The 288,358-nt window shown below is 39.0% G+C and overlaps 1 protein-coding gene across 2 annotated transcripts; it reads right to left on the bottom strand.

Moving 5' to 3' along the window:
- Positions 1–5,134: 5,134 nt before the first annotated feature.
- ADCY8 (adenylate cyclase 8) lies at positions 5,135–122,023 on the bottom strand. 2 transcript variants are annotated; one of them, XM_038127809.1, is made up of 18 exons: positions 121,067–121,987; positions 91,810–91,959; positions 73,641–73,771; positions 71,047–71,158; positions 60,149–60,276; positions 51,335–51,493; positions 47,068–47,338; positions 40,845–41,042; positions 34,657–34,757; positions 30,492–30,693; positions 27,997–28,086; positions 26,475–26,647; positions 23,578–23,659; positions 18,969–19,127; positions 15,125–15,271; positions 9,468–9,560; positions 7,205–7,319; positions 5,135–5,708 (listed from the first exon to the last, which is right to left on the bottom strand). In XM_038127809.1, exons 1-18 carry the CDS (start codon positions 121,985–121,987, stop codon positions 5,221–5,223), a joined length of 3,720 nt encoding a protein of 1,239 aa, XP_037983737.1. In that variant the 3' UTR covers positions 5,135–5,220. The 2 variants fall into 2 exon arrangements, with proteins under 2 accessions (XP_037983737.1, XP_037983738.1); XM_038127810.1 differs by lacking the exon at positions 40,845–41,042 and having other exon boundaries at positions 5,221–5,708; positions 121,067–122,023.
- Positions 122,024–288,358: the final 166,335 nt, after the last annotated feature.

Raw genomic sequence — 288,358 nt, forward strand, 5'->3', positions numbered from 1 at the left:
GGTAATGGGTCCTGCCAAGTTAATTGCTGGGAAAAGGGGAGTCCCACGGGGCAGCAGGTGACTGCACACTGCAGTGTCAGCTGTGGCATGTGGGATGTATTCCCTGTGTCCTCATTATCCTGTGAACAGGTCTGGGACTGCCAAGCAGCCAAGCATAACAATTTGCAGATTATTAGGCTGTTAATGAAGAATGAGCTGTAAAGGCAGAGTGTTTATTCACCTTGTGGTATAGATCCTGCTAGGATCTTCTTCCCAGCATCATTCAGATGGGAAAAGTGTTAAAGAACAGCTCCCAGCTTGTTCAAGCTTCTGGTCTTGCCTTTCCTAGGAACAGGGACACAGGGAATGAATTGCTGAGACTTGGTCTTATTCATACAGAGTCAGCTGACTCCAAGACAGGGCTGTAACTCCTGACTCCTGGATGGAGCTTTAGAGCATCGATCTGGGCACATCCAAAAGGTGCAATCACTCATCTGAAGCAGATTACTTGGTGATTTATAGAAAATTACAAAACTGAGAGCCTGTCAAAATAGTCTCTGTGTTGAATGATGAATGAGAGGAGGCTGTTGGGTTTTGTTCTTATTTTAAGTAACTGATGAGTTAATTAAAATTGTACTTAATATCCTGTAGCTGTAATAGTATCCCTTGGAGTACCCCATGTTACTGCTGCTGGGAGTGGGTTTTGCAAGCAAAAGTCATTTCACACCTATTTGTTTTAGAACCTTAGATTATCAGCAAACCAGCTGAGATTGCTTCTTCTTTGTCTCCACGTGGCAACAGTGGTTCTTTTTTGTTTTCAGTTAATATTGCAAAGCTGAAGGAGGCACTGATTTCAGGACCCTCAAAAGGTACATGAACTGTGAAAGAGAGGTGTTCAGTATATAAATATTAACATAATATTCTGTGATTCTGTGATCTGGAAATATTTCACAACCAGAAAAACAGAACACCTTGAGTTGGGGGAGATCTGGGTCAGGACAAGTAGCATGAGATGGCATTTTACAGATTAGCCAGCCCTGCATATAGCTGTTGTTTTCGCATGGAAGAGCTGAATGAATCAGTCTCTGGTTGGCTCAGTAACTCTGACAGCTATCACATATAGAACAGCTCAGGGGTAAATAGACAGAAAATAATAAAATTTTTAGAAAAAAACAGGGCCTTTTCTACTGAAGTTATGTAAACAACCAAAATTTTTTGTTCTTCTGGAAGAGCTAATGAGAGCATTCCTTAAAAACTGCTGCAAGTCTCAAGTGCCTGGAGATATGCATATTGAGTTTTTACCCCTTCCCTCCCATCTGCCAGCTGCTCTGCTGTCATTTTTTTTCCCTCCTCCAGTAAAGCACAGAGCTGGGGGAACCACAAACCCTGAATTGTGTCACTGCACAGAAGAAGATTGATGGGGAGGTTAATAAGTTGACTGTGTAATTATAACACTCACCGTGTACCACTGATAATGGTTAATGTGGTTATTTCCCCCTCCTCTGATTATTTTTCTGCCTGTTTTTCAAGTCAGCTGGGGAGCCAGGCTCTGCTCCCTGCCTTGCTGCTCCACAGTGGGCAGCCCCAGGAAATTTGGCTATCAGGCACTTTGCTGTGCTGGGTGTTTGTATAAACTCCTTGACTCCCAGTGCACTCAGGAAAGGCAACTGAAGTTCTGCTAATGAGAAAAGGATTAGATGAGATTTTTTTTTTTTTTATTGCTGTGCTTTGCCAAATGTGAAAACAACTGTGAAATAATCAAGAATGGATTAAAGCTGAGGACAGTGAGTGATTTTTCCCCCTATGTTTAAAAGCTATCTTTTGAATTGCTTTTTTTGTTAGCACACCGTTCTAGATGATACCACACCTATCACATTGTTCTCAGTAGAGTTAAACTCAGTGGCTTGAATCTTAATGTGAGCCAAGAGTAGATACCTTGACTGGTGTTGGTACCTAACTGTGAATTTCTAAATATACATTATAAAAATTGGTCAATGGCATAAATTAATTAATACATAAACTCCTTCACTGCCCTTCAAACAAACACTCTGGCTACAGGTATAACTTTTTTTCTAGAATATAGGCCTGATGGTTACAAAAATATACTTGGAGCACTACAAAGTAATGATTTTGGTACAGAACTGTTGTCCACATTGTCAATATTCCATCTACTTTAATGATTGAGTACTTCAAAGCATAAGCTGCCCTTGATGCACTTGACTGTATGTTGCTTTTCAGAGAAGAAAGCTGTGGTTTTCAGCCTGTTTATTTAGAAATCATTTAAGAGCTCCTGACATGGAGCTTGTGAGAGTAACTGAGGCACAAATTTCTGAGGAAGCAGCCTGCTACTGTTTTTTTCTGTGTAGACCCCATTTGTAGAAAGGAAATAAGGTGACATCAAAGAGTTTAGTCAAATTTTGCCAAGGCTTTCTTCTCCTAATAGGGAAAATCTATGAAAGCCCTCAATATTTGCTAGCCTCTTTGGCTGAAGTGTTATGATATCAAGGCAATTTGCTTTTATTAACCCAGGCATCCCTGTTTCAAAGGATAATTACTAGGTGTTTGGTTTATAGCTGCTTGTATGAGCAATTCTATCCTTTATGAACAAGAAACCCTGAAGATGAGGGAAAGCTGAATACACTAACAGTACCATAAAGTTGTGGAGTACAACAAGCAAACTGAGAACATAAATAATAGCTGTGCTCCAGAGAAAACAGATGCTGCAATGAGAAATAACATTGCTGAACCTATAAGGTCACCACATTTGAAAAGGAACAAAAAGTGCAATTGCTGGGGTGACAAATAGCCAGCAAGTGTAGAAAAATAGTCTCATGTTACTGCTACAGTAACAAGAGAAATTCCTCACTAAATAATTGCTCATGGCAATGAGCTGATTTAACAGTAATGAGCTGATTTAGCAAAGTTTTTATCTGGTCAACATGGACTCAGGCTTCACTAGCCACCGATTTTTCTCTGGAACACAGTTATGCTAATGGGGATTTTGAGAGGGATTACAGAGAAAGGCATCTATGTCTTTGGTAAGAAGCAGGAAATTTGGGCCTGTGCTAAGGAACAGTGAAGTTGCCCTCATAACTCCAGTCTTCAACCCTGTTATCCAGTTAGCACCTTCCACTCACTGTGAATTGTCATTACAGAGCTGGTGAGAATTAAAAATCGGTTCAGCTGGGCTATTAGCAAGAATTAAATATTTAGAGGACCAGGAGAAGTGAACCCATCCAGCACATAAAAAAAAAGCTGTTAAGGAGAGGACAGCTGTTAATGAATTGTTTAAAACATTCCAAAGCTTCTTTTTGCCTGAAATACTACTGTAAATATGAAATTAATTTAAATGCTTCTGATGTCATCAATTCCATGTCTTCATGTCCTACAGTATCAGCACTTGCTTAGGTGAGCTGAAGGGTTTGACATCCCATGCATGGCATAAAAGTGATATTTGTGGGGACTAAAAGGAGTAATACATTTGGAATGAGAGCTCAGTTACTGGTAGAATCATCACTGGGTATAACATTTCAGACCACTCATTGCTTTCTCTCTTCAGATCCATTATTCAGTGATACAACTTTCTGTGGAATTTACTTGTTTTTCTTATTTTCTATTTCAGAATATGGCACTTTACTGATAAAACATTGCCCTAAAACCCATTTATTAGGTCACTTTATAATGAAACACATTGGTTTTTATCTTGTTACAATTAAACACTTTCATGCTTTTGTTCTTTTTTGTTAGTAAACAGTAGTGTCTTCTAAAATGTATTAATCAGGATAGTCTAGCCAAATTTGCCATCTTCTAAAAATGAGGCTAATCCAGCAGCAGTTTTCCTTAGAATGCCCAGTTTTTATTAAGGGCCAGGTAACAGCAGCCTGCACAAAGCAAATCTGTATTTGCAAGGAATCTGTATGTTGCCCTGTACTGTTTGAGTGTGGTTCATCTGGGGATTGCTGTGTGATTACAGGTTCTGGTCTTCCATCTGAGATTTACTTTAAAGATAATATTTACTGAAGCAAACCCAGCTCCTTTGAGAACAGACTTGATGAGAGGTTTCATGCACTTTACAGCCTGGTGTGAACCATGGCACGGGTGCATAAACCTGGGCTACATATTTGCCCTTTTCAAGGTGAAATTGATTAGCCAGTCCCCAAAAAGTTAACTTTCTTTTGCTGCAGGGCTTGTAGCACTGAGGTGTGCCCTTGTAGCATCTTGTAGGACTGTGTGCTGGCCCACAAATAATAGGGTATTTTCAGTCTTGGCTTCCCCTCATCTTGGGGCAGCTGAGTGGGAGCTTAGCAGTGAGTTTTGTCTCCTACTGTACTTCATCATGCACTCATTTTACAGCCTCCGAAAACCCTTGTTTTGGTGATAACTCAGACTAGTGACAGGGTTAAGAGCTAAGCTCTGAAAACAATACCAGAGAATCTGATTAGTTTCTTGTCCATACAATTCAGCAGCATGACCAGACATGTCACTCAAGGTGTAACTCTGTTTGTTTGTCTGTATGCCAGTCAAAACACCACAGTGTGTTTGAGCCCTCCAAACAGAACTGACGGCGGTGTCATAGTGCCCACAAGAGAGCCTTGGGTGCAAGAGGTCAGGTGGACACCAACACAGTTTATCTACAGTGCAGTCACCCAACTGTGAGGAGGATGCCTTAGTCCATTTTAAGAGTGAAATCAATGGAATCACTGAGTTTAGGACAAGATTCATCCCTTCTGTCTTACAGACCCTCATATCTGGCAGGATGACGCACCTTGAAATCCTTTGGCTGTATTGTCAATATTTTTCCTGTAGTTATGGGGACGAGGCAACGACCTTAGATTGTATAAATCTACTTGAAGGCAAGTTAAGGTGAGAAGGGCCTACTCACTTTTGTTTTGCTTTCATTTAAAAATGTAGACAGCCATCCTTTTGCCATCATTAACTCCCTGCACAATTCATGTTCTAAATCCCTCCAGTCAAGGGTTTATTTTTTGCCCCTTTCTGAAGGTAGATGATACAGCTGAGTGGTGGGCTACACCTACTGTGTATGGATTTTCAGAGGTTAACCACAGCTGGCTGGGAGGAGACACTGGCATCATTTGTTAAAAGATTTGAATCTCATCAAAATATCACACCAGTAAAAAAAAAAAAATCACAGTCCTTCTAAAAAAAATTAAACCCTTTTTATTTGTATATTTATTTTTATATATAAAAGAAATACAAAAACAACCCCACAAACAATGCTGATTATGGCAATTCAGTTTTGTCAGCCCCCTCTGCTTGGGCTGCTGCCTCAGACCCACCAGGAGTGAGCAAAGTCCTCCGGTTGTAATGTCCTTTTATGATTCCAGAGTTATTGTTCTCATTAAGAATTTGTTTCTGTTTTTGCCTGTTAAGTGACTGTACAAGTCCTAATACAACAGCTGCTAATGAATACTGTCCAGTCAGTTTTCTTGGTTGTAAGATCAGAGGATTTGGTTGAACTCTTCCTAGAAGAAAATATGTTTTGATTTTTCCTTCCTGTTCACTGATACCTTTGACATAAATTTCTCCACGGTAGTCGAAGGCAAATCCCCGGTCCTTCAGGATCAGATACGTTTCTTCAGGCACTTGTATTCTGTCACTTACACCTGTGCTGTCCATTCGACTTGCCAAATTCACTGTTTTGCCCCAGATATCGTACTGGGGTTTCTTAGCACCGATAACTCCTGCTACGACAGAGCCATGGCTAATCCCTATTTAAAAAAAAATAAAATTAAAAAAAGTAAAAAAAAAAAAAAAAGAGAAGATAAACTGTATACAAGAATGACTAAAACTCATATTTGCATTTAAGAATTTAAGAACCAGGTAAAGTCTTGTTCAGATACACTTATCTCCAGGCTTAAGAAAAAGGGGCATATTTAAAGAAATTAAAAAAAAAATCTGGAAAAGCTAGAAAACTTGAAAAGTTGTATCAACAGGTTTATTTTATGGAACATCCTTGTCAGTGGAAGCACAATACTTTTGTGTCATCTGTATTCTGTTAATTGTTGCCAAAGCTCCTGAAAACTTAGACAATAGGAAAGATTTCTGGAACTACGCTTGTTGAGGGCGACCTTGTTAGTGCTATACAGTCAAGAAATTGCATTCTTATGTTCTGTGAAGTGAAAATATTAAAACATTCTGTGAAGATATTGAAAGACTTCATTTTGTAAGATTGTTGCATAAAAAGACAAACAATATTTGTTGGTTTTGTTGTTTTTTTTTTTCCTAGAATAGTGATTTAAGAATTGTTTAGTAGAGTGCAAGATATCTTTTGGAAAAGGATTTTACTTTCTTACACTTTTTGAAGATTTTTTTAAAATGGTAATAGAGATAATTTCAAATACTCTTGCATTCAGGCTGTATGAAATCTTTACACGTGATCCACACTCACTGAATGTGGATGCTTGTTCCTTGAGAAATCTTGGGAACTATGAGTTTTGCATTAAAAACTGTTAGGAAGTGCAGATAAGATAGTGATGCTGTGACTCTCTATGCTGTGGTTGATGAATATACCTCAGTTTTTCTATGGCAGGGTTATCTATAAAAGACATGCCCCTTCCAGGTGATTTGTTTTTTTTGTTTTTTGTTTTGGCCAGTGATCAGGTCAGCATAAGAAGTCATCAAATTTACTCCTGCCATGTGCCCTATATTCAGGCCTTTTTTTTATGTACCATCCCATGGTACATAATAGAACAATAGCTTACCCATCACAGCAATTCAGAGCTGCTGCCACTGGTCAGGGCAGAGATGGAATTCAGCTTTTGTGCAAAACAGAAGTACTACTCCCAGGGTTTGGGAGAAACTACTTTTTTTACTGAAGAAGAATATTATGCAGGGAAATTAATTAGAGACTCTGCGAGTATCAGTCTTGGGGCTGGATCTAGGTTGTCCTGTTCACTTTCTGCGTTATATCTATGGGTTCTTAGTACCAGACTTACTAAAGACAGTAAATTAATTATGTTCCTCGTTCACAATTCACTGAAATTTTGAACTCCTGCAATTCCCAAACCAGGGCCTATATTCTGCAAATGGAGTATTTCATATTTCTGACTTTGGCTGGGATGAAGTCAATTTGAAAACAGAGGATACAGTATTTGGGCTCTTCTAAATTGTGCATGTCCTTGCAATGTTACTGGAGTGCACTCAGTGGAGTCACAACCTTGCAGACAAAAGCTCATTTTAACTCTGGTGTTTGAACCATGCTTACCAATCCGGAGTTCAAAGTTGTTGAAGGAATGCTTGTTGATCTCCTGTATGCTTTCATTCAGAGCTATGGAGAAGTCAGCCAGAGCACACAAATGTCCCCATTTGTCTTCACATTGCTGAGGAAAAAGTTATACACCAATATGTTAGTAAAGTTTTTCGTTTGCCCAGCTGCTACCCATCCCTACAAGTACCAAGGGTTTGCATTTGGAATCTAGCCTCAACATTCTAGATGGAAGAGAGAATGGCTGTTAATGGTAATGCTTCCCATCATGTTATACTTCTATAACTGGATAGAGAACAGCTTAAAGGGCCAGAGAAAGTAACTTTCTGTCAAGAATCTGACAGGCAATGATGAGAATTAACAAGGCATGTGAAACATGTCTAAGGCTGAGAAAGAAAGTATAGAGAGGACTGAGATTGCTCAGACTCAAGGATCAAAATCTAGTGAGAAAAAGGGATGACCCACATAAACACGATGTAGAGTGAAAGAAGCGAGAGATGCATAATCCTTCTTTGCTGACACTGCCATCCAGGAAAAGCATCAATTCAAGTACTCTCAGAGATGTAATGGTGACAGGAACAACAGGGCAAGCCAGGTAATTTGGGGTTGGTTAAGGGAGGGAAAAAAGGCTCTTCTGTAGCTCATTAATTGCCTTAGGGCAGGCAAGTCACTCCCCGCTCCTTCCCTTCCATTCCTACAAAGCAGTCAGTATACAGATGGGGACCAGCAGTAGGTTTTAGTCTTCCCAGAACATCAACAGAACAGATGACTCTGGGTTTGGCCCAATGATTGTATGATGTCTTCTCATCTGTTCTGAAGCAAGGAAATTCCTTCTTCAAATTTCCAGTTCATAGTACAAAGGATTGTAAATCTCTCCCTGGGTGATGCAGTCCAGCCCTTTGCAATTTTCATCATCCTGTGTGTTTAATACTGAACATGAACCTCTCCTTGGCATCACCCTGCTCTGTTCACACCATGCTTGGTCCTTATCCTTAACTGGCTCTGTTCTCAGCATGCCAACCTCCCTCAGCAGCCTGCACCTCTTAGGTGCTGACAAGGTGGCAGACATGTACGTATGACAAGTATATTTAAAACATCCATTAAAATTCCATTAAGCTATTATAGTTCAAGAAAAGAGATGAGTTAATCAGTCTTGGAAAGGCAATGAAGCTTTTCTCCCTTTGAATTTTTACGCCCATCAAGAGTTAAAGGAAGTGATTAGGAGCTGTGTAGCTATAACCAACTATCTCCCTGGTGTTCTATCCTTCTTTGCTCATGTCTACACAGAAGCATTTTGACAACCAAGAATCCCATGCATATCTAGTTTTATGGATTTCTAGCTGTCAGCATCACTTGTTACTCTGTAGGTGGGAGATGCTCAGCTAGTTACACTCCACGAGTTTTATAATGCATTCTTAACATTTTCTAGTTTATAAAGCTCATTATAATCTGGCTGCTGCTTTTCAGAAGTTGTGATCAATGTGGGCAAATCTGATTCCCAGCCTGTGACTGACCAGGGGCATTGCACCCCTTTTGTGCTGCTCTTCCTGGGGACTGGCACCAGTTGCCAAAAAAACAGATTTCAGCAACAGATGACTTCTCACTGGATATATTTTAGAGCCTTATCCAATTTGTTTCCAGGCAAATTCTTGGGTGGAATTATGAATGGATTTCTCTCATCTGATTTATGTGAGATTTATGGCTGTGACTGTGCATGTGTCCTCTGTGACTATTTATCCCCTCAGCTTGGTTTGCTTGTTCTTCAGTTGAACCAATGACCTACTTTCTTTTTGATGCATAGTTATCATGCTGTCTGTAGACATGCTGTATCAAAAAAAGTATAAATGCGGCATGAGTACAGTTACACTTGCAAAAGTATGCTGCCAGTTAATAGATCCTCTCTCTTCATCAATTATTTGAGGCTGTCAGTCAGGCTCCTGTCTGAGTTACTGAGGTGGCTTTAGAGTATGTCTGAAGATATAGATAGACCTTATCTAGATTCACATTGGTGTGACTGAAAGAAAGTTTTTTTCTCCTATAAGCCTAAATTTGAGGAAAGAATCCATATGGTTCTTGTTCCAAGCACAAGATGGCATTTCAATTCATCAAGAAGTGCAACTGCTGTCTGCCAGAAGCCCCAAATGTCTATTTTATTTTAGCAAAACAAGTTTTATGAACAACATAAAGATAACACTTATATTTTTGAATATGAATGATCAAAATAATCACAAGCTTTGCTTCTTAAAGAAAATTATCCTCTTACCTGTTTTTCAGGTGACAATCCTGACACGGCCATGTATGTGCTGCCAATTGTTTTAATTTTTTCAATATCTTGAAATCTCTCTTCACCTAGTAGCTAATATATATATAAAAGAAAAATACTGTTACTTCTGTAATTCCTGACACAAAGTGCTTCTAGAGATGTGAGAATGCATCTTTACACTTTCCAGTCCTTCATGGCACACAATTTATTCTGGGTCCTGGGGAACACTGATCTGGAACTCTGGAACATCATCTACTCACCGAGTGCTGTTTGGTAAATTCCACAATGGCTAATATAAAACATGCATACTCCAGCCCAAGAGAAATGCATCCAAGTCCTGCATTTCCTGATGTATAATCTCTGAATCCTAGTGAAGACAAACTCTCTGTGTCTGTATGTGTGAATAGAAGACTTGATCACCTAAAGGTGTTCCTAAAACTGTACTGGAGGAACTCAGTTTGCAAAGTAAGTGCTGCTACAGCAACAATTATGGTGATGAGAGCAATATTCAAGACCAGGCTGGTTGGGGCTCTGAGCAACCTGGCCGAGTGGAAGGTGTCCCTGACCATGGAAGGGGGTTTGGAATGAGATGATCTTCTAATCCAAATAATTCTCTACACAGTCAATGGATGGAGGTAGAAGCCTCCAAAGAAATCATGTAGGACACCAAGTCCTCTTATATCCCGTTGCTTTCCCTTACTTAGGGTCAGACTGGACACCAGCATGTCCACTGGATCATTCGATCTATACATTTATGTATTTTCCCCTTCTAACAAAAATTCCAAGAACCAATGGGAAATGGTAAATCCTTGTATGTATTTGGGATTTGCTATAGCTATGGGTGTTAAAAAGAACTTGCTAGATTGAGAATCTGGAAGAGGAAGAAACAATTCAGCTGAGTGATTGAAATGGGAGTGAAACCGAGCACTGAATGAAATGGGAGTTAAAGTTTGGTCCCTATTCCAAGTCCATATTTATGGTTTAACTTAAGACTTCTCATGAAATAGAAGCCAGACCTTTATATTCCTTGAAAGACCTTAGCAAAGTTCAGGATGTGATTACAGAGTGTGGGATATGGGCATTAATCACCTCATCACAGGAAAATGTTTGTCACTGGTGTTAATGCCAAGTACCCTGTGAAACTTTGTGATAAGCTTTATGGTATCTAATAAATTTGGGGATCAGTATGGTTACGAAGTCATGGGAGGAAAAAAAAGCACTTCACCAAGAAAAGGAGTTTCAAACTTTCAATTCTAAAGGCTCTATTTACTTAGAGTTTAAGTGGAAAAAAGTAGTTTTGTGGTCAGGCAAAAATATAACAAAATATTTTTCCCCTTTTTTTTCTCTACACTCTGTATTCTTTTTCCCATCTTGTGGGTTGGAATTTCCTGTCCACTAAAGCCATTATTTCATTCAAAAGGAGAAACATACCAAAGGCATAACATGAAATATCCCCTGCCACTGAAGTAACCCCAGCTGGAGCGCCGGGGCCTCGGGAGCTTTGCTGTTGGTGTGCAGATATGGCACCATCTGTCCCTAAAGGGAGGCTGCACAGCATTCCACGTAGGGAATACAAAGCCATATGGTTAATGGCTTCTGTCCAAGCCAGGAAAGTCCAAAGACTTGACCTGCTTCTCATTTTTCTTCAAACTGCCAGAACAGGCCATTGTGTACCTTTCCTGCTTACAAGGGCAGCTCTTCCAACTGCTCTCTTAAAGAAAAAGATTGTTTCTTGTAGCTCTGCCTCTGTGAGCAGTCTGAGAACACCATGTGTTTGAGCAAGGGGAGAAAATGGTCTTGCTTCAAAACAGTCCATATTTTCATTTCCAGATGGTTGCTGGAAGCAACAGCAAATAGTGCACTAATTTAAAATGTATAAAAAATATCTAAAATTACCCTTTTTAGGAAAGAAAAAAACATTGGCTGTGATGCAATTTAGAAAAAATTATCCCAAGTTATGGGTTTTTTCCTCATTCATTATTGTTTCCAAATCTTCTGTTTGCTTCTTTTTCCCCTGCTTTATATGGTCTGTTCAATAGATTCTTTCCTTCTTCAAATAATGGTCTATTTACTAAGTACTTTCTTCACGGTATGACAAGATGATGGATTTTGATATTGGGGAAGATATTCCAACTCAGTCCTAAATCAGCTGCCATTTGTAAAAACATTTTAAATAGGTTGCTAATTTAACATGATAGTCCAGGGACACATTTTCAAACACTAGAATGTGGTCTGTATCCAAAAAGAAACTAATGGCTTGGTGCTGCAATTCATGTACAGCCAAGGTTGTGTGGAGGTCAGACCCTGAGGTCACATGTACAAAATTGTACAAGAAAAAGAATATTGCAGGACATAGCACACAACTGCAAAGTAACCAAAGAATCTGAAAGCAGGATCCACTTTTCTGTTGAAACCTCTGCTTGTGGCAACATAATATATATCTGTCGTGATATACACTATGTAAATCACTGCAGGATAAATAAAATACAAGAAAAGAAAAGAATCTGTGAACAAGAAAGCTCCTCTGAATACACAAAGCCCAACTGTAACATTAACATACATAAATGACAGATTAAATAGCCTAGAAAGAATAGTACATTAAAAAAAATTCCTTCAAGGCTCATAATATCTGCAGCAATGTTATAATGCTAATTTTTTGGTCTAATGTCTCTAAAAAAGGGAATTTAGCCCTGTATGTGTCTTAGAGCTGCAGGCATATAAAAAGTATAAAAAGAAAGTAATTATAAAAGGTAGGTTTTCAATGTCCATATTTGTTTCTTTTTGCCAGGCCAGAAACTAGCACCTCCTGTTCTGCCTCAGCTGGCAGGAAGACTGGATAATTTGGGAGTCAAAAAATTTGTGAACCACAAGAGAAAAATAAAACTGAGTGAAGGCTGTATTTTGACAACAGTCAACCACCTATTCTGCAAAATTCCCTTCTGGACCACATTCTCCCGCTCCCTAAGAAAAACCCAGTCACAGCCTGACTCCTCTGTGGGTACCTACCCCCTGTAGTTGTCAGTGACAGGTTCTGTTCCAACATTCACTATTTTTTACTATTTTTTTTCTAACTGGCTTTGTCTCCCTAACATAGATCTATTATGTGGAAAGCGAATAAACAGATCCAGACTGTAACCTTGCTGTGTTGCATTAACAAGGAAAACCCTCTAAAAAGAAGACATATTCCAGATTTCTTTCTTGTGTGTCTATCACATTTTCCAAACCACATAAATTTGTATTTTTACCATGTCTTCCATTCAGAAGCATCATTTTGGCCATGTAGACAGATCATCTCTAATATTATTATCTCTGTAAGGAAAAGAGGCAGTTCACAGTGTAAAATGTGATCTGAGCTTAGAAACTCAATTCAGTTGTCTAAACATATATGTCCAGTGTGATCTAGTGTACTCTTGCCTTGAACACCTCCAGTGGCCTGCTCCAGAACTTGAGTTTTCTGGCAATGCACTGTGGGAACTGACAATCCCCTGTGGGTGTCCCAAATCACCTAGGATGTATCAAATGGCATCAGGTGCCTATGTCTTACACTCCTTGCTAAGATTTCTACATCAGGGTATGTCTCCAGAGGTGTTCACTTGTGGAGTTTCCCCTTGGATATCAGAGCTGTTCTGCTCTCAAGGTGCACATCTGCATTTTCCTCCTGGGGTTCTATTGGAACAGGAGGCAGTCTTGGCAAAGAGCAGAGTGAAAAAAAGAAGGAATTGTGACATTGTATAGTGTCAGTCAACAGTTTCATGGAAACATTGCTAGCCCTCTAACATTGCACCTGGAATGATTTGTGGTTCCTTTTCCATGGATAAGGTTACTTCTTTCAGTTGTTCTGTCTGGCATATCACCTTTCAGATTGTTTAGACAGAGTAAACTAATGACACAACCGTGCTGCAAGTAGGTTAGCAATCAGCAGGGGATCCCATAATTTCATTTGCTACCTCTACCAAGAACATATCTATTCTTCAACTAACATGTCTGGGACATAATACAGTCTCTAATTAGGTCCTTTATTAATTACAGAGCAGGTGTTAGGGGCCTGAAAGTAATATTGTGTTAGGGTTTTGATTAAAACCTTGTCTTCAGTAATTGCCACGGCAGCAAAGGAATTTTGTTGTGAAGATTACATGAATGCGCATGACAAAATATCTTAATGTGAAGACGATTGCTATGAATTAATTTGAGTGGTAATCATTTTAATCAGATCTGGAAATAAAAACAAAACTATTAATCAAGGAGCATGCTGACAGTTGTGCTAGATCCTGGAGGTAAGAAGCAGGCATTTATATCCATGGGGAATGCAGTGCAGGAGCTTAGCAGGTGACAGAGTTCTTCTTGTGAGGAAGAGATTTTGTTCTCAGTTAAAATGCACAGGGAAGTGTTCTTGGTGAATTCTTCTATTTCCCGCTCATAATTTTGTTGTGTCACCAATTATATGGATAAACTCTCAATTTCAGGTCAGTAATCTCAGCCTTGGTACAATCTTTATGAGAAACCACTCATTCCCCATGCAGGTGCCCAGGATGAAAGTCACATGATACCAGATTTTCTCCTTCCCTTTTCTTTCTGGACCATTGCAATCTGGAGCATAGATCCAGTCTTGTTGCTAGGTAGAGGTGGTTCCAATTCTATTTTTACCACTCAGGGATCTCAGGAGGGCTACACACTCCTGAAAACTGCCTGCAGTATAGAGGTTAACATTCTCTGTGCTAGGTAATTTTGGCAGTATTTTTTCATCCTTCCCGGTTTTGAAATTTTTTAAAGCTCTTCATTGGCCTATGCTTTGTCTCCTTTCTTAATTCCTCTTGGGCTCATTGCAGGATGTGATCCCACCTGTATAAGCTTCCTTACAAACTACTTTGCAGAGTATGCAAATTTATCCTGACTTCCTCTTCAATTACCATGTTTTCTTTGCTTTCACCTAGCAAGAGCTACACTGGGGATTTGACTTATCTCCTCCTTTTTATCTTGTCCCCTCCTCAGCTCCTTTTCTGAAATTAACTGGACAGAATACCTAAATACTTTATATTTCCTTTCTGTGTCCTTTCCATTAAAAAAAAAAAAAATCCCTTCACCTCTGAATTCTTCAGTGAAACAAGCAGCTGAACTTCATTTATCTCTCCGTAAAAATCCTAACTAGACAAGTCGTCTCAGTTAATATGTCACCACCAGATTTCATTTTCTGCCTAACATTTGCTTTTGAGCTGTGTGCTTCACATTTAACTGGACACTATCCTACCCTTTAATATTCATTGAATCCATTCAAGCAACACCTTTAAAGCAACACCTTTACCTGTTGGTACTAGAAAAATAGACCACTATTTTTCAGAACAGTTGCAGATATGTTCATACTTCTTTCTTCTATAGAACTGAAGTATTTTCTACTTTCAGATACTCTGGTGCAGATTTGTGCTTTTATGGATGTTTATACTTGAGTATTGCTTTCAGTCTCTATCTCCTTAGATCATTCAAAACAATGTTTGTCAGGATGAAGGACAAAAAAGCAAACCAGGCATTTGCAATATGAGCAAAAAACCCCAGAGAACTATTGGAAGTAAAATAATTACCAAATTCGATAATTTAGGATGATATATTTGCCATTTGTAACTCGTAGTTTAAACACTGTCAAATACTCTAGTAGCTGGCATTACCTCATCAAAGTCTGCAATGATTTCATTCAGTAAGCGCAGACATTCCACTCCTTGGTTATTCATCTCAGTCTGGGAATAAAAGTCAGCAAATCCAGGAATAGAAGCAAACATCACACCAACAGCATCATAGGACTGAGAGTATAATTCCTGAAAAAAAAACAATGAGGAAAATAAAGTGTTAACTGAATGGAGAAAATGTAATTGGCAGCAATTAAAATAGCTTTCTTAATTTTTCCATGCATAATACCTTAACATCTGATGTTAACGTGAGTATTTTAAGGGTTAGCTAGGTGCAACAGGAGGAGGCTGAGAGCTCTTAATGCTTTTATTGCAGATTATATGCAGGGTTTTCCCTTTCTTTGAATGCCTGCTCTTTCTGCTTCTCAGGTGAAGGAGCGACACCAGCAAAAATGAAATAGAAATTTTGCTTTTCATTTACATGATGAATGACTTGAATACATGAAGGATTCATTGTCAAGTACAAATATCAGTTGTCACATTTTCTGGTGGATAATTTGTACTTCACACTACTGCAGCTCTTTACAAGTTTGTTTATTCACAAGTTTTCAGGAAAACTTTGCTCTCTGGTAAACTCTGGTTCTCCTAAGGTGGCTGTGGAGCTCTTTGGTTGCCTGGCTCTGGGAGATGTTCCTGCTCTTAGGGTTCAAAAGGAGGGAGAAACAGAAGTAGGAGTAGTAATAGAGTTACTGGGGAGGACAGAGAGTAGCTTATAAGGGATCAGTCACAGAAGGCTATTAGGATAAATTATGCCTTGGAATAAGCTTCCACTTATATTATTCATATAATTCACTCTGGTACTGAATGGCAGATTTATTTATGAAGGGGCTTGTGTCATTACATATGTGAAAATGTAGACAGTTCTTGTCTGAACTAAAGCTAATTTTTAGGAAAAAAACTAATTTCAACTTTAAAGATTCCAGGGATTGCTACCACAACTCCTGGTATGCTTTTCTTGCAGATAATATACCACCATCATATTTATTTTTCTTTGATGTTTTTTTTCCTGGCTTCAACTTCTGTAGTTCTAGGTAATGGTGGGCACTTCCATTTCTGTTTATGAACTTTTCTTATGTCGTTATGACCTGAAGTACTTTTTTCTCAAAGTTTTTGTTAGTGGCTTTAAGAAATGTAGATGCTTTGGTTTCATGATAAAAAGGTTTGCTGCTGATTGCCTTACACTTGACATGAACAATTCAGGCCCTTCTTTCTTCATCCTGCTTCTCCCTAGAAAAGCATCCTGCACCTCTGCTCTGCTCTTTGATTTGCGTCTAATGCTTCTGCTTATCCAGGCTCTTTTACAATGTGTCTTAAACACAGGGAAATTCTTCTAGTTTCCAAAGCCATGGCAAAGCCTTGATTGAGAAAACATGATTGATTCCCTTCCTGCCCTTACCCTTTCTTTCACTGAAGAGCACCTTCAGGGTCATGGAAGCCGTATTCTAAGAACACTCTTTTTCCCTTTTGTGGGTATAGAATCAATTCATGGATGCTTATGAAAGATCTGACAATGTGTGCTAGGAGAAGCACAAATACACTCGGCCATACTCATGCCTTGGATCATGAAGATAGAAAACAACTGCCTGGACCTTCAGTTGCTCCATTTTTCTATTTTTCAGTGAGAAGCATAAAGACAGAAATAAAACATCCATAAGAAATCACTACAGTACATATTTGGGAATTCACTTTTTTGAGAGCAGGGAAATTAACTTAATGGCCAGACATGAACTGCAGGATTGATTGCACTGAAATCTGGTAGATTTTTCTGTCTGCCAGCTCACGCATAAATCATCCCCAAGTATAGTTACTCTGGAAATTGCCTTACAAAAAGCAGGGGTGGTGGAATTTAATTCAGTGGCAAATTATTGAAGCATCAGCAGTGATCCATGGGGCATCTGCTTGCTTCTGAAGATTATTATGCATGTGACCATACGTGAATGAAAGTGTAAGATGGGAAACTTATTCCCTGAAAACCCATAATGCAGATATGCCAGAAGACACTGTTGGCTGGTATCAAGGTCTGCTCCATTTGCAATGAAACGTTTGAACCTGGTTGCTCTCACACTCGCATTTTCTCATGGGCATGGCAGGGTTCCTGTGGCACTTTCATACCCGCAGAGTTTAAAATTTCTCAAGAGTGATTTCTAAAGTGCCTTTTCTTGTAGCTTCTCACTGTGTCATCCTTCCCTGGGTGATACTTGAAATCAGAACACAACAATTCCTCATTGTGCAGTCTAATTAGTCTGCCTAGATCCATTTCCAAAATGTACAACAGAAAATGGTAGCCTTAATTCCTTTTTCCTGCATGATCAGTAGATATGTCAGTGCTGGCAAGGTGAATCTTGCAACATTCCTTCCCATTATGAAAGATAATTCCAACATTGCATGAAAAAAATCCAATTTCATCATACAGTACCTTAAAAATATGTAATATTATAATATGCATTTACTTTGTTTCAAATGAGGAGTAAGTGACTTACTGCTGCTTTCAGAAAAAAATTCTGGAATTTCCTTTATCAATCTTCAAACTTCATTTTAGGAATATTCAGAGACTCCATTATCATGCTTTTCTTTGTGTACTGCAAACACTTTTTAGGAACATAGCCACAAACTGTCGCTGAAATGGGTGTTTTATTATCTGCCACAAACAGGCAATTCAGAGGCAATATGAAATGGCAAAAATGTTCTCTTGTGTCTGCAGATATGAGAGCCTCAGGTCTGTTGCAGCTTGTTCCTTCCATAGTCACTGTCAGGGCTCTAGTAATACTTTTGCAACACTGGGCTATAATAAACTTGCACAGACATTCTGTTAAATTCACGCATCTTTTTTATGAATAGTAAATTTTCATGGACTCAAATACTCAAATTTTCATAGACTCATGGATTGAAACAGACTTCTGAATCTCATTTAGTACAATTTGCTTTCAAAGCAGGACCAATTAGATCAAGTCTTTCACAGCCCTTTTGATTTGGGGGTTGAGCCCTGCTCTGCCTTCACAGACTCACAAAACCACTGAATCACAGAATTTCTGGGGTTGGAAGGGACCTCTGGAGGTCATCCAGGCCAACCCCCCTGCCTAGGCAGGGTCACCTAGAGCAGGTTACACAGGAATGCATCCAGGTGGGTTTGGAATTTCTCCAGGGAGGGTGACTCTGTGACCTCTGTGAGCAGCCTCCTCCAGGGGCCTGCCACCCTCTGTGTAAAGCAGCTCTTCCTCATGTTGAGGTGGAACATCTTGTATTTTAATTTATTGCCATTGATCCTTGTCCTGTCCCTGGGCACCACTGAAAAGAGCCTGGCACCTTCCTCTTGTTACCTGCCTTGGAGACATTTAAATGCATTAATGAGATCCCTTCTCAGTCTTCTCTTCCCAAGTCTCTCCTCATAAGAGAGACGTTCCAGGCTCTTAATAATGTTTTCTTTATAAACACTCATTAGGTACTTGAAGGCAACAATGAGATGCTCTTTCAGTCTTTTCTTCTTAAAGTTGTATGATCTCAGGTGTTTCAGCCTCTCCTCACATGTTATGTCCCCCAATCTCATAACCACCTTAATGAATTATTGCTAGAATTTCTCTATGTGTGGCCCTCATGTTTTCTACTGGTGGGTTCAAAACATGGAAAAATAACTCCAGGTGTGGTCCTAGAACCTTTACTTCAAAACATTACTATTTTTCAATTTTTCCATTATTTTTCAATGATCAGACACTAGCTATTGGCAGTGTTTGTACAATGAATCCTGTAGAGAAACAAGTTTCAAGTGTTTCCTACCAGACCTACTTTTCTTTTACTAATTAGCCAAAAATATCAGAAAATTGACACATACTTCATTATCCCGATCCTTCTCCAGGAAGTGTCGGGCAACGTGACTGGGTAAAATATTCCGTAGCATGTTTTCATTGTGCTCCCTCAGCTCCTTCATTTCATTGATTTCTTCTTTTGCTTGAACACGCCACAGAAAATCCAGCCTTGCTGTGTATTCAAGCTGCAGTTTCAGAAAGAAAAAGAGGCAAAAATAAAACCTGACAAGATAAGAGTAGAGATTGTATTGCCATCCTGGCAGGCTGCTCCTGCCATGTAACCACCTTCAGTGCTGCTGAAGATCTTGGGAACAATTTGATTTTCTTGCCAGAAAAAGAGATTATTTCTTTGCCTTATGTACAGTGAGACTCTCAGAGTAATCTTGAGCAAAATAATATTTGTCATATTATTGCTATGGTCAGTGGATGTAAACTGTCACCAAATTATTTCCCCTTTAAGCATATCTTTATTATTTAGATAATGGAGTCTGGCAGGAGGTAAGGTATTGGCAGGTGTTGATATGAAATAAATATGTTCCCCTTTCCAGAAGTGTTTTCAATTTAAATGAGGAAATTAGCACAAGGCTAACTCTAAATTCTTGGCAAGGATGTCCTTCTTGAGAATGAATATCTTTCAGCAAAACTCTGTATAACAGCCCAAAGAGAATGTCCAAATCTGTGGCACAAAAATGATATAGTTATACTGTTGAGACACACAGTTATTTGCAACTTTAATCTTATAAAAATAACAGAAAACATGCTATTTGTCATCCCCTCCAATACTCTCTGCCTGTATTGTGGGATCAGAGTCTGCAATCAGAGTTTAGCCATGCACAGTCTCACTGCCTGATACCCACAGCTAAAAACTGAAATGAAATTATTTCCAGTGCAGTGTGTGTGCAGAACAAAAGCTGTGCACAGCAGAGCTTAGACATGCATACATATGTATACATTGTTGATGTATATATATATATATATAAAAAAATTCTTACTCATTTAAATATGAATGACAACTTTCTGTTAGTGGAAGCAGGGAACATGTTGAAGCCTCGTGTCACGTGCCTGAGAGGCACATGTGTGTCAGCACATGGACAAACCCAACACTGCCAGAGATTTTGTGTGCATCACACTGAAGCAGAGTTTTAAGCAGCTTTCAAGGCAGCTGATATTATAGCTTGCACAAGGGGTGACTTATTAAGCTACAGCATTACTGAAAATTGTGGAAATATATGTGGATATATATCTATATATATAGTTAGTAAACTGAAAGAGAACATTTATTTGTAATGTCTGAGATGCTCCAACCAGAGATAATAACACCCAGCAAAGAAGACCCTGGTATTGTGCCAGCAAATAGATAAATTTTACAATTTTGAAAGACATCAGAAGGTGCTGGGATAGAGGAATTCTTTTGAAATACAATTCATATACCAAACTAAAATAAAGGAGCAGCCTGCAGTGGGTGGGAATGACTAAGAGGGGGTTCAGGCATTGTTTAGTGACTCATCTTAGTCACAGTTTTAGTCAGCAGCAGTCAGGAATGGCAAACTCTTCAGGAGAAAAAAAGCAAAGCACTTTGCAAGGGACCTTATATGTTGGCTGTACTCTAGGGAGCTTTCCTTCCTAAAAGCTAAAAGTGAAGGTGGCTTGATGTAAAGTTCCAAAGCCTGTAGCAACTTGGCAGTGACTTACTTGCCCTCTGGCTGCTGTAGCCAGCTTTATAAACAAACTTTCTTCTACTGATATGTTGATCTTCTGTCTTGTGACCATTAATCCCCCAAATTAATGGCAACAAAAAAAGACTGTCAGGAAAGAGTATTTTAAGCACATTTTTCAACCTTTTCCAGTTTCCTTTGCCTTTCTTTTATGCTAGAAGACAGAGCCCATACCAGATAATTGATTTTTATCTCTACCAACTAACTGGGAAGAAAAAATTATCTGTAAGTTTTCAAGGAGTTCTAAAGGTATTTCAAAGATTGACTTCAAATAGGAGCTGCTGCTGGATTTTGAGTTCTTTGATGCTTCAAGATATTTAATGCTACTACAATAAGAGCTTGGCAAAAAACTGTGGTAGTTATTCAGAGCTGATTTTTTTATGCTGCTCCGCAGGCAAATGTCACATCTCTAAGCCTAGCTCAGAATAGCAGCAGCTAATCTTTACATTTTAGATAACATCATTCTGGTTATTTATGATCCCATTTTAACATGAAATACTTTTCTTTCATCATGAGTGGACTACCAAAATGACACTGTCAGCTCAGAAAAAAAGGAGTGATATGAGATTTGAAAATAGAAAATATTAAGAAGATGTTTTACTAAGTTCTTATATTTGCTAAAACTAAAAGAATTGTAGGGTTTAGTTTAAAGTTTGTGGTTTGATTTTCTGAAGAAATATTCCTGGCTTTAAATCCTAAAGTGTCCATATTTTCCTGCCCTGATATGTACCTTTAAGAAACACCTCTAATTGCAATAGCTAGTGAAGAAAAAACAGATGTATTACACAGAAATCCTAACTTTATGTCCTCTGCATGCTGCACTCTGCAACCACTCTGCAGACAATTGTCACATGCAATTAAATTAAACCCAATCAGATGGTACCACACACCCTTTTCTCAAATGTAATTCTAAACTTTGGGTGCCAAATATGGCATTAATTTTAAATCACAATGGATAAAAAATAGTTAATTATTCAAAAATTGATCATCCATAAATATTATCTTACAAAAATAATCTTTTTCAGTAAATCAATCTAGAATAAGACAAGTTTTAAGCTATTCTACTTCAAATAACTTTTCCAGCTTGTGAGATGGGAAGACGTGCTGAAGGACAGCTTTATTGGACTTAATGTGCTCCCCAATTCACACTTCAGAAGAGTTTTGGTTTTTTTTGTTTTTTGGGTTTTTTTTTAATGTGGTTTGAATAGAACTTTTATATATATTAAGCTGACAACTATGCAGAAATGTTAACTCTATAATAAAAATTAAACAATTCAATGAAATGTTCCTGGACTCTGCCCTTGGATGCTGTTAAATTGATAGACTGGCCTTATGAATCATTAGTGAGAACATGCAGAACTTAGCACATCTCAGGGACCATTTCAAAGGGTAGTTCTAGTGTAGCCATCCTGCTTTATGGAACCAGAAAGGTCAATAAAATGGAAAATAACTTGTGCTCTGCTTACAGGCCTCTGGGCTGGAAAACACTCTTAAACATCTCAGATCAGGCTTTTGTTGAAGACAGACATTTACACTCAGGATTGGGATCCTGAGGAGTGTTGCTTGGCTTCAGCCTAAGTCGTACTTCACCTAAACTTGTCTAATGTTGTTTTTATCACTACTTTGGCTGATTCCCAAGCCTGACATTTTTACCTTGACATATGTTAATAATCATTGGGACTACTATAAGACTTATCCCAAATTTGAGTTGATCAGTTCTTATTTGTTCCATATTATTCCTAAGTGGACTTTATGTCGTGATGAAGACAGGTCACAATTCATTAATTTCCATCAAATTTAAATCTGCGCCTTGTGCAGAACGCATTTCATGCCTTGCTTCCCCTACTCACTCATTCCCATTACCCCAAAAAGAAGCTAAACAGGAAAATTAATAGAGTATTTAGGTGTTGGCTTCTTTTTGCTCTCATGTGGAAGGAATGGAGGCTCTGACTTCTGGGACAGCTTAGAAAGTTATTGTAATAAAGTGTATAATATTGTCTTATTCATCAGAGCATCATTAGTCTCTTTCTACCTGATTCCAGGAGGATTGAGAAATGCTGGAGTTTATCACCCTAATGGTCTTGAGAGGAAAATCTTTAGGCAAGTCAACAATGTCTGAAGGCAACTGTGGTTGGTGCTTTCTTCAGAACAGTGTGCCCCTTGCTTTTTGTGATTAGAAACTGCCTCAACTCAGCATGTTGGGCATCCAGAGCTTGAGAGCCAGAAACACTGTGGAGAAAACACCCTGCTTTAGCTGTTTTTTTCGTCAATGCATTTTTTTTTATTTTAAATCTAAATTTGCCATAGTTCTCTCTCCCTTGCATTGTGTATGTATTCCTGAAATACCCAGTTTCTTAATTCCTCCTCAGGATGTCAATCCTAAAGCTCTGAGGCCCCTAAATCTTGTTTAAGATCTAGATCCATGTGAACGGATTCTTGCGAGTGGTCCATGACACAGATGAGTAAGTACTGCTGCTTAACCCAAATTTTCCTAATTTCCTTGAGTCTGTTGTTTTTTCTCTATAAACAGAATAAGCTATTTCACAGTAGTTTCATTATTTATTGGGTTTCATTCACTTTCTATATTTTGGGTTTATGCCTACTTAAGTGCACTGAAGCTGTCAGGTGCCTCCAGAACTGCACACATGTCTAAAATAACGGTGTCCTGTTTGCTCCTTCAAATCAAAAATGCAATATAATTTTAGTATTGCTGGATAGAATATTGCACCTGTTCTTTAAAAATGCTAGACAGTGTCAGATATGAGCTTTTGTTAATCAGATTCTGCATATGGTTTATTAAATTGGGAAAGGTTATGTGCTCAAGAGGGTTAAAAGGCAGGTGGTATTTTAAAAGTAATTGTTGTCACATCTTGTAATTGTGAGGGACAAAGGGAAAGGTTGAAGAAAATGTTTGCATTACCTGTTGACCATGATAAAATACAGCTAAAAGGAACATTGCCATCAGTAGTAAAGATGCCTCCTTTGTACCCAGGAAGTCTGTGCTGGAAAAAACCAAACAATCAACAAAGTAAAATACAGTTATTTATTTGTCAGTGTTGTAATTGTTCAGAAGTTTCATTTCATAAGTGGTAATTTTTGTTGTTCATTAAAAAGAAATCCACTGGATTTGAAAATTTAATTGAGCAGTAATTAGTTCAAGAGAACAGGAGTGTAATTGGAGAGCTCCCTGTTTGGAGACACATGTTAAGTAGCTAAATTGTAGCCTACAGGAGGTACACAGGAGGTGATGAGCTTTCACTTTCAAATGTGATATGCAAGCTGTGTGTCAGTCAGTCTCTTCCTGGGAGCTTGGTGACAGCCCCTGTGGGGTGCAGGAGATGACATCGTGGGGGGGAAAGGTTGAGGTGGAGCTGACAAAAGGAAACTTCCAGGCAGTGAAAGTAAAAGCCCAGGAATAAAGCTAGAGATAAAGGATGAACTCCAAGGCAGGAGCTGAAATGAAACATCCCCATATCGTGAGAAGGGTTCGGAGATGACAGGGTTAGAGCATGGATTAAAAAAGGATCAAAAAAATGGCAAATAGAAGCTAGGACTTGTTTTACTGAGCTACAAAGAGGAGACCAGAGAAGCTTGTGATAAGGGAGGTAAAGGGAGCCCTTGCAGACCACAGGGAAGCAGAGAAGATGAGCCAAGCAGGTACTGGTTGTATGAAATCTGCTGTATGAAATCACTGAGGAGCTGTGTATGCAGCACAAAGAAAGTTTAAAATAAAATGGGTTAATTCAGTAACAGGGGATTCCAAATATTGAGAGAAATTACGGTTATGTGGAAACATTAATATAAACTGAAGAAAGTATCTTTGTATGCCAGGGTTTTTTAAAAAAACATGTTTCTCAGGGAACAGACAAAAGAGGTTGGGGAAATGGTAGAGCCAAACTTACAGTAAAGCAAATGAGAGAAAAAAAAAATTGGAATTAAATTGAACAGGGATACTTTTCAATTATTTTGTTAATGGGAGATGAGAAAAGGAAGTTGTTATGTGGTGATAAAACCTTGAAATTTTGAAAAAAAAAATAAAGGAGTAAATGAGGACCAGAAATTGGATGAGATTTTGGGACAAACTTTACTCTGCCTTGAGATCGAAGAACAATGCAAAGTCCAGATACTGGATCTGTTTTCCATAGTAATTTTTAAAAAAGTATGGGATGCTATTTGTCAGAGGACTCCTATGATAGAGAAATTAGAGAAAGAAAGAGCAGAACTTGAAACTAAACCAGAAGGAAACTTTCTAGTGAGAGAGGTAACTGAACTGCCTTTGTGGTCTTAATGAATTTACTGTGCTGGAAATGTGCTGCTGTGGGATGAGTCACCAATACAGAGCAAGAACAAGCAGGAAGTCTTCTGCAAATATGCTGGAATTCAAATGTTACCTATTTTGAAGTTGCCCAAAATACAACCTCCAAATGAACACATTCCAAAAGGACCCCTTGTACACTGGCTAAAGGCAAGAGCCTTAAAGGCTTTAATTATCAACTCAGCTGTTATTGCATATTGTGGTGTTGTAGCTCTACCCACCATAGCTGGATGAGGTTTGTAAGGAGCTGCAAACCCTTTAATCCAAATGATTTATATAGCTAAAAAAAAAAAAAAATTAGGGCACGTAATCTTGAACTTCATTCTCCCTAATAACAGAGCTTCAGTTCATATCCTTGTTTTGAAAGTGGAGCATCTCAACTGATTTCCCCATGTCTTGGGCTGTTGGCTACTCAGGGAATACTCCTGCCTCTTTCTCACTCTTCTGTGATAAGAGTCATTAGAGAGTTTTATTGACAGGGAATAGAGGCTGCTCTGAATTCTTCAAGATTTTCTCATGAAAGGGATTCTTTGCCATGCCTGGTTAGGAACAATTATCATGATTTCTACTTCTAGTTGCTTAGCCAAAGTATTGCTTACTGCTGTTAGTCAGATCTGCTGGGGTCTGTTCTGGATATATGATTATCTGTACGATGATAACTAGCATTAGAAAAAGGAATTTCAGCCCAAATCTCTGGTACCCTGTTACTGTAGGAAGCAAGTAAGGAAAGCTATGCTTGCAGAGCCTTGTTATGCGTAAGGACTCAGCTGTTGGGAGAATTAATTGTACTGCAAATCCCTGCTTTTCTCTCACTTTAGGCATCTTAATCTGCATTTACAAGCACAAACAACTGCAATACTACCCTGGTCAAGTATCAAAGACTGAAGAAGTGTTTTTCTGAATGATTTAACTTACTGCTGCTCTAGATTTAGTTATTGCAACACTAATTGCATCTCTGACTCTGCAAATCATTGTGGTTCTTCTGCTGTCTTCAGTTCCTTTTCCTGGAAAAGAAACCTGGGAGGAGAAGGAGGAGGAGCATGTCCTTCAAGCACTCTCCTACAAAACAGGATCATGCCTGTGTTCCTTATATCTTTCACAAGTGCACATTATTTGCTTGGATTTTATTCTAAAAAAATCAATTGTTCAATCCTGTTTTCTTAAACTGAGGGGAATTTTTCAATTGGTATCTCTGGGGCTTTCAAGAATAGAAATGACCAAGGAGTGTGCATTGCAATGTATATTTTTAGTTGGCATCGATAGACTATAGAAGACATAAAAGACAAGCCCTTATCAATATTTAAATGCCCTCATGAAATGAGCATTTTAATAAAAAGGCTTGAGAAATAAACACATTATGAATCATTTTGAATTTGTCATTGCCTGTTGCAACCATCACTCCACATTTAATTATGGTGCTATCCAATACACCCATACTCTGGCAAGACTTGAACCACCACCTTAAGGAAAAGCAGTTCCTGGAGGGGGCTGTGAACACTTACTCTCCATTGTGGTGAAAGTTGTCATATTGCAGAAAAAGGGAAGCATAAATGGTCTCAGTCAGCAGAGAGTAGATGGCGATCATGATGAGAAGTACTGCCAGCTTCAGGACAGAGTTGAGACGAAGAAAGACTGCACAAGTCACCATTGCCAGCACACCAGTGAAGACAAAATACTGAACAGAAAACAGCACTGGTTAATTCTGGGCATCAGAGACAAACATCCATGTAAACAATCAAGTAACCAGAAATATGGGAAGATTATTTTGGATTTCAGTGCTCAGCTAAGCCCTTTTAGGGCCCAGGGCACTTCAAAAATAAGTGTTTTGCTAAAATAGAAGTGAAATAAAAAAAATCTCTATTTTTCATGATATCACCATGCCAGCAGAGATCATTTTCTGTGCCTTTATAGCATTTTCATTGCATTATAAGTGAAACAGCATCCTCTATAATTAAAAGAGCAAAGGGAGAGATGCTGCATGCAGTAGTTTGCTAGTGAAAAGTCTACTGGGAGAAAACAATTTATATTCCTTTGGAGTCTAAATTTCCACAAGACCCACAAAGTACTTTTTTGTATGGGAGATGGGAGAGTCATATTTCTACTTAAATTCTTCCCATGCTACTGGAGAGAGGATAAAGCCACATATTTACCCCTGTTTTTTTACTTTTTTTAAAAAAATTTTTATTATTGTAGGTCTAGCTTGGTTACATTACTATCTTAAAATGTGATGCCTGGAAGTTTTATTCATATCTTATTTTTTAATCTTTTCATTGTCTCATTTTTCTCAATGATTAGTCATCTGCCAAATGCAATCCATGCAGCTGATACTGGATAGAGAGAGACAATCATGGTCATGAACTGTTCAGACTTAAAATAGCAACATCAACACCCACAGTCCAAATGCAGTTTAAATTAACTCAAATCACACAGCTTTAGGAGCTGTGTGATCGTATTCATTTTTCTGGGTACAGCTTTTCTTTAGTACAGTTTCTCTGTAGGAAAGTCTGCATCCCTGCTGTTTAAAGCTTACTGCTGGCAGTATCATGACACTGCCATATGACTTTCTAAGCAACATACTTCTCTTATCTACACATGACCAACACATTGATTTTGTTGCCTGCTTGCTCATCTTAGGGAGGGTTTCTTTATTTTTTTTCCTCCAAAACCAATCTTAAAATCAGCATAGCAGTCTAACTACTCTCTTTGTCATGGAAGAAGTTTTGCTTTCCATTACATTTATATGAATTAGGTAGTGTGTTTTATTGCACTAGGTTCATTAAATCATTGCTGGGTGTGTTGCCAGCATAAAGGTTCAGCACAATGTTCAAAGGTTAAATTTTATTTGTAATGCCCCATTAGATTTTGAGGTTAATTCCTTCTGTAGCCAGCCTCTGCTTTTTCTGTCAACATACAGAAATATTCCCTTCTTCACAGTGTTGAGCCCTTGACTCCACCACAAGGTAGTGGTTGCCATATGACCTTTGTGGATCCACACCTCAGATTCAAAAGTACCCTCAGCAATACCTCAGGACAGGAACAGATGTCCGTAAAAGAGGCAGAGGAATTGAACGTCTGGTTCTTCAGGGCTATTGGTTTGTCAAAATCACACCACAGCTGTGAAGAAATAAAACAAAATCAGGGCTATATTGTGCACTGGTGACTGATTGCTTGTCTGCCTGTCTGGGTTCAGGGCTGGGACTGGCTGACCTACTGCTCTGCATGCCAGCTCCCCACCTGGCACCAAGGGCTGAATAAATGGACAGTAAGAAGACATGCTGTGGAGGTGAAACGGAAAAGCTATTTGTGCTGCAGATATTCAGCATCTGAGTAGTCTCCCTATGCTCTCTTTCCAGAGTGGAAAGATGAGCTCCTCTGGGACTTCCGGAGGACTCACATTGGACTCTTCAGAATGATGTCTCAAAGTGTTTAGACTTTGCTATAAACTATAGAGAAAATTATTTAATTGGGAGCATAAAATCAGATTGAATGTGTGCCCTTTCTGCAAGCTGTTTTCATCTGCTATGGATAGTGTTATTCTTTTGGATATGAGACATCCAGTCTTCATTTTCATGGTATCACACAGACCTGGTTGTACCAAAACATGATGTGGTCCCAGAACAGCAATTGTGATGCTTAGAATGGAAGGGAATAAAAATTCACTCATGAAACTATGGTTATGATAATGTAATATTGCTTTTTGTTGTTATGACCTGCACTGATTTTAATGGTATTTCCAACCAAGAGCATTAGATCCAAAGAAACCAGCATTGCAGAGTTGGAATGCATTATGATCTTAAAATAAAGGAAAAAATCTTTAATTGATTTATGCTTTGACACTTAAAGCAGAGGGAGTCTCCTGTCATATATATTTATTAACTCTGGATGATTAGAATTGGTCATGTCATCAACCTGGGGTGTACAAGTTTGTTAAAGGTCTTTTTTACCCAATAGTTAAAGAATTTATTTAATGACGCCCAATGTCTTATAATTGAATTCCAATTAATTTTGAACTTGGCACTTTTTTGTTTGTTATTTTAGCCACTCTGCCATCTCTGCAGTGCAGGAGTTTTACCTGGCTGGCTGTGCACTCTTCCGTGACACCAGGCAATTAATGGTACCTTCTGAAAATTTATGAGGTGTAGAACACCTCTCTGCAGGGCAGAATGTCACAAGAACAAGTACAGGTGTTTTTTTAAGAGACTTTCAGGATCAGAAACTTAATTTTATATCAATAAGAATGCACTTAAGACTCAAAAGACTCATTTGACCCCCTGGTGAAACCAAAGCTTTATGGCTCAGAAAGCATTTGAGTTTTAGACTCCTCCAGTTGGCTGCATTTGAACTCAGTGAACACATAAAGCTGCAAGGCTGAGATGCATTACCTGTTCTTGAATGCATGCAGGTCCCTCCTGAACAAACTATTATTATGGAAGATCTTTGACATATAAAATAATGAGACTATATTAATATTGTCATTTCCTATACAGATCAGGACTGAGTGACTCAAGTCATTGTCCAGCTAAATATATGACAATACATATGACTGTTTCCTGCTTTATATAAAACCACTGGTGTGACAGTAAAATGTAATTTTCTTTTGACTGTCTTTGGATTAGCCAACCCAGAAAATTGCAGAGGACAAATCTTAAAAAATAATGCACAAGAAATCAGGGGAAGTAACAAATTTGGTTTAGATAGTGTGTTAGATATTTTTTTTTAAGATCAAGACTAATTCTACCAAAATCTTTCCTGAAAGGTATTTGAAATACATGATTTTAAAACATAATTATAAAACACTGCTTAGTGATTTATATTGTAATGCACTGCTGTCCTTTTCTTCAGGAAGTTTTCAACCCAATTGAACTTCCTGACCCTTACTGTTCTTATATTTTTTCAGTAATGATAGAAATGCATTTTTCTTTCTCTGACTTACTCTCCTATCAGTGATACTTTTAATCTATTTGTGAGATATTTACCACATTCTTGGCTCAGACTTCAGCGCCTGTCTGACATTATAATCTGCCTAAATTATGCAAAGCTCTCTCATGTTGCTGAATACATCAGGATGATCAGGGCTCTACTGGAATTTTAAAAATTATTATTCTAGCAATTGTTTTATTTTTCTTAATAATCTAAATAATTGTAGAACTATAAGATGAGCTGAGAATTTATGAGAGGAAGAATTTAATATCCACAAGCATTTTTTGGATTGACAGTCTCTAAGTATTTCACCATGTCATAAAATTACAAATGGTCCTCAAAGAGTGGATATGTTGGACAGAAACTCGACAAAAGGTTTTAAAAATAGATGATACTCATGAAGGAGAAATAATTAGATATTTCAGGAATACATAGATCAAGCAATGGATTGAATTTCCTGAAGCTGTGATGCTTTGCCTTTTTAATGTTATCTAAATCACAGACAGCTTATAGATGTAGTTAGCAAGTCCTGTAGCAAGCTTAATAATTCATAAATCATCTTTTAGTATGCAATATTCTTTGGTTCCCTATAAGCTTACAATATTGATGATGGCTCCAAGAAAATTAATCAGAATGGATGCAAAGATAATGACATTCCTTGCCAAGTAGGTCTCATTAATCCAGCAGCAAGTTTTCCGGAGCATTAAGGGTAAACATTTGTAATCCTCTGCCGTAGTTATCAGCACGAGAGCAGAGTGCAGCATAATCAGGACAGAAAACTGAATGACCATTGGGATCACTCTGGGGAAAAAAAAAATAGAGAATCCAGAATTAAATCTCAGCACAATCGGTCAATAAATCAAGATAAAAGCTGGACTACATGTCTATGTAGAACTAGTTAAGGGAGTCAGGAGGGCTCATCACCTGTGTGGTTTTGGATACAATTAATCTCAGTGCGTAGTAATCTCTTAGGTTTGTGCAGATAGAAGCCAGTTTGAGATTCACATTAACTCATTCTCCAGTGGCTATACTTTGATCCTGGGTTATGGACACTGACAGAGGGTCATGCAAGATTAATTCCTTCAGTTTCCCACGGTACAGCAGTATTCTGCAACAGCTTTCTTGCTTTGGAAAGCCAAGTGGCTGTGATCGGATTTGGAACTGATAGCTTCTAACTATACCTCAGATATATATAGACAGTCTATATTTGCTGGTGTAGCCCACCAGTTCTGCTAACCTAGCCTGATCCAGCTCTGAACAAAACCAAATTCAGGCCTTCAGAAAGATTAGGATCAAACCTCTAGAGGTTCAGCCTGAGGACACTAAACATTAGTACTTAATTTGGACTACCAAACTCCACATGTAAGACCCATGTTATTGAATTAAGATACTATAAAGGGAGCATCTACACACCTAAGTATGGGATATAAACCTAAAATTGCTGAACAACCTGCTTATGTGCCTGAGAAATTGAGACCTTGTGTTTGTTCACAATAAATTTATAGGAAACAAATTTTTTTCCACTGTAGCTGTTCAATTGAAGACTGATGTGCTTGTCTCTTGCCTAAACCTGCTTGATTTAAAAACAAAACTGAAGGTGGCATAGTATGACCTCTGAGATGAACAGTCCCGTATCTGTGCTGAGATTTTGATGGGAGTATGCTGATAAGATCAAATACAATAAAATACATTGGCAAGGTTAGAGGAATGCGAACAAAAAACTGTAATAATTTTCTGTCCATGAACTCCTCCCAGAACTAGGACACCAGGCTTGGATCTCCCCTTCATTTCAGAAGAGGTTCAAGACCAATAGATTTTCTTTTACGGGATTCTCTTACTGCCAAGATCAAGTGAAAATTAAGAAGAGTTTTTGCCTTCCCTCTTTCTGATGTACAAATCAACTGATTTGAGCCAAAAGGAAAACTTATATAAAACAGAAGATGTAAGTTTTTAAAGTAATAGCAGTTTGAAATCTGTTTTTTTTTTTCCTTCACAAGAATAACCCAGTGAAAAACGGGCAGAAATAAGAGTATTTCAGCAGTCTACTCTAGTAAGACCTATTGTCCATGTGAGCATATAAATAGTTCATTGCAGGAAATTGATGAAACTCCTAGGTCTCTCAGATGGAGAAGATGAATCACTGCAAAGTTGGCAACATAATATAATGGTTTCATAAAGGACAATTATGGTAAAAGATATGGCATTAGTTTATCTCACTTAGAGTAATTTCCTCAACTCCATATTTCAGAAATGAAAACTATTGCAAAGATTTTTAAATTCACGTGCATATGCCCTGTCAGGGAAAAAAATGCATGAATAGATCAAACATTTATCTGACAGATATAAACTGAGATAAAATTCTCAAACTTCCATACCTATTAGACTTGAGATATAATTCCCTTCTTTAACACACAGACTAAGGTAAACTCTCTGGGAAACTTCCCAAAGAACCTTAGTAATATATGTTCTATGACAATTTAAATAGCATTTTCACCAAATTTTCAGAAACCAAAAGACTCAGCTCAAAAAATATTCACACACCTACTTAGGCAAACACAAAATTTCATCCTTGTTCAACAGAAATCTAAAGCATTCACCGAAAAACTCTCATATGTGTTTTTAGGAAATGGGTAAGTTACCAGGAGGACTGAATTATAGTTTGTTAGTGGTTTCATGGAGACTATTTCCATGGTTTTTCACCCTAGTATTTTACTTCTCTGATATTTACCAGAGGAGTAACTAATGAATATGCAGTTATTTCAAGGATTCTCTGAATTCAAATCCTGTCTAACTTTGTGATAGTTCAATCGCTCATGCCTTGAACTGCTTTTAGAACTGGAACTTAGGAAATTTGAACTTCCAGATTATTTTCTCATCCAATATGTTTAAGCATATTGAAACCTTCTCACTCAAAACCCCTATCCTGTTATTTTAGGGTTGCTCATCTGTTGACAGGCATGCTTTTTAAAAAACTGAAACCCACTTTTTGAAGCGGAGTATCAGAACATTAAAAAAAACAAGACCAAAATTTGTCTCCCTATGCCTTGACAGTGATCTTCAGCCCCTGACAGAACATAGGAATTGCCATAAAACACCCATATGTCTCCAAAGTTTCTCTCACAAAAGGGGTAGAAGTAAATATCTTTTCCCTAAATATCTTCCCAGGTTCCAGCAATCAACCTTCCAGGGCATTCTTGAAGACAAGGTCACATTTTTTTACAAACCTCTGCTGATCTTTTCTTGTAGGAATTTATTTAATCTTAATTTTTACCTATTTGTATTTGCAGCCTCTTTAACAGTCAGTGACAAAAAGGTCCTCAGGGAAAAACACAAGACTACTGGCAAGATGAGAAACTAGGAGGTGAGACAGCTTCAGGCAATGTGTTTGTGTGACTCCTTCCCCCTCACTCCAGTGGCACTAGACACCCTCACAGGAGTTAACAGAGATGAATCTGTGCAGGTAGAAAAAAATTATTTTTTTTGTTCTGGTTTTTTTTTTTTTTTTTTTAATCTGCTATGGCAGTGATTGATATAGCAGCAGAAATCTTTTTGGAAAACAGGTTCTGTTAATAAGATCCATAAATCTTCTTGTACATACTGAGGAAAAAAATAACAAACAAAAAAACCCCATCTACCAGAAGTGAAGAACTTTAAATGTGTACTGGGAGAAGAGCTCTTAAAAAGCAAACAAACTTAGTAGGGGCAATATAGCACATAAGGAACAACAGAAGGTCACATGCTACTCCAGGTACTTTGTCAGCTGGGAATTACAAAACATATGAGACAACGCTGCTACAGAATGGATTTGCCTGCCAGCATGTAACCCTCCCTTTGGTGTTCTCAGACAGCAACCCAGTAACTCACGTCTTCCAGAAATGATCCAAGAAATCTTGCTGCACTACTGTAACACAATAAATGTCTTATTTCTTGTACAAACAATGTATTTTCATAGTTACTCTGCTGTCAGCCATAAGTTAAGATTCATCTGAGTGCTAGAAACTACCTAAGAAATATGTTATTCTGGGCATTCTCTTTTAATGCTTGCTCTGTCAAAGACCAAATGGGACAAGAGAGTTGTTACAGTGGCAGTCCTGCTCTAGAAAACTGACCTCAGTCCTTGCACATACTCTTGTGATCTCATTATTAAATTGTAGACAATGATGCCAAATGATATGTTTGAGTCTGTGAAATGTAGACTCATCGATGTCAGATTTTCATCACCTTGATAGGAATATATTGCTTGGTCAGCCCCAAAGGAGAGCAAAGTGAAAACAGATCTACCAGATCACCTCCGTGCTTATTAATGGCCTGAGACTGCTTTTCCCAGCTGGGCAAATCACATTGTCAGCAGCAAAGCAAGCAGCACAATTCTCTTACAAAGCATTTATTAAACAAAACCGAGAGAGCCACTGATACCCAAGGTGATTATCAATCACTTAGCAAAGAGGCACAGCTATTGTTCTGGATCATGTTTCACCAGGACACACTGGAGCAAATTTTTGTAACTCAAAATTTCCACTTAACTTAGTGGTGGTTCTACTTGAAAACATAGCAATATAACATCAGTACATGCTGCTGTCTCACTTGAAAACATGTAGCTCTAGATATTGTGGTTAAAAAGTAGTTAGTATTGCAAAAAAAAAGTGAACAAATATTTCCAAACACTTCTGGGGAACGAGCAGATTTTATTGGTTCATTGCACATCAATCGTAAAAATGTCCCTAAGAGTGCTTCAGATATATAGAGACATATTTCTGTATTTACCTGGAAGAAGGGAGCAAGCTTTGGATAGCGGTGATAAAAACAAGAACAATAAATGCACACACCAAGTTTGATTTGAATACTTCATCCCGCATTTGAGAATACTAGAATAAAAAAAGAAACACACACAGAAAAGTAAATTAGCTGTTAACACATGAAGTAGTTTCATTAAGCCTGATGTATATAGGAGACATGGGAAAAGTTAGCACAATGCACCAATAAATCAATAAACCTGAATTTTGTTTGAAAATAAAACCCATGGAAGAAATTGTTAATAATCTGGTAAAATATTTTAACCGAGAGCAAAAATCTGTAATTTGCAATACAAAATTGTTCTGCTTTGTTCAAAATTATTTTCTTTAAAAATCCTGAGGTAGATACCAAGAGGTTGCGCTGCTGTGTAGAATACTAAACATTTAATTGCTTAATAAAATACTTAATAACCAGAGAAACCATGAATTTTCTTACATGAAGACAAACACTGGAGTCATCTGTGACTCTGCATGCATGATGGCACAGAGGTGTCTCCATGATGGCCAAATTAAGGCTGCTCTTCTATTTTTCTAATTTTTTTAAGAAAATGATGCAGTTAGAACATTCTGTGATTAATTGGGATGCTGGGATGCTGAAACTCTGTATCCTAACAAAGTCAGAGGCTGTGTGGAAACTTGGCAATATGGGCATTCTCCAAATGTAAAAGACTATTTGAGGTGCATTATTATAAAGATTTATTGAAAATATATTTTTCTCCAGCATATCAAACAACTGAGAATGCTATTAGATTCCTTTTTTAATGGAAAATCCCCAGAAATGGAGTAACAGACACATCAATAGACCACAGTGGATCATTTAAAGTGGAAATTTTAACCAAGTCCTCAGCTGTTATTTATCATTGCTAATTCAGTTAAACTGCAGCTGATGAAGATTAGTCCATAGGAATATATTTTTAATTCTCTATATCCTTTATGGATGCCACCAAAGTTTCTTTGTTTATAAGAAATCCTGCAAAGCCTTGTCCCAGTCATTTTTCTTGCTCTGAACAATAACTTCATTTTGTTTAAACCTTTGCTGTTTTAAAGGGGCTGAAAAAAAAAGTTATAAGAGTCATAGCAATATCAGATACCAGAATCTCTCTCCAGAAATTTGGAAATAGGGAAAACTGTTGTTATAACTGCCTAGAAATCATTATAACATAAAAAAAAATTAAGAAATGTGTCAAGAACATACACTGAGAGAGCCCAGCTTTGAACTTGATTTCATAGCTAATTTGCTCTTGAAGGGAGATCCTAGCTTAGACCTAGACTTAGACTTTCCCTACATGGACCTTTGGTTGGTACACAATCTCAGAATAAATGTCTGATCAAAACTGCCTCAAGCTCTGAGATGGAAAAAAGGTTTCACTTCCCTGCTCCCATTTGTCATGAGTAGGAGAAGGGGTTCATGTGCTGGGGTCCCCCATTTTGACTCCTCCTCTCCTGTGATTCTACCCTGTGTCTGCTGTTGGCAGTATCATTTTGGCGTGATTTTTGGCCACAGGTAATTTCACTTCATTTTGCTGCTGGAACCCCAGAGGCAGTGACCCTGATTTCATGTGCAAGGAAACAGAACTGCATCAGTCCGCATAAATAATGGACCAGGGCTTTTTTCAAATAGGGAAAAAGAAAGGTATGTTCCTTAAAATATAACATGAAATCCCAACTGTTCCATAGGGAAATTAAGGCAAACTAGAAGAATGAAGCACAAACATAGAATAGCCTGCTGTGTTGAGCATTATGTCAAAAGGATGGATGCTGTGTTCTAATCAGTAACAACATTGTGATGAGGAATTGTTGGCATCCCTAGGCAGTGCTGACATAAATGATAAATGTAGCAGCTCTGTAGCAGTCTACCCCTTAATGACTTGGAGAAGTAATTGAAGGATTCACTAAGCCTCAAGGCCCTTCAAAAATCTTGAGGAGGCATGTAGCCAACCAGAACTGTGTAGAGTGGTACAAAGAATTGTGATGTGACCTTGTCTGGAGTGAAAACGTTCTCTGCAGCACTCCACAGAGCCACTTGTGCTGGTGCGACTTGCTCATAGCCCAGTGAAGGCTCCCCTGGGGCTTGGGCCATTTACCTGCACTGTTGGGAGGGAACTGTTTATCCATGGGCTTGCCCAGCCAGCTGGCTGAATCTAAGAAAGGTGAGATTTCTCCTGTTGAGTAATGCTTCTTATTCCTCACCTCTCTCTTCAAAGTCTCTTTGGAAGGGGAACACCAGTAATATGGCAGTCTTCACATGCTCCCCTAAAGAAAATGTTTGTGCACTGGAGAGGAAGGTGTTTGGTCTTATCCTCGCTGCTGCTCTTTGGCTCAGAGAGGACCTTATAGATGAAAAGGTTTGTTCTTCATCAGAGTAATGTTGGAAAAGTTTCTGCAATATAGGAGAGGAATGGAAGAATATGTTTCAAGAAGTCTAAGGCAGGAGAGGAAATGAACTTCTGGGAAGACCAAAGAGTAGACAGAGATCCAGTTGCTGACCAATAATAGAAAAGTTGCTGAACAGGCACGGAGTTTGCCCAGACCTCTTGCAGATCTCCTTGCAACTGGAAGTTTCTGAGTTGAAAGAAGGAGGTGATGCCTGTGGCTGCTGAGGTATAGCAAGCAGGAGGAGCAAAATTGTTTTCCTACTCATGTAATTTCTATTTATCTTACCAGTCAAAAATTGTGAAACAGAGAAACTCAGATATTTAGGTCTAATATTTGAACTAAGAAAATGCGTACTTTGAAATTCAAAGCTCTTTTGATATTTCCAGTGTGCTCACCTCACAGAAAATACGTAAATGTTTCATGTCTAAGACCAGCCTGTTTTCTAATCCAAGTGCAAATATGCAGAAAGACTTTGAATATCTTTTTACAAACCTTTACATTGGAAACTTTCTTTACTAAATCCCTACCAGCGTGTTAAATTCCCTGTCCTGTGCCTCTGCTTTACCCTGTATGAAAGTACATGGTATGGATATTTTATAGTTGCTGATATTTAGGGAGATCATCATGATGATATCTTTTAATTATTGGAATAGTCTGAGGTATTGTCAGATTTTCCTGTGAGCTATTATATAATTGAAAATGTTAGTATCTTTTTCTGCTACCATCAGAAGTATTTTCCTGTGATGAGTTGCTCCATCTGCCTATATGCTACTTGTGAAAAAACCTCTAGCAAAACTGAGGGTAAATTATCTCTAAATGACATATCAAGCATTAATGAGGGAAATGCAGGTTAGTAATAACTTGTCAATTTCAGTAAAGAATCTATAAAATATACCAGCTGGGGTCCTGCACAAATCCTATAAAAACGATGTATTGCAGAATTCAAATGGAAATACACATAATACCTGAGAGACATAACCCATTCTCTAATGTAACTGCTTGGTGTGGAATACACAGTTATCCTACTACCATAGAAGGACTAAGAGAGAGGAGTGGCAAGATGTTTCAGTGGCTTAAACTGCAGTGACATAGCAGTTATCTAAACCAGGGTAGACCAGGATCTGTGCTAGCTCCGTGGTAGTTTTGCGCATGCTGATTCCAGAATTATTTTGGATTTTTTTCTAACCTTTTGAAATCTTAAAGGAAGAAATCCAGAAATTTCATGGCTAGTGTAAACCTGATATCTGGAATTGCTTTATAATGAAAAAATTCAAACTAACCCAGACTGTTTAAACAGAGGTCCAGTATGACATTTCAGATCCATTCATGTCACCCCATGATCCCACATCACGGTAGTCCTGATACTAGTGCAGGAGGAAGAAATGTAGCTTATTGTTCATGTGGTTACTCACTTTTCTGTCATTTGATGTACAGAACATGACACAATTCTCACTGAATGAGGTAAAAGTAACACTTAGACAGGATCTCAGCTATTTAAACCTGAATTTGCTGTGCTTCCTAAACGGACTGGAAGAAGGGAGAAAGTGGTAGTAACAAGATGGGATGGAGGAAATAGCTGCTTTCTGCAGGAAAATAACTCAAATATTGCTTTTTCCATGACTTCCTGAAACCTATGGTTAAACACTAAGGTTATAAGGACGAACTTGTAATTACTGTACAGGCATGCAGGAGGGAAGGGACATTTCCCATGCTGTCCCATAAGGTAATTGCTCCTGTCTACAACAAAGAGGACACTGATTCATGTTCCCTTAATCCACATCGTTCCTTTGTATGCTGGTACATTCCCCATCACTGTCTGAGCACCCTGAACAGAAGCAAGGAGGAGCTGACCAGAGGCTGCCCAGCTCTTGATGGTGGATATGCCAGAACAAATAAAGCAGTGGTGATATTTTTTAAAACTTTACTCCTTCCTGATATGAGAAGCCATAGTTTGTGGAACAGAAAGAAGACTCAGTCAACTTTGCTGAATGGATTTTATATTTCTATTGCCTGTGCTACTAGTTGGGACTAACGCCTAAGGAAATATTGAATGAGAGCATAATTCTCCAAACACTGCAGCCCAATTCTGCATTGGAAATATCTTACTGGGATGAAAATGAACCAAATCTGCTAAAAGTTTTAACTTTTGAATAGAATTTTTTTTTCATTCAGATGCAATTAAAAACTTTCTTAATATTTTAAATTTGACAAATGTAACGTGATGGATTAGGGTATGGATCTTTTTTAGTTTCTTAAATTACATTTAAATTGAATTCTAGACTACCCTTATAGTTCTTCTTTGTGGCTGATAATTGCAAATATAAAATAATAAGAGAGTTTATTTTCTGGATATGGGATCTGATTCTGGGCAGTTTCCTTTTACACCAGCCCATGCTCAGGCCTTTTGTGGTTAAACAGCACAGTAAGGTGGAGGTGAGCCACTGACAAGTTTGCTCATTCAAGTTGTTTGTGATCAGGCTGTTTCCTCCTTTAACCAAAAAATTTCAGATTCTTTCACCATATTTTTTTATCTTGAGTCTTGAAGAGATTAAAGATTATTCATGATTTCTCGGACTTTATGTAGTATTTAATTTGATATGGGAGATCTTGAATTTCTCTTGCTCTGGGTCCATGTCAGCTTTGCATGATGACTGCACTGAAAGGGGTATCTTCATATCTTCCTTTTTAGCAGATAATTATTTGTGGAAAATTCGGTTTTGGGGGTTCTACCTTGTGTCTCAGCGTAAATATCCCCATGAAGAAACGCAATCTTGTATTCCTGTTTTAGCAAACATTTTCTGTTTCTTCTGCAAGATTACTAGTGCAATAAGGGCTTAGGTATGCTTCAAGCAGAATTTTTCTTTTCCAGTTGTGATAAAACTCTCACTAATCAGCCTTCCTGAGGACAAGTGTCTCATAAATCAAGTAAAAATGCCTGTTTTCCAGTGGAAGTTAGAGCGTTGATGCTCCATGCTTTCAATTCCCCGCTATTTTTATTTCCTTTCAATCAAGTGCACCTAGTATTGCAGACCTGCTGTTGCTGCACTGTCATATCATATGAGATTATCAAAGAAAGTCAACAAAATTATTTGAGACCTGTGCAACTTCACTCTGTGCCATCAGCTTTCAAGGAGCGTTCTCCCATTGCCTTATCTTTTAAAACTTATAACTTACATCTGGATGTAGACTGAAAGAGAGGTTAATGAGATCATATTGCTGTTGAGAAGCAGCAAAGACATGAACCATATTTAGCTCTTAGAAACAGTTTTTTAAAGAAGAATATTTAAAACAGAGAGTTGAAAAATTACTCTTGACTTGAAATAAATATTGCAGCTGCATAGAAGACATCAGAGGGATTCTATGACTAAATGGAAGAAACAAAGCTATATAAATATAGATATATATTTTTTGAATAGAAATGTAAGTTTGTTAATATGGTTAATCATGATTAATGCTAAAGTGGCCTGTCATCTGACAGAAAATTGCTTGTACTTGATACCAAGTTCAACCCAGCCAGTGGTTGTTGTTCTCAGCAACTGAGTTTGTTCAGTGTACATATTTTCCCACAAGGAAATGCAATCATTTCAGCATAATAGCACCTGCATCATGTCACTGTGCATTATGAACTCTAGCTCAGCCCCGCCTTCTGAAAACTGAAACAAAATGAAAAAGAAAAAGAAAGCAAGAAAAAACAACACAGGCCAGAACCTACAGCTTTTCTACTTCAGTGAACATTTATTACAATCTGAGTTGTGAATATTGCAGCTACCAAGCCCCAGCTACCTTATGCTCCAGGCTGGAGTCTTTAAACATCAGTGAAAAAGGCTTGATATGCTCTCTTCTCAATTTATCGCCACTCCGTAAGTCGATGGTGTGCTCTATTCGCTTGTTAATTTCCTCAGGCCCAGACTGGACATGCAAAGCTTGTGCAAGATGGTTTGGAAGCAGATTTATTGAATTTCTTGTTAGGGCAGCCAGAGTCTAGGGGAAAGCACATGCAAACAGAATAAACCTGCTGGTCCCCTTGGGTTAAAAATGCAATGTTTTAGTTCATGTTGCATTGCAAACCATTACAGCATTCCATGCAATTCATTCAATGAAATCTATAGAAGTGTAAAATAATAACTCTGTTCCACTAGACACATACAGTACATTAAGGGGAACATTTTAATGCCTTCTTTCTTACAGGCTAGGAGGTTTGCTGCTGCACTGAGCATTAGGACTATATTCCACTTTCCAAATCTGATTTTTAATTATTAAAGCATGCATGAGGGGGGTACACACACCAAAATCACAGCAGGATATCTGACTCAATGGTGTGTTTTAATAAATAAGAATTTAAGCCGTATAATACAAAACACACAACACAGGAGTAATGAAGTTTTTCTTATCTCAAAGTTACTGGATGTGTGTAGTTAAGGAACAGGTCACTTAGTCAGGAGTGAAGAAGGTGACATTTCTGATTACTTCAGCATGGGTTTTCAGATAATATGTTCTTCTTCACTACTGGTATATTTCAGCCAATCTACATTACAGTTAGGCTATATGATTTAATTTAACTGTAATTCATATTGGTATTTAAAATATAATCTCAAGTGCATTATTCCTTTGGTCATTGGACTAATCAGAGGAAAAAATGAAAATACTTTTGCTTCACAAAGGAATTCTAGCAGATATAGTATGAAAGGTGTTTCAATTTCAGCAAAGAGTTAGAGTTTGCTTTCATAAAGAGAATAACTCATTCCCATTTCATGGTGCCATTTCATGACACAAACCACAGTGAAGCAGCTCTTTCCCACTTGAATGGGAAAAGAAACTCTACTACTGTAATATTCCCAAGGGTTAAGAAATGTTAATGAATGGAAAGGATGTGAAACTTCATACATCATAGCGTAAGACATTCCAGCATTATTATGGGTGGGAAATAAAATTCTGCCAGAGAAAATTTATTGCACAGGTCCTTCCTGAAAAGGCCTTCAGCTCTATCTCCTACAGGGCATTGTTGAAACAGGAGATTAGGATGTTTTTTTCACCAGATGCCCCTGGAAAGCCAGGGGTGATACAAATTTTGTGATACAAATTCTTTTGTATCACAGGATGACATTGAGCAAATGCTATAGGCATGTTTCCCTTGTTGATATTCAAACTATAGTAAACAAATATATTCTAATGAATCATAGGCAGGACATTAAAACACAGGAAGGGTCTCAGGTACCCACTGCCAAAGCCCAGGTGACAACTTTCCTTACAGTCTTAAAATCAAGTCCGTGGACTCTACAGTCACAGATAGTATTTCATATTCCATCTTATCAACAGTAATTTAAGATCCCAAAATACAGGCAGAAAATCTTCTCTCTGTTTCAAAGTGAAAAGCAGTTTTCCTGTTTGTTTAGTAGAAAAAAGGCTTCAGTAGAGAAGGTTTGGGATGACACTCTACTCAAATCCTCCCTTCTTCTGTCTAGCAAATCACAATTATCAACATTAGGAGAAAAAAACAGTATCAAAGAAACTTTTCTCAAGCTTAGGTTTCAGATATGTCTGAATTCATATCTTGCCCTTGGAGGAAACAATCAAGGCAAGTGGATAAATGCTATATCATTACACACCGTGACACTACTTTAGTTTAAGTACTCCTGTCTCTTTTAAACTGAGTTAGGAAGAAAACCTTTTATCAATTTGTGGTGTCTGAAAGGGCATGAGTGTGTCTGAAGTCCCTGCTAAAGGATAAGATCACATCAGATGGTGGTGTGTAAATTGATTCCTCAGAATTACACTGCATTTCTGCTTCTACACTGCAAACAAGGATGGAGAATGTCCCCCCCTAATTTTTTGGATGAGCATTTTGCTTTATTTATACAAGGAAAATAATCTCAGTTCATCCTGTTAAACAACTATATTTTGGTTAAAATTCTATTTTAAGCTGTGATTGATATGAAGGCTTGTCACCTTGCTGAATGTATGAAGTGTTTTACATCTCATGGTAGATGAACATGACATAATATCACCACTATGGCCATGGTGCCTGTAGTATTTCTCAAAAATAGACTCTGAATTTGCATTTATATTCACAATATAACAAGGAAATTCATATTTTTGTTTCATCATTTTCTCTCCCTCATGTACATGCACACACTTAAAAAACCTGCTTCCCTGTGTTTAGCTACAAAAGCAATGAAAAAACATCATGCAAATTTATTGTCCCAAGAATAAGTTCTAACCACATTTTGTCTCTTATCCCCCTCTTTGCTCTGCATCTTTTAAGACTTCTTTATGCAAACACAAAGAAATATTGATTCTTCCTATTATCTATCCTTCACTTTTGTGAGCAGCTCTATGGAAGACACAGTTGTGAATTCTACAATGGGCTTTTGAAGTTTTTCTGATGCTGACAATAAGCATTGATCATACAGGAACAAACACAAAGTTCTGTTAAAAAAAAAAAAATCAAAACAACAAACCCTAGCCAAACTTGCATCTGAAACTGAAAAAAGATTAATTAAAACAAACAAATAATAAACCTCCAAGTTTAGACAAATTTTATAGAGACTTTACAAGATAGCTTAGATTAGATTTTACTTCCTTTCTGGGAAGTTTTCCTGCAAAAAAGTTCATGTACCCAGCTCTCAACAAGAAGGGAAATTTTTAATCCGTGCCATTTAGAAAACCTTAGGAAGGTTTTAATTTTTATTTTTCATACTGCAAGCATCATGTGGAAGGAAATAGGAAAATAAAAGGTCACATGCTTAAAAAGACAGGTTGCAGATAGGATTTAGCTCAAGAGGAAGACACCTAAATGAGGGTGTGTACAAGTTTGGTGTCTACATGCTCAGTGTCTAAACTTCTATTTCTTCCAATACACACTCCAGACACTTTCAGTTACCCAGTCATATGTATCTGTGGTCAGCAGAGATGCTTTGGGGACTGAAAAATAGTCAGGAGCCAGGAAATGTGGCACAAGACACAGGGACACCATGGTACCACTGGTCAGTGGCAAAGACAGCTGGGGACTGCTAGGGCATCTCAGCACAGAAATAACATCAACAATAACAATGGGCTAGCTGGAACACACAGGTACCTTGGCTTTGAACCGAATTCCACCCTTTTGTTTAGACCTGTCTGTCATCTTGGCAGTCTTTTAGTATAATTTCTGTACTCACTGTTAAGCTTCACTACTAAGGTACCCCTATAGAAGACAGACATTTTAACAAGCTGTTTTTTCTAATTCACATCCTGACAGGCCCATCTGCGTTACACACATCTTAACAACATCTTTTCCTCTCTGAAGCACTATTAAAATCACATTCTTGCATGTAGATAAAGACACTGAACTATAGCCACCTATCTCACTAACTCTCTTGTTAGAGATTATTAAAAATCTGGATATTTTTATCTCTCAGAAAACACGTTTCTGAATATTATGGACATGAAATGGCAAACCAGTTCTTCCAAAGACATCCACTTAGCTGCTCTGATTAGCTTGCAGTATGTCTTTTAAGTAGTAAATTTATACTTTCTTTAATAATGAAAATAAGCTGATGAGCTGGCACCTCCACCAGCTCATCCAGTGACCATGTTATGCTTTCAGCTACTCCTTTTCTAAGGCACATGGAGGAAACACAACTTAAACTGCCATTAATTCATTCCAGAGGAGGACACTTTTACTCTCTTAAAATAGAATAACTTCTGTCCAATTTTCTTTGCTTTAAGAAAGAAGCCCAGATGCTTGTTTCAATAACAGAAACCTACACTTATATTGGGCATATCTGAATTTCAGACAAGAACTTGCACCCTTGGCCTACCTCACGATCAGAGCAGGGGCACTTGGTGGTAACTGGGCTGTAGGTGTGTGTAGCTTTTGCTAATATCTGTGACTGCCTACATAAAAAGTGATTATTTGTTTCTTACTCACATAAACACATCTACAATTCACTGATTCTGCCTGCTCATAGAACACAAGTTCAAGGTAATGAGTGGGGATTGGGATAAATTTGAGTTTGGCTTAAGAACACCCAGAGATTTCTTTTCACATGCTTCCTGACATAACTGGAGTTAAGGGTAAGATACACGTGATCAATTGCTCAAATTTTGTTGTAATTTATATTGGATAAAGAAATAATTTAAATTCTGTTGGCAAATATTCAAACATACAGAGTGATTCACTGCTGGGTTGCTTCTACAATCCTCAAAGCCTGCTGCTGACAGTGACCTTTAAGCTGCTTAATTAGTGTTATTAAATGCTTATTCTGTCCAAGACTGACACGCCTCTGGAAAATGCTACTACATCCTGGTATAATTTAAATCTATCATCTGAATTTTTTTAGCTGAAATACATTATTTATGAGCAATACTGCCTACTGTCTCAACTGTAAATTAAAAATTACATATTAATTGAATCATACACAGAACAGCAGATTTTTAAAATCTTGTCTCCACCAAAAGGCTTATTGTTAAACTGTGTTATATAAAATTACAGCTTTCCCCAACACCACTTCAAATTCTTTAAAAAAACCTGTGAGAAACTGTTCTAAAAGTAGATTGTTTATTGCCATAAGAAAAGACATTTTTAAAGCTGTTAAGCTATGACTATTTCAATTACTTTCAAGGCCTTTTTACTAGTTCTAGGAGTTGATCAATAATTAGATAAACCCACTGATCCTTTATTTTTTTCGTTGTCTTTGTTAGCATCAAGGTCAGGTTTAGCTGAGAAAATAACCAAAAAATAAAAGCCAACTCTGCACAGATTTTTTTTGACTACAGAAATTAGAATATCTTAAAGGGAAAGAAATGGAGAGAGATCACAAGGTATTCACAGCAGCATGCACCCATAACTCTATTCCTAATGAAATGGCAATATAGAGACAGGTCAACAAAATACAGAGAATTCTCTAAGGCAGTGTACATGCAGATGCACAGATGTACAAAACATATATAAAAACAGGTGTTTTATATAACAGCAAACTGTGCCATGCTCCAATTCAGTTTGAAGAGATGAAGACACTGCTGTGGGCTGACTGATTGTGAAATTTTATCACTTCTGAGCACATTTGTGAGAAGCAGAAGACAGTTGACAAAAGCAAGACCTCCACACAACAATGCTTAAGGTTCAACAGACAGTTCAGACAAGTAGGAATAAGGATGTGCAGCAGAAGAGAGGATTTATAATGTCATTACAGATCCCTCAAAGAAAATGAAAGAAAGCTTCGGCTGGTCTTGCATCATAAAGACTCATCAATCTTCCAAGTGCAGTGAGAAGAGTGGAGTCTGAGAGCATTTTAACCTTTCCATCTTTAATTCCTCTAAACAGCAATGATTTTTTTACTGTACAAGAATTGTTGGGTCCCAGTTTGCTGGCAATCAGCCATGCAGTGCTTTTGGAAAATATCTGATCAGGAAAAGTTGCTATTATCTCATATCTCTATTGAGCTACAGATGTCCTTAGAGTCTAATTCATCTGCTAGTGAACTTTAATTGTACCTTAGAGTATGAGTTTTTAATTTTTTTTTTTTAAGTGAGAAATGAAGAACCTGACTTCACAAGGTGCTTTTTTTTTCCTTCCCTCATATATCAATAAACTATTTTATGTGTTTTCCTCTGGGAAAATGCCCTTTCCCTCATCCCTTTAATTTGATGGCCCAACGTTGAAGCCGTGCAATGAGAGCTGTGCACTTTGACTAGAATGTTCCAACTAGTTTAGTAACATTAGATTTGTTTTTAATTACTTCTTTGTGGAGTGGTTCAATTAAAACTGAGTCATGCAGCTTAGTTTTCCCAATTTCAGTTGGGAAAAAGAAAAAAAACCAATGAACCCCAAATCTCTGCTTCGCTGGCATTTTCCCAGTTTAGATACATGATTTTTCTGCCTTGAAACTATTTGTTCAATCCTCTGCTGTTACAGTACCTGTTAGAATAAAGGTTAAAGATGAAGTTGCCTCCTCTGAGGCCCCCATTGTTGAAGTGCACTCAATCATGCATTCATCTCAGTGACATTAAAGGAAGTTTGACTTACGTTTTGTTTTCCCACTATGTTATCAAATGGAAGTTCAGGGCTCCAGGATCCCTCGGTAAACGTAGCTCCACTGTTTCTCCTGTCAGAGGAGCTGACAGCCTCTTTCACAATATCTTCGGGTAAAGTCAACAGACTCTCCTCAGGTTGTTTAATTAAATAGGTCTCAATGTTATGTTTCCTCAGGAATTCATTGCGCTCTTTGCCGTGCCCTTCTTCAACTTTATAATCCCCATTCAGGCAGTCCAGAGTGGCTTTGGAGATGTGAATCCTCCTGCACAAGTGAAATAAGTAGTAGCAAATACTGACTGTGCTCTACTATACATAGATTAGAAGGAGGTTTTGAAGTCAATATTGTTTAACATCATGGATATATACAAGGTTTTCTATTGCAAACAATGAAAATTAAGTACTGCATTTAAAAACATGAGCTTTATTTGTGATCAAATAACCTCAAAATATGTTTACATCAATAAGAGGTCATTAATGCACAAAGTCCTGTCACAGGAAAAACACTTTGACATTCATACCTGATACCTTTGCTGATAGTTAATTGTTTAATGGGAGACCTTCCTGAGTAAAACTCTATTCTGAGTGAAAGAAAATGTACTTCAGGGAAGTATGTTGAGAGAAAAATATATGGTAGGCATTGGAGCAGTTTATGTGAAGGTCTTTAATTTCCTTCAGTTTCCCGAGGTAGCTTAAACATTTGAAATTAGTGGTCTGATTGCACCTGAAGTGAATTGGGGAAACAGGAGAACTATGCAAAGGCAAGCAGCATAATGATTTCTATTGAGCCTAGTCAATGAGTTCAATAAGCTTTGGCCAATGTGAAGTTGAATTTAAGAGATTACATGCAAAAGAGCTCAAATTTTGCAATGGTATGAAAGGAATTTGGATGTCTTCCATCCAAACCATTTTTAAGGAATCTTCAAGTTCCTGCATGTAGGAAACCTGCAGACACCTCTAGAGCCCATCACCATGGTTGGCTATGCTATGCTCTACAATGCAGCATCAAGAATGCAGTAAGAGTTGTTCATTAGGCATTTATCTAGCCCAAAGAAAATAGTTGTAGTGACTTTAAACCAGCTGATTTTTTAAACTTTGGGCGTATGTCATTTTGTGAAAGACAGACTTGCATACAGATTTCTAATACTCAGAGTGAGCTGAAATTCTTGATCTTTTCTTGATGACACACGCTATGTTGCTTTTCTCAGGCACCACAGTTTGGCTTTCTCCTGTGAAGGAAATGGTCCTAGCATGTCCCTTGGGAACGTCCTTCTGTAACTCAAACGATGCCAATACAGAACTGAAATGCATAATACTTTGATGCAATAAAAGACTATAAGGGCATATGTGATGCCCTAGTATGCATTGCTAGAAAATAAAGTGCTAATTGTATTTAAGCAGTGTGAGGTGCCCAGGGGTATCACAACTTGGCACAAACTGTCCATGTGGAGCAATAAATATCAACATCTAATTAAAAGACCAAAAATTTGTAGCCCAGCCATTTTTTAAGCTGTCTCACCTTCCCTGCTTCTTTCCCAGGTATTGTACAACTTTCTCTTTGTAAAGACATGCTGTATAATGATGACAGAGATTAGTAGTATTTTGTAGCGAAAAATCAGTGAAACTCATTATAAAACCCAGTAAAAATGTTTCTCAGATATCAGCAACTGTTGGCCTGGACTTAAACAGCAAAGCATGTGGCCTCTCAGAAAGATGATGAGTTTTCTAGCCTTAAGAAATCCAAATAGGCTAAACTGATTTAAGTAAAGTACTCACCAAAACTAAAGAAAAAAAAGAAAAAAGAAAGAAAAAGTGATACACTAGTTGCCAAGGTGACTATCTCTCTCTTTAGATTCAACTAATATAATTTAGGAAATAAGGCCTTGAAGCATGGATTTTATGATGGATATGATAGCAGCTTTACCAGAGTATGGAGATAGCTATTAATGTGATATCCTTAAATGGGCCAAATATTAATAAATAGGTGGCAGATTAGGAGTATTTTCTGCATTCACATTTTGTATTGCGTGATCAAAAAAACTTAAAATGTGGAGAGATATCTTTTAATTTTTTACAAATACAGTACTTTGGAACCTGGGTATTGAAGTCAAAAAGTATTGCCTGACCTACTCTTGAAAGTGTTATCAGGCCTGCAGTGTTAGATGATAGCTGTCATTGGGACATCATTGAAAACTAATTATTACCTAGGATTTATGCAATTCAGTACTGCAGAGTAATAACCACATACACTGAGTAAAAACTATTAGAAAATGGAATCCTGGCAATAGAATGTCACTGACTACAAGATCACAAGATTTCCTTCTCAGGTGCTGTGGACACATTTTTTGCTCTCAGGAAACAGGAAATTACCATTTTTTTCTCAGTGCTCCTAAGCGCCTTCCCCAAGGCAGCTGGTCTGCTGGTTTATGCTCCTTCTGTCAGGTGCAATTTCACCCTGCATCACCTGAGGTGGATGGGGGCTCAGGGGGACATGCAGGCATTGAGGGGAAGAGCTGAGCCCCTTCTTTCCTGCTCTCAGACTGGGTGAAAGGATGTTTCCCATCCTCCGCTGCCTCTCTCCACTATGCCCTCAGGAAAATGCTGCAGTGCATCTTTGGTCTTGTTTTACACCCTGAGAGCACTGCTCATAACCCTGGGGCAGCTTTCCTGTAGAAGCTGCTCTAGGAAAGGGAATGACCTCAGTATTACAACAAGTAGGGGGATTTGGATGCTGGTGGCAGGGAGAAGTAAGGAGAGGCTGAAATGAATTTAACTGATCTATTAAATCTGCTCTGCACACTAGGGAGCTCTGATGTAAATCACTATTCTGAGGGACTTGGTTCATTGCTGTCACATACAGGCTTTGTTCTGCTGGCACACTGGTATCCAGGAAATCACTCTGCTCTGACAGACTGAAAACCTGCCAGGCATTTTATCTGCAGCATTTTATCTGTGCATTTTCTGGGTTATTCATTAATAGGCAAACGACTTGCACACATTAACAGCAATAGACTCTGCTTTTTGCAGGTGTGAATGGTGAAACTTAGATGATCAATTTGCTCATGTGAACAAAGCATCCTCTTAGTCATCTGGGCTATCATGTGGGATAAGCGGCAGACAATGAAATTTTTTTTCTGAAATTTTATACTTGGGTGACATATGCAGAGTACAGAAGTTGTTCTCAAAGCATGCAGAATTTCATTTTCTGCTAATTCCAAGAATATCTATCAGAATAAAGGTTTACTATGTAGAACTGTGGAAAGGGTCTGCATTTGCAAAATATGAAGCAAATTTCCTTCCAATTTCCTGGGAACATGACAGCTCTGACAAGTCTGATGTGTGTGTAGGGAGGACAGCACATGACTCAGTTTTGATGACTTAAAATCTCTGTCATTCAAGGTGACAGAATCATTTAGATTTTTTTCCACATAAAGATGCCTGCTGCTATTGCTTCCAAATTCTATGGCTAAAATTGGAATTGTCTAGGTGATCTTTTCTACATCCTTCATCAATGGCAGGTGGAACTGAAAATGAACAGAGGATTCCTGCAATCACTACTGTTCAAATCTAGGCTTTGTACCTCCCAAACTAGCATGATATATAGGCCATATCAAGCAGAAAAAACATTCAACTTTCAGGTGACTCAGCCACATCAGACACTCAGATACAGAAAGAAACTAGGCTTTTTTTAATAGAAAACCATACATTTTCACATATAGACAGGTTAAGATAGCTATCTCAAAACATCTACTAAAGCATCAAATTATTTAAAAGACTTCCCAGAGATCCTGCTGTTCATAACAACTTGTTATTAAACTATTGACCCATGAACACATAATTCTTCCCACAGTTTGTGCATTATAAAATAGGACAAATTATAGCTTTGTACCTCATAGCATCATTTGAATGAAAAAAGTGAGAGAATGAAGCCTGGAAAATCTTGTGAATGGCCAATATCTAACTGGGAAATGTGAGCTACTTCTAAGGACTATGAGGGCTGAAAACAAAAAAAATATCTTTTTGAGAAAATCAGGGGTAACAAAGAAAAAAAAAAAATTTGTCTTGTTTTTTCAAATGGCTCTACAAGCAGACCATTTCTACCTTTTTTGGCTATAGCCTCACTAACCCTTGCCAAAAGCAAAATCGTAAAAAAAAAGGTCATAGTTGATGAAACGATAAAAAACAGTTAATCTCTTGGCAAGGTTAACACTGCAATGTGCTGGCAATATTTTCTGACAGTGGGAAATACACTTTGCCTTACCCAGGAATTCCACCTGACTCGAGTTTGTTTGCAATATCCACATCCCATGACCAGACATCAAACTGCCACTTTCTCAGGCCCAGCACTCCACACAGAACTGATCCAGAGTGAATCCCTATTCTCATGTCAATGTCGTGCTTTGTTCTTGATCTGACATATCTGTTAAACAAAACACAGAAGGAAAGAAAAAATATATTTCATATATTATGAAAATATATGCCACAATTTTCCATATAATTTTGAAAAGAGTATGATGTAAAATATGATGTCAGTTGGCTGTAAAGTGCAGTCTAGCCTGTAAAATGAAGAGAGAACTTTCTAAATAGCAAAGGTAGAAGCAGTGATAAAATGATTCTAAAAGCCAGGTTATCATTAAGCACTTAATTGCATGCATGGCTCAGTGGCACTCTTCTTATTTCAATCAGACAGAAAGGGAAAGATAGAGAAAAAGATGTGAAAGTATTTTGTTGGACTTATTAAGTGCTTTATCTTGGAATAATAAAAGGTTGAGGAACAGTACAGAACTGTTGGAACAATATGGAACAGTCGGGGACAATATGAACAGTTCAAGAGCAGCAACTATTTTCACCAAGCCTGTCTATTCTTTTATATTCTTGTGTATTCTTTTACTTATTTTCAATTTTTAAAAAGATGTTATTTTGATTGGGATTTTTCAGAGTTACTTTTTGTCAAATGACTATTTTCATTAGATTTGGTCAGAGCACCATTTTCTCTGTCGTGACAACTATGTGAGGTTAAAATCTGTTTTGTCCATTCTGTGGGGTGGTGGTGACCATTCCACCTCTCAAAAATAAACAAAATTTGAGCATATTTGTTAAGAGACTGCTTTTCTAGTTCTGTTTGTGTGACAATAACTGTTTGCACCAGAAATAGTATTACAGCTTGTGTTCATTAATCTTTAAATCATGTGCTCAGGATAGGAAAAACACATTGCTACTGCTGGTCTACAAACCTGCTGTGTGTCTGTAAAGGGCCTCATCTCTAGAGTCACTGAAGTCAATAGAAGCACAGCAAGATCACACTACAGAGCAGGGAAAGAATAAACAGCTCTATTTCACTGCTCTGAAGTTAACTACCCTTGCCTCAGATGCATCAGTAACGACCTTGACAGACCCTCTGCGGAGGAGAAAAGGGTAAATTGCTTTCTGCGTTCAGTACTTGAGCTTTCATTGTTGCAACGGAGCACCAGCTCAGTTTGTAAGGGAAAAAAAAAACTCAATAAAATCAAGAGTTCTAAAATGGAAACTAGTTGCACAAAAATGTGAAAAATTGAAAATAAGGAATTCATCATTTCCCTTCCCTTCATATCATGAAAAGTTGGAGAAAGGCAGGCGTATGAGAAGTGTCAGTGCAGTAGTTTGCCTACAAGACTGTTAATCACATCAGGAAGCCAACACATTTCAAGTATCTAAGAGAAAAATATTTTAAATACTAAATCGTAAAATAATAAGCAAAGAAGCTTTGCAAAGGGATTTATCTGTGTTATACTTAGAGCTTATAGTTTTCATTTACAACTTTCTTCATTGCAAGCAAGCAAGAAAGCTTGAAATATCAAAATTTTACAAAAATTACCTGTCCCTGGAAGATGGGATATGCAAAAACTCCTCCACATTGAAGCACTTTAAGTATTGTGAGAGCAACTAATAGAAATGAGACCACTGAGATTTTAATCTATTTTGAATAATTTTTGTATGCTATAAAAATATCTAAACTGACACTCATAACTGTTAGAGGAATTATCACACAACTCCTCACATGATTTTTCCCCAGTCTGTCTTTTCCTTTTGTTCAGACTAAGATAATTATTTTCATTTTATATTTGATTTCCTTATCTTGAAATAAAAGATAATTGTATTTACAGGAATAATTGAGCAAAATGCTTTTAATTGAAAAATGCAATCAATAAGAAGGACTTAAGTTTAATAAAATGTTTTACTAGCCTATATTTATGTAACCTTTATCTATACATATATAGACACACATGCTATTTTACCAATTTAATTTCTATTTGACCAACTGTCGTGTCCCGTGATGAGCAGCTGAAGGCTCTAGGTTTGTCTAGTTTAGAGAAGAGGAGGCTGAGGTGTGACCTCGTTGCTCTCTAACAGCTTCCTGAGGAGGGGAAAGGGAGAGGGAGATGCTGAGCGCTTCTCCCTGGAATCCGGCGACTGAAAGTGTGGGAATAACTCAAAGCTCCATCAGTGAATGCTCAGCTTGGACATTAAGGAACATTTCTTCACCATGACTGCAGCCAAACAGTGAAACAGGCTCTCTGCTGAGGTGGTTGATGCCCCAAGCCCATGATCAAGAGGCATTTGGACAGTGCCCTTAACATGCTTTAACTTTGGTGACCTCTGAATTGGCAGGCAGATGGACTAGATGGTCACTGAAGGCACCTTTCAACTAAAATAGCTTATTATTCTATTCTATTCTATTCTATTCTATTCTATTCTATTCTATTCTATTCTATTCTATTCATTTTGAATACTGGGTCTGCTATTTGTATCTTAGATGAGAACACACTCAGGTATCACTGGAGAGACCAGGTACAAACGGTGGTGCAGCTGAGCAATGTGCCCCTCTACTTCCAGAGTGCTCACTAAGGATTCCTGGAGTTAACTTGTCCTTTGTCATAAAAATGTGGGGATGGCCTGAGAAGGCTTTGGCATCCTCCATCAGCCACTTCTGCATTTGTCCTAAACCTCACACAGCTGTGCTGTCCACACCACCTCCTGCAGGGCACTGCAGACGCTAATCAAGGTCCTCTCCTCCTTGTCTCATCTGTCTTTCACAGTCTCCCGGCAACTCTTTATGTGCTGCTCAGGTGATACTTGATCTCAGCTCTTCATCAGCAGCCAGAGTGGATTTGGCCTCCTGCCTGCACCCTTTGGCTGAGGAACATTCTGTTTCTCTGTCTGCTGCAGTGCTGGTGCACATACAGGGCTCTGTCTTTGCATCTTCCTCTCGTCATGCACAGTAATGTGCTCCCACGTGGATAGGTGGGAAAATAATTGCAGGAGGGGACTTGATTGCATGAAGTAACAGACAGGCTGAAATATATTTATATTTCCAGCAGCCAGACTACCACATACTTTAGGAGGTCTTGTTTACATACAGGTATAGGAAAAGCAAAACCAGAAATAGCAAAGCCTGGATCACCTTCATCAAGAGTGGTAGTTTTAACTCATTCAGGAAAAAATTCTCAGAAATAATGCATGTACTAGACAAAAAAAGATGTAGAGAAAAAAAAAAAAAAGAAAAAGAGAGTCCATTTTGCAAAAGCTCAGGTATTCCACATCTAGTTCTTCTGTCTCTTAAATTCACTCAACTGTCAATGAAGCTACTAATTTAAAAAATGTATTTTCTTCAACTGCTTTACAGGCTTTCTGCAGATACATTGACAAAGTGCATGCAGGGAGATGCATTATTGATGATCTATAAAGCAGCCCTCTTTGCCTCACAAGTGCTTTGCTATCTTATCCAGGATGAGGTAACTGTGACTGGTGTTATTTTTGCCATTCATCTCATTTCAGTCTAGCCAGAGATAAAAAAATTCAATTATTTTAATTGGATCTTGGCATTTCCTCCTGGTCAGCATTCTTTGATGGGTATTTGATTTTAGTGGTGTTAATTGAAACCTTTCTTATTTTCCTGAAGAAGATGAGCCCGAAGTCAGAAATTTGCTTTTCAGCTTTTTCTGTAGCTGTCAAAAATCTGAATGCCCTGGAATTCAGGCCCTGAAGATTGAGAGTGCCAAACAGGCTGCTTCTGTGCTGGCCAGTTCAATTGTGCAAGGTTATGACTATGCTTTGAGATACTTAAAACAACACAGAATGTTTTTTCATTCTCAACAAGCCCTTTCACATCCTGTTCCAGACCATTTCTAGTAGGTAATTTGAATGCAACTGCCCAGTTTTAGAAGCAAAATTGCTTCAGAAGAGTTGAGTTGGCCAGTCTGTTCCACTTTTTCTCAGTGATGGCTAAAATTCTCTGTTGTTCAATTTACTCATCAAGACATGGTCATTATCACCCTCATGCAGGTGAAATATGAAAATCCGTGTATTCTGGTTTAAGTAAATAAGGGTTTTAGCTGACTCTGCTGAGATGGACAGGTCATCTCTTGTGTCTCCTGCTAACTGAAATGTCCTTTAAGGTTCAGTTATATAGAGAACATTTGGGTTGGATTCAACAGAATTCTGGACTTTTCCTAGAGGAATTCAAATGCTTTTTGGTGGTGACATGACAGGTTAGTAGATGAAGTGAGGCAAGTGATCTTTTCAGTGTGACTGGGAACTGTGTTGTGCCTGTGAAGGAGATAGCCATTGTTTTAGAAAAGCTAGGTAACAAGATACACTAAACTACTGAACACTTTGAACGGTACAGTGCAGGCAATGTGACTTGAGGGAGGTAACATTTGGTAGATGAACTTTACACAAGTTGAATTTACAGTTTAATGTAGATATTTTCCCAAGAAGACAATTTGAAATAGCACCAGGATGAGTTTGCCTCGGATTTAGATCTGTAATCTAATGTAGGCAGAAACTATTACCTGGAAAAGCTTCATATTGTCACACCTATCACTAAAATAACTGACATGCTCTGAGTTCAGACAGAAACTGCAGCTACCTGGGCAGAGTTAATACTGCTGCATTCCTCTTTCTTATGTCAATCTGCTCTGAGAAGCAGGAAAATAATACAGTACAAGGGACTACACACAATAATATTAGAAGTTTGCTTTTGGATTTGAAAAGTATGTTAAAAATATCTATATAATCATACATATACATATACATATGCATATAAAAGTACATGTATGCATGTTTATGTATATGTATAAGTATATGTATATGTACATGTATATGTATTTGTATATACACACAGTCCTATGCTATTTTTCCAACGTGGCCTTGACAGTGCATTCAAAGGAAAGAGGTCACAGAAGTACATGAACCCATTCATGTCTACCTGATTTAGTTCATATCATCATCCAACAGCAAAAACAGGGAAAGAAAATCTGTTCTGATGTTCTCTCCATTCAGTCTGTGGCTGAAACAGACATGTGGAGGTGACAATATGATCAAGTCTCAGTGAGAAACCTATATTCAATCTTAGAACTGTCTAAAAAGTGCTGGCTGAACTTGTGAATATGTCACAATATCCCTTTCCACTACCACACAGAAATGAAGTTAAGCCTTAGTTTTTGGGTTTGTGAATACATCCTCTCTTCTGTGAATCAGAGCTCATTGCATCATAGGAAGAGCCTTGTAGTTCATAGGAGAAACAATCTGTGGAAGGAACCAGAACTGGATGAATGATATTAGTATATAATTACTTAATTGAATAATTTATAAATAATGGAACATGAAAAAAATTCCTGTCTCTTTTACTGAGTTACTTCTTTAACAAGAATTGATCACTTCATGATTTTTGTTAATACTCAACAGATGATGATAAAAGCAGGTTTTTTGTGCTAAAAGCAGGAAATCTACCAGGGCAGTCAGTTATCTGAAACAGTTGAGTTATTTTTGGTTATGGATTTGTTTGGGTTTTTTTAGTTGTCCTTTTTTTCCCCTCTCTCATGAATTTGCCTTAATATTAGTACTTAATTACAGACTTTTAATGAAGACAAGCTGTTATCTAATTCCTGGAGTTTAGCCTATATTGCATGCTGGGACCATTTATTCTGTCATAATAGTTACTCTTTCAGATGGCTTTTAGTGGGAAACGAGCCAACAAATGAAACGACTCGGGACTCCTTGATTCACCAAACAAATATACCAGCACAAGGGTTTGTTTGAATTTCCACGGTTATATATATTGTGCCATTTCCATCATTAAAGTATGAAAGTGAGTCCTTGAGAAGCTGAGTCTCACACAATCTCCTTTCCCCTCTACTTCCAGTCACAAAGATTTTAGGAATAGATTTTAGGAATTTGAGAAAGTGATGTTATTCCCGACAGCCACTTAGCTTGGGTGATAATTGCTAAAAATTAATTATCATGAAATGATAACTGTTAAAATGAATTATCATCTCATGACTAAACATTCCTATTTCCATCATCAGTCAGTACAGACAGGCATTGATACAATAAAATTAAACAAAATGAGAGTTATTGCTGCACGTGAAAAGATGTGAATACCAGCTGAGCAAAAGAACTTCTTGTGAAGAGCTTTTCCTTCTTACTTTAATTCACATTTGCAGCTGCAGATAAACGGAATTTATGGGTCTTTGGGTTTTGCAGCACAGATGGAGTATTGATTTTTTCTCATGCCTAAATGTGGTGGAGTAAAACTACTTTACTTTGGAGTAAATATCAGATTCCATGGTATCTTCCTGTGGTTAAAAGTCACCATCAATTGTTCTCAACAGTTAAGGGAGCAAAGAACAAGAAGACAGGAATTATTGGAATAACAATAATAGTGCTTCTTTTATGGGATTTTAACAAAGCATAGTGATGCAAAAAAAGCAAAAAAAAAACACATTCCAGAGAAAATAATGATCTTGAATTATTTTGTTGAGTTCTAAACAGTTCCTTTCATCTGCAAAAAGAGTAGTGGAGCTGCAATACTCAAGCTTAAAACCAAATTGTAGACTCTCAAGTAATAATAAGTTAACAATTTAGCTGTATGGATATGAGCTGTATGAAAACACTCAAAAGTGTCTTGTGAGACAGTCTGTCCATGTAGATTTATTTTACATGTTGTGTAATGAATGGACCTGACATTCTTGTTCTATTCCCTTTGACCATGGAGACATCAAGGAAAATATAAGGAGTATTCAGCAATGGTATCCTGAGATCACAGGGGTTTTTTGGGTGCTGCCTCACCAGAAGGGTTGTACTGGTCAGTACAACATTACCTGTTGTCAACGGGGGAAAATGTTTGTCTGTATAACTTCAGTGCAGCTCTCCAACCTGAATGATGGTTTCTCATATCTGGGGTCATTTCCCTATTATTTTAGACTTAAAAAATATTTATTTTCTGAAATCTTTTGATGAAGATAAAAATTTTTCTAATCATCAAAAAGTCATTTCTGTTGCATTTTAAATATGAAACAATTCTGTGGGGAGCAATGTGATAAAAAACTCACTTTTATAAAGAGGGTATTTTTTCTAATCTTAACTGTGAGACATATATCTAATTCTTTAATTTTAATTAATAGACTGTAGATAACTCCAAGGTCTCTCAGAAATGTGAGCAGAAGTATTTCTAATATTCCATGGCAGGATTGGTCCTCCCTGTGAACTGTGTGAACACACATTAAGATAAGCAACAGAAGGCTCCTATACTCTGAAAAGAAAAGCCTGGGGGAAGAACCATCCTCATTGCATAGACAGAAAATCAGATACTGGGATTATCAAATAAATTGGGGGTAATCTGAACTGAAGTAGTCTGTGATGGATGACCCAAGTCCTGATGGACTTTGGTGTCACAGCTCTGACTGGCTGTAACTGTCATTTAGGATGCTAAAAATAAAACAATATTTCCACTGGATTGCTGCCTTCAAGACCCTGTCCATTGAAGGGCACAGGATGTTACAGACTTCCACATGTGTAAGGAGATGGAGAGAAATTTGCTGTCTTAGAAGAAAAAGGGCTTACAGTGACTTGTCTGCAGGTGGTGTTACCAAGGAAATGCAAAGATATGATGTGTGTATCCAAAAACTTTTAACAGTGCTGGTAGGGTTTTTTCATCTCTGTGTTCTCTAATTCATGTTTCACTTTCACTGTGGGGATTCCAGAAGCAAAGTATTGATTACTTTATTCAACATTTAGCCTGTGATAATTGAATCCAGCCTTCTTAGATATCACTGTTGCATAATCATTATTCAGTTACACTTTCCATTAATTAATTTTAGTAAAATTCTTTCTCTATTAAGAGCTCAGTAATGCAGCTGCAGTGTGCATTAACTGTCTCATGTATGTCATGAGACAGACCCAGATAAAAGGGCAAAGAGGTCTGGACAAGAAGCAGACAAAGAGATTGAACAGCAAAATATCCAGGGGAAAGGGAGAATGCTCATGTTAGGCAACACTATTTTAGGGAAGACAACAACAGAAAAAATATTTGAATATGATAAGCTCAGTAACCTTTTTATTGATGTGTTGTATCAGTAAAAACCCATACGTTTCTAAAAGATGAATAAAACCTCAGCCAATGTCATGGTAACTCATCGGACAAGCTCTGCAGACAGGCTGCTGAGACATGATTATTATTAATTGTAATTGCATCAAAATACAATAATATAACAGCAACATAATTATATTTAAATGATGGGAACACATTCCTTCATTAAAATACTTCCAGTGCTTGTGAATTTAAGCAAGAACCTAATTTAGCAGGTAAAATTTGTTCATCTGGAAAATCTCAGTACTTAGGAGTTTGTCTATGAGCTAGTTTCCAAGCTAAAGGATAGCCAAAGCTGTCTATTTTGTGTTTGTATTGTGGTTTAATTTTGTTAAAGGGATTATAGTAAGCAATTCAGACTCCTCCTCTTCAGTCTCCTCTTGAAATTGACAACAGTAAAAAGTGAGAACTGCCAAGAGCTGTGAAGCCTCTCAGTTGAACACACAGCTATTGTGTTACATCTCTGAAGTAGCACAGGTTAATAAAATCATTTAAGCAACTGTTCCCACGCGTTACATGGATCAAGAAAGTCCTGTCCTTTTCACAGTGGCAATGCTGAGATTTTTGGAACCAACAGAATAATTACTTGTCTAGTGATAGCGTTCTCAGGCAGCAAGCTCAGAACATTGGCAGAAACAATGGATCAGGGGGAGGAAAAGGCATTACCTGATGGTTTTGATCATGCTGAGCCCCATTTCAACACAGCAGTGTGCATGGTCCTGGCGAGGTTCTGGGAGCCCCGACACGCAGTAGTAACAATCCCCCAGGATCTTTATTCTGAGACAATGATGTTCCTACACACAAATGTATCAAAGAGAAATAAAATATTTGCATATATTTTCATAATTTTAGGGTGAAAGTCAAAGTGGTTGAAAAATTACTGTTAAAAAACCAACCAACATCCCACCTTGTTTCTGGATGTTTCCAGCTTATCATTAATATAATTGTGATTTATATCACTTTTGAAATAAAGTACCTTTACATTTGAAGAAATAAAGGCTATAGTGATTTTCATTTTATTCTAATCAGAGACATTCTTGCTGATGGGGAGAAAGGTTTTATCAGAGCTAGGTGGAACATAGGCCAAGGATTCAGAGATGCCAGCTGAGATAATGAATAACCCAATTTAGGCTATGTTCCTCCAGGGCATGTTTTCCTGCCCACTCTTTACACTGGAAATAAATGAAAAACCTCTTTCCTCCCACTGAAATCCCTTCCCACCTAAAGTTTCTGAAGTGACACTCAAGTATTCCCAACAGACATAGGAGCAGATCAAGGATCTGCATGGCAAAGATCTCAAAGAAGCTGTCCTGCATCAAGCTCATGCTGTGGAGAAATGATGTTTCTTTGGCATCCAGCTAGAGATACCCTTTACCCTAAGAGCAAATAGTGAATTTAATTTCTAAAATACATATTGACAGTATCATTACATGCTGAAACAAAATATTATTGTGTGATTTGATCATTATTTTAGAAGATCCTTTTCTAGTGAGCAGAAATACCTGAGTTGCTGCAATTTTGCAGTTCCCAGCAGACCAGCATATGAGACCAAGATTACCTGTAAATTTGCCCCATGTATTCTGCTGATTGGGCCCTCACAGGAGGCAATCAATGCACAGGAACAGAGAACATTAAAAGTTGTGGCAAGGAAGTGTTTTTATGATGGAGAGTCATTGAAATATTGAATGTAGTATTAATAATCAATCAGTAAAGGCTGCAGGAACAGACCTTTAAAAAGAAAAATTTAAGTAAGATCTAGGAGCAAATGTGAATGCTAGTTCTCCCAGGAATCAAGTATGGGTTCCCTTAAAAGTTTTGTTTAGGAAGAATGAGGGTTTGTAGTCAACCTCAGACAAGCCTTGCACAATCCTGGAGTGACACACAGAATTCACACACTTTTACCCAAATCTTTTTGAGAAGTCAGTTGAAGCCTTAAGCTGGGTAAAAGCAAGGGTAAAATCTGCTCTGGGCATGTGGCCAAAGTAAGCTGATTCACCCTAAAATCTCCTTAAACCATCAGTAGGAACTGACTGTGTTGGAAGCTTTGGTTAAGTCTCCAGCTAAAACCAGTGCTTGCCTTTTGGAGTGCAATGCCGTGGTATCCAAGTTTCACACAAAATTTCAGACTGAACTCAAGCTTCTAAAATATCAAAATTCATATGCAACTCTCCTCTTTCCTCAGCCCCTTCTTTTCAGCCCCTCTGCAGACCCACACAAGAACACTGGGAATTTTTCATATTGCTTCAAATGAAATTGTACATCCTAAACCACTCCAAAACAATTTTTTTTTTAAACAACTCCCCCTCAATGGAAAGAATTAGAGATATGATGTTACTACATTTTCCACCTATTTTTTTAACTATAAATTGAAGCTATGAAACATAAAAGTTAATTGACAAGTAGGTAGGACTCAATAGCATAAATCAGTGCATGTCAAACAGTAAGTAGGTTTCCTTAAGCTTCTCTATTCCTCATTTAGACAAAATGCAAAGAGATGAAGATATAAACCACAGATTCTAGAGTTTGGCTTTTCTAAAGGTCCCATTCAATTGATTCTTACTATAAGTGATGTTTGCTTTCACATCTAGAAATCAAAAGGATTGTGTATGATGTCATAGTTGTTTGACCAAGGTGGAATAAATCAAAAGGCAGCATTTTATTCAGAGCCACAACAAATACTTTACAAATAATAACCTTATAGTAGAATAGAGGGGGGAAAAGGGAAAAAAAGTCAATGTTTATGAAAGAAAGAACAACTGGAATAAAAGAAAGAAGAAAGATATATCTCAAGTATTATTATATATTAGTTTTTAATTACATTTTTAATTTCAACATCTATTATACCTATGTGATTATGTGGGTAACCCCTATTAAGTGAGAATTTATTTCAGTACAGTTAAAGACTGCAGTTTTCAATAGGATAAGACTTGTTTGATTCTTAAGGCTTCACTTAAACTGGCTAAAGTGTTGATTCCAGTAAATTCAGATGAGACTTATATCACCTTCCTGCATGTCTGAAATTCAGAATAAAGCAGACAACTTCAGAGGGATGTGCTTTTTGTAAGAATAAGAATCTTAATGCGTGTCAAGATCTGCTAACAAGGGTCTGATATATGCAAATGTGAGTGCATGTTTGTGTCACAAGAAATCCATTCAACTCCTCATGAATGTTTTCTTTCCCCTGTCATGTGATGTCACCTGACTCATTTGCCAAAGCTTAGGAAGTCATCTATGGAGTGCAATATCCAAGCGGAGATGACTGTGTCAGGTGTCCCTATGCCAGCGAGCAGTGGAGCCCAGGGAGAGCCAGGCAAGGCAGTCAGGGAGGCCTGGGGACAAATTCAGCCCACAGCTAAAGCTGTTGGCTGGGCTTCAGTTCAGCTGCCTGTCCCTAAACTCGCCACGTATCTGTAAAACCCTGGGTATGTGAAACACCCACACGGGACTAACAAATATGACATAAGATTTATGTTCTGTGTAACATTGCTGGGGTCAGGCAAGGTGTCTCTACTGGCACAATAAACCACAGGGAGCTTTTATATGACTCCTTGTCTTCCTATTTTTTTTTTCCTGTTAATCATATTATTATGACTGCTAAATGTGATCTGCGCTACAGCCCGACTACATTGCTTTTTCATTTTTTATTCTTCCCTAATTATTCCCATCATACTCATTTCCAAAGTAAACTATGGGCTTTTTATCACTGGAAATATTTCATCTAGAGGACGATAATTCAACGACTCTCAAGAAGGACAGGGGGCTAATGGTATCTGCCTTTGGCAGAGGCAAACTGCCTGGTCTCCTGAGATTCCCTCAAATGACTCAGTAGCTTAATCACATCTACAGTTTAGACTCAAGGCTTTGTCAGACTGGTTGTACGAGAGCATTAAGGTTAGACTCATGGACAATGTGGGCAGCCATGCTCTAGTTTTACACCAGAGACTGAGTTTTGTCAGGGCCTGCCCACTTTTCAGTGGTATAAAATGATATCAGTATCAATCAAGATTTTCCTCACACTGTAGAGCTCAAGCCCATTTCGTAAAATCATTTCACTGCAATGGTATCTAAGAGTGGCAAGCTGATATTAAATGAAAATGAATGAAAAGTCTAAAATATGTATGAAGAAACTGTAAAATGAGTAAATTATTTAATTAAGAGAAAATTGTGATACAGGAACTTTGGTACAGGAAATACTTTTCACAACTGTGTTAAATTCTTACACCATTCTGAGGCCATTATCATCTCCTCTTTAATTTATTTTATTCCACTTGCCTTTTTCATATGCAATTCTTGAAGTTGTCCTTGGGCATGTAAATGACAGCCCATATTATACAGACATTCACATCAGTATCAATCAGTCTCACACCCCTTCCAATACTCATTCTTTAATAGCATTTATTGAAGGGATCAATTAAAGTCTCAGCATGTCAGAAATAGGAGCTCTTTTCTCCCCTTATTTGCAGCTTTTCATTTGCTGCAAATGGAAGATTATGGGGCCTGATTCTGCCAAGATCAATTTAAATCAGAATTTTTACCTGGAGATATTGAACAGACTCAAACACCCAACTATTTTTAATAATAATTCGAGATTAATTCAGTGGCAATTGATAAGAAACCTTTTTCCAATTCACTTAAATCCAGAGAAAAAGAAAATATGGGGATCTTTCATAAATAATTACCTTGTATGTGGTGAATGATTTATGTTTGAGCTTATTAAATATACCCCTGGTGACTGGAAAGGAAGCAAAGCAAATTGGCATAAGGTGGAGCTGCAAAAATGAGTTTCCCAAATATCAAGTTACTGAAAGACACAGTCAGAGACTTCATTAATATTTCTTGTTTCCTTGAGCTAAATTTCTGACAAGGGAAAAAAAGTGATTTTGTTTTATAAGCTATGCCACATTTTCAATTCTGCCAGTGCTGAATTAATCATGTCACTAGTTTTGAAGGGAACCCCATAGGATAGTGAGACCACAGAAAATCCAAAATTTTTGTGCAATTTTCATAATTTCAAGCTCAAAGTTTAAAACATTTGGGATGAAAAATAACTGCAACTGAACTACAGAAAAAAGAGAAGTCATACACATAGTCTTTTTTTAAAAGGCAGCCAGAGTGGGAGGAGGAAGGGACTTGGCCTTCGTGCACAATAGCTCAGTTCCTGAAACATGTGCCAAAGGCAGAGGAAACCTGGATACACCTCATTTCTCAGCATGAATGGGGGCTAGGCCAAAGCTCTTAATCAGCAGTCTGTTTTAGGGCGGGTTGGTGAGAGAGCTCCATCCAAATTCCTTCTCTTGCAGCTCTGTCACTTTGGAAAACAGAACTGGGACCTTGAGAGAGCCAGATGGAGGGGGGTTCTCAAGCCTAGTCATGTAGACAAAAAAGAGGACTAGATATGGTACACAGTTACAAAGATTGTTTCTAATTTTTACACACACAAAGGGAAAAAAATGGCAGTCTTTCTTTTGCCTGAATATATAAGCATGGCATTATATTAAACAATTTCTACATATTTTAACATACTGTATAAAGAATGTTTTGGTGGGTTTTTTTTTTTGTTTTTTGGTTTGTTTTTTTTTTTTCTTTAGAATAACCTATAATGGGTCAGTTACAATTTCTCAGTGCTGCCAGAAAAAAATTAAGTTTGAGGTCTCTCATGTTGCAGAAGGAATTGAGGCACGATGGTGAATGAGTTTTGTAATTTATTATATCAACAGCTTTGTTCCTTGACATATTGTAGAAGAATACTGTTGTGACTGTTGTGTCTGGTGAGCAATTTGCCTTGGCAGCTTGTTAATTAGAAGACTATGCTTTAAGTGATTTCAGGGACAGAAATTTCCATGAGAAAGATTCAAGGTGTTCTTTTCTAGCTAAGGCAGGAACAATTCTGAATGAAAATTTTGCCCCTTAGGAGTTTCTAGAACTTAATTGCTGCAAGTACATGGGACAGTGGTCAACAACATCAGAACATGAGCCAGGGTGTGCCCAGGTGGCCAAGAAAGAGGTTGTAGCCAGGTAGGGTCAGTCTCTTCTCCCAAGTAATAAGAGACAGGAACAGAAGAAATGGCCTCCAGTTGCACAGTGGAGATTTAGATTGGATATTAGGTAAAATGTATTCATCTAAAGGGTTGCCAACATTGGAACAGGCTGCTTGGGAAAGAGGTTGAGGTGTCAGCCCTGAAGATGTTTAAAAGACATGTGGATATGCTGCTTAGGGACATGGTTTAGTAGTGGCCCTGGAAATGTTAAGTAAATGGCTAATCTTAGAGGTCTTGTCCAGCCTTAATTATTTTATTATTTTATTAAGGGTGAGTTGGAGGATTCCCAAGAATTTACTTGCGAAGCCAAATTTAATTCAAATCCCAATTTAGTCACAAAGTGGGGCTTCTGTTTGGGGGAGGTTGAATTTGAATAATTCTTATTTTATAAATCACTGGAAAATTTGAAACAAAATTTTATTTAATCTGTCATATTCATCCAAATTTTTTCATAATAAATCTGTATACTATCACTACTAAAAGTGTTTTGAGTGTTTTGTGGGCTGGGGTTTATATGACTATTTAGATTTTTTGATGGGCTCTTTACCATCGGAAAAACTGCAAATATAGGGATGGTAAGCAAGATTGTTTATTCATTAGTATGAGTCAATTAATTATTGACACTGGTTGGGAAGAAAAACATCTCAGAATTAAGCACTGCGAAAAGAGGATTCACTCCATCCCTTTACTATAAATTCATGCCATATCTTTATAATGAGCTAAATATTATATATGCATACTCGTAATCCAGAAACTCTGCTTCTCGCTTCAGCGCCTCAAACATATACACATGAAAAAATTCACACCTAGCATGTGTGTTTATACAAGGTTTTTTAGGAAGTCTCTGGAATCCTGTGGGTTACATGCTTGAAGATAATTTCACCATGGAACAAAACACTGCCAATTCAGAGCTGAAATGTGTCCTGGGGCCGTAAAGAGCTGCAGAGGAACGGTCTTTATCAAGCAACAGAAAAGCCCCCAAATTCCTCCAGATTTCCCTTCCTGATACCAACAGGTACAGGTATTTTACTGGGGCTATGGAGTGATGTGTTCTTGTGGAGCCTGGTAGTGAGGTTGGTTTCCACCCCTGGAAACAGCAGTCATAAGACTGGTAATACACTGTTGAAGGAATTTTTGACAGCTTGTCTGCAGCTCCACAGGAGACAATTTACCCAAGGTTACAGAAGAAGATTGTCCTCCTTAGAAAAAAAATAAATAAAACCCCCATCAGTCCTTTAATAAGCTCCTTTTCCTCTTTGTTGTATCTGAAACTGAATCTACAAAGAGTCTAGATGAATTTAGAAATATGATAATTTAAATCATGGTATTGGCTGACATCTAGCACTGCAGAGAAGGCAGAGGAAAAACAAACATCAAAAAGAACTATTACTTCACCAAGGCAGGACTTTTTTTAGGCTTAAGTATCTTGCTGAATGTCATCTTATTTCCCTTCCCAAAATTTCTGCCTAAGGAAAGTATTAATATTAATTGAGTTTCAATTTAGGCCATTCAGTTGATGAAGTATATATAAGGGAATGTTTTCTTCAGCTCTGTTTTATGTCAACTTATTTTTCTTCTTTTGTAAATGTCACTTTTCTCTTTAATAACTATAAATCTTTTACAAATATCACAGAGTGATTAGAAGTGGGAAGTAGCTGTACATAACATATTATTTCATTTTTTCTTGGAAGAAATACTGAACTGAGTTCTAATTTTTTTTGGAGTGTTCTGTGGTAATGATACAGATACTATGGATTTTTTTTTGTCATTAAGCGTAGGCAACAATGTACGCCATAAAACTTGATGTAACTTAGGGAAGATTAAAAAAAAAATCAGAGACTTCTCATTAGTTCTGTATTGCTTAATAAAGCTTAATAAAGAGGAAAAAGAAGCTTAGCTAAATTACATTTCTCAGTATGCTGTGAAAATGTCTTCTTTACTATTATATGATTTATATAAGATGTTCAAGCAGATCCAGCAATCCCTCATATGAGATTATAATTTATTACTTTTATTTAGAAGTAAATAAGGATTTATACATTTTTTCCTTAAAATCTAAAAGAACTCCCTCAAGCTTTCTGCAACTGATCTCTGTGCTTTGTTGGTAATTCTTAGAAAACTCCAAGAGCCTGAGTAATAGTGACTATTTTAAAGGGCTATGATAACTCTAGTTAAGCTGATTAAGAACCAGCTAAGTGATAGATCTGAAATCTAGATGTGATTGTGTAATCCTCCTTAGTGGAAGATCCTTCTAGGGAGGCCTTGAAAGGACCACTTCCCAAAAGTCCTGTCAAGGATTTACAGGCAAATAGAAAACTATTGCTAATAAAACTTACAAAAGGAATAAGACCAGTAAAAATAAACAATTAACACTCAGACATGGTGGTCACAACGTGACAGCAAGACCGGAAAACCCAAAAATAACATTTTTCAGTACAATAGTGTTATCACTGTATGCTCAGAAACATGGCATTTGGACAATGATTGAGGAAAGAGAGATTAGGAGGAATTGGGATGATCTGCCTTCTTCACGTTCACAGAGGTTAGTCCAGGGACACTGTTTTCAGTGCTTTAAAAGGGATTTTTGAAAACAGGAGGTGTTCCACAAAAGTAGTCCCCAAAACTATTTGAAAGCATAAATCTTTTAGAGTAAAAACCTCGCCATGAGTTTGGTCTGTTTCTTTTATCTAAAGGAAACCTGAGAAGCCCCTTGATCAAAGCATCCAGATGCATTCCCAGAGGAAGTCAGCGGCTACAAGATGGTCCTTTTGTCTGGGAATGATTTGCCATAGCAAGAATCAATAGATGTAATTCAAATTCAGTAAGAATCAAATGAGAAAAAACACATACTGAATAAAACAGCGAGAGTGTTAAGGCACTGGAATATACCACCAAGATGGACCAGTATTAAAACAAGATCATCTCGTGGTGCATTCAGATGAAGACCAGGAATTTTTCCAAAAGATACACCTTTACCAGGTGTGAAATTTTTATGCAATATCAGAAGGGTAGGTTGATAGATCCATGTAATTCATAAGTCTTTAAAATTCAGGGTCACTCAGTGTCCATTTCCAAATTTTTTTAAAGGAAAAGGTGAAGTTCAATATAAGATTTAGACCCTTTTATTTTATGCAACTGGTCCCCTCCATAAGAGTACAGAATGGAGTCTTTGTTTCCTGTAAAGTGCAGAGGGAGAATTTGTCTACGTGAATTGGATAGGAACACCAAACCCTTTCTAGGGAAGCAAGAGAGGTTCCTCTATGTTAGGCATCTCTATTGTCAGAGCATCACACAAGTATCATGACATCCAGGTCACAGAACCCACAAATAAGGAACACAATCAAAGTGTCTTTCTTTTTACTAAATTTTATTTTTTCATGATCATATAACTTTAATCTTTGCAGGCAATATCTGTTCAATTTCTGCAGTGGTTCTTCCCTGTGCCTTCCACCTTTCAGAGGATTGTTCTAGACCAGTGGATTAGTCTAATGAATGATGTTAAAAAAAGTATAGTCCCAGACTAGGAAAAGAAATGCATGAAGGAGCCCAGGGTCTTGAATTTAGTGACTGGGACATTCACTTGAGAGGTGATAATCCTAATAATGACGTTTTGCAGACACAGATGTTCTTTCCTCCCAAGTCAGAGAATTCTGGATAAGAAATTCTTGGCTATGCAAAACAGACTGATAAATTTATTACCCTTTCTTTGAAATAAACTCACCTACATTTTTTGGGATACCTATCATTGTCAATGTTCTCCATTAAGATTTATGAATTTAGAACTGCAACAGAAAGATTTCTGGAAGATGTAAGTGAAGACATGTGACAAGCCACAGAGAAAGGGAAAATGTCTAAGCATTTAAAGAAACAAAATTTTCAGTTCCCATAAAATAAAACAACAACAACAAAAACAAACAAATGAACAAAACAAACAAACAAACAAAAAACAAGCAGGAAGTGGACTTCAGGGTTAAGTGGCAAGTGGCAAGGAGGATTCACTGGATTAGACTTTTAAATGTAAATGCCTTCCTTGTTCCTAACTCCTTTACTGGATATAGTCATTCTATACAAAATCCCTATTGGTTAAATATAGCTTATGGAATGATTACAAAATATGGGTAATGATCATGAATGCTAGCCAAAATTGAAATGTGAAGCAAGGCAATAAAGAATTTTTTATACATAGTCTTCCTAAAATATTTCTGTGACACACATACATTCTACTTGGTGTAAAATATGTTTCTTCAGTTAGAAAAGCTATTTTTCTTAATCCATGCAAAAGCAGACATTACTCCTCTAAGCTTTCTAAAAGACAGGACTGAGGTAATTCTTTCACCTAGGCTGGTTTACAGCATAGACCAGAGCTGAAAAGGGGTTTTTGTTTGCAAAGCAGATATTGTAGGTTGCATTCATTATTTTGCTACTGCCCAGGCAATGGTTTATGGCATCACTCTGTACAAGAGAAAACACATTGCCATTTGAGATGAAAATAGCTGAATCAAAAGAAATTTCAATAATTATGGAATAATTGCTTTTCTTGACCTTTTTGTGTAAGATGAGAGAAAACAAGAATCGTACTCTGATATCGTGCAATATGTGTCCATATACCCCATCGACCTCATTCAGAAATTTATAAAAGCCAGTGAGGGATGCAAATCTCTACATCAGGCCAAGCCACTTTAGGTTTCCTTTGTAGTAAATAGATAGCATGGTCTATGATATTCAGTGCAATTAGCATTTTCCCATAGTATGTACCTACATTTGGCTGGACAAATGATAAACTCCATGAAATGTACTTCATTGCCTCCACTTAGAAGCCTTATTAGTCAGCTCAGATATTGACACCTAAAGATAGCCATATTAAATTACATTTTGACCAAAGAAACAGGAAAAAAAATATACAAGCTAGCAAAACTGAGCATGTTCCTCTTGTATTTTTGTTCTTCACTTTTTTTTCTGATCAGTGGTAATTAAGGAGCAACTAATTTTCCTGATGTAATAATTTCCTCTGCTGTGTTGAATTAATTTTATTGTTGAGTTAAATAGAATCTAGCCTAAAGACTGTAAACCCTGCTGTTAACTGGCCGCTGCAATGACTGTGAGAACTGATTAGATGACCTTAAATGACTACATCTTTTAACCTTCCTCACTTTGCAGAAGAAAAGACAAATAAACAAAGACAAATTTCCTGCAAAAAATCCAAAATATGAAGCTTCCTTAGAAACTGTGGTAGATGATCTGCTTTCATACCACTCTCTGTCCAGCACTACAGAAATCTAATGTTCTGATGACAACCTCTGCTTTCACTTGCTATCCAAATTCATAATTTTTCATATAACTTTGTCAGTGTCTTCCAATCTCAATTGCTATATAAAATTGTCAGTGTCTTCCAATCACAACTGCTATATTCTCCCCTGTGGGGAGAATCTGGATGTATATTATTCAAATTGATCAGAGGGTATTTCCAAAACCTCCCAAACATGGAATTGATATTGTCTTTTTGGAAATCAATTGTGTTTAACTCACATGTGCTAGTCGATCGAATCTGGCAAAGAGTTCATTCAGCATTCGGACCAGCTCCTGGGCTGACAGAGTTGTGGAAAGGTTGGTGAATCCTTTAACATCTGCAAAAAGAATGCTAAAAAAAGAAAACATATTGTTATTTCACTCTATTACCTTTAATTACTGAATGTTTTAAGTTACTTTTTTTTAGCATTTTACTAGTGGGAGGATCATTTTATTACCCTTGAAGTAACACTACCTCTGTTCTATACTTTTGTACATACTGGAGTCCTGAATATAAATATTGAAGGAACAAAAAATAAATACTACTAAGAGTGAGAAAATGTTTTGCCAAAAAGAGGAGTCATGAAATTCTAGATTTTCAAAGCATACAAGTCTCAAATCCTAAGAGTACAGACAAATCTGGGACAGTCTTGATATATACCAGGCTAAGGCCGGTTTTTTTCAGTCTCATTTTAGGCATGTGACAGAAGTACCTGAGTTAGAACTATAGTGCTCTCTTTATAAGGTATGAATCTTTAATTGGATAATTCTTTTTCCCTTCTGCTGACTTTACAGGGAGCCCAGTGTGATTGTACTTTGAATTCAGGTGTGTCAGCTTGTGTGCCTGAAGTTGTGGTAGGATCTCCATTACCAAACTACTTATAAACAGACTTCTAACCTGTGTTTGAACATCCAGTTATTTTTCTTGTGTTTTGGCTGCTCACTGTGCCTAGAATGACCACATGTGAATAGAGAGAAACATAAACACACACAAAGTCTGTGGTGTGCAAAATACCACCCAGAACAAAGGATGTAATAGCTCAGTAATTGTTAGCCAAAGAAAGCACTGGCTACCTTATAAAGTAGTGATGTTCAAGAAGACACACATCATTCTGGCACAAACCTCCTTAGCACTTGAAAGTCAATCAATAACTGGTGTTACAATCTGAGTACCAGAAGATTTTGTTTCACTTTAGCTGATGACTTGGTGTGAACAAGATCACAATTTGGCAGTGTCTGAGAATTACTAATGTAACCAATAAGAAATACAGCAATGATCAGGTTGACTGATAATGCATCTGCAATTGTATGGACTGGTAAAGGTTTGGGTGAGGTTTAAACAAGATGTTTACAAACTCAGTGAGATTTTTACCAGTGAGAAGTAATAAAATTAAAAGGTAAAGTATCAAGATACTCAAAGAGTAATGAATAGTAATAATAGACTAAATTTATAAAAATAAGATTTTCAAACTACTAGTTTCTACACTTTTAATTTTCAAACCAACAAAAATTTCTAAGTGGATACTGCTTTTAAGGATTCATATAGCACTGCTTTAGGTAGTATTCAGTACTGAACATTTAGGAAACAGAATAAGGTGAATGAAACCTTGTTTTGAAATGATCTAGTTTCTGGCAGCATGTATAGAAGCCAGCCAGTATCTGTATTTTAAAGCATGCAGAATTTTAATTTCAAATCGCCTTCAAGCATGAAATATGTTTCAACTTCTCACCCTGTCTACAACACTTTTCCATTAAAGTAAAAGGGCCATCTTCTCTGTATTTTGATTCTTCTACAGCAACACTTACTCTGAGTATGAAAAAGGTTAATGGAAGATGTTTTAATTTAGTGCAACTTAAACCTTTATGAGGGTCCTTGATACTTCCAATCAGATTTAATAAAATAACATATCTGAGCTACTGAATGGGCACAGAAGCAGCAGATAATCAATTTATTCTTCTGCAGAAGTGCAAATTATTTTTATTGAAATTCTTCAGACAGAGTTATGTTTTGGTTTCATCGAAAGGCAAAGTACATGCTTCCCAAGAAAACTATCTTACATAATATCCATGCTTATTTTTCACTTCCTTCAATGATGATTTCAAAGATAGCCACACAACAATTTACACTTGTGTTTTGGGAAAGGTTTATGGAAAATGCTATATAACAAAATATTCTGATTTTCAGGAGATACAATAAAAACCAAGATTATGGAATGTCATGGAGCAGAAGTTGATCATTCTGGTGTAAATGTACGATTAGAACTGATTACCTTGAGTAGTAGCTCATAGGATAATTATCACCTTTCTGATAACTTACTTCAGGAAAAAAAACAAATTAGAGAGAGGAATAAGGATTAAGAAAATAATAATAATAATAAGACTGATTAAATGAAAATGGCTATAAAGCAGAGGAACCACATAACAGGTTACCATCTTTGAGAACATCTTACTAGTCTCCATCTCATTTTTCAGTGTGTGGGGTGAGCAATCAAGTTGTGGCAGAATATGCGTCCACATGTCGGCAGGGCTCCCTTTCCTGTGCAATCCTGACCACTTAAGTGAAGTGAGTGTGAAAAAGTGAAAAAAAAAGATGAAAAAAAAGATACAAATGGTTATCAGTGATTAGTTCAAGTGGTTCTTGCCATTGCCATGGCATCCAGCCATCCTGATGAGACAAAGAAGGCAACAAAATGCTTCTATGCTCAAATACTAAACAAGGGTACACTAATTTTCTGATTTATGAATGAATAAAGCAACAGAAGGGAAACCCTCAGACAAGAATAATTTAGCAACATCTGGGACTTTAAACATTACAGAAAGGCTACTTCACCCACCTGACATTCTCATAACGATGAATGTAGATCTTATGGAACTGGTGCTGCAAATGTTCATCTTCTACATTGGTCATGTCATTTATCATTTCCAGGACTACAAACCGTGGTAACACAGAGAGCACCAGTCGTTCCTAAAACAAAGAGGAAATCAGTATCAGTCTGAACTGGTATTTCACAATGCCCAGTGTAAGGATCTGGATAACTAGGTATTTAAGATGTTACCCTCCTCTTTAAAAATTCTAGCTCAGGCCATTTGTGATAATTCACTTTATCAACCTGAGTCCGTAGTCCAGGACACCTCTGGTTTAGGTAAGGAAGAAAAATTGTGTTCACATGCAGCCATTCAAACTGGCCCTCTTGACTAGGAAGACTGGAGAACATATTCAACATTTCTAATTAATTTTGTCTGTGCTTCAAGAACACTCAGGAAGAGTAAACATTTGAGACATATGTTTTTATATATATACACATGTTTATTTATAATGCATATTAGTAGGGTATCCATGTATATTAGTTTATTATTAGTGTGGAAACACAGTGTATCAGTGCATATTAGTGCACATATACTTACAGTATTAGTGTATAAGGAGATATACACATAAACACACAAATGCTGTTTCCAGCCTTGTCATAGTATAATTAAGCCCAGAATTTTCACAGAATTTCACCAAATATTCTCAGTTGGAAGGGACCCACAAGGATCTCAAGTGACTGGCCTATAGGGATCGAACCTGCAATCATGGTTATTAGCACTGTGCTCTAACTACCCACATCTTAGTACAGCCAGGCAAGCCCTCAAAAAATAATCAAATTCTTTAATGAAAGCCCTAGATCATCCCCCGAGAGATTTTAGACTGGCTTCAGTGGCTCATCAGTTTAACGGCTTTGACAGATTTTTGCAAGCATCCAACCCAAATCTGTTTCTCTGCAAATTAAACCTTCTTTTTATCCTTTCAAATTGGGCATGGATAATTACTGATTGCTGCTTTCTCTGTAATAATCTTTCTGTACTAAAATACTGTTATTTTGTCCTCTTGCCCTCAGTCTCCTTTTTTTTTTTTCAGATTAGAAAGCTTTGTCCAGTATTGGAATTTATCACTCCCAATCACTCTGAAGGAAAGCTACAATTTTTCACTTTTCTTTTGTTTTACAGGATTGCAAACACTGAAATCTTGTTAAACTAAAGAAGAGAATGTTACTAGCATGTATGTAAGCTATTTATAACTAAATTTCAAACAACATTTCGGGGAATAGGATATATCTAGGAATAACCAGATACGAACTTCCAAATCAGGCACATACTGATGAACATGTGGACTACAGAACATACAGAAGAATAAATTCTCTCCTCTCCTCTCCTCTCCTCTCCTCTCCTCTCCTCTCCTCTCCTCTCCTCTCCTCTCCTCTCCTCTCCTCTCCTCTCCTCTCCTCTCCTCTCCTCTCCTCTCCTCTCCTCTCCTCCAGCCTTTTCTGTCAAAGAAACTGATGTTGAATTTGTTTTAAGGCAACTTAATATCAGGAGGATATAAAATAATCTCATAGTATATGGGCTGTGTGTTATGTCCCTTCCCAAGGGAGAAGATTTGTTCAGAGAGAGCAAGAAAAAAACCAAAGAGGAATGATGGGTGGAATGAGAAAGATAAGCAAACCAATAATGATTTTTATGCCAGCAGGATTCAATGTCATGTGGATGAAATGTTGTCATAGATGAAACATCTGAATAAATGAAGGAATCCCTTCCTAGCCTTCATAGGAAGTGATATCACTACTAACTTACACCTTTCACAGTGTAGATCATGAAGAATTCTCACTCTGAGCAGTCTTAGCCAGCAGTTAGTAAACAATCTTCAGCTCTGATGGAAACACATTGTGGATAAACACCTCCATTTGTCTAGATGGCAGCACCAGCTGAGGTGAACTGTATGTTTGTTTAAGAAGGGCGAGCACAGGCTGCCAAAAGCTGCACTGGAGCACTGGAGTGTTTCACCACTGGAGCACTGGAGTGTTACACCCCCCTCCAAGAAGGTACTCCTTCCTGCATAATGTGCTGACAGAATATGAGAGAACTGAGAGTCTCCTAATATTTAATTTATCCACCTATTCTACAAACCTTTGCTAAATCAAGACCTGCCTTGGTGAGGAAGAGACAAAAAATTATGTGAGTGATGGCTGATATAGAACAGGCTGTGAACTACGATGCAGCAAGATCATCCTTTATTTTGGGAAATAGCCAAGTTCAGACTTTCCGTTTCCCCATAAAGGGTGGTTCTAATTTTAGCACATCTGCTTTGTCGTGGCTTTGTTCCACCCTTTCCACCTGGGAATTCTGCTATCCTTCATTCTCCTGATGTGTAAACACTGGATGTGATGCTTGTGATAGCAAGAAGCAAACCAGTCTCTTAGGAGGTCCTTTATACTCCTGCAAACCCAGGTTTCACAGGAACATTTACTCCTCAGATAGCTTCACTCACAAGCAAATGTCCCACGGTCTCTTAAGATGGCGTGCTTGCAAAGAGCTGCTGATTGATAGCCTAGGAGCCAGAAATATTTTAAAAAATGTAAAATATTTAAAAAAATGTCCTTAAGTTTCTTATGATAGAAGGCACTTAGATTTTCTTATTCCTTCACTATTAAGATACATAGCTCACTATGACCGAAAAATAAAACCACCTTCTGAACAAATCACATCAGTATTTCAGGGAGTTGTATGAATAAAGTGTCCAATGACTTCTTGTGAAGATACATTCAGAAAAATACTAAATTTTTTTCACTGTAAAAAGAAATGTTATTTCCTAGCTTATCCATGAGGGTTGGCAACTTGGAAGACAGTTATTTTTTTAAAAAGGAGATGTAAAAAAAAAGAAAGCAAACAGAAATCCTAGTTGTTATTGAACTGTTTATGAAATCTATGATAAGTGAACATTTAAAAAAGGACCAGTTCCTTCATACTCTCATGGCTTAAATAGTAAATGTATTTTTTTTCTCCCAAAAGGAAAATCTTACATTCCTTACTTGCATTCACCTAATGGACAATCGAGCAATGCCTTCAGAAAGTTTATTTAAAATAAAAGATAGTTGGCTTGGCACATGTTCACTAAGCCAAGAAAAATGTGCCTAGGACATTTGATATCTTAACCTTCATGCTACTCATTAAGGTAAGTTAAATGTTCTTGTCTGCACATAAGATCTGGCAATGACCCATAAAACTGAGGTTAATTACTTTGCCTCTGTAGCAGCCCTCCTCCATTAACAGTGAAGCGTGTGATGAGCCTTTGTTGGAATCACAACTGAAGGTTCATGAGCAGCTCGTGTCACTACTCTGCATGATGTATGTTGTGCTAAGGAAGAGCACTGCAATAAAAACAGCATTTAAGTGTGTATGTGTGTATCAATATATATTTTTGAGGTACTTCAATTACCATCAATTCTCAGGCACTGAAACATTCAAAGGACAGAAAACTTTTCACTCTATGGGTGTCAGCTGTCCCTTGCTATGCCCAGCTACTCTTACATCACACCACACTGACAAAATGGAAGCTGAGGTGGGCACTAGTGTGGATCATTTCCATTCTTTCTTTTCCTACAGCTGATTCTAGTGTTTTCTGGACAAAGATATGTCCTTTTTCAGAGGTCTTTCACATCACTTCTCTTCAATCCAACACTTAAGAAAAATTTTAGGTTATTCAAGAATGAGTATCAGGTCACTCTTCCCTTAATATAAGGATCCTTGCCACACAACTCCCCTTCAATACTTAAATACTATTGCTCTTATTTCACAGATTTAGATACTGTGGCACAGAAGAACAGCAAAAAATGTGTGGAGGTCACGTACAAAAAAGCAGTAGCTAATCCCAGGGAAAAGAAAAATATCATTTTTTTTATTGTCCTCTGTACCTTGCTATTTACATGATCAAAGAGTCCTCACATTTCTAGTCATTCTCTCTTGGAAGGCATTTTCAGAGCTGGAGGGTAACACATGAGACAAATTTCCTTCTCTTACAGAGAAAGCCCTAATAAAATGTTATGAACTCTAGGGTGAAGGAAACTCCATCACCCAGATCTTTTGAAAGCTTACTAGTTCAGCAGTGGGCTAAGTGGAGACAATTCAAAGCAGCAGTGGTAAGTGGTTTGAAAAGGAGCAGAGATGTATTTGTTCAAGACAAAAGACATAGAAGAAAGAAAATAGCAACAAAGGAATGCTAGAAAAGAGCTGGTGAAGTATTCTTCTAATAACAATTCATGACATGAATCAACCCCAGTCTTTAAGACGGAGCAGTCATAGTTTAGAGTAAATAAATTTAAAAATTACCTTTAACCTCAAGAATAACTATGGTAAAGAAAAGAGACCAGTAGAAATCACTAAGTGTAACAAATTGATGGTAAAATTCAGGTCTGCATTCAGACACCTGAGTTCTGTGACTCCAAGGTAGTTATGCCCAAACTTTCATTTCATCCAATGAATCTCAAGAGATACTCAACTAAGTAAATGACTCCTTCAGTGTCACTAAGGGTCTCTTTGGGTTCTGTTGCGTGTTTTGACTAGATCTCAGTCCATGGTAGTAGGAGCTCATAGATGGATAGAGTGTGTAGTCTCTTAGTTTAGGAGGTGTCAAATATGGAGCTGATTCCTACCCAATCTACTCCTTCAGGAAAAGTTAGCAACAGTGAAACAAATCCTGCAATGATAAGTAAATTAACTTCATGAGTCATCCACATCTACCTAAAGTCCCAAGACTGTAATTTAACATTGATATTCTAAGGCCCATTTATTGTTTTATGTATCTGCAATAGTCATTCTTTGTTGCACAGCTTTGCTGTGGTCTGCATGCACTTATCCCTTGGGTCACTTGTACTGAAATCAGGGGGTACCAGTGCTTACAACTGCACAAACATAGGTGTAGGCACATTCATGGAAAAGTGGGACATGTTCCTGATGAATAATTAATGACCTTTGCAGCAGTTTTTGAGAAGAGTCAATTAACCAGTGGACAAAGCCTCAGTCTTATGAATAAAAATCAGGGACATTTCCACTTGGGCTGATCAAAGAGACCAAAACTCCAACAAGAACAAAACATCTACAAGCAATTTGGGATCTGGAGAAGATTGCCAAGAGGAAGATTAAACTCCTTGAGATTTCTCTGCAGGTCATGTAAGGGAATCACCCCTGCAGCGTCTGAGGTGTGCAAAGGCTCCATGCGCCAGCTCCTCTTAGATGGTATAGACTTTTCTTTGTTCCACCAATTTTTTATTTAGAATGGCTCTGCCAAGGCATGAAAAGCCCTTCTTTACTGTTGGGTGAGTTCAGGTTTTGCTCTTCTTCCTCTGCAGGTACCATCAAAAGGGGGAACCTACAGAGAAGTTGTGGGAGTAAGTCTGGGTTTGGAATCATGCTGCTTATGGCTGTTCCCAAGACACTTGTAAAATTGGAGTGGGTGTTCCCCAGAAGTGTTTAACCATAGATGCTCTAGAGAAACTGTTTCACATTTTTCATCTTGATTTTTAAGAATCATTTTTCCAGAACCATCAAGCTTATCTTTAACAACATTTACAATTAATATCAGAGGTCTTTTATTGTCTTAAACACTGGACTTAATAGGATGTGAAACGGGCCGTTCAGAGTAGGAGCAGTTTTAGTCTTTCTGGAGCACATGAGCTTTTATTACATTTAAGGGAAGTCAATAAAAATTGCATTGTTTTGTACTGAAAATCTGACCATGTTCAGATTAGATGTAATTATTGTAGATGTCACTCTAGAAAATGGAAATTAGCACCTCTCATTATGATGAACTGCTCTGAAGAGAAATTCCTTTGTGCTTACTAAGTGTACAATGGACAGTCTATTTGCAGCTGTTCTTTCTTGTGTCTCAGCAAGACAATGGGAGTTAATTAAAAAATACTGAAGGAACTGCAGTACCTAATTCATTCAGACTTGTGGGGTTATGAGACTGCCTTTAGCTTTTACTACTGACTTCTGCAATGTTTGATATGAGCAATATCAACTTTGTTTTATTTTAATTCCAGCAATTAGTATCCCAAATTAGTATCCCATCCTTGGCTGCATGTTCCATTTAGGCATCTGCTGTTTTCAAAGAGAAATAAGACCAGATCACACAGAAGGTCCTGGAATCTCCTTTTGTTTAGCTTTTGTCTATGAAACATACCTAGAATCTCAATCAAACTGATAACCCAGTATTTATGAGAGTGAATGAAAGTGAACCCTTCATGAAAGTGTCTAATGAGACATGTTGCAAAATTTGTGGCAATGAAAGGACGAAAAAGCTTTTTCCACACAATTCTTGTAGGAAGGACATGTTATTCAATTTTTTCCTCTATGCTGTTGTCCAAACCAGCATAAAACAATATACGTAGCACATGCTGAAGGGAGGAACTGCAAGTCCTGCTGGTCCTTTTTTTTTTGGCGGGAGAGGGAATGGTTTGATGATTCAATATCTGAAGCCACATGACAAAATCTTGGCAGGGTGTGATAACTGACAGTCTACTGCCATGTGTAAAAAGAGGTGTCGTTTTTATTGTCCAGTTGGCTCTGTAAGGAGATCACAATCTTAGTGCCTGCTTACCCTGCAGTTCCTGAGATGCAGAAGAATGATTCCAGAGCTGCCAGTTTGGGTTTTTATGCCTTTCCAGTATAATTTTGCCTTCATTAATATTTAGCTCATCCTGTAACATACTGGGACTTGGAAGAACAACACTCTCTGTATTTTTTTTTCTTTTTTTTTTTTTTTTTTTTTTTTTTGCATGATACTTGTTCTTGCTGATGCAGGTATATTTAATAAAAATAATTATTACTCATCAAAATATTTACAGAAATACTTAAAAAAAATTTAGCAGTAACACTGTTGATCATGAAGCTATCTGCTAACTGCAGGCAGTAATTACACTATGGCACAGGTAAATTAACCAAATTGTTGTTAGGCCACATGAGCACCACTGTCTTGTACGGGAGTGTGAGGGAGCACATCATGAAACAATCTCCTGACACTGCTTTGTTTGTTTGAGCTGTCTTTTAGCCTAGGCAGTAGGATCTACAGGTCTCAGATTAAGTGCTCTCAAATTAAGTGTCTGTATTGAATACACACAATCATTAATAATTCCAGATCCTCTGAACCCTTACATATGATTTTTTTACCTCCTGAATGAAAAGCATGTTAGATTTACATTTCATTGTGAAACCCAGCCATGGTAGAAAGATAAGTGGTGAAAAGCAGGAGTTACAAAACAATTTGTATTACCGCCCTACCTTGTAGGCATGAACATTTATTATGGAATCATGCAATGGGTTGGGTTGGAAGGGCTGTTCAAGATCAGTCAGTTTCCACCTGGCCATGGGCAGGAGAACCTTCCTCTAGACCAAGTTGCTCAAAGTTCCATCCAGCTTCCAGTCAAGGGGCAGTCACAACTTCTCTGGGCAACCTGTTCCTGTGTTTCACCACCCTCACAGTCAAGAATTTCTTCCTAATAGCAAACTCAACCTACTGTCTTTCAGTTTGAAGCCATTCCCCCTTGTCCTATCACTACATGCCCTTGTCAAAAGTCCTTGTCCATCTCTCTTGTAGCCCTTTTAGGCACTGGGAGGTTCGACAAGGTTTCCCCATGGGCTTCTTTTCCCCAGACTGAACAATCTCAGATTTCTCCTTCTGTCTTAATAGGAGAAGTGCCCCAGCTCTCTGATCATCTTCATGACTCTCCTCTAGATTTTCTTCAATAGGTCAATGTCCTACTTATTGTTGGGGATCCCTGAGCTGAACAAGTGATACTCTTCAGCCACACAGTAACCCATTAGACTCATCTAATAATGAAAAGTCATATTTAATGACTTTCTTAAATTCTTAATTTTATTTCTTCCAAATATAATGATGATTTTTTAAATTTATTCTTTACTAAACAATAGTGGAGAAGACAAATATTAAGAAGAAAAAATATTTATATGGAAATAAGACCCATGTTATGACAAAAAAGCTTTGTACTATCTTCTGGTGTATTGGCTTCCATAAATTTCAGTTATGCAAGGAAGGCTGGAGTCAGAGCTAAAGAACAGGAGAGAGACAGACACAACACTAATTTCATAATAGCATAATCTTAAGCTTTTCCTTGTTTTACTGGGATAGAAAATGATCACAAAACAGCTCCTACAATTCAAATTTGTTCTAAAATATCAGAATGGCACCATCTGACTTTAATGCTTATTGTGCTGTGTATCTCTGGAACAGCTTTGACTTATCTGCTGTTAAATCTTCATTTAATTCTTCTGTACTGATTCTTTTTTCTATTGATTTAAGTGTCTCTTTTTCCATTTTTGTTACTTTTTTGAGCTGTTTTGAAAATTTCTAGACAGCTTCAGTAAAATACACATCTGTCAGGAGTACTCATGGCAAATAACGACATAGAAAATATCAGAAAACCTTTTATTTGCCTTTATTGTTCAGCTCTCTATGACTAAATCACTGCAGACACCAAGATGAATAAGAGCCACAAGGTCATATTTTATGGTCAAAACAAGGGATTCACCTTGTCAGAGAATTACAAGATTCCAGTACTAAACAGAATAAGCAGGATAAAAATTCCTTTCAGTAGGTGGGAGAAATAATCACCTTCTGAAAATCAAACCCCTTTGAATAGGCTTGTAGATGAGCAGTTGAATACTGGTGGTATTTTTGCCTTTTGTCCAACCTCAAGATAATTTTACTCGAGATAATTTTAGTAAGGGGTAATATAAAAGGGGATCTTTAATGAAGGCCTTCAGGGGCAGTTATGAAAAGATGTCCACAAAAGCCCACTCCTACATGGATGAGTACACATTTATACATTTTAGAAATTAGCATAATTGATGAAAAGCACCAATTAGGAGGACAAGGGGTGATGCCATTCCACCCCAGGTCAAACCCCTTCTCTGGAGCCCCTCCTTCAGCACTAGCTGCACTTTGTCCATGAGAATGGACCCTGACGAGTTGTTCTTGTCCTTGGTTCACAGGAAGAATCAAGATAGCACAGAACTTTCTACCTCCTGAGGCTTGGAGCTCTGGAATTTGTTTTGTCTTTCTGCTCATGGAAAGGCTATGGAAAAGTACTGGGAAAACTGGTTACTAATACAATAGGTGACAGAGTTACAAATATATGTGTGAAAATACAGAGAACATATAAAAGAAAAAAAAGGCAAAACCCAAATGACATCAATATGAAAGACCATTAGCCTATTTATAAATATTTATCCAAATATTCCATCTTACCTTGAATTATCTCAGTAGTGGCATCACTAATTTGATTCTGTTTATCTTGGAATTGGTACTGCTTATGGTTATATGATTTAAAACTTTTATCTGGACTACAGAGTTCCTCTATTAGTTAAGCATCTTGTAAGGACATTAATTTTAGTCTTCCTACAGTCCTGGTAGGGCACTAAGGGAAATGTCTTAGCACACTAACAGTTCTGATCCTGAAAGATAAATTCAGAGCAGAGGCAGTAACTTGATGAATTTGGAGCTTGGAGTTCTTTATTAAGCCAAGAGGAACGTGAGACAGCCCAGCTGGTACAAGTCTCATCACGGTAGGGGGCTGAAACTATTTCATTCCCCTTACTCATTCCATCTCTGTCCACTTCCCTGATGAATCAGCAAGGGTCCCTAGTTGGTGGCAGCTCTGAAAAAGGCTTTTTTTTTTTTTTTCAGACACCTCTCTGTTTAGCAAAGAGCTGAGAGCACAGAAGACACAGGCCACAAAAATCCTGTCAGTTTCATTCACTATTGACCAGCACAACATCTGAACAACCTGGCTTGGAGATCAAAGTACCTCACAGAAGTTTTATCCTCAGTGAATCCAAAATTCATCTACTCGGAAGGAGGTTTCCTTCTCACTAATTTCTTCCAAGGAAAGGTCCCATGCCTGAAGATCTGACACTGGGATTTCACCCCTATATGAATTGCACCTCAGGGTCTGACTCCTATCTCTCTGTCATTGACTATAAATCTCATTATTCTGTTTGTGCCCATGTGACAACTCTGGATTGAAGTAATAGAAGAGAAGGAAGCAGATAATTTTTGTCTTGATTTTACCTTAGATTTCTTCTTGACAGAAAAATGTGGAAGTTATGATTTGATGACAAGAAACAAACACCAGCAGTGAAAGTGAAGGCACTACATATAAACTCTGACTTTACACTCTTTGGATTTCTACTGCAAATGGGTTCAGTAAGGGGGGGTTTTGAAAGAAGGTGTAGTAAATATACATCCTGGTATCTACAGAATCATAAGTGCATATAAACATTTCTTCCCCCCAACAATAAGGATGAAAAGTCTTTTATTTGATTTAGAAAACAGGTCACCTACTAAATCAGAATATGGAAATGGATTATGAAGAACAATATAAACATTTCACATTCCTTTATTTCTTGGATTACCCAGTATGTTTTACTTAGAGCTTGATCATCTAAGGCCTGATGGGACAAAATGAAGAAAAAAATTCTGTGGCAACCATGGTTCTTTAGAGAAAAGCACTAAGATGAAAGAAAGCCTGGACAAATGCGAAACTTTACTTAGAATCTTACAGTTAACAAATTGGTTTCTATCAAGAGGAAAAAAAAAGCCTAAAATGTAATATTTAACCAGAGGTTTACATAATTTTGGGGTTTTTTTTTAATTGTGAGTTTATTGTTCGCCCTTTAAAAATAAAGGCTCAGTTATTGTGATCATAATTTTAAAATATGAAGCACATTAAGCTATTTTTATAAAGACCATGTGCTCTCTAAAATTAATAATATTCCTTTATTTTTAAAACTAAATCTGAATGTTATCCTCATACCAATTCACACAGATTTAATATTCTTACCATCCCATATATACACACATATATACACATATATGTACATACATATGTGTGTATATATATATACACACACACAAGACTTCATGGTGCTTAACCCTCTTAAAGTGTCCTTTCCAATCCCAGTCCAATCTGCTTTTGTTTTAGAGGTTGCAAAGTACTGACAGTTGATTAAATTCTAGATTTGTTAAAGCTTGATAAAACCTACATAACATGTAAGCTGCTTTAAAAAATTAGAAAAATAAAAGCCAAAAAACAAACTAGAGTTCATCAATCTGCAGAGAGCTTCTTAAAGCCATGGGAAACAGAGATTGTTGCAGGGGAAAGTGTGAAAAAAGTCCTCTGGAAGTAGAGGTAGAAGGAAACAAATGGTCGAACAGAACAGGTTTTTTAATGGAAAAAGAGATTAAGACAGGATTACAGTTTTCCCGAAGATCTCAGGCAGAAGAGACTAAATATGCCAACAGCAGATTGTTCTGAAGACTAAGGGCTGTCTTCAAATTTTCTAGCCTTGATATCCATAGTAGAAAGACACACTGTGTGATAATACCTAGAAAACAAAACTATCCTCTTCTCACCTGGGCAAATGGTCCTTTCAGGTAGTGAGCTCTAATCCTTTATGCAAATCAAATGAAAAAATTATCCAAGCTGTTTTGACTTTCAAAATGAGCTTTAATTGGATTTGTGGAATCCCCTATGAGAAAGAGATTACCTGGGATGTAGGTGCTCAGCAAGCCAGTGGCAGGACTTGCAGGGAGGAATTGCCGGTAGGGTATTCTCTTAGGGGACTCTTCTCATTACACCATTTCATGTAGAAAAGTTTTTCTTCTTTCTCCCCACTGGTCGGATTCAACCCATAATCAAAACTTGCATACGCCCATCTTGATGGGAAGCATTCCTAGAAGCCCAGTGGATCCGGTTTGATACCAGCCTGGACCTTCTGGCCTGGAACTCCTTGCAAGACTGGAAGCAGGCAGTGCTTGCTCCACACCTACCCTCCTGCCTCCAGCCTTCTGCTCCTTTTCTTCTGCCAGTGTGTTAGATGCCCAAGAACATTTCCATAAGAATTAAGGAAGATGTTAAGAAGGGCTTTTATTTTCACATAAGAAGATCTTCTCTCTGTGTAATTGGAAATTATTTCTGCAGAGAAATGGACCTGCTTGCTGAGGAGTGATTTAGAGAGGAATTTAAACAATGCTACTAAAAAGATGAATGTGCTGTGTCTTTAGTAACTTCTAGAACTAGGGATCTGCACTGAAATTACACAAATGTAGTGCTAAAATTAAATTAATTTTCTCCATTTGGCTTGTCAAGACTTAGAACCTGGAGGATTTGTTTCTGATTTGAGTTCACTCCCTCCCAATAGTTTATCACAGCAAGAGCTCAGCAGCCTGGCTGGCAAGCTCTGTGCAAGAGGTAGAGTTTTCTTTTCATGAATGATGCATAACCTGCTACACTGAGAACAAGAATGAGCACCTCTCCAGAGGATGAATGTAAAAGTCATACAGACATGGACTGTTTTCCCCTCTGATCTCAAACAACTTCTATATAAAATTATATTAGGTGCTCTAAATTTACTAGAAATAATCCAAACAAAATGTTTCAGAGAGGATATATATTGGGTTTTCTGAACATTAGTTCAGATCCCAGGTTAGTAAGTATAGTTTATTAACTTTGCTTAGCTTGAAAGCAGCCTTCCATCCCTGTTTTTCTATTGCTTTGTCCAGGTTTCTTTAGTGTCTTTAGACCAGAGCAGTCTTAGGGATAGGGAGTTGAAGTCTGGCCATGACACCAGAGAAGTTTCTAATTATGACTAAATGCCTTTTCTGTGAATTGCTGTCCTGCAATGTTGTGATCTTATTACAAGAGAAGGGGTAAGGGCTGGACTGATTTTTATAGTCTTGTAGCTATAATAACTTTAGATATTTCACTTTTGTGATTTTTCCCTGTATTGTCCTTTTAAGGCTTCATTTGCAGCTTCAGTTAGTCAAATATTCCTCCACAATTTTTATTGCACAACAATATTCCTGACTTCACTACACAATAATTGTTTTCAGATATGTATAACTTGACATATGGATGTGGGGTACACGAAAAGTCAGCATGACAAAGTTCTCTCTGAGAGACTCTTTATAATTAAATTGTAGTATTTCAGGGTTTAAAATGTTATACAAATTTCAAGTAAAGACTGGAGAAAGAGCAGGTCAGGACACCTGATATATATTGAATGCAATTCTACATAAAGCCATCATTTCAATATGTGTCTGGATTTAATATGTCATTCATTTAAAACTTGGGGATTTTGTATCCTGAGAAATAGAAATGAAAAAGAAATTTAGTGCAGGTTTCTGCTCTTCATTAAGGAAATTTCACATCATTTTCACAATGACGGAAATTACATATTCATTGGTTTTCAAGAGTTTTCAGTTGCTAATTAAGAAAGTGAGTTAGACTATCTATTTTCATTGCTCAGATACAATGAAAGCAGAATTACCTGCTGTGTACTTGCAACAAAATCAAGCTTAAAGCAAAGACAGTGTCTTTGAAGTGTTCATTAACAAAGTATAGCGCCGGTTGTCAACATTTTTGATATCGAATGAAAGTATTAAACCAAAATTTCAAACAGGCAGTAGCAAGGTAGCAAGTTATGATATTGTTAGAATAAAATGGATTTATGAGAACTGAGAGCCTCATGTTTGTTTTTTATTCATAATTGCAATGTTTTGAGAACTAAATCAGAGGACATTTTTGGTGGCCATATTTGGCTGCTTGATATAAATGCATCTCATAAGAACATGCCACTAACCACAATTCATTAGAAAATATTTAAATTCATTACTTTATCAATAACTGCTAAACAGAGGCTGGTATTACAACACATCTGTCTGTGATGCCTCCTGCAGCTTGCCTCTCCGAAATTTTCATCTTTTGATGATAAAGTCTTTCTGGTATTCATCAACTCCTTTAACTATGTCAAGCTCTGAAATGTTTTAGATTTTCACAAAAATTTTGATTTTCTTAAAATGAAAATTAGGAAATAAGTAGACACAGATGTTCCCTCAGTTTCACAGGGTGCTGGGATTTCCAAATGGTGTCACACAGATAATACCATACAGGTAAGTGCATAAACATCATTAGCAATGACTGCTGGTGTAATTCTCTTTTGTAGCCACACTGCTGTTCATTTTCATAATAGAGTAATTAGAATTAGGAAATTCATTGCAATTTAAAATGCTAATATGTCCTTTTTACTACCCCAGGTGCTTAAAAACAAAAGGATTACAATAGAAAATCAGATCCTTGATGATCTGAACATACAACTGAAAGTTCTGACTTTCTGAAACACTTCAGAAAATTTTTTTTACCAGTCTTGTGGAGCGTAAATGGGGATGGGGGGAGCAGAATGAAAAAAGACGTAGGAGCTTTATTGTATATAGACTTTTGAAAGCAGACACTGGAAACTGAGTCACTCCAAGACTGGCGTTAGGTTGCCCTGGATCAGCCAGCCTCCATAAAGCCTTTTGCATCACTCGGGTCTGCACTGCATCGTCCTCCTTCCTGTACAGTCTCTAAATCAATTGCAATTGGTGTAAAAGGTGAGCTTGCACCTGAAGATACTTTGAGTGGAAAATGAGCCCATGGAGCTAATTCAGATTTACAGAGACCATAGGCCCAGACATTTCTGTACAACTCAATGGCTTTGACTGTCAAACTGGAAAACTTCACAGCAAAAATGAAATAGTTAAAGGAAGTCTTGAACCCTGAAAACACACTAAGGGAGACACTGCTGGAAGATAATGGCATCTGGAAAACACATGACATCCAAATTTCAGGTTAGAGTAACATGAAGGTCAACAAAAATGTTTATTTATCCCTAGTGGGATTTTGGTGATTTCACCTCCTATTTTCATTTTCCTTATGCAATGGTTGAAAGTGAATAAATGAAGCAGCTTTCACGGAAAAAAAAAAAAAAAATCAGCTCATATACATGAAATGTATCTGGAAATACAGAAAAATCTCTTGTTTTTCACCAGCAGCAGAAGCTGACAGAGTAGAAAGTTTGTATTTGTATTCCAGAAAAAAATCTACATCTACTCATTAGAGGACCCTTAAAAACCTCTAAAAATGAGAGATCCTTCCTTGTCACTATTGTTGTTTCCTTGTACACCTCCACATTTCTACTGGCACCTCTGGCTTTTCTCTAAAACGCAGATTATAAAATGTTTGTCTCACAATTGGGTGACTTTCCATGACTGGCTCTTTTAGGCATTGCACAATACTGCACAATGAGAGCAGCAGCGTTTATCATTATTAGAATGACAGAAGATTAGAGATTACGAATCCAAGGGATATTGAGAAAATGGAAGGGTCATTTTGGGAGAGCAGAAACTTAATTTCTTGGTTTTAACAATACACAATAATGAATAGAAGTATATCTGAATCATTTATATAACTTCCATGATTACTTAAAATTGGAGCCTTGTTCTGTAATTGTTTATAGACAACCATATCACTCCTTGTTGTAGTTTAAAACTTATGTTGTTTTGTTCTTATTTTAATTTTAGCGGTCTTCTGATTTAAGTGAAGAAAAAAATAGACTTTACAGGATCTTTTTGGCAAGCTGTCACACTTCACCTGACATGCCATACCTACGACATGTCAATAAATGTTAATTTTCTATTACTTTCAGTCGAAGAAGCAGAAGATGTGTGGTGATGAAAGAAGCCTCAAGAGATTTAAATGAAATCATCTTCTACTACAAAAAGTAGCAGTACCACCACTGAAAGCAACAAAAACATTGCCCTTGCTGTAAGTGCCCTTTAGTTTAAAGAGTTTATGGCAAGTGAAAGGAAAATAAAATTAAGTGGAATAATTTTGGAATTCCTGGAATCATTGTCTGGAAGAATTACACAAATAATTATTTCTCTATTTTCCCTGCAAATTTTTGTTCACCAACAATATTTCTAGAAATTTTTAGAAGCCACATCACAACTATCACCCTGCACATTCTTTTTCCACCTTTTTTCCCCCTTCATAGGAAATTAAAGTAATGGAAATAATTTAGTAAAATATAATCCTTACTTTTAAAAACTTGATGTGCATTAACAGGAAATAAGATTTTTTACATTAATCTGAACTACAGATACCATTTATTATGTAATATTTTTCCTCAAGATAGAAAAATGCTAGCAGTAACTGAATTACTGCCTGTGTACTCATTAAGTGAGCGTGAACAAGCTGCTAAAAAAAGTGGTCAGCTAAAATGTGACCTTGTCAGTCTTCTTAAAGCAGGTAGGTTTAAAAATTGCTTAAATGAGATGCTACCCCAGAAACAAATGGAAAAAATAGAAGGCTGAGGGAAACAGTCTCTCAATCCCTCAAGATGTTCCAATATTGGAATACTTTTTTTAATGTTGCTGTTCCAAATGTAAATGTAAATCTGAAAAGTTTATTAAATATTTTCATATATAGTAGTGTGCATAATAACAACATAAAAAAGTTCCAAGAAAATTCATCAGAAATATTTCAAAATGTTTTGTTTTTATATATTAAAATAATATTTCAAATTTTTGAGGTAGTTTATTATAAATTAAGTTTCAGAAGAGATCTTTCATTTGGTGTCCTTTTTTCTGTATTTTTCTCCTGTGGGCATTTTCCTTGGCCCAAGGACATTTTCCCTTATGCATTTCTAGTCATATGATGCTGTGACACACTACTTTGTTTGGTTATAGGTGAATCTCAGCTGCAGTGAGGTAACACACCAGGAAGTTCTGCCCTCAGGGAACAACACAGCCCCGAAACCTTGCAAAGCACAGGGTCAAGACCAAATTCACAGCTCAACTTGACTTGATAAAAACAATTTTTTCTGATCCAACCACTACTTCCACCCTCTCCAAAAATAAAAATAAAATAAAAAATCTGCCCACCCAAATGGAAGCTATATTTTCATTTTCCTATTAGATAATACAAGTTCAGAATAACTGGATTTCTCAAAATATTTTTCTTTGTACTACCTTCATTTTATATGAGAGGATAAAATAATTCTAATGGGAAAAAGAATAATATGGAACAAGGAAACACTTTGTTAGTGATATAAAGTTTTTACAATGAACTCTAGAAAACTATGGTCCAAGTAAAGCTTACAAAATCATGGTTTATGAAAAATAAGGCAAGAAGGAACAGGAAAAAAACCCAAATACCCCAAAATCCCAAATATCCCAAAACCCCCAAAAGGCGTGAAAATATGATCCTGCAGTTGAAAAAAGAACAGAGCACCCTAGATAATATCCCTCAAAGTCTTTTCAGCCAGCAATGGCTGCAGAGATGTTCTGGCAGAGATACCTGGCATTACTCAACACAGTCATGTGTACTGAGTCATTAGTCAGTAAAGTCCAGAATAGGCCATCTTCCTAGAACTCTGTATAAGAGCATGACTTTCAGGGGGCAAATGAAATAAATCTGAGAAGCCATATACATATTTATATAGCAGGGCAAAAATGAGAGGCTAAATTCATCTGAGAATGATACAGCCATGTAAAATATGTGATATGGGTGTTGCTCCCTTGGTGCAAAATAATAAGCAACAAACTTCTCTTTATTCAATACTTATTTTGGATCACAAAAGATGATTACCTAAGATCAACCATACCAGTTCAGATCAAAAGTGCACCTAACCCAGTATGCTATTGCACACAGTGGCCAAAGGTTGATTTTTCAAGAAGAGTTTAAGAACAGAGAAACAGAACAGTGATATTTTGCTGCAGCTGCAAAAATCCCTCTATGAGCCTGAAGGGATGCTGTAGTATTTTCTCTACCTAGATAGACTTCACTTCCATGAACTTGTGTAGTTTTGAAAGACTCACAGAAGCAGTCAGATTGGAAGGGACCACAGTGTGTCATCTGGTCCAGCCTCCCTGCTCAGGAAGAGCCATCCCAGAGCACATGGCACAGGATTGCATCCAGATGGTTCTGGAGTATCTTTCACTTGAGTGATGCAATTTTTAATATCTACAACACTCTGAAACGTGAAGTTCCCCAGCTTGACCCCTCTTGTGTAATGAAGCATTTTTAAACACCTGCCAGGTGCTGTTTCATTTGATGGCCTCTTCTGTGGGAAAGGATGATGAGCAGCCACTCTATTCATCCTGTTTACTAAGGGAAATCTTTTAGACGCCTCATGATCTCAATACACACCAGCACAGCAACAGCATAAAACTCAACCTGCACAAATCAGGGGGTATCACACTGGAGCCAGCAAGCCTACAAAAGCCTGATCTTGCCCCACTACCACCACCAGTTAGTACAAGAACAGGAATGTTTTTCCTGGTGACCATACCTGTCGTTGGTTCTCTGTCTCTAGTCGCAGCCTGGCTTCCACGCATCTCCTGGTCTCCAGGAAGGCTTGGCGCTGTGCTCTGTCTGATAGGTAGCTAATGAAGATTCCTGCAGTGTTCATACACATAAATAACACTGCCTGAGCTGCAATCTGCAATGAACAACAAACAGGATTTTATTAGACAGGAGAAGCAAAAATACCTGTTTAAAAAAATGAAAGAGAGATGAAGACAGCTTTGTAGGTTGCAAAAATAGCAGTTAGGAAAGTTTGCATAAAATTATGTCTTGGATCTTAAGTAGAGACATCAACTTTGTAAATTGTCTCTGCCTTGAGGATGAGATATGCATTATTTGGGGGCATTAAACTCTGGTTGAACCACAAATTATGTTTCCAAAAATTGACTCACAGAGCTCTAGCCAGGAATGATTACAAATGTAATTAACAATTTGTTTTTGCACTGCCTCTTTTGCAAGAGAAACTTTGTGATTTGCTCCATGGCTTTAGTTTGGGAAGCAAGCCATATTAAGGAAAACAAAGAATATCAGTTAGCTATGAGTTAATATCAGTGATAATAGTTATTGCATTGTTAATATCAGTGACAATAGTTATTGTATTGTTATCAACCAAATCAAATATATTCATTTTCAGCTGATGCCAAAGCACAAATAAACAATCTGAATTCTGAACCATTCAACAAGGGAAGCTGAAAGGATAAGCAAATTCTTGCACAGCCAGTGCCTGCGTACACAGACTCTTTCTTTGCTGAAATCTACGCAAGAGCTGAACTGGTTTTCTTTGTAGAAGCTGCGTCACAGCTTCTGCCTTTTCCATATGGACTCAGGAGAGTCAAGTGGGAGTGGATCCTTGGCAGTGTAAATTTCAGTGGATTATTTATCTGTCACTGACCTCTCTTTGTGCTCTGCATGTTTGTAAGGCAGAGCACATTAACACTATTGGAGTGAGAATTGGTTGGGAAAGTGAGTAAGAAAGTTGCAACATTTGACTGCACTAGAGACAGGAAAAATTTCTGCAGCCTGAGTACCTTTATCCTTGTTATTAGTTGAGAATTTAAAGGCTTTGATAGCTATGGGTGATACATACAGGATCGTAACAACACCAGAACAACAACAGAAAGGCACTTCAAGTGTTCATCATTCACAATACTCTCTCTGGTGGGGGAAAATAGAGTGCTCAGGCATGAATAGAAGGATAAAACAGTAGATAATGTGTACAAAAGTACAGCAAGCATTCAGTGATGTTTTGTCGAAACAGTCTTGAAACACTCCAGCAATCTGTGACTGCAGAACATTTTGGGATAGATATTGTATTTTCTTAGTATAATCTAATAATCTCTTTTTCTAAAATCCAAGTGTTGTTTGTCCTAATAGAGGACTCTCTGATGTCATTGTGATGCTTTGACTCAGATCTGCAGGTCTCGCTCCCCACAGTCATGTGGGTTTGAAAGTGAGATCTGATATCAGACCAAAACCATCTGGCAGAAACTTCAGCTTTATATATTCCTGTATTTCTGAATCTGGAGTATTGTCATACTATAGCACAGGGAATTAATTTGCAATTTATGTGCCATAATTAAATAATAATGAATATCCTGGCTCCAGATGAAGTTTTGTTTAACCTTTTCCAGAAGTAGATGTCTAGACAAGGCTTGTGAGAAGTAGGGCATGATTAGCATGATCCTTGCATTTCCCTGTCTTCCAGGATCCTCTAAGCTGGAGGCGGTATATTCAGTGCACCTGCACAACTTTTCCTGATTAACTTCATCAAGTTAATAGTACATTTGGCTACTATGCAGCTCAATAATAAAGTTTTTTTTACAATTTAATTAGGTCCTTTGTGATAAAAATTCTTCCTTTTGTTTCCTTTAATTCACAGTTTCATCATTTCTTTGAGTGCTGCATCATATAAACAGCGAGTAACCATTTCCAATTAATTAGCTCATCATCACTCCTGATTTTACTGACTTAAAACATAAACCCTTACATTTACTTTTCAAAAGGGAGGAATTTGAGACTCTTTAGTTGCTCTGTACATATCACTATTCTCTCTTTGCACTTTCTGTTTTTCTCCTGTCATCTATCATACCCTGTTTTACTGGAGACATGTTGCCCTGGACCAGCCAGCTTCCCCCAGACACTCTCTGCCTTTGCTCCAAGATAAATTAGAGAAGGCAGTAATTTTTCTATGAAATAACTCCTTCTGGTGCAAGCTACTAAGAGGTGTATGATGAGCCGACATGAGATTGAGACTCTCAATCAGAACTAGTTCAGAACTGAATTGTTCAGCAGGAAAACTGAAATCAACTGTGGGCGATTGGAGGAGTCAGCTTTTCAAACCCTTTTGACTGACTTTTAACTTTGACCTGGACTGTATTTTCACACATTCTAGGAAGGTTAGAGGGTGAAAGAAAAAATAAAATCCCTCCAGAACTTTTCAAAAGTACATTTCAACCATAAAAGCAGTGACAAGGTGGCCTCCTTTGCTTGCAAATTTATTTGCAATTTCCTCATGAGCCCAGTTCAGTCACCCATCTCTGCTAATGCTCAGGACTTGTTCCACTCACTTCAGCAGATCTCCTTAGAGCAAATGCACTAGAATTTGGCTATCAATTAGATTTCATGAGTACATAATTTGATTTGGACAAAGGGAATAATGGAAAACAAAATGTTTTCCATTTACAGGTAAAATGTTACAGGTAAAACAGCAGCTTATGCAGAGGCAGAATTGGCTTTCCTGACACATGGCAGTCTCATTGAAATCACTCCAAGGAGTAAAGCACAGTGACTTGCAAGACCTACTGATCTGGGGCGCTCATTAATAAAAGAACAAAAAAAGACATATAAGACTTGAGTCTTTCATTGCTGCTCCTTTCTTTCTAGAGCTTACTGGGGCCAATTTCAGAAGCCTTGGAGGATTTTCTACAACCTATCAAGGTTACAAGCCAGGACAGACTCTGTTTTTGAAGATGTACAGAGTTTCATAGCTTTTTGACTGACCTGAAAATAATCAATGCTCACACAGGAGGGAAGCTGAGGCATAATGTGAAGAAAAGAAAATACTTTCACAACGTTTATATATTTATTTGAACCTTACACAACACTTAAATAATGAAGAGTAGTAGCACAGCAAGTGATCTTAAAAAGCCATGAGTCATGTATTTTGATTTTAAATAGGGCTCTGAGGAGTTCTGCTTGTTGAATATTTAAAAAATACAAAGAAGGTACCCTTCACCACACTGCTTGGGAATATCTCTGTAACAGGATCGTCACTGTCCCTGCTGAACCTGCAGTTAGTTACACATAATCACATAATAGGATAAACAGAGCTAAAGGAAGTTACTTGAAAAGATCACTGAGGCAGTGGAATCACAGAATCACAGAGTCATCAAGGTTCAAGAGACCTTCAAGGTAAGCCATTCCAAGCATCAACCCAGCAGCACCATAATCACCCTTAAATAACATTCAACGTTCCACATCTAGATGCCTCCACTACCTCCCTGGTCAACTTATGTCTGACTACTCTCTCAGGGGGAATTTGGTTTCTAATACCTAATCCTGGCACAATTTAAGACCATTTCCTTTTGTCCTTTCACTTGAGACATGGCAGAAGAGACTACACACACCTCACTAAAACCTCTTCTCATGTAGTTGTAGAAATCAATGAGGTCTCCCTGAGTGTCCTCTTCTCCAGATGAAACAAGCCCTGCTCTTTGAGCCACTCCTCACAGGACACATTTTCCAAACCCTTCACCAGTTTCATTGCCCTTCTTTGGACATGCTCCAGTACCTCAATGTCCCTTTGGAAGTGAGGTGCCCAAAAAGAAGCAGCCATTAAAATTCTTACTCCAAAACTCTGCTCTTCATTTCTTGTAGGAAGTGATTAAGAACTTAGTTTACATAGAAATCACCTGTCAAATAAATGGTCACTTATGAAGTGTCCTCCATAAAGGCACTTCAGAACCCTTTACAAAATCATTATGAAAACTAGCAAAAACCAAAGGATATGAAAGAAGAGGATGCAAGACAGACAAGTAAGCTTAATTTAAATTTGACAGAACACATTGATTGAAATAACATCATTTTTATCTGCCACTCATATAAAAAAGGCTTTGCCAAGACAGTTGAAACCAAGGAAACATTTTGAGTTGATTAGGGAAACACCAGGTTTCAAAGAAACTACTAAAAGGCACTGGACATGGCTCATCAGGAAGAAGTAATAGTCAAAGTAGGTACAGTATAGTAATGCAAGAAAACAGGAAAAGGAAAATTAATTGAAAAGATAGTAAAGTAACTCCCGTGTCTGTTGTGAAGTGGTAGGTAACCAGCTACAGACAATTTTCAAGGCAGAGTTGAATCTAGTTCAGGAAGCAGGAAGTTCAGAAGGATACAGGTGAGATACATTGGCTAAGCACAACAACAATTTTTAGGCATTTCTGCTATTAAGAGCACCTAATTGACTTGGCCTTCCTTAGGAGTTTACACAGAATCCTGTGAGCTTATGAATAACTGGAAGCAAGTTAAAGAAGGTTTGGCAAATGCCAGAAGTTTCAAGCCTTCAAAAATCATAGCTGAACTGTGTTTTAGGTTTACTTGATTTCGCTTTTTGGAATATGCAGTTAATTTAGAGCCATAAGGCCAGCCATTAACAGATGTTTATGGAGTGTATAGTGATTGACTGAGTTCAGCACTTCCAAAGAACACATAAACTAAGGAAAAGTGAATATTTATGAACATTCAACAAACCAAATGGACTGAAAATATGCTGATTGATAGATGTCCCTAAAAGGCTGTAACTGACACAGGCAATTTCCATCATGAAGTTGAGACAACAACAGCATATATCCACATGGAAAGCACAGTGGAGGCAGAGGAGAGAAAGCTGAAATTACTCTGAAATCCAGAAGGACAGTTAACTTGTGTGTTACTACCTCAAGTGCAGAAATACACTCTAGAATGTTTAGCAAAAATAAACCTATTATTAACCTCTTCAGCAGGCAATTTTTTTCTGCAGCATAGAAACAGAGCAGTGTCGGGGCTGTTGTCATCCAAACACATGTGAGAAATAAAGAAGTGGTTTTCAATGTAATCTCCAGCTAGACATTGTCAGGGCTTTAGAAACAGATTAGAGTATTTCTTGTCTGCTTTGGAAAACCAGGGAAAGTAAACTTGTGCTTCTTAGAGAGCATTTTCAGCGTGTGCCACATAAAGAACTGGTTGCTATGGTAATTATTATTGGATAATTAAGTTTGGAGAAGCATTTTGATTCTTTATTAGTCGTTTAACTAAAAATAGAAGTTCACCACAATGTTGTTTTTTTGTAATTAAAATGTCTCAGAAAACACTTTCTCCCTTCTCGATCACTGTCTTTCTTGGGTTATTTGAAGAAAAATAAATGCTTTTATAAGAACTTATCACCAGGAATGGACTAAGAGTTGCATAAGAAGACCAAAATGCTCTACTTTCTCTAAAATAGGAACATCTGGCAGCACAGACTCTACAGCTCTCTCACTGCTGGGCTGCAGCAAGCCTCTCTCTCCCACTGAGAGCATGATTTTATGAATCAAAGCTCTTGGCAGAGAAACTAGTAAGTACCTGTTTCTCTGTACTGCCTTATGCCCACCTTGATCCCTCAGTACAGCTTCCCCTTTGCCGTGCCAGATCAATTATTTGTGGGACCATGCTGTGAACTATATCAGGGAACTTAGCCAACTTAAAAAACAAACATTTGGTGTTGGCCGTATCTAGAGCAATCGTCTGATTAAGTTCACAGCACAGCCTCCACAGGAAGAGGAAGCATGTGAACCTTCATAGCTGGCACTGCTGCCAACTCATTAAATGGAAATCATTGCTGCCTTATTGTTAAATCACCTTGTAAAGAGTGTTTTATTCCTAAGGTTCACTCATTCTGACTTCTCCTGGGTCTAACTGCTAAATTCCCCTGGCTGTGATAAGAGGCAGTTTTGTTTGTTTTAGTTTGTGGGTGCTTCTTCAGTAACTTTTATTGGAAACCAAGCTGGCACACAAAGGTGCCCAAACTACTGCCACGACTTTCCAGAAAACTCATCTGTCCCTGATCTCTCTATTTTTCAGTGCAGAAGCACAACAGATGTTGAACTCCTACTCACAGCTGGAGTGAGTGCTACTCTTTAATCTGATCTATATACACGTACTTTGCTGAAACACAGAAATATACCACACCCCTGGGAAGAGAGGGATGGAGAATAGCATAATGCTTATTTATGGTAAAGTTAGACAAGCACAGACCATGATGGCTAAGAACAGCTTTACCCCACCCACCCTCAACTTGCTACATGTGAAAGAAGCCATTTGTACCAGTGTCACCATCTGATTTCATGTTTAGAACTGAATTTTGTGGTTCTGCTGTACACAGCTCCCATGGGAACATTGGCTGATTCTTCAAAAACTCTGATCTTATTTGTGCCTCTAGGAGAGCTGAGACCTTTTAAGATGCCTGATCTTGCTCCTACCAGAGCAAGATCATTAGAGGACTTCACTCTGTGCTTAGGAACAGTCTGGCCTTTAAGGTGCATAAAATGTGCAGCCTGCAAGCAGGTTGGCCCTATCAAATCATAGGGTGTACCACAAGAAATTATTATATAACCTTCAATGAAAATAACTAGTTTCAGACAAAGTTTTCTCCACCTTGTTGCAGAATATTCTAACATGAATTTTTGTCCTGTCAGTGATTTAGAAAACAAAAACTGTTTTCCCTCTGAACAATGACAAGTTTGCATGCAATCAATTGTTCCAGGTCAATATAGTATTTGAAAATATGTATCTTTAATATTCAGGAGTGTGATTTGTTATTAGAAAAAATAGCTGTATCCTTTTTTGCTCTTCCTGTCATTGAATTCATTATTGATTGTCTGATTAAGCTGCTTATAAATAGCTAAAGCCACACAAATTTGGTAAGTCAGCTACCAACTATGGCAAAACTTTTGCAACATGGTGTGGTACAAGAAATCTTCCAAGAAAATAATGTTAATCATAAAATATCATAATTATATAATACATCATTTCAGACACGTAAGGACTGACATAACTGAGGCATGCAGAGGCAGTCAAGCAAACATGTAACCCTGCTAGTGCCATCGAGCCCCAAAGTTTCAGCATATCTCCTCCTAGTCCTCTTGAGTATGTCTAAAATTTGGAGTTCAGGAATAATTTTAATAATAAAACAAATTTATTCTGGGACTTTGGATCTTTTTTTGGTACTTTTCTTTTTATAGATGTTATAGTGACTAGACACAACTGGGACAATGTCAATGGCAGGGTCATAGCCCATGCATACAGGGGAATGAACAAAGGTGGGAAAATGACTCCTTTTTTAGAAACTCTTTTCCATGGCTATAAGGTATTTAGTTCAACTCTGTGACACTTACCTAGGAACTGATCCTGAACTATGCAATGAAATCTGGTGATTACATCTCCAGTTCACTGAGCAGCACAGCACCCTTTTGTCATCATTTTGTGTACAGAATGCTGTCACCTCCAGATATCTAAAATGTTCCCATACAGAAAAAAAAAATCTTATCTTTTTGAAGTGAATAACTTTCTCCATTCAGCGTGTTAGTTAGGTACCTTTTTCCTCTGCCTTGAGACAGCTGTATTGCAGGGCAATTACAAGAAGAAATCTAACAACAAATCTTCCAGACATAATTATTTCATTGCCAAAAAACATCACCTTGATTGGTGTGTTTATAAGTTAACATAAAGGGCTCAGACAGGAATCTCTTCTCCTCTCCAAATATATGTGACCTTGAAACCACAGCACATGTACTACAGACATACTTTAAATTACTTGTGCTGTCTAACCAGGAGTAGATGCTGCAACAACACACAAAAAAAAACCCAGCAAAAAAAAACAAGGCACTGCACAACATCCTGTGCAGTAGAGAACACTGGAAGCAGCCTGTGGCAGTCAGGGAAAATTAGGAAACAAAAAGATAGCATTTCCCAGTTCATTGATCAGAGAGGAATGCAAAGCAGCTGTTTCTCTTCCTGCACTTCCATATTTCAGACTCATGAAGCTCTGTCCGACTCTGAAATTTTCCCTATACTTTTCTATTGCCAGTGACAAAAAATTGGGAGGAGCTGTTGATCTCTCAAAGGCAGAGAGACCCTACAGATCGACCGGGACATATTAAACATCTGGGCAATCATCAACTGTGTGAAGTTTAACAAAAACAAATACAGGATTCTGTACCTGGGACAGGGCTGTGGAAAGGGACCTGGAGTCCTGAGTGATGGCAAGTTGAACATGAGTCAGAGGTGGCCCTGGCAGCCAAGAGTGCCCTGAGGGACATCAGGCACAGCATTGTCAGCTGGTAAGGGAGGGGATTGTCCTGCTCTGCTCTGCACTGGGGCAGCCTCACCTCAAGTCCTGTGTTTTGGGCACCAGAGATATTAGAAAGATATAAAGCTATTAGAAAATGTTCAATGGGAGGTTATGAAGATGGCGAAGGACTTAGAGAGGAAGACATATGAGGAGCAGCTGAAGTAACTTGAGGAGACTGGGGGGAGAGGTCATCACAGTTTGTAGTTTCCTCATTAGGGGAGGTGGAGCGTCAGGCACTGATCTCATCACTCTCCTGACCAGTGACAACACTCAAGGGAATGGCTTGAAGCTGTGTCAGGGGAGGTTCAGTTGGATATTAGGGAAAGGTTCTTCTCTCAGAGGGTTTTTAGGCCCTGGGACAGGCTCTCCAGAGAAGTGGTCACAGCCTCAAGCCTGACAGAGCTGAAGGACAATTTGTACAATGTTCTCAGGCATGTGGTGTGATTGCTGGAGTTGTCCTATGCAGGGCAAGGAGCTGAACTTCAATGGTCCTTAAGGATCCCTTCCAATTCAGGATATTCTGTGATTCTATGCAGAAGCTGTCCACCCTTACAAACTGCATATTTACTGTTTAAAACAAATATCAACATAATAATGTTCAAAAAAGAACAACATTCCATTTACAGCTGCTTGAGAAATAAATTACTCCAACTGAAAGTTACAACATCTGAACAAAGATTTACAAGGAATTAATCTGAAATGGAGAGGTATACCCATGACTTCCTGGATACTGAGAGTTAAAAATAATGCCTCTGGGTTTTTTTGAAGCAACCCTTACAAAATATTAAATATCCCCCTTGCATTGCATGGAAGGATATCTGAGTTGTAAATAACTGTCTCCCAGTAGAATTGTACCAGTATTTGAGGACCAAGCACTAAACATCATCTCACTGACAAAAATTCCAGCTGACACTTGGTCTGGAAAAGTCTGAGGGCATCACTGAGTTTAGGATGAGCCTGGACAACTTAAAAGTAGGATGCCTAAAGTGAAAGTCACTTCTGGAAATTTTCTTCAAATTATTACAATAGTTTTACACAAGCCAATTTCAGATAGCCAAAGCAGAAAAAATCCTGGTAGATCCCTTATTAGATGGTACAACCAATTAGGAGTATTGGAGGGAAAAAAAACCCAAACAAAACAACAAACCCACACCAAAGCTGTTTTACAGCTGTGGAAAGAGTTTCACTACATTTTAAGGAGAAGCAAATTATGTAGTGTGAGTTTCTGCTAAGTATTTTTGGGGTGCTGCTCTGCACAGCTGTTTTCATTGCTCTGGATAATGGCTCTCATCCAAAGTAAGAGGTCAAAGAGTGACCAATAATTATGTTTGTAGGGCTGACAGCTGTTCCTCTTTTCTGGTATACGTCATTGCTCTTTCCATCTGATGAATTGTGTTCACATCCCAGAAATAACCTGCAGGACATACTCCATGTTTCTTCCCACTGGAACTGGCAATTGTCATAATTTTTGTGCTGGTGACCCTGCTTTGATGCATTCCTCAGAGCCCTAACAACAAGAGAAACTTTTTGTTATTCTTCCTGGTTATCTTAGGCCAGGTTGCATGTATTTTCCTCTGAATTACCAAGCTATGTCCGTAGGATAAAGAAAGAAGCAAGATTCTGCAAACCATTTTTCCCTTCTGATATTACAATGAAAAAAATTAAAGTAATAGCAAAATGCAATGATCTGAAATTACTCTTGAACTCTTTATCAAGAAATAGACAACCTTACAAAATCCACTCTAGTCTGTGTCAGAGTGAGACTAATACCTATTAAAAAGTGATTTAGTTTAACTGAAATAGTACTGAGAATACTGCTAATGAAAAATACATGAGGGATATCACAGTGTCGAGTGTACTTTTCCAAAACTGGCTTGTATTCTGATGGGAAGCTCTAATAATTACCTGTGTGTGTTAATCAGTGATACCTGCTGGCAAAAAAAATATCCCTTACAGCTGTTATTTTCTTAAACTATTCACCCAAAACAATAATAGAAAAAAGAGGCCAAAACAGTGATGGAAACAAATGTTCTTTACGTTTTAATATTAGCATTTTTTACAGCAGGCTAATCTCAAGACTACATTTTCCCCACAGTTTGACCTGTAAGTGGTTGCCATTTTGCATGAGTGTCTCTGGTGATGGAGTTTGCCCATTGAATTTACAGCTGATTGATGTGTCAGACAGCAAGAATCAACTTAGAGTCCCCAGATCAGGTTTTAGCTTTGCTAGACCAAAAATAATATGGAAAATATCTTCTCCCTCCAAATTTCTCATCATGGGCTGCTCTGCTTCCACTTAAAATTATTTTTTGAAAAGTGACCAGAAAGTTTCAATAAAAGAAGTTGATATCCCTGTCTTTATTTTTTCCCTCAGTTTTTCCTTTTGTTGCTGACTGTGATGATCTGAAAACCAGGAAAAGGCAGAACTCAAGAATTCCATTTTTAGAGTCCTTTCCTAGGAAAACCTTGAAAAACCCCCCCAAAAAAAAAAAACAAAAAAAAACCTAAACACCTACTTTCTTAGCTGTCCCTGTTGAGCTGTAAACATGAGACTAACACTTACTTCAGAGAAATCTTGGGCGTATTAAAAGAAGTAGTTGTAGTCTGACTTCAGTGTACACAGAATTTCAGGCATCCTTAACCACACTGAGAACCAGTGCTAAGACTTTGGGAGACTTCAGGAAATGGAGAGCCCATGAAGATTTGGATGAACTTGCAAGGAAAACTTTAGCATGGCTGGGGATTTGTAATAGGGCCCAGGAGACCTTGTCCTCCAGGGCTGAACTGAACACCTCTTAGGCACACGAGTCACTCAAGGTTAAACAGGAATTTTATTGACATCTAATGTTATTTGATATTTCCTTTAAAGTCTGCTTCCTCTCAAGTTTTTTAAGCTATCATTTAGGGATATCCTGGTTAGAAAATAGGGAAAGGACATGGAAGCAAATGGAAATGTACCAGACAAAAGCCATGAGAGGTGACAACATTCCAGACCTGCTGGATTAAAACTTTATCTCAGAGAGTTAGGCGAGGACAAACATTTTCCTTTGTGAAACCTGTGGGTGTTGTTCTGCTATTAGTCATGGTGAACGCTTCAGTGTGGTGAGCTAGAAGAAGTAAAACTGACATCAAAAGTACAGAGAGTGCTGTGGGAAAGAGTTTATTCAGTCCTTGGCTGACAGCATATACCAGAGACAAATAATGAAGGATTAGGCTTCTCCTGACACTTTGCTAGCAGAGGAGACATATAGTGCAGGATTCGTTTTGTGCTGACAGTGGTGTGATTTAGGACTAATTCCTTTGAAGGCAGTGGCTTATTCTGGTTTAAAACAAGGATGGGATTAACTTCAAGCCCTGATATTTACCGTGAGCCAAATTCTCCTTGCCTGACAATACAAGCCATGCCTTTGTTCTCCCTGCTTGTATAAGCATGAGAAACAGAAACTGGACTGTTCATGGAATATTAAATAAATGACGCAAAGCAAAACAACCTCTGTCTCTCTGTCTCTGATGTTGAATAACAAATCCTGCTGATACAAGAAATGCTGCTGGAGACTGTTAAAACTTGGTGGACATAAACTAATGAGAGAAGCCCCTCAGATTATTTACATAAGGATGGCTGGGTACTGAATTTGATACAATGCCCAGCCATGAATAATGTGGACATTTTTTGAAGTTTGGGTTGTGTAAAGGAACCCACTCAGGAGCAAGGTCAGTCTTTACCTGCTCACACAGAAGTTGATTGTCTTCAAAAGGAAATTTTCTTGAGCAAAACACTGTTTGGTCTTAGTGAGTATTTAGCTCACAGATTTAATATTTAAGTCAATATCTCTGTAGTCAGGATACGTAAATATTGCGCTCCTAGGAGCACTCAAGCAGACCAGTGCTTGAAAAGAAATTGAGTGTAGTTTTGGATATGCTGGCATATGAATACCAAGGCTGATAACACTTGTGTTTTGTGGCACAAAAACCACCCCATAATTTCAGCCAGGAATTAGCTGACAAATTTGATTTCTTACTGGAATTTCGGGCAGGGGAGAGAACATTACTTCTGAGCTTTAAAAAATAAAACCAAAGACAATCAGTTTTATAAACTGGTCTTCCAACTGGTTCATATTTTTTTGAAAGCCAGACAGTTCTAGTAGTTAAATTTTGAAAGGGTTGAAGGAGAAAGGTCACAGGTAATGACAGGGTGAGACATTTCATTGAGTTTAACACTTGATCCAGATTCCATCTGTTTGATGGAGATATTCATCCTGGCCCTGAGGGTTTTCTAAGCAGTCTCTTTCAACAATCTTGATCTGTTAGATATCAGAACATTGAAACAAAGCATTTCAGATATACTAAGGAATCACTTATGGCTCCTTCCTGATAACAATTTGAATATTTTCATATTCCTACCAGCATGAATCCGTTCTTACTGCACAAGTTCTGCCACTCATTGATCAGATGGTTTCAAACAGAAAAAAAAATAAAGAAAAAAAAAGAAAGAGAAATTTTCTGTTCTTAAAATAAAATAAGGCCCCAGCCAAGCTCCATTGTTCAAGTTATTTTCTTCTTGTTTAGATAGTGTGGTGCTAAAAGCAATTAAAGCCATGTCTGTAGACAGCACCATGAACTCACTAGCTGTTGATATAAAGCTGATATCTCACTGCTGACACTGTACAGTAACTACAGTAACTATAGGAGTGTAACCTGTATTAAATTCTAGGTAGAAACAGGAACAAGTTCAAATGACTTCTCCATGTTGTCATTCTCATGAATATTCACATCCATTTGTCAGCATGATTAATCATTATATGAGTACAAGCCTTACGTATTTTTTCAATAAATACACTGTGTAATAGTATCATAAATTACTTTTTCCGGGCATTTTGGTCTTCTTTCTTACCTTCTGACACATTCCTATATAGTATTTTACACAGAGTTTACAAAAAAAGACAAGGACTCTAAATCATGCCAGTTACTGCTTTTAAGGAGGAAAAATATTGATTATAAAAGTAGAACTATGTGACTAAATACCTCACAAGATGATATTAAAAATACAAATATTGGGGAACAATACCTGGAGACAAGCAAGATAAATATGGAGAACCAGAACAGTTTTATGAAGTGCTGACTTTTTTTTTTAAAAGTATGTTTCTATGTTAAAATTTTTAGTTCTTGGAAGAACTTGGAACAGCCCCAAACTCCATCCTCACTTCTTTTATATTTCTCTAGTAAGTAGTAAAGCAGTGGAATTGCTGCATTTCTGAAAATCTCAAACTTTCAGGTGTGGAAATGCTTTTCTTAGGCTGATATGTGTCTGGTGGTCCCCAAAAGGGAAAATATGGCAACATAGAAATATTTAAGTTTCAGAACTCAGCTGCAGCATATGGCACTCCTCAGCCCCCAGTTCAACTGGAAAACTGAAATGGAAGAGTCATTGCCACTCAGAGCTGCAAAATTCCCCCTCTGGGGGTGTCAGCTCCTGCTGACCTCAGTATTCAATAAAAACTGCTTGCTGGATGACAAGGCATCTGGAAAAAATGCATCCTAATCCATACACTGTCAATATATGGATCATCTTTAAAATTATTATTACGATGAAAACCCCAGGATGTCCTACCTTTACCTACCACCTGACTTCCACTAAGAACAAGAGTAACTATTTTGCCTGTGTGTTTAATACCATCCTCCCTCTTGAACAAAAAATTCAGCATAATTTGTAAAGTACTCATTTCTCAAAGAGAGTCCTTTGTCTAGCAGGAGTAGAAATGGTTGTCTGAAAAATCTTTCATTAAAGTTGTCTGTATAATTACTCTGAACCACTACTACTGATTTTGTAGTCTGTGAATGAAAGCATTTTGTTGAAAGACTGAATCGCCCTTCACGACATGTAAAATGAGGTTAAAATATTCTGCCAAGGTCAGAGTTTATTGCTCTTGAAGAGAACATTAGCAAACACGTTCCCTGAGTTAAAATTGTCTGCTACTAAGGCCTTTCACATTATTGGAGAAGGAAGGAAATATTCTGTGTCTGTTCCACAGTAAAAGCCCGATTCCCTGTTGGTGTCAGAGCAGGATGCTCAGCCCTATGGAGGGAGCTCTGGTACTGCAGTGACACAAAGCTCCCTCAGGTCCAATGAACCTGCTGTGGCTGTCTCACATGGAGACACTTGGCAAGAGACAAGATGTTCCACGAGCATGCCCAGAGTTTAGGATGGATTTTTAGATGCAAAGTATGAGACAGGACTCTTACACCTCTTAATGATGCTCCAGGTACTCAGCAAGCATAATTAATCTCTGTGTTTACTTATGTATTCCTATGTTGTTTCCATTATTTTCATGCGCACCACAGATCTAGGAATAGTCCTAAAGTCAGCTGTAGTCCCAAAGATTTCTGAGGCATATCTTTTAATGTACACAATTACTGCAATATTTGCTAAGAGCAGGAACATCCAGGAAAATTCTTATTCTTTATAATTGAGTGGTACATGCTTACTTATACAATAGAAAGAATCTAAAATAACACTGCTCCTCTGAATTTATTTATTTATTTATTTTCAGGGATATCTATATCTATATAGATATAGATATAGATATAGATATAGATATAGATAGATATAGATATCCATGAAAATAAATAAATCAGACCAGGATAATGATATAAGATGAGGAAGATTAAAGGTGAAGTAAAATGAGCTGATGATGACCTAAAAATATCAATAGGCAAAACTAGCCCCTATTCAATCAAAAAATTCACTCTGGTTTTTTTGGCTTTGAAGTTTACATGACTTTATTAGCAACACAGTCTCTCCACCAGTTGTTACTCTCTTGGGAGAGACAATCAGATTCTGTCATTTTCTTGCACCATCAACAATATTATTTGCTAATATTTGATCCAACATTTCTGTTGCAAACCACAGATATAAATACCTGAAGCTGTGGCATTTCAGGCTACATAAATGAAAATAATTCAGACTAATCCATCAGCCCCAGGGCAGCAATCATTATATATATGAAATGGTTTACTTCTTTTGAAACTGGGGGTGAGAACACTTTGCATCATAGTCAAAATTAGGAGCATGTATCATTTAATTATAGAAAGTAGGGCATGAGAGGACCTTGATAAGTCACTTAACCCATGCTCCAGGATCCTGATATTACCTAAATCACTCCTAAAAATTGTCTCTCTAAACTGTTTAATTATACCTCAAGGTAAAACCTACCAAGCAAAATAAAGTTATTGAAGATACTGTTATTAGGTTGTTTTTTCAAGATTTTTCCTACTATCTAATGTAACTATTCCATAGAATAACTTAACCCATCGTGTCACAATCACTCATAGATGAAACAAAGAGCAATTGATTTCTTCATTTCTGTAGCAACGTCTTCCATATTTGAAAGCTGTCACAGATGTCTCTTCGTTTTCCTTTAGAGTAATCCTCTATCCTGAGAAGTAGTGAAAATAAGCAGGATCCACTGCAACTGAAAACACTCTGTTTAAAGATCATCAGTGTTTTCTTGGCAGAAGGTTAGATTCTACTTTAATTTTTTTTAAAGGATAGTTGTTGGATAGATGGATCTGTTGCTTAAAACACTGTTCTAACTTTGGTAGACTGACTGCCCAAGGGTAAACTGAGAAAGCCCCAGGGAGACCACAGTACACACACACACACACACACACACACACACACACACTTATATCATGTCTCTGAACATTAACATAACAATCTCACCATGGTGGTGCTGGTAGAGGAATCTTTTTTTTTTTTTTTTGCTGGTAGAAAGAAAGACGTGTATTACTAATATTGTTCAAACTCTTCCAACTGTAATATTGCACAGACCACAGAGATCTAGGAAGCGGAGACGGAATTGTTCCCCAAAAGAAGCATGGAGTGAGCATGTGCCCGATGTTTGCTGTAAGCTTGTGCTCTGGCAGTGCTTGATGTCACTAGATGGGGATGGGGAAGACAAGGTTGCTGCTTTGAGCTTTGAACTGTATGATGGTGATAAGCCCACAGAACAAGTCCCATGAAGAAATGAGAGATGATGACATGTGGTGGACTCTGTAGTTTTAGGTTTATGGTCAGACTCGATGATCTGAAGTGTCTTTGTCAGCCAAAATCATTGCATGATTCTATGACACAGACCTGCAGGCAAGGTCCTCCCATGACTTGGGGCTAGAATGGACTGAATGAAGTCTGTGCAGAAGGCACAGCATGTAAACCAGGTCTCACCCTGTGATCACAGGAAATGTGCCTTGCACATGACCATGTAACCGTGTTCAGTCTGGATTCCCATTTTAGTTCTGCCCTCTAGATCCTCAGTAGATCTTTGTATCTGCAGTCTTGAAACAATACTTGTACTGCTATCACAGAATCAATGTGTTTGGAAAGGACTTCTGGAGATCATATTGTCAGATCATTCTCAAAGCAGGATCACCTGCAAGTTGCTTGGGATCTTGTCCAGTCAGATTTTGAATATTCCCAAGAATGAAGACCTCACAACATCTCTAGGCAACATGTCATAGTGCTTATTCACATTTAGAGTAAAAAAAGATTTTTTTTATGTATAAGTGGAATTTACTGCATTTCAGTTCATGCGTATTGACTATCATCCTGTCCCTGGGCACTGCTGAGAAAAGTTTGTCTCCTTACTTTAGAGTAATCTATTAATACATAATTATCAGATTAGTACCCCTCACACACCCCTGTTCCTTCTCATTCCAGCCTGAACAGTCCCAGCTCTCTCAGCTTTTCCTCATTTGGCAGCTCCTCATAGCCCTTCTCTGGACTAACTCAGGATAGCTAACCATCTATCCTTCCATGTTTTGGAGACCGCAAGTTTTGGACAAAGTCTGCAAGAAAATCTGGGGTTTATTCTGTGCATTTATGTGTTTATGATTTGGATATTTAATGATTTCCCTATTTGTAGGATACTCTAGCATTTTCTTTTTTCCTTGTCTGAGATTCCTTGAATTGTCATTCTGTAAGAAAGAACGCTCAGCTTTGACTAAACACCTCTCAAGTTCTCTTAAAATCTGCAGCTGCTGAATCCATATTGCTGTTACTCAGAATATGACAGTTTGATTTCCAGATTATAGTTTAATGATAGTAATTAGAAAAAACATCTTTTAATTAATGGTGTGCATATTTTCTATTTTTAAATTGCACCTACAAACCATCTTCAGATATACACAAACGTTAGGGACATAGTAAATATTATTTTGACTTGCAAATGTAATTACTAAGCCTGAAAGCATGTTACAAAAAAAGGAATAAAAGCATGAAATTTCACAGCATTACTTTTGCTGAGTATTTGCATCATATAATAAAAAAATATGTAAATCTATGAATTGGTCTGAACCTTTAGAAATTTAAATATGAAATCTTACTAGATGTATACATTACATTTAGATTAAAAAAAATCAACTAGGTCAAGTCAAATTAAAGAAGCTTTGCATTGCAAAAGAAAACCAGAAATTATCTCAAATTCTCTTCCTTCTTGTACACCATCAGAAATGTTCTTTAATAAATTCACTTGGACAGAGCATTTTTAAACTCAGTGTGGAAGTTAGCATGTTCTGCTGTCATGGAAAGCAATCTGGCCAGCAAAGTTCTGATACCTGCTTGAAGAGGATTGGAGTGACTATCTTAACAATCTTTATACAAAATCTAGGGGACATTGAACAACTTAAACTTATAACAATTTTTATGTATGTGAGAGTTTTTCTTGAGTTTAAGATAATTGAAATGTTAAGGTTCATTCTTTTACACTTGTTCTCCAAAGTCACATTGCCTCTGAGAGTTCTATACTTAAAGCTTTTATATTTTGTTGCTTTGATTGTTGATGAGATTTGAAGTAACTGAATGCTTGTGTTACATAATATACCATGTTGCATTAGCAAAGAAGAGTGGTTGTCATCAGAAAATGTACCTTAAGAATAACCAGACACAAGTATTTTTACAGGGAAGAAAGTAATAAACCATTGAAAAAATAATTCCTAAGCAAGAAGAGCTATTGAGATTATAAGAAGATTAATGGGGGGCTACCATCCTGTACCATCACATAGAAAATAGGAGCACTTCATGTGTACTTCTGGCATTTCTTACAGCCTCTCAGGTAGCTAATGGAACACGGCAGACAAAAGCAATTCCATTAGCACAAATTAAATACATGTAATAAATTCTTCTCTTCCCATTGTTGTCAGCAAACTGCTATTACTCTCAGGATTACAGAGAACGTGTAAATTGTCCTAGCATCAGTCAGAGTGGCATTTGGCTACATTTTAGAATATCAAAAAAGTTTTACAACAATTTTTTAAACTTGTACAGCCCTTTAGGCAAGTTTCATATGACTTAAGTTCTGCTTAAATCTCAAAAAAAAAATTTCACTAGCTTCTCTCAAGGATCTTCAGATCCTGGAGGAATCTTCTGTAAATCTCTCCAAGCATTTTGAGGTATACAACACCCTTAATGTATCAAGAATAAGTTACTAAAAAGAATCATAGAATCAGGCTGGAAAAGACCTCTAAGACCATCAAGTCTAACTGGTAACCCAGCACTACTAAGTCCATCACTAAACCATGTCCCTAAGTATCACACCTACATGACTTTTAAATCCCTCCAGGGATGGTGACACCACCACTGCCACACACAGCCTGTTCCAGTTCTTGACAATCCTTTTGATGAAGAAATTTTTCCCATCATCTAATCTAAACCTCTTCTGGGGAAATTTGAGGCCACATCCTCACGTCCTGTCTCTTGTTACCTGGGAAAAGGGATCAACCCCCACCTGTAGCGAGTGATAAGGGCTCCCCTGATTCTCCTTTTCTCCAGGCTGAGCACCTCCAGCTTCCTCAGCTGCTTCTCCTTAGACTTGTGCTCCAGACCCTTCCTCAGTTCCATTGCTCTTCTCTGGACACACTCCAGTCCCTCAATGTCTTTCTTGCAGTGAGGGGCCCAGAACTGGACCCAGGATTTGAGGTGTGGCCTCACCAGTGACCAGTACAGGAGGTGTCCTGGTCCTGTTGGTGACACTATTGCTGATACAGGCCAGCTGCCATTGGCCTTCTTGACCACCTGGGCACACTCTGGCTCATGTTCAGGCAGCTGTTGACCAGCAGCCCCAGGACCTTTTCCACCTATATGACACCTTCTTTTACATCTTCTCAGTACAGGTGGCTCTTAGAGTCACTGATGATCAGGCTGAAAGAATAGAATAGAATAGAATAGAATAGAATAGAATAGAATAGAATAGAATAGAATAGAATAGAATAGAATATTTCAGTTTCATGGGACCTATAACAGCTTTCTATTCCAACTGCCTGGCCACTTCTGGGGCCATCAAAAGTTAAAACATATTATTAAGGATATTGTCCAAATGCCTTTTAGATACTGACAAACTTGGGGCATTGATCACCTCTCTAGGGAGCTTGTTCCAATATTTGAACACCCTCTGGGTAGAGAAATACATCCTAATGTCTATTCTCTGATTTCTGTGGTACAGCTTTGGACCGTTCCCACATGTCCTGTCAATAGATCCCAGGAAGAAGAGCTCAGCATCTTTCTCTCCCCATCCCTTCCTCAGCAAGCTGTTAGAGACCAACGAGGTCACACCTCAGCCTCCTCTTCTCCAAACTAGACAAAAAGCAGAGTTCTTAACGTCTCCTTACAGGACATACCTTCCAGTTCTGAAGAGAATGATGTGGAAGCAGGTCTTTAAAGAAAGAGTAAAGTTAAATGCATGCATTCCCACTATATTCAATGGATTCATATTTCAACAAAAATGTGCATGGCTGAAAGAAGCCAATGCAGAATTCCTCTTTTGATGTATCATAGAACATGTTGGGATGTTTTACACAAAACCTTCAAAGCAATGGAATATTAGTCACTTATTACAGTGGCTGAAGAAGGCAAATTTTCAAGTCAAATGAAGCTCTGAAATGCATAAAGATGTGTGTGGGTCACCACAGACCAGTGATTTATTTAGTGATGGAGTAGGCATGATCCTCTCTCCCAGTCCCTAGCTGAAATCTGTGGTGAATATTACTCCTTCCTCTAAAAGAACAAGCATATCTGCACATTAAATTATACTGAGCACATGTGGGATGATTTCTGTGTCAATTATAACCCTGTCTAGTATGCTTATGAAGCTTATTAATATTAATGAGCATTGGAGTACTTTCCCATATGACAAGAGAATCATAGGATAAAGGAATGTGTATATCTAGATCTTATGCCATTATTTGAATAACTTCTTTGAGACCTAAGGAGTTTATTTACCTAAAATCCTACCTCCAGAATTGTATAATCTCTGCTACATGTACTGTCATGTAATATAATTTAGTTTTTCTGTTCTGATTAATTTTCTTGGTTTTTTACTATTTCTTCTTTGCACTGTGGTGATAGTTATGGATTTATGAATGAGCCTTCTACTGTGGCAGACCTAATGCAAGGAACACAGAATAGATAGCTCCCTCCCTGAATAGTTCTAAGGTAAATGAAGCAGGAGAGCTTGAACAAAGGTGAAACAGTATAGTGCCTAAAGATTGGATCAACCAAAGACATAAACTGATTTTCAAAATGAAGATTCTGACAATATTGAATGCTTCCATTAATTTAATTAAAGAAGAATTTCTTCATTTAGGGAAAGGAAAGCAAAGATAGAGGAAAATACAAAACTGTAAAATGATGATTAAATCAAAATTGAAAAATAAAATTGAAGTAAAAAATTATATCGAACTCAGACATTATTTCATTTATACTGGGGGCTACTGTTATCTACATTTAAACTTAATGCATCATATAAAATCATAACACCAACCTCAGACTATTTGGAAGAAGTACAATTATTTGTTGTGATTGTGGAAAAAAATGGCTTGTGTTAGTTTTGATTTTTTTTTTACACAGATATATTTGAGCTGCTTCACAGACAGACTGCAGCAATGGTTAAATAATGAACTTCACAGCCTTCCTCTCAAACTTCATGCAGTTTCAACTGCATGAAACCTTGCAGCAGGAGAAGCTGGCAAATGAAATAGCAGCATTCCTTAAAATAGTTGCTAATAAATACAACTGGTATGACAAGACATTCCCCTGTCAGCCAATGGCTGCCTGGCTTTGCACTTCATCCTGTGTACAGTTCCTGATATTTTTGCTCTGAGCTAAGCAGCACCACGCTGGTATCTCTGTCTGCAGACCTGGCTGTTTAGAGAGATTAGCATGACAGAGCTCATTCAGAGAGATTCCTGGAGGAGCTGGATGTCCACATTTGCGTTCTTTTTCAGAAGAACTGTGGATTCACAGCAAAACTTTCCCTAAAGAGAATCATGTCAAGTCATCTTCATGATTCGCCTAAAAATCCTAATATCTATGGGATTCTTTACATTACATTATGTGGGCTTTAAATCAAGGATCTAAATGAAGCTGTTGGAAGCCTGTGAGTAAGTCAGGTCTTAATAACATCAGTTAGAAAAATCTTTCATTTCAAGAAATGCCAGATTCTGAGGATTTTTTGTGCTTGACCACTTTTGATGGTCTCTTCCATCCCTGGTTTGAATGACTGAGACTGCTAGCAGAATGCTCAAGATTCACTGCAGCACTAACCCAGTCATTTGCATTCATCTCCCTCCTTGGGTCAGACTGAAACTTTACAGTCCTTTCTGCACTCACGATAGGTACAAGCTGCACTGCACCAAGAACACAGCAAGTGACATAACTTGTCTTTGTAAGAAAGGCAAGATGAAGAAAAAATGGCTCATAAGCCACAAAGCAAGGTCCTTGAGCAACTCCCTTGCAGACACACAGCTACTAGAGATTAATTCAGAAGCCTATGTTGAATGCCACCATACTCTTACACAGTACGCAAAAAGACTCTGAAACTATGAAAGGCAAGGAGTATGTCTAAAACTTCAATTTTCCCTAATTTCCCTAGGTTTCCCGGATTTACAGAATCACTGTGATGTTTTCCCCTACATACTTGGGCTTTCCAGCACTCTGAAAAAGAGGTTCAAAATTCATCATGTCAGAGTGGAGATCAAACTGTACAGTCGGCTGGTTGGGACTTGTGTTTGAGGGAATGATTTAACAACATTATATAAAACACTAAAATGTTGAATAAAGACACCTCCAGAGACGAATTCCATGAACAGTTGGTTACAGAGTCTGTATTATTGTTTTTTAAATTTTTGTTTTTTCACATTGAATCTTAAACTTTTATCTTCACAGGAGAACAGTTGTGCTAGGAATGGGTTTGCTTTGGAAACTCTCTGATGAAGTAAGAGAGACAGATTTCCATCCTCTCTGGGGAAAAGGGGATTCAAACATTGGTCTACTACATCCCAGGAATATTTTCATTACCACATTTGTTACACAGAGGAAGAGCACAATAACCTTCTCTACTGACTTTGACATTGGGCAGGTGCTGTGTGTGTAGTACAACTGCAAAATGTGTTCCAAGTAAAACAGTGTTTGGACGCTGGTTAGGGTAGGCTGCCTGGTAACTTAAGAGTAACTGAGGCGTTTCATGGGATGCACAGAAAGAGAAGCACAGTTAAGGGCAAGAAGGCTATACTTAAAGAAATGTGATCATATAGTCACAGACACATTGAATGCAAGTTTGGAAGGAACCACCAGGACCATCTGGTCCAGCCTTTCTTGTCAAAAGCACAGTCTAGACAAGATGGCCCAGCATCCTGTCCAGATGAATCCTAAAAGTATCCAATGTCAGTCAATCAACCGCTTCCCTGGAGAGATTATTCTCATTGCAAATATTTTTCATCTAGTGTCCAATCATAATCTCCCCAAAAGTTACTTTTACACATTACCCCTCAACTTTTCTATAAGACTCCTTGTAAGAAAGGTCTGATCTTTGTTGCCATCCTTTAAATACTAGAGGGTGAGAATGTCTCCCCCAAGTCTCCTTTTTTCAAGGCTGAACAAACCAAGTTCTCCCAGCTTTTCCTCATACATCAGGCTTCCCCCTTCTTTGCTCATCTTTGTGGCCTCTTTTTGGAGTCTGTCAAGCCAGTCCACTGGCTTGTGTAGCTGGGACCAAACCTGAACTCAGTATTCCAGGCCAGGCAAATGCTGAGTAAAGTGAGTTAATGACTTCTTGATCTCTGCTGGGGATGTCAGCAGCCCATCCTCGTGCTGGCCTCCTCTGCCCCAGCTGCACACTGGTCACTCAATTCCAAATTTGTTGTCCACCAGGACCCCAAGATCCCTTTCTGTAAAGTTGCTTCCCAGCCAGGCAGATTCCCAGCCTATGCTGCAATCCTGGATTAGGTTTTTTAGATGCAACATCTTACCCTTCACAGAGTACTCGCTAGCCCACTCTTCCAGACAATTCAGATCTTTCTGCAGGGTGGCTTCTCCTTTCCTTACTCAGTTTGGGACCATGGACAAACTTTATAAGAGTACTCTTGACCCCATCTTCCAGATCATTTATATTAAGTGGATTATATATCACATTAAGCAGCATTGAGCCCAATATTGATCCCTTGGGGACCCCACTTGTGACACTTGTAGGACCCCACTTAGAAAAGGAGCCACTTGCCACTACCCCATGGGCACTGCCTTTCAGCCCATTCCCCACCCAGGGCACTCACCACTTCCCAGACCTTTATACATTGTGTGCCTACAGGAATGGAGTGCCAGGCAGGATCTAAGTAAGGATTTTCAGGTTTGGAGTTTCCATCAACCCAAGCATTAATTTAAAAGCATTATTTCTTTTCTGTTTACTAAATTTCCCTTTTTATGTGAAACACTGTAGTTTATCTCACGCACAGCCAGATACTCTGGAAATAATGAAAAGGTAAGGAGAAGTTGTTCTACCCTCAAACTTCCCTGCCTTCTGGAAAAAGACTAATCCCTTGAACAGCTCTGGTTTTGCCTTCTTCTCTTTCCTATTCCCATGACATCATTGAAGTGTTGAGAAGTGCAGCAGGAAGCTGAGCTGGAGATGTTTATCCCCTTCAGACTTCTGTACAGGCTAATAAGGATCATTCAAACATGATCTGCTGTTAACTGTGAGCTATAAGTGCAGTGCTCTGGTATGTGATTATTTTGCATTAGATGTTGCTGTTTTGGAGCACATGCCTCTTTCTAGGCCATGAAAAACAACAAACAAGCAATAAACAAACCCTTGAAAACAACCCAGAAGTGTCTTGACAGCAGGAAAAAAAAATCATGTCAAATCTAGTGAGGTAAGTTTTAGTGAGAGCAAGCACACTGACTGTTGTAAGCTGAAATTCACTGATGAAAGCAGGTTTCATTCATGGTTTTGCCTGAGTTCCTATATATTGGAGGCAATTAATAATCAAATTGTAAGTATACTTAGTGCATTTGCCCTACTTAGCGCAACAATGATGCAGCTACTCCAGAGAAAAGTGTATCCAATGCTAATCTAATTAAGCTTTGACCCACTGATACTGGTCAGGTGATATTACAGGATATAAAAGGAAAGCAGTTCGTAATCCAGTCTAAAATCACACACTCAGTTTATAAGTAGCCTACAAAAGACTATGGCAGAAAAATGCACAGCAAATAATGCTACAAAAGCAAACATGAGGAGAAAGGTTGAGTGCTTTGATTCTGCTTCTCAAATGGTAGCTTACTTTGAAATGTCCTTATATTTTACAGATTGGATAGATTTTCCACACGCATTTAGCAGAAATTTTGGAGAGATGAGTGTGTTTTTTGCATATAGTCATATACTGATATCTATGATCAGATTTTGGAAAACATGCAACTGAAAAACGCATGCAAAAGCTGTCAGTTTCCATTGTACAATTATACAGATTTATCTCTGTAGGGCTCCTTGTGACTTCATAAATTCTGCCTTTCTCTCTATTAATAACACAGAGAGAGGATCTGGGGAAAAAATAAGCGGGGAAAAAGTAATTCACAGAACTGCCTAGGCTTGGAAAGATAGAGGGAAAAGAATGAGTCAACTCAGTCTTAGTATTATCCACTTTAAGGTTATTTCTGAATGTATTTTTAGAGTTTTATTTAATATGCATAATTTAGGACTTGGTTCTTCAAGGTATCCCTTATAAATGTGATGTAGTAATGAGAGTAGTCTTACTGACTCTGGTGGAATGTGCTCATGTGAATGAAGAATGCAAAGGCAGAGGATTAAAACCCAGAGTATGCGTGTAGCTTACATAATTTCAAGCCTGTCAAAACTCATGTCTATATTATCATCTGCCTATGTTACATAACTTGAAGGAGCTCTGAGTTGTTTGTTCCTCTCCATATGCCTGAAACACATGTGGTCTTTGAAATTTCGGATTGCATACATTGTTACCCAGGAAAAAATAAAAATAATCACAATACAAATAAAAAACGTTCATTTTGGGGAAGGTCAGAGACAAACACTACCCCATCATGGTACCTGGCCAGGCACAAATCCCTGCATTGCACTTGTTTACCAGTAATATCTTTCATTCTCACTTGCTCCCTAACCCAATCTTTAATGGGTATCAGTGCAGGCTTTACCCAAGTCATGGTAACAGTCTCTTTTTTCTGGTTCCCCTCAAGCTGAGCAGCAGCACATTCCTCAGCATTTCAGGCTGGAGTCAGATGGGTTTAACAGTGATCATATTGCCCCAGAAATACTCAACATTTAGCAGAATTGAAATTAGTGAGTCTATGTTTGGGGTTTTGTTCTTGTTACTTTATAAAAATCTAGTTTCAAGTCTTTCTCCTTCACCTTTTTCTAGGATGCTAGGGAAGAAAAATCAGGTGACATCTTAAGAGTTACTGCAGAAAAAAAAAAAAAAAGGTGAACAGAATAAATTATTTGTATTCATGATAATCCATGAAAACGACAACAAATAGTGAACCAGGCAGCAGTACTGCATGCCTGTATGCAGCATTAGTCATGATTTGACCTTCTTGTAAACAAACTTTTCAGTGAAACCTAAACTTAACTAAGAGGTTAGGGGAAAACAGGTCAAAGCACTTAATTTTCCTTTTGTGTAAACTGTTGCAGCTTTATGAGTTTAGATAGATGTATAGCTGACTTATACCTGTGTGACTGAGAAGACAATCACAACCATTTTGCTTATAGATGCTACTGGGTACAGTACTAAATTGACTCAAGACTTTTTTTTTTTTTCAGAAGTGAATTCAGTATTTTCCCTGTACAAAATCTTAATTAAAAAAAATCAGTAGAAAACCCATTGTTTGTAGCACAATCAGAGTTTTACCATCTGTTTTTTCTTTCATTGCATACTTTAATTCCTGGTTTCTGTCCAGTGTAAGCATCTGTCTTCATCCTGAGGCAGAGCAAGATGCTCACAGATATTGCTACATAATCAAATAGTTAATTTAGTCTTGTAAAGCTTCTTTGAAGGGAAGAAGCTGTCTTTTACCTGAGAAAATAAGCCTTGTGATAAAAGAGAATGTTTTGCCTGCTGGAGGAAGAAATCTTTTTTGGCCCGAAGATTTCTACATAACCTTGATGACACAGTCATTTAAATTATCTGTCTCCACCTGTGAAGCAACAGTTCTATATCCTTCATCAGCCGCAAAAACCCTCATCCAGTAATGCTCGAGAGGGCTCAGCAACCCTCTGCCAAAAGTAAGAAAATGGTGCAACGCTAGAAAGTGCCAAAGTAGGGCTGTGCCTCACCCGGGCACCAGGTCCGGCTCCCCGGGGCCGAGCCCTTGCCCGCCCTGCGAGAGGTGGCCTGGGAGGGTGGGGACCGCGGGGTCGAGGCCGCGGCGGGGCGAGGGGTCGCGGGAGGGCTCGGTCCCCGCGGGGCCGCTGGAGGAGCCCCGGGGCCCGCGGGGCCGCTGGAGGAGCCCCGGGGCCCGCGGGGCCGCTGGAGGAGCCCCGGGGCCCGCGGGGCCGCTGGAGGAGCCCCGGGGCCCGCGGGGCCGCTGGAGGGAGCCCCGGGGCCGCGCCGCGTCGCCTTCAGCACCGCGCGGGTGGACAGCTCCCGGGGCCGCGCTCCGCGCATCCCCGCGCGTCCCCGCGCTGCCCTCCGCGCCCGAACCTGCGCCTCCCCGACCCCTCCGGCTCCTCCGGCAGGGGGTGGGAGCCAGCCCCGGGGCGGGGAAGGCTCCGGCCTCTCCCACAGGGACTGGAGGCAAAGGGCCGAAGCGGCGGGCTGTGATAAGTGGCTCCTGGGCAGCCGACGTAAATCAGCACCGACGTGTGAGAAGCTGCGTGGATGCTGCTAAGGAAATTTATATATGTAGTTCATGAAGGCAATCATCTGGCTAGTAATCGCTCATTGTGCATCGCTCCAAGGCAGTTCATTCACACAACTGGCTGCAAAACGAAGATACTGGTATCTCTCCTGGGAAACGTGTGTGTTGCGTGTGCGTGGCAGCTAAACAGCTGTGATACTGGTGCGTAATGAGATAGCAGCACATTACTCACTGCTCCAAGAGAGGACATGGAAGTAAATTAAGAAATCAGCATAACACGCACAGCTTTTGACCCATCACTAACAGCACCAGCAGTGCAGGGGAGTAGGACATGGCGTGTGGCTGCAGTTCATTCATCAGCACATCACCAAGGGCTGAGCAACAACTCTGCCACAGCCTGATTGTCTCACGTCCACAGGGCTCAGCCAGCACAACACACTGGGGCAGCTTTTCCCAAAACAGAGTGAGCCCAATGCTTGGGACATGAGGTGAGGCAGCCCACAGCTAACAAGTGCATGTAGTAAGCGCATGGGCAGGGATGGGCAGGGGTTTCAGGAGGACCAGGGTCTAAGGAAGGTAGATGTGTCCCAAGAATCATGGACATCAAACTTCCAGGTGCAAGATCAGTCACTTCCCTGGTGCAGATCCCAACACCCACATAAATAACATGCCACCAGCAACAAATTCCTCTGTACCCTCCCTCCCTTTGGGATTATCTGACAGCATCTCCACCCTTTTCTCCCCAGTTCTGTGGAGCAAGCCAAATGGAGATGATAATCTGCTATGAAATATTGATAGCACTGAAATGTGACTGTCTGGAAAGGGAGGGAAAAGGGAGCAGCAAGAATCTCCGGGATTAAGTTGTCCTAGTACCCACTATTTCTTGCCTTGCAGGGATATGGGCAGTTTGATGCATTCTCACTTTACTGTGGAAGAAGTCACCTGTGTGTGAAGTCAGGTGAGACCTGGTTTTAACCCCTCAGACCTACACTGACCAATGCTTCTCAGCCACCTGCACCACACAACACTCCACCCTGTAACCTGCGCTCTGTCCTAGACATCACTTGTAAGGATTCAGCACAACAGTGTTTGCCCTTTGACCACTGGCAGAAAAGGCTTCTTAGTGTCCTCTAACACAGTCTAGAATCTCACACCATATCTCCCAGGGAAGCTTTGCTCTGGCTTCACTGAGTTTTCACTGGTTTCTCCTTGTAAAAGAGCAGCATGCTTTGCTCCTCTTCCCATAGCTCACATCAAGCTACCCTTCACATATAAAAGTACTAGTCGCCCCAGCAGATTCAGAGTTAAAAGGCATGAGCAGTAAAAGGGGAGCTCTGGGAGAGTTTGGCTAAGACAGAGTCATCTCAAACTCCAAACCACTGCTGGAAGTCAGGGAGGGGAATAATAAAAGACCTATCCTCCCCACTTGCCCAGGAGCTTCTCTTCCCAGTGCCATCTCAAGAGACAGCAATGTAGTGAATACAAAGCAGAGGGGACAGGGTGCTTAGAAAGTCCCAACCCCCAGCTTGAGGTGAAACACTGGGATGGGCAATGGGAGACTGAAGAAGAGGAGACAAGAAGGTTGATTTTTTGCCTATGATCTCCCCTCCAGGTAATGAACTTCTGAGCACCTGATTAAAAGGGAAGGGATCTTTTGGGACATCCCCCCACAACTCCTCTCATTCAGGGTGATGGAGAAAAAGGACTGTTCCCACCCTCTCCTCACCACAGTACCTGGTTAAGAGAAGTCACGGCAAACCTGGGGATAACCAGCTGCATGACGAGCTGCAGGACAGAGGTGACCAGTCCAGCCAGGATGGCCCAGGTGAGTGGCAGCGGGAGCATGCTGTAGGTCGCAAAAAGCGTGAAAAGCACATAACCAATGCCGTCCCCAAGGAGGCCACAGCCCAGTCCTGCCGCCAGAATTTGCGTGGCCATGGCCACCCAAGTGACAACACCACTGTACTGCAGGTAGGTGTATGAGGTCGTGTCCTTCCTGACCACCACTAAGGCACAGATCACCACCTCAATGCCAGTGAAGAAGCCCAAGAGGATGCCCTTAATGGGGTCCATGGGAGCAGAGGCCAGGGTCAAGTGGAGGAACAGTAGGGTCAGCTTGGTCAGCACGTCCAGGATGTTCATGACCACCTCAGATTTGCGCCGTTGACCCAAGAAGTAGCGCTGGTAAAGGCGCTCTAAGTCCCGAGACTTAAAGGAGTTGCGGAGAGTGGGGAAGATCACCCCGCGATATGTATAGCCCCAGTTGAGGAAGAAGTCGGAGTTGCTGGGGGCACAGTCCAGGGGCAGAAAGCCCAAGTCTCCGCTGCTGCTTGTGCCCTCCGGGAAGACTTTGGTGCCTCCGTTGTTGTGGCGCTCGCTGCCCAAACTCCGTCCGGCCGACTGCCGCCGGAGGTGGTGCGGCGGGTGCGGGTGGTGGTTGGGGCAGCCGGTCTCGTCGGAGCTGAAGCCCTTGCCCCCGCCGCTGCTGCTGCCGCCGCTGCTGCTGCTGTGCTCCTGGATGAAGCGCTGCTCGGTGATGTGGCGCACGGCCGTCTGCCACAGCAGGCGCTGGGGTCTGCCGCTGCCGGGGGGAGTCCTGTTGATGGTGTAAAGTTCATCGCTGTCGCTCAAGCACCGCACCTCCGAGAGCTCCATGGCGGTGACTGGCGGGGGGCAGAGCACCGGCTGGCGGGGGGGGGGCAGGGGCGGGGGGGCACCCACCGTCTTTGGGGAGGGTAGCAGGGGGAGGGATGGAACCGCAGGAGAGGAGGGAGGGGATGTCGAAGGGCGGGTGGCGGCGGCGGGGTGGCGGTGCGGGGATCACATTTATAGGCAGGTCCGCGGGTCTGGCGGTGCGGCTGGCGGCGGGGCTGGTTGGCCGCCGGTGTCCGGGGGGCGGCTGCGCCGGCTCAGCGCAGGCGGCCCGAGCCCCGTGCCCGCTCCCGCGGCGCCCCGCGGAGCCGCATCCCGCGGAGCCCGGCTGCGGCGCAGCCCCGGCGGGCTCGGTGCGCGCCCTCCTCGGAGCCGTGCGCGGGGGTGAAACCGAGCCGCGGGTTCGGAGAGGAGGTGGAGCAGGGAGGAGCGGAGCATCTACGGGCGCAGCCCCGCTGCCCGGTGGGCGATCCTCGGCCCCATCCGGAGGCCGGAGGCACGGAGGGGTGGGGGCAGCCGCCTTGCGGAGCCGGTCACAGCGGGCAGCTCCTCTCTCCGGGGGTCCCGGGGCTCCGCTCCGAGGTCTGGTGCCCGGGAGTTGCTGTAATTCCCGCGGCTGCTGTCAGCGGCAGCGCTGCGAGCTCGGGCAGAAGGGGAGAGGCGGCCAGCTCTCGGGCATCCTCGGTCACGGCGCCAGAGCCGCCGGCCGGGGGCTGCCCGCCCGCTTTCCCCCGGCGGCGGGGCATACCCCTGGCTCACGGGGCGCCTCTGCCCGGGGGGCAGTCGGGGCTCCCATCCATCGCAGACACTCGGCTTGCTTGGCAACGGGGGAAAAAAAGAAAAAAAAGGAGGGAAAAAAAAAAAAAGAAAGACAGGAGGAGAGGAAAAAAAAATCACATCAAACGCCAAATCTAAAAAAAAAATCGGAAGAGCGGGGAATGAAAATCCCGCCCTAAACTCAGAGCTCTGGGCAGCCAGATGGGAGTATCTCAACTTCTCCGCGGGCCGGGGCAGGGAGTGCTCCGGCTCAGGGGCTTCCCCGGCGGCAGGGAGGAGGAGAAGGAGGAGGAAGAGCAGCAGGAAAGGGTGAGGGCAAAGCGCAGGGAGCGCGGTGCCTGCGGGGCTGCGGGGAGCTGGCGGCGGATGCTGTCCCGGGAGCCGCGGGACGAGCACGGCGGAGCCGCCGCCGCCGGCGGAGTGGAGCTGCGGGCGGGCGGCCCGGAGGAGGCAGAGCCCGGCGCGGTCAGCTGATGCCCGCCACGTCGGCGGGGCTGCCAGCACCCCCCCGGCCCGGTTAAAGCAGCCGCAGCCGCGGCTCTGGGAGGCGGACAGCGGGCGGGGGCTGCCGCAGAGCAGGTCCCCTGGCCCCAGGAGGCTCCTTCAAGCGTCACTTTGGTTTCTCTGAGCTGCCCTTCTGTGGGTGCCCCGGACTGTCCCGCCTTGCCTGACAGGTGCATCCCTCCACAGCGCTCAGTTAGAGCTGATGCTGCAGCCCGGCATCCCTCTGCCCCGCCACAAGGAAGAGGCTCAGGCCTTGCTTGGAGAGAGCATACTTGCCCAGGGCGAGGGAGCTCTACGAGCCCCTCCACCTCTGCCTGAGCAAGTTCAAACCTTCTCAGAAAGGTGATGTCACTGCCAGGACTGTGGATCTGACCACCCTGTGTGAAGTGAATGTTTGATGAAGCTATCCTGACAGCTTTTACTTTAAAGACGCTGGAGAAATAACAGAATCTGTCCCATGCACAGAGCCTGGATATAAGGCCACTCCTCACTCCCCATGCTGGCAGATGAAATTGTTCCTGCTCCTCTGCTTATGGAGTCACTCTGTGCCAGCAAAACTGGATGTGTTGCGCATGGTGGCACAGCCTGGAGAGGAAGACATATCTATCTTTATCTCTTCCATTCCTCCCCTGCCCAAAGTAAACCTTGCTAAAGTGTCTGAACCCTGTCCTGGGGAAAAGGCTGAAACCTCCAGTTTTGGAGCTGAAGCCACGCTGCTGGAAGCAGCTGAAACATAGTCTATGCATTACACTACGGCAAATTAAAGGGAGAGGAGTTTTGTGATTCAAAAGGCAAGAATGGTGCCTGCTGAACTCTTTGAGATAAACAGGCAGCTGCCTTCTAACACCAGCAGTGTGGACAAAGGCCTTGCCTGGAAGGGAGCTGGGCTACTCGACTAGGAGCTCTGGCTTGTTGGGAGTTGGGGTGCTAAAAAATGTCACGTGATGCTTTACTTCCAGTGGGTCTAAGCCTCCATGAACACCCCTCCAGCTGTCATTGCACAATTCACCTTCTATTATTATTATTATTATTATTATTATTATTATTATTATTATTATTATAGTCAGGAAGACATGAAGATTTAGGAAGGATTTCACTGATTGTTTCTGTATTTACAATACAATAGATTCAGGAACTCCAGTCAAGTCTGCGTCCCATGTGCGAGGCAGGTTTTGCACAGATATAAGCAGAGAAAATTCTTGTTCTCCAGAGCCCAGATAAGGAAAGAGTGGCATTTTTGTGAACAGAGACTGGTCTTTACTGTGGTTCAGCATGACCCTGCTAACGTGGAAAGGGTTAATCCTGGTTTCACAGTAGTGATAAAGACACATATCCTTGCTCCTGGATAAAGCCCATGGAAATTGTAGCATTACTTCAAGATGAAAATGATACTATAAGAGGAGAAATCTTACACAAAAATTTATATATTTCTCTAATGGAAGAAATCATAATTATTAATGCTATTACCCCAGAGCACAGAAAGGAAGCATCTTTCTCATTCAGATTGCTCAGCACAAATCATGGTAAACAAAAGGAAAAGGAAACAAATATATAATGCAGTTTAAGGAGACACCCATTCAAAAGAGATAAGATGAAACCAAGATAGGGACATCCCAGTTCTCTAATGTTACTGTATGCACTGAATTACAGTGCTGGCAGTTTCCTTTGCCTCATGGCAGAGTGAACTCTACTCTCATCATTTTTCCTGTGATAAAGGCTCTATACCTCCCCAGGCAGTCTATTTTTATGCTTCTCCATCCTTATCATTTTCATATCTAACCTGAACATTCCTTGCAGAATTCACTAAGCACATCACTTCTTGTCCTGTCCACCATGAACAGGGAGAACAGATTATCCTGGCAGTAGTCTATACATATTTAATGACTGTCTCTTCTATCCACTCCTTCTTCCACTTCTCATTGCTGAGGAAAACTTACATAATTTCTGTCACTTATTCCTCCCCATGGATCACATATTATAGATCTCTGATCTTTTTTGTTTGGTTTTGATTATATACTCTTGTTTCATTACTTTATTATCTTTCTTTCTTCCCTCTCTGTGAAATTCATGCAGCTCAATTGGTTCTGCACTGGAAAGTTGTCTTGTATCTAGGACTATGTTTTATGATCTGCACTCCTATTTATACATCCTGGGACATTCACAGGCTTATCCAGAACTGATGACCTACTGAAACTTTGCTGTCCTCAAGGCCTGGGCAGGTGTCACTGGCTCCATATGTGCATAACAGCCTACATGAAGTATCTTGCCTTTGCCCTCACTGGAATGCATTGTTTTTTCCACCCTGCATGCCAAATTTGAAATAGAACATGTTGAAAACTAAACCTGTCCTCCTCCATGCCAGCAGCCCTCCCCAGCTCTGTGCCATCTGTGTGTTTGGTGAGCCTACTCTCTGCTCAGTGGTGATGGCAAAGCAGTGCAGAGCCTTTAGGTATCAGTCAGTGTGCTCATTTCTTGCACGTATTTCTGAGTCAGCCACAGAAGTACTGGGCACCTTTGTGGAGGGTCACCAAGAAGGGGACAAGATCTCAGCATTAGCACCCACTGCAGCAATGCTCTTGGCTCTGCAGAGCAAGGAAGAAGCCTGACCCTCCTGGGGAGCAGGAGAGGGGTGATCCTGCCAAAGCCCTGTTTGCCAATGAAGGCTGGATGGGCTGGGGGTCTAACAAGGTAATTTCACTCACAGGCACGAAGCCCTGTAAGTCCCAAACTCAGTTGGCACTAGATTAATACTATGCATTATTCCATTTTTGCTGCTGTTGGATTTCTTCTTCCTTTTTTATTTTAATAGAGAGCTAAATGACTTGGCAGTGTCACAAAATCACTAAAAGCCATTTAAAAATAATACTGTCACTAGAAGGCTTTTGAAGGATGAAAAATCAGGCAGAATTCATTCCTCTTCTGTCACCTGAAAGTTTATGTCACACTCCTCTCCTCCTTCCCCCTCTCTACCCACAGCAGTAGCATTTATGTACAGTTTAATGTTATGATATTTAATCATGCAAATAATGATCTCATTCATTTTATTCATTTTAGTGGAACTATTTATGTCCTCAGGATTGCAAACCTGGCACCATGCTCTGCAAAGCTCTCTAGAGTTCTTCAATAAAGATGGCTTCGTCTCAAACACATTTTGAAGGAACACTTGTGTTGTTATACATCTTTTTTACTTAAATAAATATTTGAGAAAACAATTTAAGAAAGGAAAAGCAAACAATTGACAGAAAGCCATTGTATCTGGAAAGTGACTCTTGAGTAATGATAGAAGTGACAAAATATGAGCAAATTAGCTTGGAATTGTCTCCTCACCTGTTTGGTGGTTTGGGGTTTTGTTCCTATAACTCCCTCATTCTTTTTCTTTTTTTCCTCCTTCCTTGGCAACAATACTACCAAAAAAAAAAAAAAAAAAAAAAAAAAAGGAAAACCAAAACAAAAAAAGAGCACAAAAACTTCTGGCACTGATTGAGTCTTCTTTTAAAAAAAACCCCTGTCTATCACTTTCCTCAGATGAATGCATATCTCAATATGATGTCTACAAAAAAGCAAGCACAAGGCATAAGAGAATGGATTGGAAATTGTAACACTGGTTAGTAAAAGCATTCAGACTAATTAATAAAAGCCATGGTAAAAGAAATGCAAGGACTGAAACATCAGAGAGAAGGAGGATGAGAACACATAGCTTAGCAGATGATGGAAACAATCAACATTTGCTGTGCTTTGCAGATAAATTTTTTTCAGTGTGGTAAAAATATCAATGAAATATTTTAAAGTTTGTTAGTAATGAAGCTAAATTATTGCATACCCCAGTGATGCCAAAAAGCAGGGGGAAATAAATAAAAGGACCAAAAAATAGTCAAAGAGGCAGCAAGATATGTAAATTTTTTTGCTTCTCCATGTTGTGAAGCAGCAGTTCCCTCAGATGCAAATAAATTTCTTATCTCTCCCTCCATTCACAGATACACATATACACATAAAAATGTCAGAAGATGGTCTAAGCATGGGGATTTTATCAAGAGAAATAAGGGATTTAAGATCAATAATGCACCTTTTAACCAATGGTTGGAGCTGTGTTTTCCTCGTCTCTCTTCCAGGTCCTCTCCTTCCTCACCCACCCAGCTATTACTCTGGTTTTAAAAATGGATTAGCAGCTGTGACCACTGCAAATCTTTTACTCAAGACTTTTTGGGCACTGCTGCTGAGTAGGAATAGCTGTTTTGTACTAAAAAAGAAAAAGATATTTGTATATACAGGTAATTGTAAAAGCAATGGAAATTTTTAGGTCTTTGAAGAAATCCACATTTTTAAGACAGTGAATTTAACTTTTTCATTTTCAAATGACTCTTTCAATTTTTTGCTGTGGATGGAAGTATGGCTAGCTGTTTCTGCTTTTTGGTTGGTTGGGTTTTGGTTTGGTTTTCTTTCAGAGCCAGAGAAGAAACATGATGTAGCAAAGTCAAAAAATAAAGACTAGAAAGTACTGTTCTTCCATGTTAGGAAAGGAGGGTTTTTATCCTAAGTCAGAATCAAGTGCATCTTCAAGAATTTGGAAAAAAAACCCTTCCCAAAACAAAACTGCTGTCCTTCACATTGCCCTCTGGACTGCCCAGAAGTTTCCCTCAGTTCTGTTACCCTTTCTCAACCAGATTCTAGAGAGCAGCTGTTTCTTGGCTCATGTCTCTCTCCTGTGCACACCATCACTCTCCTGTAATGCTGTTAAATCCCTGAAGCACCTGCACTGCTGAATGAATCATACTTTTTACAAAGCTCTAAATGGTTCTTGGTACTTTATAAGCTTCCTTTGAAGGAGGGATATTTTTTTTTTAATTTTAATACAAAAGACCTTTGACTTACATGTTAAGTGCAACAGAAGTTAAAATGAAATTATTATTAAATTCACCTCTAAAATGAAATCTTAATAATCAACAGAAGAAAATCCATTCACAAACATTTTATTCTTTATTTTCTTGAAGCAGCAAGTGCTAGGAGTGATAGCCTGATTAGTGAAACCACAACTGAAATTAATACTATAAAGGAGACTTGAATTTGAGGCATTTGAAAGAAATAAAAACCATAAAAAACCATAAAAAGGCTATTCTGTATAACTTTTTCAATTAAAAAATAATTCTTATCTTGTTTTAGGGGATTTAACATCTAGATCTCAAAGTGTTTTTCTTGTTACAGGATGGAGATGTTTCCTGTGGATGTATACAATAAATCTAATTAGGCTTCAAATAGGGAAATGTTATATTGTATGAGATTTTGAGTCCATGCAGATCAGTATCCTGCAGTTACTGCAGTAGAAGACATATCCTAAGAGGAAATCCCCCTGTCAGCCACTTCAAAGAGGGGAAAGTCTGTTAGGGTTGTGTATGCATGTACTAATGTGCATGTATTAAATCTTGGAACAGGAACAAAACCTAGAAACCTTCATATTTCCAAGGGAAAGGAAATTCCTTTTGTTTTCTTCTCCTCCTTCTTCTGTCGGGGGAAAAGAATTCTGTTCAGTTTTTAAATAAAATATGAATACAATTATTAGGTTCTTGAGAACTGCTTTCTTTGCATCCCTGTTTCATGAACCATGGAAACTGGAAGCCCATGGACTGTCACTTGGGTTTCCAGGCATATTGGGGTTCAAGGATGGTAAAATTACAAAAATGCTGGGAGTCTGGGCCAAAAAAGACTTTCACTGTGTGATCTTAGAATCAGACTCCTGAGCTGAGTTCTCAAGCAGCTCTTTGATGAGCTGACAGGGTGCCAGGCAGGTTTTGAAAGACAATGTTTTTGAAACACTGCTTCATCAGATACTTTGCATATGTGAATATGTAGGAGTATAGTTTGCTGGCCTGTAGATAAGCACAGGGTTTAATTCAACTGGGTTCCTAGGCAGTTCTTTTCCCTACACAACTCTTGCCCCTCACTGTCTTATCTTCTTTTTGAAGGTTTCTTACATTAGGAAATTAAGACTGTGCAAAATAACACTTTAAGTGACTGGTTGTATGGCAGAGAGAGCACTGGTCCCTGGCGTTCTGCTGTTAGTAGTGACTTCTTTCAAACTGAGCTGCCATCATAACTGAAGCATGTTAATCTGCTCGTTGCCAGTCAAGCTGGGATGGTAGGTGTGCTTAGACAAAATGTTTAGGAGGAATCGTTGACTCATGGCAATCTTTAGTCATTCTCTGAAATGATACAATTAATGTGTATGGGCTCAGCAGAGTACTTGTTTCTCCATTCCATTATCTTGTTTTTACATTCACTAACATCTTCCTTGGCGTAGGGGGAGGATAATAGATTCATGATTGAGCTATCTATTTGGTATTGAATGTCTCTAAATCACCAAAACCTGTAATTTTCTAGTGTTGCAGGATTTACTGTAGAAGATTAAATCTGATTTCCTTTTGATAGCAATGGCAGGTTTTTGGTGAAGATGAATATTTAGGAATGATCTATAGGTGGCCTACCCTACATGTGAGATTAATTTCATCTTCTCTTACATGACAAGAACAGGAAATAGCAATCTCAAAGCTTGCATCTACTCTGCATTCAACATTGTGAGGCTGCTTAGAGCCAAGGAGAACATAATATCATTGCCAGGTAATACAGGGACCTACAAAACATCCAAATATATTTTCAAGGAAACAAGCACAGAGAATGCCTATGACACCTACAGGGCTTTAAATCCAAGTTAAAGAGTTCCATATGAGAATCAAGTTATAAGTGTGATTAATAATATTTATTAACCTATTTTATAGAATTATTAATCACTATTCTGATTAATATTATTTACAGTGGCACCATCAATAACTTAGGGGATGGTTGTGGCTGCTCTCAGCTATATGAGGAAGTATGCAAAATTATTTCTTCGTAGTCATAACAGGATACAAACCATCCTAAATTCCAGTGCTTTGTAAAAAGGAAATTCCCCATTGCACTACATTCTACTCTAAGTTTTTTTGGCATCGCTTTAACCAAGACATTTCCAGTGGGTGTTTCCAGCATACAGCAGCTCAGACATTCTGTTTTAGCAGTAAAGAAACACTGGGGTACTGCTGCCTGTTGATCCCAAGTGTTACTCTAGTACAGTTCACATCATAAAGTGAGAGATGCCTCTGAAATGAAAGCCCAGTGTGTTTGATTCCTCTAAGCTTTTGCATATGATTTTTTCATTGAATTCAGCTTGTGAATACAACCTCATTGCATAACTCTCCTGATAAATGTGTATAAACAAAAAAAAATTCATTTCCAATGGTTTTGCAGCCAGGATGGGACACACCACTTAGACATAGTGAAGAACCAGTGACCACTGTTAAGCAATGGCCTTTATACAGCACCTGACCTCTTCTGAGATCTCTTCAGGAATTATCGTGGGGAAATATTTAAGTATTTAGGGGGAAAGACAGTATCTTTCATCATTTTTACAGAAGCAGGAGGCTGTCAAAGTGGTGAAGCTTTTGTGACACAAATTCAAGATAGAAAATGGAGGCCTTTTTCCAGCTTTGAACTGGGAGTTATCCAATACCACTCCAATAGCAAATGTACTCCCGGTCATTCAGCTTCCATGTTTCAGACAGCTATATTCAGAAACTCTTAACAAATATCCTGGTGGACCATTTTGTCTGTGTTTATAGATTGTTGACTCTTTTTAACTTCAGTGGCACTGCATTATTTATGCTTTAAAATGTCTACCAGAGTTAAAAGCCTGTGTGATGGAATACATGCTGTACTTACTAAGAACCAGGACAAACAGTAGCACCTGTAGTTGAAGGGCATAACCAGATTTAAAAATAATACTGGCTAATTCAAGATATAGGCAAGAAAAACAAGGAAAAGAACAGAATATGCAGTTCACTAGGGGCACTGGAAGGCTCTGCATATAAGCAGAAATAATTGGTTATACTGGCACATGATGGGGAACAGCTGCTTCAATAGCAGTTCTGCAAGAAATGATCTGGGGGTTACTGAAATTGAGCCAACAATGTCATGTTGTTGCAGGGAAAACAAACATTGTGGTGTATAAGCAAAAAGGTATTCTTGCAGAATAATCTTTTCTACTCTGTTCAATACCAGTAAGGTCATAGCTGAGTACTGCGAGGGACAGAGACTCTCTGGGGGGTGGGTACAGGGGACACTCCCTGGTGAGGCTGTGCAGCCCCATCCCAGGTCACCAGATACTTCTGTGCTGAGGGTGGAACATCAGCCTGTGGACCTGAGGACTGGCATCTTATGACCTTGTTGGGGAAGGGACTGATGTCCCTGAGATGGGCTGGGATAGGATTTTGAGTCATGGACAGAGGTAAGAGAGGCCCTGGGAGAAGTGCATCAAAGCAAATAAAGAGCTGATGACCTTTGGTGGATGAGCACCAGTTTTGGAACATGCAGGTCAAGAAATACTGGATCTTCCAGAAACAGTTATGAGAGGTGTTGATCTGAGATGCAGGAAATGTAACCAGAAGGGAAGTTTGAAAGAAACACTTGTTTGGCTGCCTTCAAATGTCATCTCCTAAAAAAAATATTAAAGAACACTATTATAAGAATAGTAAAGAAGCAAAGCAACACAAAGCAAGTATTAATGTTTTATAACTGTAGAGGATATTGCTATTTAGGTATTTTTATCTGACTGATGTATACTTCACTAAAGAAAGAAGGCATTCAAACTGCATTAGTGATTTTCTGGAGTGTGGTGGATGTTACTTAGATGTGATGACACTTGTCATCACCATATGTAAACTTTATTTTTAATGTATTCTTGACTCATTTTCACATTTGCATTTCAAAACTTCATTTATTCTGTGTTAATTTAAATTGTACATATAGCACGTGGGGGGCACAAGTTAATTTCCATTTAAAGAAACATCAGCTTCTAGCAGCTCAATTTCAACTATTTCTGCAGAATAGGAAGGAATTATTTTTTATCCTTGATGGGCTCTCAACAGCTGACATGTCACTATTCACCTTTTTTATTTCAATAGCTCAGAGTCATAGGTGGTGTACATTTGCTCTCATAATGCTTTGTATTTTTGCAAACCTCAGTATTTTGTATGAAGTGAACATACAAGGCCATGTTCTCGTTTCATTGAGACTCTCTTGACTCAGCAAAGAGAGAAGCTGGCAGAAGTTCAACCACTTCTCTCCAGTTCTGCTTGGCATAAGGCCAGACCCTACATAGTCACCCATCCTTGCCTGGAAGTAATTTAATACCCAGCAAGAAGAATTCAGCCTTCAGGGTGCAGCGTGGGTCTCAGTTTCTTGCTGTATCTTAGAGCAGAAAAAATGACCATTGAGCTGGACCTCTTTTCATGCCTTTTATTTGCTGCAGTGGCTTCTTGAGAATGGCAGAACAAAGGCTGCTGAATGGCAGTATTGAATCCTTTTGCTCTTGTGAACTCACTTGCTCCCAGGTGAGCTCCACTGACACCTGTTCTGGTTTTCTCAGTAAAGAAAAGTTTGCAAGCATCTTACTTTGCTGTACTCTCCTGGGAAGCACTATTTTCACCCAATGAGTTAATATATTCTATCTCATCACCCTGTCTCCCAGTTTATTTTTATATAGCCATGGGATATCATTGATGTGCTGAACTCCAGGTGCCTGAAACTATGAAGTCCTGACATTGATATCCTTGAATGATTAACACCATTACTGTCACTCTGAAACTCATTTGTTTGGACACTGTGGAATAAGTTTTCCATGCAGGCAGTGCCCATAACAAATGAAAAGGGAACTTCAAAGATAGAAGAGTTCTACTAACTCTTTGCAAAGTGAGAAGCAAAGTAAGTTTTCCCTTATATTCTAAAGTCTGACATCAGAGAATGCCTGTGACTTTTGGCCTGGCTCCTCACCGCACACTGGCTGGGAACACTAAGGGAATGACCCACTGGGGTAAATCTTAATCCAGGAGAGACCTTCTATTTTGCCTCCTGTTTTAATTTGGAATGGCATTTCCCACAGAAGTGTATTAGGGAGGTGCATTCACTGTTAACTTCTAATTCACCCCAGGATCCTGAAGTAGGTGTTACCATATTTTCACGTCTTTTTCAGTAGCTGATGATGTGATGGGACCAAGCACACAGGGAAATTCTCACTCCAAGGGGATCCTGAGTCATACCCTAATGCTTGTTTGAGTCCAGAAAAGGAGAGAAAGAGAATAGCAGTGATAGCATCTAGGAAGACAGAGGCACTGTCAGATTGGGAACATGTTTGTTCCTTGGGAAAAGCCAGTGTTAAGAGCTCTCCAAGAGAAGGATATTGGTGATGGAGAGACAGGGATGACTGAGTTGGAGCAGATGCCAATTTTTTTGAGAATACAAAGGGTTTATATAGGGTGTTCTTGTATGACACTTATATTTAGGATTCTACTTTTGGTAACAATTTACCTTTGGTTACACATTCTACATGACATCACTTACCTGGTAATCATTACAAAGTTTCACAACACGTTCCTCGGTCACTTCTACCCCAGAGATCAGTTATCTGTGTCTGTCTCTCCCACGGTTTCTGCTCGATCAGGCCTAAGACATCAGGCTGCTTTATCAGTTCTGTTGTACTCTGTGTCTTATCTCCCATAGAAGGAAGCCAGCCATATGTTCTTGTGGTGTACTTCACACTACAAGGAGTGAAAAAACCCCAAAGGAAAAACTCCAGACTCAACTGTCCTTTTTCTAGGAGAGGAATTTCAGGAAGGTGTGGTTCAAACCACTGAAAGAGGTTAATCATAGGTGAGGAAGTATCAGAAAAGTATGACAAGTATTGCCCAAGACAGGAACTGGAGATAACACAAAAGAACAGTGGTAGTCACATTTGACAAAAGATTATTTATTCCCATAAAACTCTAGCAAGAAAAGGTTTATTGACATTTCTTGTCAAAATGGGAAATCATTTCAAATATATTCCTAACAGGGATCTAATGGTTCAGTTACTTGTCTGAAATAAGGGAAATTCATCTCCTACTCTGTATTCTATGTAAAAGAGTGGGATTTGAAGCAACCTCAGAAGTGCTGTGGTCCCCTCATCACACAGGTGCTGGAAAAATCTTTGTCTGACCCACTAAGCATGGAACCATTTACACAAACCATTTATATAAATATCTGCTGTAACAAGAACATGAAACAGACCCAGATAGAGTGATCCACTCTTTCCCAGCTACTGGTGACTGTGTCACACTGAAGTAGTGACTACCAGGAGCTGCCGGTGAATACCTCACTGTCATTCACTCTAGCCCTTAGAATGTAGGCTTCATTCACCTATGCTCTTGATTCACATCATACAGATAGTAAGGACTACCAAGGTGATTTTGATAATGTCTTATTGGAAATCACTTCTCTCTCTGAGTCCTTTAGATGTAGGAAAACCTGCTGTGCACCCTCACAAATTTTCCATTTATATTAGAGAAGCTGCCTCAGAGAAACAGAATGACCTTTATGGCTTTTTTTTCCTAAAAGTACAGTGCAGCCAGAGGAATGCTGGATGGACTGGAGATAGAAGAATTTATATGGTTCATGCTATTAAGCTTGGTAAAAAACAACACGGATTATACAGGCCAGCAGTATCTTTCCTAAAATATAGCTTTGACATCAGAGATGTTTGCTGTCCCCACAACAATTGGAAAGGCTGGAGTTGTATTAGGCCCTTGATTTCACTGCAATGACAAGGGTGAAATGTAAATGCATTATTCTAATGCAGAGTAATAATAACTTTAGTTGGATAACCAGTAAATAAGTAGAATGATCTAGTAGGTGGATTCATCAGAGCTGTGGAATCCTAAAAACACCAGAGGCAGTTTTTCAAGACAGCAGATTAGAAAAGAGAAAATATCCTTAACTATGTCACAGTTATATTCTCTCATTTGTTTGAGGAGGGCTGGTTCTTAGAATCTGAACTGCCAAGGCAGAGGAAACACTCAAGAGACCCTTTGGCTAAATGAGACCTGAACCTACATAGCTCCTCCCTAGCTGGATAGGTTGCAAGTAAAAGCTACACTAAAGTAATGGGAAGTGGGCTGTGAGGATTAACTGAGTGTCCAGGGAGAATGAAGTAAATTTCTTGCATTTTTGCCCCATACTTTTAAGGAAGAAAATGGTGATGTTTCCCTATTCAGAGAAATGAGACTGCCAACAGGGAAAGAGACCCCTTTGTGTTAAGAGGAGCTATTGTAGATGGAAGGTAGTCAGCCCTCATAAAGGCCTGGGAGCCCAGAAGACGGGAGGAAGGTTTTGGGTGAAGAAGTGTTGGACAAAGAAGGCAGGAGCCAGAACATTCTTGTCTGAATGTTTCATGACATATAGCTAGGGTAAATTTGTTCTCAGGAATGATTTCTTGCTTTTCTCCCTCCTGAGTTCTGTCAGAGCTACTTGCAGCTGTGCTGGGGAATGGGCTATTCGATCAGAAACATCCTTTAGTTGACTCTGTCTCTTTCCAGGTGTCTTGCTGATGGCAGCTTATGTGTGGTGGCATGCTGGCATGTCACTGGCAATGGTGGAGAAATCATCAGCAACTCACTATGCACAGCTTCCTACTCGCTTTGCAGGGCTGGAGCTAGTGAAGGAATTAGAATCTATGATGCTTGTAGGTTCCTTCCAAATCAGGATATTCTATGATTCTCTGACCTCTGCCATCTACCCCAATCAGGCCATCAAGTGGGCAGAGAAGCCCAGACAAAACAAGGACCAGTTTAGCTACCAAAAAGTTCACTACTGCATAGGATTAAGGATGCCATGATTAAGCATAGCATGAATTTTAAATGACAGAAATACTAGCTCAGCCCAAAATATCCAAATATTTATCTGCAGATGCTTATTGAAAGGTTTTTTTTTTCTTTATTCCATAATGATCTGCAGTCTGAGCTCACAGGGATAAGCCCTGATATCAGTCTCCTTGCCAAAAATGGGAAACACTGTCCTACAAGAACATCTGAGGCTGAACCTTAGACTGGCAGAGAGATGGGATGAATATGTCTCCAAGCTTATGGCACTCCACTTTGGCATCAGTTCTTGCAGTGCCTTTAAAATTATCTGATTTGACTGAAATCTAGAAACTTTTCTGACTCAGCTGCAACCAAAAAAATCATCCATGATGTTTATTTCCTCTATGAATGAAAGAGTTTCCATTTCCAGTTGTCAAATACAAATCCAATCCCACACACATCCTCCTGAAGACAATGAAACTTAGCAGATATTGTTCTACATGTTAGATTTTCAAGTCAGAAGCAAGACTGAAGGGAAAGTTTTGTTATTAAGTAATCTCCTCTTCTCTCTGCCTATACATAATTGACTTCTTGTTCCATTTTGCCCTGTTTTTAATGACTAAAATGAAGCACTGCCTACATGGGCATGTTTCTCTCCAGCTGACAGACATTATCATGAGTCTATTTCTTAGAGGCCAATATACAGGTACTTTTGCTCTGTGTCAGTCTATACCTTCTGTTTCTCTTCCCTCACACAAAATAACTCTTATTGTCTCTCCAGAACAAAATAACACATATTCTAATATGTGTGTGTCAATAACTGCTTAACTTTCCATTTGCCCTCCTTCCAGGTAGTCTTCTAAAGCCTTTCCTTTTTTCCATACTGGAATATTTATTGACATGCTGATGTGTTATGGAAAGATTTTTTTTCTCCTCTCATGTCATGAGAACCACAGAAGATGTCATCAGCACTGAGTAGTTGTAAAGATATGCTGGCTCACAGGTGCTAAATCTATTTTTTCCTTCAGTTATGTTGTTCCTGGGTTTCTGTGGTCTCAGACAGATTGAATATTTTCTGTTGAAGGACTTGGGTGTCATCCTTATTCAGACAGTGCCACCTCTAATAGGGCAGAACCCCTCAGGATCTTGACAAGACAGACAGATTTGGGCACTGCTAACAGGGTTTGTTTGCAGTACAAGACATGGCAAATGATGAACCATGGCCCAGGTTCCTGGAGGGGTTTTAGTTGTGGGCAGAAGATGATGGAGCAAGGAATGGGACTGGGGATTGAGCTACAAAAAGATCGGGCCACAGAAAGATTGGACCCCTAAATGAATCCCCTAAATTCATCCAGTAGAGAGCCCCAAAGCCAGGGCTAGGGACAAGTTCAGAATACATCTGAGGAGTTGGATCCATCCAGGATAGAAGTTACCTACAGTGTAGGCTAAAGGTCCATCTGGGAGTCAGACTCAGAGGCTGGTGCTCCTACAACAGAGCACAAGCAGGGGCTGAAGCTCCAGGACTGAGCTGAAAACCTGGGCCCATGGGCAGAGAACACAGGTGGAGTCCCCAGTGGATTCTGGTCAGTGACATTTACACCTAATAGTTCTCCCAGGCCTCTGACCCTCAGCCACTCAGGGTGAAAACTGATTGAAGGTTACAGCACCTAAAACCTTCTTTTCCATGTTCACATGTGATAGTTGATGAAAGTTTTTGTAGACCATGACTAGTTTTGCATTCTCTTTGTTAAAACTCATTTGAGACAGAGGGAGAAAGAACATAGTCTTGTTAAGAACTATAAAGAATGCCAGGAGATGTTTTGTTGATGAGACAACTGTATTAATGTGGCCTATAATTTTAAAATCTCCTTGAAAGATAAACCTTGAAAGATGACCATTGTGGGACTTGCTTTTGATGAAGTTCTTCCCCCAGCTCGTCATGTCTCATGTCACATGCTCAACACACATAGGTGCATAAAAAAACTGCATTTGCACTGGACAGTTGTCGTGGGATGCCAGGCACCCACCAAAGCCTCTCTCTCACTCCCCTCTGCAGGTGGGCAGGGGAGAGAAAATATAACAAAAGGTTCATGAGTTCAGGTGAGGACCAGGAGGGATCACTCACCAAATACTGTCATTGGCAAAACAGGTTCGAAATTAGAGATATTAATTGAACTTATTGCTAAGAAAATCAGAGCAGGATAATGAAAAGTAAAATAAAATCTTCAAAACACCTTTCCCTTCTTCCTAGATCTACCTCCTTCCCCAGCAGTGCAAGGATACAGGGAATGGGGGTTGTGGTCAGTTCATCACCCAGGGCTTCTCTCACTGCTGAGGGAGAGGAGTTGTTCCCCTGCTGCCCTGTGGGGTCCCTCCCACGGGAGACAGTTCTCCATGAACTTCTCCAGCATGGCTCCATCTCACAAGCAACATCTCCCTGCAACCTGCTGCAACATGAATCCATCCCACGGGCAAGAGTTCCCCTCAAAGTCCTGCAGCATGGGTCACTCTTGCATGGGGTGCAGTCCTTCAAGGACAGGCTGTTCCAGCCTGGGCTCCTCTCTCCACGAGCCTCCCACAGGGTTACAGCTTCCTCTCAGGCACCCACCTGCTTCGATGTGGGTCTTCTCTATGGGCAGTAGGTGGATCTCTGCGTCCCCATGGATCTCCGTGGGCTACACAGAGGGCTACAGAGGAATCCTAGCTCCAGCAACTGGAGCACCTCCACTCCCTCCTTCTTCACTGACCTTGGTGTCTGTAGAGCTGTTCCTCTCACTTGTTCTCATTCCAGTCTTCTCTGGCCGCAATTACAACTCTGCAATAACTTTTTGTTTATCCTTCTTCTTTAATATATTATCATGAAAATGTTAAGAACCCTTTCTAATTGTCTCAGCCTTGACCAACAGCACATCCATCTTTGGAGCCACTAGAGATTGGCTCTGCCAGACATGAAGGAAGCTTCTGGCAGCTTTTACAGAAGCTGCCCCAGTGACCCCTCATTACCAAAGCTTGGCCATGCAGACCCCATACAGCTGTAAACTGTACACTGGCATAGTCAAAGGTTTCTCCCAAAAGGGCAGGGAAAACCCTGCAAAAGGGCAGGAAAAATCCTTTGTGACTTCTGCACTGAAGACCTAATAAGATATAGAAGCAGATGTAGTTCATATTTTAGATCATTAGTTTTAATGGTCTGTTCAGTTCAGATCCTAAAAGATAAAAATAAGTCTAAAAGAACCTCAGATACTTACCTAGGAAATGCAAGGCACAGCAGACTAATTGGACTGAAACAGGTGCATGGCAGAACAGAACTGCTTTGATGTGAGATAACCCCTTCCCATCATGGACCATCTCCTAACATTCACAGTTGCCCCTCCAAACCCCTTGCACCAGACCTGGTTGCTCAGATCCTCCTGCACAGCCAATATCTGCAGCAAAGCATGAAACCTGGGAGCTATAAGAATGCAAATGAGCTAATTTGGGTGTGGGAAGTTAGTGCTTTTTCATTATTTCCTCTTTCCCTCACTCTTACCTATTCGTGGCAGAATTGGTGGATTTTTCCTCTCATTCTTCTTAGAAAAGGACAGTAAAACTTATTAGGTTTGTACACGTCCGTTTCTCTTTTTTCAGGATTTCTATTAATCTCTTCAGTTGTAGAATGACAAAATTGTCAGGCTCCTACTCACCTTTTACCAGTCTGAAGCATATGTCAGGTTGTTTTGTATCATTAATGTCTTAAAGCAGTCTGGAAGTTGGGACCATTGAAATAGAAGTTGTGACTTTTCTCTCAGAGGAGCTTAAAGGGAGTGCTAATGTATTTGAACTAGATTTAATTCCTCCCAGTTGCACTACTACCTGAGGCTCTAAAAATCAGTGAACAGATGAATCACAGAATCCTACACTATCCTGAGCTGGAAGGATCCACATAGATCATAAAATCCCACTCCTGACTCTGCAAAGAATTGTGCCAAGTATCACACCATGTATGTTCCTGAGAACATTGTCCATGTTCTTGAAATCTGTCAGACTTTGTGCTATGGCCACTTTCTTGGAGCCTGTTGCAGTCCCAAACGCTCTCTGGCTGAAAACCCTTTTTCTAGTATCCAACTGAAACCTCCCCAGAGAGCTTCAGGCCATTCCCTTGGGTCCTGTCACTGATCATCACAGAGAAGAGACTGGTGTCTGCCCATTCTCTTCCCCTAATGAGGAAGTTGTGTCTGCAATGAGGTCTCCCCTCAGTCTCTTCTCCAGGCTAAACCATCTAAGTGACCTCAGCTACAACTCCTATGGCTGCCCTTCCAGACCCTTCACCATCTTTGCAGACCTTCTTTGAATGCTCTCTAATATCTTTATATCTTTCTTACGTTGTGAGTTAGGCTTGTCCCTGAGTAAATTTCCTCCTGCCTCCATACAGGGAATGAACCGGCCCCTTTGCAATCCTTCAGATGTCTTCTAGCTGTTTTGAAGACAAAAACTCTTCCATATGGCACTCTAATTGCAAAATAAAAATGATTTAATTGGAAATAATTACTCTGTTTTCAAAGTATCATAATTATTTCAGCCCAGAGCCAGCTTTTGGAAGAGTGTTTTGTAAAGGAGTTCACAGATGATGGAGCTGTCTGGTTAATTTTTAACTATTGTCTATATCCTCCAATTTACCTACTTGGTATTGTTTATATAGCTGCAAGGAACAAAGACAAAGGCTTGCTGGTAAAAGTAGTCAGAAATGAAACGAGGGCAGATAAAAAATATCTTCAAAGAAAATATCAGAAGGCCTTGAAAGAACAAAGGCTTAGGGGAAGTGCCTATTTATCTGTCTGCAGCCAAGTACACAGACATGTTGGGTTTTTGTGCAGTTTGCGGGTCTAAGATCAAAAACTAAAAGAACACTTTACAAACCATTTACTATGGTTCTAGTTTTGGGGAAAGCCAGAGCTGGCATAGGGGAGTAAGTGAGGCAGGAAAAGAGCTATTTAAGGGAGATATTTCAGGAGTGAACCCAAGAGAAGCAAAGGAGGATGAGGAAGCTTCAGGCAATGAACCTGGCTCTTTGAGTCAACAAGGGGCATTTAAAACTTGGGAGGAGATTGTGAACTTTAGTTAGACTTGATAATGCTTCACTCTCGGGCTAACTCTCTCCTCTGGCAGCTGTTTGAGTAAATAAGCAATCCTTCATTTTGACAAAGCTCCTTTTTCCTCAGCAGCTGGTCAAAAGCTTCCCAGAGGAATCTCTTGGAGGTGGAAATGTGGCTGAGAGAGGGAGACCAAGCTACAAAGCAGCTGGACCTTGACAGAAATAAGGAAAAGAGTGCTGATTGCCTGACAGAGGTGTTTAAAAGGAACTTAAAGGGTGTCATAAAGAGTATGGTTTACTTCATGGTGGGGATTTTTATTTTGGGATATCTTTAGTGTAAGAGCTATTCCAAAAATACTCCTTTTAGAGCTAGTCATAAGACAGTCTAAAAGTAAGCAATTCTGCTGCTGAAATGCATACTGACACAGGCTTTGGAATTACTCTAATGATCCAGGTGTGACTTTACACTAACAACTGTACTGATGCAACTTCTACCTGTATATAAATTTGTGGTGATGTCTATACATTTCTGCTGTCACTCAGTACATCCAAGCTATGCTTTAATACCCCTTCAGAGGCATGATCTCATGGAATCAATTACCCTGCTGTGATGTGAATTGCTAAGGTCATTCTGTTGTTAATTAATTGGTCGTGCCACATTAAAATATTCTCCCTAAAGTTCTCTGCTTTACAGATTAAGGTGAGCTTCTCCACAGACCTAGCAGTTTGAAGTGTCCCACCAGTAATCTAAATGACATTGATGTGCTGGGTTGGTAGTCATTCTCTGTATTGCAGGAGGGGAAGATTTCAATAACATTTCAGCTGTGTTTGGATGTCTGTTGGAAATGCTCTCCCTGAAATACCAAATGAAATCCATGTGCCATAAAGAGATAAAGCAGAAAAGTGAAGATCATTTGACTGTGTTTGAAGAGCTCATGTGAGCCCACAGTGTTAGACAGATGATGAGAAGCAATGAAATGATTGCTTTTTAAAAACTTGGATGATGAGATTAAGGGAAGAAACCTGTAGGGAACCTCTAACTGCTTGACCCCACCAAACAACTGACCATATTGTTTTTAATAATCTTCAGATGTAAACTTGGGGAAGTTTATTCACAAACATCATTGCAATTTCCATGGGCAACTAATCATTGCTATTATAATCATGCCCAGCTGCAGCTGCCTGCAGCTAAAAATGGAATGCTGAATATTTTTCCCCTGTAGTTTGTTTTGGTAATTAAGATTCTGATAATTGGAGCATTATTGCAAGAATGAGAAGTATAAACCTTTGCAAAGCTCACCTTGTGATCAAGATTTTCATCTGAAGAAACTGGCTCAGAGGCTACTGAGAGGCAGGCTTATTCCCTGAATCCTCCACTGCTCTCATTCTTGTTTGGACGTTTCTCCTAGGATCTCAGAGTGCTGATACAAATGGCTGTTTCCATTGTCAAGCAGCGCTTCAAGCCTTTTCTCTGCACTCAATTTATCTAATTTCTCTAATCAGCCCCTTCTCATGAACACCACTTGTCCTCCTGATCATTGGAAACTCCTTGTTCTTCATTTAGGATATAAGGAACACAGGAACATAAAAAAACCAAAAATCACCATGAGTGTAGCTAAACACTGGAAGAAAGGTTCACAGAGATTGTGGAAGCTCCAGCTTTGGGGATGTTCAGACCTTAATTGAACCCTAAATCAGGGTCTGAGCTGCCTCACCCAAATTTGAAGTTAGGTTTGACTTGAGCAGAGGAGTGGCACTAGATATTTCCAGGAGTCCTTTCTGACCTTGACTGTGTTCTTATCCCAGAGTACTTTTCCCATTTAGTACTGAAATGTAGAAAGATTCATTCAATCATTTAATCTGAACCCTTGTAGAGTTTTGGCTATGGAAGATAGGAAGTCCTGAACTGAGTCTAAGAAGAAATTCAGGCCTCAAACAGCTCTTTGTACATTTAGATGTTATCTTTTGAAATCTACATCCCTGAACATATACACAAATTTTTCTAAAGCAAGTGGAAAATATTCCAAAACCAGATAGGGATGCACCTTAAACCCATATTGCCAAGAAGAGTAGGCAGCTCCTGAGCATGGACCAAGCTGGTGCTGCCTCAGCACAGCAAAACTTTGACTGAATGTCTCTGGGAAAGAATTTTCCTTTCCTCAGAGGACACCAAAGGCCAATGCTTTGTGAGGTTTTGCACACGTGCCCTGGCACCAACAGTGAGACACCAGACAAAAGTGACAGATAAATAAAAGGATGTTTCTGTCTAAAAGTGCATGGCTCCAGACACAGAAGCTGTTATATTCCCAGCATCTTTGGAAACACCTAAGTGTGTCTTACAAGGCAGAAAAATAGCAAAGGAATTTAAGGTTATGAAGTCCCTAGGCCCATAGGACAAAATCTGCAGTTTCCTGAACTCTACAGACATCTTTCCCAGCAGCAAAACCTCAACCCAACTGGGACTCCCAGAAGAGAAAGTTTCTTCAGGTCTGTTTCCCAGTGAACTGACTGTGGTGCCCATCATAGTCCTCTTTGTCTCCCTTTATATACCAGTTGAATGAGTAGAGAGTTTGGCACAGACACAGGGAGGTTCAGATTCCATTTTCTCCTCCCCGCTAAATGTTTTGAAATTATTTCCAGTGAGCTTTGCATTCTTTCCATCCTTCCAAAGAGGGCCCTCTGGTCCTAGAAAAAACAAAAAAGCGAGGACATAATTGTGTGTTGCAGTTACAGCACAGAACTGGGGTGGGAAAAAAAAAATGTTCTGCTCCTTATTCTTAAAAACTACTTCTATGTGGTATAACTTTCCTGTTGTAGCAATTGTTAGGAAAAGCACAGGAAAATCTTACTACAGTAGTAAGAATATCATGTAATTCAGAATGCAAATCAAACGTGATTGTATTTTGACTGGTTTGTAGGCTGCTTGAAAGACATAAATTAAAAGCTATGTGAAGCCTAGAGATGAGACATTAAGATTCAGTTTCAGTTCCTCACAAGATTTTTATTAAAAAATTACTTGGAATAAATGAAGATGAGACAAATTAATTTACATATTAAGTGAGGTCTGCTTGGAATACTGTGATATTTGAGCTGCTGCTGAGATAGTTCTTTACAAAACCAACAAAAAAAAGAAAAATTTACAGAAAAAAAGTAGAATATTTCTATTATTTCAATTGATACTCTTGAAAAAAATAAATTAGTTCTAAAGAAAAGAAAGCCTTCTGCAGAACTGTAGACATTTATGGCTACAAGAACATTATTCAAAATAAAACAATAATAATAATTAGGTTTTAATTGTAATTGCCTGAAAAGGTCAACTGATAATTTTGGGGAAAAATAAATGAAAGAACTACAAAACTGGCTGCATTTGTCAATACTAAAAAAGGAATTTCAATTATATTTTTCTTTTAAATGTCAGAGAAACTTGTGTTGTTTCAGAAATTAGAGGAGACTGCCTACGTTTGTGTTTAAGTGATGATGATGATAGTAAATGTTACTGAATAATTTGAGAGAAAGAACAAAAAATCCAACAATCTGAGTAAGAGATAGAACTACTGAAGGCAAAGTGGGCAAAGAGATAGGATCTACATATCTAAGTAACAGAGCAGGAAGCTGCTAACTTTCATCCTTATTTTACCTGGGATAATTGAACAAGGTAAAACCATTATTTTCCAAAATAATCTGCAATTTTGGGTGCATATGTTTCAAGTTATTCTTAATTAATATAAAATTTTCAGAGGTAAAGATCTGCCTGATTTGAAGGTTTGAGTGGTCTTGGAATTTGATCTCCCATTTCTAAACTGCAGACCACCCACTGTGACTGGGTGGTCAGATATAATTTGTCAGACTGTGGCATCAGATGTAATTTTAAAAAAGCAAAGCTTTTAATGCTTGACCCATGATCTTTCCTTGAGTTTTTAAACATCCTGAACATTCATAGCTATATTTCCACTGTGCTCATTAGCAGTAGTCATTTTCACTTACATTCATTGATTGACTTTCATATGGCTTGGAGGTGTGGCAGAAATTCATTGATATTTTTACAGTAATTTAGTAAAAAAAACCTTCTTTCTCTAAATATGTTCAGCGGTGATGGATTGGTAATCCTATTCCTCGAAGAAAAATCCAGGGCATTCTTTATTATTTTCCTTTCTAATTTAGACATTATATTAAACATCAAGATCTGTTTTCTAGTGCAGACTTCAAAACAATCAAACAATTCTCTAAGTCAAGTTTGTCTGTTTGAGAGCAATTTCCTATGGCCATGCAAGCTGATCTGTCAAACTGTGACCCTTCCTCTTCCCTGGCATGTTTACTTTGGCAAGGTCACAAAGAGAGACATAAATTGTTTGGCTTAAATAAAAACAATCAGAACATTGAAATCACAAGCAGATCATAACCCGGTGACATGGCAATAGAAATCTCTCAAAGTGCTGCCCACATTTTTTAAATGAGATGCTGTTACTGCATTGATTTATCCACAGTTAGATTTCAACAAAAGAGAAGCTTGAAAACGTCTGCATCTGGCATTGGTTAGGGGATATTTGGAGGCAGCTGGGGCTTATCCAAGCCCCAGCTACACCAATTCTAGTAAAACACCTGTGTCTAAAATTGTTCTTCAGTACTCTGGCTAGCTGGCACAGAACGAGTGCCCATACTGTTAACTTTGCTTGCTCTCTACAGGATAACTGTACACAGGTTACTTACTGAGAGTTTCTGCCCTCTGCTAGGTCTAGGGGAAGTTCTAGGGGAAGTTCTAGGGAAGTTCTAGATGTTCCAGACCAAAATTATGTTGGTCTGAAGAATACAGCAGTACATCCAGTCAGGGTTGGTGGCCATGGATGTTCCCTCATCTTTATTAGGAAAGTAGCTATAGAAATAGATAGTAGAAGTAGATATAGAAAGTAGCTATAGCCTATGGATGTTTCTTGTTGCATTCAACAAACTCCACTTTCCTTGGCCCAGATTCATTACATCCAAAAGGAAATTAGCTGAATGATTTAATGTAGGGCAGGGGCTGAGAGGACTCCATTTTCCCTCAAGGACTCAGGTGGAATCCATTGTGTATAAAGTGGATAGACAACACTGCTTTCATGGAGATAACTGTCTCTTTTCAGAATACACAGGAGATTTAGGCTGACAGCCCCCTGAAGTGGGCACCTCCTGCTTATCCCTGCAGTAAGCCAGGATGAATCTGGGGCTTTTTGTTTCCATTCTTTCTCAAGGGAGTTGGGAAATGTATGGACTTAGTGAAGTTTGAAGCTCAGGAAATTGTGGTCCAGTATATTTTAAGTGCTCAAAAATAGTTCAGGTTCTTCTATCAGAGTCAATTTTAAGCTATACATTTTTAGTCTAATAATAAGACACAAACCCTGAAACCATCCAGGCTGGAAGGAAGATCTACAGTCTCATGCAGACTAATAAAATGGAGAGTTCTTAAAAACTGATAAATAATATCTGGTGTTTGCTATCAACATTGCATGAAATACATAAAAAGAAAGACAAGAAGATTACATTTACATGACTGTGCATGACACACACTTTCTAACAAGTCTCCAGATTTATATTATTATCCCCCACTTTAAGGTGGATAATGCAGTGGTTTAATGCAATCAGAAATGCTTAGCTGTTTCTCTGTGTGTCATCAGCAACAGATAAGGGTTGAATACACTCACTGATCCACAAAGTTCAGGAATATCTTAATGCCACAGGACACATTTGGACAATTAAATTTTCTGCTGCATTTCTAATGAACAAAAAGGAGCAAGAGTGTAATATCACAAAGCTGAGTCAAAGCCAGCAAGTACTCCTTGATTTTTTATTTACTTTCCCTTGTTTTAGCAATCGTTTTGGTTCTTCTAATTTAAGTGGCCTATATGTTTCAGGACCAAAAATATGGGAGAAGAGATATCTGCCTGATAGTCTGACAGTAAAGTACTATTAATAGCAATACCAATACAATCACTGCTCACACTGGAGTCCACTGATTTGTCTTCTAGATGGGTAAAGAGTCACAGTGCAAGGCTAAGTGCCTTTTCCAATGAGGAAACTGTCTGGACAGTCAGAGCTCACAGTTAGCTGCAGGGAGGAAAGAAGATTAAATCTCTTCAACCTTCTACAGTAAGAGTGCCTTTGGTTTAGCGAAGAGAGTTTGTGGAAGCAGAAATAAGTGATCCCTGACATTTTGCCTGGGAGGAAAGAAATGGAGAGTAGGAGTGGGGCAGGCACTGGACTAACTTACTCCTGTTTTAGTGCTCTGTAGTTTCCCTGCATGATGGATCCTACTTTTCCTATCCTTCTACCCAGCCTTCAGGAGTCAAGAGACTGACAGTGGGAAAATAAAAGACTAATTTAAGCAGCAATGTATTTTAAAACTGAAGGAAAAATAATAGCATTGAAATTTTAATGCTTCTTCTGATCTTAGAAATATACAGTTCTCTTTTATGTTCAGAAGGTCCCATTTATTTAAAAAAAAAGAAAATTAAAAGAATACTCCTGGGTATTAGGGCTTCAGGAAATACAAGATACTTTGAAACTTGGAGTCAAAGACTGCAGCTGCTAATCTTGCACCCACATTGCAGATGTGTTACCTATTCTGTATGAGGAGAAAGACAAAGCCTATGCACTTGTATCTCTCTCTGGTTTGTGGAGGTTAAGACCCTGATGCTTCTGCAGTGAAATGTGGGGATGGAGCCTCTGTACCCATTAATCCTACTATTGAATTTAAAGTCTTCCTGGATTTCAGGCCTCAGATTTCTGCAGTGAGCAATCAAACAGAATATCCCCCTGTAAAGCCCTGCTGACATGGCCCTGGATCTTTTGAACCCTCCCAACTGAGATTCACCACTTACAGTATCCTTTTGCAATTTTCTGTGAGGCTTTTGGCAAATCTCATCCTCTAATAATAAGACAAGATGAAAACTCCAAGCAGCAAGTCTGGTTATTATGAAATTATTGATACAAAGACAAGTTTTTATTCTTATACCACTGGCTACAACAGAAATTGCTGCTAGAGGGAATCCAGCCCTACCCGACCTTTCCAAACACATTATAAGTAGAGACCATTTCCATTTCACATCAATAGTTTAGAATTGTCCTTGCTTTATCTCTTTAGAGGGTTCAGAAAAAAAATAATTTCTTAGTCTCAAAGCCTTCCTTTCTCTCTCTTCCACTTGGGATCTTCTTTGTGCAAGAACTTTTCTCATGCTTGAAAAAATTCTTCATTTCTCTGGCTGACACATTGCCTAAACCTCCCTGACAGTTGCTTGGCATCTTGGTTTTTTATGCTATTTGCTTTCAGTCCATGATTTGCTGCCAGAAGGACCAGGGTTCTCAGCCATCCACTACAATAACAAAACAATAGAAGAAAACAAAGTGAAAACAAACTCACAATTTACAAATAGCCGAACTTTTTTCCGCTTTCATTCTGTGTCCCCATCTGTTAATTTAAGAGGAGAGATCTCTGAGACATCAAAGAACCCTGTAGGGACAGCTGCTTCCACAGCCCTGACAACCTCAGGAGGTCACGAAAGGACACATCCCAAAATATGAAGTGTCTATTGCAAAGGACTGATGAAGCATCTCGTTTCTATGCTCTTCACTCCTCCTGAGCCTGATCCCCTACTGCTGACTGCAGTGAAATAAGGGTCAGATTGGGTGGCATTTGCCCAGATGACAGTTTGCTTCACTCAAAGCACACAAAGCACTGAGGCAGCTGGGAGCTTTAGACCAAGTGTGTTTCCTTCCCTGAAGTTGCACGTTATGGTAAAATGCTGACCAACCAACCAACCAACAACATTAGAGAGGGAAAGAATGAAAACTATAAGAATATGCAAGAGATGCCATCCTTGATTCACTCATCAAGTCAAAATAATATTAATCATCATTAAAAAATTACCCAGATTATTTTTCTTTTCCCTCAGATAAAGGTAGGTTTGTTGTGTGTTGAAATGCCACTGTCAACTGCAAAATATCAAATGCTATGAAAAATACCAGACCCAGAAAGAACAATAGTTTAATTCTTGTTTTCATTGATTTTCCCTGTTAATGTTAGTTGGCAGAATTTAGGTTAAATTTAAAAAATAATTAAATAGTTTGCACTCAGTCCTGATGTTTTGTTTTTGGTTTTTTTTTTAATTTTGTTTTCTGTGTTTGTTTTTGGTTTTTTTTTTTAATTCTAAGCCCTTTTTCCTGTCTCTCTTAGATTTTTTTAATCTAAGCCCTTTTGCCTGAGAAGTAGGAATATGATTTCCACTTCCGTCACACAGCCAAGGTGTAGATAGATGGGTTGATCTGACACAGCCAAGAAAAACTGAAAAGTTGGACCTCATATCTTCACAAATGTACCAAATGAAGCTTATTTAGGTAGAGGCACCAGGTCGCTTTTCAAGCAGAAGTGGGGGACAGCCATCAGTTTTAACTCAGTTTTTCAGCTGTGCTGGATCCAGGTTGAGCTGCTCCCCTCTTGCTGTTGCTAGGGGACTGAGAATCTTCTGTGTTTCAAAACCTTGTCTCCTCCATGAGGAACTTTACTCTTTCAGTAAATTACCGACACTTCTGGAAAGAGCGTCTGGGCAGAGATAACATCTTTCTATGTGTCAGCAAAGGCCACCTTCATCTGTCTTGAACTGTTCTACTCAAGGACAAATTCTGTTTTCAGAACATTTTGTAGTTCGATTTCATTCTTGATTGCAAAACATACTTACATGAGGCCAGATCTTAGTGTTTGGAGTGTTTATCCACTCTCCTGACGGCCTAATTGCTTGTTAGTCACCTCCTAATTGATTGCTGTGGAATAGTGATTAGGAAGGCTCAGAGAGAGGATAATGACTTCAGGTGGGATGTACCCTAGGAGCCTGAGTAACATCAGGCATTCATAAAAATCACTTCCTTGATAAACAGGAGTTAGGTCAGGGCCAGCCTGGGGAAGGTGTGGTGTGCTGAAGGACTTTTCACTCATCATTTGGCTATGTCAGCTGAGTGACAGCTCCAGGAGCAATTGGACCCTCAGTGACATCTGTCTTTGTGGGCAACTGCTTCCAACCTCTCTAACTGGTTTTTGGTTTTTTTTAAACACTGTCTGTACCACTGGCTCCATTTGCTTGTGGTCCTTCTCCAAGACACTAAACCAAAGGAATATATCTTGCTGTCATGGAGTTCTGTGTTGAGTTACCAAGCCAAGAGAGGCAGAAAACTGTTGCTGACACCAGGTCAGGCAGAGGTGTCATTTCAGGCACTGAGAAAGCTCAAACTCTGTGTCCTCTGCAAACTCTAGGAACTCTAGGAACTCTAGACAGATGTCCTGGGTTGACTAAATAATGCTTTTATCCCCAGTTGTCTTGTTCTGTTTATGTTGAATAATAAGTTTTGCACCTTGAAGACTTGTCCCAGAGAGTGAAAGGGGGAGAGAAGAAGCACGCAGTTTGTTTTCAGACACTGCTCTCACTCCTCCACATTCCTCCTCCTGGACTGTGTTGTCTGTGGATGGACAGACAGCTGGACAGAGCTCTCCTTTGTTTTAGTTAGTTTCAGCTAGCTGAGGCAAAGAAGTTCCCTGGACTATGTTTTTTCCCCTTTTCTTTGGACCTGTTTAAACCTGCTCTGGACTGAACACCAGCAGAGCACCGGCAGCTCGCACCTGTGGCCACCAGGCCGGGCCTGGGCCGCGGCATTTCCAGCGCCGGAGGGACTGATGAGAGACTGAGTGAGCTGAGCTGCAACCTGGGGAGGGGACTGTTCTGAGTTTGTCATCTCTTTTGGAGCAGCAAGAGGTTTTATTTTTTAATATTGTTTAGGGTTTATTGTTCAATAAACATTTTTTTTCCACTTTTCTCTAAGGAGGTATTTTCTCCCAAACCAGTTGGGGGAAGGGCCAATTGAATCTGCTTTTCTAGAGGAGCCCCTTTGGGGGTATTCTCCCAAATTTGCCCTGAACCAGGACAGCAGGAGTGAAGGACCATGTGGATATGGCAGGCATCAATGCTCAAAGGGAGCTGTGCCCTGGTGAGCTGCTCACCTTTCCTGCTGAATCTCCACGGATGGGCTGGGGGCAGCAGGCAGGTGTCCTGAGGAGCAGAAGTTGGGCCCTGTCTCTACACAAGTGTCAACATCCCCAGTCCCTGTGCCCTTTGGGGCAGAAAATCCAGGGGTGGAAGGAGGAAGGTAGGCCTGGGAACAAGGGCTGGGGGACAGTGTTTTAATTTTCCTTTTTTTCCTCACTAGTTGAATTTATTGAAGGTGACAATAAATTAAATTACTTTTCTCCAAGTCAAGTCTGTTCTGCCCATGATGGTAATCAGCAAAGGAATCTCTCTCAATATATCTCAAACCATGAGCTTTTCCAGTTTATTTTGTCACCTGTCCTGCTGAGGGAGGATGATGGACCTGCTGGGTGGGTATCCAAGATCAACCCACCACAGTCGCAGCCGCTGTCTTGCAACCTGAAGTTCACTGTACCTTGACACAAAAGACCTTGTTTAGCTCTTAGCCAGCTATTATAAATGCACAGTCCATATGGTGTATAAACATAACCATGAGATAAATAACATTTTATTAAAATAACTGCTAAAATGGGAAAAACAAATCAAAAAAGAACCTTGACAAGTGTGTGGCCTTTCTTCAGCTAGAGCATTTCTGTGTCTATCAGCATGGTCTCTTTTTGTAAAAGATTCTAATGCCTGAACAAAAGACAATCAAGATCTAAAAAGCCTGACTCACTGTCTGAAATCATTATCTTGTGTCCCCTTACTTGTTGAAGAAAAGTAACTGTCTCTGGTGGGTGACCCAGGCCACCTAAAGAGTGAAGCATTATAGCAGGAATAAATTGCTTTTCTGAATTATACTTTTTCTATCACTTCAGAGGAAAGTTAGACAAACTTAAAAGGCTACTTAGCTTTAAGTAGGCTGAAGTTAGGTGTGATGTATCCTACCCTTAGCTCCTGCCCTAACCAAGAAGGATAACAAGGTAGATATTTTGGCTGGGATACAGGGTAGTATTCATACCATCTGGCTATTTTAGATACAATGCTGTATGAGATGCTGCATGTACCGCTGGTACCTACAAGGAGCGCTTTGAAAGCCCCAAGTTACCTGCCAGCTACAAACAGGGATCCACAGAAATATGCCCATGGGTGTGAGCACTCCTGAAAGAAGTGACCTGCTGCAGTGCATGGGTCTGGACACTGCAGCTAGTTTTAAAATGGGACCTCCCTGCAGGACTCAGGAGTCTTAAAGATGTCTGGAAGATTTGCAAAAATTATCCAGTCAGGTAAAACACTAAATCTTACAGAAGGTAAAGGGGAAACTCATTTGGATGCTTTAATGCCTCTCCCTTGACACCTCTTATCTTTAGAGGTCTAGATACCACTGTAAATCTTGTCTGATAGACTTACAGCCACACAGGGAGTTAGGTGAGATAGTGTTCCATCAGCAGCTAAAATTAGAGTGCATCTTTGTTCTTCTAGCCATCTCTGAATTGCTGTTTGTTTATCCCATTAAATTTGAAGAGAAAACTGCCATATACCTTATCCTTGCACTGGTTTAGCAGTGCTAAAGGTTGGTACCTCCATAGCAAAGGCAGCCTGAGCCTTGGTGGCCAGGGAGTTCAAGCAGACTGAAAGTGTGTCCCTTTCCTGCACGGAGGAGAGAACAGTGATAGCAGGCTCCCAGGCTGAATGAGCAGATGCCCATTTATAGATGAGAAAATTCAAGATAAATGAGCACATATGCTGTGGCCAATAGCCATTGCTTTGTTCCCAGCCTGAGAATGTGCCAAGCCTATCAACAACACCATCGAGAAGTTAATTCACAGCTACAGACAGCAGATGCTGAGGCATCCTCCACTCCCTGAAGCCTGTTTATTTCTCACCAAAGGTAAAGCCTGTGCTGTGCAAAACCCAAGATTCCTGAGACAGAAGGGCTCAGCAGGTATGGCTTAAGCAAAAGCTCCTGGTTCAGAGAGCACTTGGCTCCTGAAAATGCAGCACATCTTCTTCTAAACTTTTTTTTTGTTTTTAACACGTGCCTACTCAGAATCAGGAGGTATTTTGGTAGAATAATGAATACAGCTTTATGATAATCCATCAAGATAAGCAGCAGTTCCTTTTGCAGGGGCAGAAGTAGAGATTTGGAGTGAGAGCACAAGGAAAGACACAGTCACCTCCAGAATGAGCACATGCAGTCCATACAGCAACCATGGGAGGCACAGGAGGAAGACACACATCCTAACAGTGACCAGTTTAACTTGGCCTCTGTTTTGAATCTCGGGGATGGGGAGAATGACTTTTTCATCGGCGCAAGATTGTTCTAGGTCTTTTGTGGCAGAGCAAAACTGAAACCTGCACTTCACTTACCCACAGAGATTTGTACTTTCCTGCCAGTTTCGGCCTCCAGGTTCCTCCTCCATGACAATAGTGCTGTGCTGTGGGATGCAGGTCAGTGCAGCACAAAGAAGGATCCCTGAGAGGAGCCTGCCCTCTGCCCACGCTGCCAAAAGCACATCCTGGCTGCCCTGGCGGAAGGCGTGTGGCTGCGTGTGCTGCCACCTCACCCTTGACAGCTTGTAGACACTTTCTATTTTTGGCCACATGTTTCAGCTGTTCCCCTTCCAGCTCCATTGCACCTTTAACCCAGCACTGAGCTAAAGGATGGTAAAGGATTATCAAGATCTGCCTGTCATAAAGGCTGCACTCTGATACCTGCGGTTGCTTTTAAAAAGGAATATGTAAGTGCTCAGTGACACTGCCTGTGCATCTTTTTTAGCAGGAATTTTTTAACGCTTGTTTCCTCTCATTTTAGATAGCTTGGATTTGATATTTTTCCCTTTGGTATTTCCCTTCTGTGTGCCAGCACTGAATTTACAGCTTCTGTTTGTGTCACCATGGTCTTTTACAGTAGGAAAGGGGGACCTGAATGTTGGCCTTTGCCCACATATAAATGTATCTGACCATTCTTTAATGAAATTCACATGCATTTGTTCTTTAAAAATGTCAATCAATACCAATAATAACTAATTTTTAAGTCATAGAATGGCTTGGGTTGGAAGAGTCCTTGAAGATCATCTAGTTCCAGCCACCTTTGCTGTGGGTAGGGACCTTTCACCAGACCTGGCTGCTCAGAGCTCCTTCCAGCCTGACCTTGAACACTGCCAGGGATGAGGTATCCACAGGGTAGCCTATTCCAGTGCCTCACCACCCTCACAGGGAAGAATTTGTTCCCAATGTCTGATTAAAATCTACTTTCTTTCAGTTTAAGCCCATCCCCCCTCATCCTGTCACCAAACCGTCTTGTAAATAGTCTCTGTCTTTCGTGTAGGATCCCTCCAGGTACTGAAAGGCTTCAATTAGGTCACCGTGAAACCTTCTCTTCCCCAGGCTGAATAACCCCAATTCTCTCAGCCTGTCCTCATAGTAGGGGTGCTCCATCTCTTATCGTCTGGGGGCCTCCTCTGCATTCACTCCTCATCCTCAGGTGGCATCATCCTAGCATCTGGTTTCTGGTCCTGTGTGAATTTTATCAGATCTGGAGGCATGGGTTTAATTTGTTGTACAGTTATTATTTTATTTATGAATCAAAGAAGAGCAGATGAGGACCATGTCCTACCCCCAGCTGGCAGAAAGCACTTGAGTGCAGCTGAAATCAGCTCAGTTAATTGATAAAATAACAGCTGAGGACCAAGTTGGGTAAACCTCTGTGAGTTCTTACAGGAAAAATGTTCCCAAATTTCTACTTCAGTTTTATATTAAAGCAGCCAAACTTTTCTGAAGCAGTGGAGATGAAGTGGGAGTTTAAGATATTAACCATTACAGTGTTTTTCAGAACCACTGTGCTTCTGCACTTCATCTGGGCTTCTCCCTGATCTGAATTGGGAACTAATTGAGAACTAGGCAGAAACAGATATTGCGGCTGGCTTTACTTGAAGTACTTGTATCCTCAGGGCTAGAGAGCTCTGCTACAGTCTGGAGAAGTATGGAGCCAGATAAGAGGAGAACTATTATCTGAAAATCAGGTAAAGCTGTAGTCTCTGATGTTTGGCCTATGATGCAAGGAAAGGCTGGTTGTTCATTTTCCTTTGGTAGAAAAGGAAAGTAGGACTTGTAATGTCAAGGCTGATTAGGCAGCTGCGAATAATCAAAGGAAACACTATTGTTTTTAAGATCCTGGGAATGTAAATATATAAGAAAAAGGGTGGACAAAATCATCCTCAGCTGTAAGGAAGGCAGCTTATGCATTTTGGAGCTTAGCAAGGTGCTAAGTGCCAGGGAGAGTTCAGCTGCTCTTCTCACTACATCCTGGCAGGAAGGCTGGGAAGGGATGTGGTGGTCAGTGGGGCCACGTACAAGAGAGGGTCTCTCCTCTCTTCCATGACACAGGAGGAGCCTGCATAGATGGATTCACAAACACACACAGATAGAGACACCTACACTCTTTAACCCATGTCTGGCATCAGATCCTGATCTCCCCACAAAGGTAAACTAAGGTTCCTTGCCTGCTCTTTATTAATCCTTGGTTTTGGATGATCAGCTTCATTTCCCTCTTACTAAAAACTGTTTTGTCCTACAGGGATTCTTTCTATTCACAAATTCAGGAGTCTCCTTCATTTGTAGCTCATAGCCCAGAAAATCAGTTAATTGCATGAACCTCAACATTTGAATGCTTTCTTTAGGAGCCATGGTGAACTGAATCTTCTGTCAAACTATTTTGCAAGAAACACCACCCTAGAGCTCTGGTCTATGGGGAGGAAAAAAAAAAAGATAGTGAAATGAAATCATAGGTCCCATGTGAGCAACAACTCTTTGGTACATTAGCAGTTCTGGGATATGCAGCAAGGGATTTTAGAAACTGCAAAACTTTCTCATGAGACTTCTTTCACAGTAGCTGTTGGAGTGATATCATAGAATTCTTAGGAGACGGCATACTTTTTATTATTAGCAAAGTAAAAGCAGTATAGCCTCACTCATTTCTGGAGATAAACTTGATTTTTACATTTGAAGGAGAAAGGTGAATAAAATCCAAGAAGAATCAAATATAAAACAGCAAAGATAAAGCTAAATATCAAAATTCTGTAAGTTTATTGTCTGACAACTCCCACAGAGTCAGAGAGGACAAAAATGCATAAGTGCTTGCTGGGCTTTTAATGGTTATTTTATAATTAACCAGTCAGATGAGACAGTTAAATTCCAAACTGAACATGCATTATTATGAAAATCAGAAAGTGGATTAAAAAAGAGATAAAATATAGCAATTACCCTTTATTTTTATGCCAACAAGGCTTTAAACAGAATCCTACCTGAGAGAAAATTTTTCAGCAGAAAGATAAGATTCTATTGCTTCCAGGCATTTATTCTAACCCTGAGAACTCTCTTGCTCACACTGTTTTAAACCTACCCCCAGCAGAGACCAGTGCAGTAGAGTGGTTCTCAGCTCTGGAGTTCAGCTATCTCTCCATAGCCTTAAACTCCTGTTCCTGGAGGCTGCACCACAGCAGGAGCTCAGATGATCTCAGAGCAATGTGAAAACCCCCATGAAGATTTATTTCCTAGTCCTGATGCAAGAGTACCAGCCTGCACATCTGAAGACCAGCTTAGCCTTGGTCTGCTGTCAAGTGGTCGTTCATATGGGCGAAGGGTAGAACTCAATTGTTATAGTACAGAAGAAAGTTCTTGTGGAAGGAGGAGGGACCCACACAAGAATTTGTACTGCTCTATTAAAGCACTTTTGCAGATCAGAGGTTATCTCAGACTCCCAGACCCCAGAAACCTCTGCTGTGCTCTGGTCAGGTGTTAATAGTTCTAGGGGATTGGCATAGCAAGCAGCCAGACCCACTGCTGGTGTTGCAGATACTCTTGACTCATCTGTCTTCTGACTATCAGTCCAAGGGAAACATTTAATGCCTTCCTCATCTGAGATTTTTAGATTATTTTATTCGTTTTTCTGTTAAATTGATTTTAGTAGCAGCTGTGAGCACTCAGCATTTGGGTAAATTAAACCCTGGGGTCTGCTGTTTGACTCCTTCCCAGTAAAAAGAAGAGCTCAGAGAACAATGCCTTCTGAAGTGGTTTTGTCCAGGTTTACATGAAATCTATAGCACAGGGAATGGAAAATCCAGTTCTTTCGTTCTGCATGTCATCCTACTGAAATTGCCTTTCTGTTGCAGGAAGCAAGAGAGGTTCTCACAGAAAGCCCAACAAATTATTCTTCTGTATGAGTTTGGCTCAATTCAAGGACACAGAGGCAAAATAATTTATGACCAGGTATTTAAACATGGTTCTGTAATGCTTATACACAAATCATCATTCCCAGGGCCATATTGACTGTGATGTTTCCTTACTTCTAAGTGCTTTACTTTGTACCCTCAAGCATTCATCACTCTGCATTAAAGTTCCTGCAGACCAGGAAGGGAGAAAATTATTCTGGTTTAATTGCTTCTCCCGTAAGGACTGATAAGTATAAACCATATCAAGGGAAAATTTGTGTCTACCAGAAGTCTGTAGGTGGTTCAGGTCATAGACTTTTTGGGCTTAGGACTCCAGTGGTCCACATCATGTATAAACATTAATGCTCAAGCAAAATAAACTTCAGCTGTGCAGAAGATTATATTGATATATAAGAAATTATTATGTTTTTAATCTTATTTAGAAAAATAATTTGCTAATGGTCTTTGGGCCTGGTTTCCAGTTTTACTTTTTCTGTCTGCTTGTCCCACTATGAGTTTCTGTTAATACACAGCATTATGAACTTTTGAGAAGATTCTACTTTATAAAAATAGATGTATAAAAATGTACATAGGGATGCAACTCAATATAGAAAAGAGAAAAAGCACAATTCCACCCTTCTATGTGGCTAAATTTCAGAATGTGTAAACGACCATTTAGCTGCACTGCTTTCTATGGAAAATGCCAACAAATACTTCAACAGTTCTGTGAAAGCAACCCTTTATCCTACCTTGAAGATAGACACAATTAGTGATGCCTTCCTGACCTCATGTGAGTGATGCCAAAGAAGACACTGAACAGCTTTTAGAGCCAGCCACATGCCTCATGTCAGTACTTTTGGTTAGGCTGTCTCAGGTGTAACCTCTCAGTGCAAGAGCACATTGCAGATTCTTGGGTCATCATAAGCTGAATGCCCCTGCCCAAGTTTCTAAATATCCTGAAAGAGGGAGATGTGGAACACTCGCAGCCCCACTGTATTCATGGCCAGTGATATGAGTAAGAAATTAACACACCATGGCAGGTATATTCACCATACTAAATACCTCCTTGTGAGAACAACCTCCTTCTTACAGGGCATTAGGTTTCTTCTCACATGGTCTTCATTCTTTATGATGAAAGTAAAGCTTTCTCAGGCAACCATTTACAGCAACAGAGAAGAAAAATGCCCTTTGCTGGTTATGTGAGGACCATACCCCATCCTCACATCTCCAGCCTCCTGATCATCCTGTTGGCCTTCTGCTCAACTTGCTGCTCTTTGTCAGTGTCTGGGGAGCCCAAATGGGGATTCTTGCATTTAGTGTCATCTACCAGCTTGCAATAAATGCATTCCCTCTCCCCAGCTGGGCTCTTTTAGAAGAGACAAAACCAAATCAGCCTCAGCATCACACCCTGGAAACACTATTTGTGACCAGAGGTTTGCATAAACCTCACCCTTTTTACTGACCTGATCCTCCCCCAGTGAGTTTCCAGTGCTGATGCCCTATATGGCATCAATGATCATCCAAGTTCCCTTTTCAGGGGAAAAAAATCACATTCTGTGTGATTTGAAATTTCCAAAGTCACAATAACCCCGTGGAGTAAGTCACAGCTCACTCCAGTGAGCTGATCATCTGAATCCTGCACATTTTCATTACTGCATATTCCTTAATAAAAACTTTAATAAAATATCTGAAATCTAATAGCAATGTACAAAAAGGATGAAATTTCCAATTTGGGAGAAAGCGGCCTCATTTTAATCCTGGCAGCAAATATTAAAAATGGAATTAAATGCAAAAAGAAAAAACTAAGAAAATCTGATTATATGTACCCAACAGACCTAGAATCCACATAATATTTCCACTGCTTTTTGTTATACCTCTCTGGTGAAGGACACACTAGATTGTTAGTGTACTTTGTAAACAGTTTGGCCAAAGGGCATCTGTTATTTATTTCTACTAAAATGTTACTTGCAGGGCAAGAATTTAAGTAATGACAAACACAGCAATAAAAACAAAAAAAATTGTAAATCAATGTATATAGTGACTTGTTGCAGACATAAACTCTCTCTTTGGAGAGAAAGAATATTTTCAGTATACCATTGACCTATGTCAGAGCCTTTAGAAAATAAAACTGCCCAGAGATGATTTATTTTGCTTTGTTCAGAACTTGTTATTTGATATCAAATGATATCTCAGACTTAAACCATACTCATTCATTCCCTGAACCTTCTTACATATATACCTGCTACTTACACCTTTACTGCAGAGAGGAACTCTCCACTTCAATGCTCTAAATGAATTTTTCCAGCACGGGCGATACCACACAACCTCCAAATTTGTGTTCCAATGATTTAACAAGGATGTGAGCAATGGCCAGTGGCAGTGTTTGAGCTAAGCAGATGAGATTGTCAGAATGAAATAAATGAGATTTGTGGTGGTTTGTTTGGTTTTTTATTTTTTTAAAATGACTATTTTGCCACTGCAGGTAAGAAAATTGTAAGACAGGAGATGTACTTTGGAAAACAATTGCAGCTGCAGGCAAGAAACTATCAGTGCAACAAGCATGTACTGCAGATTTCTTTCCCAAAGTCCTGTTCTGTTTCCAGTGCTAGTTTCACAGATCTCCAAGTTACACATTAGAAAAGAGAAGGAAAAGGTTTTAAAAAATGATACAACCACAGAAATAACACTACTTAAATACAACTCCATTAATGTATTATTGTAAATTCTACTTTACTATTTCATAATACCCAAAGCCAAATAGTTGGTTGAAATACTTATGAAATATTTGGATCAAATATCCCTTGAAAACTTCAGCTAGTAATTAAAAAAAATAAAAAGAGGGGACACCTATGGGGGTAAAAATAAGGAAGAAATGATCCTTATTTTGAAATTTCCACCACTGGAAGAAGTTCCATCATTTGACTGCAGGCACCTGTACCGAGGTGCCTGAGGCAGATCATCTTTCCCTGGAGGTGAAAAGGTCTATAAAGATGATTGGACTCTTGGTACTGGACAATACAAACCTTTTGGGCTATATCTCTGTATTACCTGTGGGAATAGATGACTCTTCTCTCTTTGTTTATAGAGCCTGAAGGTAGGAGGATTTCCTAGAGTGGACCACTGAGTTTGATGCCCATTGTGTGGTGGTTTGAATACATTTATTTGTAGGGATGAGGCTCAGCTGGCTTACTGTAAACTTCTACACATGACCTGGTTATCTGTAGCGCTCACACAGGCAGTGAGAGAAACACAGTACCACACACCTCACACAAAAAGGAGGAGTCTGAAAGTGAACACAGAAATTTTACTTCAAAAATACTATGTCTCTCCACTGACTGAATCAGGAATTTTAGTCATTTTAAAATCTGATTTTTATATATTTTATGGTCTGTATAAGTTTAGCATAAGCTAAAGTTAAGTGGTGTACACAGCTGAAGTCCATCCTACATATCCAGAACTAGACTACCCACCTAATTTTATCAAACTTCCATTAGCTGATTTTCAGGCAGGTTCCAATGTTATCAGAAACAATTTTACAAAGTGTTATTTATTAATTATGATCTTTTCACTGTTGAACAAAATCTTTACTAAACAAGATGAGTTAACCTTTTCTACTTCCATTGTGAGAAAAAGACTTGGAAACTGCAAGTCTGTTAGTCTGAACAATAAATATTAGCCTTGTTCTAAATAATTATATATAAGATCCCAAAAAAATCCGGGCTAATTTTGAAAATAACTCTGTGAGAACTCTTTGATCTGCCCCAACAGAAACTGAATAATGACTGATATAATCCATGGATTCTGTTAAAGAAAAATTTTCAAATTTGGATACCTAAAGGGAGGTCTGACGTCCACTTTCTGATAACTAAATGATTTATTGATGTACTTACCAAATTCAGTTTATTAAACATGATCCATCTGCCTAAACACAGGGATACTGCCATTTGAGACATGCTCTCAAGGTCTCAGAGTGACCCTAACTCCTATGCCACAAGGTTTGTGAGGAACTCTGCTGTCCCAGCTGGACACTGGACATCAAACACCACTGTCCCAGGTTGGGGAAGTGACCCTGGTCTATAGAGGCAACTCAGAGCAGAGGAGGGTTTTCTCCTAGGACCTGGAAAGCATGTTCCTGTCTGTTGATGCCTTTCTGTAAGCAAACAAACCAGAGGAGTTTAACCTCAGCTATTGGAGTAGTGCCCTTAATGGAGTAATGCTTTAATGTAAGGCACTTTGGAACCCTGTGTGGTCTCTTTACTAATGGAGATTGCTGGTCACATTTAATGTCTTTAGTAAAACATCTAGTCTCTGTGGGATTGCAATTATACGTAAAGAGGCCAGAGAAAGAACAAACAGATCTCACTGCAGGCAAGTGAGATTAACTTGAGTTTGTTAGAGGTATGGTAAAGGGGCTGCAGGTACAGCAATGTACTGTGCTTTGCTACCAGGAACATCTTGTTCAGCTGTGTTATCTCCCTCCACACAGGGTGCCCAGACCCCACAGGTCCCAATATCTGTCAGTCAGAACAGTGTCTTTGCTGGTCTCTGCAGGGATATTTGGATTCTTGAAGGAAAATGCTGAATAAGCTGGAGAGTGCAATGTGCTCTGGACAGAGGTGGCAATGTCCCTGCAGCAATCCAAGTGCAGATGTGACATTCATGTGAACAAAGCATGTGCAGTCTCACCTGCCCCCTGTGTGTCAGGCCCAGTGGTCACAACCTGCAGCAGATTTCACCAACAGAAAGGAGGCAACCCTAAGGCTCAGTCTGACCTTAGTCAGTTAATGCCATGGCACTGAGTAGCACCCAGCCCTCTTCTTTTCTTATAGACTTTGCTTGTTCCTGCTCTCAAAATATTTATCAAAGACCTTTCAAAATGCTAAGTGATGTGTCTTAATACATATGTTGATATTGGTATTTCCTTTATCCACTACACTAATGACACACAAAAAACTCCAAGGGAGTAGGGTGATGTAACTTTCTTCTGAAGGGTCAGGCTGTATGGTCCCTCTCTTGAGATACCCTTCAGACATTTTTTATTCTGGCTGCAGTTGTTTACATGTGACATTTCCTACCTTCTGTTTTGGAAGAATAGGTATTTTGAAGACAAAATGTATATTTTTGTAGATTATTTTTCCCCTTCCTTACTGTCCCTTAGAATTTTCAGATGTATCTTATTCGGGTCTGATGAAGTTTATCCCTCAATAAGTTAATATTTATTTTCCTGACATTTCAATATCTATAAATGTTTCCCTCTCCCTGCCAGGAAATAACAAGTTCAAGGTAAATATTCACCCAGAAGTCTCCTTCATGAAACTTCTACAAAAAAACTGCTAGGCTTCTCATTCATATGGTTATATTCCTTCATAGAACACTTCAGCCCTTGGTGATTCAGTGCAATTATTGATCTCCTTCAGACACCCTGATTTTAATTTGTTTTCACACCATTAGCTATTTATTCTTTGAAATCCATCTCGGCTTTCCTAATTTTCTTGTTACTTAACAGCTGTTTACTCATCTTTCTGTTGATTGGCTTCATTAGGGTCATATAATAAAGGATTTTTGTTTGACTCATTTTGCTATTTGGAAGTTACCATTTAATCATGTCAGATAACTTCTGGTCTCCCTTCTGTTCCTCCTTTCCCCTTTTGTTTGTGCCTCCTAATTCCATTCCAAACTTGATTTGTAGAATGTTTGGTTTTTTTCATAATTGACTTTGTCAGCTGCTTTATTTTTAACTATGGAATATTTTGACTCATTTAACAGGTTTTTCATAATCTTCCTTATAAAGTTTTGGGTCCATGTTGCTCCTTTTGTGATTCCACCTGTGTCCTTGAGTGGAAAGGAGCTAGTATGTGTTAGCAGTTATTTTAGAGGCCCAGGACTCTGACTTGTGCTGTCTAAGGGGATCTCCATAAGAAACGCCCTTCAGCCCCAGAGCCTGCCAGTCTGAGGAAGGAAACCATCCAACTCCAAAATCAGAGCAGTTGAGGGAATGTCTAAGTTCCAGCCACTGCAGTTCACTCTCTGAGACCTCAGTAAAAATTTACCTTCTTTGGTGTTTTAAGCTGCATCTTTTGACTACTGGACTATGAACTGAAATGATTTAGTAAACATTATCCTTCTATAAAGATGAGAAAGGAAGGTAAGAGATAACAAATAAATTACTGGAGGTCACTTCTCAAAGTCTTTTCATACTGTCACTTCTTGAATTATTTTCAATATGCTGCCTCAAATGAAGACAAAAACGTGGACGAATGAGGATGCCACTAGCAGGTCTGCATATTCCACATTCCTTCTGTGACCCACATTTTAAAGAGACTATCTACCTGCTGCCTCCACAGTCTGTGATGTGGACATAATACACACCAATGGTGCTTGGATGCAATCTGTGCATTTCACTGACCAAGTCTGTCAGTCCATTTCCGGCCACAGACAGCTTTGGTGGAAACTAGAAGGTGTTATTTCCAGTGAAAATTTGAAAAAATAAGCTCTGACCTCATGGGTCACTAAGGCAATACACAACTGTTTCTCACACATTGTAAATATGACAATGTTGCTGTTTCCATCCAGTGAATTCTTAAAACTGCATTTCTCTGTTCTTGTACTTGAAAAACTTAATGGTCTTTCCCTCTTCTTTTTTGAAGAGGGAAAACATGTGGTGACAGAGTCTCCTAATGGTCATTCAGAATGACATGTTTGCTTACAGTAATTTGTGCAAATTGGAAATCCACTTTTCTCTTCAGGAAATGAAATCATCCCCAGTGTTGACACACGTTCCCGGACAGCTGAAACAAATGGATAGTTCACGTTTCTTGGAACCAGGCTGCAGGCTGCCAGCAAACTTATCTGTTATTACTTACTGGTAGTCAATCAGCTGTGAACCAGTGCCCCACAAGGTGAATGAAGGCTTTGGAGTGGCTGTGTACCTTAGAAGGCTGGCATGAACCACTGCAGAGAAGGCTGAGTGTGAGGTAGTGGAGCAATGCTCCTCGACTCAGAGAGGGAGCACTTGTCTAGGCTCACCTCCATTACTGGGTATTTGCCTTATGTAGTAACTTTGCCTGGTTTATGCAGAACGTTGGTTCACATCACCATTACAAATTTCCTGACGCATCCGTTCCTCCCTTTCAGTTTAATTTTATTCTTCAGTCTCATATAATTTATATCCAAAGGTGTGCTTCATTATCATAACTGGAAAATATTGGTTGATTATGTCATATGTAAAACAGAAGACAAAGGCTAGTCATGCATGGAATCTTATTATTGTAAACCCACCATGTGTCTGGAAAGTTGCTCATTTTCAGTCCTAGATTTCTTATTATTTTTGCAGAGACCATGTAGAGAATTTCCAAAAGCAAGTGGTTAATGTAATTTGCCAGGTAATGCAAACAGTGGGGTATTTTTATTTTAGAAAAACATTAGTTCTATTTCATGCAGTTTTACCTACATATAGCCAATGCATCATGAATTTAGTTATTTCTTAATATACTTTAAAATAATTTTTTTTTCTGAACAGGAATAATGAAATGCAGAAGCTGTGGAATCTGTAAATTTTACATATTTTCAGTGACATGTACATAATAATTTTTATGTTGTATATTATTAGTTTTTAGTCTTGAATGACAATCTCCCTGAATGTCAAAAAAAAAAACCAAAAAACCAACACCTCCAACCCAGGAGGAATTTTGTTGCAAGCTATTTCTATTAATGAAATATGAACATGATTATAATTTTATGCTTTTCATGAGGGAGTAACAATAGTTCTGACTGAATATCTTCAGTATATTAGAAAAGCTATTATAAATTATGCATAGTATACATATAATTAAACATTACCCAAAGGCTTGTTATTACTTTCAGACTCATCTCTCTCCTCACATTCTCTTCCCTTCCCATATGATTTCATATCTCCACACACAACAGGTTATTGCTATATTTGGACTTTGCTTGGATCACAGCAGCCATTGAGCACTGCCTCCATGCTCAAGACTCTTAACCAAATACAATGGGTGATTTGGCCTTGATGTGTAGATAGCTAAAACAAGAACATCTTGTTTTGCTTTGTGCTTTTAAATAAGGTATCAAAGACAGCATGTTTTAAAATGTAAGTGATAGCCCAGCCATTCTGAACAGGGATTCCCAGGCCACAAGGACATGGAGTTTCCATCCATGGAGCTGTGAGCTGAGCACAGCACAAAGGGCTCCTCTGTGGCCCACAAAAGTCAGTGAGTATTCTGGTAGCAGTGGGGAAATGTGGATATATTTGATTCCCCCTGCTTTGCTCGTACAGAAGCACAAGGCTCAATGCAGGAGCCTCTGGGTGAATCTCCATGTCCTGTACTGTGCAGATGTTTAGTGTAGCTCACTGAATGGTCTTTTAAATGAGCAGAGAGACCAGCAATATTTCTATTCCTCAATACATAGAAACATAAAAGGCATTCCACAGAATCACTAGGTTGGAAGAGACCTTCAAGATCATCAAGTGCAACCCATGCCCTAACACCTCAACTAAACCATGGCACTGAGTGCCACATCCAGTCTTTTTTTAAACACATCCAGAGATGGTGACTCCACCACCTCCACAGGCAGGCAATTTAAGTACTTGATCACTCTTCCCGTAAAAACATTTTCCTAATATCCAATCTAAACTTCCCTTGGCACAGCTTAAGACTGTGTCCTCTCATCCTGTCAGTTGCTGCCTGGTGAAAGAGACCAACCCCCACCTGACTACAGCCACCTTTCAGGGAGTTGTAGATAAGGTCATGATCAAGAGTGATAAGGTGAGTGATATCAAGGGTGATAAGATCACCTCTGAGTCTCCTTTTCTCCAGGCTAAACCAACCCAGCTCCCTTAGTCGTTCCTCATGGGACTTGTGTTCTAAGCCCCTCACCATCCTCATTGCCCTGCTCTGGACATGCTCAAGTGTCTCAACGTCCTTCCCAAACTGAGGGCCCAGAGCTGGACACAACACTCAAGGTGCGGCCTCACCAGAGCCAAGTACAGGGGAAGAATGACCTCCCTGCTCCTGCTGGCCACACTATTCCTGATACAGGCGAGGAGCCATTGGCCTTCCTGGCCACCAGGGCACACTGCTGGTTAGTGTTCAGCTGGCTGTCGACCAGTATCCTCAGGTCCCTTTCTGCCTGGGCAGTGTCCAGCCATAGTGTTCCCAGCCTATAAAGTTGCAGGGGGTAATTGTGATTTTGGCCAAATGCAGGACTCAGCACTAGGACTTATTAAACTTCATCTTATTGGATTCTGCTAATCCATCCAGCCATTGCAGGTCTCCCTGCAGAGCCGTCCTACCTTCCAACAGATCAACACATGCCCCCATCTTGGTGTCATCTGCAAATTTACTAATGAAAGACTCAATACCCTCATCCATGTCATCAATAGAGATGTTGAACAGAATGGGCCCCAGCACAGACCCCTGAGGGACTCCACCGGTGACTGGCCCCAGCTGCATGCAGCACTGTTCACCACCACTCTCTGGGCCCGGCCACCCAGCCAGTTCCTAACCCAGCAAAGAGTGCTCCTATCCCAGCCCTGGGCTGTAGCTTTTCCAGCAGTGTGCTGTGGGAGACAGTGTCAAAAGCCTTGCTGAAGTCCAGGTACACAACATCCAGAGCCTTTCCTGCATCAATCAGGTGGGTCACCTGGTCATAGAAGGAGACCAGGTTAGTCAAACATGACCTACCCATCCTAAACCTGTGCTGGCTGGCTCTGGTACCCTGGCCATCCTGTAGATGTTGCATGATGAAATCCAATATAAACTGTTCCATCACCTTACAAAGTACTGAGGTCAGGCTGACTGGTCTATAATTATCAGGATCCTCCTTCCTACCCTTTTTGTGAATGGGGGCCAGATTGGCCAGCTTCCAGTCATCTGGAACCTCGCCAGTGGGCCAGGACTGCTGAAAAATGATGGAGAATGGACTCACAAGCTCATCTGCCTCATCACCCTGGGATGGATCCCATCTGGTCCCATAGGTTGGTCCCATAGATTTATGAATATCCAAGCAGCTCAGCAGTTTTTGGACTGCCTCCTCCTGGATAACAGGGGGCCCATTCTGCTCCCTGGCACCATCTGCCAATCCAGGAGGACAGCTGTTCTGAGGACAAGCCATCTTCCCGCTAAAGACTGAGGCAAAGAAGGCATTAAGCATGTCCACCTTCTTCTCATCTGTGGTTATTAAGTTTCCTCCTGCATCCAGTAGAGAACAAAGGTTGGTCTCACCCTTCCTTTTACTGTTAATATATTTGTGAAAACATTTTTTATTATACATCACAAAAGTTATCAAATTATGTCCAAACTGAGCTTTAAATTTTTTTCCTACAAGCCCTAGCAACCTCCTCAAATACTTCCTGAGAGACCTGACCCTCCTTCCAAAGATGTTACATCCTCTTTTTATCTCTAAGTGCTTTCAGAGCCTCACTGCCCATCCAGGCTGGACGTTTGCCTCATCAACTCATCTTTCAACACACGGGGACAGTCTGTTCCTGTGCCCTCAAAATCTCTGTTTTGAAGCACGCCCACCTTTCCTGGACTCCTTCATTTTTAAAGGCTGCTTCCCATGGAACTCTCTGAATAAGTCTCCTAAATAAGCCAAAGTCTGCCCTCTGGCAGTCTGATGTAAAAGTCTAATTCGCTGAAGTCAAGAGGGAGCTTCCTATGTCTCTGACCCAATAAGAATTATCCTTTTTACCTGCTGCAGTGCAAGGTGCACTGTGGTGTGGTGAATAGGATCATGGGAAGGACAGGCAATGTCAGGAAGGTGTGCCCCTGCACACAACTCTGTCCACAGCCGACCAGACTCAAAAGAGAAATTTGCTGAATCTTTAAAAGAGAGATGCAGTACCCTTTTATGCCCATAAAGCAACCCAAATCAGGATCTGTCACAAAGAGACCAATGTCTCTCCTAGGGCTGCTTGTAGAGGGGGTGAAGACCTTCCATTTTTTGCCTGGAGACTTGGATTAGTGCTAAGAAAATACTAATGCTACTGGTGAAAAAAAAACTCGGAATTATTTTGAAAGTGTGTTGGTTTTTCCCACAATTTATTTTCACTAAGTTTAATTTTCATGGAATGTTTAAAAACTAGATAAGGAAAATCTTTATACTCTAGATTGAATTGAAAGAATGTAAATTGTTACTCAGGGAAAGATATTCTACTTTTACTTCTAGTCCAGTGTTGCCAGAATTTTTGATAAATTATGGAATCAGTGTCATGGATATAGATTTTAAGGAGAATTTTTATTTCAAAATGAAAAAAAAAAATTGCAAACCAAAAAATAAAAAAAAAATCACAAAAACCCACAAAAAATAAACCTTGCAATCATAAATCGATTGGGTTTTTTTCCTTGTCTATTTATTTAGCATTTAAGAAATTCTTTTTCTTGTTTTAAAATTTATTTTAAAGAGAAATAGTGCTGATATTATTCCTATATAAATAAAAAAAAGAAAATAACAAAATAATAAACCCCTGTACATCTTAGAAATCCAAGATAATTCTAGTTTTCCTTCCCAGCCCTTCAATTACAAGCTCAATAACAATGTCTTATTTCCATAAAGATAATATTTCACTTACTATTTGACATGACTGTTTTAATATAACCAACAAATAAGAAAATTTGCCCTTCACTAAGGGCAAATCATGTCTGACAGACTTGGTGGCCTTCCACAATGAGGTTGCAGCATCAGTGGATGAGTGGAGAACAAGTGATGTCATTTACCTCGATGACATCTCTTGTTCTTCCTTCATCACATTTAACACTGTCCCATACAACATCCTTGTCCAAAAATCTGGAGAGGAATTTTTTTCCAAGGATATATAATGAGTGCTCACTACATGCTCACCCCAAGGTACTTTACCTTGAGTCCTGTGTGCAATTTTGGAAGCCACAATACAAGAAAGAAATAAAACTGATAGAGAATGTCCAAAGGGGGGGCTATGAAAATGGTGAAGGGTCTAGAGGAGAAGCCCTATAAGGAGCAGCTACCATCACTTGGTCTGTTCAGCCTGGAGAAGCAGAGACTGCGGGGAGACCTCAGTGAGGTTACAGCTTCCTTGAGAGGGGAAGAAGAGGGGCAGACACTGATCTCTTCTCTGTGGTGACCAGTGACAAAACTGAAGGGAGTGGCCTGAAGTTGTGACAGAGGAAGTCTAGGGTGGATATTAGGAAAATGTTCTTCACCCAGAAGGTTGTTGGGCCCTGGAATAGGCTCCCCGGGGAAATGGTCATAGGACCAGTTCTGCGGGAGTTCAAGAAGCATTTGGATGATGCTCTCAGGCATATGGTGGGACTGTTGGGGTGTCCTGTGCAGGACCAGGAGTTGGACTTGGTGATCCTTGTGGATCTCTTCCAACTCAGGATAGTGTATGATTCTATGATTCTAGTATCCTGTGACAGGACAAGGGGAAATGGCTTTGAACTGAAAGAGGACAGTATTAGCTTAGATGTGAGGAAGAAATTCTTTACTGTTAAAGTGGTAAGTCACAGGCACACTTGCCTGTGCTGTTGTGGATGAAGTTGTGGATGATCCATCCATGGATGTGCTCAAAGGCAGGTTGAATGGGACTTTGAGCAAACTGGTGTAGTGGAAGGTGTCCCATCCCATTTTAGGTGGGATGGAATTAGACACTATTTAAAGTCCCTTCCAACTGGATCAACTCTATGACTATGAAAGATATTTACTTTTCCCAGTGTTTTCCCATAACTGCAAATGCCTCCACAGAATTCTTTTTCCATGGCAGAGTTCCAACATGTAGACAAAGAAATGGGGGAGACACGTCTAAAGCCAAATATAGTAAACATGAATCAGCCAACTGTACACCCAGCCAAAGCAGCACGTTCTTTCCATGTGCCCCACACATGAGCAGTCATCCCTGCCCTCAGCTCTCACTGGTGCTTGCTTGGAAACATCAGAGCTAGTCAGTGTGTGCACAAATTTAAGTGCAAGCACCTGTGGAACTCCAGAAATGCTCCAGATGTGGAAGCGATCACTACTGTCATGTAATTTGAGACTGGAATTCACAGCCTTGCTTTGATATATTGAGTCAGAAGGACTGTAAAACAGAGAGGATAACTCCTGGATAACAACAGCAGTTATCTCCTTAGTCTGTCATCCTGCAAAGAGCCACACATATAAGGCATCTGAGCCTGTACTTAGTGCTGCTGGAATGAAAGCAAATTTACATATAAACTTCAGGTGTTTTGCAGAACTAAGCATGAGAAGCTGTTTCTTACTGCTGGTACTTTCTAGTTAAATAGCTTCCCACCTGCATACCTGCTTCCTCCTTTCTTTCTTTCCTCCCTTCCCTGTTTCTCTCCCTTCCTCCCTTTCTCCCTGTCTTTCTTCTTTTCATCCAGAATCAATCCATCACTGTGTATTCTTAAAGAACACTCAGTACTACAAAATTTATGTGGAGGTTGCTGATATATCAATAATGAGAAGATTTCCTAGTCAAAGAATAAAACAGAGATAACATTGAAGAAGAAACTGTAACAGGGCTGCAAAGAAACTCAGCTGCTTGTAAATCATCTCTCCAAGCACATTACACCATAGGAATGGAAGGTGGATTGGGACTACAACCACCCTAACTCACCCCTTCCCATTCCCACTCCTGGGAATATTGTAACACTAAAACTTTCTGTGTTGAATTCAGAGATTTCTTTTCTAGCTTGTTATGTGATGAAAATTCAGCCAACTTGACCTTGGATTAAAGAGGCATGCAGCTTTCATTGGAAGTCTGGAGAAGAATATTTAAATTCAACTGAGTTTGGTTTTAATTGTTCTAAAGCCCTTCCAGCCCTGAACTGAAAGTGAGTGCTAGGAGTAACTAATAGAGCTTTAGGAATACATACTGAGTTTTAAGTGCACTTTTCCGTCCTTTCATTTTGCTTTGGAAATGTCGCAAGTCTACGCAATTTATTGAAAAATAGCAATTAGGAAGGGGAATCCAAAGCTCAGCAAGTAATCCAACTAGCCTAAGACCACATGAGACTTGGTGAAGAAAAAAGAAAAACAATCAAATAAAAAAGCAGTCCAGATTTTATCTCCCCATCTCTTGCTGTAGCCACCAGAAATTGTACCTGACCTTAAATATTCTCTTGAGTGTCTGCGCTCTACAGCAAAGTACATCTAAACTTTAATTCTGGTAGAATCATAAGATAGTTTGGGTTTGAAGGAAATTTTAAAGGTTATGAGCTCAAACCCTCCTGTAATGAACAGGGACATCTTCAACTTAATCAAGTTGCTCAAAGCTCTATCCAACTTGTCCTTGAATGTTTCCAGGGATGAGGTATCTACCACCTCTCTGGGCTACCTGCATCAGGCGTTTTTTTGTAAAAAAGTTTCTTCCTTATAACTAATCCAAATTGACCCTCCTTCTCTTTAAAATCATCATCCCTTGTCCTATTGCAACAGGCTCTGCAGAAAAGCTTGTCCCCATCTTTCTCATATGCCCTGTTCAAGAGCTGGATAGCTGCTCTCAGTGCTCCTTCCTCTGAGCCTTCTCTTCTTCAGGCTGAACAACCCCAATTCCCTCAGCCAGCCTTCACAGGAAAGGTGCTGCAGCCCTCTGATCATCTTCTTGGGCTTCCTCTGGATTCACTCTGGCAGGTCCACGTCCTTTTTCTGCTGGGGACGCCAGAGCTGGATCAGTGCTCCAGATGGAATCTCCTCCAGCTATTTTCCCAATACATTTTTATTATGTCTTTTAAAATGTTTATTAGTCTCTGTGCCTATTTGAAGTTATTTTGTACCATCCAAAAGTCCTATTTGCATAGGGAGATTTGATAGCAGGAGGGAACATTCTTCAGAAGAGCAGCAGGGCTGACACGCTGGCGTGTCCTTTGCTGCGATTGGCGCAGCGCTGCTGAGTAGAAGAGTATTTGTAATGCAACTTTTCCTATTAGCAGCTGACCTTTCTTCCTGATCAGTCCCCGTGCTTTTTGGCTTTTCTACAAAGTGTTGAAAAGAAAATAAGAATTCTCAAATGTCTTTTCTAGCAGAGAATCAGCAACTAGCAAAGGACTCTGCAACAATGAGAAAAATCTAAAAATGTTTAACAGCAAAGAAAAGTGGTGTAATATAAAGTAGATTTCAGGAGGAAATACAGTGTAGGAAGAATAGAAAAATAATGAAGAAACACACAGACACACAGACACACAGACACACAGACACACACACACACACACACAAAGAAATTTTAAGCAGAAAAATTAAAAGTTTTAACTTTTAACAAAATAAAGAGGAGGGTAAATGCCTGTTGCAAATAAACAACACAGAAAATGGCACATGGTTGATAAAGTATGTAAGTGAATTAAATTAAGATTTACAATAAAAGAATTTTTTCCCTGTCCAGAAAACTGCTCACAGTTTATTGCAAAGGTACTCAGTGGAGGTGCTATTCTTTTTCATGCATCTCACATATGTCTTTGAAAGTCTGCTCCAGCCAGCAAAAGGATGCTGAGATTAAAGACTTGAGTGAAATATTCCACTTTGTTTTCAGTGAAGAAATCTGCCTTATAAACCAGAACATGCCCACACTCAGCTTAATCAAGATTCATTGAAATTCAGGATTCTGTCCTTTGAGGAAAAAAAGAGTTCAAGAAGCTTGGCATAACAGAAGAGGTGTGATATAGCAATATTTTATAGCACAGCCTCTTTGCAGTGATTTGTGTGTACAAAGTCTAATCCAGCAGACTGTCTCAAAACTTGCCAGCTGCCCTGGTTATGGAATATAAGATTTACCACAATGTCAGAAATAACATTTGTCAACTCATTTATCCACTTATGGACTAGGGCCAGAGTCAAATACTTCAGAATAAGATGAAATAGCTCTCACAGGAGACAGCTATATGTAATCTGCCTGAGTAATGCTCTTATCCTAGATCTTAACAGTTACTGTTTGTCTTGAGCTTTGTATCATGAGGATTCATCTGTCTTTCTTCATCTTAGCTGTTTTCTTTACCTTAGTGATTGTGTGCTATATTATTTATAGGTACATACACTTCCTCCTTTCCTCTCTCTGGGTTCTCAAACACTTGCAGTGGAAATGTGTTGCATGTTGAAATGGTGTTCTCTGGGGGGAAAAAGTAAACCATTGTTTACTGGCTTTTGTCCCTTCAAAATGAGACATTTGAGAATCTTTTGTTGTTGTCCAGAATGTCACCTTTTCTCACAGTCTAAAAGATGCTGCTGTGGTTTTCTGTCTGGTGGGGTGTCCTGTGCCCATGACTGGCCCCTGTAAAGGTGAGTGGGAGCACGACTCCATGTTGTATTTACGCTAAGCAGCTATTTTTCATAAAGACTACTGAGATTCAATGTACCAGCTAAACTTTGTAGCTTAGCAACTCCACTCATGTAAAGACCTGTATCTGTGGCTCCAAGCCAAATCTGGGTTTCTATGCAAACATAGAAGAGACCCTGTTTTAGAGGGGGTACATTATCTGACTGGTCAAGATAGAAGCAGAACTGATAATGCAACAGGTAAGCATTATGATCTGAGGCAAGGTTGGCAAAACACCTTATTTGCATCACAGATGACCTTTTCATAATTTGACTGTCATTTTTTAACATTTTATGGCAGAGTTATACTGGAGCAGCAGTAAGCAGTCAAAAACAAAAAATGTGAAAGTGGATAAGGGCTGAGTGAAGGGAAAAGGTGTGAGGTAAACATCTGACCATTCCTGTCAGCTGGTATGGAAGTCAGGTGACAGACAGAAAGTGGCATCCTCAGCTGAGGTGAAGGTGACACTGCTGAGACACTGAGCCTTTCATTCTTGTGTTGCCCCTGCCTTATCCCATTGATCTCTACATTCCCCAGCTTACCCAGATGGAGCGATAGGAGATCAATCTCTTCCTTGAAAATTCTTGTGGTTGTCATCCTGGAAACAGGTGAGGGTACACACAAGGAGAAAGAGGAAGATATAACAGAGCTGGATCGTGATTCCTCTTTATCTTCTGTAGGCTGATATTTTTTTTTCTTTGCTCTGCTGTGTATGTGATGCTACAAGAGCTACTTTTATCAATATAAACTTCACACCTATTCTACAAGGAGCATAATGACCTGCTAATTTTAATATTAATCTCTCTCCAGTGGTGTGAACAAAACATGTCATTATGGAGGTTTTATTTAACCTCCTCACTATGGCTTGCTGCCACAAACTCCTCTGACATTCTCTGCAACGACAGCTGATCTTTGCCTCTCTCTTCCAAATAACTGCAGGCTTATAGAAGAAATCACACTTTATTATTCTCTCCTAGCAAAATGCAAAGGTTGATCCATGTGTTTAAAGGTACAAACTTGCCAATTACAAGTTGTTTTTTTTTTTTTAATGATAAAATTTGGTTTAATTTTTTTTCTATAACACATTAACACAACTCCTTTATTTCAAAGGATTCATTAAATTATTGAGCAGAGCTTAAAGTAAGACCCAGCATCTAACGTGGTGTAGCTGCACACATGGGGATTATTTAAGCATGGAATTATGGTGTGACTAATGTTCCATCCTGACAGCCTGCTCTGGTGCCTCTCTCTACCTTATTCCTAGTCTTAGAGCTTGTGATGCACAACAGTATTCTAAGCAATGAAGAGTTCTTGAAAATAAACTCAATCTATGGGCCACTCCATCTTTTTGTATCTCTGTTTGCTTTCTGTCCCTTTGCCTGTTACAACATCAGCAGTTAATTTTGCATGTTTTTTCAGTTGTTTGGTTATTTGGATATTTTTGTTTTGTTTGGTCTAGTTTGATTTTTGACTATAAGAACTAACATAATTGTAGAGAACAGAAATATTTCAGTTTGGAAATATTTCCAGGGTAGTTAACTGTTGGAAATTTCACAGCATTGATACATGCATATCTCCTTGCTGTACATTAGCCGGCTGTTTTATGTCTTGACTGATGGGTCATATGGATTTTTATCAGTGTATTCTGGACCTTCCTAGCTTCAGTGAATCCCAGGAGAGGCAGTTTTTTCAGAGAAAAGCAGGACAATGTACTTGGATCAAAGTTACTGTAAGGTACTCTCACAAAATTCTGAAACGTAGAACAACTTTCAGTTATTAAATTTTTGGGAAAAATTGTGCTCCAATGTTAAAGTTCAATTGAAAAATAAACATGACTTCTCCCCTGCCAAAAATATTTTGAAAATCCAATTTCTCATCAGCCCTTACAACCAAAAAACTTAAATACAACATTTTCAGCTGCTTCTGCTTGCTATGGCTTTTCACAGTGAGTGGATCACCAGTCTCAGCCACTGCTCTAAAAATAACCAGACAGCCCTAAGGAGAAAGACAGGCCCACAGAATTGCACAGCAAAATTAGAGGCAGCCAGGCTTACCAGAGATTCTCTGTGGATACAGGGATCCAGCTGCCCAGTCTGCACACAAGCCCTAACCAGGAGACAGTGAAGTCGCACATTCAGTTGTGCTCAACTCTAGATGTGCATGTTTTACAGAAAACACTGGAAATTTAAAGCACATTCCCGCATAGTCATGTTGTTGGATTAGTTTTTCAGAAATCGGCAGGAGTCAGGCATTTATGTAAAACTTTTGGAATGCTTGTTTTGCACACTGAATCATTTTAGATACCAAAAGAGCCTGTCCATCTGGTGAACCATATTTCCTAAAGTTAAGCAGCAAATCACATACACCTGACCAGCACCCCTCTGATCACATCTGCTTCTCAGAGCTTCTCAGGTAAAGGCACAAATCACATGCCCATTTAGTCTCCACCACATTTTCCTCCCACCTCCCTTTTGTGTTTGTGTTCCCTCACCATTCCTCAGCGCTTTTAGCCCTTTTTACAAATCATGCTAATATGCCAAAATAATAAGATGAAACCTTCAGGCAATGTGCAGGAAGCCTTCCCTACTCACACAGAGACTGCCACTGCTATTCACAGGAATAGGAGACTTTAATAAGTGTATCTCTGAGACCGTTACTCGTATTAATCCTCAATAATAGAAAAATAAAAGTAAAATATATTCTTTCATCAGTCATCTAAATGTCATGATCTAGTGCTTTAATAAAGAAAAGAAGAACTGAAAAGGCTTTATATTTAAAACAGTGTCAAAACAAGAACTTTCTTCTTCTCATTGAAATTAAGTGGGGTTTTTTATTCTTTGAATGAACAGCCACTGCATTTCTGTGTCATGCTGTCATTTGCATGAATGACTCTGAACCTAGGAAACTGAAATGTCTGTAAGTTAAGGATCAGCTGCTATGACAAGACTAATGATTTCATTAATAGTACAAGTTCTGCAAGGTCATGCCTGTGGCTGTGAAACCATGGAAAGATTTCAAAGAAAGATGGACATTACTGGCTGAAACCACAGGCAGTCAGTGCACATATTGAAGCAAGTGGATAATCTGCTTGGATGAGTTCTATAGATAATTCCAGAGCTCATTATCTGCCCTGAGATATGGTTTATTGTGTAGATGAGGGGACAGGCACCTCTCCCAGGAAAGAGTCTGTTTGGTAGTCTTGGTCAAAAGGTGAGATGCCAGTAGGAGGAAATTAAATATATGTAAAGTTGCACCATTATTTTGTATTTCCAGTAAAACTTCTCATCACTGGTTGCTTAGCTTCCTTTGTTCAGCTTTCTAGTTGACAAATGTAATAAGGTGGATCGTTAAAAAAAATCTCACTGGGGTTTTTTTCACCAAAAAGAGACTCTGTTTTCTCTGCACTATTATTTTCTCACTTTTCAGCTCTGCCAGGGTGTACTCCCGGGCAGAGCTGCTTTGCCAGGCCATTGCTTTAAAAACTCCACAACAAACAACCCAAAACCAAAGCTGAATATGAGTTTGTCTTAAAAATCCTCATATTGGGGATACACAAGAACACTGAGGTGTTTTTGTTATTGTCAAACACAGTATTGCCAAACATGTGTAGCCAAACCATGGTTCTATTTTTTTTCTTTGCAATTTTAGAGGCACACATCAAATATAATATAGTTTACAATGAAAACCAAAGGCGCACTTAGTATTGGGTTAAAAGGCATGAGTAAAGATATCAGTTTTTCTTCAGTCATAATGTTTCATTTAGCTATCTCTGCACTGAATCTGGTGTGCCTGGCAAAAAAAATACTTCTTTCAAAAGTCATCCAAACATGATTTGAAGATAGCAAACCATGATATCATTGCTGGATCTGTACTACAAATAAAGAAGGTCTGATGGTGAAGAAGGATAAAAGCAACATTCATGGACATCTGTTCTGGCTTCCCTGTTTTGCAATACATTTTTATGACCAACATGAAAGTACAGCTGAGAACAGAAAGAAGATTGCCTTTATTAGCTGGTATCTGGTAATCTTTAACTCTCTGCTGTGCCAGTTAGGGGGTCTGAGAGGATAACTCTGCAGAATTTCACAGATATCAGTCTTAGCCTAGACTTTCTCTGGGTGCCAAACACACAAAAGGTCAAAACTGGCTTTGCTGCTTGTGGCTCCCCACCATGCAGCTGGCAGGATTGTCTGCCCATCCTTCCAAGCTGAGCTTCTCAACTGGAAGGCTTCAGCCCACTGCACTGCAAGGATCACAGGACACTGGAGAGTGGCCTGCCCAGCTGACACCAGCTGGGCTGGCTGAGTTATGGAGCAGTGCCTTCCACAGCTGCTTCTCAGCCCACGCCATGCCAAGGTGCCTGGACACGCCTGACGCTTGGTGACCAGTGGAGCTGCACTGCCACCCCAAATTCTTGGCACTTCCTCCTGCCACAACCTGCTGTCTTGGCTCATGCTGCTGTGACTTGTTCAGAAGCCACCTCATGCCTCATTAGGCCCTCTTAAGATCTTGACTCAGCAGGTGTGGCTTGGAGATAGAGACAGAGTCATTACTGCCAGAATCAGATCCAACCCCAGCTTTACTGCCCGCCCATTTGTATGCTGCTGTTTGCACAATAATTGCAAAATGAAACGGGAACAGATGACAACAGGATGGCACCAGCAAAACCCCCTGGAAATGCCTGCACCTTCTCACCAGCTGCAATTCATTAACTTACCCACAGGAACTGTGTGAATGCTAGTGAAGTAATCCCTAGATATTATTTTCTTTCTTGGAAATCTTCAGAGCTCTGGTCTGTAACTCGAAATGCTATCTGTGCAGTATCAAGAAAAAAAGCTTATTTTTTATTTTACATAATTCAGTGTTTTCTTCTGGCCTGGACTTGCAGGTCCTGGCATCTCAGCTCTTTGAAATTCCATCTGAAGAAATCATGACACTTCTGGCGAGACCTTTATAATTTCATTGGTGAGTCTACTTGTTGCTGACTTCACAACACTGTCAACCATTTTCTGTCCTGGATTTGGTTTTATCAAGAGGATATATAGAAAATATGCACTGTCACTGTTACAGGAAGTCCATGCATTTATAAGAAATGATGAATTCTTGGACATAAAAACATCTGAAGGATAATCAACATAAAATCTTAGTATTTTTACAGAATTACAGAATAATTCAGGTTAGAAGGGACCACAGTGGGTCATCTGGTCCAACCTCCATGCTCAGGCAGGATCATCCTAGAGCACATGGTGCAGTATTTTTTCCAGATGGTTCTTGAATATCTCCATAAAGGGAAGCCTCACAGCCTTTCTGAGCAATCTGTTTTGGAGCCTGACTGGAAATGAAGCATCGCCATTTGATACCTTATTCAATTTTATTACCCCTGCCATACCAGTCAAGGATGACAAAGCACATAGGATATGTCTGAGTTACTAGAAATGTGTAAGAGATCAAAAAGGGTTGAAAAAAACCCCACCAAAAGTGAAAAAAGCTCAGTTATCATCCATTTTAATCATGCCTATCATCCATCCTAATCATGCCACTCTGGTCCTCACTGCTGATAAATCATGTAATTTTTTGGCTGTCATCTTTTCCATGAAGATCTAGGTGATATTATTTTCTTGTAAAAAATAAGTGGCCTCAGAAAAAGTATTGGGAGGCTCAGCTTCAAATTATTTTTTTCCCATTTGGGATGCAGTAACAATCTGCCATGGTTTAACACCAGACAGAAACCAAGAGCAGCAAGCTGCTTGATCCATGCTGCTGGGATGGTAGGATGGGACAAGATTCAGAAAATGGTAAAAGCCCTGAATTAAATAAGTTTAATAATTTAAATAAGTAATATAAAAAGAATAATAATAATTTTTATAGTTGGTTTTGTTGATATGGTAACTGATACTGTTATTATTATTATTTATTATTATAAACAAGAAAAGGACAGAGAGGAATAAAACCCAAGAGAATCAAGTGGTGCACACAAAACTTCTGCCTACCTACTGAATAACACCCAGCTCATTGCTGAGCAGTGATTAAGCAGCTCCTGGCCAATTTCTCCCAGTGCCACTGACCATGACATTCTGTGGTGTGGAATATCCCTCTGGCCAGTTTGGGTCTCCTGTCCTGGCCATCCTCCCTTCTGGTGTTGGAATCATGGATGCTGAGAATTTTAAGCTTTCTGTGCTGAAAGGCACAGACTCACAGGAGAGCACTGCATTTGTCCTGAGGTTGTGCAACAGGCTTCAAAAATTGATTGATAGCACTGGGGTTACGGGTGTGTAGCTGGTTAGAAGTACATGATATCACAGGGTGGAAAACTTAGAGTTTGGGGTTTTAGAATATAGTAATATATATGAAACAAGATGGAGGTTTTAAGGCAGAGACAGGTTGTTCTTTACCTTCTTCCTTCTCTTCATGTATCTCATTGGTGTTTTGTAATTGGACAGAAAGGTCAGCACTGTGGGCTTTGAGGGATCAGTTATTGGGTTAAAAGTGAAAATAATCTAGGTGTCATTTCTTGATTGGATAGTTTAGTCTTAAAAGACCTTGTAAGAGACCTTGTAAGAAGAGATAGTTAGCCATTTTGTGCCTTGCTAATGAAAGTCTGCAGAACTCACGGCTGTGAGACTGTAGCACTGATAAGAAACAATAAATACCTGAGTCTGAACATGAACTGTCGTTTCAAGTGCCTTCAATCCAGACCCCGACAGAGGCAGGAAAAACAAGCTGAGAACCCACCTTCTGGCTTCCTGTTCACCTGCTCACTGGTAGAACATGAGACTGAAAATCCTTGACTCAGGGAAAGAACTGCTCAGCACCTACCAAGACATCATGATTTTGTCAACATTATTCTTTTACTCAATCTGAAATACAGCATTTGCACCAGCTGTTAGGAAGATGAACTCTATCCCAGCTGAGGCAGAACACATACTCTGTCATTAATAAACTTGCCTTTCTTGCAAACTCTCTTTTCAGCAGCAGTTGTAGATATGATCTCTTTCATCCTTTTGGTGCTCACAATATCACAGATGGTTTTGCATATGCTGTTTAAATGTGTCCACTCTGTGGAATAATACTTGACCACTATATCAAGTGCTGTAGAACAGTACAACTCACAGCTGGGGACTGCCTCTCTACAGTGAAATTTCTCTGTCTTCATCCCATAATTCTTGGAACAATCCTATAGGCCCCCATTGTTCTGAATCACTATTTTGAGCTTTTTGTCCTTGAGACAAGCACATATTATGAGAACATATAATGATGCCAAAGGATGGAAAATTTTCTGGGATAGTGTTAAAGGGCCATAAGTTCAGTACTGCAAGTCCCAGTCTCATCCTTAGGAGAGGTTTCTTTGGAACAATCTGGACCACACAAATGTGTTTGGTTTCAGAGCAATTTTGTTGGTTAACTCTAAAGGCAAACCTACCAGCAGTTGATGCTCAAGAAAACAGGACTTGGAATTGAAACTGGTTATGCAACAGAGAAATTCAAAATCCCTGACATAGTAGAGCCCATCACTGATCACTTCACCAGTGGAGAGCTTGCATAGCAACTTCCCTCTGTTGCCTGAGGTTAAATATTTCATTCCTTGTCTTATTTGGATGTCAGTGGGTATAAAAAGAATTGGGGTAACAAAGAAAGTGTTCAAGGCACTGGCCTGCAGGTTGACAGGGGTAAGTATCCCAAGCCATGGCCTTGCTGTCACAAAGCCCAAAGTTTGAAATAAAGGTTTAATGCTAATGGAAAAATCTCATAAAACATGGCACACATAAACAGCAAGACGAAGAAGGACAAAAGTTCAAAAAATCTTGAGTAAAGCCCTTTCTTTTTGAAGAGAAATCTCAGATAAGGACTTCCAGATCTGTATTTTAAACAGTCTTAATGACATCCAAGGACAAGGACTTTTGGGGGAAATGAGCAGATTGAGAAAGCAGTGGTGTAATGGACAAAGCAGTGGTGTAATGGACAAAGCAGTGGTGTACTTGGGCATTATCACAGACACCAAAAAAGGAGAATTGTGTCCTGGCTTGGAGCATGCACATCATGTGACACAGGTGTTGATTCTGTGATCAAATGACTTGAAACTTGTAGGTTTACAGATAGTTTTAACTTATCATCCAACAGTAACCAAAGTGTGCACCTTCTCCTTTAGGAGTTTTGAACTACTGGCTAATCAACTTCATTTTTCAAAATATGTGCTAAATTTCCTATTTCTGTTTGTGTGGCTGATGCTTGTAGTCATTAATTCTTGTTAGGCATTTCTCCACTAGATGAAAGAGTTCTATTTTCTCCTCATTAATGCAAACTTTTTGTAATCAATTCATCTCTCAGTGATCTTTTGAAAAGCAGGGCAGATTCAGTTCTTCAGGTCTTTCACAGGAAGGCATGTACTTCAGTGCTCTAATTATTCTTGTAACAACTTTTTGTATCTGTTCCAGTTTTCCCCAGTCTAAAAACCACATCGGAATGCAGTGCTCCTCTCTTGCAGTACAAAACTAAAAAATAAATTAAGTTAGTAAATACATTTTAATAAGGTGTTTCTGCTCCTCTTCCATCACTATCCAGTACCAATCTCCACCTATATTCACACGTATATTACCTATGGCATCCAATTTGAAGTCTCCACTGGCTGACTTCTGCATGAAAATGTCAGAATCAGTGACTTTTCAAGACATAATTCTACCTTCCTGTGCCCTTGCTTTAATTCCTCTTCCTAGATTGGCATTTGGAAGTAGTGAGATTTCTTTTTGTCTGTTTGGATGGGTGCAGGTAAGCCAGAGATATAAATTGTTCCATGTGACAGCTTCACCCTCACAGTTCCGTCATTCAGGCAAGCTGTAGGACTCCTGGAAACTATACTGTCATTTTAAAGAAACACTTAACTGCAAGTGGAATTATGCTGGAGTGAGTGGGAAGGGCAAGGAAACATCTTTCCCCCTTTCTGCTTCATTAGAGTGTGAATATCTATGCACGACTGAGAGCTAGGAAGGACTGAAACATGGTCAATTTCAGAAAATCTCATAGTTGTCCTCATTTGATACTGATCTCCCTCCAGGAGCATTCTGCCTCTCTCACCCTCTCCAAACTTTCACCATGTATTGCAAGTATCCCATTGTTAGCAAGGAAATAAGGCACTGTGTAGGTCACAGACAAAAAATCCCTACATTTCACAGGAAAAGGAAAAAAAAATCTGTGCATGAAACCAGGATTTTTTTTTTTTTTGAAAATATAGAATAGGAATAAAAAATACTTGACAGATTCAGGTCCTGTAGTGACAGAAGAAGGGGTTCATTAGAGAGGTTATAAGGCACCACTGGGATGCATCTCTATGAGAATAGGTGAATTAAAACAATGGTTTTCTTTGATTTCATGCCAAATCCATAACCAAATAAATAAGTAAAATGCAAAGGTTATTTATTTAATTTTCATGTCTTTATTTTTTCATGGAAAAATCCTGAAGTATGGTGTTTTCTTCTGCTGTCACACATATATTCTAATGGCATTTTAGTTTTACTGCAGTGCAGCATGAATTCTTCTGCTTACATGTGTTCAGCAACAAATACAAAACAGGCCAGATCCGCAATAAAACCACTTCTCCAACCATATCTGACTCTTGTATTTACAGCAGAATTTCATTCAAAGCAAGCAGGCTCAGAAGACTGAATCTAATTTTCTCATATCACTTGGAGAGCATAATGCTCCAGTGCCCACATTTTGAGGAAAACAAATTTCAAAGATTTTCTAGCACAGATCAACCCACATATTTAAATGGTACAATTGAATAATGGAATAGTTAACAATTCAGATATAAACGAGTTTGCAATAAGCTTTGCAGAGGGTAGGCTCACAAAAGTACATTCACAAATACAAATTATTTTCTGTGTTGACCAAACTTCACTTCCATAGATTTATGGTAAATCTTGAATGTTTCTCTAGGGCTCTTTGATTTCAAGAGAGAGAAAATTAATAGAGAAATGAAACAGGAGAGCAGTCCTGTTCCCTCTCAGCATGCAGCTCCAAATCTTTTGTTTGCTTGCTTTATGACAGTAGTTACTTGTCACTGACATAAACTGGACATAGAGCACCAAGAGCTGAATAATTCTGCCTTAAGATCTCCTAGCCTCACCAGTTTAAAGTTGGCAGTATGGTGCCAATAATTAACCTTGGTTATGTAACATCCTTAGGAAGTTGGGTTATAATGAGATTGCCATGATGATGTGGAAGTTACCAACATAACACAGAGAGCTGACATAAAAAAAGGCTGACGGATTAATAATTTAGCCTATTTTCCACCTGTAGTGGCTGGCATAATGAAAGACATAACATCTTTCTGCCAGCTTATATGCACTCTAGATGAACAATCAGCACAATCAATAAATACTTTCCAGTGAATTTGCTCCATCATTTGAAAATCTCTTATTATTTCCAGGTTTCTATCCTTGTTTTGTATTGGAGAACTGGTCTTACACTCATTCCACAAAAGCTATAGGATGGTTTAATGAGGTTTAACTGACTGAAGGTGAGAGTATTAATGGTTCAAAAGTTGCTTACAATTGTGGATGGGACAACTTGTCCAGAATTTCATAATCTGGCTAACAATCTCCTTGGAAGCATGGTAATGTTTAATGGTGTTTGCTAGGATTGTCTTTCATTTCCTCCAAAGTTTTCAATTCACAGCAAATGTTTTGTTGGTATTATAAAGCAGTAGTTGGATTTTTTTTTCCATCTAGAAGACAAAGAAAGGAAAAAAATGGAAGCAGTAGGAATGCTTATCTTCATTTCCAATTCCCATTTCCTATTGTATTTGTTGTATATATGAAAAAACTCAAGCTGTTGACTTGCACTTTCAAAATAGGTCAAGAAGAGAAATGTTTGTTTTCTGGTTTGGAGCTTGAAACAGAGCTAAAAACCAGCTTTTCATTAAATCCTTGGTTTTACTCCACGCTTCCTGTGTGACCCTGGAAAGCTGCTGTAGGGTGCAGGAGGTGAATGAGTAATGATAGACTTGACCCAAACCAAAGTCAGAGAGGCTGACCTCCATCTTCATGGAGAGCATGCCACCAGGTCCTTGACCTTTGCAGAGCTTAGTGGGTGAATGGTCATGATCTTGAAAAGAAGCTATAAAGAAAAATAGCCTGTACCTAAATAAAAGTGTTCTTTTCCCAGATCAGGACAACTAAATTAGGAATATCTACTTAGCTCTGCCAGGAAATACTGCTCGTTTCTCTGTGAGTGAAACACAGGATGCTTTTGGGTGCTAAATCAATCAGACCATGGTCAAGGCAAAAGTTTCCCAGAAATAATATCACCCTCCAGCAGGGAACAACTAGCACTGCAGAACAAATATCAAAGGTAAATTTGTGTTACAGCTTTCAGGTATTGCAGGGTACTTGAAAGACTCAGAAATGGCTAATTACTGATGGTAATACCAATACTCCCACATCTAGACTGAGTTCTTGTCATGATGGACACTGGTCTCATCACCAGTGATAGAAAGAAAGTTCTACCTAATTACAGTTTGCTCATCTGTCTAGTTCTTTTCCAAGCTCTGTATCATAATATTTGAGCATGATATCAACAGAAGATTGGAGAGCTTATTCAAATAATTCATGTTTTACTTGAGCCACAATGATCACACCAACATTAGTATCCTTCAAATTCAAGATGAGTTGATTTCAGACAGCATCAAAAAATGCAAGAAAAATACCCAAATCTTTTAGAGAGAGGTGTTTGTGTCTAAAGGAATGAAAGGGCTTGTGGATAGAATCTGACATTTCAAAAAGAAATAGTTCTCTGTTTTTGAGAGAATACGTTCTGCTGTGCAGAAGAAGACATTGTGCTTTTTCTTTTCATCATACATAAAGTCTATTTAAGTTTAATTCGCCCATTCAAATAATTAAGTGAGGTTTGAAAGCAATTCTTTTGGGGCATTTATTCATAGTCCATTTTTCCTTATAAACTTTGAGGAATTGTTCTGAATAAAAGAATGCTTGCAGTAAACACCTCACAGGGAGTCTGAAAGAAAGAGTAACAGGTGAGAAAATTTCAGTGGAAATCATCCAGCATTCTCATCTGAAATTCTTGTATGCATGATTATTTCTTGCTTAGCACCTACGTTCATGGTTATCTTCTCTTTTTAGAACAGAATGGAGAATTTCCTAGAAAGGAAAAAGCATAGAAGATAATTCCCTCAATAATAGGAACATGTGTTGCCTTCTCTAATTTTTGACTGTCATAGTGAGAGATTTGTTATAAAACAGCAACAGCTTTTCTGAAAAGTTGGAAATTAAAAAAAAGAAAGACAGTAAAAAGCACAGGTAGAGTCTTAATATTTTGATTAGATTAGATACTTCTCTCTATGCATGAATAATGAATCAAAAAAGGAAAGCAAGAAGGAGGAAAGCTGGCAAAGCAGCAGCTGGCTCCCAACACTGTATCAAAGTCATGGAGCATAACTTTTTCTGATGGACTATGTGAAAGGAAAGCTCCTTCTGAGCTGAGAAAAAGAGGAAGAAATTTTTGAAATTAACTGGAGCAAGCTTTAAGAACAGAGGGTGGTAATCAAGCTTTAAAACACACAGGCATCAAGAGAAAAACATGATCTGGGCAATCCTTTTATCTGTAGTGAATCGTGCTTCTACCCTCCCCCAGACCATTGGTGCCGGACTGATGGGATCCCTCACTGCTGGTTACAGCCTGGGCTGGGGCAGGAGCTGGACACCCACAGCAGTGAGGATCACCCACAGCAATCACAGGCAAAGAGGTGACAGATGCTTTGCATAGAACAGCCTGAATGATTTAATGTGCTCACTCATGCAGCCTACAAGCCACACCACACTACTCATCCCATTAAAGCAAATGTAAGACTGAAAGGAAAAAAGCCCTAGAACTTTCAAAATGTACCAGGGTGCAGAAGAGAACTGTCAGAGGCCATGACTGTATATTCACAGGTGTGATTTTGCTAAGACTCTTCTTCAGTTTTCTGTATCACTACTTAATTGCTTCTACCTCCTACTGTTATCTCCCTTTTTCAGACCACGAAAGCATAAGATCAGAACTATTAGTTAAAAATCTTGCAGTCTGAAACTATTTTCATCTGAGGGACTCTCCTAAGACTGACATGGTTTTCCATTTAGGAATACCTTAGATACATCTCTAACAGCATTGGAAAATTCTCTTTGTTTATTTTCTGCCTGAACTCTTTTAATTTAGATTGAAATTATATTAGAGAAGATTTAAAGATATTTTTCACTTGGTTGAGCCATTGAAAAGATGCTCTCTATTCTGCTACACTGATTTTCTAATGCAAACTTCACAGTTCAACTTTCAGAAGTTCTTGGTTGACCTCAGAACCTGAAAAAAATTGTTTTGCTTGAATAACACAGCTCCTTACATGTGTACTGGGAGTGGGACTGCAAACAGTCTTTCCCAAGGCAACTTTTTTCTCTAAATATGCTGCTCTTGTCATCTGTCTGCTTAGTCTAAAGCCAGACGCTGCACATATTTTGTTCTAGAGGAGGATCATATTTAGAAAGAGTCTTCTTTTTGGTACTGAAAAACAAGCAAAAATTTTAGTTAATAGGTTGAACTATTGTGGGGTTACATGACAGAAAATGCTTATGGAAATCCAGAATGAAAATCTTCTTTCTGTCACAGCCAGTGAGAAAACCAACAGTACAGTGGAACAGCCATTTCTCACAACTTCAAAGTTATTTGTTCTGATACAGAGCAGCTTGAAGAAAGATGACTTTATCTGATACACAGCTGTTTGAAGATTGCTTTAAATCTAAATTTTATTTAAATTGCTTGTTCCTCAAACCCAAGGAAATAGACCTGTCCAGGTTGGAAAGGAGGGTGAAATTTTTCCCCATCATATCCAGATTCCTTAAAGTCATCAAAAGAATTGCTTAATTTAGCCTGTTGCTAAATCAGTGTGAAACTCCGAAGGGATGGTTACAGAATATTAGAAATGAAAAAATGCTAAAAAGAAAGTCAGCAGAACACAACTCCTGCAAGAACTCCTGTTCTTGCATCCCTGGGACTTCACAGCAAGACCTGTCTGCTCCTGTGATGAAAGCTGAAGAGGTTTTCTAGCATCACTGTTTTCTCTTTAGATTTACAGGGAAAGGTTGAGTTCTGGGAATCTTCTAAAAGTCCTGTAACATTTCAAGGTTAGAAGTGAAAGACAGCTGACAAAAATTGATCATTAAGATAAATCAAAGTCAATGAAGAATCAAAAGGGGAGATAAAAAAATCCCAAAGTGACAGGGCTTCCTCAAAGTCATAGATACCACTACTGGCAGCACTGTTTTCCTAATCCTTCTTAATACTTTCTTCACTTTGAATGAATCAACTTTGTATTTGCTTTCAATTCTTGCCTACTGGCTGTATTATTAATTTATTAACACTTATCTATTATTTATATATATTAATTATTGATAATAACTAATTTATTAATAGTGTTTTCTCTGTGAGAAATTGCAGTAGATCAACATTCAACTTAAACACATGACAAAAACATTTGTGAATGGAATAGTGAGTGCAAAGAAATTAATATTAAGAAGTAACTATTAAAAGGTATTTATTGTTTAATAATTAAGTGCATGAATTGTTTATTTGCCACAGAATTCACTCACAAAGCAATTCCTTTGATTAAATTTTTACTTAAGTTGGGTCCACATAACAGTCCCAATGCTTTTCATGTAGTAATCTAACACAGCTCAAAGGTCCAATACTGCAGTGAGCTGCTCATGAACAATTTATTAATCACTTACTTTGCAAATCATACACACTCTATTGAGAAAAATACATATTTTTTCTCAGTTTATTGGTTATAAAGTATTCTCCCACTTGTATTTCAGATGTTTTACATCACCAGGCATACTGATAATTATATTTTTTGTCAGAATTTCTTTTTTGCTTCAGTTATATACAACCTTCAGTTTCATTCCTTAAATTCTTGAGTCCTGCCACTATTACCCCTGTCCCAGCCCCAGGCACCTACAGAGTGGTTTAATGGTAATTTAGTGCTCCCTGAGAGGTTTTTCCCTGACATCCTGAAAAAACAAACTCCTCTTTTATTCATATGGCTAAGTACAGCATGGAAGGAATGTTACAATCTTCCTGAGCAGTCCAGCATGAGATGAAAGAATAATTCCTTCATTTTCAGTGTCTTTTCCTAAATATTTTTGGTGACACTTCCAGAATCCAGTATCTGATGTGAAAGTGGTTTGTGTAGCGGTCACTGAGAGGAGAGTCAACTTTAGCAGTTTTTTCAGTCCTAAATGGACATTCTGCACCAGCATGGACTGAATTGGATAAATGGACCTCATTTTGGCTCTTGCACTGAGGGTAAATGTAGGTAAAGTAGATAAGGTGGGATACTCTCAGGGTTTGCTTCTGTGAGAGGTGAATCAAATTAGCCCATTTTGGCAATTTATTTAAGCACCAGAATATTTTGTATGCTTGTGTATTTAGAAGCTGGCAGAACTGAAGTCCACACACAATAACATTCACATTTATTCCCTTCTGTAGGCAACCCTTTAAACAAGATAAAAGGTTCAATTCAATCCCAGGGCATATGCACAGGTATCCTCTCCCCCTTCCCTCTTCTTCTCCAGTGACTTAATTTACTTTTTCAGCCAGAACAAAAACAAACTGCTAACCGAAAGGGCTGTCAATACTTTGAAAAGGAGGTGAACAAAGCAAGGAGACTCCTCGAGGCAGCCTCAAGCAACCTGTGATTGGAGATCTGAACAACAGAAAGGACGTGGCTACATGGGACTTGACTCTTTGAAACCGTGACCCCATGACATTCCTTTGCCTCTCAACCATGTGTATTTCGTCTTAAATCCTGGCATGTATTCCTTTTACATCTCTTACATTTTTCCCTAAAACAAAACCCTACAACTGATTTTTTTTATTACCACCCCAAGAGTAATCAGAAGCGCCTGAAATTTAACGCACCATTTTGTTAAGCTTGCAAATGGAATAGTGATTATGTGGAGACAAATGCTGTGGCCAGGTCTGGTTTGCCCCTTTCAGATATGAGTTGAGAATGGTTTCCTCACATGCTAATGTGTTGTGTTGCAACTTCAGGCTTGATCTTGATTAGTACTTAAAGGCATATTACTGGAAATATTAGCAGAGGCATAAACAACTGCTGGACTCTGCACCTGGGGAAGGACAGCCCTGGATGTGTGGATAGACTGGGGAATGAGATGCTGGAGAGCAGTGCCACAGAAAGGGTCCTGGTTGAGGGCAAGTTAAACATGAGCCAGCAGTGCCCTGGCAGCTAGGAGGGACATCCCTGTCCTGGGGGGCATCAGGCACAGCATTGCCAGCCAGGCAAGGGAGGGGATTGTCCTTCCTGCTCTGCTGCAATGAGATGACTTCACCTGGAGTCCTGGGGACAGTTTGGGGCACCACAATATAAAAAAGATATAAAGCTATTATAGAACATCCAAAGGAGGGCAACAAAGTGCCTTGAGGAAAAGCCATATGAGGAGCGGCTGAGGTCACTTGGTCTGTTCAGCCTGGAGAAGAGGAGACTGAGAGGAGACCTCATTGCAGTTACAGCTTCCTGATGAGGGGAAGAGGAGGGGCAGGCACTCATCTCATCTCTCTGATCACAACTGACAGGACCATAGGCATGAAGTTGAGTCTGGGGAAATTTAGGTTGCATATTAGAAAAAAGTTCTTTACCCAGAGGGTGTTTCAGGCATTGGAATAGGCTCCCCAGGGAAGTGGTCACAGCCCCAAGCCTGACAAAGTTCAAGAAGCACTTGGATAGTGCTCTCAGGCACATGGTGGGACTGTTGTGATGTCCTGTGCAGGGCCAGGAGTATTCTATTTTCTATATTCCATGATTCTATAATTCTTGCTCTTGAGAAGCCCTGCTCAAAAGAAGCCCAGCACACAGCAATGCACAGTCTCCACTCTGCAAGGTGCTGCAGGGCCAGCCGCAGTTCTGTGAATCCTGACACTGGGGAAGAGGTGGGCTGACAGGAGGAGAGAGGTGCTGGCAAGCCTAAAGATGGTGCAGAGGTTGAAGCAGAGACTGAATCAGAAAAGGCAAAGTGGCAGATCTTAATTGAACTTGCTCATGATTTATACTGAAGTTTTCCCATGGTGAAACATCCAGCCCCTCTCCAAGCACATGCTGCGCTCCTTCCTTGCATGCTCTGTTTAGCAATGAAGTCACTGACCTTTTCATCGTCCTCATGATGTTTCCAAATATTGAATGTAGGCTGTTTTCATCTCCCAAATGCTGGCAGTCCTCCTCTTGTTATTAACTATTTTGGGTTCATAGAAATTTTATAAGTTCACTTCTGGAGGCAAGGAATCAGTGAAAGAGGATAAAAGGTATCAGAATAAACTATTAGGAGATTACTATGAAAAAAATATTAAGTGGGAACCTAGATTTTGGCACAGGAAAGAACCACATGGAAAGAATCCTTCCTCAGGGCTGGTGCAGGCTCATCCATGCTACTGGATAATGGTTTCCTGACATAAAATTATTTATTCTCCAAGATTTACACCATCTTGGGATTCCTCGTGGTCTCATGCTTTATCTCCTGAAGACATTGCACTCAAGAACAGCTTCAGAACTTCCCAGATACTATTGGGTTTTCCCTGATTTCTAGCTTTGGATTTGTCTATGGAGAGGCATAAAAGTCAGAGAGTGTATTTTTCATCTATTTTGAAGGAGACATTAAGGAGAAAAGCAGTAATTAGAGTATAGTATCCCTGTGATGTGAGAGAAAAAAAGACAGAACACATATAAAAAAAAGAAAAAAGCTCTAAACATGCTCTAGAGTTATCATGCAAAATAAAAAACAAAAGCATTCCATTATGTAAACTACATCAGAAAACATTGCCAGTAAAATGTCTTTCTCGTTGCTTTTTCACCAGGAGGTGGGGCTGTTAAGCACTGGATTTATTCAGCGATGCACTGAAAAACCGTGGCTAGAATGAAAACCATCTTTCTCTTCCTTTTCCCTCTGAAACTCATTGTGTAAATGTGAATGAAAATCATGAACTTTCTAGATATTTTAAGCATTGATTTCATATGCTGATTCAAAAACTGAAATAACTTTAAAAATGATTTTGCAATGGTTTAAATGAACTGCCTCTGGGAGTGAATTAAGTACCAATAGCTAATTAAAATAGTAACTTGGGAGACTGGAAAACTCAGGAGGTTTGTAATTATTACTATTCTGAAGTCCCTATTGTGTCTATTTCTAGGATAGCTCTGCAATTCAGTTATGAGCCTTAAGTCACAAAAAGAAATCACAGAACATTGCAATGCTGCTAATTGCATAATAAAAAGATAAACACATTTAAGGTCACTTGATTCTAATTCTGACAAGCTGCCACAAGGGATGAAAGCAGCTTTTCTAAAGTGAAGAGCCTGAGCTGAGAGAATTGCTTATTTTTGGTGCTTCCATGGCTCCTGCTTCATCATGTCTGAGGAAGAAGCTGCAGACCACGCTGGGATGGGAAGATACAGACAAAGGAAGAAAACATGTGACACAGCAGGGGATCAGGTGCCAGCCTGAGCCCTCACCTTGTGCCCAAGCCACTGGGCCAAGATGCCTTAATGACAGTTCCACTTGCCCCTCTCCCCCATCAGAAGGACATGTAAATGTTGAAGATGCACTTCCTCATAAAAGATGTGTGAAGGGCATGTTGTCACTGGACAGATTTGCAGCTAGGGAAATTTTTGCAGCTATCATAATCTGAAGGGATTCTTTTCCCCATCATGCTGTGTTGCAAGCTCTCACCTAATATATCAAGAAATTTTGTTATCACACCGTGCAGATCTGCTTCTGCACCTGCAAAGAAAACACTTCTGATAAACATCTCCAGAGATTGTCTGTCCTTTCCCTGTCCTCCACCTTCCAGTGGAAGGCATCCCTGCACATGGAGCAGAGATTGGACGAGATGATCTTTGAACTCCCATCCAACCTAAACTATTATATGATTCTAGGATTCAAAAAATAATCTGGGTACAGCCCAGCCTGAAACAGAGCTAAAGACCTGAAGTCCACGCAGTGAATCCTAATACACATCCACCTTAGGCATTCCAAGTGTCCTTACCTGATCAAAAGTCTTTAGCTGCATCCCCAAACACTTGCCACATCAGAGGTGGCCCTGACCTGCTCACAGGCCAAAGTTACAGTCAGGAGCTGACTGGCTCAGAGAAGACCATCAGGACACACTTACCAGGGAGAGGTGACACAGTCACCAGGCGAGTGAAGTCAGAATTATATCCGGCCACTGGTGCTGTGGAGTTCAGGGGTAGTGACAGATCTTTGTGTCCTGTGGCAGGCACAGATTCTGCCAGCTCATCCAAATGCTTCCTCCCACTCACAGCACAGTACTTCCCTCTCCTCCAAGATGACTCATGCTGTGTTCACTTCCATCCACAGCCCAGTGCCTGCCAGGCACTAGGAATAAAGCACAGCAATGTTGGCCTGGGGTGTCCTGGTGAGATCTATCTGCAGTGCATGGAGGGCAGTGAAGCCCCAGGAATTTGCTCTCCTCCATGACTTCACCTAGGCACCAAGCAAGATGGAAACTCATGAACAAGAGGGCTTGTTCATGATAAGATACCTTGTTCCCATCCATAAGTAGAGAGTATGAAGTAGGCAGTAGTTAATGTCTCTCAGTATTAGGACGGGACTGTGCAGCATATAATTTTCAATTCTTGGGCTCACAAATCACAAGTTTCATACTTTAGTGGGCAAAGATTTCCTTTTTTATCTCAGATTGGTCACCCCACTCTATTTCTAGATGCCCTATTGACATACAGATGCTGTTAATATCCACTGCCACAGTGTGCTGGTGTAGAGTCACAGACACTGAATCACAGAATTGTTAGGGTTGCAGGGGACCTTTAGAGATCACCTGGTGGAACACCCCTGTCAAGGCAGGGTCATCCTGAGCAGGTTATTCCCACAGGAATGCATCCAGGTGTGTTTTGAATGTCTCCAGAGAGGGAGACTCTATGACATCTGTGAGCAACTTGTCCCAGTGCTCTGCCATCTTTGATTGATGTAAGGAATTTTTTCCTCATGTTGAAGTGAAACTTCTGTTTTAGTTTAAGACCATTAGTCCTTGTCCTGTCCCTGGGCACCACTGAAAAGAGTCAGGCACCATCCTCTTGGCACCTGTCTTGGAGAAATTTATATGCATTGATGAGATCTCCTCTCAGTCTTCTCTTCTGACTAAACAGCCCAGATCCCAGAGTCTCTCCCCAGAAGAAAGATGCTCCAATCCCTTAATCACCTTTGCAGATCCTCTCTAGTGGCTCCTTGTCTCTCTTGTGCGGAGGATCCCTGTCTCACTCACTGGGGCTGAGTAGAGGGGCAGGATCACCTCTGTTGGCCTGCTGACATTGCTCCTCCTGATGCAGACACCTGAAAATATTTAATGCTAATATTTGGGAAGCATCAGTATTATAAAATCCTGGTAGACCTCTGTCAGTGTCCACTCCTTGATGTCAAGGCACAGAGCACAGTCTGTAACGGTCAACAACAGAACAAGGTCAGGACATACTGACATACCAGAACACCTTGAAGACTTTGACCAGAAAAAATGTAGAATAATCCTACCAGATAACAAATTCCTATCATAAAACACACTGGACTGGTGGGAAGGCAAAGTCATAAGCTATTCTGGGGAGGAGAGATAATCTTGCAGTGTGATATAAAAGCTGCAGATGGGAGTTCTACTGTGGCTCTAATGAGGCCAAAATATCATCCTACAGCACTGAACCCTTAAGTCAGAAGTTTTGGGTATAGCACATACTCAATTGACCATTGTGCACTTCTCCTTACCTGAAACAGAGCAAAATAACTGACTTGTTATTTTATGACTTAACTTATTATGAGTTATTAATTCCTTGGTTTTCATTAGTCTTTTTTTTGTTTGTTTCTTCTTATGCTCAAAATACAGTAAACCCAGTAAAATCAGAAACTATTTTAGTTTCCATGAACTTTCTTTTTTTCCCCTCAGCCAGCAGCAACTTTCTAGTCCTGGAACTTTGCTCTACCTCTGGCTAAAATTTCACACTCACTTAGTATTAAAATTTGACAAACTGGAACATTAAAGTGGAATTATCAAGTAGTTGAGGCTACAGTTTAATCTACTATAAAGCTGACTCAATCTATTAGGGAATGTCTTGTGGTAGGTTTACTCTCTGTGCTTAAAATACTTCTTCGTTACTTACAGCTTAAATAATTATCCACAGTTTACACTTGACATTGCAATATTCTTCTTTCCATGCAGACTGGAAAGTGACTGAAGTGATGGCTGAAGTGATTTGATTGTCACATCTTATGGGCAAAATGCTGTTTTTCTGCCTTACACATGACTGAGAAAATTAACAGGTAAAAGCAATAATATAATGAATCTCAATCAGGCAAGACAGCAGGTGTGAGGTATAAGCAAATATTTGCGTCCTGATTTTGATTTGAATCTATTATTTTTGTGGTGGAAATAAGAGAACACATGAGCTGTCACATCTGAAACCTTCATATGCAAATGTTCACAACCTTTGCTCAACACAGACTTTGGTCCCATCAATGAGCTATTGGAATTTCTAGCACCTTTGTCTCACTAATGAAATAGGGCAGTAGATGTCCATAAATTCCCAATGGTCATGTTGTATTTACTTCAAGGATATTTTGAGCACCAACATTTGGAAATATAGGAATTAATCTATGAATTTGTGGTGGGGGGAGAGGGTTCAAGGTTTGGTCAGGTTGCTTTTGTCTTCCTTGTGCCAAAAAGCACAAATCTGTTTCAAGCAAATTCTCTCCCCAGCTTGAGGTTGGGGAGAGAATATCAAGGACTATGTAATATCAAGGACTATGAAAGAGCCAACAAAAAGCCCAGCTATGATGAGTTTTGCTGTATGCAGAACATCCATTGAAAGGTGGCATCCTCAGCCAAAAGGAAATTAAAAGGACAAAAAGTGCAGCAGAGTTATTTTAAACATTATTTCAGGGTACCAGTAATGAAGAAAAAATTATGGACACTATAAAGGTAGTAGAAAATGTGCTTGTGAGCAGGAGTCAAAGTTCAGTTTGATTTCCCTGTGTCAGACTGCTCTTGCTGTAATGTATATTTCTGCGATGATCATTTATATTTCAAAAGTTTTCAAAGCGTTCTTGGTGTGGGAAACTGCAGAGTGTGATAATAATTGGTGCAAGGGCACACCCAAATCCTGATCCCCATTTCTCAAATTTGAAATGGACTCAGAGGAGATCTCATTTGGAGCTGCTCTCTGAAGACAGCACATTTCTACTCACACCATCAATCCATTTTTTAGTTCTCCCTATGGCATGGAATCTTTGCAGTGATGGCTTGCTTTAACATCTTAATTTATGCTGCAGCACAGTCCAATGATGTTTCTGTTCTGTTGGGATACATAACAACTGCTGAACTCATAATGGTGAAATAAATCCCAACACACTGAATGCAAACACTTCCTTTGGCTTGAAGGATTTAATCCATTATTTTGAGAATCAGCTAAACAGGGATAGCACCTTTTGAATTGTTAACTTTTCCACATTTTGATTTAACTGGACTTTATTTTCTTTTGTTTCTTGTGAAACATAGTTGAGAATATCTTCTAGAGAGAGGAAAATGTTTGACTTGTAACCATGAAAAGCCTGTCTCAGAATCTTTCCTGAGCTGAAACACTCATTGAAACAGGGCTTGCTTTTAATGAGAAGAAATGGAAAACAGCTTTTATTTTTACTGCTTTTCAATGGCTGGTATATATTTCTGTATTGATATCAGCAGATGTTACAGCATGGTTCTCTCTGGCAGGGCTCAAAAAATGTTTAGCAGATGATGGGCAGGAAGTTCTTGTGTTGTAAATGTTACTAGAACATGACCCTAAAAGAGCATTATAGATGGTGGTACATGTTTGGCTGTATGCATGTATCTACACTTTGCTTCCCCACAGCATAATGTGGCAAGGTATCCCTTCACTATTCACCCCTTCCAAATGTACTTCAAGCTGCAAAGATAAACCCATTTTTGTTCACCTTTATACCTATTTCACTTACTCTGTTTTATTGATGTTGATGTAACCCAGGAGACATGCCATTCACTTCTTCAGAGTTTATTAGATTTACAGGGGCAAACACAAGAGCTTGGCCTGAGAAAGGATTAGATTCAGAGCAGTCTTGTTCCCCAATAAATAAATGTGCCTTCAGTTTAGTTTTTTCTCGGTTAGGCAGATACAAAGAAATCTTGCAGTCCAATATGTACAAGGTTTGGTGTATTTTTCTATTACCATAAGAAACTCTTTTCTTTTTTACTGTTTCAGAAAGACAGAAGCTTTCTTTTTTCATTTTTTTCTTTTTCTTTCTTTTTCTTTTTTTTTTTTTTTTTTAAGAGCTAGAGATCATTAAACACCATTGAAATTAAAACCAAAATCCAACAGAAAAACTCAAAATCTGGGGAGGTGAAGGCCTTTTCTCACCTTATGCAATATGGACTTGGTGTCTTATACATAAAAGAGAAAAAATAGCCTTTGAAAAAGGCAAACATGAGTGGGAGGAAGCCATAGAAATCAGACTTGGCCAGCCTGTACAGCAGAACAGAACTTTGTGGGTGTTCATACTTTCCTGCACCAAAAATGTAATCCAAAAAATACACACCAGTCCCTGCTCTCACTCCAGCCCTCACTCCTGTTTCATCCACCCCTGCTCAAGAAGAGCAAACAGAAACACCAACTGTTTCAGAATAGTAGCACATTTCAGTGTGAGAGAAGACAGCAGATACAAAGTAGAGGGGGAGGCTGGACTTGGTGAGTAAAACAGAAGGGACCAGCAAAGCTGCTTTTCTGGGATGACTTTCAGTTGTTCTAATTTGTAGCAGGAACAACAAAGACATCTGGAGATGTTTGGCTGGTCCCTTTCTGCTGGCAAGGTACCTCATCTGCTGAAATTCTTTTCCCCCCACTTTCTTATGTAATTTGGTTTTAAGCAATTTAATTTGCCTGCCTTCATGTAGTCCGCAAACCTGATTCTTTTTACAGTAGAGCCCCTCTGCATTTCCTTGGCTTCATAAAGAGTATTTGCATTTTATATTTGCATTGATCTGAAGGAATTCTGCCCCATCAGAGTGCTGAGAAAAATAGTTTAATGACTCTAAAGATCTGCCTCCATCCACTGTGTCTGGTTTACTTTATCTCAACATCTCTGGCACAGGTGCATTCCAGTTCTCCAAAGCGTTCCCAGCTGTAGTGTCCTCAGCGAAAGAGCTCTGAACTCCTAGCAGATCCTGAAGTTATCTGGCAGTCCAGAAGGTTGCTGGAGGCACTTTCACACCTACTTAATTGTAGTGTGGTTAGGTTGGGATCACATTCCTGAATCACAAGGAGTCCACATGGGAGCACGGGAAGCTGCATGACTTGGCTTTCAGTGATTTAGAAATGGATAATGTGGGGTCAACATTCTGCAATTTTGGAACATATGAAATCTTTTACTCACTTGACAGGCCAGAGAACAACTTGAGAAGCAGAACGCATGAACTTTGTCTTAAGCACTGTCTGGATAAAGAGCTTCTCTATTTCTACAAAGCCATTGCTTGCATCCAGCTTGCAGGTGTCTTCCCATCACTTGGAGTGACCAGCTCCTTGCTGAGTTCATCATCTGGATACCTGGTTATCATCTCCAGCAGGGGAATGGAGGAGTGAAGGCTGTTGCACTTAGAGACAGCATGAGATCATAGGAGCCCCCTGCTCATTACTGCTTCTCAGGCCACAAGATTGCTATGCCTGTGCTGCACTTTAATAAGCCAGGCTTTTTCTTTCAGCTTTCTTTTGTTTCTGGTTTCCTTTGACCTTTTATTTTTTCCTCCACATTCTTATGCTGAATTTTAGTAATGTCTGAAACAGTGCAAGATGTGCTTTATACCTTCTCAGCAATGTTCCCTTGCTTGTTCTGCCCTTAATATGGATTTTTCAGTTATTTGTTTTTTTCTCAGGGGGATATGCTGAGTTGTATTTTGCTCAACAAGAAGCAAAGAATGACTTTTTTACTTTTCTATGCTTGGTTTTTTTCCCTTAAATAAATACAGGGTATATAAAGAATTAAAACAGGTCTGTAAAGTGTATGCTTTCCACTAGGGAGATAGAGAAAGTATAAGCACTTTAACTGGTAAGAAAAAGGCAAAAAATCCATGGTATGGATGCAGCTTACTGTAAATATGATCTTTGTTACCAGTAAAAGAAAGCAAGGAAAGTAATCCACAAGACCCACAAAGAAGGCTTAAGTCTGTTGGGTTTTTTGGTTTTTGGTTCAGTTTTTTTTGGTTGTTTTGATTTTTTGGGGTTTTTTTATGTATTATTCTATTCACATTAGTTGACCTCCTGATATTACTTGGGAAAACACACAGGTTGAAAAAAACTACACATGGAAATTGGATTTCTGTGAAAACAAGATGAGAATAGTTTCACTTAGCAAAATAATGAAATTACAGTAAATATAAATCATGCCAGGCAGATATGACATAGGAAATGCACGTGGCTGCTTTACTTGTAAGAATTGTATGTAAAGGAATGTGAATACAAAATGAAAAGAATAATTCCTAAGAAAGAAAGAAATAATTTTAGTGCAGAAATCTTACCCAATTTATCTAAGTTCAAGAAACTGAATTTCAACAATATTTTAATATCTCAGGCAGGAAGTTTGAGACTCCCATTCTTCAAGGACAAAAGAAAGTATTCAGAGCGCCAGAACCATCTTTTTTTTTTCTTCAATCAATATTCTGAAACATTTAAATCTATAAAAGTGTAATAAGATATGATTACACTGTTTCTTTGCAATCTAAGTAAGGCAAAGATTATGTTTATGCCTGCTTAGCAATTAGATGATTTCTTCTAAATTTTTGCCCATCTAAACCCTAGACTCAGTTGTTTCCTCATGCTTCTGATATTGTCTTGTCCTAGGAATTTCTAACTAGATGACCTGTGTTGCTTTAAGTATTACTCCATGCATGCTAATCTCCTACTCTTACCCATCCTGTCTGCAATGGTTGTGATATACAGTTTTCTACACTACTATTTAAGATGAAGAGTTAGGATTAAATTCTGGATACACACAGGACCTTCCATTGGCACAGCTGTTCCAGTGAGTAATCACATGCTCAGACCCAGACCAGAACATCTATTTCAGCCAAAATTTTTCAGATGAGTCTCAAAATCTTCTGACTTACCCTATTTAGGGCTAATTTAGCCCACTTAGCCTAATAAGGATTTAGCAAAAATCAAGTACTTAATGAATTCACTAAATTTAACACATCACCTGTTCCAAGTTTAAGAAATGAAGTGAAAAATTACTGTGACAAAGTGCCAAAAATTCCTCTAATACGGCAGGTGTTGTGGGATCATGGCCACCCAACCTTGCCTGTGTGGCTGATGAGAGGGTGGGTTTGCTTGAACTGATTGAATTGAGGAGAGTTGATAGAGAGAGGCTGAGAAAAAGGCAAGAAATAAAGAGTTCTAATTAATACAGTTAAATTAGGTAAATGCTGGAGCACGTTATGGTTTTGTTATTACATTTCTTCCACCTATGTCTACATCAATCTTAGGAACATCCATCACCTGAGATCTGTGGAAGTCAGGGCTAGGAATGTGTCATCCCTGCAGTAGGAAGGAAGGGCAGTTACTGGCATCCGTTGCCTTGCTGATGGAAGTGTTTGTTCTCCTGGGCCAAATCACAGCCTTGCTATCAGGGCTGTTTACAAACCAGGAGAACTTTGCTGCTCTAACATACAGTTCTGCTCGGACCACTGAAGCACTTGGAAGTTTGATAAATGCATAGGTTCTTTCAGCTGATTTTACATGTGTTTTTATCTTTATTGCACTTCAAAAAACCAAAATATTTCATTCGTTTTAATTTATAACAATGTGGTGTGGTCAAAACCCATTATCATTCTAACCATTAATGTTGTGTGGCTTGAAGAAACGAGATTTTTTTCCCTCTGGTTACATCATTTCAAGGACTTTCCATTTTTAAAGGGGCAGGTCATACAGGAGATAAAATCTTTGATACTGCAAAGTTGTGTTTCAGTGGGCCTCAGAAGTTGTTGCATAAGCTGCAGTGAAAGGATTTGATAATTTCCAGTAACTTCATTGCTCTCCACCAGTTGTTAATAGTCTTTTTGACTATCATAAAGGAGATTACAATTAGAATTGAGCAAACTAATACTTTTACGGAACAAAGATTACCAGACCTGAGAGAGTCTGAGTGGAGATACCACTTACAAGTCAGAGAGTTTTAGCTGTTTTGATTTACAATGCATTAATGATGAAGACTCATTGATTTCAAATTTGCTTTAGTGGGGAGAATAAGAACTTGCCTTTTCAGCAAAGCTCAGAGGAAATGCAAAAATGGAGTTCTATTTCCTCACTAAAGCCTATGAAAGAGCTGTGGTTTCCAGGATAACTACCACTGTCCCTTGGCAAATGCTGGTGCTGCTTCAACAGATGCAGCTAAGAGTATTGGAATACAAAAGTCCATTGAGTAAACACTCAGAAAACTCTGCCCCTACTAATTCCTCTTTCCTTTGGAGGGAGTTGGTCTTCCTAGAAAGCAGAGGATCTCCATGGTCCCTGAGTTCAGTGACAGCAATTTTTTCTGGCCAGTAATTGAACTGTAGCTCATGTGAAAGACTCCTCTGAGCCACACGTGTGCACTGAGAACCCCAAAGCCGATCAACAAGACCACAGATCTCACCCAGAACATTTGGCATATTCAGAGAAAGGGCTTGAAAGAGAATGAAATACAACTTTTTTCTGACATGTTGAGATATTGATTTGTACAAAAATAATTTTCAAGCTGATAAGATAAATAGCAAGATAATTATTAAACACTTTGTGTGTGTAACATAGATAGATAGATTGATAGATAGATAGATAGATTGCAGTAATGATAGACACTGAAAGGAACAAAATCTATTTTCCATGGGATCCAAAAACACCAGGGAAATCTGTGAACCAATCACATGAAAATAATTCTTTGGTATAAAGGTGAATGGAAGCAAGGGAGGTTTCATGCCTGTGGATTAACAGATTTTTAAAAATGAAACCCATCTTTGTCATTATCTTAATACAATATTAAATGGTGGTGGTGATATTTGGTATATATATTTGGTATATTTGGTATAAATATTTGGTAAAACCAAATATTTTCCTGATGGTATTCAATGAACTAAAATATTCTCAAGAATGATAGAAAGGAATTCCAAGAGACCATGGTTCCATTTGTAGTTTGGCTACTACTGGATATTCCTAATATTAGAATTCAAATATTTCTCCTTAGTTTTAGGAATGCAGTTGTGCCCCTGAGTGGTGCAACCTATTTTCCAAGTAATAATGGAAATTAACTACCTCAGCCATAAGAGATTCCAGATTTGCTGTCATGGACTTCTTTGGACAAGACATCCTTGAGAGTTCCAACAGCAGTATTCAACAGAAGGGCTGTCAGCCTGGTGAAAAAATCAACTCTGCACATTTCAGATGTATTTATATGTGTTCTTTTTTTGTGAGAGGTAGAAGTACATTTTGCCTGTTAATTAAATGACCCCCCTGTAATGGCTCCATGTAACTTACAGGTGTAGTAAGAGAGGCATCTCTCTGCAACAGAGCAAGAAATGGGTCTTACTCTTTGTTTCTCCCTCTAACCACTACACCATGAGCCTGACTATTAGCAGGGAATGTTTAGGTGGATAAGTGGTAGGGACTGATATTGCAGCTTCATTTTTCTCTTCTGCGCCCTGTTTAGATTCCAGGTATGCCCAGTTCTGGCAATAATTTTGTCTTTCCATAATATTTACTCCTCCCACATAGTGAATCTAGGATTTGAGCTCTCTACAAGACAACTTGTTGAACCATACCCATATTTGAGTAACTTTGGTGTCTTGTGAATTGTTTAAGTGAAAATTGCCTGTCAAGAATGGGCATCCAGTCCATTTCATTCCCCATGACTGGAACTGTTACCTGAGAGAGAGATTTTGGATACAGTTCAGCAGTAAATCCCAGCCTGCAATAAAAATGATGCTAGATTGGAAAATTCAGAAAAAGGCTTGTGAGGATGATTAGAGATCTGAGGATTTTTCTTTTTTCTTTTAGTGAAAGATTTAGAAAGCTGAATGTATTCTGTTTAAAGGAAGAAAGTAAGTAGCAGATTTAATCAAAGCCCAGAATTACCAATAGGGGTGGATATTTCTGATGCCACAGTCCTCCTTAATCTAGGAGAGAGAAGTTAATAAGAATCAGTGCTTAGGAGATAATACCAGACAACACAATTTTAGACACAAGCCTTAACTGCCAGCACTGAGCAGGAAATGATGAAAAAACCTCTCTGATTTTGTTGAGTCTCTAGACTCATTCTTTGTTTGAAAAATAATGGTCCAGATACAGGAATTCCACAGTGAAAAGCTATTGCTGGTGTTGGCCAGAAGCTCAGTTCAGATCAGTCCTTAAATACACAGCTTTCTGAAGTGAATCATGGGTCGTTTGAATAGACTCCAAGGAAAAGACACAGGACAAATGTGGACCTGGAAATGGAGAGCAGATTGAGGTGATGTACCCTATATCATAGCGTGGGTAGGAAAAATCAAAAATAAAGGACAGTCTTCCTCTGTGTCAGTATATTTCTATATTTATTTGGCCACAGATACTATTATAGTAACTAGGGACTTATCAGGAAAGTGTTTTTTTCTTTTTTTAAAACTATTGATTTTTTCAGAAATAGCAAGCAAACAACTGAAGACTATTTCAAAAGCTTTGGCTAAAACTCAAAATTTCTGGTATCACAGGATTTGCAGTTTGCAGTCACTGTGCCCTGAGCAATTTTTTAACTCCTTTTTTTTCCTGATCAAGATTCCCACTTCACACACTGTGCTTTTCTTCTGCTCTTGTTGAGCTACTTCAGTATGTCAGGAGAGTCCCACAGTCAGAGGTACCATATGAAAGATGGTACAGGTCAGTGAGCCTGAAAATAAAAGGAGAATAAAGGAAGGGAAGTAAATAAACTATGACACCAGGGAAGGTTTTAATCAAAATTGTGTATTCTACTCACCAATATTCAGATTTCTTCTGAACAGGTTCATTTTTAAATTAAAAAACCTTATCCAAAGCAGAACACAAAATTTTCTTTTCCACAGAGTACATACTTTAAAAAATATATGGATGTAACAAAAAAATTCCTCTCTTCAGTTTCAACAAAAAAAAGTCAGCTAGCTATTCTAATGACTGCCACTGGTAAAACAAAAAATCATAATTTCATTATTTTATCAACCAAAAGCCCAAATGTTTATCTGACACGTCTCTGAGTATTTGATGGGCACATTTTTAAGACACAGGGTCTCATGAAAATCATATTTTCATCTCTGAGTATTATTAGCAATCTTCTTGCTTACTTTTACTCGTTTCTATATAGCCAAGATCAAGATGAAAAGAAATAAGTAAAAGAAACTTTTGGTAAAATTATAAGTTCAATTTAAAGAATTGAGGTTACTTCTTGTTTTATGAAAATTGACTGACATACTTCAAATAAAGGTATCACTGTGAGAAAACTTTTAAAGTTTTCAAGTCATATTATTTTTAAATATATACAGTGTTATAAAAGACTGTATATCTGTGTTATAAACACTGCATATCAGTGTTATAAAAGACTTTATATCTCATGGTATATTTCTAGATGCTATTAAAGATATAAAAAAATTAGTTCTTATGACATTTAATGGTTTAGATATTAATTTTATAGTAATTTCAAATGTCACTTTTATTAAATGGTACTCAGATTAAACATTGGCATACCATTAATGAAACTTTCTTCATAAATTTTGTTGATATTACTGTCAGCTGGGAAACTTGTAGCTTGATTTAATCTGAAAAATATGGCACTTAAGTTCCTGTGTGAAGAAAGTTATTAATGACTGGATAGATTCAAGTTTCCATGACAACATATTGCTGTGCTGGATCAAGTGGGATTTTACAATCGTAAATTGTTTTAACAATTGAGTTCAGCATGAAATAGGACCAATTTACCACCAGGAACTGCCTTGAATCTGCTTAGGAATTAATAGAATCATAGGATCATTAAGACTGGAAAAGAACTCTAAGGTCATTGAGTCCAAAATTTGACCAAACACCAACACCCCAACTAAACCACAGCACCGAGTGCCACATCCAGCCAATTCTTAAACACTTCCAGGGATGGTGACTCTGCACTTACCTGGGCAGCAGGTTCCAATGTTTGACAGCCCTTTCAGTGAAGAAATTCCTCCTGATGTTCAACCTGAAATTCCTCCAGTGCAGCTTCAGTCCATTTCCTCTTGTTCTGCCTTAATTGCCTGGAAGAAGACACCAACCCTCACCTGCCTGCAACCTCTTTTCAGGTGCTTGTAGGGAGCAATAAGGTCTCCCCTGAACATCCTTTTCTTCAGGCTGAACATCCCCAGCTCCCTCAGGTACTTCTCACATGATTTACTCTCCAGGTCCCTCACCAGATCTGCTGCCCATCTCTGGACACACTCCAATAACAGAGGTACAACCCTTGTGCTTCCTGAGGCTCTGCAACAGCAGCTTCACTTACAGGGCACAGACACTGTGAATCCATTTGCTTTTCCACTTGAGACAACTCTGAGACTGGGACCCAGCATCACCTTGCTTTGGGACACTCTGTAACAAAATACATTTGAGGATAGGGGTTGTTCCAATATAAAATTCTGGCACCATTCCAAACTAAGGCCTTTTCACCTCTTACTCTAATTCTGTAGCTCTTTGGCATTTCAATTCTGGATGCTAAACTGCAGAAAAATGCAATCGTCTTTGCAAGTGGTGAAATTCTTTTTAGATCCTTACATCTCTTTTGCTATCTGGATCGTTCATTAGCTTAGTTCCATGTGTTCAGTCTTAGTTTTCCCTTTTAAATATCTTGTCTCCTCAAACACTTTTCTCCCACAGTATGTTGTCTCAGTTTGAGACAAATTAGAAGGAAACATCCTGAAAGGGGCATCTCCTCTGGGCATGAAGCAGATGATAGAGGATACAGTACCATAAAGTCACCCCAAGACATATTTATCAGCAGCTTCCTGTGATGGATGCAGGTATTAAGGGAATTAATGGAGGCAGGACTATGAAGATGGAACCAGTAATTGTAGTGAGACTTTTTGTGACAGCAAATGTGATTGTCCAGATTTCATGGTCCAAATTTACAGTTAGCAATTGACTTTATGTGAAATTCACTTAGGGCACCTTGTTATTTCTATGATGCTTCCCCTCTGTCATGTTTTCTGTCTCTAGTCTACTTTGATGTGTCTATTCTGGGGGTAAGTCTGTCACAGGCTGGCACAGAGACAGCCACGTTTAAAATGGGAAATGAGAAATCACCACAGCATGGAGGCTGTGCTCACTTGCTGTCACTCAGGAACATGAACATCCTAACAAAGTGTTAGAAAAAGGAATGGAGACCACAGTGCAGGTAATCTTACTTCAGTGTGTCTCCATCTGACATAGATCATGTTTCTGTATTACACCCATCACAAGGAATCTCCTGTCTCAACTAAAGACTGGAAAATGCTATCTTTGTAATATGAAAATGCAATAACTGTGTTCTTCTGAATTAATTCATGCTTGTATTACATTCAGAAAGTAATTTTTGAAAGCTTATTTAAACTATTATCCACAGATTTAACACTTCTGCAGCATTAAAATTAAACCATTTGCCTTAAAAAATAACAAAACAAAAAAACCCAAACAAACACACAAACAAACAAAAAATTTTTAGAAAACCAAACACTTCCCCTGAAAATTTAGTTTCTTAACCAGGAATAAGGCAAAATTCAGGGTATTATTCTCCAAATGACCATTTACATAAGGAAGATGCTTTTATCAGAACACTCTTCTTGTGAGTATTAAACAGCTTTTTACATATTATTCACTCTGACAGCTCAGGCCCGTGGGATTGCTCCTCACCTGATGTGGACCTTGAGCAGACACGAGGCCATTGTGTCAGTTCATTGGTCTGGAAGAGAGCACAGAGTTGGGTGTCCTGTTTGCAGCAGCACATCTCTACAGGAACAGCTTTTGGTACCAGTGTGATTTTACATATTATTAAAAACAGTGGTTTGGGAAATTGGAGGGTGGAGGAAAGGTTTTACAGACTTTGAATCCTTTCTTCTTCTCCTTGTAACTAAGTTTTATCATCAAACAGTTCAGTGTCCAGCCCACGTTTAGAATCTGTGAAGGAGAGGAACAGGAGATAACAATTCACCTCTTCTCTCTCAAACCCACTTTATGATGGGATTGGTAATTTTTTACCATGGGCCTGTTGATCTACATGTATTAGGAGAAACAAAAGCAATAGTTTAGACTAAATGTTGGGTTTTTTCCAGCGACAAATAATAACTGAAAAAAATGACAATTTCATACCATGCTTTTCACACATCTTTTGGACATCCCTTCATTTTTTTGACTTCTCTGATGAGAGAGGCAGTGTGATACAAAAACCAGCCTCCTCAGCAAGTGTTGCCAAAGACAGAAGCTGATTTGATTTCTAAAATAATACTTAGTGTATTTGAGGCATGAGTTTTCTCAAATTTCCATAGTGACCAAAGGTCATGCTTTTGATATTAACTCTGTATTTGAAAGAGCACCAAACTGAATTAAAACTCAATATCAGGTTATTGAGCAAAAAAACTATTATGCTGGAAAAGTACCATTCTTCAAAAGCAAAATGTACTTGACCTGTGAAAAAAATAAGTTATTTATATTAATTTGAAAAATGTTATTGTTTTCCCATTTTTTGGGTGCTGTTTTTCAATGCAAGTAAAATGGTAGGTGAGATTCAATTAAGGCCTGATTTCATAGCTTTAAATAGAACAGGTCTTGTCTAGCTGTGAAATTATCATTTACTTGTTAAGTGGGCTATGTGCTGGTGCACTGGGGGAAGTTAAAACATATTTGAATGTCTTTTTTGTATCAGGTTTTTATGCTTATGTAGTTAATCCTATTCATAGAATCCTTTTTCATTTTTTCTCTCCGATTAAAAGAAAATGCTAAACACTGAGCAGTGAATGACAAAAGAAAGTAGTTTTATGCTAATGGATATCAAAAGCAGCCCATGAGATAGAAACAATTGAGAACTACTGAAAATGAAGTCTTACAGAGATTATGCTAATGGAGAATTTCATTTTAAAAAGATGAATTTTGATTTTTTCCTACTGAAATATTGTAATTACTGTAAAAGTGAAGCAATAAACAGAATGTAATCACTGATCTTATCTTGTATAACTTAACAGTCTTTATATAAGAAAAATATTACATGAATTTTCATCTATAAGAAGACTGATGTGATAATCATAAATTAAATTCAGTAGGATAGATATGATCAACATACTTGTGCAAAAGGTCCAGAGAACTGGAAGTTGCTTAATGTGAAGCCGAACAGACCTTTGAAGGGACATTCCAGGAGCTTCAGAGTAATGGTGTGAGACCCAGTAGCACCTTTAATGAAGAGCAGAATTGATGGACACATGTATAAATAGTGGGTGTGTGCCAAGGTATCCTTTGGAAAAGAAGTCAGCCCTTACATGCCTGCAGGGATACTTGGAAGAAATAAAAAATATGTGGACTTAATAATAAGATGTTTCTTCGGACTTGTTAATATACTTATCTCACCTTCCAAAAGATATTCAATAAAAAGCCAAAGAAAGGCATAAAGTAATCTTCCCAAAATGAAGCTGTTGCAGTATAAAATGGGAATTCCTTTTCTGCTTGAATTATTTATTAATTGTTAGGAAAATGGGGATAGCAAGAAGCAATCAGATCTACAGCATAGATAGGTCAGTGGCAGAATTCCCTGGTGTCTATCCGGAGAAAAGGATGTGAATAATGAGGCAAAAATTTGCTAATGACACTAAGTAATTTATGGTAAGGAAGACAGGGAAGATGATGGCTTCTGGAAAATATTACAACATTGAATAATGAAGCAATAAAATGACAGATGATATTCAATGCAAGTAAATTTTAAGTGAGGCTCAAGCAGTAACAGTCAAAACTTTCCATAGAAAACGATTGGTTTTAATTGGACTGTTATCACTCAGGAACAACACCTGGGGTTACAGCACATAATTCTGTCAAAATATTAACTTACTAATAAGCAGTGTCAATAAAGCAGGTGGAATATTCAGGATTATAGGGAAAAATAGGTTAAAAAATAACTATACCACTGCACAGGTCCACAGTATGTCCACATCTTCTGTAGGTTATGATATTTTCTTCCCCCCACCTTTTTAACTTAAAAAAAAAAAAGAAAAAAAAAGGAAATAAAAGAAGCAAGAAACACTTTTAGAACAAAAAAAAAGGGTGAAAGGAAAGGATGGAAGAGGTTTTGCATCCTATGTAGGGCAGGTGTTTTCAACCTGCAAACAGACAGTTCAGAAGGGTATTACTGAGACCTATAAATCATAGGTGTCCTAAAGAAGATAAATGGGGATCAACTTTTTGTTGTCTTTTCCCATACAAAACCAAACTGCCTAATAGAAACAAACTTAAAGGAAACTAGCAAGTGGCAAATTGAAAAAAAAATTTGAAGAGACCAGCTTTCACACAGGATGGAGAATCTTCCCAGGCTGCTATTCACAAGGACAGCTGTCTGTTTCTGGAAGTCACTGAGTCATCTAAATGGATCTATGATTCTATAAACTGCTGGAGGCCGGGAGAGTGTTTTTGGGAAGTATTAGTATTTGCTGCATAATGCCACCTCCCAGATAGTCACTGTTGGCCACTGTCAGAGATAAAATAGTGGAATAACTGTATCACAGTTCTGACACAAAAAACCTATTTTTATGTGGTTATTATCAGGTGTGACCTCCTGCATGCTGTGGTTAAGGGCAGATCACAAAGAGGTCATTTTTTCCTTTGGAGACAATGCATTAGAGTGATTTAAAAATAGATGAAGTATCCAAGGAGCATACTTGAAAAGACCAAAGTCTTTTGTAAAAGCTTCAGAAATTATCAACCTGCATGCACTTTTTGAGGGTGCTAAATCATTATACTTCCTTTGCAGTATTTTCTTTCAATTCAGAAAAAAAAAATCTGTTACTTAACAAAGCAGAAGTACTGAAAATAATGGGATTTTCATATAAATTAAAGAGGTTTCTCTAATTTTCTGCAAATTTAGTAAGGTTTGGTGTGTTAAATATGTGCCACTTGTGTTTTTGCAGCTGTTGGTAAGGATCAATTCAGTCAACTGCATTTAAGTACCTAGCACTACTTGAAAGCAGCTTCTGGTATCTGAGACACCCTCGATGGTCTGGCAGATACAACACAAAGGTTAAGCCAGACTTTTCTGTAATAAGAACTTGAAATCAGACAAGATAATGACTGTGGCACAGCAAATAGTGCCAATGATAAACTGCAACAAAACTGTCTCTTTTGCACCTATCATGCCTTGTGATGTGACTTAGCCCAAAATATCAGTGAAAAAAAAAACATCTCCCTTTTTATTTGAATTAAGAATGTGTAAATGGATAATCACTTACATTCTCCATTTTTGTTAGGATGCCACATTAGTCATATGTCCAAATACAAGAATAAAACCGTTCAGGCTTAATGTCCCTTGCTAACCAACTTTATCTGTCATTTTTGTTCTTTTTCTAAATAACTTTTTTTTCTCTTCTGCAATGTGATAAAATGTGCCGAATCCATTTGTTGGGTAATGTGGCTACAGTTCTGAATCAGTTTTTTAATGGAGCATACTGGCATAAAAGTTAATTTTGTATTTATTGATAAGAGATATATTCCAGTAGAACAACAACTTCCAGTAGAACAACAACTTCCAAGAATCAAACAATAATGAGAACTTGTCTTTAATTAAGCATTTCACTGAATGGGTTTCTAGGAAGAATTTTAGGGAGCCGTAATTAATTTTAATGAGATTGAGCATCTGAACTCTACTCCATACAAATGGCAGCAGCAAGATGTGCCACTGACAACAGTGAAAATGTAAACAAGGAACATAGTCATTTTTCTGAAGTGAACTGAATTTTATTGTGTTTCCCCCCTCCATTCCTCCATCTTTTTTGCCTATTTCCACCAATAAGTTGTCTGTTGAGTTGCATGTTAACATGATAACAATACAAAAATACAAAACTATTAAAGGCCCAGTCATGGAGTTTACTCATTTTCCCCGACAGGGATGAACTTTTGTGAAAATGGTGTTTCAGAGAGAAAATCTTGAGAGGAACAAGTTGCTGGGTGTCTTACCCCACTGCCTCCCACACACTGCGTGCTGAGCCAGTGGTGATAGGAGGGCAACCTGTCATCACTGCATTACCAACCCAAGGGAAATTCACATCTGTTTTCCAAAAATTGTGACTGGGCATGGAATAGGACTGCAAGCCACTCCAAAAGGCACACCAGTTTTGCAGCCAACGCAGCATCTGCAGATGCAGGGCATCAGTATCTTACCAGTGAGAAATAACATGAACAAAGCACCGGTCTTTACATGGTTATCTGCAAAAGTGACATTTTCTAACCCTGTTCTCACACCAGCCCCACTGAGATGACTCACTAAAGGACTGGTCTAGAGGAGCTGTGTGGGTAGGAATGGGAAAAATCCTGAAATCCTACTTGTGTCTGAGCTCATTTCTCTTTGTAACAGTTGGATGTCAAAATTCACAGACCATTTCTCTTTGCTGTCAAGGACTGTGCAAGGACAAAATAATAGCATACATAGTGGGGCATTTAAATGTGACTTGGTGGAGAGTGTACTTTGGAGCAGGCTGAGGTTAGATAAAGTACTGTATTATCCTCCAATAACTTCCATATGCATTAGAGTACAATGATAGTAATGCATTCCCTGTCCTATTTTCTTAATCCTCTTGCTTGGGGAACCGTGGCGTGGGTGGAAATCAAGATTAAAAGATAGGAGCCTAGATAACTGTGCATAGCTAAGCCTTGAAAATATTAATTTTTGTCTTTGAACTGTGCTAGTCATGGTGGGGAGTAAATTAATGCAGGATTAGAAACATTATTTTATACAAGATGTGATACAGGACCAAACTCAAGAGTCTTATTCCCTGTTAATTAAACCAGACAGTTCATATTGTTCAAAAATACTGATTTAAGGAGGAGAGCTGCAAATTAGAAAATGTTTTGGTCTGGTTATGTTTAATTTTAATTAACTGGAAACAAACTAATTTGACAAGTGTTTCACAACACAGAACTTTCAAAAGGACAGTTGAAGGTTATGCTTGATCTGTGGGTTATTATATTTCAAACACAACTGCATTTTAAAAAACCCTAAATAAATACTCTAGCCTTTTAAAAAGGGGGATTTAAAATGTTTTACTGTAAGTTTTTTTTAAATAATGTTTTTACTTAGAATAAATTAATAGTTAAATATTTCTTAACTCCTCACTACATATTTCAACAAACATAATTGATCACCTAATTTCATTTTAGTTTGAATTCAACAAAAAATACCCATACAGTGAAATACAGGTCACCTATTATCAGGATTCTAGAGGGGTCATCCTGGGCTAAGGTGTGTCTTCAACATTACTCAGCCTTCAGAAGTAAAAATCTCACTTCAGTAAAGAAAGGGGAATCCTAAGTGACTGAGTATCAGAAAAAAAATTTAAAAAATCATGTGCATCCCACCTTTTAGATTATTGATATCAGCTTTGTTCAGGTAGATAACTTACTACATTAAATTTGCTTGCTAAAGAACCAAAGTAGGAGTGATTCATGTCATGTTAGATTATCTGCAGAATTCAGTGGGTTTGGGTCTCCTTGGGATTGACAATGTAGATGTTTTTGTTGTGCAAACCTAAGCTCCTGCTTCTACACCATACTGGAATATCAGCAACTCCCAAGTGTTAAATATATACTATGAATAATAGAAAACATAAAATTGGAGGTAAGGCATTAGCCAAGTAGTTGAGAATAATGCCTTAGTATATTCAATATCTAGGTGAGAAAAGATGAAGACAAACATTTTATTCTAATTTGTATCTTACATTTATTTACAGCCAATTTCCCTCTAATTTGATTTGTTTCTACTAAGTGTATCTGTTACTCTCCTTTTCTTCAACAATGGTACTTAAAGTCATTATTTATTCCCCATTACTTGTGCTTCTCAAGTTGACTTTTCTGCTGTGGAGAAAAGGAATTTTCCTGTACTAAGATCTTGTTTACTTAAGATTTTAAAAAGCTAAGAGACTATTTACTTAAGATTTTAAAAAGAAATAGACTGGCCCACTTGGCTCTGGAAGGATCAATCTCTATAGATTGAAACCCCACGATTAAAAACAAACTCTAGGAACAAAAAGGTGTTTAAGATATGTCAGAGAGAGAGATAGCAGAAGAAAGGCAGTGCGTTAGTCTGCTCAATCTCCCAGGAGCTATCAGACAGGAAAGGCTGTGGACTTCATGAGGTACCCAGCTGGTAGTTCAGTGGCATGAAGGGAAGCAGGGGAATATGAAGTGCTGAGTTACCTGAGTGCTTACAGATAAGGTGCTCATGATTTTTTGCAAATTTTTCTAGACTGCCATTTCTGTTTGTAAATTAAACATTTTCAGGTTCGAGTAGTGGGAAGCAAAGATCTTTTTGACTGTTGGAAGTCACCACATTATGATTACTTCAGGAAGTGCTTGCCCTTTGTAATGGCATAAACTGTGCTTAATATGACAGTTTTCAGATACTCATAACTGTTCCCTGAGCACAGAGACCCCTCAATATTTCTACAGGGAATTTAATGTTTTCATTACAATTCTTTGAGCAGCCATGTGATGGAGATCTGTTAGGAAACAGATCCTATAAAAAATATAGCAATGTCTTCACCTGAAGACAAAGCTTGTTTACCAGAGAACTTTCCAGATAATTTTGTTTTTTAATAAATCACTTTCAGGAAAACGCAACACAACACCCAGTTCTTTTCAAAATGAGCTCTAAATTAAACTTTTTTTTTCTTTTACTACACAGGGCCAGTTACAGAGACAGTTATTAACTTTCCCTAAGTCATGGCAAGGTTTTCCTCAAAAAATAAAACAAACCTTAGGCAGAAAGTTTGAGATATGACTAAAGATTTGATCAAGCCCTGATAGTTACCCCAGGAGGTGAAGACTTCAAACCTTTCTCACAGTCTTTTGAAGAAGAATCTCTTGATCAAGTCAGTCAAGTGCAGCCTGGGAGCTGGAAAAGCTGACTCTCTTGACAATAGACCAGAAGTGGGAAGGTGAAAATCAAGTAGGAGGTTGGGAAGATGAGAAGACCTTCAGGGATACTGCAATAGAAAAAGGAGCTGGTTTGGCCTCATCTCAGTTCAAGCTGTAATTATTTCTCTGTTAATAGGAACATCAGAGTTGTGTTGAGGAACATCAGGAATGTATGAGGACCTAGCATTTCCTTCTACTTCTGAATTTCTATTTCCCAGAGGTTTTAGGATGATCTTCTAAGGCTTCCATGATGTTCCTCAGAGAATATTCCTATCTTTATTTTGTATCTTGAATCAGTGGAAAGTGTCATAATGAGAGCCTTTAGAATTGATGATAGATGGGGACTATAGGGTTTGTCTGTATTTTTGTTATTAGGGAAGGTGGAGAGCCCATTATTTACTAAAATATTGTAGATCAGCTTCATAAATTCATGCACATGTATATGCTCTGATTTCAAGACTGATTTTTTTTTAAAATTTGACCATGGCGATAAGTCAATCTTGAAAATGGTCTATACTCAGTCAAAATAAGAACAGATTAGCAAAAAGTAGGATCAATTTATCATTATGAGTGAATGTTAGTCTTGCAACATCTGAATTTTCCTTGTAAGCCGTGAATTTCTCAGGGGGCTTCTGTCTGGATACTCCAGCACCAGCCCTAGGAATATTAGGATTACCTGTAGAGTGGCAAGATATTTCTGTGGTCAGGCCTTGTCCGTAGCTCCAGAATGGTTTCCTTTCAAGACGAGTGGTTCCATGCAGTCTGGCTGAAGGCTGTGATAACTCCTTCATGCATAGGAATTGTTGAAAGGCAGCTGTTTGGTGATGATGAAAATAGCACCAGGGACCCCCCCAGGGTCTCGTCAGTGTAGATGGCTGCCTGCCACTGCCCTGGCACTCTTTAATTCACTGCTATAGGCACTGCTTGAGAGAACTGGGGTCCTAATACCATGAACTCAGGTTTCTCAGGTTTCCTGCTCTTCTCAGAGCTCTGAACTGGACAGTGACTATGGGTAGTTCCTTAGAGTTACCAGGACCTGAGGAGACCATGCACCTGTGTGAAATTTTCACAAAGAGTATGTTTTAATGTACATGTATAATAGGCTGCCCAAGTTAGGGCTAAGCTCACAAGACTCCCCATATCATCCACACAGTTGAAAGCACCTCATCAGGTGGATTTGGGGCATGCAAACAAAGCCATGTTCTGTATTGTCATCTAAAGGAGCCAGTTTTTTAAAGGGAAAAAAAAAGTCTCCTGACCAGGGATTCTTCTTTCTCACCAAATTGCATGATAGTGACTGGCTTCTACTGGCAATCTGCAATTATGACACCATGACTGAGTCTGTCACCCTCACTCAAAGTAAAAAGAAGACATTTTTGTGCTTAAGCAGGTCTCTGAGTCACTCAGGATGAGATTCATATCTTCCCTGAAAGAACTTATTTGTAAGAGAACCTGTTTTACCAGGATGGTGACAGCTACTCTGGAGTTTCTGAAGTGCACAGAAGCCAAGGTTTCCATTGTGGCACTGCTATGACTTGGGGCATCTGCCTGCAGACAGCTTATGAACTGCAATTCCTGTCAATGAACCATCTGTATTCCTGTTTTTCCTATGCCTTGTACTCTTTATGTGAAAAAGCACAAAAAAAGTACTTCCAGCACCGTCTTAAAATTTTCTGTTTTAAAAGGGTGTTATTTAGTGAAGGTGGGGTCTAGTCTAGGAAAAGTCACATTTCTTATTAAATTGTAGTATTTCCATAACTAATAAATAAAAGAAAAAATAGTAAAGTAAATAAATATTAAAAGTGAAACTCATACTTGGATTCTCCAATGCTCAGTGCAGTTTGCTCTTACCTGCTCTAGGCAAAAATGTTTTAACAAAAAGTGTCAGACAACATATGGGATATAAAGTTAGATGTCAAATCAAACTTTGGCATACAATGTGATTGTCCATGTAGCAGGGAAGTATATATGAATGATACAGGTGCATTTCACTGTTTGGTAAGAGCCATGGTTGTGAATAGTGGCTGTTAAAGAGCAATATTATGTTTGTCTTAGAGACCCATGGCCATGGCTGTGCAGCCCAGATTGATAAAATAATTCAAATCTACCAGCAATTCCCTCAGCCTCAACTTCCTCATATTTTCCAGCAACGTTTGACAATGTAAAAGAGATTATAATTCCACTGGTCAGCCCCCCTTTAAAACGGTCAAACATATTTGAGACACATATTCACCTGCCTTTCAGAGAGTTGCTGGCTAATTACGTGGTCTTTCTTCTTCCAAATCTTCAGAAAATTTTGTGAGGAAATCCAGGTGGGAGGCTGACTGTGACCTGGAGCCTTTGGAAAACCACCACAAAGCACTGGCTCTAAAATGTTGCTTCCATTGACTTCCACTGGGAGCAGGGGGAATCGCAGGTGAAGAGCTGACAACACACAGTCACTAAAGGAAAAGGTGTTAGTGTCAAAGTGCCAGTGACACTGGAAGAGGACACAGGACATGGATTCAGAAAAGGCCTCTGTGAGACCTGCAGAAGGTGAGCAGCATCAGAAGCAGGAGCACAAAGCCAGAAACAAGAAGAAAAGACAACTTTAAAAAAAATGGTGTGAATAAGGAGCTTGAGGAGGTGTTTCTTCATTGTGAATCTCCCTCATCACATCTGGCAGGCAAAGGCAGATGAATGATAGCAGCTTTGACTGCAAAATCAAAATGATACTGACAGTAATGTCACCATGATATTTTATGAAAAATCTCTTCACCAGGATTTTTCTCTTGAGAAGCCTCAGAAAAGAAATGTAAGCAATAATTATCTGATTGCTTTGGAATGTGGTCTGGAGGTTGTTTACCAACAGGAGCATCATTGATTGGTTCCATGTGAATTGTTTTAACTTAATGACCGTCAAAGCCAGCTCTGTCAGACTCTCTGTCATGGGTTTTTATAATGCATTCTCTTCTAGCCTGTATTATTTTCTCTATTTCTTTAGTATAGTATAGTATTATTTTAATATAGTATAATATCATATAATAAATCAGCCTTCTGAGAAACATGGAGTCATATTCCTCATCTCTTCCCTCATCCTGGGGATCCACAAACACCACACAGTGACATCAGAATTATATCAAATGCAACAAGCAAACTGCTCATTCAGTTTAGCTACCCAAGTAGACAGAAGATTACATCAAATGGCAACAGTGAAAAACACAATAACTTTGAAATGACAAATGGATAATGTTAGGGACCATGTCAAAGCAGAGAGAGATTTTCCAATAACAAAGTTTCCAGTCATTGATTATATGGATGCTTGGAATAAGGAGCAAAGAAGACAAAAGAAAACAAGTAAGTAATGTGCAGAGTGAGAACTGTTTTCTTGACCTGTTAGTGTAGTTGTGTACTACTGCTTCAAATAAAATATGTGCTGAAAGCAATCTAAATAACAGAATAGTTTAAAAGAAAAAAAGGTATCAGGAGCAGTGAATTTTTGTATAGCTCAAAGAACAAAACCAACTTCAAAAGGAAAGCAGTAAACCTTCAAAAAGATGAAAAAGACAGACGGTGATATAAAAAATGCACAAGAATGAGAAGGAAGGAAAGAAAGAGTGATCTTTATGACTGGAAGTTTCTTCCAGATCCAGGCATAACTCTTGAAAAGGGGAAAGAAGCTCCTGAGAAAAATGTAGGTCCATATATGAGATATAACAAGTTGAAAAGAAATTTAATGCCAAATTTAAATCCCTTGGGGAAAAAAGATGAGAAAAAAAGGAGAGAAAAGTATTTTATTCATTATAATGGATAGGATTACACACATAAAGTCTTTCAAAAGTGTTCAAATATTTAAGCAACTGCAATGAAAAACTTTTATATTTTCTGAGAATGAAAGCACATACCTTTGAGTCTCTGATGTGCTGGTTTTGGCTGGGCTAAAATTAATCTTCTTCATAGCAGTTAGTATAGGGCTGTGCTGGAAAGGATATTGATAAAACAGAGATGTTTCAGTCATTGCTCAGCAGGGCTTACATTCTTTTCTGCTCCTCACCCCACCCCAGCAGCGAGGAGGCTGGAGGGGTGTGAGGAGTTGGGAGGGGACACAGCAGGGACAGCTGACCCCAACTGACCCAAGGGATATTCCTTACTGGCATCATGCTCAGCAGTAATAGGTGGGGAAGTTTGGTACCAGGGAGCTGAGGGATTGGCTGGGCATTGGTTGGTCAGTCATGGCCAAATGGTTTTATTTGCATCACTTGTCTGCCTTGTGATTTATGTATTTGTCTTTGTCGTCCTCCTTCTCATTACAATTTATTATTAAAAATATTGTATTAATAGAAAGAAAAAAAAATAAATTATTAAACTGCTCTTCTCTCAACTCCTCAAATTTTATCACTTTTAGACTTCCATTTCTCTTCCCCTCATCTTGCTGCAGGAGAGGAATGAGTGAGAGACTGTGTGGTGCTTAATTGTCAGCTGGGGTTAAACTATGATATCTGACCAGAATAAAATTTGAGATTTTCCATACTAACCCTCTGCATAATAGGCTTTCAAACCTTTCCCATTACACACTCCCACTCCTTTACCATTTCTGTCCTCCCTTCAGGAGATGGTAACTAGTTGAGTGTTTGAACAATTTAAGGTCTCCATCCCCATAGAAGTCATGTCAGTTAGAGCAAGGATTTTAGGAAAACAGGGCAACATTTACAAAGGTTTTTTTTAAATAAAAGTCTCTTGCTGTAGTTGAATTTGTATCCAGGAGTCTCTATTGTGTTCTGTCATTAAACTCTGAGACCAAATTGCTTCCTGCTTTTAGGTTATGGGTTTCAATTTTAAGCTTCTGAAAATAGCCTAACTACTGCATGTATTTTCCCTGCCTTATTAATATTTAAAACCACCCTGAGTGGATACTGGGTAAGATACTACATTATCCAGCAGCTCTCTGAAAGGCAGGTGGATATGAAAAAATGTCTCATGGGTGTGTATGCTGGTAAAAAAAAATTGTGTTGCTAATTCCCTGACCAGAAAGAATTGTGATGTCATTATAGTCCTATTTCATCATCTTTCATTGAAAATAATTAGGATATAAATAAAAATTGAAGTGTTAAGCAGCAAAGGAATTTTAATTCTCACTGGAACATTTCCATGAGCCAGAGCTGGATTAAAGCATAGATTTTGGCCCAGAACTATAAACTTGAGGCATAAATACCTTAGGCTTGTGACAATTTAATATTTACAGCTCCCATTAAAAGAAAAGGAAAGTTCTCATCCTCTCTGTTTTAGAGGAAAGCTTGAGAACAGAGAATGGTTGTAAACCAATCACTGAAGTCTGTTCAATTTTACAGAGTCCATTTATCCAGGACAGGACAAAAAGCTGCAAAGGGAGGAACACCTTCGCCCCAGAGGCATTTTCATGGCCAGCTAGACCACCACTATTTGGAGAACAGTGCTTTGGGATGGGACAAACACTACTCCACTGGAATGGGAACCCTGGGGAAGCCAAGGAGCAGTGAGATTTCCAGCAATCAGCCCTGTTGCGAGCAGCCACACCTGCTTTAGCGTCCTTTCCCTTACCTTTTCCAGAAGGAAAAAAAACAAACCTCATTTGTGGGCACAGGCAGCTTTGTTTCACCAGAATCCTGATGCTGAAACTGCTGGGATCAAGAGCTGCATGTGAGACAGCTTCTCCTTCCTCTGAGCAGGGCATGTGCTGAGAGCTTGCTGCATGTTCCAGGAGTGGAAGAGTTGTCTCTGGGGTGTTGGAGTTCTGGGTGCTGAGAATTTTAGACTTTCTGTGCTGACAGACTCTGACTTCCAGGAGAGCACTGCATTTGACCTGAGACCATGGAACAGGCTTCCAAAATTGATTAACAGCACTGGGATTATGGGTAGTTGGTAAGAAGTGTGTAATATCACAGGGTGGAAAAATTAGAGTTTGGGGTTTTAGAATACAGTAATATATATGAAGCAATATGGAGGTTTTAGGGCAGAGACAGGTTGTTCTTCTCTACCTTCTTCTTCATGGGTTTGGGTCGCATTTTGTAATTGGACAGAAAATTCCTCATTGTGGGCTTTGAGGGATCAGTTATTGGGTTAAAAGGAAAAATAATCTAGGTGTCATTTCTTAATTGGACAGTTAAGCCTTAAAAGACCTTGTAAGAAGGGATAGTTAGCCATTTTGTTAGTTAGCCTTGCTAATGAAAGACCACAGAACTCATGGTTGTGAGGCTGCAACATTGATATGAAATAATAAACACCTGAGTCTGATCGCCAACTATCGTCTCAAGTGCCTTCAATCCTGACCTTGACAGAGGTAGAAAAAGGAAGCCAAAAACTGCCACTGGGGTACAATCAGGACCTCAGGGCAGCTGGGGTCTGCAGTGCAGGCTTAAATCACATCTGTGAGAAGTGATGCCAGATCAAATTCCAAAGATTAATGCACTTTGACCAAAGTGTTTATGGACAGTCATTGCAACTACATCCGTAGAGAACAGTTCTCTAAAAGTGCTGTATGAGAGACACAGAACCATGTAAGGAGGAAGGAATGGAAAGACTATCCGGTCTGTTTTCTTTTCACCTTTGTTGAATCCTAAATATGATGCTAGCATGATGGAAAATCAGAATTCAGGAGTTAAAAAATGATAAATTTCTCTCAAAAAAGAACCAATAAGAAGATGAATTCCTCCAACACATTGAAAATATCAATGATGGGAGCCTAATTTTTTTTTTCTTTAAACATACTGAAATCAATCCTTTAAAAGTCAAATCTTCTTTTGATTGTAGGATGATAAAATTACAAGAATGTTAGCAGGTTACATAAAGGTATAATAAGGACCAGCAATATTATAATAGAATAAGTCTGTGGTATGCTTAAATTCAGGTAATCAGGAAATTTCCAAAAGCATTTGCCAATCCACAAGGCATCACATCAATGTAAAATATTGAATCTATGAGAATGGAAGAAGATATAAATATAGCAACAGATTTCAAAGTGTTTAATAGAACAAATAAAATGTTTCAGTACAAATGCTTAGGGAGACAAAAACATCTTTTCTAAGCCCACAAGGGCATACAAGAGCAGGAACAGAGCTCATATTTCAATGACCAGTGAAAATGGGCACGCATTTACCTGGCCTCAGAGTGGAAACCTGAAATGAAGCTAATACATAACGGCAGTAGAAACCCATAGGAGTACCAGAATGTAAAAAAAAAAAATAAATTAGGAAATAGTGCAGGAAATACCCTGCATATTTCACTTGCAAATATTATTTTGCTATTTTTTAAATATTGATGTCTAACTAAAATTATAAGGAGAAACTAAATAGTACTTTTAAGGGAATAAGTTTTCCTTAATATTAATTATATTTATACATATAAAAATAGCAAAACCAGCTGTCCTTCTTTGTGCAGCTGACACCAGGAGGAGAGGCAAACCCAGGCACCAGAAACAGCTCAGTGTTAGATCAGTTATGAATCCAGTATGAAGAATACCTCAGTTCTGATCAGAGAAAAGAGCCATATGGCAATCAAGAAAAGTTGCATTAATATATAGTGTGACAAATTATAAAATTGCTTTGGTAATGCAAAATCAGAGCAGAATATCAAAGAAAAGATGAAGACTAGAATTTCTGCTGATTCTGTTAACTAAAACTCATGAATGCATCAGCTTATCAGCCCTAAATCTGAGACATGCTATTCAGGAAGAAATAGAAAATGACAGAAAATGGTGCAATGCTGAGCTCAAACAGTGCATTGTGAAATTTTTCAACAGAGTTGTTAGCTGGTTACCAGAAAAGCTTTACCTGCCTTACAGGGTTCCTGTATGGTGCTCTTCACTCAATGCAATACCTGTTTGCAATAATGGTCCAATGTAAATTAATGGAAGCAAAAAATCCCTTTTAACACTATTAATGATTTCACAGGCTGGAGAAATGGAAGTATATCTACTGCAGGGTAAGACAGCTGTACGTTTGTTTATACAGAATTAAATTAGATCAGTGCCAAAGTCTCAGACTGAAGAATTGTCACTCAAGGCAAAACTGGGATGTTTGGAACCAGAGACAGACACTGGCAAGAACTGGTCATTGGAAGCTGTTTCATAAGTAGAGCAATTGCCCCACTACATCTTGGATAGCACTGGTGAACATATATGTATTTTTATATATATATATATATATATATATATATATATATATATATATATATATATATATATATAGCAGATCATATGGAATCAGATTTTGGTGAAGAGAATTTGTGTTTCAGAGTTGAAGATGACAACACTGGTGGTGCCTAGAATTGGAAACAGTAGAGGCATCATGTGGCACTTGACCTGCACTGTCTTGTCCATTCTCCTAGAAATTAGCAGGGAAGAAAAGCTAAAATTCCATCAAACCAAATTGTTTTGTCAGCAATTTTAGAATGATATTTGGGGTTGTCACTGTCATCCAAGAGCTGAATCCTTGCTCTGGACAAGGGCTAGGCAGTGAAGCAGGTAGAAGAAAGGATAAATAATGTTCACATTTTTCCTATCATTTTCTTTTCAGGCAGCAAACACTGACTGAGTGGTTCAGGTGCTGCCTGAGCAAGGAGGAAATGAGATATTGTTACTTTCACACAATCTTACTTTCACACAATCTAACGTGTAGCACAGACCTGGAAAGCAGCAATGCCAAATGTAATCACTTCTGTGTACATGGACAAGTGACCCTGCAAGGTAATTGAGTGCGGCTTGGAGATATGCAAAGGTTGTCCTCAGAGCCATGAGGGGGACAATGACAGATTTTACTTCCATACAAACTCTAGTTCCTCCAGTAGTTCTCATTATTTTCTGCAGGTTTTGTAAAAGCTGTAAAAAGCAGGAAATCAGAAGGAAGATGTAATATCCAGGCACTGTGCACCCACAGACCACAGAACAATGCAGAAGCAAATATTGTGACTAATTACTTCTTTCACTGCTCCAGTGTTGCAAACTCTTACTGTGGTTTCTGCAAAGTAAGGAATTTGTCTGACAGTACCAGAACAGTGATCACAGGCTGAGCAGTGGGAATTTCCCACAAGGCCTGCTATCCCAGCCCTTTCTTTTGGTGAGAGTAAACAGCAGTTTACTGGCAGTCAGACTGCACAATTTACTCAGCAATGAGAATTCACTCACAGCACATCACACCTCCCCACAGCCAGACAAATATCAACATTGAATTATCAGTCGAAATAAATAAGACTCTGTAAAAGAAAACTTAAGCATCAGAGAAAATCCATGGCAGGCTACATTTGTCTGTAGAAAGTCAACCAAAAAAATGATTATTGAACAGCTTTGTGGCATTTCTGATGTCAAGATGCTGTCATATCTTGCTGCACATAGTTCCATCAGTAGCAGACATGACAATGGGAGAAGTGCAGGACTAAGAAATGATACTAAAAAAAATTTGAAGAACTTTCAGATGTACACTGTGGAGGATCTCAAGAACTATTATCTCAGAAGAAAATACAGCTCTCCAGAGAATTTTGCAACAAGGCTGTGGATGGGCATGTAATTCACTTGAGTCCTCACTATTGTAAACACCACTAGAAGACAGATGTGGAAATGGTCAAACAAACATCTCAACAAAATTCAGTTACAAGGTGTGCAAGCTGATGAGCAGATGATGAGAGATATGAGAAGGCACTTAAAATGTTAAATTTACAACAAGACAAAAGGAAGTTTCCTCAGAATCAGAAAGGCTCTCCTTGACATCCACATCAAACTACCCTACTACAGAGGAAGGATTTAGGGCAGTGCTCAGATGTGAAAAAGACAGCCTTTGCAGGAACATCCTTGGCTCCCAAGCCAGTTAAAAATGAGACAATAAAAATAAGAAGTGGCACTAATAGTTGGTAAAGTACACAAACCCAACAAGCTTTATTATTTGAAGTGCTCATGAGGAGCAATGCAATGGGCTACAAGGTTTCTGCAACTGGAAGATGAATTGTGCTTGTAGAGAAGGGTGTAGAGAAGTTTCCAGTGTATTACAACTATTTTGAGAGCAAAGGTTGAATGCTGCACTCTCTTGGCAGTGGATTCCACTCTCTCTCAGGTTGAATACCAAGCAGATGGAATATAAAATATTTCAACTAGTGGCAGTTACCAGCAAAACTGCGAAATGTTTGGGAAAATAACCACCAGTGTTTTCACAATGTTTGTCCTCTAAAAGCTGATGGATTCTTTCATTATTTACAGAGGTACATAGGCTCTTTTAACATTTGGGTATTTTAATCTGAGATTATGAAGAATATATACCACAAAGTAATTGGCATTCCTAGTGAAGCCATTGATATTTTTGTCAACAGCTTCCTTGACTGGGGCCATATCAAACAACTCTGGGACTAATAGAGAGGCAATCAGAAGTGACAGGGCAAGTGACAGCTCTGACAAGTGATTGTGGAATAACAAGTAACCTTGTACCTGCCTGTGGGAAAATGACCTAAACCTTACTGTTAATTCTGAATACTCCTTAGCAGCACATGCTTCTCCACAATATATTGTTATATTGTCAAAATGGTTAGCAGAAAGTGAAGCTTTTTCACTGCATTACTGAATTGCTCCATGTTTCTACCATGCCCAAGGAAAAGAGTTGAGAGAAAATGGTCACCATGCAGAGCACAAATATCAGCCCTCTCTCTCGCTTCTGTTCACATAATGCTTAATTCTTTCTCAATACATTGCTGACTTTTCCTCTGAAGTCAGGATCAAAATAATCCTTCTCTTATGTTCTCTGTGAATGAACTCAGGCAGAAAAATTGCACATCAACAGGCAATAAAAAGGAAAGCTTCTCTTATCAGGAAGAACCACAGATGTAAAGAAAGATAAGTAAAAATTCTAACAAAAGCCAAAAGGAACATTCTAAGATTCTTCTCTTTTCCCTGTTTTTAGACCAAACCCGAGCTTATGTAAGACTGTTGGTATGTTTGTTTATATGTGGAGGTGTATTTAACTTCATTCTAAGCTGTTTTCAAAGAAATCACTAAAATTGATATCTGGTATCTTTGATTTGATGGCCTTCATATCTACTTGCTTCTTCTCTTGCAGTCTTTCCACAGGGATGTTTTCACTGGCATCACTGAACTTCGATTTAGGCTATTAAATCATATTTTGCTCTCCAATGTATCTACTGACATTTCATTCTTTCAAATGAGATAAAGCCTCTATTGTTGTCAAGTGCATCTTAAAGCTTTTTCTGCCTGAAGGTGTTTGACTATTACACAAGAGAAGGAAGGTGAAGAAATGAAGATGCTCTTATGGACATAAGCACTTGATCTGTTACAAAAATGTAATTAAAAGCAAGTGCCAAGAACTTTCTTTAGCATATTACCCAGAGCACTAGTTAAACTTACAGCCAGCACAGGGCTTCACTGTTTTATACCTAAGGGTAAAAAGGTCTGTCTTGAGGTCTACTTTTAGTATGAGTGTGAAAATCTGAGATAATGTTGTAGAAACAGAGTTCAAAAGGAAGTACTGTGATGGGAGCTAGCTGGACAGGGAAGGAGTGGCAGGAAGTGGCAGGAAGATGGGATAGATCTGAGGTGGGGAGGTATCAGCAGTGAAGTGATTCAAATGTTTCCCTCTCAACTCCAGCATGAAGGTCTGCATCGGTATGTTCTGGTCAGGAGCTGTCACAAACCACCAAACCATATGTAACAGTAACAAAAAATACGAAGCCACTAATTCTTTAAGGTCTATAGTAGGGCTTTTACTAATATGCTGATGTTGACAAGAAAATCCCATCTTTAGCTGACATAGGTGCTGTGGGCTGACCCACTGCAGTCAGACCAGAAAGTTCTAATGAAGATTTCCTGAAGCAATCTATGAGATAGTGCATTGAGATCCATGCAGAAAGCCTTCTCTTTAGATTAGCCACATCGTTTTTAAAAACAGGTCCCTCACTGGCTGCCTAGGCTTTCCTGGCCTCTCTTTACCACAGAAATCTAAGCTTTGAAACCACTGGTTTAGATTTTCTTCTCACTGTCTTGCTAACATCAGAACACTTATCTGGTTGTAAATACCCACTGGAAGAAACTCTCCAAGGACACCAAATTTCCATTTCCCAAAACACCTTGTGCAGTTTCCATGTGTACTCTTTGGACGGACACACTGGATACTCCCAGACCCTACGCACCATAGCTGGAGGTATCAAGTACCATCTTGCAGCCAATTACAGGGGCCTCAAAAATCATGCTTAATTTGAACCAGAGGAAAAGGAAACAGGACATATTTACTAAACCAAGCCAGGCCCATCTGCAAAGCTGTAGGAAAATGAAAAGAAAAAAATGCATCCACCTGCCTAAAGACAGCCTCTAACCCTTTCTCTCACCCTGCATATACCACAGCTGATACACTGAGAGACTCTCTTCCTCTTTGCTGCTGAAAATTTCAGCTCTCACCAATAACTGAACTCTAAGTTCACCTACACAAAAGTCCAAACATTTAGGGCACACCTGTTTTATAGACAGGATCCATCTGCTGGGATCACTCATACTCCCAACATCCATTTTCTCTGATCCAAACAGAAAGAGGACTTCCCATTCATCTTACAGACCTGCTTGAAGATGCTGATATCTGCATGTCTGGCACAGTTTTACCAGTGTTGCTAGAGGGTTAAAACCCTCGTTCTTGTCTAAAATTCTAAAAAGTCTGTAATATGCAGTAAAGCATCATACCCTTTTGTAGTGAGTGGGAAAATTTCACACCTCAGACTGATGTCTTTTCAGAGTCAGATTTGGTATTTCACAAACAGCATCCAGACCGATTTTAAGGAGACAGACACATGAGCTAGATGCAGATCATTACTGGTATTTGCCTCAGACCAGATATTAAGGTCATCAAGGACTTTGGGTGTCTAAGGTTTTGGCCATCTTGAAATATAACATGACAGCCTGCCAGAGTAAATGAAAGATGGCAGGAGAGTGCACTGATGACTGTTGCAGAGGGCATCAGAAGTCTTTGCTGAACTGGTGTTCCTCATAAAGCTGCACTTGCAACTGTGATACACGGAGGCTGTAGATGGAAAGTACTAAATTATTTCTAAGAGCAGCTGGGGCTGAACAGGTTTCTCTACAGGACAGTGATTAGACCCCAGCCTGTTGCCTCAACACCCTGGTCACATTTGCCTTCTCTGCAGCACCTGTTCAGAATGACATTTTCCCAGGCCATATGTACTAATAATATATTATTTAACAAACACTTGAAGGGGTGTGATGGTGTCAGGAACATTTTGGATAACAACTCTTATCCTCCCACTCTTCTGTCACCTCATTTGTTTCCTGCAAGGGTATTTCTCAGCTCTAAATTTGATCCCTGATATCTATAAAATGAAAGAAAAAGTATGAAAACAGGATATACCTTTTTTTTTTCCATTTCTTTTAATTTAGGGTTAACAAAATGGTTCAAATTAGGAATATAAATCTTCTCCAAACCCAAACAGCTTTGTTTTCCCTTTGAAGTCACACTAATTTTAGTGAAATCTCAAACCAATTATGTTAATTTCTTTTTAATAGCTTCATAGGAAATCAGCTCAAAGAACTCTTGGTTTTAGTCCTGTGAGCCTCTGCACTATGCATTGTCACCACAACAGTAGAATCAACCTTTGTCAGTAAAACACCTTCACCAGCCTCTTCTTGTGGTATGTGGTCAACTGTCCTCAGAAATAACATATCTCATGCTTGACTAATGAAGAAGATGAAGTTTGATGCTTAACATGTGTATGACTAAAGCTGGAAAATTATTCTCTAAAATGTGGAACTGTATTTTGAAAGCAACTACATCCTCAGCACCTGTAAATATTTTTAATATTCATATTGTTTCTTATCCACCTATGGCATCACCCTCCATCCTTCCTTTTGCAAGGCAGGGCTCCTGAAAGGAGACATCACTATCACTGAAAATTTAAATATCTAATGCAATTTTCTAGTGAAGAACAGGAAAAAAAACCACAAGTCTCTTGTTTGGAAGTTACAAATGAGGCTATTTAGAAAGGAATGACTTGAAACCTCTGGAAAAACCTGGATGGACAAGATGGACAAGGCAGATAAGAATAAGAAAGGCAGGAAATTTGAATGAATGATGACTTCACTATAGGTTTTTAGAAGCAGAGAGGATTGTTTAAAACCCCAGAAAGATGTGGTAAAAAGCCATTAGGATAAAAGAAGGAACTCCAGGGAAAGGTGGGGATCAAGAGTCAAAAAGTCCTGCTGCTTCTGCATTGGAAAGGAGGGTTTTTTTTTGACGAGAAAAGTAGTGGGTCCATAGGTACGTCACCTTTTTCACACTACATTTCATTCTGATCCTGGATAAAATGCAGCTATGATAGTTTATTTACTGCTGCATTTGAGACCTTGAAGTTCTTTTAAGACTTCAGAGGTCTTTAAGTAGTAGAAGACTGATACAAAGAGTACACAGGTATAAAAATTTCCCTGTCTTTTTCTGCTGTAAAGGCTGATTGAAAAGAACATTAATTTCCTTAACTTTTGCATTATTGCAATAAGCTCAGTTATGGCCCAGCTCTTTTCATTAGGATCCTGTGCTCCTCTTTTTTTTTCTTTTTTTCTTTTTTTTTTTCCTTCTTTCTTTTTTTTTTTTTTTTTTTTTTTTTTTTTTTTTTTTTTTTCTGTTCTGTTGTGGATAACATCTTAGTGCTATTATTGTCATTTACTTTGCCACATTTCTGAGCTTCCTTTGGCTTTCCTCATTTTGGAATTACACCAGACCTGGCATCTCTCTTATTTGGACAAGATCTGTCTTATACTGTGTTATTTACACAAGATTCCCATACGTTTTTTTTAAGAAGGCTACTTTCCCCTTAGAAAAGATGCTCACCTTTCTACCTAATGATGTGGTCTTGTATCCTGGATTCATCTGGGACTGACTTTATTTTCTTCCATATGGCTGGTGCAGTGCTGTGCTTCAGATTCAGTATGAGAATAGCTTTGATAACACACTGATGTTCTGGCTGGTGCTGAGCAGTGCTTTCCCTGAGTCAAGGACTTCCCAGTGACCTGGGCTCTCCCAGGGAGCAGGTGCACCAGGAGCCAGGAGGGAACATGGCCAGCAGAGGTGACCTGGACTGGCCAAAGGGATATTCCACACCTTGAAATGTCAGGCTCAGAGCATAAACTGGAGGGAGCTGGATGAAAGAGGGCTGATCACTGCTCAGGGATGGGCTGGGCATTGGTCAGTGGGTGGTGAGAAATTGTACCATGCATTACCTGTCTTTCTTGGGTTTTATTCCTCTCTTTCCCCATTACACTCTTAGTCTTAGTCTTAGTTCTGTTTCATTTTATTTCAACTATTAAACTGTTAAAATATTTTATCTTTTTTTCTGATTCTCCTCCCCACCCCACAAGTGGTGTAGGGTGGTGGAGAAATGAGAGAGCACCTGTGTTGCACTCAGCTGCTGCCTGGGGTTAAACCCCAATAGCTGCCAATTTTTTCTCTTGGCATTCATTGTCCCTGGAATTACTCCTGACATACTTTCTACATCAAATCTGTGGAGTGTAGGGTTCCTTTTGTATTACATTCTCCAACATACTGTTAACCTTTTCTGTCAGCATTTAGAGCTTGCCCTTTCACAGTCCATTGTCACAATATTTTCCTTCTGGGAGTTACTGTTGGCCATAATATCAAATCTAATTTTATCCCAATGCCCAATGGAATGTGCATAACCTTTGTAGATCAGTATAATAAATATGATTTTACCAGGACTCAGAGCAGGAGATTAAACTCTTTTTTATTGCCATTACTAACAAATGCCCCTTCCAGTCTGACTCCTTTATTGAGGTGATGACTTGGAAGGCTCCAGTTCTACCTAGGAGATGATTTCTAAATTCATGCAACATCATGGCTTGATTATATTATATTATTATATTGTTATACTATTATGTTATATATAATACTGTTCAATTTTGCTGTTTTGAACAAAGCAGCTCAAATCAAACAAGTGTAAGAACATTATTGAATGCACATCCCTTGTAGACAGAAACGCAGAGACCAAGAGGATTATTTAATGCCATGCACTAATACAGATGGAGATAAACACTGACACAGAGATTTATTTATAAAATAAATCATGTAAAAGTAGGAAATAGACACAACTTCTCTGCACGCCTGCATTTACACCTGAGAGAAGGTAGAGAGATACGAGATACTTGTACGTAGATGGAGTGACATGGACATATAACCAACACACCTGTTTTAGCCCCACATACAGGCTATGGAATAAGGAATAAACAAAAGGTTTAGGCCATATTTTTTTCTTTTTCTGAGCCACACAGAAGCAGGAAACAGCCCCGTAGCTTTTTGTAAATTTTGTTGGTTTATTTTTGCCTATAAAAGCCTTGATGTTGAAATTGTTGGGAAATTAAGTTATTAAATCCAGCTTGGTCTCTAATGGTAGGGGCAGGGAGAGTTGACAGGAAAATATAAACACTGAGCTATTTACAGGAATTGAAACTTGAAGCTCATATGAGAAATATGTGCAGGAGTGGTAAAGAGGAGGGATTTTTAACTGTTACCATTACTCTAAATGAGTGCAGTGGAAAAATTAAAAACAAACCAGGAGAAATTACATGAATATTCATCACCTGCTACTGCTTTTGTCTTTTTCTAAATTATAAAGCTTTTGAGAAGAGGAAAGGTTTCATGTATGAACTGGCAGTGGTGTCATGAAGAGAAAAATATGCTGTGATTTTTTCAATTAGCTTAATGTTCAAATAAAATGACAGATGACAGTAGATAAACCACGATGCTAGAAAGGAATTAAGGACAATAAATAAAGGAGCTTAGTACAGATGCTGTATTAAGAACTGGTAACGACTTTCACTTTTCCTTCCTCTACACTTCCTAAATTTTCTGTGAAACTTTTTAGACTGGAATTTTTTACTTAGTTGACCATGCAACTTCTATTGAAACAGTAAAAGCTGAGTTTGTAGTTGCTATTTCCTGTGTTACAACCCATGAATCCCATCTAGTTATTAGTGAAGTCCCTCCCAGTTACTTTCTTCTTATTCTAAAAAGAACTGTGATACTTCAGTTTGCACAATGATGTAGATACCCTTGCTGGGGAAATGCAAGTTCAGACACACCAGTTTTTGTCTTGTACATGAAAGTGGTGGTATAAACGCTGTGACAATTACCTGTCTTTTGCCTTGTCTCTGAGAACCTTTGGTCACTTGAATGGACATTTATGTTAGGCTGACAGCCACCAGTGCCGCCTAGGCAAGGCTGACCTTGGGAGCCCTTGTCAATCAAACTATCACTGAACCTGTCTTAGCTTCTATATTAAATTTGTTCCCTCTGGAAACCCTGAAATCCATCAAACAGGTGCATTCTCTCACAGAAACTCAGCGACTTCCTGGAGAGTCAAACTCAGCAGAAGTCTTGGAAAAACTGGATATGCTTGCATTTTGTTACAGCAGCCACAGCTACTGAGCTCTGAATGTCTGCTGAATTAAGAAGACTGCCTGAAATATCTGTGTCACAGGAGGCAGAAGACACTGTCACTTTGCTGCATTCTGCATCCCCTTACCAGCATTTTACTTCATTGTAATACTAACAACAGGAAAGCTTATTAAGAGATGACAGGAGATGTGAATTCAGTTACAGTTTATAGCAAAATCTTCAGATATAAAGCAGATTTACAAGGTACAGGTATATATTTTGTCCAAGTAATAACGACAAATGTAATTGCCTTTTTACAATATGAATGACATAAGGAAGAAAGGGGTAAATTGTTTTCTGTGGCTTTCATGTTCAGAATCAGAAACTCAGGAGCATGAGTGATAAACAAAGCACACTGCAGCTCATACAGAACAAATTTTAAATGAGATAATATACTTCAACTCCTACACATTTGTAGCAAATTTTTGAACAGTTTAAAAAGTCAGTGAATAAAAAAGTAGTCATTTAGGAAAAAAAATTATATTCAAAAATATATTTTAACTTGCAACAGTAACCACCTGGAACTGTAGGCAAAAGTGAAGCTTCATGAAGTTTCTCTTTTCTTCTTCTTATATATAGTGGCTTTACTTTTTTAATAACAACAAAGAAATTTCTCTCCTGGACCCAACTTAAACACTGGTTTTCAGCCAGATTTATCATTGGTCAGCATGATAAGAATTTAGTCAACAGCAAAGTTTTCCGTAGCCTTTCCAGGGCGATGTTTTTTTAACACAATAAACCATCCAGGTCATGTGCTGCAGTACTGGCTGCAGAAAGAACATTTTGTTACCTGCTTATTTGGTTTGTGTTGCTGTCACAGCATCACAGTGCCACTAAATATTGTGTTCCTGTTTCATTACAGAACTTCACAGCCCAGAAACTGTCTTCATTACCTTGAGGGTCACGTTCATCACAGCTTTTGCACTGTTGACTTTCTTCATCCAATGAGTACACCCAGGAGTGTGTAAGCACACGCAGGAAGAGAATATTTCTTCAAATGCCACCCCTGTGAGGATGCACTGGACCCATGCCCAAGAGAGATGGACAGATGGGTTCATCTCCACCTGGGAGATGCCTCAGACTCACCAGCTCAGTATAGACAGCATGTAGGTGAAGTATGCCAACTCAGCAAGAGACACTAACAGATTTAGGAATTTAGAGCCCACTGAAGTTCAGCCCTTACATACCCTGGACACAGAGACCAGCCTCTGTTGGACACAAGCTGTGTGTAGATGTAGATCTCTCCCTTCTCTTCCCAATACATTCTATTTCTCACAGAATTATTAAGGTTGAAAAGGATGTCCCAGATCACTGAGACCAACCATTAACACAACACTTCCAGGTCCACCACTGATGCTTTTATGTGCCTGGCAGTGAGCAGAAAAATGCAGCAGGTTCTTGTCTAAAAGGGTAAGAGAAGTGATAGACCTTATACAGTGCAGGCAGGGAGCCACTGCCTTCCTGAAAACAGAAACCCATGTTCAGAGAGTAGTACCAGATAGCAGGCATGGTTTTGCTAAGATGCAGCTGCAGCACCGTAGACTTCCTCTCCTCCACACTGAAACAGCTCTTGGAGCTCTGTTGAGGTACTTCTAGCCCCATTAATTTATGGGAAAACTTCACAATAGTGTGTGACCAAGTACCTCTAGAGCTGTCACTGCTAATAAAAAGATGACAGGCTTCAAACTAATGCTGCAAGGCCTCTGCACTGGGGCTTGTCAGGCTTGCTGTGTCTGGTTGTGTCTAGACTGTGCCTTGAGCTTTGGTTTAGCTTACAGCAGTTGTCTGGGGAGCACTCCACCTAACTAGTCTTTTTTCTTTGCATTGTACAAGTGTGTGGTGTAAAGCTAAAATAATTTGGATATATTATCTTTAAGTGACAGCTTGTGTTAACAAATGCTTAATCTCTTTAGAATGAACAATCTATGACTCAAGAATAATGATGTGGTGCAGAGTGCAAGTGTGAAGAGATATCACAGGCTTTGAAAGTATAAGGAATGGATTATACCAGAGGCTCTACAGTTATAAAAAGCTCAGCAATGTTCTGTTCCAGGCTTTTAAATGAATGCGACTTCAAGAGCTGCGTAAGAAAAGCTTTAAGCATAGTAAAATTAAAAAGGATCAAATATCCAATAAAATTTAAATATTCAATATAAAGTCAGGTGAAATGTAGAACTGTACGAACTGTACACCAATAAAGAAAGATAGGGTGCAGAGTATATTCAAAGTATAAAAATTACCTGAATTGAACCCAAGGAAGAGAATAAAGAAACTCTCAGCATCTGCATTGCAGTTCTCTGAATTTTGGGTGCTGAGGATTTGAAGCAACCTACCCTGCTTCTCTTTTTCTCAAGAAAAAATGCTGCCATTTATTTTAAGACCCAGGAGTACAAAAAAAAAGTTGAGCAAAACTTCACAGGACAAAAGTATTAGAAAAACGTATATAATAATCCTAATTTTAATTTATTAATATTTTCCTGTATTAGATATGTAATTTGGTCTGTGACTTTTGACATTGCAAAAATAGCAAGTGTACTTTTATCAGCTTTTCAGACTTTATTTAAGCCAACAATGAGTTCTCAACTTTGCATATAAGATGTGTTTTTTTCCCTAAAGCAAAATTTCTGGTACCATAGCTGAAGTTTACCCAGTGAAAACTTCAGTAAATCATTGTTCTGGTTTTGTCTGGCTTATATTTAATATTCTCCATAGTAACTGATATGTAGCTCTGCTTTGGATTTGTGCTGGAAAGTTGATAACACAGGAATGTTTTTATTACTGCTGAGCAGAACTTGCACAGTCAAGGCCTTTTCTGTTCCTCACCCCACCAGTGAGGAGGCTGGGGGGGAACAAGAGTTGGGAGGGGACACAGCCAGGACAGCTGACCCCAACAGGGACATCCCACACCACATGGTGTTATGTTGAGCATATATAACTGGGGAAGAAGGAAGACAGGGACATTCAGGGTGATGGCATTTGTCTTCCCAAGTCACAGTTACACACGGTGGGGCCCTGCTGTCCTGGACATGGCTGAACACCTGCCTGCCCATAGGAAGTGATGAATTAATTCCTTGGTTTGCTTTGCTTGTGTGCTGAGCTTTTGCTTTCCTAATAAACTGCCCTTATATCAACTCATGAGTTTTCTCACTTTCACTCTTCACATTCTCCTTGCCATTCCATGGTGGAGTTGAATGAGCAGCTGCCTGGGGCTCAGCTGTCAGCTGGTGTTAAACCATGACAACCACCACGCGAACATGTAGCCTCAGTGAAGATCCAAACTCCCTTGTCTTTTGCTCTCCAACAGCCATTCAAATGTCAACCTCCACAAAATCATACACTACAAGGATGGTTCCACAAATCTCTCCCATCCTTCACACGAGTCCACAGATGACTATTAATGAAGTCACACAGTGTACAGAAAGTAAAAATTAACAGTGTTGATTACCAAGGCATTGGCCATATCTTTGTTCTCCATCTTGTTTAGAAATATTCCTATTTTAAAATATACCATTAGTTCAGACAGCACTGGAGGTGAGCAGACATCAGTCTTCCAAGTAAATCAATGAAAATATATCCAATAAAGTACCCATGGTCTGAGAAATACTGCCAAGTAAATACATCTTCATAGTAATTAATCAAAACAGAAATTTTGAAAATGAACCTAATTACCACTAACTGCATCTGTCTGGCAAATTAAAGCTTGAAAATGGTTAATAATTTTACATACTGGAGCTGTGCCACTGCAACAGAGGTCACTGCAGCCTGCGGGGCCTGGAATAAGCAAACTTTATGTTTAGCAAACCAGAAACAGTGGGATTGCTGTAATTCTGCTCCTTGCAGGCAGCTTGTACACAGTCAGGACACGTGGGTTTTGCAGCTAACCTGACACAAGCCTATAAGTTAAGCGGTTTGTCTATCAAGAGTTAGGTAAATGTCGTTCCAATCAATTTAATTTTACTTTGGTTTTCCACCTCACTGTGGAAGGTGGTGGATAACAAAGCTACTGAGAGATAGACAGGCAGGGTTTTTTGAAGGAAATGGTTGAGTCATCCACAACATTGCTGGATAAAGTGGGAACCCCTGTCTGTAACCTCATCCCTCCAACCTCTTTACATTTACAAATACCCATCACAATTTCAGCTGATTCCTCCTCTTGCTGCCAGTCTGGTTATCACTGGGCTGGAAGAAGCAAGAAGTGCTGAGTACCCCCTTTGCCAACTGCTCTCAGGACATGCAGTTCCTTGAAAGCAGGGAAGAAGACTGAGTGCTCCTCAATGTAGACTAGCTCCTAGTACATGAGGGTTGCTTTCTAAAATGGTACTATTCAGGTGAGGGGAAAAGGAGGTGGAGCTGACAGCCAAATGTGGCAACATCCTTAAGTAGTGTCAGATATGCAATCATACACCCTCTGCAGACTTTCTGCATCAGGGCAATTCTCAATATAACACCTGTGACTGCGTTCTATTTTTGGAAGTTTCAGTGCCTTAGTGGAGCAAAATGCTCCAAGGAACCTGCTCCACTGCTAACGTTAATATTAAAGTTAGGCTTAATTGTTTTATACAGCTTTCAAAATAGGCTTCCCCAGAAAAACTTTTCAGTTTGTTTCTGAGTGTGTCTGCCCTTCTATACTCAATGAAAAGATAGAAACCACCCAGTAGACTGATTTTAGAATGAGGCAGTGATTTTAGAATCCTCCTCGGCAAAAGTGATGCAGAAAGGTTTTCCAGTAACACCACAGGATATATATATATATATGAAGGATATGCTTCAGTTTGTCATGTGTTTATTTTCTAAAATGACCATGATGTCAATTTAGCAATTGGTCTGCCACAGTTAGTGGTTACATGCTTTACTTTGCAATTTTTTACTTTGCAATCTTTACTAGAAAAGTCAGTGTATTTCCACTGTTGATAAAGAGGGAAGGACAGGGGATTGATTCTGCCAGTGTCTTGGGAAAAGCACAGATATGTCAAATTTCCTTTTTCTATTTATGCTTTCTGGGAATCACTTTAAGCTTGATTTCTTCAGCTGGTTCTGACTTGTAGCTGAGGAATCCCATTCATATCGCCATTGCCAGTCCAACCATTTCTCAACACTGAATGAGACTCTTATAATCAAAAGAATTTTTAAAGATACAAGGAATTTTCATTTTTTACATTTTTTTGAGATATTGAATCTTGAGATAATTATTTTGATCACATTTTCAAGATCTTTCTATAATCAGGAAGGCAAGAGTTTATTTTTTTTAATGACTGTTAATAATTCTATTAAAGTACCAAAAAATAACACACCACGTATTGTAACTATAGCAATAAAATATCAAGAGTTGGCAAAAAAATTCTTGTTTCCTTTTTCTCTTCTCTTTTTCTGCAGAGAATATATAATAGATAGAGCTGTGTCAAAACCTGCAGTCCTAAGTCCTTATTTGTTTCCAGTCTGATATTGCATTTCCCAGGGCATGACAGAGGAATAGACTTCAGAATTCAGCCCTTCATTTCTCCCACAAAAAAAAAAACCCAAAAAAAACAAAAAAAAAAAAAAAAAACCAAAACAAAAAAACCCCAAAAAAACCAAAAAAACTCAAAACAAAAACGAAACAACAACAACAAAAAAAAAAAACCCAAGAAACAAACAAACATGATTTAAGATATCTGGGAAGACAGCACACAAATCTTTCACTTCACATCCCCTAAAAAGGACTCCCCAGTGGAAGAGAAGGGCAGGGCTGTGTTGTGTTGTGTCTTCAACACCAAAACCCAGACCTGTCAGGGGAATCCATTAATGAGTTTTGGTGTTAATGCATTAGGACTTGCTGGGTGGAGGGCAAAAGAAGTCTAGCAATGGATAGACTCTCAGACACTTAAATAGCCATTCACATATGCTTTTTCTTCATTTTATAGTTGTAATCTCATGCTGGTTTTTACCACTTTGAACTAGAGACATAGTTTGCGTTCATTTTTACCTGCAAAATTTTATTGAAGGTGAAGTGATTGAATGGACTTGAACAGACCAAAGAGAAGGTTTTCATTGAAATTTAGAACAATGTCAGTTAAACATAATTTTAATTATTTGGGAGTTGTTTTAAAATAAGGGGTGCATTTACCTGGGAAAATCTTGTTCACCTAAGTTTTGAATAAATAAGTTACTTGAAAAGCACAAGGGAATATTATCCTCAAAATACCCTAAATGTACAAGTCTGTACTCTTGTGCAAGAATGTACGAGTCTGAAGTCTTTGGATTGTTCTTTTCATATATAAATAGTACAGATAATATCCATCAAATAATCTTATGACAAACCAAACATACAGTAAACCCAGGTGTTAGATGTTACAGGCAAGGCTGCAAGAAATTATTGAAATCCTCAAGGCTCCAAACAGATGTTGAAAAATGCAATTTGGCTTGCTTTTGGGTACATAAAAATAAATTATGTGCTAAAAATATTTGAATAATTCAAGTGTTTACTCAGTATTAAGAAGCAACAAATTGATTAACAAGAGCACAGGAAGCAATAAGTATATGCAACAGGTTTAATGAGACTGCATTCTTTTTGGCAACTCTGATGAGTGATGCTTGACACTGAAGTCAATATTTAACTTTGAAATCTGTGCTGCTTGCACTTCTTTATACAGAAATTTTGTCCATAGCAGGTAGATTGGAGTAGATTAAAGATCCCTTCCAACCCAAAGTGTTCTGTGACTCTAAATAATGCAGAGATACATAGCAGAATCCATATCTTAAGGTGAATAAGACTTTTCATGAGCATATGATTGTTTTTTGCAGCATTAACATTTCTTATGCATTGGTCAGTTCAAGGTCCTCACTGACCAAGCAGACAATATACATCATATCTCTTCTCACAACAACTGCATTTCCATGTCCTTAAAAAACTTAAATTGATAACTGCAATGTGTTCAAATAATCATGTCTTCATCTTGCTTTCTGTTGAGTAAGAGCCTTAAATTTCACTGCAAAAGACATGGTCTTGAAAATAATTTTAAGTGAAAAAAATGGAATTTTGCCAATAAAATAGCTTCAAAGGTATTCAAGTTCAAGTGCTCCAGTGGGTTTAACATTCTTTGAGGAGATGAAGCCTCAGACCCTGAGAGATTTGCTGTTCCCAGGAAGGACAGGAATGCACAGCTGCCCCAGAGGAGCTTGGCCTGGCAAGACAGAAACTGCCAGAAGGAACCTGTGCAGGAGTGGAGGGCTGCCACAAGGTCTCTCTTGCTGCCCACCCTGGGGACACGATGTCCTTGAGAACCCTGCCTGTCTATGCCCACAGCATGGCCAGTCGAGCAACCAGCACAACTGTGAGTGTGTCTCTGAGGGAGCCTTTGTCCCTAAATAATCAACATTTCACTCCCTCCTTTGATCAACTGCTCTCAATATGCCTAAATTGCTTCTTGTGTATGAATATTTGGCACATTGGGTGACAGCTCAACAGGAAGCAAGTTTATGATTTCCAGAGTGGCTTTCATATCAAAGCAATTAACAACCAAAAATTCTGGTTTGAGTTAATGAAGATGTAGTTAAGAAAGTCAATGGGGATTAGGGTTGGATTAGTTTAATCATTAAACACCTGTGCTGATCAGATAAACCACTTTGTCAGCTTCCTTGACTATCCTGACTAAGTCTCAATAACCACCATCTGAGCCCAGGAATTTTGCTGCTGTGTGGTACATACATGGCTGGGTTTGATAAAAGTTCAGTGTGGGGGCAGAGCTACATTTAATCTCTGACCCACCCTTCAGCTGTGGGTAAAAACTCAGGTCAAACACATCCTTCCTGATTTTAAAGCTACATGTGAAAAAGGCTATATTATATTTATTTCTCTCAAAGCCTGGGATTAGAAATTCATATTTAGAAAAGATTTAAAAGGTGTCACTGGGCCTCCATTTTATGAAACAGGAGATCTTTCAGACATACTCATTCAGTCCAAGGTAATGTAAAGGTGAACTTGGCTCATTCTGCCTGGGACAGACATCTCATATTCTTGCCATAGAATTAGTGTCCATTGTAAAAATATATCAAGAAACATATGTTTTAGTCCAATCACCAAATTATCATCAAATTTCATCTGCCTCAAGAACTGGAGTACCAAGGACTGCCAAGTAGGCAGATCAGGAAGTGTTTGATGGAGGAGAACCAGGTAGAGCCAGCATTTATCAATAGCTCCTGAGGTAATGTTGGTCTTGCTGATAAAGGAAAAACATTTAAGGTACTCATAACAAGTTATCTTAATCTTAAAATGTGGTGTAGAGACGTTAGTAGCAACAAATAGAAGAACTATTACATCAAAGAATACTTATAAGCAAACATTAGTGGGGGAAATAACAAAAGCCGAAGATGACTCCTACCAGTCTGGCCCTTTCCTTCTTCCTTTATAGGTGCTCTGTGGTCAGTGTACTCATGTAGCTTTACTCCCTTGCATCTTTTAAAATGAGTCTGTGACAATTAAGATATAGGTCAGCAAAATGGAAAAACTGATAAACCCAGAGATCTGTGTGAGAATGAGCTGAGTTCTTAGAGATGAAAAACTGAAAATGTCATTTTTTGGATTAATAGATTTTTAGTTTAACAAAAGCTTGTTGAGATTTTTATTCAGGTATTAAATCAAGTTTTGGACAACATTCTTTGAATTAGGAAGTTATATGAGTGGTGTTTTTTTCTATTCCTGGTGCTTTCTGTCTACTGGAAAAAGAAAAGTTGGAGTAAACATTGATAAATCCCCTTTTCTGAATTGCACTTGTCTGGGCAGAAACACACGCATTTGCTTGAAAAATACAATTATATTTTGAAAAAAACAAATTGAAAAAATGTTATGGAGTTTCATGCCCTTCAACAATTTCATAATAGAATTATCTGACTTTACTTATACATTCAGTTGTTATTATTATTATTTTTCCTAAAGGCAGACAGAAATATTGATTCTGGTATTTCACAGCTTTGTAAGATGTTCCCTCCTTTTTTTTTCATCATCAACACCAAAGGTTCATAAAGACATGAGCAACTAATTTATGCCCTCAGGGGTTTTTTCTTAATAAGCTTCTGCAGTAACTAATTGGAAAGCAGACACATGTTCTTCTGTTGTTCTTTTCAATACATTGATCATTTCTATGCTGAAAAACTTCTTGTAAGCAGAATACTGAGATAATACCATAATTCCTTTGAGGTCCTGCAAAATACAATCTGCTGTGCAGAAAAGAATGTTCCGAAATAGCTATTTTCTAAATTAAGCTGCTTCTGGATGTAGCAACAATAATGAAGAGTTTCTCATCAATTAAAGAGATGTTATTCTGATTTTTTTTTGTCTCTGCATCATTCACTGTTTTCTTATATCCTTTCTACTAATCACACAATTATAATTAAAGTTGGGAAATCTGTATACAAAGTAATCTAAGTTTCCATCCCATATGAGATTTACATGTTGAAGTAATAATTTGATCAGACATAAATTCAGCTGGCATTTTAAAATTCACACTCGTTCACCTCAGAGTTAGTGGAAGGACTTTTTATCAGCTGACGCCAGAGTTTAAGGTTTTTAAGTATTAGTGGAAAATGTAAAATCTGTATTAGTTGTTTTAGAACAGTCATAGTGAAACCAGCCAAACACAAGCTCCCAGAACTACAAAAACAACAACAAAAAAAGAAATTCCAGACTTGCAAGTATCTGAAATTACTTTGCCAATTTGATCAGATGGTACAAGATGGTCGGATGGATGATTATCTTTAATGCCTTTATTTTAATTGTGCAGAACTAAATGAATCAGGTTGCCATATGTTCTGCTTTTATTTTGTGAATGGAGAGAAGGACACTCGATTTGGAACCCATATTATGTGATCACTTGACTCTGTAAAGAGAAGAGCAGAATTAAGATGTAATACTCACTTTTCACTCCTAGACGTATGAAATAGCTATTTAATGAGGAATAGAATATTATTTCTAACTACATCTCCCTATTTTAATTCTTTGGTATTACTCAAACTATTGCTGTGTCTGCTCCATCCTAAACCACATCTTGGGACAATCCTAACTTCTGTTCTCAGCCTCTTTTTTCTCCAGTACTTGTTCTTTTGACTTTTTTCCATGCAGAGATGTCTCAGTCACTCAGGTGGCATTTCCAGGATATTAGTGAAGATTACAAAAGGAGAAATAATTGTTCCATCCTTCCAAAACTCACATTATTGTGTACTCTGATAGAAATCAACTTTAGTCTGTTGTTTGAATTTTTCGAACAATCTGTACACCTTTGTCAATCGTATCTCACCCATGTTCTCATGCCTATCCCTTTCCTGACTCTCCTCTCTGCACAACTCTCTTAAATGCTGAATAAAAACCAAATCAGTATGCATGTATTCATTCTCCTCCTTTTGTAACTTCTCTGAAATTCTCCACCATCATTCAGTTGCCATCTTTGAAAGCAACAACAACTCCAACATTTCTTTCCTCCAACTTGTCGACAGATATTATTGCTCATTTCTCCCCTCTCTCCTTTTTCCTTTTGTCTCTGTTTCTTGGAGAAATCTTTTTATTTTCTTTTCTTGGGCAGCCTAGCATATTTTAGCAAATTTTCTAACCAATTGAGTCTCTATGGCTGTGCAGCATGCCTGCTGCTCTTTCAGCCTTTTCTCTTCATGCAACAGTCTGCTGGTTTTCTCTCTTCAAAGTCCTCCTTTCAACTCTCTTCCATCATTAGACTGATGTGTTTTACCTGGACACAGAAGAAAGTGCATAGAAAGGCTCATTAATAAGTACTCAAACACCTTCTGGGAATAAGACATACAAAGTGTTGGGTATGGATTATATTTCCAGTTTATGTGAGCTCTAGTGCAATCAATCCATCATGTTCTTGAGGAAAGAAGGCAAAGTTACTGATCTGAAGAAATGGCTATAATGGAATAGAGAGTTCATAGCAATGTCACAGGGCTTAGAAGGCACCTTGAACATGTCTGTTGTGTCTGTCTGATGTCCCTTTCAGAGAAAGAAGTAAATCCTAGAGAAATGAAGGGTCTACTTGGTAATAGCTCTGAACATATTTATTGTTTGCAATAGAGGCTTGCTTGAACTGGTATGCAGCATTTTGAGTCACGTAGTTTCTGGCAACAATTTTTAGAGGCAAAGACATTTATATTAAAAAATAGGATAGTGTCAGAGCAAGGTTATCAGGAATCTCAAAATATTTATAAATGTTTTATATGTACATCCCTGCAGAGGCAAGTTGAAAAAGGGGAAAGAGATAAACAGCCAGGTGATAAACTACACTATCATCTGCCTTCAAGATTCCTGAACTGAGAGTTATTATTCACTACCCTCTTTAGAACTGCAACCCTCAAGGTTGGATCAGCTTTTCTTCCACAGCTGATCTCCACAATCAATTCAGAATATGACTTTCATGGCTGACAACCCAAAACATTGCATGCTACAGGTTTTGCACAGATGTTGCCTGAACCATGCTCACATGAGATCTGCAGGAACGTCTTTCTGGCACAGTGGGTCTTTTCTTCTTACTGCACCTGCTCATTATAGAGAATAGAGTCTGGTACTCTTTAAATAGGCAGATGGGTTACTACAGCTCAGAAAAGCCAGCTACTCCTGAAATAGACTGGTGGGTTCCTACAGCTGTCTGATGTGAAAGCATTAACCTTGTTCTGCTGCAGTTACATCTCTCTTGACGCGCAGGCAGGGTTTACTGCACACAAGCACTGAGGGCAGAGCTGTTTCCTTGGTTCTAATGTCATTAAAATTAATAGAATGGACTGCAGTGCCCAACCTGCTCTGTATATTTATCATGAGGACCAGGCCTTCAGGTTCACTAAAACAGTTTAGATTACATGTGTTTCCACTTCAATTGGAACGGGAAGACTTCTATTAGACAGTCAAAGTATTATTTTTACAAACCTTCTTGTTTATTGCTCTTCTTCACCATGCACATAATGTCAGTTTAGCTTGTTTGTATTCCACCTACTGTTATGTGAAATTATTTCACGGATGGAGTGAATTTCAAATAAAAACATGCATGAAATTAACTGTCTTCTTTCTCTCATTAACAGTAATAGCACTTACAGCAAATGATTTCCCATCCAGTGGGATTTTTTTTTAAATAATAATAAATACTCAGCCCAATTTTATTAGGAAGCTCCATTTCCTCCACAATTTTTGTAAAACTGACATATGAGTACATGACTAAATGTCTTGCTGTCTCTGTGTTCGTTTGTGTGACTACTCAGTTTGGCATGCTGATTTGAAATACTAATTGCAATAATTTCCCTGTTTCTTTTCTGTAATAAAGTGCCGTGCAGAAGGAGAATGTCAATTGCATCTTTTGTGGTTCTTTCAACACAGAATGAGAGCAGGGAAGCCAAACCTTGGCAATCTCCATGGAAAGAGTCTCTTAATCCATTTTGCCTCAAATTTATGTTAACTTATTGGAAACAGTTAAAAGCTGAAAATATTGTGTAAAACCTCTACTTTTTTAACAGCTTAAGCTTTACATTCAGATTACAAGGTGGAGGGACATTTTGGGAAATCAAGTCATTCAGATGGTAAGAAGCAGATGTGGTGATAGCATGCTGTACTGGTTTTGGCTGGTGTAGTCAATTTTCTACACAGTGGCTGGTGTGGGACTATGTTTTGGATTTGTGCTGAATACAGTGAGGATTAATACAACACGGTTTACACAGAGCCAAGGCCTTTTCTGCTGTTCATGCTGCCATGCTGGCAAGGAGATGGGAAGTGCTTGGGATGTTGGGAGGAGACACAGCCAGGACAGCTGACCCAAACTGACCAAAGGGATGTTCAATGCCATATGACACTGTGCTCAGGATATAAAGTGAGGGAAAGAAAGAAGAAGCGGGGGGTACATTTGGAGTCATGACGTTTGTCTTCTCGAGTCACACGAGATGGACATCTGCTGTCCTGGAGATAGCAACACCTGCCTGCCCATGGAAAGCAGGGAATTCACTCCTTGTTTTGATTTGCTTCAGTGAGCAGCTTTTTCTTTCCCTATTAAACAGTTTTTATCTCAACCCATAAGTTTTCTGTCTTTTTCCTTTCTGATTTTCTCCCTGATCTGACAGGTGGTAGAGTAAACGTGTGGCTGCCTGGGGCTTGGCTGCTGGTTGGGGTTAAACCAAAGGTAGTAAATTGTAAAAGCCCTGTTCCTTTGGTAATGTCCATAGTCCACACAAAGAAGGGGAAAAAAATTTTTCAATGTCCTGTGCCAGTCATGATTTGAAAAGCGGCTATTCTCTAACTGTGCCTGAGTATCAAATGGGCCCCATGGCAGCCAAACCAAGTGCAAGAGTGATGTTCACCCAAGAGGATTCTGAAGGCGTGGAAACATACTTCTGTTCTTCGCTCTAATAATGATAATTGTACTATCAAAAAGCCTCGGAGATGGTGTTTTGCTCTGGAGTCCTTTAAGCAACACATTTCTCAGGCACAAATCACAAATATGTCATTCTTAGGGAACACATAATGTAAGTAGAAGTGCGGATGAGCAGACCTAGACCAACGGGGAGAAGAAGCGAGGAAATTCTGGTTGGCGTATTTTACCATTTGTAAGTGTCTTGACAGAGATATTTTTAATGGCTTTTGGTTCTGTGGACCAGAAGCTTGGTCATACATTTGAGAATATGGGACTTTGTAGGCACTGCTGCCATATGACAATCCCTTCAGAATTCAAATACCTGGCACTAGAAAGGTAGCGAGCAGCAAAGTGTTTCCCAGTTGAACCAGTCAAGTGAAGTTACTTGTTTTATGAGGTTTTTACTACATCCAAGCTTTAAAATATGAGTTTCAACACTGTTTTAGGACTTTAAGTATGCCTACACATGTAACAATAATATGGTGTAGAAACAAAACTTCAACATCTCATAGAAATTTATTAACACAGATGTTTCTGGGAAGATGACACTAAGCTGTAACAAACAAACTCAGAAAGTTAGTGGGATACATGTTAGCAGTTTGTTTTTTGTGAGAAATGACACTCACTTTTAAAAAATTCAAAGGTTTATTAAACCTTAAAAAAATACAACAAAGGACTGAATAAGGAAAAAGTACAGTGCTGGGAGCATGGAACTAAACCACCATCTGCTCAACCACAGAATGGCTGCTCCTCCTTTTATACCTTTGGTATAACCATATCCCCCAAAGTCTGCCAGTCAAATGTCTCTTAATGTACACATAATATTCATCCCTTAATTGCAAGAGCCAACCATCGCATTACCCATCTAGAACATTTTTGATTTGACAGGAAGAAGACAGGACAAAGTTCCATTCATGAGAGTTTGCTATTTCAGAACGGATGGTCCCATTGCTCAGTGTCCAGCTGCAGATCACACATTCATGTTAGGGTTTTCAAGCACTTTTTGTGGAAGGAGAGACTAGACTGGAAACAATCATGTCCTGTATGGTGCTAAGTGCTATTTTACCAATGTCCTATTAGGTTAAAATCCACGGGAGGTAAATACAGTGAAGTGGATGTGGTTTGAGGCTAATCAGGAAATCTTGAGCCCAAAAGAGTAAAGACAAATTTCCAGTTTTGAGACTGATTCAGCCCCTGCATTCTGGTGAGCAAATTTCACTTGTGTCTTGCATCCTACCCACAAGGCACAAGCCTGACTGAGTCAGGTGGTTAAATCAAATGGAGTCCCATTGTGTTGCCAGAGCAACACAAAATTCAGGATGAAGACCATGACACATTTTGATTCCCCTCTATAAAATGTACAAAATAACACCTACTGCAGCAGATGCTGCTGAGTTCATTAACTAGTGTATGCATTCAAAGTGCTGAAGAAAAGCAGAGATTTTATGCTTGTTATATTACAGATAAATATTTGAATAATAATCTTGTATATTAAATGGGAATTGAACACAGTGTTACAGCAAAAAGTTTCCAAATTGTGTAGCCTGTGGACCCGCTCCATCTTACTGAAGATTTTCATAGTTGATTAATTGTGGCTCTCCAAGTCTCAGTTCAATTGTCCTCTGTGTAGAAGTTGTAGGAGGTAAATCAGAGATTTCCTTCTCTTTTGGACTCAAGGTTCACAAGCCTGAAAGATAAATTTCCATTGTTGGCAAAAAGATGTCTGCATCATACTGAGGTTTGTGGAAAGGGGGGCTTGTCTGCATTTAAATAGTTATCTAAATATATGAAACAAGAGTCCCTTAGAATATCCTGTGATACTGCAATACCACCTTGGCTTTACTGCCCTGCCAACTGATGATCATTCCACTCCATTCTAAGTGAGGAAGACTTTTAATGTAAGAAGAGACATTTAATCTGAAAAAACAGGCAGCAATAATGAATTATTAGTTTTCTGTAAACAATGGTGAAAATAAAATATCTGGTAAAGCCTTGAACCAGCCATAGCTAATGTGATCCTCTGTATATGCTCAGTGATGTCAGCACTCAAAGGTGTTTTGAGTAATTACTAATAGGCATGGATGTTGCATTTCAATTACCTTTTTTAGCCATATAGTGTGTAGTCTTATTATGGTTGTGTGCATTGTGGGATTGTCTGCTTTTTGCCATCTTGATTTTATAGCATGATATCTATTTCTGTGGTGTAACAATTCAGTGTAACATTTCTTACTCAAATGGTCTTGTTAAAAAAAATTGTTTAAGAAATGAGTAATTATTATTATGGGCAGCAAAATAAAATAAATTGGCTGCAGGAAGTGCTCTCTGTGAAAGAAAATTAGTTTGGTATCTTTCCGTTAAGTGTTTTTCACAGCCAGTGGATGGCTAAGTGCTCATTTGTCCTTGGAAATAAGTGTGACAAAAGAGGTTAGAGCACAGCAGTTCTTCTTTTCAGAAGTTTTTGCCTAGTAAGAATGCCTAATGAGAAAAATCAGGAATTAATTTGAGATGGTAATGGCACCCTATAAAAATGTGTCACTTAAATATCTCAAGTTCATGAAAATAGTTACTCATGACTTTTCTAGATCAATGAAAATCCTGTTTTCAGAGACCTACTTCTCCTAGGCTCACGTTCTCCTTTTTCTTTTAAACTAAGTCTGCTTAAAGTATGAAATCTAAAAGAAGACCTTTTATAAAATGTATAGACAGATGAATTATGGAACTATGAGACTTGCTTTGCATGTGAAAGTTCACAGCTTTTTAAAATGAAAATAAGGCTGTAAATGACAAAATAAAAAAAAATGGCATTAAGTGGTATATGTGTCTTTTCCTCTCATTGTATAAATATGTCTGGGTTCTGCAGGATGATGATCTGGGTATCCATTGACACATAGAAAACGCATATATCAGAAAACTGCATCAAGTAACTTGTGCTGACAGAAATCCTGGTGGGGGAATTTATTTTCTTGGTCAGCCACTTGAGTGTTTCCTATTTCACAAACATAAGCATTCCTGTCACAGACCTTCAGTCCGCATCTCCTTACGAATCCATTGTTGCATCTTCAAATGAAAAAAGGAAGAAAGATAAAAAAATCAGCTGAAGGTAGCAAAAGTATGTGACCAGTTTATGGAAAATGAAAGATGAAAACATGATGGAAAACAGTTTACAGAGAGGTTGCGTAATTTGCCAAATTGCTTCCATCTACCAGCAGCTATGTAGGGACCACCGGGCTGTGTTGCTCCACAGCAGATCTCTTCTATTTTTCCATTTCAGAAACTATATCTAATTTTCTTGTCTCATTGTTTATTTTCTGTTACCTCATGTTTTTAAACTATAGCTTCTAATATTTCTTTCACTCCTTTCATGAAATCTTCAATATAGTTGAGATTTATTCTTTAATGTTAAATATGTTTCAGGGAGGAAAATTATTTTTACAGGCCATTGCATATTTTTTAAAAATAAGTTTTTAAAAATGCCTCTAAAATGGCCATCTGTCTAACATAGTCAGTCCTACTTCATTTACACCCCTTGTCTGTAACTGAACAAGTAGAGATTTGCATACAAAACATCACCAGAAGACAAGAAAAAGTGCATCAAATTAGGTAAACAAAATATAAAAACTTGAAGGTCAAGTGAGTTTTTAAAGTTTAGGAGCAGAGTTATATTTTTATGATCCAAAAAATATGTCTACAAAATTGAGAGACCTAAATAAATAAGAAAGCAATAAATCATAGTCTGCCATTCTGCCTTAATTCATTTCAGTGAAATCGCTGTGCAGAGTCATTGGATTGGTCAGGCCCATGAAGAAATTCAGTAAGTTACTATTTTTTGGACATGCTGGATACATTCATTAAGATTGACAATTGCTTTTAATTATAGAAGTTGAATTCTTCAAGGCAAGTCATTGATATTTACTGTAGAAATTGCTTTAACTTCTAAAAAGTGGCTATATGGGATATCTATAGAAAAGAAAAATTCAAAAATCTGAACATGCATTTTTATCCCACTTTTATGTAAGATTATTATTTGAGTGGTGAGAAGTGTTATTTTTCGCCAGATTTCTTCAGATAGGTAGTAGCCAAGATAGTTGGCTGATGGTTACTTTATGTAACCATCATAACATAGCTAACATAGCTTTAATTTTTGCAAATTTGGGAAAAAAGGGAAGCAATGGGCATGAGGTATAATATGGGAAAATTGGCTTTTGTAAGAAAAAAAATCCCACAATGATGATGTTGAACACTGGGATAGGAACCCAGAGAAGCTGTGAAACTCCATCCTTGGAGATATTCAAACCTCAGCTGGACCAGAACGTGAGCCTTGTTCTTTGAGGGTCTGAGGTTTAATGAAACCTCAGCCCAAACCAGCTCTGGTTCAACCTCCTACTGAAAGCAGAGAAAGCCTCAATGACCTCCTGAGTTCGCATCCAAACTAAATTATTTTGTGATTTGTAGTCTTAGTCAAATCAACAAAAGTTTTTTTCTCGTAAATAGTGCTATCCTTGTAGATGTTAACCATTTTCAGTAGGGGTCTTCACTACTAGCATCCATTGTATTTGCAGAAAAGTGAAATACCAGAAATACAGTTCTTTCTCCACTCTCTATACACATAGAAAGCAAGTCTTTAATCAACAAACAATTGCCAGAAAACTTAGTGGGTTTACAAAGCCCTTAACTTATCAGGCTTTGATTTTCACACTAAATATTTATGTTCTTCCATGACATTGAATAAGAGAACCAACACCACCATAATAAAAAGTAGGTCGATGGCCATGCTGTCTGAGCACTTGTACATTCATAATTTGCCTACTGCCATTCAGATTTCATCTATAAATATGACCAGTTATTGCTATGTTATGAAACAACTGAGTGTCTGAAATATGACTGAAAGAGAGATGCTTTGATTAAAACTTGCAGCTTGTAGCATGCTCCTAAGGATGTTGTCTGGAAAAGATAAGGATCCATATATATATGAGGATTTACACATATACAAGCTGGAAAAATGGGCAGACAGGAACATCATGAAGTTTAACAAAGGGAAGAAAATAAATCCTGCATCTGGGGAGGAACCTCATGTACCAATATATGCTGGGGATTGCCCAGCTAAAAAGCAGCTGTGCTGAAAAATCTCTGGGGTTCGTGGTGGACACCAAGGTGAACATGAGCCAGCAGAGTGTCCTTGGAGCACTAAAAGACTCAGATGGCTTAGGCAAAGTATTGCCAGCAGCTCAAGGGAGATGATCCCTCCTCTCTCCTCAGCACTGGTGAGAGGACATCTGTAAGAGTTCTGTGCATGTCTCAGGAGGGACATGAGCATAATGAAGGGTATCCAATCTCCAGAAAGACTGATGGAGGGACTGGAGCATCTCTTTTTTGAGAAAAATCTGGGATAGCTAGGATGGTTCAGCCCAGAGAAGAGAAGGTTCAAAGGAACATAAATGCGCAATAAATCTATATAATTTAATACAATGCAAATTGAATTTAATACAATGCAAATAATATTAATATAAATATAAGTAATATATAACAAATTTATATAAAAATCTGAAGGGAGAATGTAAAGAAGACAGAGGCAGGCTCTTTTCAGTGATGCCCAGTGGCAGAACCAGAGGCACAAAATGGAATACAAGAGGTTCCATCTGACCAAATATTTTTATTTTGAGGCTTACTGGGCACTGGTACAGGCTGTCCCGAGTTATTGTAGACTGTCAATCTCTGGAGAGATTCCAAAGCCATCTAGACATGGTCTTGGACAATCAGCCTTCGATGGCCATGCTTGAGCAGGTCTATTGGACCAGATGACCTCTGGAGGTCTCTTTGAACCCCAACCATCCTGTGATTCTGCAGTTCTGTGATATGAGTGCGGGCACAGTACATTGCAGAAACTGGTTTCTGGGCTAGAGGTTAGGAAACCACTCTTTCCACTGGAGTCAGTAATATGCATTACTGACTATGAGAACAAGAAATTCAGGTTAAATTGGATTTTTTTTCCCCAGATGCTATCCTCCATCTTCACATCCTCTACGTCTTTCTTAAAGGGATGGTATTATCTATCATCTTTCTAGTAGGTTCTGAGATATGTTGACATTGCAAATTTTTCCTTTCTGATTTTCTTTCCCTTAGAACTGGTGATGCAACAGCTGTGGGAAAATGTTTAGGAAATTAACTCACATACTTCTTTTTTTTCTGGAGGTGGATCCACAGCTCTGGGAGAGAACTATAAGAAATCAATGTGTTGCAATCTTCTTTGTTGGTTTGAGGGTTTTTTCATTCTGTTTTAAATCTTAGAATTTTTTTACACTGGAAAAGACACTCAAAATCATTGAGTTCAACCATTAACCCACCACTGCCAATCCACCACTAAACCATTTCCCCAGGTGTCACATCTACACATCTTTTAAGCACCTCCAGGAGTGGTGACCCAACCACTTCTTTAGGTAACTTGTTCCAATGCTTGACAACCCTTTCTGTGAAGGAGTTGTTCCTCGAATACAATCTAAACCTCCCCTAGCATAAGCTGAGGATATCTACTCTTATCCTATCACTTGTTGAGGTTCCCTTCTAACCTGATATTCCATGAGTTCATGATTGTTCTATCATAATAGAATTGAAATCATGTAATTGTTGTGGCTGACAACAGGGAAAGAAAATCATGATAGATCAGTACTGCTTCCCCATTTTTTCTCTCCCTGCCCTAATCAGCCATCAGTGTCTAACAGGTATCTGTGCATTTCAACAAACAAGGACTGTTTTGGCCTGTGCCAGCATGGGCAATATGTTTACTGAAGAGGCACTCAGGGAACTCCAGACAGCAGCTTGATCAAAACACTACAAGGATGTACAAACTCTTAGGAAGATTCACAAATCTTGGTCTCCATCAGTGCATAACTGTGATGTCTGTGTGCAACTACCAGGTGTTACTGTATTTTGTGATCATCATAAACTGACTTCAAAAGGTCAAATAAAAAGTGGCTGTTTGCACTTTTTTACTAATGTCAAAGGTTTTCTATTCTAAGTTTGGAAACAAATATGTGTATTGCACCAAGTCCTTTAGCTTGACATTTCACCTCTTGTCACATTTTAAATAATAATGCAAAGTAGCACATATTAAGATGCAGTTAGCAATATTTTGGAACAGGAAGTCCAAAATTAATTTCCTAATAATTACAATCTATTTTACAGTATCTGTTATTTACTTCAACATCAACAGTAAGAGGCTTCTTTGTCACACTGACAATAATAAATGCATCTGGCTTTCTTAATATATTCACAGTGTGTGCTGTATTGACTGTGATGAGAGAAAGTGTGTGGATTAGAGTATCATAATTCTGTTTGATGTGCTGTTTGATTTTCTTGTTATCAAAAAAACATTTTACTTTGTCTTGACATCACAGAAATATCAGTAAAACTGGATGATTTGATGTGTTATTGAAAAAGGCAGGAGGTGTGCTTTGTGTTAGATTTGTTGTTGTTGTTATCATTACAAAAGGAATTAGTGAGGAAATATTTATTTGTGAATGTCTGTGTATATTGCTGAGAGAGGAGGTTACATGCAACCATGCTGTTTGCTATTGACTCCTGTTCCATCTTTGATAGCTCATTTTTGTTTCCAGAAAGCAATCCTGGAGTGGAGAGTTAAACTGGCCAATATTGGACCAGGCCAACAGATTCTTGAAGTCTGAGTAGTTGGCCATTTAAGAAATACTGTGTTTTGGTGGCTGGTTAATAAAAGTGTACATGTGGAGGAGAGTGAGGGGGCCTTTATTACTCAATGGCTTCCATTGCTATCTATGCCACGCACTTTGAAGGATCCTATATTTGGGGTGGGATTTGTCTCATAAAATCTGTCAGAAAACACCAGCATGAACCTCTGAGCAGGTCCTCACTCTAATAACCCTTTACAATCAATGGGTAGCCTGCTTTCAGTTAAAAAAAAAGTCAAAAAATACATTAATCTAATCTGAAAGTAAATGTTAACATGGGATTAGATTAACTGATTCCTCAATTCCATTGACAATGTTGACTGCATCTTTATTAGCTGCCCCAACAGCAAGCTCTGATATAGCCAGGTCTGCCAAAGGGAGTCTGATGCCTCATTTTGCCAGGAGAAGCCAGGGGATATGACAAACTTATGGAGGTCAAACTAGGCCAAGCCAGAATTTGACTTCATTCCATTCTCTTCTTTTTCCTCAGCAACAAGCATGTGTCATAAGCCAAGGTCAGTTACCATCAAAGTGATTTCATACCATGGTAAAAGGGACATGAAACCTAGTCTATGATCACCTTTTCTTTGGACCTTGGCTTGCATTGCACATGAAATTTCACTGATTGCACAATCAGAGCCAACGTCCCTCCTAAAAGATAAAATATCTGCACAGGTGATATCTCTGGTTGAAACAATTGAAATGAAAGTAGCAGTAAAACTATCACACAGAAACAGCTCACATTCCTCTGTAGAAGATATATTTGGAAAGATTTGAGTCAGGTTTACAAATTAGTTTAGGCACAGACTAAATGAGAAGAGAGGTATAAGAAAATATCAGCTACAATGTGCATATACTCCCTAATCACACTGCCAGATTTGAAACACCACAATGCAACCGGGTTAAGAAGCAAAGCAATGCTAATGATGGAAGATGGAGGAATTCATGCTGAATTACTGAATGTCTAAATAGATCAATATGATACATCTTCATGGGACTTCTGAATAAGTAGACTGTAATATTCTAGTTTGCTTAGAAACTGCTCAGAAGCGTCTGAGCCTACCTACTCAGCATTAATTAAAGGTTAATTAAAGATTTATGGAAGATTATGGACTTCTGTTGTGATTTTGCCTAGCTGGTAAAAGTTCATAGCAATGAAGAAACTTGTAGTGAAACAAAACCTAGTTTCAAGGGCTATATTGAATTTCTAGTCAATGTAATTTTCTTCTCCATCTTCTTTGTAAGTACAATTCTTTTGCAAAGTTCTTCACAGAGGGTGAGAAGAAGGCAGAGGTTTTCTCCCGAATTGCTCTGATCAACAAATATTGCTCTCCAGTGTCATCAGAACCCCCGCACACACTCATTTGACGCTTTTGATAGCCACAGTTCATATAATCACAGACTCATAGAGTACCAGGTTGGAAGGGTGTAGCTTGTTCTGGCTAGATGGTAACAGGCAGCCACGGCCCCTCTCTGCTCCGCTGATTTCCCAGCTGCCAGGGAGGGCACAGCACAAAAACAAAAGCAGCAGTCACGGACCCTGGGGTACTTTACATCCTTCATTTGATGCTACCGTTCCCCTTTTTGCTTCTCCAGAACCCTGACCTGGGGCAGACAATAGGTTATATACCAGGGCAGGGTCACAGCAGAGGATACAGAATTCAACAAATCAGGAGAACTAGAGATGACATACAAGGTGGGCATTCAAACATCACCCAGTGAAGGATCCCAAGGGAAAAGGACAGTTTCAGTGAACTAATGAAGTTTAGAGAAATACTAAACTGACAGAGAAGTTTCTCGAGAAGGCAGTTTTGGGAAGGGAATGGCATTTCCTGCCAGGAGGAGTAAAGGAAGTTCTGGGAGGAGTAAAGGAAGTTCTGGGAAAAGAGACCGAAGGGCAGCACAAGGAGATTACAAATCAAACAATAATCATATTAATAAAAAAACCCACATCACAACAGAAGGGACCTCAGGATCATCTGGTCCAGCCTTTCTTGACAAAAGCACAGTCTAAACAAGATGGTCCAGCACCCTGTCCAGATGAATTCTAGAAGTGTCCAATGTCAGGGAATCCACCACTCCCTTGAGGAGATTATTCTCATAAACTTTTCATCCTAATTGGAATCTCCCCAGGAGTTACTTGTACCCATCACCTCTCATCTTTTCCATATGACTCCTTGTAAGAAAGGAGTCTGATCTTGGTTGCCATCCTTTGTTGCCATACTGGGACATGGTGAAGCTGTCTCCCCCAGGCTCTCTTTTCTCAAGGCTGAACACGCCCAGTTCTCTCAGTCTTTTCCCACATGTCAGGCTTTCCCCTCCTTTGCTCAACTTTGTGGCTGCCCTTGCCCTGGCTCTGTACAGCCAGTCCACATCCTTTTGTACAGCAGGGACAAACCTGAACACAGTATTCCAGGCCTGGCATTCATAGTGTTGCATACTAGGGCCATTCCTGGCCCCTGCATTCCTTTCTGCTGGCTCAGTAGAGTGGGATGATGAGTTCCCAATCTCTGCTGGGGATGCTCTGGTCGGTGCAGCCCAGCCTCCTGCTGCACTGATCACTCTTTCTGAACTTATTGTCCACTGGGACCTCCAGGGCCTTTTCCACAAAGCTGCTCCCCATCCAGGCAGATTCCAGCCCGTGCTGCAATCCTGGATTATGCTTTCCCAGGTGCAAGACCTTGCATTTGTGTTTGTTGAATTTCGTATGTTCCCGTCAACCTCCTCTTTCAGCTAATCCATGTCTGTCTGGAAATTTTAAGAATATATACAAGCAGTGTAAATGATACAATTACAGCACATTAAATGTCATCCAGCACAACTAGAACTGGATAAAATATATATTTAAATTATTACACATTTGTTTTCAGCCTTAATTGAGCCAGCAGTAATTAATAGATTCATGTGTGTGTGTGTGTGTATCACAGAATATGCCATTAAAATATGCTTTGGAAATGTCAAAACATGTTTTTCCAGCATGGTCCAACATTGATCAGCTTCCTTGACAGCTGGAGAGCCTCACAGGAGTTTTAGTTTGAATGCTTCAGGCCCCTAATCTCTCCTGCATATTTGATTTTCCAGATGGACAACTGTTCCAGGATATGCTATAATCTTACTGCCCCAGGGTTCAAACAAAACAGGTCAGTGTACTTTAGTGTATTCTGAATTTCATTCAGGCCAAGACTCTGACCTACAAAACAAATCCAGGATGAGAGGTAGTGACCTTCAACTTGCATGAAGGTGGATGTCCAGAGGTCTGCAGGTTAATACTGAGTTGACACTGAGTATTTTTGTTCAGTGTGGTGAGCCAAATGTGTCCATTCAGGTTGACATAACCCAAAATGAAGACAGTGCAAACATACCAAAATTTACATTGTTAGTGAGTAGGCAAAATTTTCTATCAAAAAACAAACAAATTATCTCCACAAAATTCCCCATCATCACTTTTTACAACTCCACTTTGTCAAATGTTGCTTTTTTAGATTTTTAGTTCCATGGTATCTGGGCAGCTGGCAGAAAAAAAGCAGCAATCAGTTGGACTTGGTGAGTCTTTCAAACCTTCAATCAATCTTGCAAGGGTAGCAGCTTTAAAATTTGTAACTGGGAATGCTTCTATATTTTCCTGATCTTTTCTAGCTTCCTCACTCTCTCAATGACACACACATTCACATACACTTATACTCCCACCTTTGAATGTTGGAGAACCTCTTGTGCACTCTCTAGTCTCACCCTCTCTTTCAAGCACAAGTTCACTCACGCAACCCTCTACAGAGCAAAGCTTCTTTACTTTCTTTACTTTTCTTTAATCTCTTTCTTCTAATGACAGCTAAATCCTGTAAGGTAAAAGATGATCTCTCTGGGAACAACTGAAGTGGGGAACAACACGCAATTCACCTCTCCTTCATTCTTTACTGGAGAAGATTAGTGTTGTGGTAATTGTGGTGTTCCCATTGGAAGCATAAAAGAGTTATAAAGTTACAAATTGCCTGCTCTTTTCCTTCAACCTTGGTTTCACAAGGTTGAATCCTATCCAAACGGGATGCCTTATAAAGTATTCTGTACTTTTTTTTCATGCCTCCAATGCAAACTTTTTGGGATATCAGGATTTCTTTTTCTTTTTTTTTTTTCTTTCTTTTTGAGGTCTCTTCCCCTTTTTTGGTTATGCTTGCCAACGTCAAGTAAACATGAAGTACAACAATTCATTCAAAATGAAACTCTGTTATATCTGTAATTCCAAGAGAGCAAACAGGGTCAATATCCTCCCTGTCTGGTCCCTGGGATGCTCCTGCAAACATTCTGGTTGGTAACTTAGCAATACCCGGTTTCCAATGTTCCCATCAAGGCTCTCACTGATGGGGTGGCAGGAAATGTCACACCCCTCCTGATCTTGCAAATCTTACTTCAATGAGCAAAGCTCAAACTGCTGTTTTCCTATGACACATTTGGGCTCTCCTAAACGTTCATGACAGTGAGGTTCTGATCCATTGTCTCCCGGTATGGCAGTGCCAGCCTGATGCTCAGGATGGCTGTCATCTCCACCATGCAAAGCACCACGCTGCACTCTCACTATGGCAACGCTGCTCATGGCATTTACAGCAGATGCTGACTGATGTAATGAGCAAGCCCACGACACCTACAGCCCGTGCCATTCCCATCCTGTGACACTGCTGCAGCACCCAGCTCTGCAGGACAGTGCCGTCTCTCTCTGTGGGCTCCAACCCCAGTCGGGAGAACCTGCAGTTTGGTTAGAAAAGTGTATGTTTTAAGAAACAGGGCAAGGAAGGCAAGAGACCATGGCTGAGTTGGGACCTGCTGGTCAAACTGAAGGGCAAGAAGGAAATGCACAGGCAGTGGAAGAAGGGGCATGTATCCTGGGCAGAGTAGGGGGATGTGGCCTGCTGGTGTAGGGTTGGGGTCAAGAAGGCCAAGGTGCAGCTAGAGCTGAACATGGCAAGGGATACAAAGAAAAATTTTCTTTGTAAACATTTCTAGCCAAAGAAGGAAGAGGATGCCAGGGTTGAGAGGAGCCCTGAAGAGAAGAACTTTGAGGTCCTGGTGGATGAGAGGCTAGACGTGACCCAGAAATGTGTACTTGCATCCCAGAAAGCCAGAAGTGTCCTGGGCTGCATCCAAAACACCACGGGCAGCAGAGGAAGGAGTGGATTCTGCCCCTCTGCTTTGCTCTGGTGAGATTCCTTCTGCCATGCTGCCAAAAGCTCTGGAGGCTCAGCACAGGAAGGACCTGGACCGTGTTCAGGGGAAGGCCCCAAAGATGGTCAGAGGGCTGGATCAGCTTTCCTATAAGGACAGGCTGAGAGACCTGGGTTTGTTCAGCCTGGAGAAGAGAAAGGAAACCTTGCAGCATCCTTTTAGCACACGAAGAAAGTATTTAGCAGAGCTGTAGTGGCAGGACAAGGGGTAATGGTTTCAAATTAATTTGAGAGTATATGTAGACTAGATATAGGGAAGAAATTTTGGTATGAAAAGGCTGAAGAAACATTGGCACAGATTGCCCAGAGAGGTGACAGATGCTCCATCCCTGGAAGTATTCAGGGTCAGGTTGGATAAGGCTCTGAACAACCTGATTTAGTTGAAGTTTCCCTGCCCATGTCAGGGGAGTTGGAACTACATGATCTTCAAAGCTTCTCACAATCCAAGCCATTCTATGATTCTGTGTGCAAGTGGGATGGCACCAACAATCCAGTAAACTTTTTCTTCCAAAGATGCACATTTACTTCTGATAGCCACAGGTCTGTCCTTCCTTTGTTCCAGAGTGTTCTCTCCCTTCTTCTTCCAGGCAGCCAGTATTTGCCTGTCTCAGCTGACAACACATCATACATAAAAAAAAAAAAAAAAAAATTACTTTATAAATTCAATCCCTTGTGAAATTTTTAGAAGTGATTTCTAGAGCATCATGTGGCATGAGGCCATGGGAGTACTTAAATTTTATCTTTTGTTTAATTGCCTGTGAAGGTCCTGCCCTTGGCACAGTGGTTAATGGTTAAAACTGTTCTATACTGGATTACAATTTATCGTAGTCAACAGAAATAAAGTTCATTGTACCTGTCAATAAGAATCTTGTGTCCTGTCTCAATATTCTTTATGTAGATCAAATTCCAACCTTTTTCATTCAATACAAATACACACGAACCAGTTGATTTCCCTTTCTTTAGACTGCATGCTGGAGAGCCTTGGTGATTTAGGGAGTGACCTAAAAGCTCCTACAGTGGAGAAGATGAGCCATGTCAAGGAAATAAAGAGCTTTACAAAGCATACCCCCATGCCCTGGTCCCCAGCTTGAGCGATGAAGTAGGAGGCATTATGAAAAAGAGCAAATTGTTTTTAATACTGGTAACTTCCAGAAAGAGTACATGGGTATTTAAAAGAGATGAGAGTTCAGAGGGAAAATTAGTTGCTAGGCAAGACTATTGAAATATCCTCCATGGTTTTTCTTATAAGAGGGCAAAAGATGTCTGCTAGCCAGACCAACAGTTTGGTCTCCTTTGAAAATCCACTCTTTTCTCCACCATGTACTATGGATTTTAATGCGTGTTCAATTTTGCCCATTTCTAGTGGGGCAGTGGGGAAAAAGTCAGGGGTTGGGTTTTTGGGGCAAGTGTTTTTGTTCATTTCTGCATTTTGCATACTCCATTTTCTCCTTGAGGCTGTTTGTTAGAACAGTGCCATGGAACACTGACACGCTGTGGAGGCACCAGCTCTGGTGAGACACAGACTTGGGGCCATTCTGTTGCCCACTGGTGGGTGTTCCCTGGGGCCAAGCTCAGAACAGAGCCATCCTTGAATCTGTTTTTTTCCCTGAATAAAAGCTGCCAAGTTTCTAGCCCATGGAAAACCTCAGCATATCAGCATCACTCAGTCTGTGTCCTCACTGCTGGAAAAGACAGCTCTTCTCACAGTGTGAAGAAAATTTCTTTCTCTTCTTCCTAGTCTGTTCCATCCTTGAATAATGTGCCAAATGCACAATTTATCCTGTTCCATAGTACTAATCACTGCCCCAACAGGAAGTAAATTGCAAACCCCAACTCACTTAAGATAGTTTCCCAGTATTGATTAAGAGATGATCACAGAGCTAAAGACAAAAAGTTGAGAGCCCTTTATGCCATTCCAAAGACCTCCCTTTTCTTTTTTTACTGTTGTAAACATGTGTAGAATGATTGAAATATTTATTTTATAACTTATTCATTATTTAGCTTTGCTTTGATTCTCCAAATATACTAAACTTGTCTTACTCCTTCCATTTATATCTTTTTTTTTGTAACCTTGAAGGCTGCTTGACACAGAATAAATAACCATAAAGCAATGATATTCAGAGGTTTACCAGAAACATATAAATATTTATATGTACTCCATTCTGAAGACTTTCCACTGAGACAAAACACATGTATAATGGAGACATTTATATATAATTTTCATATGAGAGGCACAAAACAGATGAGACAGTTTCATGCTCGCTTTCATTTAATACACTGAGGTTGAGGTCAATGCTCTCTTAGTTTTCCTTTGAAGATTTGAAGTTGTGTTGGCTTTTTTTTTCTTTGCTTAGAGTGCTCAGTCATGAGGATGCTTCAGAGCAGCAGCTTTCTACCTCAGGAGACCTGGTTCCAGCCCTGATCTAGATCACACCCAGGGAGGTTAGTTGGTCTCGTCATGCTCTCTAGTGGCTGCTTCTCTGCTGAGCAGCTGCTGTGCTCCAGGGAGGACCAGCTCTGGAGCAGCAGTGAGGCTGCAAGACTTGGTAGCCTGAGCACAAAAGGAAAAACTGGAGGGTCATTTTGGCTTCATTCTAGTCAGTCCTAAACTATGCCTTAATCTCTCGCCTCAAAGAGACAGAGAATAAATGTCTTCATGATAGTCATACAAATTTTTTAAATAATTTCAGCTCTCCTCTTCCTGGCTATAATCCCTCCATTTGAAATCTGGAGTCAATAATGATGAAACTGACAAAAACATGGCTAAAAATTCAATTTTTTAAATTTGCCTCAACTTTATACAAAAATTGCAATAAAAAGAGCTATTGGGATTACTGGAAAGGCCTCACTGACTTGAGTAGACTTTGAACCATGGGGCCAAAAATATTTCTGGTTCTCTCTGTCACAAAATTTCAGGAGTTTTCAAATTTTTATGGGGTCTTCCCAGGAAGAGAGTTTTTAATGCATTTTAGAATTGTAGATTTGATGCTGAGTGTGTCCTTGACATACAGAAATAATCCACAGAAGTTTATAATAAAATTGGATTTTCAACCTTTAAAAAACCCAAAGAAAGATTTGGTTCAAATTCTGAGTGACAATGCAGATCAGAATTATTTTCTGAATAAAAAATAAAATTGCAGTAGAATAAAACTGAGATTCAGCAAAAACAAATGAATCACTCTTGATCATACCTCAAGAAAAGAGGGAGTAAGCTACCATATGAAAGAGAATATAGGTTTACTTACTTTTTGACAACAGCTTTAATTTTTTGAAGGGTCACTTCAGTTATTTTAGTTACTGCTAAAATACCATAAGAGCAACATGGAATAGAATTGTGAGGGATTTGTTCATGGCTCTGGTTCTGGAGAGTGGCATAAGCCCCCTTCTCCTGCTCACACACTACTTTTAATGCAAGTCCACCAATGCCCTAGAGCTGCAAACCCTGCCCCATTCCCATGCTCTGGGGGGGCACCCCTGCTCTGCAGGCTGAAACAAAACTGGCTTGTTAACTTTCTTCCCACACACTGGAGGTGATACTGTGGGGATTTAAGAGAGAGAAATAAAACTGATGTTTTCCATTTGTGGGATGTAGGTGGTCAAGAGAAACAAAAGCCCTTGCAGAAGTTCTACATGAGATGCACAGATGGCTTTGGGGGTGTGGCAGACTCTGTTGATGCTGAAAAGATGAAGTAAGCCAAAAAAGACTTGTGACAGATGCTTTCAAGCTATGGAGTATTTAAAGAAGATTGCATTAACATTATAAATGTTAGAAATGTTTCCTAACGGAACTCAGGTTTTTGTCAGTAGCTGTGTTCCCAGATAAATATGTCATGAGATGTTTCCTTCAAGATGAAAATGATGTAGGGAGGTAATTAATACTGTTTCAGCTTTGCAACAGCTTCAAGTGGAAAATATATGAAGCTCATTCTCCAAGGGGGCAACCACACAAATTGCTAGGGCCCAAAGGCAAACCAAAAAAAGCTTCAACCATTTATAAAAATAACAATACTGACTGGGGACAGAGATGTCTTCTAATAACTCACTGCGACTAACAAGGACAAATGCTTCAGAGCCCTAAAAGTGTTGGAAGATACTTGCCCATCAAGCAGGTGCATTGGGTGGCTGTTGTTTTGAGGCACATTTCCTAATAAATTATTTTGCCCTTGGTAAATAGTTCATAACCTTGGAAGAGCTGAAGAGGCTGGAGAAAAGTGTCAGAGCAGCTACTCAAGAGTGAGGCTTGCAAAGGGTTGGAGGGGGGTTTAGTTAAGGGCCAATTAAGAGAGGCAGCACTGTGGGGTCCTGCCTCAAGAGAGCTGCCAAGCTGGGACATCATAAGGGAAATGGAAGTGCAGTTACCTTAGAAACTGGAATGAGAACCTTACTAAATTATTAACATATCTGAAAATTGAGAAAAAACAGTATTTCCAGTTATTAGAAAACTAGGTTCAAAGATCTCCTTTTGGAAACAAAGATAGTTTTAGTAATTAGCGAGCTGAGATTTTTTTTTTTTTTTTTTTTTTTTGCCACAAAAAGGGAAGGTCTCCAAGAAAGACCCAAACAGCAATTCTTTTTTTCCTTTAAACCCATACAAAATTAATGTGGTTTCCCTCCTACTCTTTTACTGACCCCCTGGATTTTGTCTCCCTATTCTTCTTCCCTCAGTTCAGTTTATTTGGGATGGACTCTAACAATCTTGTCTATATGGACAATTTCAGTTTGACCAAACCAGGGACAAACAGCAAGTCCTTTTTGGCCTTTGGCCAGGATGGTTCTCCTCCAACAAGGTGCTCTGGGCAGCAGCCCAGAGAATGCTAAATGTTGTGAAATCAGGAGACAGTTAAAGCCTTTGAAGTTATAAAAGAGCTATGTTAAATTTGTCCATAAAAATGGAGCTAACTTCAGAAGGGGAGAAATGGTATCGCCCCAAATAGGAGAGTATTCTTAGAGGTTACTAATTTGTTGGTTGGGAAAAAAAAAAGTTTGATTTCTCATTGCTTACTATGTCTAAATTATTTCTAGAAATTTTGCTTTGTGGAAATGAGTTTATGAACTAATAAATGAGGATGTACCTGCAGTTTCTCCACTCAAGATCAAATACCCAAAAACTTGGGAAAGAGAATTGCCCCTGCTTAAACCCCCAGTATGATGCCCAGCTATCTCACTGGGAAACCCAAAACCAAGAGGATAAATATAAAAGCAGTTTTGGGCCAGTCATATAGGACTGAAATTCCTAAGGGTAAAAAGGGACAGAGGAAGCATGTTTCTGCCTGAGAAACACTGGGCTGATCATCAACCAAGAAACCCAAATATTTGCTTAGAAATATTTTCACAGCTTGGTATGTCATGCTGGAAAGTCCACACTCTGAGTGTCTCTATCCAAAAGCACACTTGGTGCATGAGTGTGCATCCTGCTGCCAGTGAGTCACCTGGAGGATTTGTCATTCAGTTACAGTATTGGGGAAAGGGGAAAATGCAGTTTATCCTGTGCACGATTATTGTAATGACATCATTCAGGCAAATAATTCCAAATGTTGTGCCTGAAGCAGTGGATAGCTACATTGCTCACTGGTCCCTTGCCTGCTGGATGCATGTTTACAAAAGCTAATTCGAGTGGACAGTGCTATTTACAGTGTCAGACTTTAGAAGGAAAAAGCTTACTGTATAATCTCTGCCTCAAGTGTGTTTGAGCAGAGATTACTGTAAGGGAACTGAAAGGAGCCAGCAGGAGCAAACTCAGCAATTATTTTTAAACAGTCAAGAATTTCTATTCCCTAAGAGGCAGTATGAAATTTTCTCATACTGATTACCTGATACTGGATTATACAGGGTAGATATTTCTTTCTGTATGAACTGCATCACTTTGGGCCCCAGTTTGTTTCAGACCCTCAGCTTCACATGAGATTTTTAATACATTTAACATATGTAACAGAAATCACAACTAGGAAAGGTCATAGTTTTTCCCTTCTGGTCCTTCCTATCCCCTTCTTTTTAAAGTTTAGGAACCACTTCCTCTCCCCTCTCTCACAGCAACTTTTTAATTTGTCTGAGTTTGGTTTTTTTTGTAGTTTCATCTGATATCTATTAAGGCTAGGAGGAGGTGGATGAAACCTGGGAAACCTGAAACCTTTACCTTTTATTAAACTCCAAAGGCATAAACATGAAATCCTAATATTTTCTTTGATGGAAAAGAATCCCTGGATAACATTAAGATTTCTATCATCTTCACCAGGAGAAGGTTATGTTTAGCAAACCTAGGGTTTCCCTCAAGGAACACTAGGCAGAGAAGAAGGTCAAAAAATGATTAGAAGCCTATTTGGTCCTACTTTGCAGGCAAATCAATCAGTGCTTCATGTCATCAAGTTTCAAAGACTTCAGCTGAGTCTCTTCAATACATGCCAGCTATGGCAATGCCATTCATACCCAAACCCTAGCAAACATGCTGGAGAGCACTGTGTTTTCCAGAAAGTTGCTTTATCAAATGATAGCACACTTTTGTCAGTAAGAGCTTCACAGGAAGGTGTAGAAACAGGAAAAAGAGATTGGGAGTATTAGAAAACTCTGCTGGCACTACTGCTACTGCATCAGTGGAAAACCAGATCTAAGCAATAATGAAGAACTGGAAACACATAAAACAATTCAGGATATTCCCATTCCCAGCCGAGATGTTCAGCCCCAATTTCAAATTCCACATACTGTACTCAGCACAGGGAGAAAAGTCTGAGCAGGGAGGCAAGGATAAAATAGCTTCCCTTCTTCATCTTCATTTAGGCAACCCAGATTTGTGTTCCAAATGTACTCTTTGCTGTTGTAGCACAAAATGACATGTCTAAGAGAGGGGAAAAAAATCTGCCACCAAGATCATGCAAGAGAGAAAATATTGACTTTGATAAATGGGAATTTTCTCATGTTTGTGCTTTCAGCACTTTACTAAGATGAGTTCAGCATCACGGGAACCTGCTTCAGCAAGTTCTCACATTCTGCTTGTTGATAATATATGTGTATAGGTGAACGATGAGAAAAATGTGGAAGATTTTAATTTTGCCCTGTTGTGGAAGCCAATTGAGATACTTCTGTACATTAAGATTCAGATTATTTTATTTTTTATTAGGATTTTCTTTGTTTTAATTACTACTTACATATTAACATATTTGTTAGACTATGCAACTGTTTCTGGAGCTGCTTTTAATGTAAGTGAACTGATTTGCAACAGCAAGGTTAATAATTTATTTTGTTGTCCCAGAACATTCTGAGAGCTTGATTAAGGTAATATTCTGGAGATATCTTTCTTGCCTTCCTGAGCCCTGGAGAGCTTCCTTTTAAAAATTGAATGTGTCAGCTGAATGTGCAGAAAAAGAGAAGATAAAGCAAGAATCACATATATCAGGCTGTAGAAAAACATTCCTTAACAAGTATATTATATATACATTATATATATATATATATATATATATATATGTATGTGGGAGAACATCTTATGTATACTTAATGTAGCACTCTAGTCAGCAACTGTGAATAAGAGAGAAGGTATCAGAGCCCCTTGCCTGATGTCTTATAAACAGGTTGAAGAACCATCCATTTTCTTCTTGAACTGATGAGCTACAAACATTGCAGTAATGATTTCCTTCAAGTGTCTGTGTAGAATCCTCTGAGTGTGAATCCAATTAAGTAAAGAAGTGGCAAAAAGAGCTGCTCCTTTGAGGACCATGCCTGGAACCAGAGCATTTCAGGGATAGTGATGAAGCAAAGGGCCTGAACCACGATCTGTTGCCAAATGTAGGCACACCTGGAGGCCAAATGAGACTTTCAAATCTACCTGAACATTGCAGGAGTCTGCAAATCTAAAGTGAAAGCTGTCCCAGCTCCTTCTCTGTGGACACTGTTCATCATAAATTCCTCAGCCTGGCTCGAGTATCGAAGCAACTGTAAGTTCCTACAGCCTCAGAAGTTTCTTTGTCAGAACATTTCTGTGGTTTTTTTTCCAGTGGTTTTCCAACTCTGACAGAGCCACTGAGGATGGCACACACTGTTGTTGGCAGCAGAGTGGATTAGAGCTCCAGCGACAGCCACCCTGTGACTGAAATGCTTTTGCAAGTTGGGGTGCTCAGGGAGTCACAAGCCTGGGGAAAGCACAGCCTGGAGAGAGGAAGCTGTGGTGTGAGGCGAGAGGGGCAAGGACAACTGCAAAACCTGACAAGAAACATCAAAGGAGAAATACAAAGCTGAGATTTGAAAAGGTAAATTTCAAAGCCGTTTCCATCTGGCTGCACTGATTGCACTTAAGAAGAGCAAATTGAGAGCAAGCTCTCTTCAAAGGATAATGAGACCTGCAAGGCACAAGGCAGGCCAGGGACATGCTGCCAATTTGTTGGGAATGCAGAAAACTTCCCAAAGTCCCTGTCCAATGGAAGAGAGACAAGGAGGCTGGGGTTATAAGAGGGTTAAACGCACAGATGCATAAATCCACGGTCATAATTGTGATACTGCAACTGGAATTTCATTGCCAGAGATACACAGATGTAGAGTCCCTGTTCACCAGGAGCAAAGGTAAATGTGAGTGTGGGCTGCGCCCTGGTGCTAGAGAGATTTAGATCCTCTCCTTCTCTGTATGTCAGCTCTGAACCTAACTTTTCCTATGATGTGAGCTTAAAGCTTATTATCCTGACTCAGAACCACCTTGGAAAGTACAGTCTGTGTTTAAACTCATACTGAGCTTGGCATTTGAACAGAGGGTTTTCCTTCATACCTACATATGGCTGCTGATTTGACTTCAAAGGTGGCAATGCTGCAGCATTAGCAAAACCCGGCCTTTGGCATAGTTTTGGAATTTTGGGGTCCTTCAAGAAAGAAATCTCTGTACAGAAGAAGTTTCCATACAAAGGAATATGTTTGTCAGGCTATTCATCTCTGCCCACTGCTGAAGTGCTCTGTATCGAACCTCTAAGTGTGGGAGGCAGCAGCAACTTTAGAACGGGTGAAAAGACTGCTTATCCTCCAAAATCTGACTGCATTGCTGTTTGGCATTCTGTTTGATGAAGCTCTAAAGGACAAAATTGAGGTATTCATCCATGTTTGGACAATGTCTATCATATTAAGCGTACTGTGAAGGAGGGGAGGTAGGTAACAGATGGGGATAAGTGATGTTTGAACAAAAAAGAAATTGAGTGCAGCAGTATTGAAAGCTGAGAGCTAACAAATGAAAAGACATCTTCAGGAGCTGCAGTGAAAGCTGAGCTGTCAGTGATTTAGCACCTGAGTAGCTGGCTTGGATAGCATGGGCACGTGTCCCATGGAAAAAACTGGAAGTTCCATTGGGAAAGCTCCAATTTAAGTTCAGTTTCTAGACTCAGGACTTCATCTTAGAATTTTTTTCTTGAGTATACAGAGAAAACCAGGAGTAACGCAAAGGGACTATAATATTTTTATCTTTTTTTTTCATGGAGGACAAGTTTAACTTTATATCAGGAATTCCATGGTAGCTGACCAGGGTAATCAACAGGCTGTGACCAGCCCACTTCACCACCATCTGGTGTTAGAGCTGCACACCTGGACCAGCCTGGCAATTCTTCAGTAGAATTGGAATCTCCTGTTTTTCATCCTGGAGTAAAAAAACTCCTCCATCTTCTTAGGATTGCAACAAAACCAGTCTGTGCTGGCCCTATACTATGAGCTCTTTAATGAAGGGATTTATCCTCTGTATGTCAAAATCATCCCAAACCCCCAAACTAGCTTTTTAATAGACAAACCCCAAACTCACAGCAAAGTCTAGTATTCATTTCTTTCTGCACAGACTACATGAAAAACTTGTATGGAATGGGATAGGGGTGCCTTTAAGTGCCTCTAAAAGCACAGATGACAACTAAAACCTGAAGTATTAAGGAAGCAGTAACAGTCAATGGTCCTTACAGCATGGCACAGGCTGTTTTTTATTCAGCCCTGCTTATCATAATCATCTTTAAATATAAATTTTCTCCATGCTTTAATCACAGACTTTTTCTACTCCTTTAAAGCACTAAAGCTGCAGTCCCCAAATAAGTGCTTCCCTTTTCAGTAACACCACTTTTGTGATGCTTGTCAAATTTTGCTGAACACAGAGAGAAATGACCACTCTGTGTTCAGCTATTTTCTCATGTAGTGCTCTCCATGCAATTTGGATTCCCTCCATTTGGCCCTCATCTCAGCTGAAATGAAGGCAGTGATTCAGTCACAACTTCCCAGAAAAGCATCTGTTCACTGAACCTCAAAAGGAGCTGCAAGCCCATGGAGCTTTAGCAGCTAAAAGGCAGAGTGACAGCACTTCCCCTCCCCAGTAATACGAGCTGGGGACAGGTCTGACAGAAAAGGGATTTTCTATGTGGAAAAGTTCATAAAAATGAGGATGCATGTTTGCTAATTGGTGACAATGCAGAGGGCCAGCACGGCAGATAACTGAATTACCAAGGATAAACCATCTATTTTTAAAGGTTGCTCCTCCTGCTGAGGTTTGATGGTCTTTTCTTCCCCAAATTTTCATGGCCCATTCTGATGAATCACTGTATCAGCAGTGGGAAGACCCCTATCCCCCTCAAGGAATTCTGCTGTCTCACTGGGACAGGGAAGGAGGATGGTGCAAGTCCAGGAGGAAGCCATAGAGGCGGCCAACCTCAGGGCAGAGGTTAATTGCCTGTTTTCATTTTGCTGTCATTTTTTTTGCCCAGTGTACACAATGCCATCGGGGAAATGGATGTTTTGAAGCCAATATGGATAGGTTGCCATAAATATTTAGCATTTTTGCAAAGATGACTTTGATTATAGATCTGTGATATGTTGTTAACTGAGCTTCTGCCTTGATATTTGCATCCTAAGCTAAAATGTAATTCTCTGGTTTTGTCATTTTGTATTCTGAGACTGGGCCAGGCTACCCAATAGGAGACACAGCATTTAGGTAGAGTCTGGAGCTCTATAATTTACTACCTTTTGTTGTCTTCAGGTTCCTTAGTTGGCTTTTCCTTTTTAGGATATAATTTCCTTAGTAGAAATTACCTTCTCAGAAATTATAGTGCATTGTTCAATAGCTTTTCTGACCTCAAACAAAAATGCTCCTGGTTTGTTTTGTTGGCTGCTCCTCCTCTCAGAGGGACAAGTTCTGCCTTTGTGAATTCAGCACTGTTAAAGCAAAAGGGAAACCTACCCAGACCATGAGAAGCAAATGCTCCATATATAAGTATACAGATGGATTTGTGTGTATAACTATAAATATATACCCACATACACTTGTTATACAGTTGTATAAAATTTATATTAAATCTTTCTTCTTTTCATGTATTGATATTTACTTATATTTTACTTAAATAAGGCCAAGATTACATATGATAGATATGACACATCTGACAGATGTTAAAGTACCTTTATATGCTTAGAACATAGCAAAAATAAGTTTTCATTTGGCAGATATGTGTTTGCCTGATCCCTTTACCAGCATAGTTTGAAATGTACATACCAAGCAGCAGACATTAAAAATGTACAAATGCAGCATTTCTAGAAAGAAGACAAGCTGGACCAGTGTGTCAGCAACATGTACAGCAGCAAGGGGGTGGATATTTTTTGGTGACTGAGAGGTTTAGCTCTTGCAGAGTTAGAAATAGAGAAAAAATCCAACAGATATTAAAAAAATAAATGCTCATTCGTGCAATTTTTCTGGTTGCAATTTTCAGAGACGAAGGCACTCAGCCATGGCTGCTCTCACAAGCATTTCACAACCAGCCGCAGGAAAGGGAGCAGAACAGTTACAAATGAATCCCAGGAAAACACAGGTGACTGGTGGGCAAGCCAAGTAGAAAGTAATAGATAGTGACAGGGATGCCCAAAGCTGCCTTCACATCTACCAGAAAGTGATGTGACTTCCCTGAAACTTCCACCATGCCTCTTCTGCTGGTAATAGCTTTGTTCAATGTCAGACTGCAGGAAATGGCCTCTGGACCACTGTTCCTGGGTTACAGAGATGAAGTAGTTGTGGGAAGTTGTTACTCCCAGGCTGCAGAGGAGGAAGAAGCAATGCTTTCCCTGCTTTTTTATAGCTTAGTAACAAAGTACAGGGTATATTCCTGTGCTTGCAAACAGGCAGCAATTCCTCTGCCTCTGAGGCATGCACTGAGCTGAGAGAGGTTGGGTGCAGTGGTTTTGGGTAGCTTTTTCTTTGTGAAGAGAGGGGTTTCTGAGTTATAACCTTTCACAACATAGGCTGATCCCCTAACCTTGCTGTACTTTTTTCTATCCTTCTCTTTCACAGCTGAGGTTCACAAATATTAAGGACATTCTGTAATTAGCAACTCAAGACAGTCTTCCTCAAGTGCTCCTTTCATCAAAGTACACATTTTGCTTAGACATCAGTCTTTGGTCTCTTGATTCATTTCATGTTATGCAAAATATCTTTTGAAGGAAGAGAGCTCATGCAGCGCTAATATCCGGGGTCTGCCTGGCTGCAGTGATTTCCAACGGCTCTTAGATTTACCAATCTGTGGACAGAAATGAACTTCCACTCCTAAAACTTATTTCCACCAAGTCAACCAGAGTTCAGGGCTCTCAGCTTCCTGCCAGCTGTGCTCAGCAGTTTGTGGTATTGGCTCCCAGTTCCACAGTTTATCTGGGAACAGGATGACAGGGTTAAACAAGGAGTTCTCAAAATGAATAAAACATAAGAATTATTCTTCTGCATTCAGAATAAAAGAGCAAAGTTTTCTGTCATCTGTGTAAAATTATTCTATTAACATCTGGCTTTGTATTTTCTGAAGACTATTTCAGTTCACCTATTATAAATATTTATGTCATAAGAAGAAATGTTGGGACTCTTTCAAGGAAAATAGTTGAAAATGGATGCAAATATTTTTAAAAAATGCAGAAAGTAAGTGTTCAAACTATGCTATTATTAAATCACTCCCAGTGAGCTTAGTGGGAGACTGTTGCAGAGAGAAGTAATATCTTTTTACCTGAATGCAAGCCCAAAAATTAGATTACTACAACAAAACAGGAGTTTTAAATGAAAAAGCAATACAAAGCCTCCTAGGTGCATTTGTGAATTTATCAGTTAGGCATCTTATAAATAACCTTGTCCATTTAAAGGACTAGTTTTACACTTGATAAAATATAATCTTCATAAAACTCATTATATTATCTCAAATTAAGCTAATACCTTTAAAGAAATTTAGTATAACACACTGAACACAAAACATAATGGAACTGTTAACTGTTTAAAAGAGCAAAACTAAGATGGTTTCTAAAACAAAACAAACAGGCAAAACCAAAAAAATAATCCTCAATAAAGCAGGAATGTGTGCACTATTTTATGTAAGTAAACTTCATTTTAAGCGTGTTTTACCTGTGTTAAACAAAAACTTGCTTTTTTGTTAGCAGAAAATAGATCAGAGCAGTCCATAAACCATCCCTATGAATTACTGTATCATCCCTGCATTCTGTTCTCTGTAAATAAAACAAAGACAAATCTGGATTCAATGAGCCAAGGCTTGCCTTCAGATGTGGGCATGCCTCTCACTTAAATGTCAGGTACAGTCAGGTGCTCAGATCAGAGGAAAGAATTTAACACCAGGATAAAAAACTGGGGAGAGGAGCCTTGTGGGGGAAAAGGTCTAAGGGTATTTAAGGGCAGTATTTTTTAATCCAGATTTGAAAATGGAAAACACTGGAAAAGTCCTTCAATTTCAAAGAAGAATTTTCCAGTGCTTTACATTTTTACATTTTTTCTGGTGTTTTTTTTGGTTTTTTTTTTTTTTTTTAAGGATTTCCTGGTCAAGGCCAAGCAAACTGTCCAGAAAGAGTTCAAGAAACCCAAATCAGTATGAATGAAATTAATGCCAATTCTACTTCAGCAAGTGGCTGAAGCTCTCCCCTCTCAGTTGCTTATTTTCCTACTTTCCTTTAAGGTTCTTTTTCCTGCTGTCTGCTTCAAATCTCATGGACATGTCAATGTAAAATTTGCATTTGGCTCAGCCTGGTCTGTGATGCAATGATATCCATCGTGTCCAATTTAACCTTCAGTATTCAAATAAAAAAAAAGCTTAACATGTTAATACTGGGTGATGGTAACTGTCACAGTCACCTGAATAAAAATGAGTGTCAGAACAAATCAAATTTTGGAACTGAGTGTTCTTGAATGTTCAGTTTGTCTCAGGAAGCAATTTCTTGGGACTGGTGTAGTCTGTTTCCCTGGATACCTTTGGCTAATACTGGTCCAGCTGGATGGAATCCATCTGAGCTACCAAAAAAAAACTTCAGTGTTTCATCTAGTTTATATATTATTGTGATCTTAATCTTGATAGTCACAAAGCAGAAGGTACTGTGGTGATATCCACAGCAGTCAGCAAGAGGATCAACTTTTTATTTTAAGGAATTTAAAGAGCTCACTCAGAGCTGTTGCATTAAGTGTTTCTACACGATGCCTATTCATATTGCTATACAAGTACTCCGCACACTTCATATAATTTGACATATAATTTGATTTCATAATGCTTCTTAAGGAGGAATATTCTTCCCACTAACAGAGAGGGAGACCTGGATAAAGAGATGTTTCAGTTCCTCCAAAGATCATGGCAAAAGCAGGAACTGAAAAGTGGTCCAGAGTACTCCAATGCTGCACCATGGTTCTGCTCAAGGACTCTGTGGTCAGACCCATATGAAAAAAAACAGCTTAAGTTTGAGCACTGTTCAAAGTCTGGCCAATTTACCTGCAATGAGGAAAAAAACTTAACAAGGAGTTCTTGCTCTTTTTTCTTTTTTTTTTGTCTTTTAGCAAATTTATTTTGTACTCATGTTAACAGTTATGACAAGAGGCTTCAAATGGACTTTGAATACCGGGGCATATTTTCTATACTGCAAAAAGAGCAGGAAATGTCCTTAAAACTGCTGTTAGAGGGTGAGCACATTCAAGTGATAATTCAGGAGGTGCCTATCTTGCCCTTTTACTGTGTATTGCTTCCTTGCAAAATATCTGTGGGAGAACGAATGGAGAAGTGGATTTACAAGAGTCATTCACAGAGCAATCATAACCCTTCACCAAAATCACAGGCAGTGTAGAGTCCTCCAGCATTATAAAACACTTGCAGGAAGCCTGGAAAGGGTTTGGGTTTCCCAGCTTCAGAAGACAGGAGTGTGAGCAAAACCAGCTCTTTTGAAATATTTAACTGTAATAAATAAAATTTAACTGTAATAATTCCCTGGACCTTGGGAACCAGGTTATGATCTAGGTTAAGAATGGATGGAAAATACCATTTGCTTTTCAACATCTGCTTAACTTGCTCATGGGTGTTTGCTATCAACAGTCTTTGAATGACCCAAGAGAAAATAATGTTCCCAGTTTCATGGATATTTTACTTCTTAAACCAGAAAAGATGATCTATTCCTAAGAACACAGCACTGGAAATAACATCATCAAACACCAGTACCCATCCCTCCCAGGCCCATCCAGAGGGATTCTACATTGCAGTTAATTGAGTTGTATATTATCACTCACAAGCAAGTTAAATTCTATGAGTTTTTCAGTGTTGCAGGGAACTTTTTGCACCCATTCTTATGAATACATTTTAGTCCAACTTTCTGTATAATATAGACACAAGAAGTTCTTTAAATAACAGGTCTGTCAAGTTGTGTTATAATTTGGTCTTAATTAATTTGGTTCCAAAGCTTAACTACAAAACCCAATCAACTAAACACACATACACACCTGTATGCTTGATTTCTTGCCTCATTTTGTCTTACTTTGTCTCCCAGCCTTGTGGTTTCCTCCTGCCATTTTTGAATGTCAGAGTTTTGCAGCACCAGAAATCTCTTCACACTGAGATGCTTAAGCACAGTGATCAGGTCACATCTTAGTCATCACTTCGAGTACACCATGGACTGAATTGCTTGAATTACTCCAAAAGGCATTATTTCCATATCTCAGGTAATAACTTTGTGTTTAAGAAGAACCGATAGAAGAGACAAGCATGCAAATATTTTTGAAAGCACTAAAAAAGGTAAACACTAGATCTATCTTAATTTATTTAACATCACTATTTATAGATGAAATAATTATTTTTTAATTTCTCCTAAACCAGGAAGCTTACAGAAGATCACAAATTCCATAGCTGCCTGCACTCCCAGCGCCTCAGGTAGCCAGCACATGTGAAGAAAACCCCTTATGTAAGGTCGCCAAGCGACCACATAAGGTTGATTTGTTGCAAATAAAAAGTACCAGAGGCCTCCTCCATGTCAGAAAATATTTTATGTAGAACAAAGCATAGAAGAATGAAAGAAAACCAAACCATAGCATTACATAAAGCAGAGGTAATGCTTGACCTTCAGACCCTTCAGAAAGGAGTCCTGTATTGATACAGAAAAAAAATCTGCCATACACAGTCTACCTCATAAACTTGTCCACAAGGAAGGAAGATTCTTTGGAAAATAAATCATAAATACCCTGCGTATTTTTTTTGTTTCCAGACATGAAAATAATCTTTTTGTAATTTGCCTAATGTGATCAATGCTTGCTTTACTTTATGTCCTAAGTTTTAAATGACAGTGTGGGAATTCAGCTAGATAGGTTGCCTCAGCAAAAAGTTGATTGTCTTGACAAATGACAATTATAGGGCATTAATGTGGGCTATTAGTACAAGACCTCTCTCTACCTGCAACTTTGTTCCTCCTTTTGATGTGCACCTAGGATACTACCCAAAAAGCTCCAGGGTTTTTTGTAATCACAGAAAGTATCATCTGTGATTATTACAGATTCTTGCAGTGAGAAATTTGATGTCAGATTCATTTTACCTGATTGCAAGTGTTTGTAATGCAGGTCCACTTCAGCTTGTCACACAGGGACATTTTAGAATCAATAGAAGATATTAGCATTCCTAGGGCACATACAGCCCATTTTAGCTGTTGGCTGCAGGATAAGTGTTGATACCTTTTCACTGACTTTAGATTTCTGACAGTGGTCAGATGCTATGACTTATTTTTGGAAACTGCCAAGTAGGTGGGTGAGATACATTCCTCATGCCACCATTTAGCTTTTTATCAGCTTTGGAACAGTTTTGTTAACTAGAAACAGTTCAAGAGAACTTTTACCTCATTCTGGAGTGCCCTGTCACTGCAGACATTATACTTGGTATTTGCTGGCTCCCTGGACGTGGGCTCCAGGTCAGTGTCACACTGATATGGCTATTTCTGGTGTTTCTTTAGCAATATGAGCACAGACCTGCGTGAGCATTTGCTGTTGTCACAGCAGCTGCTGCCTTCCTTGCCACCCATGTCTAGGTGTGGTGATGAACTCACCAAGGCCATTTTTGGCCTGACTCTGGTGCCAAAGTCACTTCCCAAGATAGAGATGTAGAAGACAAAATGGTACTCTTCACAAACATTGGAAGTAAACAGTTTGGCCAAAATTATGTGAGCACAAAAATGTGCCACCCTATTTTCTCCTGAAACAGTCTTAGAGTCTATACCTGCTTTGCATCATGCCAAATCTTGCTGTAGAGATGAGTTATGTATCTGTCCTGTAGGACTTAGGAGTCTTTGTTAGGAACACAACATGGCTTTAAATTTAGTTTATTTGCAATAGCAGAAGTTGATTCTTTTTTTTTTTTTTTCTGGGTGGGAATTTCTCTTATTCCTTACCACCTAAATAATATAGAAAATATATGCAGCTGAGCAAGGCATTTCACTAACTGCCTTTGCTCTGGCCAGTTTTAATTGCTACATACCTACAAAGCCTATAAATAAAACTGGGCTTTGTCCAGGGATGAAAGATACTAAATGCTTTCTTGCTGGAGTGTGAAATCAGTGAAGACTTTAATCTGATATGATCTGGCAATTTGCCAGGTTTAGAAGACTCCAAGTGAGCCAAGGATGTAGGACAGAGCAACGAGATGAGAACAGAAGAAATAAACCATGGACTCAGAAATCAAAAGGCACCACTCAACGATATGAAACAAAGAAGGGAGAAACTGACCTACATGTTCTATTTCTTGTTCCTCTAGTATTGCACTTCTTTTTTTTTATGTCTTCTGCTAACTCACGTCTTCAGAGTAGATAAATGTAATAGAGTAAAATAAGTGAGATGGATATATTGCTGCCTGCCTGATTTCCTCTGGAGGGCAGGTAGGCTGGGATTTATAATCTCAGGGGGTTATCAGGAAGTACCAGGTTCTGGTAGAAGAAGAACTTCTGTGAGAAGTTCTGAAAAGTTCTAAAAATAGGGAAAAATTTTTCTCCTCCAGTGGGATCTATTTCAGCTCACTTATTATAAGCGCAAATTACTGATGAAGCTAAAATGAAAATGACTCTTCCAAAGCTGATGCCACATTTTGGAAGGAAGGTGTCCAGATTGCAGCTGGATTATGTGAACCACAATTGAGTACTGCCCTTGAGATACCTGTCACTTATTGAAATTTGGTGGAAACTGTGAAATCAGTGAGTTGATAAGTTATTGAAGAGTCAGAATGACCCATAAAAGTGTGTACAAAGAGCAGAACTGCAAAAGCTTTGCTTACAGTTCCTTAATGTTAAAGCTAAACCAAGCAGCAAGGAATGATGTTACACACTGCAAGCCATAAGTGTGTGGAAGCTGAAGACATCTGATGCAAAAATACTCCACAAAAAAAACCCAAACCAATCCAAAACAAAAAGACCCTCCAAAAACAACAACAAAAAAACCCCAAACCTCATAACTTCAGCACTAAGAACGATTTTATTCATCATGAAATCTACCTTCTTAATGAAATTTTATGTACCTGGAGATCACTTCCATTCTGTTTTGCTGGTCTTTTTTCCTAAAAAAGCAACTAGGAATGTCTACGCATATGTAAATGTCCCTCAGTTATCCCCAAATAACATTTGAACTACTTAGCCATCTTCAATTATGTTAATAGAGACATCAAAACCCTAAAGAAATTCTTTTATGAAAATAGGTCACTGGATTGAACACAGACCCTTTGTAAGTGATTTAACTGAGTGTCCTACAACAATATTAGGCTCTGCATGGGGGAAATAAAAGACCTTATAAATGTCCCATCTACCAAGAAAACTTCAAATGGACCCTGAAATGGGCCACGAGACATATTTCATATGGACAAGTTCCAGCACATACAGTGATATTTATCTTTTTGGATTGCTCACAGAGGACACAGAGTCAGCACCTCTTAGTCCAGGGTGCTGTTAAATAACTCTAACTTACTGGATGTAGGAAGAGAAGCTGATTCTAAGAATTCTGATGAGAAAAGTTTGATGTATATTTTATTCTTACCTAACAGTATCTGTTTCTTACATCATAGTTTTAAGCATAAGTTCATATTCTTCTTACTTTTGTTTTTAGCAGTATCACATAATTTTGTTTTTGGCAACATGAAAGTAATCCTCCTGAGGAGACTAGTTTTACATTTAGAGAGTGCATTTGGAAGCAGAATGAGACCTGATCATTTGAGACACTCCATGGATCTGATAATGAGTTCTCTATGAAATTTATCAAAAATACTCCCATTATCTTCATTGGCCTTGGGATCAGGCCCTCAGAAGATGGTGCATAGAGTGTAAATCTGGACTTTTTTTTGGTTTTTTGTCATTTAAATTTGGACAAGATGCACTTTTTGCCAGCTCCCAAGCTAAATGACCAATCATAAACTGTAAACATTTTTTTTAAATTTGAAATGTCACAGCAGAGACGCTCTCCTCTTCCTGACTTGTTAATATAAAAAACCCCAAAATAATATGTCTTATTAAAGCCCAGGTATTTTCAATAGCAGCTTTTATAAAAGATAGTCCATGTTCCAGCCCTTATGACATTGCTCCCATATAATTTTTATACTGCATGAACAGGGAAACTTTTGGTAAATCAGATATAACTGTACAACAACATCTACCATACTATGATTTTAAATACTAATAATAACATCTTAGTGTTACAGAGTCTGTTCATTGAATGCTATCTAAATTTCTTTTCAGGCCTATGAAATTCAGTATCATGTAATTGGGTTTGGTAATAAAAGTAGAGAGATGGTTAATGTTTAGATGTTACTGTTTTAATATGAAAGATACATGAACTTCTTTTTCACACAATTGTGGTTTTAATTTGCATACATAAATGCTTTTCTGAAATTAGAGAAATGCAAATAACTTTCCATTGGTCCAATAATAGAATGGCAGTAAATATAACACTGAGGAAAATAGCTAAAAGTGCAAGCAGTTATTGGAAACAAAAATAGGTAAGCTTTTTTTTATTTAGGTCATTTCAAGATTTAATATGTTTTCTAGAGTCAATTCACTATTATTTCATAATGCCATCTAGAAGTCAGAAGTCATTATATGCCTCACCAAATAATTTGTCTTTTATTTTACCATGCTTTGTAAAGATGTCCAAGTAGTTGGTCAGAAATTAGCACACAGGAAAATAATTGTGGCAATATGCCCATTACTGACTGCATACAAATCTTGCTTTATGAAACACTTCTAAAATGTCAATTACGCAAACAGGACATAAAACCTGGTTGTGAAAAAATTTCCTTAAGAATCTGCATTTGCATTCAGGATTACATTATTGCATTTTATATTATCAATAAGTACTCTTCTCTTTTGAAAAGAATTATTCCTATTTGACTGTAAGAATGATTTTCCTGAAAAGTACAGTTAAAGAACATAAGTAACTTGGATAATGCTTTGGAATGGAAACAACAGATAAAGGCTTAATGTTTTTTTTCACTTTAAAAGTTTAATTGAAACTCTAATCTGCTTACACAGACAGAAGCAGCAGCTTTCCTTTTTCCCAGTCATCGGAAGAGAGACACGATACAATAAGTACTTACTGAGTAGGAAAAGACTAGCAAAAGCAAGGATCAGTCACCTAAAATGGTAGGCATGTATTCAACTACTTCACTCCAAAATTACTGTGCTCCATGAGTAAAACAGTGCTTCATTCCAAAATTGTTAAAATGTGTTCATTGGAATTAGAACACACAGAACAACAAAGTATTCGGTCTAATAAATATTTAATCAACTGACTACATGCTTCAATTATTTTTTCCAATTACTATAGACCTTGATCCTACCCCAAAAAATGCCTCAATGTGTGTGTGTCACAGTCCAGCCAAGAACTACTCTGTGCCCAGTGAATTAATGTGAATGCAGCCAGTTCTCTGCATATTGTGTACTTCCAAGATACCTCTGATACCAGTGACTAGAACTTGTGTGCAAGCTCAGATCAATTTTCTGGCTTCTGTCACTGGAGTATCAACCTTCAAAGTCACCCCATCTCATCCTGAGCTCATAACCCTTCCCATGGTCTCTTGTATGTGCTTCTCCAAAGGGCCAGTGAGGTCTTCAGTGGAGCTGCCTACAGAAAAACATGGGGAAGGAATAAGACATGCAGAGTGCTTGGGAAATTTCCTAACTGCACTCACTCTATTCTTAAAAGTATTCTTATTAATAAGGAAAATGTTAAAATACCCTTATTTAAAAAAATTAAAAAAAAAATCCTCTCTCCATATCCGATTTCACATTTAGTGGGACACCTAGGTTTGTCAGTATCCAAACAAGGAGTCTTTAGTCTCAGTTTTCTCTTGTAGTCTTGGACAATCCAGCTGCCTGTAACTTTACTCTTCTTTCCTCACCGCCACTGAATATAGAACAAGAAATTTTAACAGAAGATCTTTCCCTTCGTGTCTTGGACCTCTCCAAAAGTATCAGTGCAATACATTGACAATGGACCATGTGTAAATAGACCAATTCTTGCAAAATTAGCTGATTACTATTGAGGGAAATCAACTTTATGTTACATATCGTGACTACTGAGTCTGAATTAACAGAGTATTTTCCATCTAGAGTACACTGAAGTGGCTCTATGGTGACAGCCCCCACCACCAGGTCAGACATTTCCTCTTAGTTCTAGCATGAACAAGGTCAACCGGGGAAGGTTGTCAGAGTCTAGGCAATTTTGTTGGTTTTGTAAGGGAACAGGCCCCTCTCTCTAAGTTGTCTGTCTTCCTTCATCAAAATAAGAAATACACAAGGTAAATAGTCAAGTTCACTATTTCATGTATACCTATCTCTGCAGTCTGACAAGGACTTCTGAAGTTGCAACATCTAGAAAACTACTGAAATTGAGAAAAAAATATTTATATCATTATATATCTGCTTTCCCTCCCTTTTCTAACACTAAGGAACTCTGCCTGAGATTTGTAAGAGCCCATTTATTTTTATGTATCTGTTCACTTCTGGATGGGACTGGACCCAGAAGTTCAAGCTAGCAAAATATAGCTTCATGTTTATATGCCCAAACAGAATGGAAATATTGTTATTTAATGATGAAAACATACGGTGCTCATTTTTCTTGTGGAAACTAAATCTTTAACATTCTATCAGTTAGCAATGTGCTGGGCATATCACACTGTACTCTATTTTAATGACTGAGTGCTGGCAATTTTTATTAGATTAAAAAGCACATAAGTTATAGGGTCTGGCTATCTTTATTTCTCTCTATAAACAGAAAATTGGACCAATCACAGCATGAGTGTCTCTAACCTAAAGCCCAGGGAAGGAAGAAAATTTGATTATTTGTATTTACTTGTACTAAAAATGACATAAATGTAACTCATACACAATTCATCTCTTGTTGACACAGCTGGAGGAGTGTAAAAGGGCTTTAGTGTAAATGAGAAATAGGGATCTTGTAGTTTAAAAAGAGATGGCTTAAGAAAGAAAATGTTCTTTTTTCTCTCTGTTTAAAGCATTTTAACATGTATATCATTAAATTTTCTAGTGCAGCCCAGACTCAGAAAGTGAATCATAAAGTTAACAATAGAGTCATAAAGCAAAATTACATAAATTATACAACAAGGAAAACTTGAGTCTAAACCACAGAAACATAATTGAATTGATGCTTTCCAGAACTACTCATAAGAACTCCCAGAGGCAAGACTTTTTTCTTCTTTTCTGAATATGAGCTTGTTAAAAAAATTGTACCTAGCTGGTGCTGCTAGGACAGTTGCACAGAGATGGGAGAACAGGCGGGTCCAGCAACAGCAATTAGATGGTCTGATCTCCTTTTTGCACTCATGTCAGGACTCATACTCCTAACATGAAACCAGTAGAAACAGATAAACCTGCTTCCACCAGAGCCTGAACGCTTCCAGAAACTGCAGAAACACTTAATGTTTTTTGAGGGCTTCCAAATTATATTTAATATAACATGGAATATGCTTTGAGTGTCATTGCATTACGCCACTTCTCTGTGAAAGTGCTGAATAATGAGGACAAATAGCTGCACAGGATGCAGGCCATATCTCTGAAAGAAATCTGAGATCTTCTTGAAAAATCTAAGAGCCCAAAATCTTAATTTATACTGCACTGCCATAATTTATGCCAGCTGCACAACTGGTTTCCAAGCAGCCCTAAGCATCTCTCCTTCGGGCATGCATTTCCAAGCACCTCTCCTTTTCAACAAGGAACTATTGCAATGCCAAATGTAAAACCTAGACATAAAATCTGGGACATAATGGGAATGTACAAAGATGCTGGCCCAGAATGAACTCCATCATGTGCAGTCATTACACTTGACAACAATCAGGAACCATAGGACCTGAATGACAACTTTTCAGACCTGAGTACAGATCCTTTTCTTGGTGCTGGTATTTCTTCTCCATTTCAAAGCTGTGGGATTCTTCCTCAGCTGCAGATGACCCCAATTTTTACATTGTCCCAAGTAGAAAGCAATGTTGTTCTTAACTAGAACTTCCATTTTGGGAATTTCAAAGTCCTTCAGAGACATGAAGGAATTTCACCTTACAATCTTCTCTGAGGGCGAAACATTCCTACAAGGATTTGCTAACTGTGATTCAGGCAAAAGCAACAAACTGGTGGAGAACAGGAGCAGGAGACAAGGGCACTATTCAATGCAAAATGTAACACAAACAGCAGAAAAATATTCCTCAGGCCTAGGCAGCCACCACAAGTCTTGCACCTAATTTATTTTTCTCTCCAGGCTTCAGAAAGCAGTTGTTCCTCTGAAAATATCTGAGAGGCTTTGGTGTTTCTCTCCCAGGATGAATGAGAAAGAAACGCATTAGGAGGAGGTATTATTATGTCATGGAGTCTTTTTCCATAAAGCTTTTCTTTTAAAATCTGAAGCTACTTTCTGCTACACTGCTAAGGATTGGAATCCATGTCCATCTCAGCAGAGCAGTGCCAGCTGACCATGCTGCCTGTTGGTAAGCACAGGGATCTCACTCATCACGGCAGCTCAGATTGCTCCTGATACTTCCAACACACAGAGGCACCAAGGGTTGGCCTCCAAAAAAACCAAGGTTGCCAAGAGTTAGCCACCAAAACTGTGACATACCTCTCAAATGACTTCTCTCCATGAGAAAAATTGTTCAAAATTTTCAAGGTTTTTGTGGAGCTGTTTTTGGTTTTTTGTTTGCTTTTTTGTTTTTCAAAGGTTGTTTTGAGGATCTGTGTAAAACAAATGTGCTTGATCCAAAGAACTACTGGCCTGAGTGGAAAACTCTTTTTCCTTTCAGTATTCTTTCCATTAGGCCTGCGGAGACACATTAATTCAACAATTTGTTCATAAGAATCTGAGTACAGCTGTAATGTTTGACCATTTGTTATTGATAAAAGCTGTGAAAGGATAGACACCTACAATGTCTTTCATGTTATTTGCAAAACCTGTCGTTCCTGTAAAGTCCACATCAGTCAGGTAGCCTCAGTGTAAGGTCTCAGCATCAGGCCTTGGGCTGAAATCATTGCTGTCACCCTAAACTGGGTAAAAATGGAAAGGCAGTAATTACCTTCATTAGCCACATGACTGAGGAATGGGGTTATTTAAGTAATGACACCTAACCAATTATAAAACACTTCATGTCCCTGTCATCTAAGAAATTACCTACATTCAGATGAGACAGAGTAGTCAGAAGACTATCTAGCACCATGGATTATGGCTCTAGCCCACTGTGATAGGAGTCTGCTGTGTTTCTCTCCTTCTTTCCCCTGCCATTAATGCTTTGCATTACACATTTATCACTGGTTACTCCTCTATTGCATCCCAGATTGAGCATGACCTGCCTTCATGCCCACAAATAACAGGCTGCTGCTTGATTCGCAGTGTTTCAGAGTAGCTGCTGGGCAGAGATCCACCACAATGCTAAGAAGCAGTTAAAGCAAGATAAGTAAGATCAACGGCTAAATAGACAAAAACCACCTTTCCAATGAAGCACACAAAAAGCATATGATAAAGTGAGGGTGTAAATGTGGGGCCAAGTATGGAGCTTTTTTTTTTTTTTACTTTATTTTTATTCAGGCAAATTCATTGAGCTCTTTGGAGCAGCACCTTTTAGCCTATCACCAAATGTTATGTTTCTTTCCTCGTCTGATTTAATATAAAAAACTCCCTGGGAGATTTCATAATAGAAATGTATTTCTTGAGTACAGGAAGCAGCCCCCAACTGCCACCTGCAACATTCAGATTTTTTCCTTAAAAAAATCTTTCCCTGGATAGAAAATATAGCAGATCGCAAATACACATTTCTGCAGCACTTAACTCCTGCTTGCAAAATGGTTCTGCTCCAGGAATATTATAGGTGTTACACTGCAAGTGGACAATCATCCTTCTTTCAACTAATTTTTGACAAACAGATTATTCCCCCTGCAATTTCTGTTGAAGAAATCTCCCTTGTTTCTTTTATTTCAGTAATTCCTTCTTGTTCTTCCAGTGTGAATGGTAACCCTCTGGGTTTGTGCCATTGTGAAAACAATAGGAAACTGGCTTTCTTTTCGGTCAGTCTTCACACTGAAAGTTTGAGTTTTTACCCACCCCATCATCTTTTCTTCATTGTCACCTATAGTCTTTTCTTCACTAATGGGTAGAGCAGCACTTTCTGTTCCACACAGCTGGAACCAAAAAATAACCTGTGGGAGAAGGAACAATTTGGTAAAAACTGTGTGCAAGTACTGTGCAAGGCTGTTGCTATTACAGTAGCTTTCTTTAGGATAAGCTTTAACTTCCTTGAGCATAGATGGGTCAGACTACCTTCCTGAGCAGCTAAGGTACACCATATTGCTACCATATGCACCAATTTCATTACAAAGAGAAATTGGAGTGTGAATGGGAAAGTTTTAGAAGTATTTTAGTCATCTGCACTTTCTTCAGCATCTCAAGGGCAAAAGTAGATAGCTGGACATTTTTCCTTAAAATGCCTTACTTACCGCCATGCACCATCCTCTTTGTCAAATGTGGCCATTAGCAGCCAGAAGCTAAGCACAAGATCCTGAAAGTAGGAAGTACTAGCCCTGTCTTACAGATTTCTTTTGTTGCTTTAACCTAAATAGAAAACCTGCTCAGTTTTAACCTATAAGTATTTTTGCCATCACTGATCTGTGAATGGGATAGGGAGCAGAAAGTTATTTTGATGAAACACAAATGTCAGAAAAACCTTCTATACATGCTGAGCATCACTATAAAGTATCTATTAAATTCTGTGGGGGAGTGCAAAGGTACACAAAGCAGAGTAGAAAATTTCCAAACACAGCAAAAGAGTGCTTGTGGAGAGCTCTTCTTCTGTGCTGTTGAAGCCTGAAGATAAACTGAAAATGTGCTCCTGACTGTATTACCTCGCCCAGCACAGATTCAACAGGTACACTATAAGATGCAGTACTTTGGACATCAGTGGTGGATTTCTGTGGCAAATAAACTTCTGAGAGTTCTATGTGTGGAACTAGTAAGAGACCTGGCACTCTCTCTCCATACATTCCTGTTGAAAAGGATAATTTGCATTTGCAATGCCAAACTTTCCTCTCATCTAAAAAATATTAAATTGTAATAATTTCCCTGTTTAGCTGATGGCAGCTGTCTTTGCAATCTGTTGCAACAAGGTGTCTACGCAGCAGCTCTTAACACTCCTTTCAGCTAAGCTGTCTCAAAACAGCAAACGCTGGGCTGGGGATTGTAGGACACACTCAAAAGCCTCAAATGCAAAGATGCACATGGGCAGCCACGACTGCTATAGCTAATTCCCTCTTGTCACTTATGACGCTTGTATCCCACATCATCTGTTCGGCTTATGTTGGATATTAAGTTCTGCACCTCTAGGTCTGGTTCTGAGAGTGAAGGGGGGAAGAGTCAGCATGCACTTTGTTTGCAGAAACTGCACTCGCTCCCCCACATCCTGCTGCTGGAATGTGCTGTCTGCAGCATGGATAGCGAGTGGAAGATAGTTAATTTTAGTTAGTTTTTAGCTAGCTGAGGCAAAGATGTTCCCTGGACTGTGGCTTTTCTTTTTCTTGGAACTGATCAGCCTTGCTCTGGACTGGAAGCCCAGAAGAACACCGGGAGCTCGTGCCTGTGTCCTATCAGGGACCCGGATGCGGCATTTTCCAGCTCAAGGAGGGACAGATAAGAGACTGAGCGAGCCAAGCTACAGCCCATGACAAGAACTCTCTCTCTGAATTTGCCATCTCTTCAGAACAAGAGGTCCCATTGTTTAATAGTATTCATTTTCCCATGTTTGTGAGTACTTTACTTGTTAAATAAACAGTTTTTTCCAGTTTTCTCGAAGGAGATTTATGTCTTCTGAACCGGTGAGGGGAGGGATTACTTAGAATTTGCTTTCTAAAGAGACCCCTGCGGAAGGGGTTTCCTCCTAAATCTGCCCTAAACCATGACAAATACTTTTTGGTGACCAATGTGGGGCTCGAGAAAGTGGGAAAAACCTGTACTGATTCCATTTTGGTTTAATTTACTCTAAATTGGGATAAACCACAACACCCTTTTTTTAACGGGCTAACAAAAGAAGAAGCAACTTAATGGCAAAAGTAACCAAAAGTGATAAATGTCAGCAGCTTCATTTCTTACATTTTAATCCACAGAGGCCAAGTGAGAGAACGTCTAAAGGCTGGCTGCCACCTGCACAGCCACACAGCCCTATGGGATGTCACTAGAATTTACTGTTAGAATCCATCAATATTTCTGTCTCTCTAGAATGTGTTTCCTAGCAGAAAATCTTCAGATAAATCCTGCTGAAATAATTCTTTTGTACTGGTTTACAGAGAGCACAGACCGTAATATCCTGGAGTTTAAATCTCCATGCACCCACCAACATTTTCATTTATTCTGGCATCATGTGTCACATCTAGGATTCAATTAATTCCATAAGGTAAGGCTGTCTAAAGTTTATCTGCCACTTTTAAACATGCACTTTTTCTCACCTATAATAAAAAAGAGAAAAACAAATTTAGCAGGAACAAATCGTTATGGAAATCAGGAATCTATTTTATAATGGATCAAAAGATGACAGTTTGGGGAACCTGGAAATGACTGAGAGGGAGATACTTAAATCTAGGGGCTAATAGTAGGAAGCAGTAAATTCAGACAACTGTGTTCTAGGAATAAAACTTTTTAAACCAAAAATTAGAAGGACTCTTAACAGCAAGAGAAGTTCTGTAAGAAGGTCCCAAAGAGTCATTGAGATTATGAAGTTGAATTATTTCAGTAGAAGACATTAAATCATGGAAAGTTGGAGTGTGATTTGTTCAGGGGAGATTGTAAGATAGGAAAAGGGTGAGATAGGAGCTTGAAATTAAACCATACATTATCAGGATAAGATCATTTGTTTGGATTCCTAAAAAGGGGGATTAAAGGAGACAAAAGTTGGTGAGTTTGTCATGCTCTGTTCATAGCAGTATTTAATTAGTTCACTGAATACTTCCCAGCTCTACTGTTGCCTGTAGGCAATAGAAAGAAATATTATTTTCTTGCTCGTTGTCTAACTTTGCTTCTGGGAGACAGGGAAAATTGGTTTTCTTCTGAAATATCAGCAATTAGCTGCCACTGCAAAAGTCCCCTGGGCAGAATACTTTGGTGCACCAGCGACAGCCAGAAGCTTTCCAATATTAATGCTGTCTCACTCACATGTTCCTGACTAAAAACTGTTCTCGTGTTGAGGTTAGGAAAAAATTTCCTGTAACCAGAATCACTTAGGTGACATGTGGCTGTGTAGACAGGTCTCGAAGTCCTTGATGGTCCCACTCACATCTGTGGACTAAAGTTATTCACCTGCTCAAGTTTATTTTGTACAGAAAAAACCCACCCTACTTTGCATCTTACATTGCAGGAAAGCAGGACATTGATCAGACACATACAGGACAAAAGGTAGGAGCTTCTTAAGCTAATGATGAGGAAAGATGATAGATTTGTGGGTGTTTTGGGCTTTTTTGTGGTTTATTGCATTTTTTTCTTCATTCCTCCTTCACAATATTTCCTTCTGAAATCACAGGTAAACCTTATTCTCGTTGTTGTTAAAAATCATTATCACCTCTTTGATGGATCTAAAAAAGCAGACAAATAGTAAGGGAAGAGGACATCATTCTCCTTTTCCAGTTGGTTGGCAATACCAAACATAAAGTCTCTTGTACAAGTACAATATTTGGACTCATCTCTGTTTTCCACTGCCAAAGACAGGGAGCAAATGCCTTCAGTGTACTTTTACTTCCCAATTATATGATATAAAATTAAAGCAAAACAAAATGCATGACAAATTTGCAAAGCCCTTTCTCTCTTATCGTTTATCACAAAATCCATGCCAGTGACAGCAAGGTAACAAAAAGCTTTTGATGTATTTTCAGCTTAAAATAGGCACACCCAGATTCATGTTTTGTGATGGATGAATTAACATTGAATTGAATTCTTTGAATTCTTGTTTTATGATGAATGAATGGACATTGAATTCTTTCCATCAATTGTGCAGGGAATGAAAGATGGTTATTCCCAAATGGAGAAGTTTCTCACTGAATGCCCAAAGTCTGAGCTAAGTCTGAGCAACCTTCATCAGTTCCATGCTTCTGCTACCTAAATAGTCTAAATTATTCGATGGGGGGGGGGGGGGGGGGGGCAGAGAATCTTGTATCTTTTGGGTTTCTTGTATCAGAAGGAGACACCCCAGTTTGTTTTTTTTTCATGATCATAGTATAGCTCTTCCTTTTTCCAGAGCTCAAATACACTTCATTTTGAAATTTAAAGCATCGCAAGGTTATGGTTGGTTTCTCTCTTTATCTTTACTGCAAACATCTTTTCTCAGTATAATGATAAGGAGATGGGTTTGCACATATGCATAGGCCTTAATAGCTTGTGGCAATCAGAAATACAGAAATCTAGCAACATATTTTACAGAGGTCTGTAGTTGATACAACATCAAAGTAATCTAACAAAAAAAAAATAGAAGTTATAATTACATCTTATTTTGAATTTAACCAGCATGACATTTTTCACTTAAATAAATTTCCTAAGACAGAATGTGTTATATTGAATTAACACCTTTAGAGGCTATGTGCTTTTTAAAGCCAAGTACAGAAATTAAAAATATCCTTAAGGCAAAATCCTGCGTTTCTTGAAAGTGCAAGCTGAAATTTTGTTTCCAAGTTTTCTTTTTTGCCAATGATTTTATTATACTTTTTATGATTTTCTTTTTTTTCTCTGAGGGGTCAACTTTCATATTCCACGACAATGATGGGAAAAGCCCTCAGCCATTTCAGTGCTTCATCAACTCAGGAGCTGACTTTGTAAGCTCTTTCCTTTGCTCCTGCTCATTGCCTCTGTTGTGAGCATACTGCAAAGGTCAGGTTCCATTAGCGGATTGCAGATTTGTTGGGAACAAGAAAAGAAAAACATCTCTTTGCCTCAGTGCCCGCCCTGTGCCCTCCCCCCCGATGGCCACGCCAGGCCCTGCCTGCTGCCCTCATGGTGGCACTCCTGGCCCCCAGGGATCCCCAAGGCCTTCTCCAGGGACACCTTCCTGCGGCGTCTCGGACCCTGCACGGGACGCAGCAGAGAGAGACGTGCAGAGAGGCTGTTTGCAAGGGC

Source organism: Motacilla alba, chromosome 2 (assembly GCF_015832195.1).
Source record: "Motacilla alba alba isolate MOTALB_02 chromosome 2, Motacilla_alba_V1.0_pri, whole genome shotgun sequence".
NCBI classification, from domain to species: Eukaryota; Metazoa; Chordata; class Aves; order Passeriformes; family Motacillidae; genus Motacilla; species Motacilla alba.

What these genes read in the sequence shown, in the direction of transcription:
- ADCY8 (XM_038127809.1), bottom strand. Translation starts at nt 121,987, where the DNA reads ATGGAGCTCTCGGAGGTGCGGTGCTTGAGCGACAGCGATGAACTTTAC. An exon ending in GATTCGATCGACTAGCACAT is followed by an intron (nt 60,277 to 71,046) that starts GTGAGTTAAACA and finishes ATTTGTGTGTAG; the next exon opens with GAACATCATTGTCTCAGAAT. An exon ending in AGCATGATCAAAACCATCAG is followed by an intron (nt 51,494 to 60,148) that starts GTAATGCCTTTT and finishes TTTGTTTAACAG; the next exon opens with ATATGTCAGATCAAGAACAA.